Source organism: Diplotaxodon limnothrissa, linkage group LG13, assembly GCF_057381915.1.
Source record: "Diplotaxodon limnothrissa isolate DT_005_m linkage group LG13, D_limnothrissa_male_GT1.1, whole genome shotgun sequence".
In the NCBI taxonomy this organism is placed as follows: Eukaryota; Metazoa; Chordata; class Actinopteri; order Cichliformes; family Cichlidae; genus Diplotaxodon; species Diplotaxodon limnothrissa.
Window position 1 is genome coordinate 5,679,287 of NC_140608.1, and position 257,266 is coordinate 5,936,552.

General features: G+C 39.6%; 13 protein-coding genes across 16 annotated transcripts; 7 read left to right on the plus strand and 6 right to left on the minus strand.

Moving 5' to 3' along the window:
* The first annotated feature begins 21,022 nt into the window (after window positions 1-21,022).
* vip (vasoactive intestinal peptide) lies at window positions 21,023-23,856 on the plus strand. The gene is made up of 5 exons (XM_085369835.1): window positions 21,023-21,120; window positions 21,610-21,714; window positions 22,460-22,585; window positions 23,341-23,446; window positions 23,848-23,856. Exons 1-5 carry the CDS (start codon window positions 21,026-21,028, stop codon window positions 23,854-23,856), a joined length of 441 nt encoding a protein of 146 aa, XP_085225961.1. The 5' UTR covers window positions 21,023-21,025.
* A 15,634-nt stretch (window positions 23,857-39,490) lies between these two features.
* Window positions 39,491-41,546, minus strand: fbxo5 (F-box protein 5). The gene is made up of 5 exons (XM_085369200.1): window positions 40,990-41,546; window positions 40,728-40,898; window positions 40,478-40,568; window positions 39,901-40,122; window positions 39,491-39,736 (listed from the first exon to the last, which is right to left on the minus strand). The coding sequence occupies exons 1-5, from the start codon at window positions 41,544-41,546 to the stop codon at window positions 39,491-39,493; spliced, it is 1,287 nt and encodes a 428-aa protein (XP_085225326.1).
* Window positions 41,547-47,361: 5,815 nt separating this feature from the next.
* On the plus strand, window positions 47,362-51,243 carry mtrf1l (mitochondrial translational release factor 1-like). Its single transcript, XM_085369163.1, has 8 exons — window positions 47,362-47,807; window positions 47,921-48,000; window positions 48,174-48,278; window positions 48,465-48,543; window positions 49,617-49,780; window positions 49,966-50,083; window positions 50,462-50,598; window positions 50,827-51,243. The coding sequence occupies exons 1-8, from the start codon at window positions 47,408-47,410 to the stop codon at window positions 51,037-51,039; spliced, it is 1,296 nt and encodes a 431-aa protein (XP_085225289.1). The 5' UTR covers window positions 47,362-47,407; the 3' UTR covers window positions 51,040-51,243.
* A 4,185-nt stretch (window positions 51,244-55,428) lies between these two features.
* desi2 (desumoylating isopeptidase 2) lies at window positions 55,429-77,663 on the plus strand. Its single transcript, XM_085369063.1, has 5 exons — window positions 55,429-55,964; window positions 68,208-68,280; window positions 68,506-68,599; window positions 70,980-71,121; window positions 75,913-77,663. Exons 1-5 carry the CDS (start codon window positions 55,926-55,928, stop codon window positions 76,186-76,188), a joined length of 624 nt encoding a protein of 207 aa, XP_085225189.1. The 5' UTR covers window positions 55,429-55,925; the 3' UTR covers window positions 76,189-77,663.
* Window positions 77,664-79,838: 2,175 nt separating this feature from the next.
* LOC146619733 (cytochrome P450 3A40-like) lies at window positions 79,839-86,907 on the plus strand. The gene is made up of 13 exons (XM_085369688.1): window positions 79,839-79,974; window positions 80,088-80,181; window positions 80,355-80,407; window positions 81,816-81,915; window positions 82,341-82,457; window positions 83,237-83,322; window positions 83,414-83,556; window positions 83,637-83,761; window positions 83,868-83,952; window positions 85,400-85,560; window positions 85,659-85,885; window positions 86,064-86,226; window positions 86,308-86,907. The coding sequence occupies exons 1-13, from the start codon at window positions 79,925-79,927 to the stop codon at window positions 86,380-86,382; spliced, it is 1,479 nt and encodes a 492-aa protein (XP_085225814.1). The 5' UTR covers window positions 79,839-79,924; the 3' UTR covers window positions 86,383-86,907.
* Window positions 86,908-88,320: 1,413 nt separating this feature from the next.
* On the minus strand, window positions 88,321-95,958 carry LOC146619734 (cytochrome P450 3A40-like). Its single transcript, XM_085369689.1, has 13 exons — window positions 95,868-95,958; window positions 94,000-94,093; window positions 93,776-93,828; window positions 93,291-93,390; window positions 92,390-92,506; window positions 92,075-92,160; window positions 91,840-91,982; window positions 91,633-91,757; window positions 90,749-90,833; window positions 89,448-89,608; window positions 89,119-89,345; window positions 88,565-88,727; window positions 88,321-88,472 (listed from the first exon to the last, which is right to left on the minus strand). The coding sequence occupies exons 1-13, from the start codon at window positions 95,933-95,935 to the stop codon at window positions 88,398-88,400; spliced, it is 1,497 nt and encodes a 498-aa protein (XP_085225815.1). The 5' UTR covers window positions 95,936-95,958; the 3' UTR covers window positions 88,321-88,397.
* Window positions 95,959-98,249: 2,291 nt separating this feature from the next.
* LOC146619735 (cytochrome P450 3A40-like) lies at window positions 98,250-103,050 on the minus strand. Its single transcript, XM_085369836.1, has 9 exons — window positions 102,941-103,050; window positions 102,727-102,820; window positions 102,536-102,588; window positions 102,200-102,299; window positions 101,518-101,634; window positions 99,349-99,516; window positions 99,018-99,244; window positions 98,527-98,689; window positions 98,250-98,437 (listed from the first exon to the last, which is right to left on the minus strand). Exons 1-9 carry the CDS (start codon window positions 103,006-103,008, stop codon window positions 98,363-98,365), a joined length of 1,065 nt encoding a protein of 354 aa, XP_085225962.1. The 5' UTR covers window positions 103,009-103,050; the 3' UTR covers window positions 98,250-98,362.
* A 472-nt stretch (window positions 103,051-103,522) lies between these two features.
* On the plus strand, window positions 103,523-105,937 carry mrpl57 (mitochondrial ribosomal protein L57). Of its 2 annotated transcripts, none has more exons than XM_085369690.1 (2): window positions 103,523-103,644; window positions 105,358-105,937. In XM_085369690.1, the coding sequence occupies exon 2, from the start codon at window positions 105,373-105,375 to the stop codon at window positions 105,682-105,684; it is 312 nt and encodes a 103-aa protein (XP_085225816.1). In that variant the 5' UTR covers window positions 103,523-103,644; window positions 105,358-105,372; the 3' UTR covers window positions 105,685-105,937. The 2 variants fall into 2 exon arrangements, with proteins under 2 accessions (XP_085225816.1, XP_085225817.1); XM_085369691.1 differs by lacking the exon at window positions 103,523-103,644 and adding an exon at window positions 103,762-103,803.
* Window positions 105,938-108,450: 2,513 nt separating this feature from the next.
* On the plus strand, window positions 108,451-163,972 carry kcnh1a (potassium voltage-gated channel, subfamily H (eag-related), member 1a). 3 transcript variants are annotated; one of them, XM_085369064.1, is made up of 14 exons: window positions 108,451-108,523; window positions 111,837-111,863; window positions 113,342-113,465; window positions 119,334-119,440; window positions 119,769-119,897; window positions 122,663-122,781; window positions 123,115-123,507; window positions 128,652-128,678; window positions 136,239-136,396; window positions 138,660-138,928; window positions 147,245-147,444; window positions 148,763-149,015; window positions 160,660-160,856; window positions 163,103-163,972. In XM_085369064.1, exons 1-14 carry the CDS (start codon window positions 108,451-108,453, stop codon window positions 163,970-163,972), a joined length of 2,946 nt encoding a protein of 981 aa, XP_085225190.1. The 3 variants fall into 3 exon arrangements, with proteins under 3 accessions (XP_085225190.1, XP_085225191.1, XP_085225192.1); XM_085369065.1 differs by lacking the exon at window positions 128,652-128,678; XM_085369066.1 differs by lacking the exons at window positions 111,837-111,863; window positions 128,652-128,678.
* A 22,541-nt stretch (window positions 163,973-186,513) lies between these two features.
* Window positions 186,514-204,942, minus strand: hhat (hedgehog acyltransferase). Its single transcript, XM_085369694.1, has 12 exons — window positions 204,220-204,942; window positions 203,239-203,387; window positions 203,084-203,148; window positions 202,735-202,848; window positions 202,452-202,646; window positions 201,279-201,491; window positions 200,784-200,961; window positions 198,980-199,130; window positions 197,236-197,271; window positions 194,583-194,784; window positions 193,979-194,123; window positions 186,514-187,401 (listed from the first exon to the last, which is right to left on the minus strand). Exons 2-12 carry the CDS (start codon window positions 203,357-203,359, stop codon window positions 187,316-187,318), a joined length of 1,506 nt encoding a protein of 501 aa, XP_085225820.1. The 5' UTR covers window positions 203,360-203,387; window positions 204,220-204,942; the 3' UTR covers window positions 186,514-187,315.
* A 65-nt stretch (window positions 204,943-205,007) lies between these two features.
* On the minus strand, window positions 205,008-211,855 carry myoz1a (myozenin 1a). Its single transcript, XM_085369692.1, has 6 exons — window positions 211,615-211,855; window positions 209,928-210,014; window positions 209,467-209,654; window positions 208,479-208,746; window positions 205,789-205,954; window positions 205,008-205,708 (listed from the first exon to the last, which is right to left on the minus strand). Exons 2-6 carry the CDS (start codon window positions 210,010-210,012, stop codon window positions 205,474-205,476), a joined length of 942 nt encoding a protein of 313 aa, XP_085225818.1. The 5' UTR covers window positions 210,013-210,014; window positions 211,615-211,855; the 3' UTR covers window positions 205,008-205,473.
* Window positions 211,856-215,558: 3,703 nt separating this feature from the next.
* On the minus strand, window positions 215,559-226,223 carry synpo2la (synaptopodin 2-like a). The gene is made up of 4 exons (XM_085369695.1): window positions 225,854-226,223; window positions 222,489-222,640; window positions 221,545-222,257; window positions 215,559-220,065 (listed from the first exon to the last, which is right to left on the minus strand). The coding sequence occupies exons 1-4, from the start codon at window positions 225,953-225,955 to the stop codon at window positions 217,436-217,438; spliced, it is 3,597 nt and encodes a 1,198-aa protein (XP_085225821.1). The 5' UTR covers window positions 225,956-226,223; the 3' UTR covers window positions 215,559-217,435.
* Window positions 226,224-235,509: 9,286 nt separating this feature from the next.
* On the plus strand, window positions 235,510-244,618 carry LOC146619741 (arylsulfatase I). The gene is given in 6 exon segments (XM_085369837.1): window positions 235,510-235,574; window positions 236,828-237,070; window positions 243,129-243,245; window positions 243,247-243,459; window positions 243,545-244,391; window positions 244,394-244,618. Coding segments are annotated over 6 exon segments (1,710 nt in total).
* Window positions 244,619-257,266: the final 12,648 nt, after the last annotated feature.

The window sequence follows — 257,266 nt, forward strand, 5'->3', positions numbered from 1 at the left end:
AAGCAAGAGGCTCAGAGATGTCGAGGATATAAATAATACTGCATAATACTACAAATATTATGTCTTGTAGCAATAAAATGTTTTTGAATATCTATTAAAGTTATTTAAAGCTGCAATTTGATTATGCATTATCCCCATATTTCTGCTGTTCAATCCTTCTATATGTGAGGGCCAGTCTTGAGCGATCGTGGCTCAAGAGTTGGGCGTTCGCCTTGTAATCGGAAGGTTGCCGGTTCGAGCCCCGGCTTGGACAGTCTCGGTCGTTGTGTCCTTGGGCAAGACACTTCACCCGTTGCCTACTGGTGGTGGTCAGAGGGCCCGGTGGCACCAGTGTCCGGCCTCTGTCAGTGCGCCCCAGGGTGGCTGTGGCTACAATGTAGCTTGCCATCACCAGTGTGTGTGAATGTGTGTGTGAATGGGTGGATGACTGGATATGTAAAGCGCTTTGGGGTCCTTAGGGACTAGTAAGGCGTTATATAAATACAGGCCATATAAGAACAAATTGGGTTTAAAAGAAGGATGGCTTTAAAGAAAGATAATCTAAAATATTTTTAGACAGCGAATACATTTCACCAAGGTCTAATATATGATAGAACTGTGAATAATGCAAAGTCCCTCTGTTTAAATATACTGTGACCATAATAGTTCCACTGTAAGTGTTCCAGAGTGACTACAGTGGTTTGACAACAACCATGATTTTTGAGGGTGAAATCCTTTGCACTTAAAATAATGAAATATTTATATTTAATTTCTTGTATGTTTATAATACGCTTAAAAATAACCATCAACAGTAACTGTTCTGACCTGGCTGACAGCTATTTCGGTTTATTGAACAGATCAGATGTATTTTTCAGTACTTAATTAATAATTACTTAATTAATTAATTAACTTTTTATTTGTATGCTAAATAAAATACATGAAACAAAATTGAAAAAAACATTGAAAATTATTTAAATTAGTTGATAACCAAAATGAGGTTTGGATGCAAAAACCGTCCACATCTCAAATAGTGATGTTTGACTTTCAGACTTTCAGACTTGATGACGATGTTAAACTTGGAGGATATTAATAAACAGAGCAGAGAAAATAACTGTCACCTCAATTAGGAGTAAATATGCTGATATTTAATGGGGGAAGTAGTGGGTGATTAACAGCATGTCTTCAAAGTCACACAGATATTTAGACTCAATATTCAAAGGAAACTGTCATTTTTATGTTACATTTAAAAGAATATCACATCTGTTTAAATGTTTAACTTCTTTTATTAATTTTCTAATCACATTTTGAACAACACATTTTGCTATGTTTGAAAAGCTATAGTTTACATCATTACTGTAGGTATTTGTAAGAAAAAAAACATTTAGGCCTACTCCAATATTATTAAGAGCAGTTATGTCATGAATTTCATCCTTCTGCCTCAAAGAAATCAAAGTCTGCACAACGTAGTCATGAGAAAATACACTGATGTAGGAAGCTGGGAGTGGCTCGGTGCTCATGGATGTGATGGATGTCGCACTGCAACAAGGTATGATCTGAATGAGTTAACTCTTCCAAATGATATCATTGCAGCTCACTGGGGAGTATGTGTCTGTCAGGGAAGGGAAGGCAGATAAATAAAGTGAGAGAATGTTATTCCATCTCTGACTAACAGCTGTTGTCTTTTCTCGGTCTATTGTGTATTTCACATAATTGCCTGAAAATAACACCAATTTTTGGCTCTAAATTGAATTCTCATCATCCTCTCCTGCATGCTTTCACTAACACTAAATGACTTCTGCCCCAAACTATTGCCTCATTCTGAGTATAATTGACTGATCTGTATCAGTGAATACTCTCCAGATGCTGATTGCAAAAAGAAAACATTAATTATACTGAAATAAAAACAAATACTGCCAAAAATCTTTTGCACTTCTCGGCATCTTCATATTTTCTACAGTTCTCTGTCCTGTCCAGTTATGTAACAGGCAGGATTTTGACCGAAATAAAGAAATACAGTTATGTTGCTGGTAGCTCACAGAACAAACCTAAACAGGGGCAGAAAACACTAGAACACAATGCAGGGAGACACACAACAAGTGAGGGAGGACATGACAAAGAACTAAGGAAAACTCAGGGCATAAATACACATATGAGGTAGTTAGGGAGCAAAGAAACAGCCACAGAATCTAACTAACACGACAAGTGACCAGCAAAATAAAAGATAAAAACACTGAGACAATGAATAACATGCAAAATTGACACAAACAGGGAAGCTAAGAAAATAGCAAGAGACTAAATCAAATAACCCTAAGTAGAATGCTTGCTGAAAATAGACATTAACTGAAACTTGATGACTAAATTATAACCAAGAACCAAAAAAACGCCTTCATTCCAAGAACACAGGAAATCATAAATGAGAAGAAACTCTTAACTAAGAACAAAGAATAACAAACTCAAAACACTGGGTCAAACACTGAGGACCATGGCACCCACTTGCTAAACAAGCTTGGACTTATAAGCATGTTTCTAATACTAAAAGAATGTGCAGTCCACATCATTTCTCCTCTTCTTCTTCCATGGCAGGTTGTTGCCCTTGTAAAATGTTTACAGGTAGATCCTTAAATACATGGACAAAAATGCAATTTTTGTAATTTTGCATTTGTATACCAACACACTGATTTTAAATCGGGCAATCAAGATGTAAAGAAAGTGAAGATTCAGCTTTAATTCATTGCAGTGGGTTTAATAAATCGTATATTGTCATATGAAATGTTTAGGAATTGCATTGGTTTTTGTACAGTCTCCCATTTTCAGACTCTCAAAAGTAACTGGACAATAATTAATTAGCAAAAATGTAGTAATTACTAATTCCTAATTTCTAACTAATACAATATTTTTTAGGGAGGAAAAAGTTTTTAACTCTCAAGGGTCATCTATTAATCGATCAACACACAAAATTTCATAACTTCAACTGATGATTTTGTTGTCATAAACAAAGTTTCCTCATTTAGAAAAAGACAAGGATCATTAAATTCCATGGCATTATAAATAAGAATGTGTTTTTCATATATCAGCTTGACTTATTTGGCCCTAAGAAAAACTATATAAACAGTAAAAGTTGTAGTAACAGAGTTGATTTATGTAAATTCTACTGCAGAGCAACCTTCTAAGGTGTTTTTGAGTACAAAAGAACAAATCCAAGAAAGAATTATTGCACAAGTTGTTATTATATTGGATAAAATTGGATTTTTTTTGTGCTGCCTTTCCATGAAAATGAAGACTTTACAACACTATATCTCAACATATAACGCTCATATAACCATGACAGATACCTCATTACACTCTTTTAGCTGTGGCAGATTGGCTCTTTTTGGTGAGGTCATCTTGCCATAGATGCTCGGACTTCATTACTGAGGGGTTGTGGTGACCCACTGAAGCCAGCTGGGCAGGGACACTGATAAAGTCGCACTCTAGCAGTTGAGAGAAATTGCTTAAATGTTCCAAGTGAGCAGCGAAGAAAGTATCTGAGTAGACTGATGGCTCTTTGTAACATTTCACTCCATCACAGCTGTTGCTCAGTTACTGCTTAAAAAGCAGTTTGACAAATACATCAGAAGCACCCACATAATCGAATGTATTTCAGCAACCTGTCCTAAACGTAAAAATTTCAGTTTTTGTTTACATTATGTAAGAGAGGCTTTGGTTCCACTTTATGGTCATTTTCAAGCCTCTCAGTAGTGGATATGTTATATTGAAGGGTGTCTAAAGCTCTGTACTTTTAAGTTTTACATTCAGTATCCTCAGTCACTTCTCATGCAAGGTTATTATAAATTATAAAATTATAAAATGCAGGCTTACCACTTCCATTGTAAGGTTAGGTTTGACACTTAAAAACAATGCAAATTTAATTCCCCTGAAGAATAATTAATGTCAATTTCAGAGGGATGAGTAATATAAATGTGTTAATTTTGAGTGTTTAGTTTTCTTTTTCTTTTTTTTTTTCATTAGTATTTCTTTTGTGTTTAAAAGTTAAACTTGTTTATGACAGTCTAATAGAACTGGATGATTTATAAATACGTGGAGGTGTTTGTGAGAGTGTAAACTGGTATGTTACACGGGCTGTACACCTCAGACTTTCAGTACAGCTCTGTGTCATGCCACTTACAGAAATACTCTGACGAATCTTAAGTAGTGGGAAATAGAATAGAATAGAATAGAATTCAACTTTATTGTCATTGCACATGCACAGGTACAGGGCAACGAAATGCAGTTTGCATCCATCCAGAAGTGCTTTAGTGATATAGATATATTACAATATATATTAGCAATAATATAGATATGTGAGTATATTACAGAAATGGGTCTATTATGGTATGTTATAATGTACACGGTATGAAGTATGTTGTGAATATTCTATAACTATAAGTATGTACAGGCTGTAGTGAGTACAAGCTATGTACAGGATATGAACAGGATATAAATATGAAAAACTATACAGAATATGAAATAAATAACTTTACAGAATCTGGGATATACAGCTATACAGAAATGGGAACTATGCAAGTTGTAAACAGTTGTAGGATTAAAGATTATCGAATGTACAGAATGATTATTTACACAGAGCTATACAGTAGTGCAGTTAAGATAAGTGAGATATAATTCCTACAGAGGCTATATAAAGTGCTAGTGGTTGTGAGTGGTGGTTCAGTCCATGTTATTATTGTGTTTGAGGGTACAGTTGTCCATTGTGGGTGTGTGTATGTTCAGTCCATGAGTTTAACGTGGGTCAGATGTCAGGAGGCAGAGTTCAGGAGTCTGACAGCTGTGGGGAAGAAGCTGTTCCGGTACCTGGTGGTCTTAGTCCGGAGGCTCCTGTGGCGCCTCCCAGTTGGTGACAGGCAGGAGGGGAAGGTCAGAGCACTTTTATAATGTGTTACTCCCCTTAGTATGTGATTTAGAAATAGAGACATACATGTTTTTCTTGATAAAAAAAGCTCATGCATAATGTGTTCATGGTGTCATTTAAAAAGTTAGAGTAAGATTAAATACGAAGTCTCAGTAGATTAATAAACCATTAAGATTAATATATAAATGTATATATACATATACTATGTACTGTGCGAATGTTTTAGACAGGTGTAAATTGCTTTAAACAAAGAATGCTTTCAGAAATATAAATAATTGTTTATTGGTCCCAAATGTATTTGTTTTGCAGGATAATGACCCCAAACATACAGCCAAAGTCATTAAGAACTATCTTCAGCATAAAGAAGAGAAAGAAGTACTGGAAGTGAGGAAGGATGTGAGGAAGCCTATATCCACAGAAGATCTGTGGTTAGTTCTCCAAGATGTTTGGAGCAACCTACCAGCTGAGTTCCCTCTTAAAACTGTGCAAGTGTACCTAGAAGAATTGGTGCTGTTTTGAAGGCAAAGGGTGGTCACACCAAATGTTGTTTTGATTTAGATTTCTCTTTTGTTCATTCACTGCATTTTGTTCATTGATTAAAATAAGTGATTAACACTTCCATTTTTGAAAGCATTCTTTGTTTACAGCATTTTTTCTCACCTACCTAAAACTTTTGTGATTAAGATATGACCTACTTGTTTGTGAGTGTGTTAAAAGTTTTATAAATAGTTAATTCATATCATGATTCATGTTTAATTTGGGAAGCTGCTAGTTTTGAGAGTATTATTTTGAGGAGTGATCTGGAAGTAATCATTTGCTTCTGAACATAAGACTGGAGAAATAGTGACCAACTTCAGAGAGAAAAGGCTAACAACATGTCCAGGGACAGGATGTTCATGTGGCAGAGGTGTACAAGTACCTCACTAACAGCAGAATGAACTGAAAGTCTAACACAGAAGCTGTGTACAAAAGGGGAGCGAGCAGGTTCTGTTTCCCAAGGAAGCTGAGATCCTTCAGTGTGTGCAACACAATGATTGAGATTCACAGATGTGGTGAGCACAGTGTGTAGGGAGCAGCATCAGACCTGGTGACTCCAACAGACTCAACTGATTAGGAAGGCTGGCTCTGTGATTGGCAGAAAATTAGACACTTTTAAAGATATAAAATAGAACAGGTCCATTGATAAACTGTTACCCATCATGGATAATCTTAACCAACCTCTGCATCATTTTGCTACAACTTTGAAACTGTTGAATATCATTCCCTCTCTATGTTCCATGATTGCCATATTGGTGCAAATCATTTCCAGTGTGGATGCAGATTTGGGCGTTTCTTTATGAAACACAAACATAATTTATTCTATGCATTTAACTCCTAATGAGTCCCCAAGAAAGCAACTTTGTGGTCTCAAAAAAGAGAGAGCTGGGAGAGAGTAAGCAAACTGAGGGAAGTCAGCTGTTTCTTTCAGAAGATAATTAGAAGTTGTGAGCCAATGTCACGTGTGACACTGTACCTACAAAAGGGATCCAGCACAACTTAATTAACAGCCAGAGAGAGTGAAGCAGCAGGCCCTTCTCCTAATGATATGACACAGGGATGAGCTTATGCACTGGCAAATAAAGTTATTCCAAGGAACCATTTGTATTCATAACAGTTTTCAGTTTCAGTTCTTCCTGGATCTCCGCCCTCCTGCAAGAACCTGTTCATCATCAGCCTACTTAAGCTGGAGAACGTGGATTATCCCTTGCAAGAAGATTCTGTAAATAGTTACTTTACTACATGAGCTATAAAAAATAAATTCACTTAACCTGCTTTCTGACTCCTGCATTTGAGTCTGGCCTGCCTGTTGACCATGACAAGCAGCATTGCGAAAGACCTATAGTTTTGTCTCATCTGCCCTTTGTGGTGCACTTTCCGTATGTCTCCAAAGGCTGATTCTGTTCATCTGGACGTAGTGTTTTCAGTGGGAGAAACGTTTCGTCACTCATCCAAGTGACTTCTTTAGTCTCAGCTGACTGCAGGTTTCCCCAATCTTATAAACAGTACTTTTGCATAATGACTGAAACCAGCCCACTGAAGGACAAGTGGGCTGGGAGGTCAGTTCCTTCATCATAATTATGCATATTCTCATGACCATTGATCAACCATTGATCAGTAACCGCTGATCAACAACTACTTCAGTGATAACAGTGACAACAGTGATAAGTGATAACACAAACATTCAAAAACATGATTTTTCGCCCTCAATAAACATGAATCATTAATCATAAGAAGCATGAAGCAGCACAAGTGTGGGTTCAGGGTCACCAGATCTACAGGGTGGGCCATTTATGGATACACCGTAATAACATGGGAATGGTTGGTGATATTAAAGTCCTGTTTGTAGCACATTAGTATATGTGAGGGGGCAAACTCCTCGAGATGGGTGGTGACCATGGTGGCCATTTAGAAGTCGGCCATCTTGGATACAACTTTTGTTTTTTCAATAGGAAGAGGGCCATGTGACACATCAGACTTACTGGTAATGTCACAAGAAAAACAATGGTGTGCTTGGTTTCAACGTAACTTTATTCTTTCATGAGTTATTTACAAGTTTCTCTTTGTTCGCAACCATTGACATGTCGAAGAGGTTAACACGTGAGGTGCGAATCGAAATTGTGTTGATATCTGGTGAACGCAGCAGATTTCAATGCAAGACACCCTATGACACCATCCATCTCCAATGCTACAGTTAGCAAAATGCTTGCTAAGTTTTGTGAAACTGGTTCAGTGTTGGATTTGCCAAAATATGGAGGCAAGAAAACTGTCACTAATGAAGGAACATCAGTGGCTGTCCTAGCTTCTTTCAGCAAGAGCCCACAGCGTAGCACTCGCCGCATGTCACTGGAGAGTGGCATTAGTCGAACATCCCTTCGGCGGATATTAGCTACTCACAAATGGCACCCTTACAAACTCCAGCTACTGCAGCATCTCAACGAGGATGACACAGATCGGCGCACAGAATTTGCAGAATGGGCAAAACAAAAATTGGAACAGGACCCTCAGTTCATGCAGAATATTTTGTTCAGTGATGAGGCAAACTTTTATGTGAATGGTGAAGTTAACAAACAAAACCACCGCTATTGGTCTGACACTAACCCACATTGGATGGATCCCTCCAGGACTGTTGGACCAACAAAAGTGATGGTTTGGTGTGGTATATGGGGTACAACAATAGTGGGCCCATTCTTCATCAATGGAAACCTCAAGGCCACTGGATATTTGAAATTGCTACATGATGATGTGTTTCCCTCTTTATGCACTGAAGCTGGCACGTTCCCTGAGTTTTTCCAGCAAGATGGTGCACCACCACATTATGGGTGCCAGGTCCGAGCATAGATGAACAGTTTCCTGGAAAGTGGATTGGTTGTCGTGGGCCAGTTGAACGGCCCCCAAGGTCTCCCGATCTGACCCCCTTAGACTTTTATCTTTGGGTTCATCTGAAGGCAATTGTCTATGGTGTGAAGATACGAGATGTGCAGCACCTGAAACTATGGATACTGGATGCCTGTGCTGGCATTTCTCCTGCGGTGTTGCCATCAGTGTGTGAAGAGTGGGAGAAGAGGGTTGCATTGACAATCCAACACAATGGGCAGCACATTGAACACATTTTATAAGTGATCAGAAACGTGTAAATAACTCATGAAAGAATAAAGTTATGTTGAAACTAAGCACACCATTGTTTTCTTGTGACATTACCAGTAAGTTTGATGTGTCACATGGCCCTCTTCCTATTGAAAAAACAACAGTTGTATCCAAGATGGCCGATTTCTAAATGGCCACCATGGTCACCACCCATCTCGAGGAGTTTGCCCCCTCACATATACTAATGTGCCACAAACAGGACTTTAATGTCACCAACCATTCCCATGTTATTACGGTGTATCCATATAAATGGCCCACCCTGTAGTTCTGACCATGAGCTTTGTCAAAAACATTGCTAAGATTTCAATTTATCAATTTAGAAGCAGGAAATTGTAGTTCATCCAAGGCCCGTATGTCTTTATGATGTTTCTGCAGTGTGAGAACAATGAACACATGAATGACTACATAAAGTTATTAAACTCAGGATTTGAAGTTATTTTAGTTGCCATTGCAAAAGTTTTCCATGTTTGGGAATTGTTATGTATTTAATAAAACAGCTACAGCTACAAATATTACTGAACATGTGGGTAAAAATACAAAAATAACTCCATATACACAAGTATTGTTAAAAACTATCTTCATTTCAGTTCACTTGTTTTAAATGAAATAGGCACATTGTCTGCAATTACAAACAAAGAAAAAATACAAAAATTGTCTTTAGCATCACTAAAAACTCTTGTCTAAAAGTTTAAACAAACAAATAGTTAAATAAATCAAACACAATCTAAATTCTCAGACACATTGGGTTTTATTTTCTTTTAGTAAGATTTGTAACCTGGATAGAAAAGATAAGTCAATTGAGTTATTTTCTTGAAATGGGAGAAATTTGTAAAGATAACAATAAAAATATAATACAATTCTAATGACAAAAAAAAACAGTTTTTGAAAGTGTGTAACAAACAAGAAAAACACCAGTATAAGGTTGTGATTAGCATCATCAGTAGTTATTTCAAACAGGCAGAACATTTTTATTTGTGTACTAACAGCAAATTGTACATGAAATTTATAGTTTGTGGCCACATAACATCAAATATCCTTAATAGAGATGTTGAAATGATCTCAGCACACTTTGACATGTCATTGCAGAAAAGCTCAGCTGTAAAGAATGACTTTAATGATGACTCTGTGATATTCAGCCTGCTGGTGACCCAGTCTGCACAAAAGAAAACCCTCACCTACAGTATGCAGCCATTATGATATTACTTATTAGTTGCACTTTTCTGACAGGTTAAAATGTCTGCTGTGAAAAAAAAATGAAAAAGAATATTTTACTCTGGTTAGATGCTATTACACTTTCTCTCCCTGCCGAGAGCTTCAGGTGATACATCACACATTCTCAAAGCAAAATGTATTATATAAAGATTTTTTTTTTTTGATGGAGAGATGAAAGGAAGGCCATGGTCATGTGCCATATAATTTCCCGAACAGGAAAACCAAACTAATATGATTGGTCCTCATGAGAGCCAGATAGGTACATCATTGGCAGGCCTTTTCTGGTTAATCAGGACTAATGATGGGAATGTTCGTGTGCATGTTTGCACTAGTGTGTGTGTTTCACCAATTAAAGTCTCAAGATGGCATTGCTGCGCGTAATGTCTGCCATGGGGCTCAAACCAGGCCAAATGTATTTATGTATTTAGTTAACTGAGGATGCAATGAAGAGCTCTGGTCATCTAATTGATCTGAACAAGAACAAGACCTTTATTAAAGCAGCCTCCAGGGACTTGAGCTCCGATGAGTGTGTAAGTGTGCCTGAGTGAAAGAGGAAGTTACACAACAAGATGAATCTCTCTGTTGGTGTGTGAATTATAATGCAGGTTCTTTTACAACAATAATATACCGTATGTCTCATATGCCTACAGGGCTGTGTGTTATTCCTGCACTTAGATTATCTTTAACAGTAATACTAGTCTCTTGTCATGCCAAGCAGAGCCTAGAACTTGGAACCAATTTAGCTTAGATCAGTAAAATAGTACAATGGAATACAAAATGTTTAACAAAATGTAGATTTCATGTTATAGTCACGTCCAAGAGCCTTTGTGTTTATGACTTTATCAAAGGAGGAAGTCACATATAGTGTTACGCCAGTATTACTGCACGTAAGAGTCTGCTCAAATCCAAGTGAATACAAGGCTCCATGACAATCTTGGTTTATCCCACTCCCCCCAACATGATGTAACCTTATGGATTTGTACATGAAAAAATCAAGGGCAAGGCAGGGCATTCAAGAAAAGAGTATAACGAGAGCACGTTTTATTAGTGGTCTCTGCAGCTGTCTGAGTTTGTGTCATTGTGCCCTTGTGCTTGTGTTATGATCCCTGGGATCCGTCATAGATCTGGGTTTTGTGTTTTGTTTTCCTGTAATGCCAGTGTCTATTGTATACATTTTCTTATGTTCTTTTTTTATTTTACGTGCATGTGGCTTGAGTATTTTTTCTTCCCCCATGTTTGTCCTGATTGTCTACTCCTATCGTCTCTTGTCTAGTCTTGTCTCCACTTTCCTGATTATCCAGTGTGTATAGCCTACTCAGCAGCACCAAAGCAATTAAAACAAACAAAAAGAAACTTAGTGAAGTGTATTACTGCTCAGTGTACAGTCTTTTTCAAATGCCAAGGCTATCACCATTTCTGTGAGGATGGAATCAACCTTAAATCCAATCGTGTATTATGAGTCAGGTTTTGTGATCTGTTAGCTCAAAGATCAACTTACCAACTGGTTGGCGACTGCTCCTGCTATTCTCTCACCCCTCATCATCCTCTTGACTCCAGAGACACAGATTTACCTGTACTCAACCCACTCTTCTTTGGAAACACAGATGTCGAGTCAGGATTCATCACACGCTCTGTCACTGTGCTTTCCCGAGTAAAGCTGACTCTGATTCCATTAGCTCACTGACTCACAATACTTGCCTCCTGGATAGCCTGCTAATACTTAGCTAGCTCCCCCTTAACCATTCAGTGTTGTACTGAACCTCAGCTCTAAGCTGAGTCTGCTTGGTGAGTCTCACTAGTACCTAAATATGACAACCTTACTATTCCCTAAACCTTTCCAAATTATTTTAGTGCTTAAATTTGAATAGTAAAATCATTGTGCTACACTGCATTACATAACTATAAGTTGAATTCAGTGGGTAGTGACATATTACCTTTATGGTCACTCAGCTTGAATAACCTATATGATTATTCAAGTTGACTTGTTACAATGTGACAGGCTAATCACAGTCTGACTGCAGCTCGGTGTTTCACATGACTTAAAAATGATATCAGTCAGATTCTCGCCACATTTTCCCAAGACAGTTTAACTGTTTGCAAGCTAAGGAATACAAAAAGTCTTAATTGTTTTACTTTTTTCCAACCTATAGATGTTCTAAAATGACACATAGCAGTTAATGCTATTATTGAGTTCATTAGGGAAGAAGTTAGGTGTCATAAACCTGTCATTTGCATTACAGCATTAATGATGTTCATTTCCCAAATTTCATCCGGCAGTGTTGGCCCAGTCTTCATTTTCAATTCTGAATGCAGCCTGTATCCTGCTGCAGTAAACTAGGTTTAAACCATCAGGGGAGTTTAGCTGTAATGTATCAGACTAATCTCCTCTGGTTGTCAATGGCAATCCATCACCTAACCCAACTGGGTTCATGCTGAGCCTGGAAGAGAAGAATCTTTTCACCCGGGAGACGAAAACCAGTTTGAAACATCACCTATGACGACATTTCAGACGAGTGCAAAGGCTTGCCATTCGTCTGTAGAGGGATGTCTTGATATCATCTTCGCTACACAATCACCAGTGGGAAGAGAAGTCATTCATACTCTTCTTTTTTTTTTACTATATTTTTACAGTTAACATAATTATATACATATAGCAAAATATACACAGATAAGATGAGGTAATGCATTTCAGGGTTTCATGGTTATAGTGAGGAACCTTTGTGTTTTGGGTCACACCACAGACATGAGTCGTCTGTCTGTCATTGTGAGATATGACAAACATCTTAATTCGGCGTAAACATTTCATAACATTTTCCTGTCATTAACATTAATTTATAGCATCAAATAGGCATGCATCAAATGTTTTGAACACTACTGTTAACAGAAAATTTGAACTTTCCCTGGCCTTTTCACATATTTCACACTCAAGCGTCCTTTTCACTTTATTTTAAGCTTGGCCTGAATTTTTTTTTTCTAAATTCATTTGAATCCCTCGATCCTGTTTTCCTTTCATCTCTCTCCATCTTTATTTCAGTCGCTTGCCTCTGCCTTGGTTTCTATCTCTCTCACACTTTCTATCATCATCTATCTTTCCTTTACACTTTTATCTCAGTATCTTTACTTTGTCTCTCCCTACCTGCCACATAAACTCACGAGAGAGATTAACTAAGGTGGCAGAGAGACCCCAGTGAGTCCCATCAGGCTGCAGGCAGCAATCTGCCATCAGAGTTGTCGCTCCATGTGGCTTGCTAATTGGATAATGTGGTGCAGAGAAGGCACTCAGCAAGCCAGGGGATTCCCCTCTTCACACCGTCAGGTGGGAGAGTCACGCTGCCGACTCTCACACAGACACCATTTGGACCTAAAATTGGATTTCACTCATAATTTTTCCCACATTTGTAACCTTTAATGAATGCAGATGGATTGCACCCCTCCACCCCCACCTTTTTTTTGTCCCTTTACATCTCTTTTCCACAGTTGAGTTTATTATTAGTGTGTTTATTCCTTATAATTATTGGATCTCGAAGTTGTTTTGTTTTGTTTGTTTGTTTGTTTGTTTTTTGCATCAGACTGTATATGTTCTGCCCCCTGTTCTTTTTTTTCTGTTACTTTGCAGTCATTTTAAATCAGCTTGTCTTGTGGTTATTTGATATCTCTTTGTAGTTGACTTGACTCATTTTGCAGAATCAGTCTGACAGACTTGATGGTAAATGGTAAATGGCCTGTATTTGTATAGCGCTTTACTAGTCCCTAAGGACCCCAAAGCGCTTTACACATCCAGTCATCCACCCATTCACACACACATTCACACACTGGTGATGGCAAGCTACATTGTAGCCACAGCCACCCTGGGGCGCACTGACAGAGATTTTAATGCCAGCAGCCCTCTATGTCATCCAGGTGTAGGCCTGCCTTCACTCTCCATCTCGCTCCTCTTTGTGAATGTAAGCATAAACGTCAATAACCAGTCTTTTGCAAAGGTAGCCAAAGTCTCAGCAGGGACACCTGATCTCCATCTTCAATCAGTGCTGTACTTAAACTTGGATTCCACCATCACCACTCCTTGCTAGATTATTGCCCTGCTACTTAAAAGAGTTCAAACAAATTTTAATACTAGACAACGGCAGCCTAAGTAAAAGTTTCTAAATGATCCTAATCAAACTTGCCTCGCCCTTTGTGAAAAGGTAATTGCATTATCCCACTAAAAAATAACATATCATCCGACAAGCTTAATAAACTCTAACACATGAAAAAATATAGTTATTGACATCTGTCAGACTGGAAAGGGTTACAAAACTATTTCCAGTGAACCACAATGCAAGCTATTCTTCACAAATGGAGAAAACTTGGAACAGAGATGAATATTTCCAGGAGTGGCCGGAGCAACATCTAATGAACTGCAGGCCACTTGAATTATGTTGTGATTCAACAATAAGAAAGCGACTGGGCAAAAACTTCATCGATGGGGGAGTCCCTAGGTGAAAACCACTGCTGACCAAAAAGAACACAAAGGCTCATTTCATATTTGATGTTATAGTTTAGGCTAACTTACCTGCTTACTCAAGTATAATAAGTTATGTACTAACCTGTCTGTCTTCTTCTTCCTTGTAGGAATTCTGTTGGAAACCTTGCTAAATGCCTACTTTCAAACTTGTCTGTCAAACTCTCACTTAACCAGCCATCTCATGTGCTCCAGCGCTCTAAGTACTGCCCTGGTAAAAGAGAAGGGAAGCCCCAACTGCTGTTAGATCACTTGAAAACACTTACCTAATCAAAGTTCCAGCTGTCAACCCTACATGTGATGATTTCATTAAAACTGTGTCCTGCATTTGACTGTTTCAGAGAAACCTACACAGCTAATGCTTGGTTCAGTGTGCACCCATTTATTGTGGCCATACTAAGCGCAAACAGATAATATTCAATACACAACTACACTGCAAAAATTCACAGAAATGTCATGCTGGTTTCAGCTGATCTTTGCTGGTTTCATCAAATGCTTTACACAGTCGTCAGTTATTCAGGTGACATCACTTGCATTATGAGTTCTCAAGAAAGGCTAAGATTATTTCACTATTCATTATTTAGTTCTCAGCACACTATTATGCTTATATGGAGCTTACATATTTTCTTAAACACAGAATTAACACAGATTAATTTAATTTCTATCAAGTATATTATTATCTGTTATATTGTTATGTATATCTGCTATACACAAGGCACACAGACCTCAATGAATGGTGCTTGACTGGCGCAGAACCAGGGCTTATTTCTTCCCCTAATGAGCCATGATCCAGCTTGGTGAGTTACTTATGGATTGTTGCGTAATAGTGACTGTAAGGACACAAAAGCAAAAGAAGGTTTGAGCTAAGAAATAACAACAAAGTTAGTTGCTTTAGTAGACGTGAACTCAGTACTACTCTAGTAGCGGTATTTAAAGTGCCAAATAAAATCTTAAAAAAGAAAAAGGCATCAGATTCCTGTTGACCTCAGTGCTCTGTGCCAGCTTGTGTGCAGAGGTGACCCATTACATGTCTATAGGAACGTTTTCCTCCGTACATTCCATCAAGACCCACATATTAATGCTGATGTTTTTCCTCCATCAGCTTCCTCTTCCTGCACAGACCTGCCTCCAATCACTGCTGTCAATTAGACCAGCTCTTTCTCCATGGACTTCTACATAATCTACTTTCTTTCTGGACTGATCACATTAAGGTTTCACATAGTGCCATCATGACTGAGAAGAGGGAGGGCAAGGAGGTAAAGGGGGGTTCATCTGCTGACTATGAGGCGATATCAAGGACCAGATAGGGGCCAGAGACTTTCTTGTCACAAAGAGGTAAATAAAATTTGCAGTGATCATCAGGTGAACAACCGTAAATGCAAGCAAAAATGAATCATATTTTTCACATTTTCCATTCAGACACACTCAGCAAAAATCATGAACCACTCCTTATTTTTTTATATCTTGCTGGGAAAACATGTAAACACACATAAAAATACACCACAAGTCACAAAAACAGAGGTTTTAGAATTCTAACAAGCTTGAAAGTCAACATTTGGTATAATTGCCTTTTATTCTTCATGATAGTGAATTCTTCGAATAGTCTTCAGGAATAGCTCTTCGGGCTTCCAGGAGGGCATAGAAAGATCTTCTTTGAATGCTGGGTGCCTTTATACTGACATTGTCTCTTTATGTGTTTCTCTATCCATGTGTGTTTTTACTGCATTGGCAGTGTACTTATGATTATTCTGATGCTGATCCACAATATCACTGACTGAAATTTTGAGCAGTCAAATTTAGATAATCTCAGAAAAGCACTATATAAATACAGTCCATTTAGGAGGATATGATGATGTAGAACATGTGGTGAAGTAAACAGTGAAGTAAATGCAAAACCATGTATTAAACATTCAATGTCACTCACTGCTAATATAAGTGATGGAAGTTTTATTTTTTTAATACGATAAGATAAATATATAAGAAAAGATCTAATGCTGGGAGTGTCACAATATGCAGAAGCAGACTGTATGTATTGTGAATACTGGACCCAAATGCAGACACAAAGGAATGTGAAACAAAACTTAAATTAACAAAAAGCGAGCCGTTTAACATGACTGATGGAGAAATACAAAGCATAAGGCAAACAAAGACAAGAATAAACAATACCCTAAATTGGGGAAACTAAAAATAAACATGAAAAACCCGAAACGTGAAACTTGGCATGGAGACATGGCGCAAAAGACAAGATCCAGAATGGTGCAAGGGAGAGATGCACAGTGGCCATTAGTGAGCCAAATCTGAACCCCCAATAAGAAACACATGTTTATTTTTGGCATTTCCCCAATTAAATTCTGTTTTGCTTCTGTTCTGCATGTATTTAATGTAATAGGTTGCAGGATTTTCACTCCACTTAACAGTTGGCCCTCAAATCTTTTATATATTTTTTGTGAAATTGAATGCACAGTACCTGTTTTGTGCAACAGATTGTAAACTGAAAACACTCTTATGGCATACTGATTAATAAAACAAGAACTGCACTGTTTTTGATTCATTCCTCAGAGAGTTGATAACTTTAAGTCTCAAAGTTAAACACAGATCATGTAATATGTACAGTAGGACATCATCCAGTCTACTGTTCTGTGACCTGCCCTTGCCTCCTGCCAAATCTGGAGCAGCCACCAATATTTAGCCTTCTCCAAAGATCAGCCTCAGGCCTAAGTTGTTTCTTTTCATTCTTCTGTCATCTTCATTATCAATAACTGTTTATTTGTATTGTGGCTGTGCCCAGATCAAGTTACAGACTCCTGGGCACAAATGTTTGATGGACCCTAACCAACTTGTTTTGATGACTGGGCTTTTTCACCCCTCTCTTTCATAAACTTGTGTCTCTTGAGAACACCAGAGACCTGCTTCTGAATAAGTGCTGAAACAATGAAGCAGAGCTCATTGCATTTTTAGATGTGTCTACTTAGGAAATATAAATCAATAATAATAATATTAATAATGCAAGTAAAATAGAAATAATCCCTGGATTATCCCTGGACCCTTTATAACAACACAGGATGGGAACATATACAAAAATATACAATTATATATACATAAATATCAGCATAAATTACAATTTATTGGCAATTTAAATCAAATGCTAAAAACTGGGAAATATGTTAAACTTTTGAAAGTTATAAGCAAGAAGACATTGAGCGATTTCAGGCACGGGTAAATATTCAACTGCAGGTAAATTCTGAATAAAATTTCTGAGGGCAAAAAGGGTAAAACAAAAAAGGTGAATACTTAAATATTAAAAAGATTTGTTTTTAACATTATTAAAGTTTTTTTTTTTAAAAAGTAATTAGTCAAACACATTAACTATGAAGAGTCAGTTCAAAGTTGGACTAGGAGCGACGAACAAAGACCAGGGACAAAGTAACACACCGGCCAGAACTATGGAGACTAACAGAGACTATTTGTAGAGTTAGGGCTGATAAGGAACAGACATGGAACAAAACACAACTGAAAGTGATCAAGATGATCAGAAGACCTTTAAATAAGAGCCTAGAAAGAGCCATCTATCAAAGTGAAATAGAAAGCAACCCAGAAGACCCATTACTGAACACAGAGACAAAAAGACTCATGCCAAACATAAAGACAGAGACAAGGGAATACTGGAGGATAAACATATAAACACAGGAAAACAAGAAAGAGGAAAGAGCAGACGGAAACACAGAGGGAAGCAAATGCATGAGGAATTCATCAAAACAGAAGCTAAATAAACACCAAGTATTCAAAACTATGTCCATAGACTAGACAGCTTGTCCCTGTTTCTACAGCCTGCATTTGGATCCTAATTCTATGCTTCATGACAACAAGAATTAATGCTCAAGATCCCTAAAATGAAAACAAAACAAAAAAAACCTCAGTCTAAATATAATCAAAAACTTAAAAGCTAGACAGCGAAATCAAACAGAATGCACAGAATATTAAATATGAATCCACAAAATGACAAAACCCTAGAGCCAAAACCAGGAGCCATGACACAGATCGAATATTTCATATCTTCAAAACATCTATAAAATTTGTGAAAGTTGACACACAATTGTAACAGGATTGTGTTTATCTGTTTAATTCAACAACAATCCTGTGTATTGTTTCCGTGCTTATTTTTTCAGCTCTGCACTCTCACCTAAAGGCAGCACACAGTCACGCTTTCTCTCTCTGTTTCCCATGTCTGAGCCAATCATCTTTTCCCTCTCCGGTGATATTGGCTAAATGGTTCACACTCATTTGGATGGACGGAAAGATGGATGGATGAGGTGCCAGCTGACGTCACAGCTATTTCACTGTGCAATTCCAGCAGAACAAATCAGACTCATCAGGGACACTGTGGGTGGACTCAGGAACACTTCAGTCCTGTATGCTATTCTTTTGTTTAAAGCCCAATACAACCTGAAATAGAAAGCAGCATCACTACTTTGCAAACATCCTGTAACTTTTTTTAGTTTATTGGAGGTGTAATCTGCAATATCCACGGTATTTTCTTTTCAGCACTATCAATGATGCTCAGCACTCACTTTAGATTTAAACAAGAAGGTATAAATAGCAGCGATAGAGGATTTTTTTGGTAGCATTGTTGTGGAATTACTGTTTGTGTCAATGATTAAATAAATGGAAATAAAAATAAGCAAGAACACGTCTTCTTCTTCTACACTTTGCATACATTTATAACTTTTGAACACTTTTAAACTCTGGTTGACAGAGATGGAACGGTAAAACCTCGGATATGCTGAATAAAAGTGAAGAAAACATTTGGCTATCACATGCACATGTATACACTAATTAAAATGATTTATTATCAGAGTGTCTCAACATTCAAAGGCCAATGGAAATTGTGTAAAACATCCCATGTCACACTCCACTAGTTATCAGAAATTTTCATCAGACAATGAAATGCACACTGAAATGTTTGAGAGATGTGTTGGCATTAAAATAAATATGAAGAACATGATGAATGTTTTTAATTATTTTTAATTAAATATTTTAGTTGCTGCAGTGGCTCCATGTTGCATTTTTACTGTTAAATCTACTTTGGTGACATTGTTTCTGAAACCAGGAAGCCTTTAAAAAGCAGCTCATTAAAAGAAAAAAGGTATTAAACAAAAGAGTTCTTGATTTTTTTTAAGGTGTGGCTTAATTTTTGTTCTATATTGACCTTTTGCATGAACGTTTTTATGCTCCAGAAGTTCATGATTTATATTCATCCACAGCTAAAATAATCAAGTCTTTTTAAACTCCATTGCTAATGCACTGTTCAAATGCCCATTTTCAGGATGACAACGAAGGGCTACTATACAATAACATTTATAAAATCATGCTAACATTTGAAATTCACAGCTGTTTTATTCTTATTCTAGTTTCCATCCAGGTCTCAGAGCTTTCGGTTTCATTTCCAGTCCAATTTCCAGTTTTCCCTGACCTGCACTATAGTTTTGCACGATGAGGAGCTCATGGGGAAATGATCAGATGAGTCAACATCAACCCTGGCATATAAGTTAGTTATTCCTGCGTTTAATCAGAAGAAACAGAATAACACTCCCCACTAATTCCACCATAGGCCTCTTTGGTTCCGTGAGCAACACCAATGACGAAAGCAGCGACCCACTGACGTCTCAGGCCCCTGATGAGTCTGATGCTTCTTGAGGAATATCCAGGTGTATAAAACGGCAGCAGAGCTGAAGGTAAACAGAAAGACAAAGGAGAACGAGAGTGAGGAAACATCGGAGCAGCAGTGTGGACATAAAGAAGCGACTCAAGATCAGGAGTCTGGGCAGCACAGCAGAGAGAACCAAACCAGACAACTTTCTCTACCGCACATGTAAGATTTTCATTTGTATCATAGTAATTCTGGGGTTCCTTTGAGAATTTGTGTTTGTTTTCGTATTTGGTGGGGTTTTAGTTTTGGTGTTATGCCCGCTTCCATCGGCTTTTGGAAACGCTTTACTAATAACTGAAAGTTGAGTTTTACATTGAATAAACTACTTGTTTTGGTTTAAACAGCAATTAGAGGCATTACACTTCTTGACGAAGGGTAATAAAACTCCTCGACATATCCGCGCTGTGCACAATTACGCATGGGACCGCGCCAGATGTTTTTCTTTCCTGACAAAAGTAACAGTGTTTCGTAACGGTTATATCCCTGACAGCCTTTCGAAGATAAACGCTTTTATTTCGTTTCTTCAGTCAACATCGAACTCTCACTGCACTGAGAGTCACGGAACTGAGTAGTTAAAAAGAAATTTTGAAGCAGAAAGTTACTGATAAAGATATTTAGACTTCCGGTGATAAATTTACTCGTGGTATTTTGATGGAGATCGCAAGCGTTTTCTCAATAACTCTTTTGAATTATACATTTCAATACCACGTCAGATTGTGCCAACACAGTCAAAGTATGTGGTATGTGGAATTATATCTTTAGTCCTACCCTGTGACGGCGACGCGCGCAATTGCGCATTGGATTCCGATGGCTTCTTGTCTTCTCTATGTCAAGATCGGCACCAAAGGGGAAATTAGTTAGAGTTCGTTCCACAAATAGTCCTCTCTTCTCTGCATTTGCCTCGAGAAACTGAACTGGACTGTTGCGCGTAATTCCGGATAAAGGATATCCTTCCCCTGTTGGCACGATCAGATATACTTTCTGTGTTCCAGAATGAGCATAACCCTTCACCATTTCCATCTTCAGGTATAAAGCGATGGTACAACGAACCGGCCCCCACCTGCTTCTCCTAATAGCCCTGTGCAGTGTGTTGTACTCCCGGACCCTAAGTCTACCGCACACAACCATAAGGTAAGGGCAAACACGTGTTATTTACAAAAAAAAAAAAAATGTATAGAGAAGGAAATGTACCCAACACTGTATGGTAGGACGAACAGCTTTGTCTTTTGAGTAAATTGTTTAACTTATTGGTTTTGCTGAGCGCAGATGACATGGATATGAAACTGAAAGAGTGGGGAAAGTTTCCTCGGTAATAAATACAATGAGGTATGCGATTAACTGCATTAGCTGAATGAACCGTTCATTAAATGTAAGCATCGGACTTCTACAATAGCGACCACTTTGGAACTATTTAAGAAACTTGTTGGGGGTAAAATCTGAGATATTTGATCATTATTTATCATTACACTATCATATTACTGAGAAACTTACATGATTTGTCATACGGCAAAAGCAATAAAAGATTCTGTTACAATCATAAGCACAATGGGTATGTCTCCGGTTTAGTTTGGATTAAAAGTATCCGGGTTTTTAATGTGAATGCCTTGTGAATCTGTGCAGAGCGACGAGACACGCAGACGGTCTGTTTACCAGCGGATATAGCAAACTCCTGGGACAGCTATCAGCACGGAGGTACCTGGAGTCTCTGATTGGAAAGCGGGTCAGGTAGGTGAAATAATCCCCCAAAAAGCATGCTAAATTTCGCTTTTGAGAAAGCAGTGGTTCTTTCTTATGCCCAACCCTGTTCTTTTTATTAAATGTATATAATGATTCGTGTTTAGGCTTAATAAACTCGTGTGTAACTCTGTCAATCCAGACATGAGAAGTATTTAGAGGCGTTTAAAATATTTTCGGATTATATAGAAATGTTAAGTTTTCAGAAAATTCTAAATAAATGAATACATAAACAAAGCTTATTATCTGTAGAAAATTTCTTTGTTCATTGACCAAAACCACAGTCAAGGACCAGTTGTTGACCATAAACCATCAAAATATGGGTGCTAAGGAAAGTAAAGTACAGTTTCTTTGTTTTTTACCTTAAAGCTATAAATTAGGTTGAAAGTTGATTTTTCTCCAAACCCCCAAAGTTCATATTTTATTTCATCGAAAACATTTAGTCATATAATCAAATTAGATACAAATAAAAGAAATGAGTCCAAGAAGACTTCATAGAAATGTTATATTTACTTATATTTACAATTGAAAGAGTTCATGCTTTTTGTAATTGCACATATATTTTAAAGGTTAATCAGTGACATCACATCATGTTTTTATATATTCTAGAGGAACACACACCCATGCACACACACATGACAACATGAGTCACAGACCATGAGCTGCACTGAGTTTGCATTAAGACCTGCTGCCCTCTGAGCTATGGTATCACTCTGCTGTCATCTCTTCTGTTCAGTGATGAGCTGATGGACGAGCCAGCAAAGCGTCACACAGACGCTATCTTTACAGACAACTACAGCCGCTTCCGCAAACAGATGGCTGTCAAGAAGTACCTGAACTCTGTCTTATCAGGAAAGAGAAGGTAGGAATCAGTCCTTGTGTTCACTTTTTATCTCACTGTATACACAGATAGCTTTCTTAGTTTCTGAAGCTGCTTATGGATGAACAGAAGAATACATTAAGAAAATAATGGAGCTAAAAGCACATTTACTTTGATTACTTCACTCCATTTTGATGGATGCTGGTTTTATTTGATGTATAAATGAGCTTGATGGTTGCAAATCACAATAACCAGTTGGTAAATTGATAAAGTGGCTCTGCTCAAATGTATTTATACATTTTTTATTTGGGTATTGAGTAAAGCAAATTTGCTGAATATTGTGCAAAACATGCAGCATTTGCTTTAAGAAATCCTCATTTTAAGGTTCATTGACTAGACTGTTTGAATTACCTGGACATGTATTTGTAAAGCTACTTTTCTACAAAAACAATAAATACAGAGTCCGTCGGATTCATAAGGGTGATAATTTGTACATTTGATTATGTGAAGAAAAAGACCTTTAGAACCTCAAACGGAATAAAATCAACTTTGGTTAATATATATGTTTGTGCATCTTCAAAACTTTGTCACTTCAATCACTTAATACACAAATAAAAATAGTACACTCATCTAACTAGAAGAAAATACACTGAACAATTGTTATGGTTTGTGAAGAAATATGGAAAGGGATAATGACAAGTCTTTCAGATTATTTAGACCTGTCAGGTGTTTATTTAAAAAAAAAAAGTGTGGATCTTGAAACCCTCTTTCCTCCCCGATGTCCTTACACCACACAGCCTAGAAGATCCTGTAACCAGCGAGGAGTCCAGGGATGAACCCAAAACCTTCCAGGAGAGCTACGACGACATAAACGTAGACCATCTCCTAAACAACTATCAGCTGGTAAGTACAGACACATATGCACACTAATACACAGTTACTTGCAGGGGAGAGAGAGCATCAACATCAATGACACCTATTGGTTTCTTTTGACTCAGAATTTTGGAGCCTTAAAACGTGAGGCATGCTAATGCCAGCAAGCGTAGTTAACAGCCTACATTCATAAACTGTACAGCTGCAATGCACAGACATATTACCTGAGAGTCAGTGCTAATTAATTAAAAAGTGCTAAAAGCCACCAAAAGCACAAACAATGTTAAAAGGTCCAGTTTTATGACAAGTATGAAGCTAAATTTCTGAAGTAACTTTTCACACAATTAGTACCTGACTATTAGTCAATGCTGTGTTATGTATTGCAGCTTTTAACCTTCCTCTCTGCCTGTTCTTTGCTGTTCTTTTTGCAGGCACTTTGAGGAGAAGTCCATGCTCGAGTGAATACCTCAAGTCATCCTCATGAAACCATTCATTCAGAAAAAACAACACCGTATTAATCCAAAGGACATTCAAAAGTCAACCAACAATGATGTGTTCTCCAGTGTGGTTATCTAGCTATCTGTTCATCTACACAGTACACATTTTCACTGTATATATACCACATATATATGCACAATGCTAATCGCAAAAGAATTTTCGGGCCGCACTGAGCAACATGCATGTGTCAACAAATGGCAGCAGTGGATAAAAAGGAGGTCGCTCTTGTTCTATTAACCATTTCTGGGGAACAACAGCAGTGTTAAATTTAAGAGAATTGTGTCCCATGAACTTTCAGTTGAAAATTTGAGCCATTGACTATTGATAGAAAAGTGTGTTTTTTTTAATAGCATACCGGTTGATTTACAGTGGATATACTGGCTTTACTGGCCAATATCAAACATTCATTGGAAGATAAACATGATTAATCTGTCACAAACCTTAATTTGTCAGAAAAAGGTTTAACTTCCAGTGGAAAAAAAACAATCCAAAATTTTATCTAAGGATCTTTGGCCCTATCCGCTTTTGGGATTTTAAATGACCCAGTCAAGTTAAACTAAAATAATAACACTCAATCCAATTTCATTTGCACAGAGAACATTCCCAGTAAATTTCATATTCATGACATATTAACTTTGGTTTTAACTAGCCAGCACTTGTCAAATTAACTTTAAATGGAGCATTCAAATCTATGTAATTAAATTCAGACTCATTTCATTAACTGTCAGTGGAGCATTGGTACAGCTGATCTTCAGTGGAACATAAACAGTGTTAACTTTTAGTGAAATTACAGCTTTATGCAAATTTCATCAGGCTACTTGTCACATTTTGATTTTGTGATTACTTTTTTTTTAAAATTAATTTTCAATGGATAATTTCCCCTGATTATTCCTAATGGTATAACTTTTCCATTAAATTTAATCAATTAATTGACATGTTGAATGTTAATAAAAACTCCATTGTTTTTAATGTCTTCATTTTTCATTTCAGGGTATCTGTAATCCTCTCAAATTTAAGTAAAGCATTTGTCCACTCAAACTATAAATGAAATGTGATTTATTTGGTTTCCAGCCAGAGGTACCGTTTGTAAATTTGTTTATTTAGAAATGTTCAGTTGACCCATTTAATGTCAACAGAACAATAGTCATAAGATTGACAGTGGAAGATTTGATTGATTTCCTTTCAACAGGATAGATAAATTTATTGCTCTTTAATGTACGGTTGTGTTAAATTAAAGTGTTGTCCCAATCATTTTCAGTATTGCAGTCATGATCTGTGCGCACACCAAGTTGTCAGAGAATTCATAAATGTTCTTTTCATGGGGGATTCACAGGCGAGGAGGACACACATTGAATGGACACAGATGCATATAATCACTTTACATTATTCAGTATGTAGAGCAAAGAAGTTATAACTGTGCATAGACCTGCCTTTAGTGTATTTAGTGATGTAAACCAGTCACCAAATAAAAGATTTTGGTTTATTTTTCAAAGCTGATGTGTTTTGTCTGCCTGATTGTTTGATGAGTAGAGAGCTCATTGCCTTCTACACCCAGCTGATTGTAAGTTTGAGGACAAAAGTTTGTTTAGTGGGAATCTAAAGAAAAGTTGGCAAAAGGTTGGGTTTGTTTGTTTGTTTGTTTGTTTGTTTGTTTGTTTGTTTGTTTGTTTGTTTGTTTGTTTGTTTGTTTGTTTGTTTGTTTTTCATTCTTAAATGTGTTTCAGACAAGGAGGCAAATGTTTTGGGGTCAAAATCAGCATGTGAGTTGTTTTTCCTGAAAGCTGAACATTAAAACAGAATGCTATCTCTCTTACACAATCCTTTTTTCCCCATCAGATTTTAACTGTTTTAAAATATTATTGCTACTCTGGGACAACCAATCTGAATTTCTCAAAACACCATGAACATAACATGTAGATGATAACATGTCGATACATATGAGCATGAAGCACCAAGCGGCCTTTACTTTATCCCTGTGGGTTTCATCTGATTGACATAAAGATTTGTGACAGTGACATAAACAAACTGGATATACCCTGAGTGCATTTCTTTTGCCTCAACCATTTTCGGTGCCCAGAGAAGCAGGTGTTTCTGTGTGGGGATCCTATCAGGATCTGTTTTTAACAAAAGGCAATATGTTGCCAATGGCGATCCACACATCATGTCTCTTTCAGGACAATTATGCCATTTATTTAGAGTCACAGTCGGTCAACCGGAAAACATCTATAGCTTAAAAAAAAAAAATTAATAAATCAGTCAGTCAGTAAAAAATACAGACCATGTTGAGATGATCATAAAGAAAACAAAATGAGCATGCCCCCTGTGAAAAATATGTTGACCACACCACATTAAAGAAGTTCAGTCACAAGTTAAAATGAATGTGGCACATTATAACCTGTGATTCCTCAGTTGTTGTTTCTAAATTACTGTCGGACTACTTATCACATAGAGTCTTGAACTTGTACATTTTCTAGGGGAGAAGAAGATTTGGCAATAAGTAACTCAATTTATTGCTTAAAGACCCTTGGAGACCCTAGAAAACAATAAGGAGGAATTTCAGCACCATGGACAGTGACACTGGGATATTATGAGTTTTACATCTTTTTGTTTTTATTTTATTTTCTGATGTGGTTTTTCCAAATGTTTGCACTGGGAAGGGGCTGGATCCTTGTTTTTTTGTCTTTTGTTATGTCTATTGATATTTTGTATTATTGCATTTGCGGCATTTGGAGTTTTGTATTCTTAATTCTTATCCCTACTTTTATTTTTTTCCATGTCTATTTAAGTGCTATTTATGACACTATGTTTGCACTGAAGCACCGCAGCAATTTCCTAATGTTGTAAACCTGCTCAACATTTGGCAATAAACCCCATTCTGATTCTGATTCTGATCTCTGATTGTAGAATGGGAGGGAGAGCTTTCAGTTTTCAGGCCCCTCTTCTGTGGAACCAGTTTCCAGTTTGGATTCGGGAGACAGACACTATCTCTACTTTTAAGATTAGGCTTAAAACTTTCCTTTTTGCTAAAGCATATAGTTAGGGCTGGATCAGGTGACCCTGAATCCTCCCTTAGTTATGCTGCAATAGACGTAGGTTGCCGGGGGATTCCCATGATGCATTGAGTTTTTCCTTTCCAGTCACCTTTCTCACTCACTATGTGTTAATAGACCTCTCTGCATTGAATCATATCTGTTATTAACCTCTGTCTCTCTTCCACAGCAGGTCTTCTATCCTGTCTCCCCTGGCCCCGCCCCTCCCTGAGCCTGGTTCTGCCGGAGGTTTCTTCCTGTTAAAAGGGAGTTTTTCCTTCCCACTGTCGCCAAAGTGCTTGCTCATAGGGGGTCATATGATTGTTGGGCTTTTCTCTGTATCTATGAAGCGCCTTGAGGTGACTTTTGTTGTGATTTGGCGCTATATAAATAAAATTGAATTGAATTTTACTTTCAGCAGTTATTTGTGGTTGGTTTCTTTATGTTAATATTCTCAGCTTTTTCGGTCTTCTCTTAGCTTTTTCTGTCTTGCCATTTTCTTTATTTTGATAGTCATCTGTCTCTGTTCCCATGTCTTAGTTTATAATTCCCCATGTCATATTTTCGGATTTAGTTCTGCATTGTCTCCCAGGTGTCTCCATTCTGCCCCTATCACCCCTCTGTGCGTTTATAGTCACTGTCTCCCTTTGTTCTTTGTCAGATTGTCATTTACATACTTTACATACTTTACTTAATTACTTTACCCAGTGTTGTGTTCTGTTTCTGTATCTACTTCAAGGTTCAAGGTTGGCTGTAACAAGGTTGTGATGAGGGGTTATTTGAGTTACTGCTGCCATCCTATCAGCTTAAAGCAGTCTAGTCATAGCAAAAAAGGGTGATGATGTGTCTTTCCACTCACTTGAGGCAACACTGAAGATGACACAGGCTTGAAAAGAAAAGCTAAAACCACCTGTAGAGAGGAGAGGAAGGTGTTTGCAACAAGATTGCAATACTAAATGCTGCCCTTTCAAAAGAATTTGCATTCGAGAAGCTGTAACAGAAGAACACGTGATTGTCAGATGTGTTTGTCTCCCTTTATCTTAGTGGATGATACTTTTTTGTTTTTAGAAAGAAAATAAAGAAAAATTTGGTTTAGTAATAGTATAAAATAATTGCTCGAAACTAAAGTTAGTTTGGAAACAAAAATAATATTAAACAATGTCAACTTGATCTCAAATCTTTCTTGACAATAAACCTGATTGGTATGTTTCTTATCATGCTGTAAAGCTAAATCAGGGTTTTCAGTTACACTTGTGTAAACAAACAAACAAACAAACAAACAAAAAACATCTTCTTTCAGCTCTAAGGTTTTGCAAAATTAGGGCATAAAGTAATAAATCTTGTCTTTAACAGGTCTCACCACGTGGTAAATGCAAATGAAATGAAAACACAAAAGTAGTGTTGAATTTTTACTCCAAAAAAGTAATTTACTACAGATTCCTTGTTATTATTCTTAAATGCAATCTAGCATGTTACTTCATTAACTGCCTGAGAAAATAATTTATTACTCTACTCGTTGCATTAGTTTTACATTACTCTGTAACACAGCCTGAAATACATTCTCACATAATTTCCAGTTAACAAAATAAAGCTGAGGTTATAGTCCCGCCCACTGACACAAATCCTAATGAGAACATACAAGATCTTTGTTTTAGTGTTTACCTACACAAACCCGATAACAAAAAGAACATTTTAAAACCCGTTCAAAGAGCCTTTAAAGCCATTCTAGGAACATACAGTTAAAAATGAAGGCTACAATGCTGCAAGCTGTACTGCTCGTCACCACCTTCATTAGCAGATGAAGAAGTAATTAAGGCGTCACTCTGGGTTCTCAGTTATGAATGAATACTTGGAAACCTCAATGTTCATGAGCACTATTGTCAAGAAGAGTGGCCCAAAATTTTTCCACAACAACGCAAGAGATTCATAAACAACAAGATGACAGTTACTTCAGGTTATTGCTGCAGTATGAGGTACAGGTTGGGGCTCCGTAATTCTGCAGTTTGGTTTAGCTTTTGTTAAATAACCAATGTTACAATGCAAAATGTGATGTGCTGTTGCTTATCAGGGGTTGCGTGTAAATAGTTTTAGAAACTGGCAAGTTCAAGATGATTTTTTATTATGTTCAGATACATAAAACCTTGGCATTGACAGATGTGTGTGGTGTACTTTGGTTTTGTTTAGCTTTGTTTTTTACCATGAATGTATGTTTTCAGAAGGAATCAATAAGATTTGGACTGGGTGCTACATAAAGAGCTGATTAGTGGAAAAACCTAAGATGATATGATTTTTTTTTCTTTTTCTTCTTTTTTTTACAAGAAAAAGTCAAAATAGCAGTGCTAATGGCTCACAGACTCGTAACGTCACTCCACAACCACAAATGAATGCATCTTGTTCAGTTGTATAGTTTGCCTATTATAGTTTATTAACACAATTTCTGATATAATCACAATTCAACTTTTAGAAGTAAGTAAATAAGTATGTTACACCTTTGATTCCTATTTAGTTGGTCTTCACAGTTTTAATGTAAGTGTGTCGCACTAGATAATGGACTGCAGGTCTGTTGTGTCATGTCTAAATGATTGTATCATGACTAAAGGTCTAAATGTAGCTGTGCTTTTATCCATGTCGTCATTCTTCATGCCATTTAGGAGACGTCTCAGTTATCCCACTGTGAGTTTCCACAGCTTTGCTGTGTAATGACTCCCACTGTGGGAGAGAAAGGTTCCCTGAGATGAAGTTCGCGAAGCTTTCTCATTGGTAGCTTTCTCACTGATCAGCAAAGCATCAACTCGGGAATCAAGTAAAGGATCATCACATAAAGATTTCTTTGTTTTTTTACTATAATGTGTTTTGTTTTGTTTTTAACAAACTCTCCGTTTTCCTCTTTCCTCTTGCTAAACTTTTGGCTCTTGAAAGGCTCATCCATGGAGTTTCACAGGCTCCAGTTTTCCCAAAAGCATACTTCTTGATAATTCGGACAAGTTCCAATCATAGTGTCAACCTATGAGGGTAAAAAACCAAGCCCAAGCTGAAGCTCAAGTTTGCTTCTAAATATAAATAGTTTCACCAGTGTTTAGGCACTTGTGATAACTACCCCCAGATTGTATCCCTAAGTGGCTATGTCCATCATTTATGTACAGTCTCTCCTTTGCATGCACAAACCTGTCACGTCTACCTGAAGTAACAACATTTTACACTTTGATATGTAAGTTTTGTTGTCACCATCTGCTGACAAGGAAAGGAAAAAGCTACTGGTTTTCTAGCAATTTTCTTTTGTGATAACTGTCGACTGTTGAGATTGTCTGTGATGTTAGAATTTCTCTAAATCAAGCTGACGAATCAACATGACCTTAGTGGAGAAGAACAAGCTGTCTTTGTTCATGTGTAACAGATAACTCGAAATACTCTGGTTAAATCGAAGGTTAACAGTGAACATGTTAAACAACTCTTCTTCATAGCTCAATGCTAATCTATATTTTGGATTTCTCTTTTAACTGATAATTATGTTATGATTAATTTTTACTGTCCTTTGCCATTTTTACTATAAAGTCCTTAAATAATCCAAAAGGTAAACCATGCTTGCCCCCAAATGACTGAATTCTGGTGTTAGGTAAAAATGTAATTGCTTGCTTTCAGTTGTGACTCACTTTGTTTACAGGTGTCAAAATGGCAGCAGATATTTGACTCATAAATGTCATAAGCAACGTTCTGCAGGGTCGACCCACATGCAACGATCTTATAATTAGCAGGTGTTACTTGTTGTGGGTGAAAAACTTAAATTACTTCGCTGATTCAGTAAAACCAATCACCAATGTCAAACTGTGCTTGTACAGTAACACTTTGAGCTAAATGCTCACAGTGACGATGTTGACATGCTGATGCTTAGCACTCCTTACCATTTTCACTATCGTAGCTCAGTGAGTTAGCCTTGCTAACATTTGTTAATTAATCTGTCATCTTCTGCCACGTTGCCAACCAGAACTGCCTGCAGAGATCATAGAATTAGTTTTTCCTTTAGGAACACATGACAGGAAGTAAAGCAAAAAACATCAGGGATAATGAATTCACTCATTGTCCAGTGCAGTCTTGAAAAAAGACTACTACTCATACCTGCTATCCTCCATTACAACTATCAGTGTGGTCAGTTTACATACAGTCATCATGGGCATGAACCTTCAATGAATGAACAGTCCCAAATACCCAGCAAAATTGGTTTTGGAATGGATAAAGCACACTAGGTTTATGGAATGTGCCAGGAAACCAACTAGTTTAAAGGAAGTCTACCAGTTATGCGCAGATGAATGGTAGACAGATAGAATTATGCCAGAAGTTGCTATAAAAGTGTCTGGTTGAGATGTTGCTTGCTCAGGGACATTTAACCAAATATTAGTAGAGTGGTGTATAGTTCGGCCTACTGGTATACTTTAAACTACGTGTGATTTAAAGTAAATCCAAAATAAATTCAAACCTCTTGCTTTTTAATTTCTTTAGAAAAAATAATGCCACTGTAAATAGAAAAGTCCACTCAAAAGATACACAAGTAACTATGTCCTCTTTTAAGCATGGCAGTAGTGTATACCTTATATACTTTATACAAATATATACATAAAGTTTTTAAAGTGTGCATGGTTTTAAACACATGCAATAGCTTACACATCAATATTGTGAGGATATGTGATTGTGTGTGTGTGTCTGTGATTACTGCCTGCTTTGTCGAGGGGCTTCACTCATTAACTATCATCACTGCTGATCTTAATGGACCAAAACAGAGTAAAAATAGACGGAGAGATAGGGCTGCAGCCTTTTAACACCGAGCACTGTGGGTGGGTGTTTGCGTCCTTGTGAACGTGTGCGCTTGCTAAAGCTCAACTGCTCCTTCTACGATTCTGCTGAGGACACTCGTGCATCCACAGAGTCATAAATCCAGCATGCTGCTCAACTTCGCACCTTGTTGTTGTTTTTTTTCTCTCAGCACTGTTGACTGATAACACAAGACTTGGTTGCAAACCTTTAGTAAGTTCATGTTGTCTCCACTTAGCTCATACAACAAACAGCAGAAATTATTTAATATCAGCTCGTTAGGCGAAAAGGCAGCTTTGCACACAAAACCTGGGTCAAACAGAAATGAAAGCCCTTTTGATATTTGTACAGGTCCATTTATCAGCTGCCCTGGAGCTTTTGAAATTGATTTTGCAGTCTAGTCTCACAGCAATTTTTGCAACGGTGGGTTTCACAAACTGTTTGCGTGCACAGACACATTTGCAAGGCTATCAAAAATGAAACAAACAAAATCAGAAAACCCCAAAACAAATGTAGATGAAGTAAATTCCCTGTGGTATCCAATTTCTAATGTTTCCAGCGTTAATTCTCCGTCATCATGTTTAGTGTTAGTCTTCATGCAACAGTTTTACTTTTTCTCATGTGCTCTTATTCCTTTCACCCGCTTGTGTTTAGTATTTTCTCAATTCTCTAATGTGTGCCTCTTAAGATAAGATATCTTATCTTGTCTCCTCTGTCATCTTTCATCAGTTGCATTTTAGGAAATGAGACAACCTTCAGCATGGCATACTGAGAAGGATTTTAGGGTCAGAGACAGGAGAGAAGAGGTTTACCAGAGGAAATATAATTGATGCACAGGTGTATCCTTTGTGAGAATATTCCTTCAGTGTATAAAAGAGGTGTGACACTGTTGGAATATGCACCACTGTGAGAGGAGGATTCTTTAAATAACAAGTCCTTTCATATTCATAAGTTGTTTGCATTATTTAAGGTCAAGGTTTAAGGTTCAGTTAAGTATTAAAAGTCAATGACATGCTGAAGTGCAGGCTTTTAGCTTTAATAATTGGACAGACTAAGATCACTTTAAATATGAGGACTGTTATTAACCCACTAACACCAGTGGGATTAGTGGGTTGAAGACTATAGGTTAAAAGCTTCCATGAAAGAGCACAAACCAAGCCATGAAGTCCAGGATTTTATCGAGGCACAAATCTGGGAAAGAGTGCAGAAAGATTTTGTCAGCATTTTACTCTATGCCTATCAATCCTGTTGCCCTACTGTTTTCTATCATGTTAAGGAATAGGAATCTAAGGGCGGCAGTTAGCACTGTTGCCTCACAGCAAGAAGATCCTGAGTTGGATTTCAGGGTCTTTCTGTGTGGACTTTGCATGGTCTCCTCATGTTTGAGTGGGTTCGCCCTGGGTACTCCGCCTTCCTCCCGCAGTCCAAAGACATGCAGTTAGTGCAGATAAGTTAATTGGAAACTCTAAATTGCCCATAGGTGTGAGTGTGAATAAGCGGCAGAGGATGGATGGATGATTAGAGGTAGGCAAGCATAAATTTTAAATATATTTTCAGAAAATAAAGCCAATTAAAGGAAAAGCAACAGAATCCAGCAAGTCCAGGGAACACACAAAGGCAGCTGCAAACGATGATATATACACACAGAAATTCTTCTTTTAAACAACTGAAATCTGATTAGATCTGATTCTTTCACACTAGAACTTTCATTAAAACCTGTCTCCTATTTTTAGAAGATTTACAATTACTTGGAATGGATGAGATCATTGCTGAACTGTACATCACCAGATTAAATCAGAACTGACAAGAGCACAAGCAGCCAGGCAGTCGCAAATTTTTAAAAAGGTGTGCACACACACACACACACACACACACACACACACACACACACACACACACACACACACACACACACACACACACACACACACAAGACCCCTGAACAACAGCTGAAGCCAGATTATCTAAATCCCTTAATTTAGGTGTAAATATGAAAGCCACCATGTATTCTAATAGCAACTGGTTCCACGATTGTGTTTATTATTCAAGGCTGGATTACCAGCCCCCCATGTGGCCAAGACCTTCAAAGCCCCAAAATATGTACAACTAATGCACAATCGTGACTTGAATTATTAGGGATCTGTTTGCCTGATGTGGAGGGTCCGTGTGTTTATCTATAATATCAATATTATTTCTGTACACATTATACTTTGTACATGCACAATGATAAATAAATTTGAACATTAAAAAAAAATCACAAGCCACATCACGGGTGGTAGGTAAGCAAACTAGAAAAGGCCACCATAGCTCATTTTGCCTCTGTGGTGCCCAGTGGGTCAATCTGGTACATCACTTGTTTCCCAAAGGATGATTTGGGTGTGATTTGGCTGACCATTGAAATAAATTTGTTTATCATGAGACTTGGTAAGTACAGATATACAATAAAGTATTGTCTCAATACATCAGCTACAGCTGCTTAAAGGGTACAGGACAAATATTTCCCACCAAAACGTATAAAACATATGAAGCTGGATGTTTCTCAAAGGGAGATAGCAAACTTTCTCTCATGGATTAAGGTTACAAAATATTTGAGCCTGCTTGCAGCACAGCAGTGAACTTGGTTTGTTTGTTGTGCTCCATTCTTGATTCACTTCCTGTTTCATTCTTGCTGTGCTGGAGGCGCTCGAATGACAGCTTAATTTCAGGGCTTTTACAGTTCAACTTTGGTGACACATGGCCAATTGACCTGTGGAAGTCACTGCACATCAGGATCATCAACCTGAAAAACACACAGCTCACATGGTCCGGATGTTGCCTTGACATACACCAACCCCCGCACCCTCTGTCCTTGGGCTAAAATGAGCTATTTATGCAAAAAAGCAGAAAAAGAGTGAACTTCAAAAGAGGCAGATAAAACACCAAAAATAGTGACAGGAGAAACGCAAGAGGGATGACGGCAGAAACAAAGACATGGATTTCACCATGCGGTGACGCTTTATGTCATCAGGAGCTTTCAGGTCCAAACCTGCACGCTGTGATTAAGTAACCATGGAGTCTGCTAAACACCTGTTTATTACCACACATAGTAAAGCACGCACACACACACACAGAGGTGGAAGCCAAGCCTAATGACTTTTACAATAAGCAGCATCAGGTCTGATTGTGTTGGAGATGTGTCTCGCTGCGGCAGGCGATCAATAAACCCGCGGGATAAATGAGCCTTGGTTGCAGGGGGAGCAAAAGGCCACAGCACAGATTAATCAGCAGCCGCTGCAACAGCTCCATCAGCAGCTCTCACGTTTTACAAAATCGTCCATTTAGTTCCATCATCATGACATTTTCTTACATGTCAGGTGTACAGCTGCTGCTCTTCTCTCTATCAGCGCATCTCTGGCTCCTCAATTACTTTCAAGCCAAATCACTGTCTTTGCATTTGGTCATTTGTGGTCATTTGGCTCACACTGTGTTGGAAAAAGAAGACACGTTTTATTTTAATATGTAAAAATAAATATTACTGGCTCATTCATTCGTTAAGCAAACATATTTAATTAGGGTCTGCGATTTGCAGAGTGGCACCTTCCATAACTCAAATGATTAGAGATCAAGTTGTGGTGAGATAATATTTTTTAAAATACCTCAAGTATATTTCTTACATTTTTCTCTGTATGCTTACACAAATATAAAACACATCAGTCAGGCTGTGATTAAAACTGTGAGGTTCCTAAACAAAAAACAAGAATTAGGTCAGTCCAGTGTTTTCAGTTTTCATGCCAAGATAAGCAACCTGTTTGTTTTCAGTATAAAACTGTTTCATTATATAAGATGGACACTTATTGGTTCATTGTAAACTTCATTTATCACTGGCTGACATTAATAGTCATACATCCCAAAAGAACCCAGAAAAATAGTCATAAAATGCAACAATCGCCTTTGCTTTTGATTTAAAAGCGCCAATGTTTTTGTCTCCACTGACAGCGTTCGGGCCTGGTGGCTCATCTTAAATTTGGACACAATAACAGGCTTCAGGCGTAACTAATAAAATCAATAAGGATGATTTTGTTGAGTCCTAAACACTGGAAAGACAGCAAATGCAAAACTTCTAGGTACTCTCGTTGGCCTATCCTCCCGAGAACCGAGGGAAAAAGAATCTTCGCATTGAACGTTTTTTGTGATTTCGTTCCTCTTTGGAGCTAAAAGAGGCTACCCAAACACATGCGATATCAATGGAAAACCCCGGATGTCCTCTATTTAATACATCAGGACTTAGTAGGATAGCTCAAATAAGTCTCCTGGTTCTCAGGAGGCTATTGTTAAGATTACTGTTATGTTGTTTTTTTATTTTCTCTTAGGTTTCTCACATAACATGTCCACCTGGATAGAGGAAACCATTTCTAATAAGATGTGTTTTTTTACGAGGCCAAAATCAAAGAAACTTAACTGTAAACCTCAAATGTACACCAGCTATTTCACAGTGACCTCTGACAAGTGCACACCTGTGGTGCACCGAGGCTTTTCTGAGAACCACGTCACAGCTCCATCTTGCTAAACAGAAATCATTTCCATGCAAGAGCTAAATGAATGCTGGCTTGTGTTTTTATGCGTCATCCCAACAAACCACACACACACACACACACAGCAAGTCAGCGAAAAGCGAGCGAGGTATAGATAAAGAGAGGGAGAGAGAGAAAGAGGTGAGAGACAAATGGGCTGTTCTCCAAATGTCAGAGGCAATCATGTAATGTCAGTGATGCTATTTGCGGCTTCATAACTCTTCTAAACAAACGATGACTGATGCAAGCAAAGATTTTTAAGAGGAAACTGAAGACAGATATTTTCATTCCAGGAGGAACTTTTCAAATGCTTGTGAGGGTTTATTTTAAAAGCGGATTTTCCAAGAGCACAAGGTCAGACTCACAGGAATAAAAAATAAAATGCATTTAAATGCTAACGTTAAAAAGGCACTTCAGGTTTTGCAGGCACTTTATCAAAAAGCAGAACTGAGTTTATGATGGGTATTGGAAAATTATTAATATAATAACTTTGATAAATGTAACACACTTCTAAAACTTCTGTCCAGAATCTCCAATCTTTTTGTAAAACATTAAAAACTGGGGTGTTCACGAGATACCCAAGAATGCTACAGCAAGGGCTTCTTCAGGTTCACTGTGGTGTTATTAAGACCTCATTGAACATCATGTAACACTCCAACATGAGCACGCAACCCCAAATTATTATAGTGGAACACCGCTGAGGAAAATGTAGTCAAGGATCTTCCCCAGCGTAACAACATGTAGCAGAAAATGTATGGATGCTTGAAAGCACCACCTCCCTCACTAACTACATGTTAATCCCTTCAGCAAAGAAAGGTGCACATTAATCTTCAGTGGTGATTCACCACTGAAGATTAATGTGCACACGAGAGTCGCATGACAGTCGCATCTTTGCTGAAGCTTGGAGGAAATGCGCCTCCAAGGCAGCTCCTTTATGAGGTGATCAAGGAGCCAGGTGGGGCCTTGAGTTTCACAGGACTGTGGCTACATGATGATCGTACAGCAAGATAAAGAAGATTAAGACTGGCGAACAAAAATAATTTATTTTGAATCTTCACTGTAATAAAAGGATGTTGGACCATGAAATTTTGAGGAAAATTATGTAAATATGTGATTAATGTCAACACTCCCCTCTGGCCTGAATTTGCAAGACTGGGCCCAGTGCTGTACTCATGAGTATAAAGGCAAAAGAGGAAGTGAAAACTATACTTTTTCATGTTTGTCCTAAGCATGAGTCACCATGCTAGCCTGCCACAATGAATTGTGAACTATTTTTTTAGTTTTTTTCCCCAAAACTGACCTGTATAAGAAGATGTACATGGTAGGTATATACACTGCAGGTACACCTCATAAAACATGAGACCGGATTATACATTTTCTGGGCTTAAATGTGTTTTTTTCTTTTAATACTCTGTAAAATGGGCTCTCCATAATTCATCTGTTTTATTTAAAGTGTTAACATAAATCTGTACAAGCATACATGACCAGTTATCCTATAATCCACAGTATCTTGCAGAAAGATACTGCAAGATCACTTCAGTTCATTTAAATGTCCTGTATTTTCCATGTGAAGAGCAAAATAACAGTCAAGTTTCATAAGTTGACAAATGGTCAAAAAAATACAGAAAAGCTGAATTGTCCTTGTGAATTAGTCTGTGTGTCTGTATATGGGATTTTTATCTTTTAGGTAAAATTGCCTGTTTATGTGATTTCCCGGACCTTTCCTCATAGTTTGTTGCTGTTTATACAGCTTGAAATGCTTTTACAATCAGGCTTTAATTCGTCGTATTAAAAGAATTTAAATATTTCACAAGAGAGCTTTGGCACTGAGAGGTTTTTTTCATTTAAGTCATAGTCGCAGTTATAGATTACTTCAGTGGACAGGAGATGGAGAGGCAGCAAGCAACACTGCCCTCTGCTGTAATAAAAGCTGGCAGATAGAATTGAAAAGAAATTGTTCACATCTGATGCCAATGATGCCACTGGGGCTGCATGTTGACTACAGCGGCTCTGTGGGAAATTATTAAAAAGAAATACTTTGGAGCTTTAAATGCAGTAGTTTTTCTGAGGTTTCTGCAGTCCAGCCTGAAAGTAGTCATCAAGCATTAAAGTTTAATAGTCATATTATTTAGTATTACATATTTTAAAAAAAATCTTGTATAGTATTAACCCAATAAGGTGCTTTGTTTACAGGCTGCATGTTTGTCATTTCAGAGTTTGAGAAAGCAGAAAAGGAGAAAGAGCCTTCAGCTATCAAACCACTTGCGTAGAACCAGCTCCCAGTTTTGATCAGGGAACAGACCATCTGCACTTTTAAGTGAACGCTTCACTTTCCTTTTTGATAAAAGCAGGATCAGGAGACCTTAAATCCTTTAGTTATGTTGCCGTAGGATTTCCCATGAAGCAGAGCTTTTCCTTTCATGCTTGCCATTAATTTAAATGCCACTACGGTCTTCTATAGGTAATGAACCAGGCTTAGCTGAATTGGTACCATATAAATAAAACCGACTTAAGTATCATTTAAACTAAACTGCGAAAATTTAAATTGTTTGTGATTTAGCAGTTTAAATATACAGAATTCAAACTTCAAAGCAGTGTTAAACTGATGGCAAAGGCACATCACTTCTTATTGCAAACTAAACTGATGAGCGCAGAAGCTTTACTCAGCTTCCCTGAGATAAATGTTGTGTTTTTAAAAATAAGTAGAATAACACAAGGTAAGGTTTTAAAGAAACAATGTATTTACAGGAAATACCATACCATACAGTACAGTACAATACAATAAACTTTAATACTTATTCATATTTCCTGAGTATCAAAAATTTATTTAAAACTACTAAACAATTTACATTATCTAAAAGTTACATTACAATATATTTACATACATTTCATTTAAAATAAAATAAAAGCCTTTATTTTGGGTTTTTTGGCATCGTCTTCTCACAATCAGGATATATTTTTTGTTCGATTGTGTCAGTTTTCTTTGAGTGTTTCACTCAGTGTTGACTTCCGTATACAGGTTTTGGGAAAAGTACGTGCAGTGAAGCCTTGCATTTTCAGGTCGAGCTTATATAAAAACTTCCACTCTTGTCCGAGGTTTGGACAGTGCTAGTGGAAACACTGCTGGCTCAGAGGTTAGCTGCTTTAAAAAAAAAAAAAAAAAAAAATCTGAATAAAATTCCACAAAGCTTCCATCACAGTCGCCTGATGTTCTTCTTGCTGCGAGCGCTCCCCGGTGACGTCTTAGAGAAGTTGGCTCGGGGAGTCACGGTTCTGCAGGGGGTCGAACCGTGGAAAGACTCCTGACAGCGAGTGCAGAAGGTGAAGAGACAACTAAGGCGAGTGCACGTAGCTTTCTGAACCTCATTCAGATGTGTCGCTGGTGAGCCGCAGCGTTTGCAGGCACGAAGAGACTCGTGTTGCTTCAGAGTGCTGGCAGCCTGGAGATAGAAAGAATGAAACATGGAGGTTTGTTAAAAACAAGGCTATACGGAACATTTATGCATTTCCTACAGTGAAAACATCATTTGGAAAATTAATCTTGGCCATGAGGTTGTTTTTCAGTTCTGTTGCATCAGAGTGAATTGTTGAAAACGACGCCCACCTGGATGTACTCGTTGAAGCGTGAGCATCGGGAGGTGGGTGTGCTGCCTCTCTGAGAGGAAGCAGCCCGTCTGGTGGTCATGCAGCTGGGGGTGGACGAGGAGGATGATGAAGATGGAGTCTTTGAGGAAGCCGTGGTCTGCATGCAGGACAGCACCATCCTGGAGACGGCCACATCTCTTGTCAAACCAATACCCCTCTGTCTCAGAGAGTTTCTTGACTCCTAAAAATGAATTAATCAAATGATTAGAACATTTGCAGCTTTAGCAGTATACTGTTATTCATATTGTTGCAAGAAAAAACAAAATAAAGACTCAAAACTAAATATTCTTATTCAGGTTGCCTTATAGAAAGAATGACATGAATTGTGAATGCGTCATCCTTTCTTATAGCTCTAACAACCACCCATTGCATGTTTTCCTTACATGTGCAACTGTTCTTTTAAATAACTTGTAAGAAGACCTGTACGGTAAGTTGTGGTCTTTCTTACTATGTAACTACTTGATAAGAATCACACTGATGGCCTGAAGCACAAAAGCATTGTCTGAATCAGTGTCATGTTGTGCGAGTTTCCTCACCCTGAGTTCCTGCTCAGCTCGCTGACACCGCCTCAGAGCTGCTGCATCTTCACAGATGATTTTCCTCCAAGTCCTGCTCACTTTCTTACAACTGTGAAGTTGAAAAAGGAAATGTAACATGCGATTAATAAGAGCACAAAATTAACAGTTACAAAGATTCAAAAATTAATTCTGATATCACCTAAATTCAAATTTCCTTACTGCCAAATACATTTATCCAGATAGGACAAAGTGAAGGTTTGTAGCTTACCTAATGAGGTCCAAGTCTTCCAGAAAGGCCAGGATCTTTGTCAGGATACATCTCATGTTTCTGGCCAGCAGAGACTGAAAGATATCGCTGTACTCCAAGCCCATCTGACGTCCAATCACCCGATCCAAAAGAAAATTCTCTGCAACTTTTGTGACAATGCTCCAGTCGTACCTAACACACATAGAAAGACAACATTTTATAGCTGCCCAAGCGTAAACCAATCTAGATGAACACCCAGTCAAACAAGATGTCAAAATCTTACCTCTTATTCTTCTCATAGCTCTTAGCAAGTTCTTCACACACAACCCGCTGGAAGTTCAGTATAGGCAGGTGGCTGTCGCTGTGATGGCCGGATGGGGTGGATGACGAGTATGCCGCAGTTCTCCTCTGGGGACGAACCACAGGAGTGCAGACTGCCTCCAGTTGAATAGGGGTGCTCCTTACTTGACATTTGGAAGGAGAATTATGTGGCATTCCTTGATTTGTAGCAGTAGACGACACTACTGTGGACTTTCCCAGGATGTGGACATCCTCTTCGTTCTCATGGTGATATTCAATCTGACTGTTTTGCAGAGAGAGATAACCACTATCCTCAAACTCCAGAGTCCTGTCATGCGCCATGCCAGTGCTGTTTTCCTTGTCGTGGATTGCACTGGTGTTGTTTTTGGAAGAGAACAACACCGTGGTCACCTTTACAGGGGAACACTGAGGTTTGATGGGGATGGGCTCTTTTACTTGGGAAGCTTTGGCCTCCACGGCAGAGGCTCTTGGAGATTCGCACGCGGCAAACTTCATGATGATTCCGTTAGAATGAGACATTCACTTTGCAGATTTCTAAGTACAGGAGAGAAATAACAAGATTGTGTTAGGTTAGGTTTTACGGAGTGTACGGGACTGAACGCAACACAGCTTCCCAAATGCAAGCTAACCAGGCCACATTAAACATCAAATGTAAGCTATGAGTGGCTAGACAGGGAATAAAGCTATAATATAAACACTGTTGTTTAAAAGGGGAAATAAGGTTGGAAACTTTTCAATAAGATAGTTTTCCAAAGTCTTGATTTTGGCGCGATGCAAATTTGGCGGAAATGTAGCGATGACGTGAAGCTACTCGGTTTTCGCCCATTTATGCTGTCTTTGGTCAAACGTATGTCAAATAACATGAACTGGACATTAATGAGAGTGATGGGCGTTAAATAAAATCCTGTTATAATACCGAGCTACATTTGCGTGGTCTTAGATGATAATATGGTAAGTAGTTTGCAACTAAGAAGCGACTTATGACAAACTCCTCATACCGCGAACAGAATAACATTCCGCTAAAGAGAACTCTTAAAAGTTTAGAAAAGGTACGTAACTCCTCTTACCTTACTGTTGTTATATCGTTATCCACAGAAGAGTCCTAGTAGCTGGTCAAGTATCTTCTCGACTGTCGCCCGCTCTTCCCAGATTAAATACTCCTCAACTGAAAATCCGCCAGTTGCAGCCACTCTTTTGAAATCGGTGCGCAAATGGCGCAAACCAATCACAGTACAAGGGGAGGTTGTCTCTTTAAAACGTCAACAAATGAAAGCTGGCTTCAGTTTCGGTGACGTCACCGCGCAGTGAACGTGTTCCCACTGCAAAACTGTCGTGAAAAAAACATGGCCTTTCTGAGCGCCATTCAGCGTTTGAAGCTAATGTAAACAGATATATCTCACGCACTTAAACGTAAGAAGTTTCTAAACGTTAGCCGATTTGAAAATCGTGGCATCCTCCGGAACTTAGCATATTTTGCAGACCGCAAATATGCAAAAAACAAAATAATATTTCCAAATCCTATATTTTGAATATGGCACTTCATAGGCGAAATAAGCCTTTTAACCTCCTAGGACCTGGCGTCCACATATGTGGACATCACATTTTGGGTTATTTAGACCAAAATACTCAATTTTGCTCTACAAGGGCCTGATATCCACTTACGAGGACATTATACTGCTACAGTTTTATCAAAGTTTTAAACGAATATCCTCGTATGTGGCTCTTATTTTTCTTAAAAACAAAAATAAGGTTTAAAAAAAATCTGGTACTTATTTGTTTTTACATTCATCGGGCCCCAATGTGACCAAATATCAAAGAGAAATTAAAAATGCATGCCGTGAAAGAGTTTGGGTCTTGGAGGAGGTTAAAGTCTTTTTTTAAAGTTGGTATGTTCGGAATCTTTAATGCAGCTTGAAATTAGAGTTACTATTGAATAATTCTGTGTTGTTAACACTAGAAAAAATAAAATTATGCATGCACTAATTGGGATATTTTGGGTGAAAATCGATACTACTGTTTAAATAGAATTTATTATTAAAAATCTTTAGCACACAACCTTTAACCAATTAGGCATACGATAAACATCAGCCATTGCTTGGTAAATACTGGTAAATTCAATTACCAATTAATTATTTGCAGGGTTTCTGAAAAGTTTGAAAGGCCCACGGATGTTTAATCAGTGTACCTGATTAATATTTATGACTGTAACTAACACTCCCGTTTCAGGATGCTTCAAACATTTAAACATTTAAACAACAATTTTCATCACTGGGTTTTATTGAGCCTGTTCTTACATGGAAAACATGAATAAGAGACTCTTTCCTGCCATGATTCCTACTGCTTGACAAACAAAAGCTCTACAATGCAGATAATGTACAGGATGGTTAAGTTCACACCCTGCCTGGAATGTGTTAAGTAGCTCTTTCACTGAAACCAGTGGGGGAAGCTGGGGGATGTAATGTAGGTTTATTTCCAGACACTGTCTCAGCTTTTTTCTCTAACACTTTTCTGTTATTTAAGTCATAAAAAACATAATCAGGATCTCTGTATAATTTAATATTTACAGGACAGTGAAATGGGAATTGTTGATCAACTGGGAGAAAACATGAGAGAGGGTCACTGAAGATGTATGTGACGGCTCATTTTGCATACTGGAGTCCACCCTGATAAGTTTAGTCTCTTGATCCTGTTGTCAAACTCTAATTTACAAGTTTAGTCGTTCTGGTTGAAAGCTGTCCCAGATACATTTCAAAGCAGCTTAAAGTCAATAAAATGCTCAGGTGACCAAATCGTTTTTGTAAAAGCCACAAAGGCCATTCTTTGCTATTTAGCTTACAGTTTCTGCAAGCTAAAGGTGTATATGCAATAATGTTATTTAACAGTCTGTTGTATACGACTTTAAACTTTAACAGTTTAAAGTGGGGAAACTGTGTGCTATTTTTCCTGGTGTCTATTTTGAGCGCTGAACAATCTACTGTGGGCCAGAGCAAGCAGTAAAGTATGCAAAGTATGTACCAAGCAAAATTATGTGTTTGTATTGATGTGTTGATGCTGATATTAGAGAGTTTTGTTCATGCATGTGTGCCAATGAATTATTGTTTCCAGATTTAAGACAGAACACAGTGAAATACCTGCACCCCAGACCACATATGGTCCCTGCTCATCCTCTTGATTGCCAATTACTTCCAGTATAATATGGGTTTCAGCGATATATTCAAGTGGCCTGTTAATTAATCCTAATGATTCACACCATGCCCAAGCAGTGGGGGGTCTACAATTCACATGCAATATCATTGACTCCAAATGCCATGAGAGGCCACTCGAAACCCCCCACCCCACAGTTAATTAAAAACAAAGCAGCCTTGTTAATTAGTAGCAGCAAGATTGTGCAAGACTGATTAGTATAATTATATATGGAAGGATATGTTTATCTTGGGGGTCAGGGATTTATTAACATTACACATTTGCACATCCAATAGGCTAAATTCATTCAAATGTATTTCTAAAATATAATTTATGACAGTATATCTGATATTTGTCTTTTCCTTGTCTGTTCAAGTAGCATTTACAGTGTGGATTTTGTTGACAAGTTCATCAAGGATGGGAAGCTTACTGAATTTAGTATTCATTTATATCATTATCTCAAAGAAGAAGGTGTGCTCATATCTAAGGTTAGTTTCAATAAGTTTGGTCAAAGAATAACATGGGGGTCATTCCATCTTAAATTCTTTTTTTAGAAGTCTAGGGATATTGGAAAGAAACAAATTGGACTTCTTTAAGTTATATGAAGACGGTTCACCTCTCATCTGAGAGGCTTCTTCAGTTGTGACAGTTTCTGAAGGGTAAATAGTTATATCCTTCAGAAATGGGTAATAAACATGTTGAATGACATGAAATTCTTAGTCACAAATATGAAGAAAATGCCATTTTTATTCAACTTTCATGCCGGTTTGAGAATATATGATAAATTATACCATAAAAAACAAAAACATCAGTATGTAGTCTAATTTCAATTAGACTATCTCTTCCAAGTTAACAAATTGGTAGTCAGAAATTAGAAGTAAATATGAAATTACAGTCAAACTGAAGCTGGAAGCCTCCGTTCTTCGTACCTCGCTAAGTAAGTTAGCTGGATTTGATTGTTGACGATTTCGCGTGATCTTGGATCGTTCGGTTCTCCGAAGCTCATCCGGGACTTGCTGTCATAGCAACAGATCCGTAAGCGTAAACCTGCTCGGGAGCAGGCTTACTTTATGTAAACAAGATTAGATCGCGGCCACTCAGGTATGTCCGAAAGCAACAGCGATATTTTACCACTGTTTTACCATAAATAAATATTATCAATGTAACTAAAGTTAATGCAGTACTTGATCCTTTTATTGATTCCATACAGATACATACAGGTCATTTCCTAAAAAAAGGGAAATGTACTATTAATCATTCTATTTCATGTATTTGATTATTTCCGATGTAATTCATATTTCAGAGTAGTAATAGTAAATTACTTCGTGTAATCAAGATGAGAGACCACGGCTATAAAAGCGAAGGTGGATTTGGGAAGTCTGTCGCAGCCATGTCCTGTCCGTATACGCGAGCCACCCATTGCGGAAGGTGCAAGATTGATAAGGAGAGTTTTCAGAACTCAGCGTATATTGCGGGACAGACAGGATCCTTTAGCTCAGCGCGACAGTGTGCTCATAGAGAGATATCGATTTTCCCGTGAGGGTATTATTTACTTAACCAACTTGTTGACGAGGGGGTGCAGGACCACCACCTGTCTTTTTTTGCTCTGCCCTTTTCTTGGTTGCTGTTATAAACAAACAAACAGATTATTTCAGGGTCTCTTTCCAAGAGACGACAAGCAATATAAGTGATAAATATTACCATTCTGTAGGATATTCTTATATTTCACTTTTACTTGTTCCCATGTTCTAGTGGGTCCTGTTGTGGCTCTAATGTGAAAGAGGATATAATGTAATATAATATAATATGATATAATGTAATATAATATAATAAATTTACCCTACCGCCTACTGGTGTTGGCCAGAGGGGCCGATGGCGCGATATGGCAGCCTGGCTTCTGTCAGTCTGTCCCAGGGCAGCTGTGGCTACAACTGTAGCTGCCTCCACCAGTGTGTGAATGTGAGAGTGAATGAATAGTGGTATTGTAAAGCGCTTTGGGTGCCTTGAAAAGCGCTATATAAATCCAATCCATTATTATTATTATTATTAAATTACTTACGAGTTTAATTTGTCAGCAACTTTCTGCCAGCCCTCTCTCCTTGCTTTTGCAGCCTTTGCAGTGTTCCCTTGCGTGTTAATTAAACTCTGAAACTCCTGAAATCCCTCAATCAAGAGTTCTTGCTCTGCTGCCGAAAAATACCGAGCGCGCTCCTTCGACATTTTCGCCGACCAATCAAAGGGTTGCCGATCAATGTTTCTACTATCGATGCGTAGCCCCTGTTAAGCCACCCAGTGATCTCACATTACTTCATCCAGCTATACTAATCGTCAACAACAGGTGTGTTCGGAGAACCGGAATAGCGATGATTTGATCTTGGATGTAGTAAGCGAGGTACGAAGAACGGACCCATGTGTGGTAACCCATTCTTTAGTTTCTCATTGTGGCCAGGTGCAGTACACAGCACCATCCAGGAGGTGGCAGCAGTGAACTGTAAAGCTGTTTCCCAACCGCAAGAAATATGAAAAAAAGAAGAAAATGTTCAATATGTCTGCGCCCTTTAGCAAGGTGGTAACGACGCAAGCTGTTTGTAAATGATGTTAATAGGACGTTTCTAGACAATGTTTAAAGAATTAATGACTGGAGCCTGTTCCGATATAGACACCGCTAACTGGAAAAATGGAGTAAAGCATTCGGCAGCTTGACATTTGATTTCATGATCACGTTGAGCTAGCAGGGAACCTTCAGTGAGTTGTTTACCTCCTCAGATATTCATATCATGTTTTTGTAGATTAGTTCAGGCTTAATAGTAAAAACCCCGCCCATCAGGCATGTTTTGTCAAAGATTTTCTAAATCCAAAAGAATAATCTGTTGTTGGTTGTAGTATTCCGCATTATAGCTGCTCACCACTGACTTGAACCTGTTACAAAATTTTAAAAAAGTAAAATTATCACTACCGTGTTATATTTACGCCAAGTTGAAGAATTTTTCTTCACTATATAGGCTGTATCGTAACCCTTGTGTTGTGCTCGGGTCAAAAATGGTCCCTAGTATCTGGGAGTAATTTATTTGTGTTAAAACATAAATAAATACCAACTTTTGTATTTTTGAATGAGATTTGGCTAAATGGACTAGAGACCGGCAAAAATCAAGTCTGTTTACTACGCAGTGAATATTTCAGCCACATCTACATGTAAAATGGCTTACAGAAGACTTGTAAACCTTCTGCCCAGAGTAAAAGAGTCTACCTATAACCTATGGATACCTTACTTTCAAAAACCACCATATGTCTTAAACCAAAGTGTTGAAAATCGAGCTAAAAGAACTCTTTACACCAGCACACCACTGATGGTGAAGTTGCTGTCAGTGGATGAGATTTTTGCCAGGAAGTCTCTGCAGGAGCACCTGAGGAAGACTGAGGCACAGTACAGCGAATGTTTACAAGCCATCAGTGGTAATTTGGGAGAGGAGCAGTGCAGTGAGGATGAACTGAAGGCCAAGAGGACCAAAGTGTCCCTTCTGGCTCCTCTTATCCAGACCATCAGAGAGCTGGACACCAAGCAAAAAGAGATTACAGAGACTGAGACGCTTCTGAAAGGTTTGTGGAGAAAGATCTCTAATTAATAAGCCACATTTGGCTCTCACTTTGTGAGAGTAGAATCACTCTCAGATTATGGTAAAAATTGTATTTGTGTCTGTTTTTCCTCAAAGATGAAGACCCATCTTTGCGGGAACTGGCAGAGGTGGAGAGAGCAGGCTGTTTGGAAGATATTCAAACTCTTAGACAAAAGGTAGAAACTTGATTTTTTCACTTTGTGATATCAAGGTCTCAACCGAGCTGTTGGTAAATCTTATTGAGCGCGCTGACAGCGTTTCTCTTGGCATTTTCAGTGTTGTTATACTTGTCGCACAGCTGACACATTATCACATTTCTCTTGTTAATCAACATGCATCATCAAATCAGATTCTGGATCTATTGATTCCAGAGGAGGAGACTGATCTGAGTGACCTCGTCCTGGAGGTCACCGCTGGCGTTGGTGGTCAAGAAGCCATGCTGTTCACTGCTGAGGTCAGGAAGTACATATGTGTATTAGTTATTTTAAATTGAATATTGCTATTGCAGCAGGCCAAAAACGGGATGCTCACAGACACAATTGCCATCTGCAATAAAGAATAAAGAAAGAATAAAAAAAATAAAGAATTAAGCGAAAGGTTTTTTTTCTGTATTTACATGCCAACTTCCTCTCCCCTTAAGGTGTTTGACATGTACCAGGGCTTTGCTCATCACCACAGCTGGTCCTTTGACATCCTGGAGCACACAACCAGTGAGCTAGGTCAGTCGACACATACATTTCTATTACAAAATCTTCCACAAATGTATTTTTGCCATCATATCATTGTTACACCTTTTAAGAAAACTATCATTACAGTTGTTTTTTAAAAAAAAAAATAGATTCCCTTAATTTATTTATTGGATTTCCAAATGAAGGAAAGAAATTAAAATAGATCTGTTCAGTTAAAGACACAAGCTCAGCATCATATATATGAAATCATGTAGTTTACAGAAGCCAAATTTCGAATTACTATATTTAGTCATAGCAAAGTAATAATCCTAAAAGACAAAAGAAAGCACAAACAAAAATAATGCCATGCACTAAGAAAACTTCACAGAAAACAGAAATGCTTGTTTAACAAATTTGAGAGAAGAATCAAATTGGTCTCAGTCACGTGGTCACTCTTACGCTTTTACGGATTTTCTCGTTTAGTATCTGTCAGAATCAGAGTGAACTCAATTTTATGTGTCCTTTCCACATGGAAAAGACAGTGTTTGGCAATTTTTCAGCTAGTGACTGAAATTTAGGTTATGAGGTGATGTCTAATTAAAAAAAGAAGAAAAAGTAGATTCGTAAAATATGTGTTTACAAAAAACAGCAAAGGCCTGAAGCTTTGATTTGGTAAAATTGTAATAACTTATATCAAGCACAAGAGGGAGCCCTTGTGTCACAGAAATGCTGAATGTTTGGCAGCATGGATTCAAATAGTGCCAGTAAACAGTGGGCAAAGGTTCATTTTTAAACTTGTAATCTAAAAACATGCACCAAAACAAATACTTTATTCATGGTCACATTAAAAGACTCAATTCATACCTAATTTTTCCATCTGTTTTTGTATTAGAGTAGTGACATTTTAGCGGTTGTTATAATAAAACAACATCAGGGAAATCAGCTTTTTTATGCTACAGTGCTTAACAAATTCCTTAGACCACCTATTGTAAAAAAACAAAAACAAAACAAAACCCCAAAAATAAGAATACACAAATATTAAATTTATTTATGTTAATCTATGTTAATTATTTGCCAAATAAAAAACTGAATTCACATTTTTTTCACTGCTCACATATGAACAGGTGGACTACGTCACGCCTCAGCTAGTATCAGCGGCCCTCAGAGCTACAAAAGGATGAAGTTTGAGGCAGGAGTTCATCGCGTTCAGAGGGTTCCCAAGACTGAAAAACAGGGCCGGATGCACACCAGCACCATGACTGTGGCTGTGCTGCCCCAGCCCACTGAGGTACAGCTGCACACGATAGATGGATGTATCCAAATAACAAGGATGCTGTTAAAACAGCTCAGTTTGCTTAAATGAATCCTCAATAAACTTAAAAAGTTTCCAGAGTGTTTTGTTCTGTTTAGCTGCTGCTTATCTAAATATATGTAGTATGTGTAATTTGTAGTGTTTGTGTGTGTTCTTGTCAGATCTCTTTCACAATAAACCCAAAGGATCTCAGGATAGACACTAAGAGGGCGAGTGGAGCTGGAGGTCAACATGTCAACACCACAGACAGCGCTGTCAGGATAGTTCATCTTCCTACAGGTAAAAACTGTACAAACTGAATGCAATACATGGCAAACAAGTTTCGGGCATCTTTTATTCTTTCCACTAATGGGGAAAATGGACTGTTTTTCATAGATTATTAATGAAAGGAGATGACAGTGCTGTTTAAAGTGGTTGAAAAGAGCTAGGTTAATTGGTGATTGTAAGCTGACTGTAGGTGTGATAGTGAGCGTGAATGGTTGTTTGTGCATATGTATTAGCACTGCGACAGACTGGCAACCTATCCAGGCTGTACCCTGTATCTTATCCAGTAGATAGCCTCCAGATCCCCCACGACCCTGAATTAGATAAGGGGAAGAAAATGTAAGGATGGATAAATGCAGTAAAGTAGATCTTTATTGTGTGTTTGTTGGGCAGGTGTGGTCGCGGAATGCCAGCAGGAGCGATCCCAACTGAAGAACAGGGAGAAAGCCATGAAGTCCCTGAGAGCAAAACTGTACAGCATGAAGCTGGAAGAGGAGACCAGCAAACGCTACAACCAGCGGAAAATACAGGTGGGACACAGTGAGATACAAAGGACAGTTAAAGGTAAACCACAGGTGGAAACCATAAAATACAACATAAAATACAGATGTGATGCTTTGTCTCTAAAACTCTGACATGATGTTGAATTTGACTGGTGTGAAAATATAATGAAAACACAGGTAAGATATTAGTGGTTTTGTTGCTAGAAGTAACAAACATTGCTAAATTCAGTGCTTCTCCTCTTCCTTGTCCTCCAGATCGGCACTAAAGGACGATCAGAGAAGATTCGGACCTACAACTTTTCCCAAGATCGCATAACAGACCACCGGATCAGCTTGACTCTGCACGATTTAAAAAGCTTCCTGCTGGGAGAGGATCTTCTGGATGAAATGAACTCTTCACTTAAGGAGTTTTCCAACCAGGAGATTCTCATGGAACTGCTGGGAGAAAACAGTCAGGACAGCTCATGACTTTGTCTCTTACAGAATGTGCATTTATTTCAAATAGTAATGTAATGCTGGTCATTCCTAGACTGTAAAAACTGTGTGGGGAAGAAGAAGATGATGCATTGAAAGTGGGCACAAATCTCAGCAGTGCCTGATACGAGATGCGTATCTGAAGGTGATAAGCAGCGTCACAACAAACAAAAAAAAGTGGTAAATAAAATGTATGAGCTGCACAGTGATCACAAAGTCGTATGTTTTGGTAACTCGTGAGTTGAAGAAAGAGAAATTCAAAAATTTGATTCTAACACGTTTCATGCAACAGAAATGAAAATGAACACAGCAGATTCTTCATCTGTTTTCATTATAATAGCAGATGGATTCTCCAGTGATTGTCTCATGCTGGGCAGCCTTCAAAAAATGCTGCCAGATGTGTAACAAGTATTAACTGGACAGGACAAGGCAGGAATCTGCTGCCAGGAAAGTCTGAGCTTTTCTGCAGGGGGTGTGTTGAGATGGAGGGCAAAGTGGCCCTAGCCTCTCCTGATCTATTACCCAACCCCAATAAGCCAAATCACCGAATCACACATGTGAAGCTACCCACTCACTGTGGTGACTCACTGTGACCAAGGGAGGAGCTGAAAAAAACTTTAGGTGATTTTTTTATGTTAAATGTTCATACTGCTTAAGCAGGATTATAAATTTTCTCTGCTTCCTTACTACCCAAGAGGTCATCACAGCAGATGGATCTATATATTTGATTTGGCACAGATGTGACACCAGATGCCTTTCTACAACCCTCCTGTTTATTCAGGGTTATAACCTCTGGTCTCAAACTAGGGATGTTTTTAGGCAAACATGTTAACCACTAGACTATGGAAACACTTCAGTAAAAACTTTAAAAACTTGTTCCACCAAAATGCAAAACAGTTATTCAGTACAACATGCTATTTAATCTCTTGCACAGTGCTATTAATCATATACTGTCATCTATATTGGAGCATGGGGGTGGGAAAAAAAAAGTCTGAAAATCAAGCCCAGTGATTTACAGTGCTTAATAAATTTATCAGACCATCTGTCCTAAAACCAAGGAAACACGAATATTTTAGAAATCTTTTAAAAACTTGTTTAAAAGTTATATTTTTATTTATTATTTAAATAGCAAACTGAATTCACGTTTGTATACCTCAATTTGAGGTCACTCACTGGTTACAAATGAATCAAGCATAACTAATTTTTCTGCTCAGGAATGCAAGTGGATTACTTTAATTTGGCATCTTAATAAAAAAATAACATGCTTTACTGTTTTACAAAAAAACAGAAAAAATAGTAGATTCGTGGACCAGAACAATAATTAGATTTTAGCATTAAAAATACAATTTTGATTAAAGAGCTTGCACATACTGGTGAATTAACCATTACAGAAGCACATAAAATAATTTTGGTAACTACCAATACTGGTAATTTAAGGCAGCTGTGGCATAAACTTTAGATTGAATGGTAGTATAATACATTTGTTAAGAACTGTACCGGTATATACCATTCTTGTTGAACTGAATCTGATCAGATATTCTGAATTTAAATTTCCAGTGGACCCCCTTAGCAACCTAATTTTATTTATTTATTTTTAAGTCTTTGAGTCACCCTGTTTCTTGTGGGATCTTGCTCTAATTCAACCAAAATGACCTAATTACTGTTCTCTCTCTGTCTCTCTTTGTTTTTAAGATATGGGGTATTGTGCTTTATTTTTATATGGATGGAAAATACATTAAAAGAACCACCCTAAACCACATTTGCACTTTCTGTATTAAATAGTGTAAACTCTACTTTGTTTATTTAGAAGATACACTGCTCAAAAAGAAAATACAGGGAACACAAAAATAAGACATCCCAGATCTGAATGAATGAAATATTCTTATTAAATACTTTGTTTTTTACATAGATGAATGTACTGAAAATAACATTACACAAAAATTATTAATAGAAATCAAATTTAGCAACCATGAAGATCTGGATTTGGAGTCACACTCAAAATTAAAGTGGAAAAACACACTACAGGCTGATTGAGCGAGACAAGATGTTCCAGATGTGCTCAATTGGATTTCAGGTCTGGGGAATCTTGCAGGAACTGCTGATAAACTCCAGCAATATGAGGTCTAGCATTGTCTTGCATTAGGAGGAATCCAGGGCCAACCGCATCAGCATATGGTCTCACAAGGGGTCTGAGGATCTCATCTCGGTACCTAATGGCAGTCAGGCTACCTCTGGCAAGCACATGTGGCTGTGCAGCCCCGAAAGAAATGCCACCCCACACCATTACTGACCCACTGCCAAACCGGTCATGCTGGAGGATGTTGCAGGCAGCAGTCTCCACGGCATCTCCAGACTCTGTCACGTCTGTCACATGTGCTCAGTGTCAACCTGCTTTCATCTGTGAAGAGCACAGGGCACCAGTGGCGAAGTTGCCAATCTTGGTGTTATCTGGCAAATGCCAAACGTCCTGCACGATGTTGGGCTGTAAGCACAACCCCCACCTGTAGATGTCGGGCTCTCGTGCCACCCTCATGGAGTCTGTTTCTGACCGTTTGAGCAGACACATGCACATTTATGGCCTGCTGGAGGTCATTTTGCAGGGCTCTGGCAGTGCTCCTCCTGTTCCTCCTTGCACAAAGGCGGAGGTAGCGGTCCTGCTGCTTGGTTGTTGCCCTCCTATGGCCTCCTCCACGTCTCCTGATGTACTGACCTGTCTCCCCCATGCTCTGGACACTACGCTGACAGACACAAAAAAAATCTTCTTGCCACAACTTGCATTGATGTGCCATCCTGGATGAGCTGCACTACATGAGCAAATTGTGTGGGTTGTAGACTCCGTCTCATGCTACCACTAGAGTGAAATTTTCTCCATCAACTCCCCACGCTGCCACCTACAGAAGTTCTCTGATGACTCTGCCATAGTCGGCCTCATCACAGGTGAGGACAACTCAGAGTACAGACAGTGGACTCTGGACTTTGTTGACTGGTGTCAGCAGAGCCACCTGTTGATCAACGCTGGGAAAACCAAGGAGTTGGTGGTGGACTTCCGGAGACGCAGACCCACCACACTGACACCGGTGAACATCCAGGGAGTGGACATTGAGATAGTGGACTCTTATAGGTACCTGGGTGTTCACCTGAATAATAAACTGGACTGGAGCCACAACACTGATGCTCTTTACAGGAAGGGTCAGAGCAGACTCTACCTGCTGAGGCGGCTGAGGTCATTTGGAGTACAGGGAGCGCTTTTAAAGACCTTCTATGACTCTGTGGTGGCATCTGTCATTTTTTACAGTGTTGTATGTTGGAGCAGCGGTTTATCGGCAGCTGAGAGGAAGAGGTTGGATAAGCTCATCAGGAAGGCCAGCTCTGTTCTGGGATGCACCCTGGACCCAGTGCAGGTGGTGGGAGACAGAAGGACTCTGGCCAAAATAACATCTCTGATGGACAGAGTCTCCCACCCCATGCATGTAAATGTTGCTGAACTGCAGAGCTCCTTCAGTGACAGACTGCTCCATCCTAGATGCATGAAGGAGCGTTTCCGCAGGTCCTTCCTCCCTGCAGCTGTCAGACTGTACAATCAGAACTGCTCCCAACAAACATAGACGTTTACATCTGCGCTGTAACTGCAATAAGTTAATTAACCGATTCGCACTACAAGCTGGTTTGCCTCTTATCTGTAGTTATTTTTATTTAATTTAATAACTGTACAGTACTCTCTGTATATAGTAACCACGGTCCTTAATCTAAATATGTAAGAAAACTTGTGTATGTTTCTGTTCTGTGTCCTGTGTCCTGTTTGTTTGTATATGTGTCTTTTTGGCTGCTGTTACAACCAAATTTCCCCTTGTGTGACAATTAAAGGATTATTCTATTCTATTCTATTCTATTCTATTCTATTCTATTCTATTCTAAATCACTGCCAGCATTCAAAAGTGACCAAAAAATCATCCAGAAAGCATAGGTATTGAGATCTGTGGTCACCAAATGAAAAACCCTTCCTTTATTGGGGATGTCTTGCTAATTGCCCATAATTTCCACCAGTTGTCTATTTCATTTTCATAACAGCAAGTGAAATTGATTGTCAGTCAGTGTTGCTTCCTAAGTGGATAGTTTGATTTCACAGAAGTGCGCATGACTTGGAGTTACATTGTGTTGTTTAAGTGTTCCCTTTACTTATTTATTTATTTATTTATTTATTTATTTATTTATTTATTTATTTATTTATTAGCAGTGTAGTTTGGTTGGGCGCTCGTTTTCCTTATGAACTACATCACCCATAATGCTCAGTGCGCTAAGGGAGCTTAATAGAGTGATGGGCTCATCGGTCTACTCCTCAACATCGTCCAATTTCTCCCAGCAGTCGCATCCTGCCTGCAGCTCCATTGCTACCGTTAGCCGGGGCTAATAAGGGAGTAGCAAGTCGTTTTTTACACAGGGAATTTCATTTTCATGTACCTACATTATGTTATTTAACTAAGCAGTTTGTTTGGGAAAATGAATTTGACTTTTTTCCGCGGCGCGGCGTCTTCTGGAAGAGAAAATTCTCCCTGTAAAGTCAGTGTTTTTTCGCGGCGACCTCGGTAGCCGACCGGGTTTAGCAAGTCAGTTTTGGTAACCGATAGATTCATCTGTCCGCCTCTGCTGCTGCTCTGTCGGGGGACAAAATCAGTCAGATGTTGGACGGTGAAAACATCATCGGAACTCTAACATTTTTACACCGAGTTGCGAAGTTGAATTACCAAGGTGAACATCTTTCGAGAAAGAGCCAGCAATAATAATAATAAGAGGAGGAGAGCGAGAGTTTGGATCTCGCACCGAAGGAAGAGAACCCGGAGAGAAGAAGGGACGCTAGGGGAAGAAAATCCTGATGCCCAGTGATGGCAAACGAGCCGATTATCCTAAATGTCTATGATATGGTAAGTAGAAGCGGAAACGTGAACGTTTTCTTGCTTATTTGTTATCACTTGATCTAAGAAGTATGTTTGAGAGGAGTATTATTTATCCAGGACACAACGCTGAAGCGCGTTATAAAAATGCGATTTTAATTCCTCGTTGGTTATCAGCACTTGTACAATAATGGAAGAAAAACACTCAAAAGCATTTTCGCGTAATTACGAACCACTCTTCAATTCGGCATACTCACACAACACCAAAGCAATTGCCGTTTAATGCAGTTCCATCTTTAGTAATTAGTTTGCTTATTCCCCCTCAGTTGTTTTCTTGCAAAACACAGTGAGTCAGGGTTGCAAGCGGTTGAACCAATTCATGTACGCTTTATTGTCGTATGATCCTTTTCGAAAGGTTTTTGTCTATTTGTATTAGATCCAACATTGTTTTGGTGTCTGTTCAGTGCAAACAAAATAAGCCGGTTTGCAAATGGCGACAGGAAAAGCAGTGTGAAAAGAATCAAGAACGAAAATTAAGCAACTTGGAACCCACAGCTGATTTGCTAGTCCATATATTAAATCTCCGTTTGTTCTGGCTATCTTTTATGTATCTTCCATGATAGGACTGCCAGAAAACTGGTCCACTGTGGACTACAGACAAAAAACAAAGCAAAAAAAACTAGTAAAAGTTTAGGCTTTACAGGAAGTCACTATTTAACTAAGCCTAGTTTTGCATCTTAAGGATTTCAGTTCACTCTAAACACCAAACCAAAAGCAGATGTGAAAGTCGCATGGTAATTTCTACTGCATAGAACGTGCTATCGACTCTTTGTTATAGCATTAGTCTGAGGTTCAGTAATTTGAGTCACTATGTTGTCACCATGCTGGGATGAGTCAGTGGGGATGGGTTCTGGAAATTGATGTATTGATGAATCCTTGATTAATATGGCTGAAGATTACATTTAAAGTGGGTCTTGCTTGAGGTTATAAAACAGATCGGGGTAGTGCTCTGGGACAGTGTGCATGAACTCCTGGCTGGAAAACCACAACATCCTTTGTATGTACACTTGGCTTTGTGACCTGTGCATCGTAAATCATGACGGTCTTCCTTACTTGAACATGTTACTCCCTGGTAAAATATAAATGGCCTTTTTTAGGACTCGATTCTTTTCTTCTTGGTCCTGCTTTTGTTCTATTTATTGATGTCCCTCTGCAGCTGCTGGTCAATATATCTGCAGAGGTTTGGGGTCACATGGGTTGAAATGGATTAACACTGAAAGCCAGAGAGTCATTAAACAGACCTTTGAGAGTCAGTAGAAAGAGTAGTGTGTTGCACGATTACAAATTATATACATTGGTATGTATTCATTCCTTTCTTCCTTAGTTTCTTATTCTTTATTCCCCTTTTTCTCTCTTCCTGTTCTCTTCATTACTTTCTTTCACTTTCTCTTGCTTTCCACATGACTTGCATTCTCTGTAAAGTCTGAAGAGCTTTTATTTCTGTCTTGCTTCCATTCATGTGAATAGCTGCAGGGGCCGTTGCTTTAAGAAGCTACTCATACACATCTAAAAGACACATGTGTAAGATCTTTAGAGTATATTTGAGAATCGACAGTAGAGACGGAAGGACATATTTTCCATACAGAAGAAACTGTGTGTTTTTTGCTTCTGCCTAACGATCCGCTCTGAACCATGCATATTTGCGATGTTTGTGTGGAAACTGGTGCCGCGGCAAACATTCACTGTGGCAGGAGTCCAGTCCTTCATTCCAGCACTTTTTAAAGGCTTCCTCTTTCTTTTAATCAGCCAGTTCAGACCTAAGTACTGTAGGAGGGGTGACCTGCTAGTGGCATGATCACTAACTGGTGGGTACATTTTGCTGTCTGCTGGTTGTTAATTGGCTTCGTTTCCTTCACTTTTGACAGTTGACCTAAATAAAAATCAGTTTTGCTTTGTACATGCATTGACCCCCACGATGATAATAACAGTACAGCAGAACTAATGGTTTTGCACCTCGGTTTGAGTGTAAGTATACAGTACTGTGCAAAAGTTTTTGGCAGGTGTGAAAAAATGCTGTAAACAAAGAATGCTTTCAAAAACAGAAGTGCTAATCATTTATTTTCATCAAGCAACAAAATGGAGTGAATAAACAAAAGAGAAATCTGAATCAAATCAATATTTAGTGTGACCACCCTTTGCCTTCAAAAAGGCATCAATTCTTCTAGGCACACTTGCACACAGTTTTTGAAGGAACTCGTCTGGTAGGTTGTTCCAAACATCTTGGAGAACTAACCACAGATCTTCTGTGGACGTAGGCTTCCTCACATCCTTTTGTCTCTTCATGTAATCTCAGACACACTTGACTTCCAGTACTACTTGTTCTTCTTTACGTGAAAGCTAGTTCTTAATGACTTTGGCTGTATATTTGGGGTCGTTGTCCTGCTGCAGAATAAATTTGGGCCCAATCGTATGCCTCTCTGATGGTATTGCATAATGGATGAGTATCTTTCTATATTTCTCAGCATTGAGAACACCATTAATCCTGACTGAATCTCCAACTCCATTTGCAGGAATGCAGCCCCAAACATTCAAGGAACCTCCACCATGCTTCACTGTTGCCTGCACACAACCATTATGGTACCGCTTTCCAGCCCTTCGATGAACAAACTGCCTTGTGCTACTGCCAAATATTTCAAATTTTGACTCATCAGTCCAGAGCACCTGCTGCCATTTTTCTGTACCCCAATTTCTATGTTTTTGTGTATACTTGAGTCGCTTGGCCTCGTTTCCACGTCGGAGGTATCGCTTTTTGGTTGTAGCTCTTCCATGAAGACCACTTCTGGCTAGTCTTCTCCGGACAATAGCTGAGTGTACTTGGGTCCCACTGGTTTCTGCCAGCTCTGAGCTGATGGCACTACTGGACGACATCTAATTTTGAAAGGTAACAAGCTTGATGTTCTTTCATCTGCACTAAGTTTCCTTGGCCAACCACTGCGTCTACGATCCTCAGTGTTGCCAGTTTCTTTGTGCTTCTTCAAAAGAGCTTGAACAGAACATCTTGAAACCCCAGTCTGCTTTGAAATCTTTGTCTGGGAGAGACCTTACTGATGCAGTAAACTACCTTGTGCTTGTTGATGTGCTCACTCTTGCCATGAAATGAAACTCTTTCACCTCACCTTCGTAGCAGAGGCTGTTCCTCACCCAGTTTTAAGCCTCAGACACAGCTGCTTCTGTTTCAGTTAATGACTGTTTCAACCTGCATGCGACATTGATGATCATTAGCACCTGTTTGGTATAATTGGTTGATCATACCTCTGACTATGATCCTACAAAATCCCTGACTTTGTGCAAGTGTACCTATAGGAATCGATGCTGGTAGTAACACCAAATATTGATTTAAAAAAAAAATATTATTATATTTCTGGAACCATTCTTTGTCTACCACCATTTTTTTCACACCTGCCTAAAACTGTGCATAATACTTCACTTGTATGGAAGTTCTGTGTAAATGTGTTTTGCATTCAAGGAAAAAACATCAATTTTGCTCTACTGCACCGTAGATCAATTCCAGTGAGTGTTGTTTGACTGATTTGCTTGGAGGCTGGTTGAGTCACTTGGTGGGGGATCATCAGTTTATAGATTGAGTCACTGTTACTGGTGGCCCAGTAACAGGGTTTTCTTTTATTTGTGTTCTATGCATATTTTAGCCATGAATCTTTACCAGTACCAAGTACCAGTCCACATTGGAAAGATACAAGTAGAAGTTATCTGTGGAGCTTTTTCCCCTCCATTATATGCTAGCTTGTCTGCCACTGATGTTGCATTAAGTAAAAAGAGAACAACATGAACTGAAGTGAGTGGATCGAACAGCGGATTGACTCATCACATACCAGTCCATTGTATTTCCACAATAACTCTCTTTGAGCTGGAATAAAATGTTAATATTTTAGTTAAATAAAAAAATTAAAATTTGATTTCTATGAGGCTATTTCTATAAGTTTTAGCTTACAAAATATAATCTTGGATTTAAGGAAACTGGAGAATAACAGAGCACTGATAGATGAGGACATGCTTCTTTTACTAACTTGGACTCATGTTGTACTGTTTTTTTTCTGATGTTCCCAAATTCCAGTTGGAATATTTTACCATCCAAAATATTCTTTAAGGACCAAAAAAAAAGTCAAAACACTTTAAGGACAGAAGAGATGGCTCTGTTGTTTTGCTCTTGTGAGTAGGGATGGGTATCGTTTAGGTTTTATTCGATACCAGAAATGGTGCCAGTGCTTAAACGGTGCTCGAACCGGTGCTTAAAGAATGGAAAACACAAACTTTGTCCAAAAACCTCTCATGTTTAGCTGTTTTGTTTTTTTTTTCTAAGAAGATAACAATGTTAGCCTTTTCTGCAGCTATAGGGGAATTTATGGTATCACTCTTGGCTGGAAGCAGTGCTTAATCAATGAGGGGGAAAAAAACACCAACTTTGTCCAAAAACCTCTCATGTTTAGCTGTTTTGTTTTTTTTTTTTCTAAAAAGATAACAATGTTAGCCTTTTCTGCAGCTATAGGGGAATTTATGGTATCACTCTTGGCTGGAAGCAGTGCTTAATCAATGAGGGGGAAAAAAACACCAACTTTGTCCAAAAACCTCTCATGTTTAGCTGTTTCCCACTTTTTCTCTGGTCATTTTAGCCTTTTTGGCCAGGGTGAAGGGAGTATCTGCCATCAAACAAGAAGACAGCTGCATGTAACTACGATGGTGTTTGCTAGTTCACCTTACATGCGTTAATTTAATAATGTGGTTAGCCTATTCAGCGTAAATTACACACGAACAACATTAAGCTACTGACCCAGAGAAGAACGGCTGTTGCTGCCATCATCATCCGTCATCATTTCTGCTACACTGGCAGGGCTAGGGGCCAGGACTCTACTCTTCGGGTTTTGGGGGGGATGTTGCTAACTCCAAGACCGATAACAGGCACCACACCCGCAGTAGATGTGCTCGATGTGAGGTCTTGCAGCAAGCTATCAAATACGGTGAATTTCTCGGCTTTTAAAAAAACGCTAAGCGTCGCCAGGTGTTTCATCAGATTTGAGGTGTTACCTCCTTTGCACAGTATCAGCTTAAAGCACTTGTTGCAGGCTGCTGAGTTTGCATCTTTTGCTGTGAAATACAGCCAGACTTTGACCGCTTCGCCTTGGGCGTTTTTAATCTGTAGCTCTGCTCTAAAAGAACGTACGTACCTGGGCCCGCCTACTACGCTTGCAAAGTTAAAATGATTGGCTGGAATCCAAAGTGTATGACATCTCAGGAAAAAAAGCACCGAAATAAAGCACTGAAATCTGCGCTGCTTTTCGGTCTGGTTACTACCGTTTATGTCAGACCCGGTGCCATCATGGCACTGGATACCGGTACCCATCCCTACTTGTGAGGCCACTTTACAACTGTAGAAATTCTAAAGGCTTCTCAGAAAATGTTATACGTCACCTCAGGAATAATGTCTGCATTCATTAAACCTTAACAACATTAAAATGTCAGTGGGACAACAAAACAGTTTCATTTTTTTTAAAGTTTTTAAACCCCCAAAGTGGTATCAGATTAAAAAAAAAAGTCTGAACAGCAGTTGTAAATCAGGAAATATTTAGATGACTTTGATTAATTTGTCACTTTAAACCAGTTTCCTAATTTATAGGTTGTTTCTTCTTAGTCATCCACTTGAGCAAACAGCTCTAATTTCCTGCGATTATGTTCTCATAGAAGTGAATAAGGAGGCTGTTTTGTCATGCAGTTTATTTGATGGTCTCAATGGGGCCTGTTTTATTGGGAGGTGTAAGCTTAGGGCTAACATTTAATGTAAAAGAAGGTGAGAAAACAGCAAAGATCAGATGATTGCCGAGGTCAAGACAGTTGGGTAACAACTCAGGATCCTTACCTCAATCTCAAGAGCATCACCATTTATGCAGTGTGTGTGAGTCTGCCTGCTCTGTTGTTCTTCTTGGAGCACAACTGAGCATCTACTCAAAAAGATTGATAACAAGTCCCCATTGAGGATCGATAATGTCACGTGACTGTCAAGAGTGTATGTACAGAAATGATTACAGGCGCCCCCTCAGCCCCAAACCACTGCTTTTTCCCAATTCCCATTCTGTCAGGTCCTCCCCACAGTCCTGCTCACATCTCAGCTAAGTGGATTTCCTGGACAGCTCTGAGTGGTTTAGTGCACTGCTCTAATGAGACAGCATTATCTGCACACCACCTGTCTGCCTGCCAGCCAGCACCACGGGTTTCTTTGTCTCAGAGCGTGTAAGAGGACATGTTAGGATATTAGGTTTAACTGTGTAATGGAGCCTGATACTCAGCCGAGCAGGCTATGTGTTGGCTGCAGTGTCTTTGTGTGGATCAATTAAGGACATGCAGCAGTCATGATTCCTCCTTTTCTTTTTTGCCACCTAGTTTACAAGGTAACGTGGCCCAAAACAAAAGAAGTTGGGAGTGTACTGTGTTGCTACAGCCACATAAATCTCTGCTAGTGGAATATAGTGCAGCATTTCTAATGGAAGAAATCTAAACCAATTAAAATAGTACTATAGCTTGGGTGTGTGGTCAAGGTTATCATTCATTAAACATTGCAATGATGGCAGCTTTCACCTCTGTTTTATTATGTAATTGTAGACAATCCGAGTTTGGAACCAGACCTAATTTACTGTACTTCTCAGTCTTTTTAATTAGAGCTAACAGCTGATATAAAACTGGAGATTTTATTTCCATAATAAACAGTCTCTTAATACAAGTTCCTCACATTTGATTCACTCACTCAGTATTCACTTTATTATATACAAACATAAAAACTAATACAATGCAATCTAAAGCTATCAGTAATGGAAACAATATCTGAACTCTGAAATCCTTTGTGTGTAAGGCAAATGTCTTAATGCTGCACCACAGGTTATGGGAATGTCAGAATTGCTCATTTGTGTTAATCAGATCAACAGACAGCAGTACAAAGAGCTCACAGGAATCAGTAACTCGAATCAGCAGTGATCTTATTATTATTATTTTTTTGTTAATCAATTGCCTAGTTCAGTGTAAACTTGCTGAGTGTTTAAAAAAATAAATAAAAATGTAACACACTTTGCATGGGAGATTTAAGATAACTTTGTGGGTAAAACTAGAGCAAACTATTGTTGCAGATGAAGGTAAAATTCACCAGAACCCATCTTGTGGCTGGTAGTAGCTTCCTTCCATCGATTTCTGTTTTGAGCTTAGTTTCAGTCAGCTTGTTTCCGCTACACTTTCAAATCAGCGGTGTACATCTTAACTTAAAAACAGAAGAAAACTACAGAGCAAACTACAGCAAGCATTCATCCACCTCTCTGTCTCCTGTTCCTTTCATTATCTTTTAATTCATTCATAAACGCTCAGCCTGTTCTCTACAGCACACAGCTTTTAACAAGCTTTGAAGTAATGAGGTCTGAGATAAGAGTCTTATTTCACCACCGACAGGGGCGAGGAGTAGCAGCGTAACAGACTATTTGTCTTTGTTACTCCTGTTAACGGAGTGGGAGACAGTCATTTTGCATTTCGATGCAGATTAGTTTTCTTAACATAACTCCTACACACGTTCTACAAGGACATATTGGCACATACTACGCTGCCATTGGGTGTTAGTTCACCAACCTGCTATTTATGTTTCGCCTTATATAAAGTTTTTTTTGGGGGGTGTCTGTTTATTTTTAGCAGCTCAAATGCTGATGTGTGTTCACGTTTTCTAGACTGGCTTCTGTCACCATTACTGTAACAGAAATGTAGATAATGTTTTAAAAAGGAGCCAGCAGCCAAGGCTTCTTAGTCAGTGAGAACCAGCTGGTGCACACACAGATGGCTGCTGTTCCTGGGCTCAAAGAAACCACTTCAGAACTGATACAGACATGATTTCATATCCGTAGGAGATCAGCTGATGTGAGAAAGTCTTTGGTGGGAAAAACCCTACCAGAAGTAATGTTAGGAAATGGAAAAATGAGATGCTTTATTGTGTTAGTTTTTGGACTCAATGTTGGTCCTTTATTACTGACCTTTAACAAAATCAAAAAGGTCTCTATAGTGAGAGATACGTCTACAAGCTCTAAATGCACAAGCTGTAGCTGGACTCTGATAAAATGGGGATATGCAGTGGCATTTCTGCTTCTTCAAACAAAACTACTGACACGCATGCTGTGGCTTTCTTTGTGCAACATTTGCCCCATATATAGTTCAGGAAACAGAAACCCAGCAGCATGACAAGTTTGAAATGTGGGTTTGAAAAAACAAAAGTTGTGCCAAAGCCTCAGTAAATGTTGTATTTGATCAGAATGCAGATTCTGTTTTAAAGTCAGTTCCCTCAATAAAGTTTAAGGGGGTGTGTGTGTGTGTGTGTGTGTGTGTGTGTGTACGTACGTACAGTGGAACCCAACTTACAAAATTAATTCGTTCCAAAGGGTCTTTCGTAAGTCGAAGCACCCATTGCGCCTTTTGAGTGAATGATAGGCTAATTGCTAACTACAACTACAATACGTCCAAGTGGAACAGCGAAGCGCAAGTACGAAAGCCAAGGGGGTTGTCACAGGATTCGGAAGGCATTATGGGCATTGTAGGCATTCTGGGCTCAGCCAATCAGAGCCAGCGAATTTCGTTACGCGGGCATTTTGCCATAACACGAGCAGAAATATTGCCGTTAAGTGCCTTCGTAACTTGAATTTTTCGTTAAATGGGGTATTCATAAGTCGGGGTTCCACTGTATATTTTTTCCCGCATATACTGTTACAATGGTGGGTGTGCATATTTAACATGGCTGGCTCTGTGCAAGTTATCCTATAAGCCTAAAGCTTAGGTTTCAGCTTGGTTTCATGCATTTGGATGCTCTTGGCTCGGTATGATGTCAGTGAGAGGATATCCTAGTATGGTCATCTCAATCACAGAGCTCTGGCTGTGAACACGCAGCCCCAACCATCTGAATTCAAATAAGGAAAAATTGAAAGAAGCACATCAGATAGTGGATAAAGCGTTTAAGGTGCACTGTAACTGTTTTAGATATTCTAGTAGAGTTGAAGAATACATCCAGTTTACTCCTAGTTCTTTTTTTCCATTCCCAAGACTGGAAAAACAGGGAGCATTGCATTTGGAAGGGCATCCAGCAGGTAGCATCCGCAAAGCCTTTGTGATCAGTTGGTGTTTAAACTCTTACATTCCACAGAGGTTATATTTTGCATTGCAGATGTGGCGGAGACCAGCAGCTCTGCCACAAGTGACTTTAAGCAGCTACATAATGTATTTGCATAATGACAGACGGGAAATGTGATAACTGTTTTAAATAGCAAGCTGTCTTCTGTGATACCTGATAACTGTAGTTTGCATTGGAAGCTGTTTTTATGTCAAGAAGGAAAGCCTCTGTGTGTACACACTAATAAAATATGTCATTTTCAAGTAATTAAGTTGTTTATTGTCACTCTGGTTAAACACATTTAATGCCTCAAATATGTAAGATGGAAAGCTCTAATATAATATACAAATCCAAATAATACTTAAAATCAATTTAAACAGATTCCTAATGTCAGAATTAATGTCTTTAAATGGTCAGCATAACACAGAGCTCAAAGAAACTGTAAAAACTCCAAGTGCTACATCTCAGACTCTGCAGGCCTCAGTTAACTGTTAAAGGTCATGGCAGTACAGTTAGAAAAAAGACATGTATGGCTTTTTTGGAAGTGTTACCAGGAGCAAGCTGCCAAGCATGGTGTCACAGGGGTGATTATTTGGCAGCTGTAAGATCTGGGAATCAGCGAGTTGACCACAAATTCCTCTGTATACCAAAGTATTCTAGAATCAAATGTGAGCCCATTTGTCCAGCAGCTAAAGCTCAGCCAAAACTAAGTCATGCAACAGGATAGGGCTGCCACGATTAGTTGACTAGTCACGATTACGTCGACTATCAAAATCGTCGACTACCAATTTAATAGTCGATGCGTCGTTTGAAGCTTTGTAACATCCAAAACACGCAGGAATAAGTAGCAGGATTTAAGCGTGTAATAACGGACTGAAACAGTAGATGGCAGCACTGCATGTACAAGGATGCCAGCTGCCCTTAAACCCCGAAGAAGAAGAAGCTGTGTCCCAGAATTCATAGCGCGGCCCAGCTAAGTTTCCAACAATGGCGGCAGCTAGTTAGTTTTAATATTACTCTTATTATTCTTTCTGGGTCACAAAATAAACGTTTAACATATTTTCAGGCGAGAATGTAGCTGTGTAAACCTCAAATATCTGCTCAGTTTATCAAGACACCATATATTTTCAAAAGCGCTCCGACGTTTTCGGATATGCCTGTTACGCACCAGCTCAATATCTAGCCCGGGTTCAAGGCTCACTAGAGCCGGTGAGAACACCGGACTCCCGGCAAACCCATCGCCGTCTTTCGCTACTCAGGTTAAACATGATATATAAGTCACTTAAATAACTTAAAATATTATTGTTTGGCTTTTTTCAGTATTTTATTTGTTCCTGAGTAAATCGGTTTGGCTGAGATTAAAGTTATAGTTTTTACACAGCTGAATAAACGTCAAGCAGACAACTGATCATCAGAAGTGTGAGATCAGAATCAGAATACTTTATTGATCCCTAGGGGAAATTATTTTGCTGGAGAATATACTCCGGTGTGCTGTTATATTTTAGATAGCAAGGAGCAGATGGCTGAGTTTCTTAAACTTCACCGAAACAATCTGCAAATTTCATTAAAATTTAATAAACTATCATCTTGTCTTTTTTTTTTTTTAGTTAGCACATACCTTAAACACTTAAGGCTGTAAGCTAATGATAGTTATACAAGAGCAGATGCATGCTGGTGCAATAAGCTGTACGTTGTACGTCCAATTGATGCATGATCTGATTAGTCGACTAGTCGCAAAAATAATCTGTGACTAGTCGACTATCAAAATAATCGTTTGTGGCGGCCCTACAACAGGACAACGATCCCAAACACAACAGCAAATCTGCAACATAATGGCTGAAAAAAAGAATCAGAATTAGTTTTTCACAGGACTATGTAGGTGTATATTTTTTGTAGACTTTGTCTACAAAAAAAATTGTCTCAGATTTGCATGGTAAGAAATCTGTCACCTTTGTTACAGTGCACTGGCAGAAAGGAACTGCTCTTGGTAAATTTGGCATGTTTTAATCATGCTGATCAGCACTTGATTTGGTTTGAAGAAACGTCAACAGCATCAAACTTTAAAATTGATCAGGTCCAAGACAATAATCAATTAACTGATGACGTGGCACAGTGAAGCAGTAGGAAGATGTTTGAGGTATGAACAAATATTAGATTTAGAGATTATTATTCAGCTTCCTGAGATGCTTCACCAACACTCTTCTCTGCTCCATCTTTTGTGATAAAATAATGTTTTTGAGAGAAAATTCTGCCTAGCAACAGTCTGCCCAATCACCTTGTAGACACAATGTTTAGCAGACATACTACAGAAAAGATGGATAGCAGTTTCAAAGATTAGTGCAGCAGTTATTGATTTATTTCTGTGCAGCTTGACTGTCATTGTCTGCATGCAAAGAAATCTTGTGTAAGCATCAGGGATAACATCTGCACTGTGGTCATAAATTCCCACAGAAAAGTCTGTAAATGTGTTCTGTAGCTGAATTTGATTATTCTGATATGAAGACTGGATAAATGCCAAGGTACAATAGGACAATGACAATTCAGTAATAAGGTTTGCATAGCTGCAGGATGTCAAACATATTGCCTTTTCAGCTGCCGTTTGTGGGTTTATTGCAGTGGGGGCTACATTTTGAAGGAATTTCCCGTCTTTCAGAGGTCAAAAAAATTGAACTATCACTTGTAGTTATGCAATGATTCACTGTCTGTCTGTAACAGCAAGGATTTAGAGATGCCCTGGAGCTGTCTGTGCATACTCCTCATTCCTTCTTTCTACCTCAGTGAGGGGGAGGTTTTGTCTTCTTCCTGAAGAATATCCATATAAATTTGATATTACATTGTTTTATCACATATTTTAATTTGATTCTTGTTGCTTTTTCTTTCACTTTACTATGATATGTTTACATTTTGAACAGTTTAACAAGAAAAGCTTTCATGTTGGGAAGTTGTGATGGATTGTTTTTGTTGACATTTTGTAGACTAAAAATTTAAATATATTAAATCAATAGGTGTAGAAAACATGCATTATTATTTTACTGTAATTTAACAAACGTGTTATTCTGTGTTTCTCCTTCTGCCTTCAGTACTGGATCAATGAGTTCACCAGCTCTCTGGGCATCGGAGTCTTTCACTCAGGGATTGAGATCTATGGAAGAGGTAAGGTTGCCCAGAAATAAGACTCCGCCTACATCAAGTCATTTGCCTAAGGATAGTGTTACAGAGAGGATGCTTTTTTTATAGCTCAGGATATATACACACACCACTGTTTTCCATTCCGGGCATGTCTAAACATACTTATATATAGTGTATATATAAAACTGTATGTTATCTGCTAATGGCTTTTGTTACATCAGCAGCTCAAATTTGTTCTTGTGTGTTTAGAGTTTGCCTATGGCGGACACCCGTACCCATTCTCAGGGATCTTTGAGATTACACCAGGTGATGCAACTGAGCTTGGCGAGACCTTTAAGTTCAAGTAAGTGTGGGATAATTGGTGTTTATATGAGACATACAAGTACAGATATGCATGTGTTCTGTTTTGCTAAATATCTTTCGCAACAGCCTAGGCAGCTCGCAACATGCTTGATGGAGTTTTTACGGTGAAAGAGTTGGCCTGTTTAATGTAGAATGTTAATCAAATGGCGAGTCAGTCAGGTTACCGCTCAAAAGTTTGTTAGTCTATTAGCTATTAAACTCAGTAGTGACGAGAGGACAGTCGTTCACGCACCAAGGGCTGGGTAGTAAAATAATGGCAATGAGGAATGTATCATAAATCTATCTGGGTCCACCCTTATCTGCGCAGTTACCTCAGTAGGTTGAAGCAACACAGGATCTTTGGAAAAATGAGTAACTGCAAGGGTTGCCAGCTGGCACACAAGGGAGGGGAAGTTATTGGGAATCTGTAGAAATGGTTCTAAACATGGAAAAATAGAAAATCTGTGCTGCAAGATGTTCCAGCAACCCACAACAACAAAGACAAACACAGCCATCCTTTGTTCCTATGGGGCTGAACTTCAAGGCACAACTGAGACCACTTTGAAGTTTATGCTAGAACATTTTCTAGTTAAGAGTGCCAGGTTCTGCCCCAAAGGCATGATGCAGGCACCTATCTAAACAGCTATTAGAAGTCACTTAACATTACTTACTTGGTGTAGGTTTTAATAACCGTTAACAGCCTTTTAGGTTGTTTGCTGTGCAAGGACAATATCAGTTCAGTCCATTCTGCTCATTAGATGCCCGATTGTTCAGGTCATTCTTCCCCAATAAGATTATGTGTAGAGCAGAGTGATCAGTTTGGAAAGTCAGACAATGTGTCAAATGTCTTTTGACTACTGATAGTTTGGTTTAGGTGGAGATGCTGGTAGGTTCTGGGTAGCGCATACAGTACGCGTGTATAGTGACTGTTTTGGTCAATCAGCCATCGGCCAAGTTAGAAAGCACTGATTTGTTCCCTAGATAAGTTAGAGCTTCATGTGCATGTTCTTTATACCCATTTGATCAGTTGGTCAGCTGTTAGTTGAGCTGTTTAATGAATTTTGGTATTTCTCCTACAGTAAAGCGAGCTCCTGTACATGATGTGTCAAACATTTTAATGCCTTTTTGTAACAGTTCATGGCCTATGGTCTTGGTCAAAGACTGAATAAAACAGAAGATTGAGATTTGAAAAAAGCTCAGTTTATCTTGAACTGAAACTGCAAGTTTTCTCCTTTACTTTATTTTGAGGAACGAGCTGAAGCTGAAAAAGTAACACTAACAAACTGCAGGCTGCAGTTCCTTTTATGGTCACTCAAGAAAAAAATAAATATTACTGCTGGAAAGTTGGACATTTTTCTTTATGGATCATTTATACTTTAATGACATCTGAGGGGGGGGGGGCAATAATATTTTATTTAACTCACCAGGCTAAATTGCGTTTAGGCTTGAACACAGTGTTTGGCTGTAATAAAATTAAATAAAATTCATAATTGTTGATGTACTTTTCAAGTATAGTCTAACAATTTGAGTTTTGCAAATACACTGCAAACCAGTGCAGCTTTTTACCATATTACCAGCTGTCTTTTAAAAGCTGTTTTTGTAGTGGACTGCAGCAAAATGTGTAGTGTTTCTGATTTGTTTTTGTTTTTTTTCCATCCTGCAAAAGATCAACATGATGCTCTTTAGGAATGTGGAATCCAAATGTACAAAACACGACAACTGATTTCAGCAAATCAGTTCAGTATGTTTGTGTGCTTGTCTACTCAGACCTACTCTGCTGAGTATTACTTCTGCTCTAGTTGATTTGCCCTGTGGCTTTAGACAGACTCCGCCTGTCACACACATGCACACACAGTAACTGTCTCCAAGCAGGCCACTAAACCAAATATGGATCATCTGTGACAAATGCCTGCTTATTATCCACAAAGCTGAGGCCTATCCCAGTGAATAAAGCACTCTCTCATACTAAAATCATAATAATTTCATTTTAATTTCATTTGATGTTAAAGCCAAAAACTCAGATCACCTTTAAAATGTTCTCAAAGTTAACTACTTATTTTTTGGCTGAAGGCAAATCACAAAATATGTCAACGTTTTCTTCAAAAAATGTGCAACATGGTTGTACTGGATAGAATGTTTAAAAAATCAGTGTGTTTTAAATGCACACAGTGTTGAACATTTTTCACTATTTTATCTGCTGTCAGACAGCTTTTTCCAACACGAAGTGAAATAGTCGCCCTCAGCCAGACTCACTGACAGAAACAGTAAAGAATATATCAGTAAATGAAAATGGTAAAAAGTAGAATTGGATTAGAAACATTTCTTTCCCAGAAGATGCTCTTTCAGTAACATCAGTACCTTCTGCCTGTTTGTCTCTGCAGAGAAGCTATTGTCCTAGGAAGCACAGACTTCACAGAAGAGGATGTGGAGCGGATCGTGGAAGAGATGGGGAAGGAGTACAAAGGCAACGCCTACCACCTCATGCACAAGAACTGCAACCACTTCTCCTCAGCACTGTCGGAGGTGGGTTAAAAAACACACATCATTTCATTGCACATTACTCTGAGCTGCGCTGAGTTTAAAGGCCAAGTCTTACGGTGATTTCGCACCTATAGTTTGTTTACTGTGGTTGAAATCAGTTGATGAGTTTGTAAACTTGTAGCTTTCCCCATTATTTGGTTTGTTTTCAGACAGAGAAACATTCAAGTAAACGCCAAGCGAACCAAAATGCATCACTCAAAAAACCATGTGAGACTGTTCGCTCATTGGCCAGATGTGTGTGTGTGTGTGTGGGGCGGGAGCAACAACAGTAAATACAGGAAGAAGGTGCTGTGTAAGAACAGCGTGCGTGCGTGCGTGCACGTTGTTTCAATCAGCTTATCCTGGTGTGACTAATGAGCAGGGAGTTTTCCAGTTAGCATCTAATGCTGAGTTGGGGATTAGGACACTGATACGAGCCCAGACATGCAGAGCCAGCTGGCAAACACACACACACACACACACACACACACACACACACACACACACACACACACACACACACGCGTAGAAACACAGACAAATAATAAAAGACACATCCTTACAACATACCATGGTATTTTCTAAACCTTAAATGCAGACAGTACTTCACGTCAGTGCAATACAATAAAATTCAGACATGTACATGGAAATAAAATCAAGCACACATGCAGGTTTACCATTGAGAGTCATCCATCTTCCATCTCAGGATTTGATTTTTTTTTTATGCTTACTCTAACCGCATTACCTTGAGAGGCTGACTCAAAGCGACAGAGTAAAAAATGGCAGGACACATTGATTGTTGTTGCAGGAATGCAGGATGCTTGAAAGATCAAGCATAAAAATTAAATCTTCAGAAAGAATGTTTGATGTGTACGACTTAGATGTCAGATTTCTTTTTGAAAAATCAATACTGTACTCCCTGCAGACCACTGAACTCTAACAGTAGATCAGTAGAAATTCCTAATAACCTTTCAGTATATTGTAGTCCTAGTAGTCTGACAGAAAACTAGATCTATAAACCTTTACTTGCCTCTGTTTTATAAAATGTTGGCCACAATGTGGGGCTCTAGCCAATTGGAAGACTGTTTGTTTCAAAGAAAGGTTGTTACTCGAAACACGGTGACCTAATGTATGATAAGAATCATTAAACGTGAATTTCAAAGTTACAGTCATGCCTGACTTATTTCTCATTTAAAATCGATTTCTCGTGAACCAGCGGACCACAGGGAGCACTTCTGCTCTTTTTAGGTCATCTGTAGAAATCCCATCCTTTAGCATGCATGCGATTTCACCACAGATGCTAAACTTGCACAGAGTGTAAAACTGACTGTCTCAGGCTTTTGAAAACTAAGCTGCAACCAACTGGTTCCAATTAAATAATGATGAATGTCCAAGGGCAAAGATGAAGCCAAACCAGAGGCATGTTCATCATTTATTTTTTTATATTTATTTATTTATTTGTTTGTAAGATGTCCCATCCTGTAACTTCATCCTCTACCTGAAAATAAAAAATCACGTTGAAGGATCACCTTTTTGACACATTGGAGGTCTAGCTCTTGTGACAGAGAGATAAGTGCATTGAATACAAAAATATAAAAATAAATATAGGAGTACAGTGGTCCCTTGTTTATCGCGTCCTAAAAATAATCCGTGATAGGTGAAATCCGCAAAGTAGCCAACTTTATTTTTTACAATTATTATAGATGTTTTAAGGCTGTAAAACCCCTCACTACACACTTTATACATTTTTCTCACACAGGCATGAATATGTTCACACTTTTCTCTCTTGTTTAAACACTCTAAAAGTTCAAACCTACATAGAAAAATAAGTTCAGTATTACAGAATGAAACCAAAGGCTCCCGCGGGTGTCTTTGACGGTGCAAAACGTTTTGTCGACATTGTTGTGTTTGTTGGGGAGAAAACTTACAAACATACAGTACAGCGCTTCAGAGTCACGCTGCTAGCGATCGAAGATTTATGTAAATTTGACAAGCTGAAGGCATTCTGTACTGTACAGAAGGCACGGGGCGAGATTGATTGACAGTGATCTACAGCTAATCAGGATGCAGAACACAATGCGCTGTTTAAAAAAAAAAAAAAAAAAAAAGTGCAATATTGCACACAAAAATCTGCAAAACAGTGAGGACCACTGTATAGGAATTAATTGTAAATGAGGAAACAAGGAATACCTACACAGACTTTCAGTGTACATAAAACTGCTTTATCATCTAAAATCCCAAACAGACTAGTAGCATCAGTCTCTCAGTCAACATCTAAACTGGATAAAATGAAAGAATATTTATTTTCATTGAGGCTTTCTTCGTCAAATAAAATTGTGCTAACAATCTGTACGGATGAGCTGCTCGGCTGGGAAAGAGTAGCAGCAGTGCTTGTGGTGCACATACATACACATAGTGTCAAATACATGGCATAGAAAAATGTTTCTGTTGCTGATGTTTCCAACCCATTTCAACCGTTTTATATTGGATGAATATTGCCTATTGTTGATCTGAAGGCTTACTTTATTATTGCAAAGGAATATTTCATGACAGTAGTGTGAATTGCTACAGTTTATTATATATCAGCCACATGTCAGCCAAACACTAAAGAGATGATATTTAAGGATTTTGGTGAATGTAGGCCACCTCCTCTTCTTCTGCGAGGAGCAGTTCTTGCTGAGTCTCTGAAGAAATGGAAGAACCTCATCGCTGGAGCCTAAACAACCTATGCAATCTAGTATCATCAGCAAAAATCAGCCACTTTGTAAGAATTTTTTTGTAGATAAAAGCAAACCCACTGTCTCTGTCTCCTTACACGTCTGTAAAAGCAGCTCGTCAGCAGCTTCAATAAATGTTCTGATCAAAGCATAATTAAGCCCTTTTACTAGGAAAACACTTTGAGTTTCTTGGAAGCCACTTTTCCCATTATGCTGTAACAACCTCTAATAGCACTGAGTAATCATAATTAGCCATAACATAGACTGTGTCTGCCTGTGCAAGCATGTTAGTTGTTAAGGAAGATTGTGAGAGAGAAATGTCAACCACAGACCGAAAAAGGTCCAACTAGACGTACTCGTGAACTAACTGTTACAGTAGGTTGAGAAATCACTAGCACAGAGTCATATTACAGATTTATTTATGGCATAGAAAGTCAGGAAATCTGATTCAGTTTCCTGGAAGTTCAAGACACAGGCAGGATGTAATTTCTGGTTATGCAGTCATTGTTTGAGATTAATTTCCTCCACAGCATTCTCACAACACTGACAAGTTCTCTTATGGAGAACAAACTAACCAGGAAGTGACAAAGTGACTTATTGAATATAATTTAATACTTATTACTGCTCTTTATCTCCCTAAGTGTTGGCATAGTCAGTTATTTTATATAAGCTCTAGCACTTCACTTGCCTAATGACACAACTCACTGGTGATATGGAAATTCAGAAAATACTATAATATAATATGTGGAAGTAAACTTTGCAACTTTTTATTTGTTAGCTCTTTTCTCTCTCCTCGTGTCCCTCACTCTCTTCCCCGTGGAAGCTTATTTCCACCGCTGAAACAAAAGCCCTACATAATCCTGCCAGTCAAAAGTTTGACTTGACTTGCAATTTCAACTTATTCTTTTCAATTTCCAGTTATTTTACCAGACGTTTAAGTTTATAAGTTGACATTTTTAGATACTTAACTCAAATTTTAAGATGATCTAAATGTTCTGGATAACATCCTGAAATTTTGACTTAAGGATGGCAAAAATGTGTTTTTCAGTGGCAGAAGCTCCCATACTTCCCTCTCAAGGTATTTTCCTGTTAAAAGGACTTCGGTTCATTCTTTCTTCTATAATGTAAAGCTATTCGAGTCCGATTTTGTTTTGAACTGGGGCTTCATACATAAGTTGAATTTAAGTAAACCTTTGATTTTTCTGTCAGTCTAGTAACTAATGATTTGTATTGGTATTGTATTGCCCAGCGATCCCCAACCCCCGGGCCATGGACCGGTAGTGGGCTGCAAGAGTTGAGCGGGTGTGAAATGTATGGTTTTCGGGATAATAGGTTAATTTTTTTTATCGGTGTTATCTTTAACTTGATTTCCCTGGGTCTTTTCATGTTGTTATGAATAAATCTTTTTTTGGTACCGGTACTGGTTTTATTTTGTGTTTATCCGCAACACCTTAAAGGCCCGTCCATGAAAATATTGTCAGACATAAACCGGTCCTTTGCGCAAAAAAGGTTAGGGACCAGTGGTATTGACTACTAATTAAAATACACCAGTTATGGTCAGTTATTTGTAGTCTTAGATATAAAAATAGTAGGGTTGCATGACTCGCAGATCAGTTTAACCCTCGTTTGTCATGTACTGGGTCTTTGTGCAGATCCTCAGTTCATCTTCTGTCTGAGAGGAGTCATTGTAGTTCCCTTCCACCTCCCTTTAAGCAAACTTTATTCTGTCCCTAACAATAAAAAGACTTCAATAGTAGGTGGATAGAGCTTTTGTCTCTGAAATGACTTCTTTGATTTAATTTTATTGTACTTTGTATCATTTGCCTTTGTGGCTGTATTGCATGGCTTGATGACGTTGCAGAAAGGGGTCTGCGCTGTTTTTGTGTGAATATAGTTCATTACGTACCACAAACCTGCAAACCATAACACAACATGTAAATGAGGGGCACTAAACACGAGTGATTACTTTTTCCCTTAATTTTGACGACTAGCATAAAAAGAATATACATTTGCTTTAAGGAGTCACTTCTTGTGTACTGAACTTATTAAAACGTTCCCTTCTTGTCTGTCTTCTCAGATCCTGTGTGGCAGGGAGATCCCTCGCTGGGTCAATCGCCTGGCCTACTTCAGCTCCTGCGTGCCATTCCTCCAGAGCTGCCTGCCCAAAGAGTGGCTGACCCCAGCTGCCTTACAGTCCAGTGTGAGCCAGGAGCTCCACGGAGGCGAACTGGAGGAGGCAGAGGATGCCGCCGCCACAGCCTCCCTGGCCTCCATGTCACCCTGCTCACCTTCTTCGTCCTCCAGCCCATCCTCCTCCTTGCCTCGTCACTCTCGCCACCAGCCCCGCAGGTAGAGGCTGCATGGCATGCTGAGAAACTCTGGGCTGGACTTGTTACATTGGCAGCCAGGTAACAGAAAACCTGCTGCAGTTGATGGATCTATCTACAGCCAAAGGTCCTGTCAGACTTATCCTCGCGCATGGTCGGGTGTCAGCCAAACACTTGAAGAAATCCTGAGCAGTGAAATGTTTTTTTTCCTGCCGAAGAAAGGAGCTCTTATTGCTGACAAAGACGGGAAACCTGTGGTCATCGCTCTCATCAATCTGAGATTTTAACTTTTTCACATCGAATATGTTTTCATTATTTTACCTGCCAAATTCCTTCATGTGTTTACCAGCCACATCCAAACTATACCAGTGCTTTATTTATCAGTGGTGTTGATCCTCACCAAAAGGGTATGATTTAGGTTTGTTAAGGCTTATGGCTGTGTTAAAAATGTCAGAGGACTGCTACAAGAATTAAAAGTGCTGGATGCTCTGCCTTATACTTTTAAGTACAGCAGGTCTGTGAGGGGATTTTATTGTCTTGAGCGACCTCCCAGTTATTGGTGGTTTTAAATGTCCAGGAGCTGAGCGCTGATATCATTTGATCTGTGGCTGGTAAATGTTTCCACTGCCGCCTGCTGTGTTTCAGATCTGGTCTGGGACAGGTGGCTGCTACAATCTTGAAAGTAACAGGTGGATTTTGGGAATTCTTACCCTTTGCCTCAAATTGCTGGATCCTCTGCCTTTTATTTTTTATTACAGCAGGCTGTAGGTTTGTAAACAGCCTAAACCAGAACTACAATCAGCTGCATAGACAAGAACAAACAGATCCAGAACCACTGTCAATCCATAAGACTTTCTTAGCTTCACAGAGACCCCCGCCTTTCTTCTATGATGTCAGATCCTCCCTCCCATCCTTAATAACCTCACATGCTTTAATTAAAGCAAACTAATGAAGTGGATTTACTTAATAATTATGAAGTAGCAACAAGTATTTCACCACCAATAATGTAAAATGTTTCTAAATCATTTCGTAGTTAGGTTCTAGTGAAGGGGGGATTGATTTAAGATGGGAAACATTTCTTTCTCAGTAGCAGCTGCCAAGGTGCCTTAGAGCACCCACAAGTGTTCTGTTGGTCAACTGTAGAAGACTCCCAGTAGTTTAAAAGCATAAAGCAAAACGTTTTATCCGAAAAAATCGAGGTCCACGCTCACACTTAGGACACAATGTCAGTCTGCAATGTATACAAATGTGTCTGAAGAAGAAGCGAAGGCAGACGAGCTCTTCTTTAACTGACCTCTCTTCAGCCTGCACTTCTCACAGTCTTTTTCTTCACACTGTGTCCAGTTAGGAGCGACACAACGTGGTGCCGTTTTGAAACATCGCTGCACAGTTTAGTTAAGTTTGATTATCGGAAGGTTATTGGTGGGGAAAACTTCATGATTTACTCAGACAAATATATATCCTGTTAACAAGGAGACATATGCTGCATATTGTGTATTGTCCCAAACAAGAGCCATGGATGTTCTGAAAACATGTTATGAAGACTAACTGATCTTGGATACCCTTTTTTTTTAAAAAAGAAATCCTTATAGTATTTCTACAAAATAAAGACTCTGGCCTTTTTGTCTGTTTTGCCCTTAAACTCAGGACTCTAAAAGGCTTTGTAACATATGATCTTTTAAACTTTTTTATCCCACATGCTCATTTGCGTTGTCGCTGTTGCTTTTCTAATGCAGTTGTCACTCCATAGAGCTTTTCGGCAGCACGCTGTGGCAGTGCAGTTTTCTACTCTTCGCTCAGATTTAAAGAAAAAGCTATTGTTTACATCCTGTATGCTTGTTTGCGAGCCTGCACACTTTCCCTTTTTCTTTTCTTCTCCTGTCTGTGCATGAATGTAGGAGCGTGTGCCCCCACTTATAGTATAAGCGGTTTCAACGAGCTACCAACTGGGCCAAATTTACCACACATCTCTCACACACGGCAAAGAAATATCAATCTTAACAAATGTAGCACTGTTTTCAGGGTGTATTTACAAATGCGTCTGCATCTTTAAGAGATTAGTTGTATTCTTTTTGTGCTCACGCTAATTTTTAGCAACATTTTGTGGCAGTGTCAACCATCGGGTAAAAATGTTGTTTTTGGGACTTTCTAACAAAACTGAAGCAGTTTTACAGGAATCATGTAAAAGACACAAAAACCAGCATATTTTATCTGATTTGAAGTGAAAGGATTTAATTTTTAAAAGTTATTTTCATGTTTCACTAAATAAACTTTATAATGCACACTCACACGTACTGTTGTTGACGACGCCCTCTGCTGGCTGTTATTTGTACTGTTACTGAGGTTTCCTGTAACCTTCATAGCTTCAGGTGGTTTTCAGCTGTGATACAATCATCTGTCTGTCGACAAATACACAATAAATCGTTAAACACTAATCATCAACAAACTTAGTTATTACTTTACTTGTGATTGCCAAATTTAAGGTATAGTAAATTAAAATGACCAAAGATGGCTGTAACGTCACTTTCTTCTTCTTCTTTTGTTTCTTTTTACGTTGGCAGCCTATGAATTGTAATCACCCTCATTTCTTGTGTGCATTTATTTTCTCAGAGGAGTAAATATCCTTTAAAGTGATAACTTGTGAGATTTTGCGCCACCTTTGTGAGCTATGAATGCAGATCGGGAAACCTCAATCATTCAAAACACAGAAAAACTGACTTCAGCCGTTTCACAGTGAACTTGCAGAGACTTTAGATGGAGCCGAACACATTTGTATCTGTTGGAAAGTTATTAAAGAAAATATACAATCTGTGACTGTGTTTGTGTCATGGCGAATTAGTTTTATGGCTATAGATTTTGTTCTAGTAATGTGATTAAAGATTCCCCTTGTTTTAGGTTTAAATGTGTTACTTGTTAGTAGATTGTTTTCTTTAGGGTTTAAACATTTATTTCATGGGTCAATATTTGTTTTAGGAGGGCTTTGCATACTTTCAGAACTAAGCTGCAGTACAGAGTGACTTGGAGGGTTGACACTACTTTCTACAGAGAATTAAACCCACCTATGAGTAATCTTTCTCACTGGCAGATCGGCAGCAGAAGTTGGTTATATGCAACTAAATGCAACTCGGCAAACTCCCAAATCTCTGCTTTCATAGAGGTGCTCACATGTGTTGACAGTCATTTAATCAACTCTCGTAAGGGCTTTTTGTTAAATAATAAGATGGGATAAAAACTCATGTTTGAGTTATTTGAGGTTTTATTTACTCATTTTTATTTACCTCATTTTAAGGCCTGCTAAAGAACGGATTACTTTTATTTTATCCTGCTGTGTAAAATCTTATGAGTATATACTGCAAGTGAAGTTACCTGAAAAGAAAGTTAAAATCTGAAATGACACTCAAAAAATATATCTCAAAACATGTCTTTTTATTAATTGTATTTTAAATTCATCAAATCATTTGGGATCACACTTTTTTTTTTTAACATGAATAAAGTAATAAATAAACTATCTGGTGCATATTTGTTACTAATAAGCCAAAAATAAGTGCATATAATTAAAAAGTGTGAGTAGTAGCAGAGTGCCTTTTGATGCCGTAAAAGTTTATTACACACTGATGATCATGTGATAACCTGTGTCACTGATGTTTGATCAGTAGCTTTATCTCTTTGGGCCTCCTGGGTTATTGTGTAAAATGAAAATAGGTCACTTGTTTTCCAGCTCGCAGCCACATTTCCTCTCCTGTTTGTTGGAACAAAGTTAAAATGTTTTTCACCTGGACTTTGCTGGCCCTGCTTTTTACGTTGATTTTACTGTGAGTATTCCTCCAAAGCAATAGCTGGGTGTCATCCTGGCAGAGTTTTTTATTTTTTTATTTTTTACTGTCCAACTGATGATCCCATTTTTTTTCCTTTTTTTGTAATACAGATATGGAATATGGCCATATCGGTTCTTCAAAAAGCTGGGGATACCTGGACCTCGGCCCCTGCCTTTTATTGGAACGATGCTGGGCATGAGGAAGGTACGCACAGAAACCAAACTCACCTTAGAGACTGGGATATGAAGAGCTGACTGATTTGATCCTTGAGAATTCGAGATGAATGAGCTCTCTGTATACTTTAGATGTCCTATTCAGTGGTTGGTTTTGTTTTGTTTTTTTGACACTAAAACAGATTTTCTTGTAACTTCTTGTAGGGATTTCTTGCTTTTGACAGAGAGTGCCATGCCAAGTATGGGGACATCTGGGGGTGAGTTCTTGCTTCATCAGTATACATACAAGAAATCACCAGGAGGTCTGTTGATATCAAATTCTGTCTGTGAGCCATGATCACTGCCATGATCACTGGGACAGGGTGGAAAAATATTCACTGGCTCACATTTTTCATGAAGCCATTTCTCTTTTTGGCCTGAAGCAGATCTCTTTTGGTGGAAGCATAGCATCCAATTTTCTTTATTTTAGGGATAAAAGGGGAAAAAGTTTGGGGACAGTTCTTTACAACACAAGGCGAAGTTTCTGAAATGCATATATCCTACTATATCTACACTAGGTTCACAAACAGGTTCACAGTATAAGTATGTCAAAATTCCTTTATCAATATTTAGATTAAAATTTATATAAAATGATTAATAGAAGATTTGAAAAGCAGTTATTTCACTTCAGCTTTAAATTTGTTCATCCTTTTTCTAGAGGTGGGAATCACCATACATCCCACGATACGATATTATCACAATACTTAACGCACGATACGATATTATTGCAATTTTTTAAAATATTTTGCGATATTCAGATTCTGAACATAAAGGTAAACTTTATCAATATTAATTTTATCTAATATCAAAGTCTCACACTCAGTCATTCTCTCATTTCAGTCAGTTTTACTGTTGACAAACTGAACGGTTTGTATTACAGTCTAGTCCAACTTAACTGAATGCAACCATCTGGTACAATTATAGCTATTCTGAACTATGCAATTTATGAAAACTATGCAGCCCATTCAGCAACTGAAGAATTTGAAAGTAAATTAAAACAAAATATAATTTTGCATTAAATAAAAAAGTTTTACACTTAATTAAAGTAAAACATGTCTTAAATTAAAAGAAGTAAACTGTCATGTTTATTGCTGCCAAAAAAAAGTTAAACACATTTGGATAGTGAAGGAATGTCAGGATTCTTGCTCAGAAAAAGGATCAACATGCTCTGAAGTCAGAGTTCCAGTCCACAAAAACTTTTTTTGTAACAAAATATCGATTTCTGCTGTCCCTGTATCGATACATTATTAGCAAACAAAATATCACGATACTACACAGTATCGATTTTTTCCCCCACCCCTACCTTTTCCCCTCTTTTTTGCCAAATGAATTCCAGTCAAAGTATGAGTTCAGGGAATGTGAAGTGAGAAACATATGAAAACCTACAAAAATAAACTCTATAAAATTTCTTATTCCATTGTCACGTATTTATTTAATAATAATAGGACCGTGATATCCCATTTGTAGCATCACGTGTAATCGATGTGTAATTTTACTACCTGCACAGATGAAAAAACCTCTTTGATCTGAAGGTGCTTTACATATCCAGATGCTTAATAATGCCTTAAATGATTTGCTGTGATTTAAGATTTAAGATACTGTGAAAGGCTCTTTCCTTTTCTGCAGGTTGTACGATGGACATACGCCGGTGTTAATGGTGACCGACCCTGAGATTGTTAAAACTGTGATGGTAAAAGAGTGCTACTCTTTATTTACCAACCGCAGGGTAAGAGGCTCCGCTTTCTATCGTACAGTAGAGTGGAAATTCAGCAAATCATGAAACCTTTGGATGTCCTGTCAGCGCAACACTCCCCAAAAGAGTTTTATCTTTTGCTTTTTTTTGAAAGCTAAACTGAAATATGTTCCCCCCTAGATATATCATTAACATGGGGTAAAAGGGCAGGTTAATAATTACGTTTTACTCAGGCCTGTCCAAACTGTTCTAATTCCATATACATTGATCTGTCCAAACAAAGTACTACATGAAAATGCATAATATAGAGCTATCACAGAAATGATGCTACAAGATATTACAAATGATATTACATTATCTGAGCAAACTACACGTGTCGTTAGGGGACTGGAAGATGTTGGTGGAAGCAAACTGTAAACACTAAGAGTAGTTTTTCCTTGTCGTTTTCCTTTTCAAAGGATTCTGGTTTCTTCAGCGAACCTCTGGATGATGCAGTGGCAGCAGTGAAAGACAAACGGTGGAAACGGATTCGCAACACTCTGTCTCCATGCTTCACCAGTGGAAGACTGAAACAGGTCGATATCATATGTGGGTTTATTAACCACGTCTGTGTTTAATGTGCGCTTACAACAAAAGTAATAGATTTATTTCTTGTTCAAATGTCATCACTTTGTATTGGGTTTTTTTCCTCAAACTACTTAAACAGGCATCATTAAAAAGTTTTGGCACCTTTACACATAATATATAAAATCACTAACATTTAGCTGTTTCTTTGGATAATACTGACATAAAGGTACACAGTAATTTGAGGTATTTCAGGAAATCACTAACATAAGGCACTATTTGTAGCTCCTAATAGCCTTATTCCACTATTTCCACTTTAATTTAAAGTGAATTGTGTTCTGGTACTTGCCGTTCCTTTTTTAAGTTCCCAAAGTGTGCAAATAATTATAGCTACATGTTGTCCACGGCTCAAAATATAACCACATAACAGACACTTTTGGCTGCCCCCTTATTCAAAAGGTGTCATTACACCTATTACATTTAGCAGATTGTTATACTAAATTTCTGTCTTCTCCTGGTACCAAACCAGTGAGTTTTTGCTTGTTTGGCAATTGTGAAAACCACCTTATTATGGAGCTACCAAACATACCACTAGTTATTATTATTATTATTATTGGATATCACTAATTATTTCTAAATCCTCAGAGAAATCAGTAATTTTCAGAATAAACAAGAATTTGACTCTTTTATTGCTCTTTTATTGTTTTATTTTGTGGCAAACATGGGTATATCTCTCCAAAATAAAATAAATATAATATAATTCTCTTATTTTGTCTTTTATTCCTTTAAGATTTTTCCCCTCGTTGCTCGCTATGCAGAACGACTTGTTGCAAAACTTGAGGAAACGAATTTGGATGAACCCATCAATGTCAAACAGTATGTTGTTAATCTGTAAAATGCCAGCACATTACACTGTTCATCCTAAAATAACTGAAGCATTCACCACATGTATTTTCAAATCTTATAGGTTTGTAGCTCCTTACAGTTTGGACACTGTGACCAGTGCTTCTTTCAGTGTGGAGACAGACTCCATAAACAATCCAAACGACCCTATTAATGTTCAAATTATGAAGGTCCTTAAAGTCAACACTGGGCTTTTCTTTTTGCTAAGTATGACCTTACTTTTACTCTTTTACACAAACTCCATTTGATCATATCCTTTTGTTAACCACTCTTTACTCTTCTTTCAGTGGCATTTCCCCTCAGTCGTCGTCTGTTAAAGCAGCTCAAAATTGAGATCATGCCCAAAGAAAACATAAACTTTTTCCTCAACATTATCAAGCTATTTAAAGATGAGCATCATGAAGCCAAATCTGTAAGCATTATATCTGTAAAGGAAGACCAACATTATCTAGTCTGTATGCACTTACCTCTGGGTCATTTTCAAGTCCTGCTCTGAATGCTTGTCTGCTTTAAACCAGACACGACCAGACTTCCTGCATGTGTTGATTCAAAGTGAGATCCCAGAAAAGAACTATAAGAACAATGAAGAACAGCCAAGTAAAGGTATGTTTTTATCGGAGAAGTAACCAAGCCCAAGTTAGCCTCCAGTCTCAAATATGAGGTCTCCGATATATGATGGAGTCTTAAGAGCTTTGTATTTGAGAATGAGGATTTTAAATTCAATTCTGTATAGCTGTATACTGATCATTTATTTTAACAGTTAATGTCAAAATACATATTTTAAGAGGGAAGAATACAGGGCAGAGCTCACGAATGTAGTTGAGACAAGCTCTGGGTGATAGTGAAGAGTTTTGAGTGTTTTTAAGTGTTGAGGGGAAACTGCCAAGAATGTGTTTGGTGTATCCTCTGGATAGAGGAAAGAGGAAATGGAGAAGTACAAGAAAGTATTCAAACGTAGAGGTTAGCGAAGAAAATGTGAACTAGGGAGATGAAGACAGTACACAGGAGAACTGCTCTTGCTTTCACAATGTTAATGGACACGTTGACAGATGACCTCAGGCAGTGCTGTTCACCGATGATTTGTAGTGAGCGAAGGGAGCAGGTGGAAGAAAGCCTGAAGAGATGGAGGTATACTTTGGAAAGAAGAGGGAGGAAAGTCAGTAGATGCAAGATAGAATACATGTGTCTGGATGAGAGGGAGACAGATGCTACAGAGATACTGAAGCTATAGGAGTTTAATAGACTTGTAGTCAAGACCGCATAAACCGTGACCAAGACAAGACCAAGACCAAAGGGTATCGAGACCAAGACCGAGACAAAAAAAGTCTTTAAACTGAAAAATTGGCTTTTGAAAAAATGACCCGGGCTTAAGCCCAGTAAGCCACCCACCCCCGGCTCCGCCAGTGGTTGACTCCAAATCTCCCGAACACTATTTCAATCTGAGAAGTAAGACAGAGACAAGACCAAGACCAAAAGTCCGTTGAGACCAAGTCAAGACCAAGACCACATAAAAGTGGTCTCGAGACATCCAACTCTAGAGTTACTTGGGGTCAACCATCCAAAGCAACAGATAGTCCAGAAGAGAGTGGACTGGACATAGAGTGAAGTGGGTGTATATAAGTGTGAGGGGGGAAAGCTAACAAGAATGTAGTTGTGCCTACATGTAAGGTTTAGAGATGGTGACCCTAGAAAAGGCTGAGCTGGAGGTGGAAAGCTCAGGTTGAGCACTTTAACGATAAGGTTAGAGAACGAAGGCTGAGATAGTTTGTACATGTCCAGAGGACGGATAGTAGATATGTTAGGTAAAGGGTGTTGAAAATGGAGCTGCCAGGAGGGAGGAAAAGGGAAAGACTCAGAGGAAGCTCATCTATGTAGTAAAGAAGGACACGCAGAGCGTTAGTGTGACAGAGGAAGATGCTAGCGACAGTGTGAGATGGAGAAAGATGATCTGCTGTGGTGACCCCTACAGGGGGCAGCTGAAAGAAGATCAACAGTATTTGGTCCCTGCTCCACTTTTTATTACCATAAAATCTTTTGTTTTTTGTTTTAGGTTTGACTGAACATGAGATACTTTCCCAGGCCTTCGTCTTCACCCTTGGAGGCTACGACACCACTAGTAACACTGTTACTCACATCCTTTATAATCTGGCTACAAACCCTGATGTGTTGCAGACCTTACACAAAGAAATCGATGATAACCTGAAGGAAGATGTACAGTAATTCTTTACATAATTTTCTGTCATCTTTGTTTGAATAATGGACAACAATTAATTTTCTTTTTGTGCTTGCCACCTCCATTATTTGTCTAGGCGCCCATTTTATACGAGGAGCTGACCAGTCTAAAGTACTTGGACCAAGTTTTACTTGAATCAATGCGACTGTTTCCCGTTGCCCCTCGCCTCGACAGGGTGTGCAAAAAAACTGTCAAAGTGAATGGCCTCACCATCCCTGAGGGAACTGTGGTTGGAATTCCTGTGTGGGTGTTGCACAAAGACCCACACTACTGGAACTCACCTGAGCTTTTCAGACCAGAGAGGTAAATGTGTGCCATTACAAACTTATTGAAAACTCATCCACTGGGACATAATTCTTAAAGAAAATGTTGTATTTGTGCAGAGTAACCCAGCCATATCTCTCTTTTTACACACCTGTTATGTTATTTTTTAATGTTTCAAATAGCAGAATAAACGTAAAAGTCTCATCTGTATCTGCAGGTTCAGTAAAGACAGCGGAGAGGAGGTGAACCCATACACGTACATGCCATTTGGACTCGGCCCTCGTAACTGCGTTGGGAGGCGCTACGGCCTACTCACCACGAAGATGGTTATTGTCCGTCTCTTGCAGAAGTACACTTTGGAAACATGCAAAGAGACCATGGTAATAGCAGCACTCTGCCACATTCAGACTGTCATACAACTATGCTGTCATGTTCCTGATTTTCTTTTCTTTTTCTTTTAGATTCCACTTCAGTTTGACTGGAAGTTTCAGCCAGTTCAGCCTGTAAAACTCAAGTTTGTTCTCAGAAAAGAGTAATCTAAGAGGGAACGTCTCCAAATCCCATCAAACATGTTTTTATATCTGCTGCCAAGATAAATTCACTGAGTTGATATTTTCAACTATTTTAAAATGTTATTGAATGAGAGCAGGTTAAACATCTGATTTTGCTGTGTTGATCTCTTTTAATTACTTTTATTTAAATTGTGTTGAAAAATTGATCTATTTTGTGTCCAAAAGTTACACCAGTCGGTGTCTTAAATGGACCTTACACTTTTGACTTTAGCGTTTATACATTTTTAAATTGTAATTGCATTTATTAAATCATAAGGCTACTGCTTGTGCAATACACCTCTCATTGATGACTGTAGTTTTGTTATTGGTGGTATCTGTCTCCATCTAGCTTCAACAGCTGGCAACAAGAGTTTGATTTGTTCTAAACTTTGAGGACTGTCCATTGCTGGTTATATAGAAAGAAATTTCAGATTGTGTCATCAAATGCAAATACTTGCATTGCCTGTTTACCGTCAGTGTCTTTCATGTTTTCACAATAAAATATGTCCAAAATCCAAAGTTCCAGCATATGTTTCCAGAACTGAGCCTCTGTGCTTCTTCTTCTATGCTGACAATTTGGACAAATTTCGTTTTCCAGAAGGAATAGTTCCACATCCTCCTCCTTTTATTATTTTTAACAGTGGTATGTTGAACAAATGCAGTACTGAGTAAAAATCTGTAAAAAACTGTAAAGTTTGCCTGTTTTTACAGTGACAGGAATGCTTTCATGTCAACAGCATCAGCCAAAAGATCAGATTATGATCCTTCATTTTCAGGACCCTCATCACATGCACTGAACATTAACTTTTTACTCCTAAGTGGATTTCACTGGAAAGGATTTCAAAGGTGATACAAAGTTTCCTAGTAAATTTTATACCATTTCATCAATTTTAAAACAACAAATAGGTTTAAAATAAGCTAAATGGAACTATTATGCTTTTAATAATTTTAACTCATATAAGTTGCAATGCTGATGGTTAACAAGTTTCAAATAATAAAGTCCGAACGTGTAAAATCCCTAGAAGGCTCACTGAGCTCCACCCACTTTGTTTAAATCATCCCTTTAGAGGGTTAAAATGGCTTGTTTCATAGACAGGATAAACTGGGGAGCTGAATAAAGCAGCAGTCCTAAACCTTTTTTGCAACACAGACCGGTTTATGCCCAACAATATTTTCACGGACCAGACTTTAAGGTGTTGCGGATAAATACAACAAAATAAAACCGGTACCAAAAAAAAAAAAGATTTATTCATAACACATGCAAAAAGGCCCAGGGAAACAGAGTTAACGATAAAAACTATTAAAAAAAAAAGTCATAAAAAAATTATAAAAACCCTGAAAACCATAAATTTCCCACCCAAACCTCAACTCTCACGGCTCGATACTGGTCCGTGGCTCGGGGGTTGGCAACCACTGGAATAAAGCATATGATAAGTAGGACAGCTTGAGCTACTCTGGAGTCCAAGTATACAAATGTAGAACAGGAATTCAGCATAACTGGTCCGTTTTAATTAGTGAGCAATACAAAACATTGGTTTTTGGACTGTCAGAAAACCACGATCAAACCTGTGAGTCCAGAATGAGCCCCACTAGCTGTTGAAAAATGGGTGGAGACAGAAACCACCAACAATAGGGCTACAGCCATCACTGAGACATGCATCACTGCCAGCAGCATATTTAATGCACATGAAAGATTTTAAAAAGACTGTCTCTAGACTGTGTAGACTGTATTTATTTTATATTTATTTACTTTGTACTTATTAACCCATGAAACGCATACACAAAGAGAAATCAAAAGTAATCAAACAATGATGAAAAGCAAATTTAAAGCAGAAGTGTCACAAAATAATGTTTGCACAAATCCAAAGTCATTAAAATTTATTAATGCTGCAAGAAAATTCAAGTGTTTACACTGCACTGACTTGATAACCTTTTAAAATTTAGCAGTAGAAAAAAAAAATGCACAATGAACGTCATCATGGTAGCAGCTCCCTCTTAGATTACTGATTTCTGGGAACAAACTTGAGTTTTACAGGCTGAACTGGCTGAAACTTCCAGTCAAACTGAAGTGGAATCTAAAAAAAAGAAAAAAGAAATGGATGTAAAAATCAGTGACAGGACAGCAGAGTACCATGACAGTCTGAATGTGGAGGTTTGCTGCTCTCACCATTGTCTCTTTGCATGTTTCCAAAGTGTACTTCTGCAAGAGACGGACAATAACCATCTTCATGACGAGGAGGGCGTAGCGCATCCCAACGCAGTTACGAGGGCCGAGTCCAAATGGCATGAACGCATATGGGTTCACCTCTTCCATGTTGTCTTTACTGAACCTGCAGATACAGATCAAACAAACCTTTAAAAATGTAGATATGTGGAGTCCTATAATTCACTGTATTTAACCACGATGTTCAGGCAACCTTCAACATAAAGAGTAGTAGGGCGTAGTTCAGGGCAAAAATACACTGTTACTTCTAAAGCTTTGAGGAGCTCTCGGGCCTGATTGAGGACAAGTCAGATCAAAACCAGCTCCACACTGCAGCACCCTCAGTCTAGGGGAACAGTTCAGCTTCCAGAACAACAATGACTCAAAGCAGACAGCTGCAGAGGTTTTGGGATGAAAAAGATAAAGCAAACGTCCCAGATTTCACTAATTATTCTCTCTTGTGGAGAGCGACAGGGTTCTTCATAACCTTGTGATGACACACCTACATGCACATTTACCTCTCTGGTCTAAAAAGCTCAGGTGAGTTCCAGTAGCGTGGGTCTTTGTGCAACACCCACGCAGGAACCCCAACTATGGTTCCCTCGGGGATGGTGAGGCCATGCACCTGCACAGTTTTTTTGCATGTCCTGTCAATTCGAGGGGCAGTGGGAATCAAACGCATTGATTCAAGTATAACTTGGTCCAGGTACTGTAGACCAGTCAGCTCCTCGTATGAAATGGGTGCCTAGACAAATAAAGGCAGCAAACACAAAAAAAAAGACAATATGTAAATGATGTCCACTACTAAATCAGTGATGGAAACACATCATGGGACGAATTACTGTACATCTTCCTTCAGGTTAGCATCAATTTCTTTGTGTAAGGTCTGCAACGCATCAGGGTTGGTGGCCAGATTATAAAGGATGTTAGTTAGAGTGGTACTGGTGGTCTCGTAGCCTCCAAAGATGAAGATCAAGGCCTGGGAAAGCATCTCATGTTCAGTCAAACCTACAGAAAAAAACAAAATCAAAGTCCGTTTATAATTAATATAATAACCCTAAAGTAATCAGTAACTAGTACTGAGCCAATCTCACACTGAAACTGACAACTGATCAAAAAGAAAAATGCCAGAGACAGTTTCCTAAATCTGAAGGTGATGTGAAGAACCACATAATGTTTGACACTCCTGAGGAATTACTTTAATAGCTAACAGATAGTTAACTGAAGGTAAGACAAACTAATTATTGCAAGTGTTTTGTGACATGGATGCAGTGTTTTGAGCTTGTGTGTTCTCTATTTTGTGTCTCTAGGTTAATTATAGCTGACTTTTGTCCGTTCCCTTTTGTGCCTGTATTATACAGAGACATGACTGTCTTCACGTCTCTGTATTCGTTACCTGTGTCAAGTCCTCTCGTCTCCCTCTCAGTGTAATTTCCTGTTTTATTGTGATAGTCTCTTGTCTCAGGTGCTTTGTGTTCAGTTCAACTTCCCTTGTCTTGTTATTCCTGATTTGCTCCCGGTGTATTTCCCAACTGTTTCCCATCTCCCCTCATTACCTGCTGTTTATTTATTGTCTGTCTCTCCTTGTTCTTTGTGATGTAGTCTTCTCATGCTGTGTGTCTTCTCCTGTGTGTTAAATTTCTCCAGTAGTTTCCAAGTTCCAATAGCTCTAAAATGCTGTATAGGAAGTGGTAACACCAACGAGAAATAGATATCCCATTTCTCCTGGCTACTCTTCCATGGCTCCCTCATCTTGAAATACAAAGCCCTTAATGCTCCACAATATCTCATACACCTCACAGTGCCTCATAGGGCCTGTTACAGTCCAGGCTCACTTTGACATCTCTCACATACAATTTAAAACACTTAGCCAGGCTGGCTATATAAATACTTACAGGGATATTACAGAGGTATGTACAGCCCTTCATTTAATTATCACCCAGGTCCTGATTTATAACATGTAACACTGGCAGGTCTCTTGTACATGAGACATATGAGCAGATTGATGTCATGAGAAAAAATTGTGTGTAAAACCCCTGATCCTGAGTGGTCTGCAGTACATGTGACATGAGTGACTTGAAAGTGGACAACAAGCTGAGCCCTACACTTTGCCCTACACGCCCTGATACTTCTGTGGTAAAAACATACCTTTACTTGGCTGTTCTTCATAATCCTTATACGTCTTTTCTGGGATCTCACTCTGAATCAACACCTGCAGAAAGTCTGCTCGGTCCTAGATAAGAAAAGAAAACATTCATCGTTAACAACAATTCCAGAAACCATGTATGAAATTGAATATTCCAAAGTTAAAACAATACTAGAGTAGCACACACAAGTTAATACAGGTAAAATTTATATAGCGCCAAATCAGAACAACAGTCGCCTCAAGGCACATGTTGTACGGCTTTTTGCCGCACACACCTCATGGATGAAAACAGGCGTCACTGGTGTTCTTGTCCAAAACTACATCCAAGAACAAACAAACAAACAAAAACAAAACAAAAAAAAAACGCAGAAGTTTCTCTAAAGTTTTTCCCTGAAGTAATTTTTCCTAATGGTCACCAGGGGGTGACTACTCTTGTTTCAAAGCTACATAAAACAACACTTTAGCTACATTGTGTCAGTAAACACTTTCCTGATGAGGTGATTGGCTCTGCAACTAGTTTCATTTCCTTTTAAATTCAACAATACATTTGCTTTGTAAATTATGGTGCCATTAGAATGACACAGCAAGGAAAGGCATGGGATGTTTTACTATGTGATTGAGAAGTTGCAGGTGAGGATAGAGCTGCTCATTGTTTGGCATGTTGAGTTTAAAACATCAGGATGGGGACACTGAAAAGACTCAGCACAACTATAGTACTGCTATACTATTTTTGTACAGTATTATAGCCAAGAATATGTACAGTCCCTCGCAGCATCTTCCTTTTCGACCCCACATAACATGAAGCTACAGCTACATGACAATGACCCAAAGGTTAGTGCATACAGACAAGACAATGTTGATCTTCCGTTTTAAATTGAATGCTTACAGATTTCTCTTCATGATGCTGATCTTTAAATCTCTTGATGATGTTGTAGAAAAAGTCAATGCTGTCCTTGGGCACAATATCAATTTTCAGGAGCTCTGCCAGACGTCCACCAAAGGGAAATGCCACTGAAAAGAGAGCAAAGAGTTGTTAACCTAAAGCTAAAGATAGCATATTACCAAATGGTGTTTGCATAAAAGGAGGGCATACTTAGTAAGAATAAAAGCCAAATTTTCATCTTAAGTAGTTTCTGGACTTGAACATTAACTGGATCATTTGGATTGTTTATGGAGTCTGTCTCCACACTGAAAGAAGCACTGGTCACAGTGTCTAAACTGTAAGGAGCCACAAACCTATGAGAGTTGGAAAAGACAAATGGTCAGTGCATTATTTATTTTAGGACGAACAGTATAATATGTTTGCATTTTACAGATGAACAACATACTGTTTGACAGTGATGGGTTCATCCAAATTCATTTCCTCAAGTTTTGCAACAAGTCGTTCTGCATAGCGAGCAACGAGGGGAAAAACCTTTTTTTTTTTTAGTAATGGAAACAAAATAAGAGAATTATGTTTATAATTTTTTTTAATCTAGTCTAGGTCAATATTTTTTGTCCATGATTTTTTTTAAGTGTAAAGGTACTAACAGTTTTAGCCATGCCTGGGAGTTGTTCTCCCAACATATTTTAGCAAGTAAAAAAATGCACTTCATATACATGTTAACACACAAGTGGTTAATGAACTCAGATGTGATATCAACCTGTTTCAGTCTTCCACTTGTGAAGCATGGAGACAGGCTGTTGCGAATTCGTTTCCACCTTTCATCTTTGACTACTGTAATGGCGTCATCCATAGGTCCACTGACAAAACTGGTATCCTGTGAAAAGGAAATAACTTTACTGTTGCTTCCACCCTGTCACACAGAAACTCAAAGTTTCCTCAGATAGTGTAATGTCTTCTAACACCATTTTCGCCAAAGCGCAAGCGCTTATGTTTTCATTACAACATGACGTCAACCCGCGTTTATAGCAGATTGCTGATGTCTGACCTTTGACCCCTGGCCTTGAAGCATTACATACTAAAATTTTATGACCAATATGATTTTATTACCCTTACGATAGGAACCAACGATTGTTGGCTGAAATCTTTGGCTTCTAATATCTGAGATCTTAAGACATTCACGCAGTGAGATACAGCTCTCTCCAAGTCCTTCTATATAATATATTATAATGCAGACCTTCCCAAAGTGTGGGGCCCACCCCCTTTGTAAAAGTATCTCTGATTCTGCTATACAGAGCAAGAAAGATAACATCTATCGTTCATCTCTAGGTGGCTACAAAACAGTGAAGTGTGTTGCTTGGTTTACTTCATGTGTCTCAGCTCCTGTGTACGTGTGAGCTGATGTAACCCTTGAGTATAAATGTGTAACTCTTGGTGAAAGTCCAATCTGCCAGATTTGAACATTACTTCATTTATATATAATACCAGTTTGTCCCTATAGTTATTGTGTTATTACACACGTCAGCCTCAGACTGTAGCGCCACTGAAAGCAAACTTGGAAAAATAATAAAGTAAAAAACAATGTTTAGTTAGCAGACTCTATGTTACATGGAGAGTGTTGCACTGACATACACTGATATACAACAAGATGAACCTCTTACCCTGCGGTTGGTAAATGCAGAGTAGCACTCCTTCACCATCACAGTTTTAACAATCTCAGGGTCAGCAATCATCAACACTGGCGTTCGTCCATCGTACAACCTAAAAAAAGAAAAGAGTCTTTCACAATTCTTTTTTTTTTGTACTATTACACATCTAGATATGTAAGCTGATTCTTGCACTTATCCCTAAAGAGAAAATGGTTTGTTATGTTTCCACCGAAAGATATTTGTTTACCATCTCATATTTAAACTATTTTATCAGATCAAGCTCCAAAGTAAGAACAACTTCATAAAAAGAGGAAGCCAGTAGAAAACTTTTTTCATTATTCCATCCTGTCACAGAGTTGACCTCACAACCACAGTCACAATATGTTACATTTTTTAACATACTGTGAGTTTGGCTCCCAGAGATATTTTGGTATGAGTGGATATCAGTGGTGGTTTTGAATGCGTCTTCTATCAGTCATGATGAATTAACAACTCACCCCCAGACGTCCCCATACTTGGCATGGCACTCTAGGTCAAAAGCAAGAAATCCCTGCAAAAAGGTAGACAGGAAAAAAAATGTGTATTAGTGTCAAAAAGCCACTGAATTGGACGTGAGCACAGACAGGTTCATCAAGCAAATCCCGATCTCTAAATCTCAATGATTAAATCAGTCTGCTCCTCGTATCCCAGTCGCTAAGGTGAGTTTAGTGTATGTACGTACCTTCTTCATGCCCAGCATCGTTCCAATAAAAGGCAGGGGTCTCGGTCCAGGTATCCCCAGCTTTTTGAATAACCGATATGGCCATAATCCGTACCTGTGTTGCAAAAAGAGAGCGAGGATAGGAGCCAGTTGGACAATAAAACAAACAGCAAGCCTGACACCCAACTGTTGCTTTCGAGGTAATTAATAGTGATGTGCGATACCACTGATTTTCTTTCCGATCCGATACCAAGTAATATTCAGGGTGGTATCGGCGATACTGATCCGATACCGATACTTTGTACAAAAACTTATTTTATTTATTGTATCTCAAATTATAGCATCATAATGATTCCAGGACAACAGATTATTTGTTCTTATCACTTAATAATGCAGGGTTCATCATATAGAAATAAAAAAAATGAAGTTGTGCTATTTGAACACTTTGCCTGCCTGCAGCACTAAAGGACTCCATGAGAGACGTCTGTCTCGCCCTAGCAGCACCTGTCCCTCTCCTCCTCTTCAGTTCACCTCAACATACGCTCGTCATATTCTGTGATATGATTTACTCTGAGGTGTTTGACAAGGTTAGTGATGTTGCCACAACCATACATGCCAACCCTCCAGATTTTTCCGAGAGAATACCGAATTTCAGTGCCCTCCCGAAAATCTCCCGGAGCCACCATTCTCCCGAATTTCGCCCGATTTTCTAAGACAACAAAATTGAAAAATCATATTGCAGAATTCATAGCGTGGCCCAGCCAATTCCAGTTTCCAACAATGGCAGCAGCGACTTAGTTTTAATATTGCTCTTATTTCTCTTTTTGGGTCGCAAAAAAACTTTTAACATATTTTCAGGTGAGAATGTAGCTGTGTAAACTTCAAATATCTGAGCCGACCGACACATCGTCTTCAAACCCCCGCGGTCTTTCGCTACTCGGGTTAAACAGGATATATAAGTCACTTTGATAACCTAAAAATGTTCTTGTTTGGCTTTTTCAGTGTTTTATTTGTTCGTGAGTAAATCGGTTTGGCTGAGATTAAAGTTATTAGATTAGATTAAATTAAATTTGACTTTATTAATCCTTCGGAAGGGTTCCTCCGGGGTTTTCACACAGCTGAATAAACGTCAAACAGAAAATGGTTAAACAGAAGTGTGAGACGGTCGAGAGTTTACGTCAGTGCCCGGTTATATTTTAGAGAGCAAGGAGCAGACGGCAGTTTCACTCCACCGAGGGAGCTCGTGACGTACTACCCGGCTTTCTTTAGACCGCGAAGGCCGGTCCTCAGGTGGAAGCAGCCTCTGAATTTGGACACCCCTGCTGTTTCCGGGCCGGCCAATAATAACGGTGACATTTAACGTATTTTATCCGATAAATAAACCCTGTAAAATGTATTTTCCCCCCCCCAAACGCCCTTTTGAATGTCTCCCTAGTATGGCCACAACACCTCACTCTAGGAGCACTTTTTTTGCCACATGTATTGCAAACCACGTCTCAGCTGTGTGTGGAGGTAAAATACGTCCGCACATGACTTCAATTACGCTCAGCCATTGTTGTGAGTGCGCGCGCCAAGGGGCTGCGAGACATTTATACAGCCGTATTTCGCACATGACTATGAAAGGCGGAAGAGGAAGTAGTTCCTTTGAATGTAGACAATCCGAATGTTATAGTTTCTTTCCACTGCGTTCCTGTTAATGATAAACTACAAATTTACTCTAAATTACTAAAATATCGATATTTTAATGTGAGAATCGATTCTAGAACATAAATGATTGGTATCGGAGGAATCGATATTTCAGGATCGATCCGCACATCACTAGTAATTAAGAAGAAACAAGATTCCAGGTGCGGTGGCTTGACCGCAGTGAACAGTCGAGGAATACTCACAGTAATATCAACGTGAAAAGGAGGGCAAGCAAAGTCCAGGTGGTTGCTGAAAACAGCGTGAAAAACATTTTTGACCTCGTTCCGACAAAAGCGCAGGTGTAGCTGAAGGCTGGAAAACCAGCGAACCTAAGAAGACGTCATGTGGTGGGAGGAGAGCGTATGAGACAAAAATGTGTTTACGTAATAAGGTGTAAAAAGGGTCAGACGCTTTTAAAACGTTTTTGGTTTTGCGTAAGTCTGAATAAAATACTTTAACCATCAACGATTTCTAATGTGTCTGCTATTTCTGCTGCATGAAATGATCCGCTTTAGGGTGTCCTTGGTTTGTAAATCAACTTTCGTTTTGATCTGTTTTAATACTTCCCTGTAATAACGAAGTTCTCCATTATCCCCCCAATAATTATTTTCTCACTTTCCACGGTTGCCGTCCGGTCTAGTTTGTCTCTAATCGACTTTTAACATATGAGTCTTGTGAATATTTCTACGGGGCTATTACTCCTGCGCATGCTCAGCAGTTGTTTGAGACCCACCTTTTTTCTACAAAAACCAAGGAGGCCCTGCAGAAGCTGATAATGTCCCTGACACAGGCTGCTGTAATTCTTCTCTCACAGCTTTGTGGAAGTGTGCAAGCATTACTCTCTTCAGTACTTTTCTTGTGTTTTACTTAACATGTTTATCGCTCTGATGACGTGATCCATACTAATTGCAGTGAGATTTATCTAATTCTACTATGCATTAGAGTTTTGCTGGCGTGTTATTGTCCAAACTAAAGAACGATATCTCCTAGAGAGATTAGCAAAGGAGTAGGCACAGGGTTTGCGACTTTAATTACATTGAAATGTGTAAACATTTCCAATTCTGGGTAACATGTCTGTTTTTCTTGTTTGGCCAGCGAGTTGAGAATCCAGCATGACATACAATGACCCCAGCTTGAATCTGGTCTTAGTTTATCAGTTAATTTCTATGCTTTCATCATCAAATAAATATTATTTTCCCAGCTTCTCAGTTGGTTTCTTAGCCAAGTCTCTCCCTGCACTACAACCTAATTCTGAAGTTATCCAGAAACATTTCACAGTATTCATCATTAAGTAATTGTTCCTGCTTTGAGATTATTAATTAAATCATTTCTTTTATTTTAAAATTTACACCAATTTAATTCAATTTCATTTATAAAGCGTCAAATCACAACAACAGCTGCCTCAAGGTGCTTTATATTGTAAGGTAATGACCCTAAAAAATACAAAGAAAAGCGAGAAAACCTCAATAATCATACGACCAAGCCCTGAGGAAGTACTTTGGAGACGGTGGGAACGAAAAACTCCCTCTTAACAGGGCGGATCCTACCATATTTTGTTTCGGATGTTTGTTGCACTTAAATGTTTCAGATCATCAAACAAATGTAAATATTAGACAAAGATAATAAAATTAAACACAACATGTATACAAAACGTCTAAATTAAGGTGTTTATTATTAAGGGTGGAAAAAATCCAAACCTAAAAGGTCCTACATATTCCATATGTTTGTAGAATGATCCCCGTCTTACCTGGCCACACCCAACAACTTATGCATAAAACATCTGTGCTCGTGGAAATCACTGATAGTTTAATTATAACGTTCTCCAAGTGGCCCTAGAGCTGGAGAGAGTCTCTCACTGAGACAACCAAGATTACAACATAACCAAACATTCTCTATTGTATCTTGACTGTCTCTCCACTCTGTTAACTCTTTAAGACACCCCAAGAGGAGGTGGAGCAGCCCAATATTCTGACCACAACACTGTAAAAACTGTAAAAACCATTAATGAATGTGTATATTTACATGCTAACTAGGTCCGGGCTTTGTAAAATGTGAGCATTCATGCCTGAAAGCCAGAGAGGCTATCGGTCTACAAGACTCAAGACTGGATGCAGGAGGGAAAATGGAGTGTCCGCTCTGACTAGCCCACAAGACCCTATGCCTTTGGAAACCTGGCTAGCTGTGATGGTAAAACCAATAATAAGACTACAGCCATCAATGAGACGTGTATAGCTGCCAGCAGCTTATTTCATGGACTTAACTGTCCCAAGAGATATTCTGATAAGTCTCTAGATTTCAAACTGTAATTTTATTTATTCATTTGTATAAAGCTCATGCATGAAAGAAAACAAGACAAAATTAACAAAGGCAAACCTAAAGATCAAGTGTCACAGAATAATATGTTTGCACAAATCAAAGATGGTTATCAGGAAATTCATACAGTAAACCATTAGTAAAGTTAGCTTTTTGAAAAAAGTTCAACACAATTTAAAGAAAAGTAATTAAAATACATTTGATTTATTAATATTGCAAGAAAATTCAAATATTTACACTGCACTGATTTAACATTTTACAGTTAAGCAGCAGAAAAAGGATGAATACCCTTATGGCAGCACTTGCCTCACATTAAAAGAAAATTATACAATAAAATGTTTGATAGGATTTTTTTTTTGATAGGATGGAGATGTTCCCTCTTAGACTACTGATTTCTGGGAACAAACTTGAGTTTTACAGGCTGAACTGGCTGAACCTTCCAGTCAAACTGAAGTGGAATCTAAAAAAAAGAAAAGAAATGGATGTAACATCAGTGACAGGACAGCAGAGTACCATGACAGTCTAAATGTGGAGGATTGCTGCTCTTACCATTGTCTCTTTGCATGTTTCCAAAGTGTACTTCTGCAAGAGACGGACAATAACCATCTTCATGACGAGGAGGGCGTAGCGCATCCCAACGCAGTTACGAGGGCCGAGTCCAAATGGCATGAACGCGTATGGGTTCACCTCCTCCATGTTGTCTTTACTGAACCTGCAGATACAGATCAAACAAACTTTAAAAATGTAGATATGTATAATCAAATAATTCTCATTGTATTGAGCCATGATTTTTAGGCAGTCTGTAGACCTACAACGTAAAGATGCCAAACCATCTAAGCAGGGATTAGGGACCCATTGGCCAGTTAGATCTTACAGCAGGGAAAAACCTATGATCAAAGCAGTACTTAGGTGGAAGCTATAATGGATAAAACATTCGAAAGATCTAGCAAAGATAAAGCAAAGCATAATGTCCCAGGTTTCACTAATTACAGGATGACCAGGTTCTTTATGACCTTGTGATGACACACCTACACATTTACCTCTCTGGTCTGAAAAGCTCAGGTGAGTCCCAGTAGCGTGGGTCTTTGTGCAACACCCACGCAGGAATCCTAATTGTGGTTCCTTCGGGGATGGTGAGTCCATTCACTTGCACAGTTCTTTTGCACACCCTGTTGAGGCGAGGGGCAGTGGGAAACAGTCGCATTGATTCAAGTATAACTTGGTCCAGGTACTGTAGACCGGTCAGCTCCTCGTATGAAATGGGTGCCTAGACAAAATATAAAGAAGAAGGCAAACATAAAAACAAAATATGCAAATGGTGTCCACCATTGAATCGAGAATGGCAACAAATTATGTGATGAATTACTGTACATCTTTCTTCAGCTTAGCATCAATTTCTTTGTGTAAGGTCTGCAACACATCAGGGTTGGTGGCCAGATTATAAAGGATGTTAGTTAGAGTGGTACTGGTGGTCTCGTAGCCTCCAAAGATGAAGACCAAGGCCTGGGAAAGGATCTCATGTTCAGTCAAACCTATGAAAAAACATAATTAATTATCTTATTTAAGCGTAATCAGTAGCTAGTACTTTCTCGCCCCTGCGGGCAGTTAGAGTTAGGGTTAGGGTTAAAGCTGGTGCTACTAATTCCTACAGGCATTCTGAATTTTCTGGAGTCTTGGAACACACTGTGGTACCATACCCTCATGAGCATCAGTTTAACAGTGTTGTACTGCAGAAAGTAGTGTGTTACTACAAAAATGGCAAGAAAAAGGCAATTAAGATGGAAGAGAGACAGACTATCATAACACTTAAAAATGTAGGTGCTTTTTTACAGAGAAATTGTAAACAAAGTCAGACCCAAAGAAACGACTGAATTCGAGGACAAGTTTCTGAGAGTTAACAGCTTGCATGATAGGCAGCTCACAGGAACACAGCTTAATAGTGGTTGTAGTTATTAGGAGTTGGGATGGTGTGTGTTGTTGCTGTCCTGTCATTTCCCTTTTTCAGTGCAGACGGGCAGGACTGTGATCTATTGGATTCCCTGGCATACCTGCAGGGCATCAGGCATCATCAGCTGGGGCTATTTGAGGAGCAGCGCAGCTGCTGTCTGGTGTCAGAGTATTGCCTCATCCAGAAGTGGTAACGTGTTGGTCTCTTTCTGAATATTGGTCACCCTCATCAGCCTGCACCATCACCAGCCCGCACTCTATTAGCCTAATCCACCAGCTCCTCACACCCCCTGGCCCAGCCTGTCACCAAACTTGTGGCAAGTAAGCTCTCCAACTCTCTCACCTCACATAGTCCTCGTCTTCCTCTCACCATGTCTATTCTCTAATCTCTGCTCCCTTGCCTTCCCATAGACTGTTTGAGTCCTCCACCAGTTATGACGGCAATCCCAGAACTGTGTTATTGTAAAGAAATTATTTACGCTCTAGCTTAAAGTGTCTGTGTGATCTGCTACCTGGGTCCACGCGGGTTGACCCTAACAGCAGTAAGCAAGTCTCAGTTTCAAATGTACAGAGAAGACTTCAAGCTGCAGGCATGACAGGGCGAGTTGAAGCAAGACGCTAAGTCGCTAAGATGTTGGAACAAGACAAAGAGGCTTGCCTGGGTCATGAAACACCACCACTATTTGAAGACTGGAAGAAGGTATGGACTGATGAATCCAAATTTGAAATCTTCAGTTCATCATGCAGGACATTTGTACACCATCAAGAAGGCGAATTTTTGGTTCCACAGTGTGTGGCATCAACTGTCAAACATGGAGGAGGAAGAGTGATGGTCTGGGGCTGTTTTGCTGGATCCAGGTTTGGTGACTTGTACAGAGGGAGAGGCACCCTGAACCAAAACAACTACCACAACATTCTGCAGCGGCATGCAACACCCTCTGGTATGAACCTAGTTGGTCAGGGGTTCATCCTACAGCAAGGTAATGACTCAAAACATAAGTCCAAGCATTGCCAGACTGCCTCAGGAAAAAAAGAACAAGATGTAACCTTGAAATCAGGAAGTGGGCAACACAGTCTTCCGACTCAAACCTTTGGTTTGGGTTGGACTGGGCAGAAGAATTTTTTGTTTTATTGTAGAAAGAATGCCATGGGTGTGTCCAGCTGTTATATCTGTCAAAGGTGGCTGCTTTGATGATTCAAAAGTTTAGAATACATTTTGGTTCATAAATTGATTCCATGATTTCTTTTTTTTAAACTCCAACTGTATATTTGTAATATTCATTCGTTTCATTTCAGAGTGCAATGACACATTAAACTGCATCATTTTTAATAAAAAGATACAAGAACAGACTATGCTTTTAAGATTAAGTTGAAGTGTACCTCTGGTGCAAATTACTGACCTCTGTCATCATTTTAAGGGGAGGAACTTGCATAATCGGTGGCTGACTAAATACTTTTTTGCCCCACTGTACATCAATGTAACTAACGATGTTGGACCAGAAAGACAGAACTTTTCATAAGACATGAGAGAGAATTTCCTTAAGACAGATTAACAAAATTGGAGTTACAACATAACTGATACATTATATCAACCTGTTTCAGTCTTCCACTGGTGAAGCATGGGGACACGGTGTTCCGAATTCTTTTCCACCTTTCGTCTTTGACTACTGAAACTGCATCATCCAGAGGTCCATTCATAAAACCAGAATCCTGTGAAAATTAAATTACACTTAAAGCTTAAATTTAGCTTCCTCCAGCATCTCCATGTCCAACATCAACTTATGAACTTTGCTGAGATAATGTAATGCAACTGTAATGTCTTTACACCTTTATCTCTAGGTTGACTCTATGGTGTGCATATTATTATTATACATAGAAGAAAGTAAAAAAATATATTTTAAAATGTACATATAGAATACATATGGAAATGTATATTGTAATTTTTTTTGTTAAATATATAACTATACAACAAGCTGCAACTTATCTTAATTTAGCACAAAGATTAATAACAAACTAGAATAACAAGCACGTCTGTTATGTCTGTAATGCTGTTTTTTAATATGTGCATAAGTGAGTACAAATGACAAATTTGAAGAAAAAAAAAATACGTTTCCCATGTTTCATTAGTACCCACCCGGCAAAACCAGGCAGGTTGTCAGGCAGTCAAACTATTCCTGCTACTGAATGACGGCTAAATTAACACATTCATGCAAATAAACCCCGCGGTCCCATTGCGTAGGTTTCACTTTGCTATGTGATACAAAGGGTCTCTTACCCTGCGGTTGGTAAACACAGTGTAGCACTCCTTCACAGTGACAGTTTTAATAATCTCAGGGTCAGCCACCATTAAAACCGGTGTTCTTGCATCGTACAACCTGCAAAAAGGAGGCATCTAGTCATTTGAGCTAACATTTTGGATCTTCATGCTTCAGCCAAAAGAGATTTGCACTTTTTAAAAACTATTTCAGGTCCAAAGGAGGAACACCTTCATAAAAACAGGAAATATTCCCAATCTTAGTCACGCACAGCTTATTTAAAAGACACGTAAGTGCAGCTAAGTGTATTTGGATACATGAGTTGAAAATATCTTTCACATGAAGCAACAACTCACCCCCAGATGTCCCCATACTTCGCATGGCACTCTTGGTCAAAAGCAAGAATTCCCTACAAGAAGATGCATGTATGCATGGATGTATGCATTCAAATTAAATAGAGAAGACAGGTACTCATTGTCAGTCATCAGTCAGCTCCTTTTTACTGTAAGGTGAGGTGTATTACTATGTTGGTGTTTGGTTTCCTTACCTTTTTAAAGCCAAGCCCTGTTCCAACAAAAGGGAGAGGCGATGGTCCAGGTATCCCCAGCTTTTTGAAAAAACGATATGGCCAAATTCCATACCTGTGTTACAAAAAAAGGAGAAAAACTGAGATCGATATGACATCAGTTATTATAAACAAATAACTATCACAACTAATAACAAAGCTTGACACCCATTTGTTTCCTTCGCAGAATACTCACAGCAAAAGCAGGGTAAACACGATCGCCAGCAACGTCCAAGTGGTTGGTGAAAATAATGTGAAAAACATTTTAGACTTTCTTCCTGAAAGCGCTGGAAAAGGAACTGAGGAAACGCGCTGGGAGCCTGATCTTAAAGCCACTCCATGATGGGAGGAGACTGACAAATTATCAGCTAGGCTGTAAAAAAAAAAAAGAAAAGAAAAGAAAAAAAGAGGTCATTGGTGGGTCAGTTAGCTTTAGTCACCACCTCTGACTCAGCGGGTTTTCCAGGATATCAAACAAAAACTTTGATCAGAAAAAAAGGTTTATATGAATTGCAGTATTTAAATTCACAATAAACAAACAACTTAAATAAAGTAGCAGTTTTTTTAACGCTCAGATGCGTAAATTTGCAATGACACGACCTGATAAACAATTTAAATTTCAGAGTATGATACTTTTTTCTAATAATTTCCTAATTACACATTTATAAATAGTTTTAAGCCTTTCTTTAAAAACAAACAAACAAACGCGTATTTCGGAAGACTTTTGGGCCTTTTTAGGCCCCATAGTTTGCCCGGAAATACAACCAATGACCCGGGAAGTTAGCTGCGGATGCTAGTTATGCGGCTTGTTTTCTCCCTTTTTTGTTCTTTGTATTATAATCAAATAGAGTGAACCTGTCTTCTGGTCAGAGATTCGGCTGCTTTTAACGCAGTTAGAAGGTAAGTTAAAGATTAGATGCGTGGTTTCCCATTGTGTGCCTGCTGTGACTCTGAAATGATGCGTTTTTAAACTGTCCTTGTTCTGCAACGTGAAGCACGGTTGACATTAGCTTTCGTTTAGAGCTTCCATTTACAGCTTTGCATTTAAACCACGCTGAGGTATTTGCTTGTTCCATATTTTTAAATATTTTCCCACCTTTATAACAAAAAGGTTAGACTCTTAATACATTTTATGAATTTTTTCTTTTTATAACGGTTTCTGTGTTAAGGGCATTTACTTGTGGGGCGTCAAGGTTGTTTTTAGTTGATGAATCACATACAGCTTAATCTGACCTCAGTAAAACCGTTGGATAAAAACTTACCTTTTATAAATGTTTGATAGTATAATTAACATTTGATATTGGTTCACGAAGCAGATAATTTAGGGGCAAATGTAGGTTTTGCTAGAAATTTGTCCCATGCCACTCTATTCATGCACATCACCAGGCTCCTCATTTTGCATTATAACCCTAGTTGTTTCCTGTTATATCATATATAATATATTTTATATCCGAGTATCACTACACAATTAACATGACCCCCAAAATGTACTTTAAGGATGTCATTGCAATATTTATAGTGAATGTTGGAATAAATGAATAATTCAGATGTAAGTCAGATTTATTTTAATTAGCAAGAGGATTAGTATAGGATATTCATAGTGTGCATATTTTATTTATTTATTTATTTTTAATAACTCGCCATTAGTTATAATGGCGAGGTTAGACTCTTAGCAAGTTTTATGTCCACTATACTCCTAATAATTATTTTCCACCTAATAATCCTTACTATATAACTCTGTTGATGTATAACCTAAACATCAAAGACATTTCCCAGATGGCAAAACGATTGCAGATATATTTTTAAAAAGTAAGTTGGTGCAAGGTTAGCAGCTCCAAATATTTTGGAGTCCAGTGTAAACATTCCCAAGTCTAGGTAGCTACTCTGTTCCTTCCGTTTGGCCTTTTTAAAAGGAAAATCTGAATGCAGCATGAAGCATGATGGCTTGAATCTGGTCTTTTTATGTTTCATCATTTGCAGCATTTTTTTTTTCTTTTTTTACGGGCTGTGGCTCAGGAGGTAGAGTGGGTTGTCTACCAATCGGAAGGCTGGAGGCTTAATCTCTGGCTCTAGTCTGCATGCCGAAGTATCCTTGGGCAAGATACTGAATGCTGAATTGCTCCTGACGCATACTGCGTGTGGCTGTTAGATTAAAGTTAAAATAAAGTTTCCCCTAAAATAAAGTTTTATTGGTGAAATAGTGAAGTTTCTCAGTGTACAGTTGGATTCATAGCAGTATGTAGTTAGCATTATGGGAATTGTTTATTGTATGCTTTTTTTCTTTTCTTTTTTTTAACAAAACTTGAAAATCCAAACGTCTTAGTAAACTGGTTTGTCAAGCAATTGCCAGTCTGTCCCAACCTTCATTGGATTTAATGGCAGTATAACCTGACAGCTTTCCCTCAATGTACTTTTTATTTTTAGCCCTTTCTCAAAAGAAATCATTTTTCATTTAAAGTGTTCAAGTTTGTAATCACTTTGTCTTTTGGTTATTTTCTGCCAATTTTGAATGTGTCTCTGAAGCCCCGCTATATTTTCACCAAAGCCCTTTTGCTGTCATAAATTGTCACCACAGCCGTTTCAGCTAATTTCAGCTGTTTTTGTCTTTCACAGAAATAATTTGCCATCATGTTCCTCACCCTCACCCTTCTGCGAAAAGGTATTCCTGGAAAGCAGTGGATCGGAAAGTATCGACGGCCTCGACAGATTACTTGGCAAATGAAACGCAACACACTGAAGCAGCTGGAGCGCGAAGCTGAGAACGAGTACTGGATCAGCCGGCCGTACATGACCCAGGAACAGGAGCACGGGCATGCAGCAGAACGCAGAGCCCAGAACTGGCTCAAGCTCAAGGAGGCCAGCTTTGCGAATTTTCCTGAACACAAACGCATCACAGATCACCTGAGTCATCTGAGAATCACTAAGAACTGGTCAAGTTAACGTGTGAAGTGACATGCAAAGACTGTGTTTATAGTATAACAATCTAAAACAGTTAATTTGTCCAAAGAAGCCCTGTTTTTGTTTATTATGGCTTATTATTACTGATTTGCTTATTGTCAACTGAGAAGCCACCTTGAAGTGTTCCCAAAAGACCGTTCTCACTCTCTCTGTTCGCAGATGTTTTGGGTTCGGCTGAAAATGTGACTGGCATTCTTCCTTTCGATGTAGCTTTCTTTGGATAAAATTCTCTTCAAAAGCCACGTTTTATCTGTGCGTCCTTAATTAAGAGCTTAACAACAAAATACACTTTTAAGTTCAGCCTCCCCACTGGTTACAAAAGCTCTTTAACTGAATGAGCTGCACAAGTATATTCCATGAGGAAAACTGAGAAATTATATCGATTATCTGGGGCATTTAGGGCGCAATTATGTAACTTTAACAAACAATTGAACACATTTTAATTTGTTGTGACTGTAAAGCCTTTTTGACCCTTTGAAGTTTTATAAGAGTGGGAGGAATATTTTTTTTTAATCTAAAGGAAATGCTTTGGTTCTATTCACTGATCCTTTTAAGGAATTGTGTTTGTAGGTAATGAGCCTTGTTATTTTATCTACTGCTCTGTAGTCTTGTGATAAGATATGCTTTATGATTCCTGCTATTGCCACAAATCTAAGGCTCTCCAGAGACTCTGGATTATTGGCCCTCATGAAAACTCAGATGCAGCACAACACTGTTGTCTAACAGTGGTTATTGCCATCACATATCAGTAATATTGACAGAACCAATACGTATCTGGAGGAAGAACCTTTTAAGGACATGGAGGAAGGTGTGACCCAAACACAAACTCAAATTACATGCCCTTAAATGGAAACACAGACCTGAGGCAAATTTATCTGTAGTTTACTTTAAGACATCATTCAGTATTTCCAAGCAATAAAGCAGACAATGCATAACACATGCTGTATTGGCCGTGGATATAAGAAATAATTCACTGTATAGTATAAACACTTTTGTTAAAATTCTTTTTTTACAATGAGGGTTTAAAGAAGTGTCACAAACAATAGTATGAGATGCTGATATAGTTTGTGTTCTACATAAATCTGTGTTTTAGTTAATTGATAGCACTAAAGAAGATACTGACTGTCAGTGAGAGCACAACCAATCTGCACACACGCAGCATTACACTGTTGTCTGATAACAGTTATTGCTTTTATGTAATAATTCATAATTATATCACCAGACAGGTGGAAAAGCCAGCAGGTGACCTGATTATTATCCTTTTAAGGAAAGACTGGAGTAAGTTGTGACCAAATAAAAAAAAAAGAAAGAAAGAAAAGCAAACACTGACTCGGAAATCATCTGCCCTTAAATGGAGCCATCAGGCTCATGTACCCACCCCAATGAGGGTTTATCGTCAATGACGTCCACATGGTGAGCATAAACACTTTGATTTTCTGTGCATAATGCCTGCAGATGCTACATGAGGGGTTAAAGTGTAACTGGCAATAATATAAGAAGATAATGTGCTCTGGTTGCTCCTGTCTTTCTATCAGTGTGTGCAGGACAGTGAAATAGCAAAACAGCAGGAAGATTCTGCCATTTTCCACCTTTTTAATTGGTGTAGCACAAAACAGCGGTAACCAGAGCTTCTCTGCAGCGCAGGCTGGTTGCTGGTTTCCATAGTAGCCATCCAGTCTGATTTAGACTTGCAACAACAGGCGAGCCCAAACTGTGAGGACAGAAAACCTGAAGCCCTCACCTGCAAACCATTCATGACGTCATTCTTTCCACCTAAACTGTTTTAATTTCGATGGAAATGTCACTGCAGGATTTGTTTTCTTAGCCTGTCTTAGTGTGGCCAACTACGAGTCCGAAATAATTGAGCAAGATTTATGAGGCGATGAAAAAAATGTTCTAGAAAGAGCTCACGGCAGTAAACAAAGAGGAAACCACAAAGTTCAGCATTACTGTTCCTACAAATTAACTGACCAGAATTCTCCTGGGGAGATTTTAGGAAGGTTTTTTCTTAATTTAATAACACCTGCAAACTTATAAGAGAGATTAAACCTCACTGTTTGAGATTTGACTTTTACATCTAAAACCAAAAAAACTGAGGGTCTTTTAAGAAGATTTGCCCTAATTCCCATGGTCTATTGTTGTAGTCTTTGTAAGATTTTGTGTCTATTAATGTATATTTTATGTTAGTTGGGGGGTGGTGTCTGTTTGGAGGTCATTTTCAGTTCTTTGAGGTTATTTTTGAGTCCCTTTGCAGTTGCCTTGGCCTCTGTGTGGATATTTAATTTATTTTCCAAAGAGAAATATGACTTCAAAACGTCTGTCCTAGGGGTTCCATTTCGCCTTTGGCCATCAGAGTTGTGCTTGTTGGGTTCTTTCATTTGCTAATCCCCGCGTGACTTAAACGCTCTTAGTTCCACTACTGCAGTTTGTTGAGAGCAGGAGCCACTGCGAACTTTCAGTGTACGCATAATTATGTCCAGCAGATGGAGCTCCAGGTCCTGTTAGTAACACCAGTCAATAACAGCCAACCCAGAGTCTCTCCTCTCCTGAGAGAAATGATGGAAATGATGGATGATGAGGTGCGTAAGAGGCGCCAACGCACCACACCGGGCTTGGGAGGTAGCTAATGAGCACACCAGACAGCCAGCCTCTGTCCAAGAAATCCGCTCAGAGCCTGAGACACCATGAAAACAAACTGCAGATTGCGGAGTAACGATTCACCTGCAGACGACTGAGTGAAGCGGCAGGATGGCGGGGGGTCGGAGGGGACTTGTGGCCCCTCAGAATACTTTTTTGGAGAATATTGTCAGACGGTCGAACGGTAAGGATGATGCGATTTAAACATTAAAAATGAACTCTACTCTGTTTTGGAAAGCTAGACATAATAAATGCCTCGACACAGTCAACTAGTCTAATTAACTAAATAACGAGGAGGGCTAATTAATTAAGAATCCTTTATTGAGATTTTTTTAAAGTAACATTTTTGTGATCTTTTTACCAGGAGGGGAAAAACTACTGGGTGTTAAACATTCTGATTAATGTTTCTAGTAGGACTGTCAATATCTCACTCATGTATTTAGAGTAAGCATATTCATCTTTAAAATTATTTCATTTTTTCACTTTCACTTTTTCACTGTGTGCATTACAAGCATTAAATGTACTACTGATTACATAAGACCATTGAAAATGTCCAAGGAAAGACTGTATGGCTCAGAAATGTCTGGCATGATACTTATTTCTACAGTTTTCACATAAATAGATTATCAGTATAATATAGAGAGTGAAAAGTCCTGCTTTTGATAGCATTCACTTTAATTTCCCTTTAAGTTACAGGTCAGTTTGAAATTTAGCTGTTGGGATTTTATTATCAACATCTGAGGCATTATTATTTATTAAACTAAATCTAAAAATGTATCCAAAAGTAGTTGACATTTGTCCAAACATAATCCTAATAGTTATTTTTATCATGTTCACTTTTCTTCATGGAGTCTGGAAAGCCTTGCACCATGTTGTAACTGGTGCTATGAATCAGTTAATAAAGAGGATTTAGGCTTTCTGTTATACCATTTTGAGTTACATTTCACTGAAAGAAAACACACAGACCAGACTTCTCAGGAAAAACATGAACTAAAATTAAGATTCTTTCTTTTTTAAACTTATAGAGACAAGTGGGATTTGTTAAGCCAACTGTTCTGGCTTCAGTAAAAACACAGAAAGTAGCTTTTCTGTGTTTTTTAGATCCAACAGGACGTGACAGCACGGACTGGAGAGTTGACAGCTAGCTGTGACAGAGAACCACCTGCGTTTGTTGCCTCTGTCATGAGACACATTTTGGGAAAATTACTGGATACGTACTATCTTTATGTTTTTGTTTTTGTTTTGTTTTTAAATAGGGGTTCACACATGTGAAACCACCATGTTTCTGTGCATGAACTCTCCGCCTCACTGTCAGTCTGCTCCTGCTGCACATATCTACATTTAAATGTGTTATGACAAACAGGGAGCAGCCTGCTCAGAGACAGTGACAGCATCTCTTCACAGTGAGGCTGGCTTTACAGCGTGATGTCTGGATTCCTAAGCTGTATAATATATTTAAGAAAATCCACCCGTTAAAAACAAAAGCAGATACATATGTTTTTCTTATGACCTTAGGCAGCCCATGATGGATTAGTGAGCGGTAAATCTCTCCCAAGCTTGAAACAAAGGAGCCGAGACTATAATCTGCTGGATGCCACTGAGACAGTGGTGGGTGGGCATTCGCAAACAATGAAATATTCCTTTTATGTACCAGTCATTCATTTTTAAATAGCTAGCTTTGTGCTATATTTTGACGACAGTGTTCAAGACAACTTTTTGATTTTCGTGCCCAGCAGTTCACCACCTACTTTGACTTTTAAATTATGCAGATATCTTCTCTTCTCTCACTATACTTACACTCCCCATTTAATAAACCTGTCAAACATTTTTCTCAGCACTTGTCTTAAAAGGAAACGAACAGTCACAAAGAACAGCACTGATGGCTCAATTACACATGTCAGTAACTTAAAAAGGTACATATTATGCTCATTTCCACCTCTGTATTTTTATTCTGGGATTCCACTAGATTAGCTTTGCATGTCTCAAAGTTTAAAAAACGTCTTCGATATACCTGTTTTATATGTTGCCCCTGAGTTCGTCCTCTTGTCCAAAACAATCCCTAGATTTCTTTACTAAAGTCTATTTTCCTCTGATTGGCTGACATCTCGAAGCCTGCCGAGGGGCAGCACTGAGAGTTCTACGTGCTGCCCCTGTAGAAGACGACTGTATAGAAACATCACATGGAAAAAAACAGACTGAAGCCTGAGATTCTGGCTCATAGAGATTAGAGATCATTGTTTGAAACTTTTTCTCCCAAAATTTGGTTCATAGTAACAACCTGCATACGTCTGTTTACTTGTCTTTTCAAATGACAGTATACTAACAAAAAAATATAAGATAGGCATGGTTGAAGAAACAGCTGAAACAACGTCAGATTACATTGATATTAGTGTTATATTTGATACTGTAATATAAACTTACCTTGTCTTTTGTAGAACATAGTCATGTTAGCTATACAATTTATTTTGTATTTATGTTTTTCTGTAGCAGTGTTGTAGAAGAGTGTATGTAGTCCAGGCATTTTAAGAGCACTGAGCAACACTGATAATGTTACACTATATTTGCAACTCATCCAGTTATGTGCAAATGCAATGCTGGCATTACTTTAGGTGCTTTTACGGTTGGTCCCACATAAAATAGGGTAAAGCACAACAGGTCGCTTTTATTTGTTTCGAGTAAAGGTGCCACAAAAGTGTCCTGGAAACCTCGAAAACTGTTACAATGCATCTCAGAAATTAGTATAATTATAACCAATCAACAAAAACAGAATGCTACCAGTTCAGGCCCAGTTGATGATCAGCTGTTAGAATGATTATTCAGCTGCTGAAACAGCTGCTGTTGTTTATGGTAGTGCACTGTCAGGTTATGCAGTTGCCATTCTGTTACACATTTTCCACATTTTATCGAATTAAACCAAAATGCTTATTTTTAGGACCTCCATCAAGACCTGCAGCACATTTGACTCTAACGACCTTACCGCATTTAAAGTCACTTAAATTACCTTTCTTTCCCATTTCGATGTTCAGATTGAGCTTTGTCAGGTCATCTTGACCATGGCTGCATTCCTACATATGTCAAGTTGCTGCCGATTGGCTGATTGGATATTTTTGTTAATGAGCAGTTGAACAAGTGTAGCTACTGAGCGGGGCAATGGGTGTATAAGTGAAGCTGATGTTAGCTGAAGAAAGTTGAATCCATTAGCAGCTAAAGTGGCAAATATTTCTCTCAGAAGTTATTAAAGATGAAATCAAAGCTTAAAAAAATTGATCACAGGGTTATAAATGTGATTAAGTTTGCATGCTTGTTTCTGTTTTTATCTGCACTCATGTGGCCACTAATGTGTTAACTTAATCAGAATAGTTTTTTTTCAGATAGTTGCTTTAAATGTCTATCAGCAGCTACTCAAGTTAAACACAAGCGTGTCTCTGTTTGTTTGACATTCAGTGCATGTTTCTCTCTGTAATCTGTTAACCCTCTTTTCTTTTCAAACATTTCAGTTTGGACACTGTCACATAGGCAGACAGGTACTATGAAGTTTAATTTGGCGTGCTGCTCATATTCCCCCCGTCAGTGTCTCTCTTTTTGTAATGTAACACTTAATGTTCTAGACCAAATGCTGTTAATTTACAAAGCTCAGATCTGAAATGTTTGCTGCAACCCATTAGTGAGTTAACAGATGCCTCCTTTTATTCCTCCTTCCTCCCAGGATCCCAACATTAACATGTGTTCACTGCAAAATAACATGTTGGCATGAAATGTTCTGTGCATCGTCCCCATGCTTTTAGTGATTATTCATGTGTTTTTGTGTTTAGATGTGATATATAAACTGTGTTTTGTGACCCAGTGTTTTGAATTCCTTCCCTCCTGCTCCTTTACCTCAGTGTTGTGACATTGTTATAGTCTATGCCTGTATGTTTAGTTTTTCATCTTAGCTAAAATCACTATGTCCACTACTACATAGTATGTTTTATTTTATTATGTTATCCATAAAAATCACCAAAATCTTCCTTTGTTTTTGATCCCTGTAGAACATTGTGTCATTGTGTGAGCTAGCTTGCAGGCATTATATGCGTAATGTTTTTCCTCATTTTAAATATCAAAATGTGCATATGCACAAGTTATTTCATTTGTCATTTAAATGCAAATGTTATTTGTAAAAGTGACACATATTCATGTTAAAATTTGTCTGAGTTTTTCAAAGTTTCCCAGAAAAACCCACTGCAGTCATTTGCACAATGTAGTACTTTATCTCGGTTTTTTAAAATGTCCCCTAAAATAAAAAAAATAGCAAATCTATCTGTTTATTTAATGTATTACGACATGAGTAACAGCTTGAGTAGGCTAATTATATAACTGCTGACAGGTTGAAAAAAGGATGGAAGCAAGTACGCATGCGAGTCTGGTTATTTAAGCTTATTAACATTTAGCCACAAATACGTTTTGCTCTGAATAATTCAAAATATGCCACATGATAACAAATGTGTTCTATTCTCCATAAAGGGTAGATACAGATATTTACAGTTTTCTATATCTATAAATTAATGGCAAACATAACTACTTTTTCACACACACACACACACACACACACACACACACACACACACACACACACACACACACACACACACACATTAAGCAGCCAATTAGGCCTGTTACAAACTCTACATAGGTAAATATAAAAAAGCATTGGTTACATTTGTTTACACTTGCCCTGAGTGTTTAATGAGCCGTAGGCGACCGTGGACTCTAATAAAAATCTTTAAACTGCTTTAAGTCACCAATCTTTTTAATGATAGATATTACTAAGATAAACATATGCTTATAAAATAGAAAGAGAGATACAGATATAGATGGATAGTGGTCAATAACTTTTTTACTTTTTCAGTTTAAGATACAGGTCTTTTCCCTTACCCTGTAGTTGAAGTATGTTACACTACAATGCTATTTTTAGGAAATGCTGCGAGTTATTTGCCCTTTTTATTTCCTGTTCACTCTAAAACAGATACCAACTTTGTCCTGGGAAATGCTCAGATAGTGGACTGGCCCATCGTCTACAGCAATGATGGTTTCTGCAAGCTGTCGGGGTATCACAGAGCAGAGGTGATGCAGAAAAGCAGCACCTGCAGGTAGGCAAAAGGGAACTCTATCTATTAATATATTGTACGTTAAAAGCTAAAAACAAGAAACTGTCATACGTATTTAAATTTATTAAGAGAATTTCAAGAACACATCCCAACATAAACATTAGCTTTGTTCATTTTAACAATTATTTGTTAATTACAGAGAAGTAATGAACTAAAAACTAAAAGTTTAACATAGCCTGGCTCTGGGTTGGCAAAACCTAAAACTACATCATGTAAAAGGAGGGCTTAACATGTAATTTGGCTATTTTTCAGCACATAATTGGTAGATTAATTAAGAGCTGTCTTCATTCAAAGACATCATTAGAATGAGTGCCAGGGATGTATAAAGAATATAAAAAACAAAACATAAAACCAGTCGTACAAATACGCCAAGAGAGCAGCTCTACACATTAGATTTACTTCAGACTTGATCTATTTGAATGTTATGGGCTGCTATAAGTGCAGTTAGGTCCAGCAGTCAAACAACTAAACGTGTGCAAATTCCAGGGATACTTGATACTGTTTGCACTGCTGTGATTTCTTTCTTCTAACGTACAGCTCAAAAAGTTGCACGTAAAAATGTATTCCTTCAGCAGAATGTCTTTTTTTTTTTTACACTTACAGTACTGAAAATTCAAAGAATCAGTAAAAAAAATTGGAGCTTACAGACGATTTTAACCCAACACTGAACACGAACCTGGCCTAGAACAAGGTAATGTACTGTATTGTACTGTACTACTGAAAACTTTAAATTTAGACTCAAAATACTTCATTAAGCCCTCAAGCATTTAGTTGTTATGGCACTAACTTTTTTTTACAGCTGTTTCTCGTCAATAAATAAATAAGATTGTTCAGTGACACTTTGAGAACATGTTATGGCCGCTGCTGTCTCGATGAGCTCCTGGCAATGCTAAAATATTCACACTTTATGTTTAATCAAGTTAGTTTAAATTTCTCCATTAAAAAGAAATGTGTGGAGCCCTCACTTAGATCCTTTGATCACATAGGTATGGTATTACTTTGGGTCCTGTGATTAAAAGATCTATATGGGGTTGGCACTGTTTGATCCGACATCAGACAGTTTAATATGTAGTTCTGTCACAATAGGAGCCATTTTTAGTTATGGATGCAGTTACTGTGAATTCCTTTGTTTTTATGCATTTACACCTTCTACCACCAAGCAGAGCGCGCTGATGTTGTGAGGTGGGAAAGCCTTATTTAAGGAGGATAATGTAATCAGTAGTTGCTTGTGATCCGAGAGATCTGCCTTTAATGAATATTTGGAGTTATTTTAATTGAAATGGAAAATATAGCCTATACTGCAAATAGTCCCTACATGCCACAACTGACTATATGTAGTGTTTTCAGATTGAACTTCTTCGCAAATTTGCTTGTTAATTACCAGAATAAGAGGAACATTCACCCATCAGCAGTACATGCAAATGTTTTTTCTGTTATTTTTTTAATGAAATAGCAAGAGGTGCTTCTGGTCAGGTGCAGCGTCTGCAGTAATGGGATTTGTTGTTCAGTACAGTGAAGTTGTACTTGAGGTACATTTACATATTCCAGATCATCTTATCACTTTAATTAAACCTTGATAACCTGAGTAAACACAAAGTGCACACTCTAAATGATATTTTCATTTATTAGGGGGTTAAAAAGCTATCCAAACCTGCCTGTGTGAAAATTTAACTGCTCTTTTAACAACTGGTTGTGCCATTTTTGACAACAAGAACTGCAATCAAGTGTTTGTGACTGGCCGTTTTTCACATTGCTTTGGAGAAATTTTTGCACATTGTTCTTTAGACAATTGTTTTAATTCAGCCACACTGCAGGATTGTCAAGGTGGACTTTCTGGTGTTTTATGGATTATTGTCCTGCTGCATAACTCGAGTGTGCTTGAGCTTCAGAGCATGAACTGATGGCTGGACATTTTTGGCAAATGTGAGGCTCTTTGTTCTTTTTGGTCAGCTTTGGAGCTCTTCCATAGATGCTATTTTTGCCCAGTCTCTTTCTTATTGTTTAATCATGGACACTGATCCTAACTGAGGGTGAGGCCTGCAGTTATTTAGATATTCTGAGTTCTTTTGTGACCTCATGGATGAGTCGTCAGTGTGCTCTTGGAGTAATTTTGGTAGGCTGGTCTCTATGAAGTGTTCTCCAGTTGTGGATAATGGCTCCCACCGTGTTTGCTTCCAGTCCCAAATCCTTAGAGATGGCTTTGTAACCCTTTCCAGACCAAGAGATTACAATGACTTTTATATTGAATTCTTTAAATTCTGGCATGATGTGTTGTGTTTTGAGATCTCTTAGTGTACTTCACTTTTAAGTTTTCTTGATTCAACAGGTCTGCCAGTAATCAGTGCTGGGTGTTGCTAGTGAAACTGAACTTGTAATAATTTGTAAACAAAAAGTGTGACAAACATGCAAAAACCACTACTGCTGTTCCTCCTGCATTATAACCTAAAGGATCACCAGAGTTTATTTATGTTTAATCCGGTAGGAGACATGACCTAACACTCCCAATCATAAATGCCAACTTCAATGACACATTTGTAGGAAAAGTCAGGGGATCAGAACAGATTTCATGGCAATATTGGTGGGATATTTCAGTCTGGGCCAAATTGCTGGGCTTGACATGGGATTGATAATGCTGTCTATAAAGCCGCGTCTCTAGCAGGGCTGAAGAGCCGAGTGATCAGTTTTTGATTTATTTGTCACAAATTCAAACCTAAAAATACAACTATCAGCTTAAACCTAACAATTAAGATGTGGATACACAGTTATTAGTGACACTGTGGGGCTAACTTTGCTATGTCAAAGGCCTGGCTTTATACGAGACCCAACTGACAGGAGAATCAATTCTTTTTGCCAGAGCATCTCACCAGAGGAAGTTCAAATTACACAGACCACTCAATTAGATCTGATATGATATTCCCATAGTTAAACACAGTCTAGCAGATTGTTTTGGGTTTTTTTGCACCGCCACAGAGCCGGAAACCAGACACAAATCTGTGATGTAATCAGCTTGTAACAGCTGAAACTGCCTTTGCATCACCGACTATAATGGTAAACCTGTAGATATACATAAACATAAAGGAATAAAAGGTTATTGGAGTGAGTAAATCATTTCAGGACTTGTGTTTGTTGTGCCTACAATAAGGATGCCACTAACCACCATATTAATAGGATCCCAGTGAAACAGTTGGTGCTGCCAAATCTGAAAAACGTGGGAGATTTCATCTGTTGCGGGAGATGGTGTTTGTTACAGCCAGCACTGCGGCTATTACTGATTTAGACCCTCGGGTGCCCAAACATAAGCTGCAGAGCACTCGCCAATACAAATATTGAAGCCAATGTGTAATGGTTTGTTGTGGTTTAATATCAGGTCGGTAAATCAAGTGCAGGCTTCTGTTTGAAAGAGGGAGACAAACAAACTTAAAATCTCCCAAATGTCTTTGATGGAAAGCAGAAAACGAGTGAGGGAGGAAACCTGATAATTAATAAATCACTAATGCGTTATTTCTGCAATAGGTAGTAATGAATTGTAGGAGAACACACTGAGAGATATATTCATCACTAATTACTTAATTATTGTGGTGAAAAGATCATACTGAGCACTTACTATCAAACGGCTCACAAGAGTGAGGATGAGCGTAAAAAGAGGAATCGGTGATTAGTAGTTATCAGTGAACGAATTAATGAAACAAAACATTTCCGTATATAAACTTGCATTTCTCTATTTCTGCATTTTATTGGTTATTCCTGTTTCTTTGTAGCTACACTTCTTCACACGTTTATTCCTGTATTTCTTTGTGGGGATTTCTTAAGTCTAAAGCAGGATCTTGGTGAACTAAACAGAGGCAAATAATTGCTATTAAATATGTATGACAAAAGCCAACTGCTGATCTATTAGCAACACCCAATAGGGGCTGTTTATAGGCCTTATAAAATCACAGGGTAAGCATTTTGTGAGGTAGTCTTGCTGTAGGGAGATGTTAGGAAAGCGGCACACACTAGCATCGCCTCCTTTCTTTGAGATTATTTTTTCGGTTATTATTATTTTATAGTTATCAATATTTAATTTATCCCGAGAGAAGGGATTTGAAACCTTGAGTAGTGGTGGAAATTTTGAAAAATATCATCAACGTTAATACTTTTTTACAGTTTTTTGTGGCACAAACACTATTAGCGTGGGAAAAAGAAGAAGAAGAAGAATAGATTTCCTGGTGCTTTACTGCTTTGTCAGAAGAATCTCTAAAAACGTCTAATTTTATCATGTTAAATGGGGCATTATTCTTACACAAAGAAATACTTTAAAAAGTTACATTAAACACAAATAATTAAGGGAAAAAAAAGGTATTATTAAAAAACAAAAGACTTTCAGGTTGAAACTACAGTTTCTTGTGCCAACCTCTCTTAAATATATATATTTTAACTGGCATTGAAATACATAATTACAATACTCCAGCTGTATAAAAGGCTATTATGACCACAGTAATAAAGTGATTTTCCCATGGCAGTGACTGTGAAAGCAGAAAATTTGATATATCTCAGCCCTCAACATGGTCGTAAAGGCTGAATCTGAGCCAAGCAAGAAGCAAAACAAAAACCAGCTATTTCATTAAAACCTGGCAGCGCTGGTGTTACTGCCAGTGTTTAACTGCTTATGGAAGATAACTATACAACACTGTCTTTTTATGCATTGCTGTATGTTAGGAATAGAGTCACTGGCTATATACTCAGCAGCTTACACAGTTCTCATGTTAATAATTCATATATGCTGCATTTCTTTACATGAGTCGATACTCTGGGGGGTTTTTTGCAGTTTTTTTTTAGCTGTGTCCATTGGTTCTCTACTGGAAGATCACTTTCCAGATCAATTTTATTTTTTAATCTGAACCATTTAAAAAAAACAGTCATTTAGGTAGTAGCCACTTTCTCTTCAGACATATTCCGGCACCTTTAATTATCCTGGTGTTTAAGTTATTTTTATTTGATGTAAAAAAAAAAATAAAAATCCTGTGCCTTATTATGAGCTCATAAAACATTCACATTATGGATTTTTAATGTTTTTGAAGATGACTCAAACATAAGATGTATGCTCATTTCTCCAGAGTCTAATAACGAGCTCTTTTTGCACATCAGTTACATCCTTCTATAAACACACATGATGATGATGATGAAGTGATTTGAGGAATTGCTTTTACATATTCTTCTTTGAAGAATGTCATTCTCCTCCCCGCACAGGGGAAAGACGGGAGGTGTGAGATGAGGACATTCGTCACTGATGTTACATCAAGCGCTGGTCTGAAAAGTCTCTGCAGCATCAGAATTTAGTCTCATTAAATTTAGCCTTCCTTTTGTATTTCATAACAGACTATATTTAGATCACGCTGGAGCAGGCTGCTACTGAGGCTGGCACTAATAAGTAAAGTGAGATGAATGTCTCTGTAGTGTGCTTAAAAGTGTTCGTGGTTGCTTAACCCATCTTCAGGTTTAATTTGCATTTGGCCAATGAGCATCCAGGGCTGCATTTGTCTTTTTATGTTTTCAGGATACATTTATATGAATTTTAACCCACTTGATATTTTACACAGCTTGGTCTGCTTAGTTTAGATATCATTTTTTATAACTGAGGTGAAACTGAGAGGAAATCCTGACCGAGGCATGATTTAAAGGTAAATGCAGTGACACAAAAAGTTGTCAAAGCAGTGCTTGATTTTAAGCCAAAAGAACAAAATATCACAAGGTAATCTAACACTGAAGATATTTTCCCATTCAAACCTTTCTCACCACCCTTTTAGTAAAAGAGAGAAAGCTGCTTCTCTTTTAAGATTTCAAATTGTTATTTCCCTTTGTGTTTTCCAGCTTCATGTATGGGGAGCTCACAGACAAGGACACGACGGAAAAAATGCGACTAACATTTGAGAATTATGAGATGAACTCGTTTGAAATACTGATGTACAAGAAAAACAGTGAGTAGCGACTCTACATGCGAGAAAAGAGAAAACTTCCACAGTCTCCTCATCATGCAAATGTATTCAGAGCCTCTGTAACATACAGCAGAGTTCAAAGGCAGCCAAGAACATTTCTACCTCTAGAAATGTACTAATTGGTTGAGAGCCAGACCAGAGGAGCCTTCCTCAGCAAAATGTGGGGTTGTTTGTTTCCTGTTGCTGGTGTAACATGCAAAGTTTTGAAAGGCCATCAAGATTCCTACTATGCTATATGCACACACTGATTCTTTCCCTTTATAAGAAGCAGGTGATGAAGCTAAATGTGTGCTGTTCTTTGTACTTTCAGGGACGCCTGTTTGGTTTTTTGTGAAGATTGCTCCCATTCGTAATGAACAAGAAAAAGTGGTCCTGTTTCTCTGCACATTCAGCGACATCACAGCCTTTAAACAGCCTATTGAAGACGATTCTTCCAAAGGTTAGACTCTGGGCAAATTTAATTTGTTTAACTTCACATTTTTATCAGACAGGGTGAGAGGAGGTAAAATGGGAAAAAAAAGAATGTACATCCATACTTGGGCGCCACATGAGTCTGTAAAATCCTGTTAGATCTATTTTTCCACTACACACGATAGACCCGTATGATCTACTTCAGAGGTAGAAGTCAAATCAGTCTGCCTGCTTTCACCATTCACCAGTCAAATGTGCCTCATCTTCATAGTTATCAGTACACAGCACAAAAAGTTATTCACTGGACTGTATGAGTGTTAGACAGATAAAATAGAACATGAATTAGTGCAAGAGTGCATCCAGTAATAGGGGCAAAAACGGGGTTTGTCGTTAACATGAAACTGAAATTATAGTTCAGGCTTGAGCATCAACAGGTAGGATGAAAAGACATGTATGTTTGTGTTCCCTGCACTGATACTGGAGACTGTAGTAACATACTGCCAAAACAGCGTTTGGAGGGTTGATGGACAAATGCATTTCATCACTATAAAAAATAAATTTATGTGCACTATAGGGCACTAAACTAACTAGCAGTTGCCGGTTTCCACATGTAGCAGAGAGGGAGTGGTATTTTTAATAATTAGGATTCATCCTTTAATTCACAATTTAATTAATTGGACATAGGTCCAATATTTCCACTCATCTGTGCTCTATTTTTAGTTTTCACCAACTCTTTAGTGAAATTTATGATTCTGAATCCTCAACAGTGTACACCAGCCAGTGGCTAACTTTGTCTGTCTGCTGCTTGGTGCCCAGTAGGCTGCTTTTGCTGAAAACAGCAGCCTGCTGTGACCATAAACAACATTAATGAGAGTGAACCAAAGCCACCCACGCAATTTTGTTGACCAAAAGATGCAGAAATCTAAACATTGTGTGATATGATCCATTTTTCGACCTGATAGATTTGTGGAAATAAAAACAAAACACACAATAAGTTGCACTGTATATGTTTGTGCACAAATATCCCTTCTTAAAAATGTCTATCATGACTCTGATTTTTGTATGAGTACAGTAAGTATACCCTTACTGTTTTCACAGAAATTAAGACGGTAAGTAGCAGCCAGGTGCTGCTAATCAAATTCACTTGATTAATTGATCATCAGTAAGTGTGACCACCTCTATAACAGGAAACGTTTTTTTCTGGCCCGGAGCATTCAGCTTTGTGTGTGTACACAATGCCACAATCTTCCCATTAGCAGACGTACCTGCAAATTTACACAAGGTCAGACCGTGTAACGTTAAGAGAAACTGCAAAAATCCAAGGGCTTCATCTTAGACCAGGGGTGCCCAATCCCGGTCCTCGAGAGCTACCGTCCTGCAGCTTTTAGATGCATCCTTGTTCCCACACACCCATATCAAATGAATGGCTTGTTATCAGGCCTTTGCCAAACACGATGGCATGCTGAAGAGGTAATCAAACCATTTGATTCAGCTGTGTTGGAGTAGGGATGCATCTAAAAGCTGCAGGGTAGTAGCTCTCGAGGACTGGGATTGGGCAGCCCTGTCTTAGACTCTACAGGCCTCGGTTAGCATGTTAAATGTTAAACTTCGCAACTGCATAATTAGAAAAAGCCTGAAGAAGTACAGGTTGTTTGGAAGTGTTGCCAGGAAAAAGCTTATTCTCTCTAAAAAGGCACATGGCAGCACTGCTTAGGTTTTACAAACCTACATCTGAGCAAACTGCAGAAGTTCTCTAACAATGTCCGTTGACCATAATGCACTGTGCTACATTTGGTGAAAGCAAACACAGCATATCAGCACAGATACCTCATACCAAGCACGGTGATGGAGGGGTGATGATTTGGGCTTGTTTTGCAGCTTGCTCAACCATGAACTCCTCATTATGCCAAAGTATTCTACTGTCAAATGTGAGAGCGTCTGTCAGACAGTAAAAGCGTAGTCAAAACTGGGTCATGCAACAGCACAGTGATCCCACTCATAGCAGCAAATCTATGACAAACTGCCATAGTCCAGTCGAAGGCCAGATTCAACCTGCCTAAAAAGCTGTGATGGGAACGTAACAGATCTGTGCAAATGCCCACAAACCTCAATGAACTGAAGCAACATTGTAAAGAGAAGTAGGTCAAAATTCCTCCAAAAAGATGCGACTGACTGATCACACATTTCAAGTTATTGCTGCTAAAAGTGGTTCTCCAAGCTACTATATGATAATGTATGTTTCTAAGCATATGACAGAAGATATAAACAGACCTATACTCATGATCTCATGAGATCGTATATGATCAGGTGGTCTGACAATGTCCATGAAGGTAACTTAAAAAATTAAACACAGGACTATAGAAAACCACATCCTGTCAGTGGTTGACTAACATTTTATGATGAACTTTTCTTTAATTCACCTGGACCAAGAACTTAACAGTTTTTTAAAACCCAGAGGCTGTTATCATGTTCTGTCCTATTTGGCTTATAAGACTTTTGGTGGGCAGTTTGTATCAGGAGCCTTGAAACCGTGTTTTGTAAAAGTGAGGAATCATGAATTTATTCAAACTGAAATCTGAAGCTTGTTGAAGTTGTTGATGCCCTGCATACCCAGATAATAATCAAGCTTTAATATGCATACGTAGCAGATGCTGAGCAAATGTTCAATACTGAAAAAAGTGATTTCAGAGCCACAACTCTACAAGCAGCGAAAGCGTGTTGTAGCCCCTGGAAAAATCTGAAGTATCAAGACTCATATTGAAAATTTGCTTTCTATCCGTGTTTAATGATCAGGCTGGGGAAAGTTCGCCCGGCTGACTCGTGCTCTAACAAGCAGCAGAGGAGTCTTACAACAGCTGCAGCCCACGGTTCACAAAGGAGAGAACGTCCACAAGCACTCCCGCCTCGCTGAGGTAAGGTTCACTCATTGGATTTAATTTCAGATTTTTTTTCCACTGTTGAAGTTAAATAGTGTTACATTCTGTAGGAAATAAAATGTCCACAGATGTGAGATGGTGCTTAAATGTCATTAGTAGGTGAAAATCTAATAAAAATATGAATATTGTGTATGAAAGGGAAAACGGAGTAAATGAACAAGAGCTAACTTTGGACACATTTTTCATGAGCAGGTGAACTTCAGTCACTAAAAGGATTAGCAAACCTTAGCTGCAGCATTTTTGGCTCCCCATTGTGGCAATTTACCTGTCTGCGCTGAGCTTCACATATTAACTGGGTTTTTTGTGCAGGTTCTGCAGCTCGGCTCAGATATCCTACCTCAGTACAAGCAGGAGACTCCCAAAACTCCACCTCACATCATCCTGCACTACTGCCTCTTCAAGACCACATGGGACTGGGTTATCCTCATCCTCACCTTCTACACCGCCATCATGGTGCCCTACAATGTCTCCTTCAAGATGAAGCAGAACAACGTCACGTGGCTGGTGGTAGACAGCATTGTGGATGTCATTTTTTTGGTGGACATAGTTTTAAACTTCCACACCACATTTGTTGGACCTGCCGGTGAGGTCATCTCAGACCCCAAGCTGATTCGAATGAATTACCTTAAGACTTGGTTTGTTATTGACCTGCTGTCATGCCTGCCATATGATGTCATCAACGCCTTCGAGAATGTAGATGAGGTGAGTGCAGCACTGTGCGTATGGCTCAAATGATTTGTTGATTCGAAACCTGACTCCCAAATAATAGCAGATGTTGTTTTTCTTTGCTTTGGCTCATAGTAAACAAAACAGTTGGACTGTCTTGACCTGGCAGAAACTGAATGTATTATTTTGAGGTATTTTTAAGTGGTTACTGGCTGTTTCCCCATTTTCTACTAATCAAGGAATATGAATGCATATCATTTTAGATTTAATCCTTTTAGACTGTTGGTCAGTCTAAATAACGTCTTGAAACACCTTGAAGTAACAAGCAAATTATTCTAAACTGGTGATAAAATAAAAAGCCATCAGCCATATGGACCTTTGGTGGTGTCCGTCATGTCTGGTACCTCAGAGGATGGTGCTTTAAGGGGTTTTTAAGTGATTAGCTTGTCACGCGTCACTTTGTAGGTGACATTTTGTCACTGGTGATCATTCCAGCCTCCGGTTGCCTAGGTAGTAGGCCCCTGATGTGTTTACCATCTGTCATCAGTAAATCAACAGTATCCTTCGCTGTTGTATCCTTGTCTTAGAGCTGGTCTTTTTGCCCGTTGTTACACTTGAAGTCACTAATTGTCAATGAATTTCTGGCTGCCATGTCGATTCCTCTCTGGATGCCACCTTAGACTCTTTGTAGTGTTCCCCCAAGCTATTCCCGAAAGGTGTTTGCTGCTAAAGGAGGACACAGCTGTCAGGGAGTGCCTTTATGCTAGACCTGCAAGAATGTTTTAAGATGGAAACAATCACATGAATGCCAGGATTTAAGGATTTTCAGCAGAATATTGAGTAGTAATGAGATGATGAATGCATCTTACTTCAGCTTTCAGTGGTTTTAATGTTGTGGTTAATTCTGATTCTCTTCAGTCAAACTGAATTCATCATTTAACAGTGATGTTTGAAATACATGTTATCCACCGTTATTTTATTTTTTTAAATTTCACTTTAAACAACATGGAAATACACAAATATATTAACATATTAAAGCATGAAATTAATTTTCCACTGTGTAATAACTGATCTCTAAGAAAGTTTTTAAGCTTCCATGTCTTCTTATTAGTAGTTTGACATATGCATCTCTGCAGTAACAATGGGGGAAAGATAACATTGCATGAACCAGGCCTTTGTTTCTTTCCTATAGGGCAGCAAACACAATATAAAACATCTGGATAGGTGTTACTCTGAAAGGTGTACACTAAATGGTTTATCGGAGTAGATTAAGCACTGATGCTGGCATGCGCTTCACAGTGACTGCAGCCGCTTATCATGTTCTCTTGCTGCAAACTTCTCACAAGAAGGGACTTAGATTACATACATGGCTGTTAAAGATGAAGACTTTGCTGGTGATAAGTGCATCACTTTGCATCAGATTACTGCTGCATTCTCTGCTGCTTATTCTCTCATCAGTCACCCTAAGAACAGTGTATGTTGTTGTGCGGATAAACAAATGCTCGAGACTCTTAGTTGGATCTTAGTTATTGGATCTAAATATATCTAAATAAGTTTGTTGCTAAGCGATCATCACTACTCTTCAGCCAATGTAAAGATTTAACAGTTAAAATGAACTTTAATCCAAAGTTTGTGAGATGATTGTGATATATTCTTTACAGCATGTGGTGCCAGCTCTATGACCCTCTCTAAAATGTGAAAATGTACTGTAAGCCCTCTAAACCAATCAGGACTTTTCTTACTTTGGTTTCTCAGAGCCATCAACAGCAACTTCACATTAAGATTAAACAACGGAAAAATAATTTTACTGTTAAAATCAAATTAAAATCCTGTAAATAATGATTTGATGGACAGGTTATTAGGTTACCATGCAGCCATTTAACCACATTATCAACTACTCTGTATCAGAACCTGTTCACTGGTTGTTATTTCGGGTAGGAACATTAAAAAACAAGTTTTAATGAACGGCTTAATAATATGCTTGTTTGTGAATAAATGTTCCACTATAGTGATGAGTGTTTGCTGGAGAGCCATCACAGGATCTCGAGATAATTGGCACATTTTAATTTGAGGAAGGAGCGTTAACACTGTTGAACTCGGCCACTCGCCAGTGCTCCACTGTGTCACTGATGCCCTAAAGCCATTAACACCTAATGACAGTTGAATAATCATGGGAAATAGTGCCATTCTACCAGACAAGCACTTTGAGTTAGTCCATTTTTAATGGATAAATTTCAGTTTCATAATGTGATGAAGGAAGGTTTGTTAAAAGCCTAACTTTGGTTGGTTCTCTGAAGGGAAAAAAGGTTATTTGGTCTATTACGTGATACCATTTCTCATCTGCATTTAGAATAAAGAGAAAAAATAACTTGAAGGAAGGTTTACATGTAAAATATTTTACATGTTTAGCTCTCTGTGATTAAAGATGTCCGAGGAGAAAACGCAGCTTCAGAATCTGGCGTAAATGTATCTGGAGATCTTTTTACCCCCCCTCAAACAAACGTGGCACTTTAAAGTCCTGCATTTGCCAGTATTCATTATATTAGTGTATCATTTTGTGTCTCGGTGTGTGTATATGTGCCACATCTCTTGGTGTGTATGTGTGTAAAACACTGTAATAGCAGTTTACGGCGCAGTTTCTCACTGCGCACTGTTGGGTGTCCCACACAGTATAAGATATGCAGTAGTAAAGCTGATTGGTGGACAGAGAGCATTTAGTTGTGCTTGCAGATCAGGCATTTCAGCCTTTCTAGTATTTCATCGATTCAGCATTCTAAATGCTGACGAGTTCAGTTGACCGGAGCAGTCAGGGGGGTCAGTAGAAAGGAAAAGCAGCAACCTTTTTGTAGCTTGAATGCTGATGTTATTTGATCGTGTGATGCTCATTAAAGAAAAACTAAACCAACCATGGACTGTCTGAATAGATTTTGTCATTGACAAAATCTTTTGAAAGTATATGAAAGAGCTACAGAGTTCTTCTTAGTTTATTTTTAAAAAAGACAGTTGATTATATAAATTGCTGCCAGTGTAAGTAAATGCATCATTAATTGTAGATTTAAATTGTGAATATTGGCTGGTTTGACAGTAGATTGAAATGTCATTGGGATCAAACATGGATTGTGTTCTTTCACTGAGCATTGAGGTCAAACATTAGCTGGAGTGTTTGATTGTTTAGGTTTTCTTCGTATTATTATAGCGTCTCTACTGTCCAATATAAAATGCCTTAATGTGACTGCTGTTGTAATTTGGCACTATATAAATAAAATTGAATTGAATTTAATGTGTGTTGTATCCAAAATAAATTGGAGACTCATTTTGGCTGACTATACTCTCCTGAATACAAATGCAGCAGATAGCTCTGGAACTCAGAAGCGACTGTTTTTGGTGCATCAGTCAGAACTTGTGGTCACAGGAAATTGAGAGAGCAAGCGGATTTTTGCAAGAGGCCTCTGATGATCAAATTTGCATAACGGAGACCCAAGAGGACCCGACATACTCAGGGAAGTGGAAGCATTGGGGTTATTTTATAACCGATGCACAGCGCTACTAGGGATCAGAACTCCCTAGGCTACTAATTCAGCAACTGAACAAACACTGAAGAAATGGTTTTATAGATCCCTTAAAATTCACCTGAAATAATCAGTTATTTTATAGTGTGCATTTCATGCAGGTTAATGCAATTTTAAATTCTTTACTGATTACTGAACATAGAGGAAATGATAAAATCATAAATAATACTAAAAACATGTAAAAGCTAATTTTATAGCTAGAAATAAATGTATGAGCCAGGCTACAAAGATGTGCTTTTAGTTTGGTTACATTTTGTCAGTCCTCAGTAACTTTAACAGTCGTCTTTCATGCAAAAACTGAAAAACTTGCATGCATACATGTGTGTTTCGATTTCACCATATGGCATCCAGCAGTATCCAGTTGTCTAAGAAACAGAATCATTGCACAGTATAGTCAGTGCAGTATACTGTAAACTGAGCATGCTCGGTATGCACTTGAAAAGACGTCACTTGCTATTCCATTGACGTAGCTGGAATATTATATGATATGTAGCTCTGACAACTAAACACTGCTTGTCAGGTGTTGCTGGCCTTATTCTGTAACATATGTTACTTTTATTTTTCACTCTTTCCATTTTAAAGTGATTATTTGCTTATTATGCTGCCATGGATACAGTGTCGCCTTCTGAAATAATTATCCATTTAGGTGATTGTCATCCATTTATAAGCTGTTTATCAAAACAATATGTCAGATATTCAAAGGTCAGTGGTTTTCTCAGTTGGATAAAATTATAATTTTTTTATATAGATTTCAAAGCTAGTAAAAAAAAGAGCTATTTACTTGAACTTTCTTTTGAGATACTATTTTACGGACTTGACATTTACCACCTAATTCATAAAAACATCTGCAGCAGCGAAGATAATTATTTGATGCAGCCTTACATGAAACAGTGCAGCCTAACACTTATGTATGCATCTGCTGTGAGTAAGAAATGTGATACGGCAATGGAGGTAATGGATGCATTGGCTGTAAACCGACATCAAAGCCATGACCGCAAACTCAGGATCATCTTCCATTGTGTCTCTGCGACAACTCAGTGACTCCAATTTGTTCCAAATTGCTTTGAGGCAATCCTTGGCAAGGGTAAATGAGAGTGAGCAAACAATTGCCTGTGTTATTAAACTGGTATGGAAACATCTTGCTGCTGCAGCAGATCTTAACAGCTGACATGAATAACTTTGATGGCTGTTTTCCCCCAACAGGTTTCCGAATAGAAAAGAGAAGCTCATTAACGGGGAGCCGCTGTCAAAGTTATTCTTGGCAATTTGAAACACTGACCGATTTGGTTTTTCACTCGGCGATAACCCAAAACTACAATAAATGGACCACCTCATGTTGCAAGTGGTTTGAAATAATAAAGCTTTGAGTGCGTGCTTTGCACTGTAAACACTTTCAAAACACAGATAAGAATGTTCCTTTGTGTTTCCTTTTGTTTGATTATTGAATGTTGATTTTTTTTAAACTGTGTTTATTCATCGCTTACCAATGATCAAGTATGTTTTCTCTTACTTGTGCTTCGTTTTTGTTTTCTTCTTTTTATCCTTCCATTCTGTTTGCATGGCCCCCCCATCCTCTTCTGCCTGTGTTCATGCATGGAACGTGATGGGAAGAATTGGAACCACCGAGCTGTCACTCAAGTAGGCTTCAGTTTGATTAGAATATCATAGAATGTGTTTTTATTTTACTTGTAGACACACATTCACACATCGATCAGGCCTTAACATTTATAATAGGTGCACAATGTTCTCAACGAGGATATGGCAGTATAAATGCATGAACTGTCAAGATAAGATATGGGATTCTTGTTTTTTTTTCGCTCTCTCTGCAAAGCTTTTTAATGCCAGGATTGTCTTATGCAATATTTAAAAATGAGGTTCATTAAAATTGCACAAGAGCAGATTGAGTCCTCACATCAGCAATCATTTATGACAAACTGACTATAGTTAAATTTTCAACAAGAGTCATCCTGGGATTAAAAATGTCTTTTAAGATAGTGTGTTTCTAATATAGAGTGGTATACATATATACCACATATACATTGTATAAGAACCACCTCTTGCTGTTAGCTATCTCTGATGGCTTTCATTACTTAACTGGCTACCTTAGAGTTGAGTTTAAGGGCAAAGTTCTGAAATAGATCCAGTCTGTAGGTTAAGGTGGTCATTAACCTGCACACTGTTAGGAAGTTAAATAAAAGGCTTTTTACTGAAATTTGCAGAATTATGTTACAACAAAAGTTGCTGCAGGAAAATTCAGGAAACTGCAAAAGAGCAAAAGGACAAATACTAAATCTCCTAACAACTCCGGGTCAAGGAAAGCAATGCAGCCAAAAACTTGAGGGAGAGCAAAATTTATAACCGGGTTCAGAGGCTAATGAAGCACAGGTGAGCTATGCCAAACTATAACAAGGGTGAGAAAGGAACACAGACAGGAAGTAAGCCACATGAGAAATAACCTTTATAATAAAACATGAAGCAGCTAAAAAAAGATATAAAACACACAGACACAGGAGACTGACAGAGACACAAAAGACCGACAGAGAAAGAAACCCCCCCCAAAAAACTGAGGACTATGACAGCCAGAAACTAGAATTTTTACCACGTATTTTAATATTGAACTTTTTAGTGTTGCTACAGCTGCCAAATTAATGTCATATGAAATTAATTATGTACCTGACACATGCAAGACCAGATCAATTAAACGGTTACACGAGATAACAACAGTGTGCCTTTTTTTTTAAATGATAAGTGTCATGGTCCTGGGTCAGTGACCCAGCGCTTTTAGTTTGTATTCACTTTCTAGTTGATGATGATGATGATGATGATGGTTTGAGTTCTATGTGTTATATTCAGTCTGCCTTTGAGTCTGCGTCTGTGCCTCTGTCTATGATGTCACCCCATCTGTTTGTGAATCTGTCTGTTTAGTTCAATGTCTTGTCTGGTTCCATGTGTCTAGGGTTTCCTGTTTTACTTTGTAGGTCTGCCTCGTTATGCCCATTAGTTCCAGCTGTGTCCCCTCCTGTGTGCCATTTCCTGATTACCTGGTGTGTGTATTTATAGTTGGTGTCTGCCTGTGCTCCTCGTGGCGTCGTCTGCGTTTCTCTGTGAACCTCTCGTGTAGTCTGCTCTGTTCCATGTTTCTTCGTGTCTCTCTGCCCCTCGCCTCGTGTCCTCCATTTTGCATTAGTTTTCCCAGTTTAGGTTTATGTTTGGTTCTGTCCACACCTTGGTTTTCTGCACTGTAAATAAAACCCACTTGCACCTCCGCCATTGTCTGCTATTGGATCCTCCTTTCTCACCCTCCACACGACTGCCGCCCCAGCCGTGACAGTACGACGCCACCACAAGATGGATCCAGCAGCTTTGTCCGGAGAGAGTGACCTCGCACGCATCCAACGCCTGATGGACTGGGTAACCCACACCACCAACGCACGGGCAAAAGTGGTGGGGTTAAACGCCATCGAGGCAATCCTGGAGGGAAATCCCTACCTCTGCCAGCTTAAGGGAGTTTCAGCCTTCGTTTGCGACCTGCATAAAGCCCGGGGGGTGGTGCAAGCTCGGGGATCCACAGGCTTTGTCCAGCAGCAGCGGGCTACAGCCGCCCCGGAACGGCCACGTCAGCTTCGCCCGCCGGAGGAGTTACCCGGCCCGCTGGAGGAGACTTTGCCCAGCCCGTCGGAGCCGTCGGCAGGGAGGAGGCGACGATCGCGGCGTCAGCGCGTCACCCCGCAGCCGGATATCAGGACTTCAGAGCCACCGGCTGTGGTTAGTGGGAAGGACCCCTTGTCTGTTTTGGACTGTGGGACAGTTTATTCAGGGGCTTTGTTTGGTGCGGCAGATGACAATGAGAACTGTTTGTTGCCTGTTCATTCTCCTGCTCGGCTGTCTTTGCCTTGTTTAGCTGCACTGCCGCAAGCTCGTGTAGCTGCACTGCCGCAAGCTCGTGTAGCTGCACTGCCGCAAGCTCGTGTAGCTGCACTGCCGCAAGCTCGTGTAGCTGCACTACAGCATTCAACTCGGCCCCCGGCATCCCCGCTAGCCCGGTCATCTATGCCGTCTCCGTCTTCACCGACTCCCCCTGTACGGGAGGCTGTGCCTGTGCCTCCCATTTTGGACTCTTTTTCTAGTACGCATTATTCGCAGAGAGTCAAGCACATTAAAAATGCAATCGTCCCTCAACAGCTGGCTAGTTTAGAGACTGTTACTTGCTCCAGGGCCTCACCAGAAGCTAAGTTACAGCCCTCAGCTGACTCTGGACCCCTGGAGGCTAAGAACCCAGCTCAGGACTGCACCCGGCTGTCGCTGCCTGAGCAGGGTCGGTGCTCCGCGCAGCCGCAATCCGATCTGTTCCTGCCAGAGGCCCGTGTGCCTACTGGTTCTGATCTGTTCCTGCCAGAGGCCCGTGTGCCTGCTGGTTCTGATCTGTCCCTGCCAGAGGCCCGTGTGCCTGCTGGTTCTGATCTGTCCCTGCCAGTGGCCCGTGTGCCTGCTGGTTCTGATCTGTCCCTGCCAGTGGCCCGTGTGCCTGCTGGTTCTGTTGCGTTCCTGCCAGAGGCCCGTGTGCCTGCTGGTTCTGATCTGTCTCTGCCAGAGGTCCCCGCGCCTGCTGGTTCTGTTCTGTCCCTGCCAGAGGCCCGTGTGCCTGCTGGTTCTGTTCTGTCCCTGCCAGAGGCCCGTGTGCCTGCTGGTTCTGTTCTGTCCCTGCCAGAGGTCCCCGCGCCTGCTGGTTCTGATCTGTCCCTGCCAGTGGCCCGTGTGCCTGCTGGTTCTGAGACTGTTTTTGCTGGGGGGCCCGAGGAGCCCGTCCAGCCATCTGCCTGGTCAGCTGGGGGGCCCGAGGAGCCCGTCCAGCCTTCTGCCTGGTCAGCTGGGGGGCCCGAGGAGCCCGTCCAGCCCTCAGCTGCTGTCTCATCACCAGCTGCTGTCTCATCACCAGCTGCTGTCTCATCACCAGCTGCTGTCTCATCACCAGCTGCTGTCTCATCACCAGCTGCAGTCTCATTACTCTCGCCTGGTCCAGCCACCGCTTCAGCATCGCCTGGTCCAGCCACCGCTTCATCCTCATCAGCTGCTTCGTCTGGTCCAGCATCTCCACCAGCAGCCTCATCCACGCTTGCAGCAGCAGTTTCATCCATGCCGCCACCTGCTGCAGCGCCTCCGTCTGCATCCTCCACGCCGTCGCCTGGTCCGGCCTCTGCTGCATCCTCCACGCCGTCGCCTGGTCCGGCCTCTGCTGCATCCTCCACGCCGTCGCCTGGTCCGGCCTCTGCTGCATCCTCCACGCCGTCGCCTGGTCCGGCCTCTGCTGCATCCTCCACGCCGTCGCCTGGTCCGGCCTCTGCTGCATCCTCCACGCCGTCGCCTGGTCCAGCGCATGCTTCGGCTTCATCCGCTTCACCTGGTCCAGCCACTGCTTCATCCTCGCCTGGTCCAGCCACTGCGTCTTCGTCAGCCTCGCCTGGTCCAGCCTCTGCGTCTTCGTCAGCCTCGCCTGGTCCAGCCTCTGCGTCTTCGTCAGCCTCGCCTGGTCCAGCCTCTGCGTCTTCGTCAGCCTCGCCTGGTCCAGCCTCTGCGTCTTCGTCAGCCTCGCCTGGTCCAGCCTCTGCGTCTTCGTCAGCCTCGTCTGGTCCAGCCTCTGCGTCTTCGTCTGGTCCAGCCTCTGCGTCTTCGTCTGGTCCAGCCTCTGCGTCTTCGTCTGGTCCAGCCTCTGCGTCTTCGTCTGGTCCAGCCTCTGCGTCTTCGTCTGGTCCAGCCTCTGCGTCTTCGTCTGGTCCAGCCTCTGCGTCTTCGTCTGGTCCAGCCTCTGCGTCTTCGTCTGGTCCAGCCTCTGCGTCTTCGTCTGGTGCTGCAGGGGTCACGCAGCCTTCAGGTCCCCTACTACCACCTCCACATCGTCGGTCATCTGCCTGGCCGCCTGTTGGGCATCTCCGCCACCGTGGACGCCCTCCTGAACGCCGCCACTGCCTTCCACGTGGCCGGCCTCCGGACTTGTTTCCACGCCGCTGTTGCCGTCCGCACGGTCGGCCCCCAGAACTGTTTCCACGCCACTGCCTACTGCGTGGCCGGCATCCGGACCTGCCCCGTTGCCATTCGCATGGTCTGCTTCCTGAACTTGACCATCTGGGCCTTTTTGGACTCTGTCCCTCCGTCCTGGGCCCCCTCCGCCCGCCCTGGTCGGGTTGTTTTCTGTTTTGTTTTGGTCCATTTTTTTTCGTTTCTGCTGGGCTGTCTGGTGCCAGCCCTTGAGGGGGGGGTACTGTCATGGTCCTGGGTCAGTGACCCAGCGCTTTTAGTTTGTATTCACTTTCTAGTTGATGATGATGATGATGATGATGGTTTGAGTTCTATGTGTTATATTCAGTCTGCCTTTGAGTCTGCGTCTGTGCCTCTGTCTATGATGTCACCCCATCTGTTTGTGAATCTGTCTGTTTAGTTCAATGTCTTGTCTGGTTCCATGTGTCTAGGGTTTCCTGTTTTACTTTGTAGGTCTGCCTCGTTATGCCCATTAGTTCCAGCTGTGTCCCCTCCTGTGTGCCATTTCCTGATTACCTGGTGTGTGTATTTATAGTTGGTGTCTGCCTGTGCTCCTCGTGGCGTCGTCTGCGTTTCTCTGTGAACCTCTCGTGTAGTCTGCTCTGTTCCATGTTTCTTCGTGTCTCTCTGCCCCTCGCCTCGTGTCCTCCATTTTGCATTAGTTTTCCCAGTTTAGGTTTATGTTTGGTTCTGTCCACACCTTGGTTTTCTGCACTGTAAATAAAACCCACTTGCACCTCCGCCATTGTCTGCTATTGGATCCTCCTTTCTCACCCTCCACACGACTGCCGCCCCAGCCGTGACAATAAGCTTAAATTTAAAAACAAAAACGGCTGTTATCTATTGGATAAAATGACATTCAACCATTGTTTTACACATCTGAGATTTTTTTAGAATTTATTTATTATTAGTTTTATTAAGAGTAAACTTTATCTATAAAAAGCTTGTTTTAAAGAAATTATTAGTGAAAAATATATCTTATGTTACAGTTAAACTGTAGTGTTCTTGGCTCATCCCAGCAAACAAATTGAATATTATTATAACACTAGGATTTTTTTTTTTCTTCAGTGATACCTGAACCGTTTGCTTTGTCCCAAATCATGCAAAATAAAGGCAATCTCACGGCAATGTCCATTTAGTTTTACGTAAAAATGTAAATACCACAGAATCCTAGTTGTGAGAGTAGATTGTATTAAAGTTGCGTGGTTGTCAGGTGTGTAGGAAATGGAAGTATTTCAAATCCAGTTTTCAATTTTCAGACATTAAACTAAATCTAATTGTGCGAATTTCTAGTTTTTCTACATGATATCTTAAACTAAGCTGCACAACAAGAACAGAGTATACTTTAATCACTCTAATTTACTCAGTGCTGTTTCCACTTGCACCAAACTGCAGTAGCATCAGCAACATGAGCATCCAATCACATTGTCCTTCAGCCCCCAGTAGGTTGGTATACATTTTATGAGGCAGTGTAAATCCATCATAAAATGTAATTACTCTGGGTAAAACCACAAATCAAATCTAACTGAAACAAACAAGATATCCTGTGATCATGGATGAGCTCTAATGCTGGCATGCGTGTTTTGGAATAACTGTGGCTCTACTGCCATATTTAGTGCACAGACATGATGATTTAATCTAAGTGCATCTCCACAAAAAGGCAAATAAGCACATCTACCAGCTTGTCCTTTGATTAAATCTCTCTCGTATCTCTTCACTGGCAAAGTTTTCTTCCAACTTGTGCTTGTAGAGTTTGCAGCAGAACTCAGAAGCACGATTGCACTGATAATTAAATCATGGCAGAGCTCAGAGCTGTAAAGTGATTTCAGAGAACCTGAGGTGTCTGGCAGGCAGCTAGATCAGATCAAGTGACAGCGAGCACTGCAGTTGTACTGGCATTGCAGACCACAGCACATTAGCAAAATCAATATCTTTGACTGAACGTGCACACACACACACACACACACTTGCATTATGACACTAGCACTGAACTGCAAAGGAGACTGATGCGATTGCAGTTGTCTGTCTGAATCACTGTGTTGGTGCTTCAGCATACAGTTAAGCTGAGCAGACATTTAGCTGCCGGATATGTAATTGAAGGAAGTTGCAAAATTTAATCTCATTTTACATAAATGTTTTCAAAATCAGCTGAGCAGATGCTTGGAGTCTTTTGTTATTCCTCGTCTTATTTGTGTATTTTGTGTTTGCTGTAACGTTATGTTTCATAAACACTCATATTTATTCTTTAAAATGCATCTCAGGTTTTGTTTTTCACTCTGTGCATTCTGATATATCATTACATCATTACACAGTAGAACACTGAATCTTATTTCATTTTCGGATTTTGGATTTCCACTGCTACTTTTGCATGTTTGAACAGATACAGATTAAAATATGTTTGTTAATTAGGATTTATTACCTTATATCACTGATTAACAAACAGTGGGTGGTGCATGCTGTTAGTGGGGAATATAGCCACTACTAGTGTGAAGTAGATGACCAAAGAAAAATATGTGTACATTTGGTGAACGTTTGTAAAGAAATTTTTAAAGACTTTGCTAATGCTATTGCTCTAACTATTATTCTGCTGAAATGTTACATGTTAAATAGCTTTTATAGCAAGCAGGGCTTTGCAGATTGTTTTTTTTTTTTAACAATTCAAGAGTTTAAATAAATTTGGCTAAAACTTATGAATACATTATAATGCAGTTGTATAAATTATATCTCCAAAGTAGCAACAAATATTTAAATTATATTAACACTTAAAGACAAATTACTTGGTAATTACCTGTTTTTTTTTTGTTTTTTTTTTGTAACCACTACACTCTGTGGTACATTTCCACCTCCACCTGACACATGTGAAATGTTGTGAGATGAGAGTAACCAAACAGCAACCTGCTCATCAAACCATTGGTTACTTTTTACTCTACAAGGTATCCATGGATGCCAACAAGAACACAGTGTAATATTATGTGTTTTAAATGTTTTTATAAACAGCGTTTCTAAAAGAAAAGCTTTGTATTAGTGCAGAACAATTATTGTAGATAAAGTAAAGTGCTGGATATTATTCACAAGAGCTTGACGTAAAATCATATCAGTTTGAAAGATCTTGAAAAATAGTTTCTGATACCTGCCTTTGTTGTGTGTACTTTTCTCCTGTTTTAGGGCATCAGCAGTCTATTCAGCTCACTTAAGGTGGTTCGGCTTCTCCGGCTGGGTCGGGTAGCTCGTAAACTGGATCACTACATTGAGTACGGAGCAGCGGTCCTGGTGCTGCTGGTGTGTGTTTTTGGACTGGCTGCTCACTGGCTGGCCTGTATTTGGTATGTTCAAGTCCCTTTATTAATAATAATACAGTTTTGTCTCATACAGTAAAACCAGAATTCTAGTTTAATTGCTAAAATCATCTTAACAGGTAATCATGTGACATTTGAGGTATTACTGTACTTTACTGTAGGTTTGAATTACATAGTATGTTTTGATTTTCTGCCACATTTGCAATAACAGCCCAGCTAATTAATAGAAACAAGGTCACTGATTAAGATAATGAGGTCATTAATTATCAGTTACTTTTTGTCAACATCCTTGTTCTCACACATTTTAAACTGCATGTTCTTCCACACTTTAAAGTCAAGAAAGCGTTATTGTAGTTTCAAGGGAATTAGTTTTTTTCCCTTCCCATTAATATGCAAATTTATGGAGCAAAGGCCTCCAAAGTCTAATCAGATCTTCTGCTCTACAGGGGGCAAGTGTGGCAGAAGCATTAACTCTCCATTGTGTGTCGTGCTTGATTTATTATGTTTATAAGAATGTCTACACATGCAGAGTGACTGACAGAGCCCATCATGACGAGTTAATGTCCTGCATGCATAAAAACAGAGAATATGTTTGGCAGTTTATGATGAACATTTCTCCTTTGTAGATATTTTTTCATTTTCATAAGAGGTCTCGTGAAAAGCCCTCGTAACTACATTTAATTACACATATTAACATAGAAGATTTCAAACGGAGGCTGTAACCAGTGTCATAAAGATTGTTTTTGGATCCAGACAGTGTAATCAAACTTGATAGGCTGAAGCAGACAATAATACCGGTAAAAATAGCTCCTGTATCGTTTCCCTCCAAATGGTTTCTGTGGTTGCCATGGTCACATGCCGAACCATGTCGCCGACTTGAGAAAAGTTAAACCATCATCAAGTGAGATGACAGGAGCAACAGCCGTAGCCTCCCTCTCTCCTTGTTGCTGTCACTGTTTTTATAACAAGGGAAAAAATGGAGGTGGTTGCAGCATGACATGAACACCAAGGCTGTAAATAAGAAAGTCATAATCAAACCATGCAATAAAAACTATTGAGTTTTGCTTCCTCGGGGCTATATAAAAATATATTCAGATGATACAGTCAGATGAGGGGAAATGCATTCTGTAATTTTCCATAGAGAAACCCACAACAGAAAGAAAGAATGAAAACAGCGTTTCTTGCATTGCTAGGGGTATTTTTTCATCTCCAGGGCTTTCTGCAAGAAACTAGGTATCTTTGAGCTTTTATATGTTAATAGTGAACTCAGGCAGATGTATTTTAAGCTGTGTGTCTTTTTCACTCAATCTGAAAAGTTCAGAGGTCAGTTCCCTGAAATTAAAGTGAATTGGTGGATATTAATTTTTTTGCCTTAAAACCAAAAAAACTGTCCCCCAATCACTGCCACTTTCCCTAACTAGATGAATGACTGTACATTCACTGGTCATTTTGTTAGATACACTTGTTTGTTTGCTCATTAATGTAAATATCAAATCAGTCATGTGGCATGATTGTTGGTGCCAGACAGGCTGGTTTGAGTATTTCAGAAAGTGCTGATCTACTTGAATTCATCGTGCTATGCATCAACAGCTCAGTCTGGAGGATGTGCAATGGGATATTTTATTTTCCTTACTTACCTCTTCCTCACCGTTTAAACATTGTTTCATAAAGCAGGACAGCAAACTGAAAACAAGTCAGTTTAAATATGTATGTACATTTCATCTCTATAGAAACTTCTGCAGTTGATGACTCATGGTTTGAATCTTGAGTCTACACTGTTTGTGTGCAATGCATAACCATTAGCAGTCAATAGAAATTTCATTCTATAACTCAGAAGGACTTGTTGACATAATATTTTTCATGTAGGCTCAGTAGAAAGTACTCGGCAATATTTTTTTTATATGGAAAGTCATTGTTTCTATAGATTTTTGGAGCTAGAAAGCACACAGTGACATGGGGTAAGCAAAAAAATCATTATGGGTACCATTAAAAAGTTATAAACAGTGGGTTATTTTTTTTTATTTTTTGAAATTCAAGCTGCTGTCTTGGAGATTTTGCTTTGGAAAGTGTGCCAAAAGAAAAAAAAAATAGACTCATAGTGTGAAGGCTTCTGTGTGTAGCGGTATATTGATAGAAGACGTCTATCTGGAAGCATCAGGAAGCATTTCTAGAAGCTTTTTTTAGGCCTTGTTTAAGACTCAAATTCTACTGGTAAGTAGATGTAATTATGAACTGAATATTAAGAATGAAATGGAATGTAAAATACATGATTGATTTTTGCACTTTGCAGGTACAGCATTGGTTATTATGAGATTATTGATGAGGAAACCAACATCATTCGGAAGGACAGCTGGCTCTACATCCTGGCTGAGACAGTGGGCACACCATACTACTACAACGACAGCTCAGGGAACTGGGATGGAGGGCCTAATAATGACTCTGTCTACATCACTTCTTTATATTTCACCATGACTAGCCTGACAAGTATAGGCTTTGGTAACATCGCCCCAACGACAGACGGAGAGAAAATCTTTGCTGTGGCCATGATGATGATTGGATGTGAGTAGAGGTGTTTTATCTTCCCTGGAATCTAACACATACAAGATAAATGATAAGTCCAGCTATGCTCTTTAAAGCCACAATCCTCTGAGGTGGTGAATAAGTGAATTATAAATAGAGTTATTGAAATTCAGAAAATAACACACACGATTAGCTGAGCAGTCTTTCTACCTCTCTTGATACCTTGAATGTGTTGCTGAGGTTGATTATAGTTCACTGCCTGAACTACTGGCAGAATTCTTATTTAATTTACTGTATCATGATCCTGTATTGTATTTGAATGGTGCTTTTGTTGCCTAACGTGCAGTGTATATACAGCTTTGACAAAATGTCACACTATAAAACACTGGTTACATGGGTAATTCCAGTTCTCTAAAAACCATATTGCTAAAGGTTTTCACTCCCTTATTCAAATCATTGAATTTGCTCCAATCACTTCCATGGTCACAGGTGTATAAAATCAAACACCTAGCCACACAGACTGCCTCTACAAACATTTGTGAAAGAATAGGATGATATTCAGATTTGTATGCATGCAAAGGCAGATGAGTAAATACTTTTGGCAGTATAGTTATAGTATGTGGGTTTTTAAGGTCTAAACATTAGCATTTTGGCCAGCACCATTTTAGTTATTTGGAGCTACAAGTTACAAAGCTGGGCATTTAAAAAGTGACAAGTGGCCATTAGAGGAAATGCAGTTATTGGCACTTCCAAACTCGCTTCATTGTTAGTGTGTATATATCAGTCTCCACCTTATTCATAAAGACATTTATCAGTAATGGTGAATTTGTAGTGGTCTGTTCATATCCATTCATTTTAAATATGTGGAAACATACAGATGATACAGCCAAACCGAATTGGTCTCCTCTGGAATTATTCCAGTCGATGTGAACTATTTCACTTTACTTGAGCAAGCTTCTTTTTTAGCCCTGATGAATTTCATTGCCACTTCTGACATGGCCAAGCTGTAATTTGCATAGGTCTTTTTCCAACTACCTGTACAGTTACTTTTTTAAAAAGAGAATTCTGTTGCTTTTTTCATGTGCACAGGAATCTCATTCTCAGTCATAGATGGAGTCAGTCTCAGTCACACAGAGATAGCAACCAGCTGGTGAGCTGCTGGCAACTTCCAGTCACTTGGCAAAAATATCTATTACCTGACCAATTGTGAGTGGTTTCTGGTTGTTGCCAAGTGAAATTAGTAGAAAAGATTGTGTTGCACAAAAACCTACTTGGGACTGTTTTGGTCAATATCAGATTGCCACAGTAGCCCACAGTTTGCACACAAGACATTAACTTCCACTTTGCTGCATATAATACAACATTCACCTTCAAAGTAAATTTTTAATTAAGTTGCATTTTAGTTTTCCTTGAAAAGGAGTAACTTTTACTTTATAAGCAATAAGCAAACAGATGTTTTGCGTTGCACTTTTCATAGTTTAACTACTTCTTGGCAAGTAGTTTACAAGTGTTTGCAGACAAGTTGGCATATTCCATGCAAACAGCTGACAATGTGCTCAGTCATAAGGAATATTATTGTAATGCAGCACTGTAAATCACTTTGTGTCCAATTTCAACCTCGATCAATCACTTGCCAACCAGCTGAGACAGATAGTTGAGAGACAGTCCAGCCAATTGGTCTCCAGGCCTGTGTGACTGAGGTCCAAGAAAAACTGGAAACCATATTACAAATATGATTTCCTTCATTTAAATGATAGATTGGTTTCTCCAGCTCTATCAGACAATATTTATCCACTTTGATATGGATCAATTTTTCATAATTTGCATACTATGAAGCAGTTTTTTGTTGGGTTTGTATTGCTCGTTATTATTGAGTGTCTTAGGAAGAATAGTTTTTGGGCCACAGTGCGTCTTGTAACGAATGTGGGAAGTTGCACTAACAAGGTCTGGTCACCATGCCAAAATCACCTCACATTTCTGCTCTGTTCCCGGGTTCCCTCAGTCCTTCAGAGCTCTAATTGGCCCAGTTGTCAGTGAATTATGTGAATTGCTGAAAAGAATCAGAGATGTGGACAGGTTGAAATGGGCTTCTGCATGAGTGCTGTAACAGTCTTACACAACAGCTTCTTGTAGAAGTAAATCTGAGCAAAACATATTGATACAGTGATTTTTTTAAATATATGAGACAATGTAAGGCATATAAACTGAATCCTTTTTTCTTTCATTCCTATCCACACTTCTGTTAGCTTCAAGTGAAACTGTTTTAATGAACTGGCCTACATATATTTCAAGGTCTTGAATGAGTGAGGCTTGTTACCTCAGTGTGCTATTCAGATGTTCTGAATTACAGAAAACACCTTTACTAATCTCACAGAGCTTACAACCAGATTTGGGTTGCCCCACTCTCATTTCTTCCATTTCCTTCAAACCAGAGACTTTGTCAAATACATACCCTCATTTTCTTAATCATCCACCAGGGTCACTGCTGATTGACTCCTTGCTCACTCAGGAATCTGCTCAGAGACACTCTGTTTCCGTGATATCTAGCCTCATTGTTTCTCCTGATAGTGCTCGGATGGCTCATCCTAAGCGGACCAGGGAGGAGGAAATAGGGGTACTGATACCAGATAGTCAGTGAACCCTAATTTTTCATCCTCCATATATTTCATGGTTTATTTCAATGTGAGTATTCTTTTTAAAGTACACAAATGCTTGGCTTGCGAAAATTTATCCAACCGCCAGCGACAGTTGCAATAGATGCCAACAGTCTTCAACCAACCATACTCACATGTTTTGGTCCTGTCCAAGCCTCTCTAATTTTTGGAGCCAAATATTTGACACTCTTGCTACAGTGCTGAATGTAGAACTTAGCCTTGACCCCTCCTCAGCTCAATTTGGTATCCCCCCACTTAAACTGACTAATATCCCATCTATAAAGTGTAGTGTACTTTCCTTTACAGCCCTATTACCCAGGTGTCTCAATCGACTCATAACAGCTGGCTCAGGGAAGTTTTGACTCACATCAAACTTGAAAAAATTAGATACTCTCTTGCAGGTTCTTGCAAGACATTTAATAAGATCTGGCAACCCTTCTTAGAATATTTAGACAAAACAATTATCTATTCAGAAAGTGATTAGATGCCCCCCAGGTTGCTTACTGTCTTATTTTATGCAGGGTTATTTTTGTTGTCTTGTTAAGAAGGGAGAGGGTACAGCATAATTTAGGCTCTGTAGATATCATCACAAGTTCTGCTAGTTGTTTAGGTTGTTATTGATGCCAACGGATTTCTAGTATTGCAAATATCCCACTGCCTGTTAATCCAAGGACACCAATATGTTCTGTATGTAAATAAAGAAAAAAAATCTTGCCTCTGCATTTTAACAAAACATGTAATATGCTAAATGAGGCAGGTTTTCACAGCATGCCCTTCTTTCCACGTCTCAATATTTATAAGCTATCTCGTGTTTGTGTGGCTCATAAAACACTGTATGCCACAGTGCGGTGCCATTATGTGTGACTGCACGCAGAGAGCAACACCTCGGAGCAATAACTGACACTGCCAGATCAATTTAGCGCAGTGCTCCCTCCGATCCCTCTGCAATCACTCCTCACCTCTGCTGTACTTTTTTCAGCCACAATCTCAACCCTGAGACTTGGAGGAAGATTCAGCTCCCCCTTACTTTTTGGTTGCGCAGGTTTTATTAATACACTCTCTTGGGAACTGGCAAAACTCATCTGCACTTGTCTGTGTCTAAATTTTTCATTGTGAGCTACATATAATCTTAAAGCACAAATATCTAAAATCAGACAGCCTCGGGAGGATTCAGTAGTAGATGCAATCTAGTGTCGTCCATGGCTGTTCTCTATGAAATATAGATGCCCTGATACTGTTCTATTTTTACCAGCAGCACTGGATCGGTGCTGGCAGAAGAAGATCACAGTGTGACGAGGGATTGCGGGATGGCATGGGGAAAAGGAAGGGGGAGGCAGTGGGGACACTATACATATGTCCTGTTTCTATAGCAACTGTTGGCCGGGGGCTTGAGTTTCTGACAACTGTCTTTTAACTACCTTCAAACAAGCCAGCTGTTGGACAGCGAGTGTCGTGTGATGAAGTTGCGTACGTCAGCAAGTAAAGAGCTGTTGGGAGCTAGATGAGGCTCCGCTCTGCAGGGATCGATTGAGTTTCCTTTGATACAGCATTCTCTGCTTATCAGAGACATCAGCATTGCCATCTGTGTTCAGGCTCCAGGAAGCAGCTACGCCAAACTTTTACAACTTCAAAAGAAATGGATTCTAAAATCATCATTTTACAAGGAGACGATTGTCATACTGTCTGTATATACCTCGATGTGCTTCTTGCTTTTCCTATCTTCCTACATAGATTGTGCTCTCTGGTGTGGACTTCGCTTCACTGTAAATCATTGCCTTAGATCAGGGTTGTCAAACATGTGACCTGTGGACCAAAACCTGCCCACCAAAGAGACAAATTTGGTCAACTGGTCAATTGCAAATACACTCCGGATAGGCCGCCCATCCATCATGGGGAAAATACAGTGAGACAAAAAAAATCACTGCCCTAAAGCCAATTTAAAATTACAGATTAATCTAGCATGTATGTCTTTGCAAAAAAACAAAATAAAACATGCAGGAACAAGGAGAATATGAGCATATAGAAAGGCACCAGCTGGCCAGTAGCTTTACTAACACGAGATAACAAAATTACGGGAATGTAAAGGTATTCCATAGAGTTTTGCTGGTCTGGCCCACTTGATATGACATCTCTGCTTAGACATTTGGCTGTCTGCCTGTAAATGTGCCAACCTATCATAGCCCCTGGCTTTGCCCCTCAAAACTTGGATATTAAGCTTTCTTTCTGTCTTTTTGAGACTCTTTTTTTTGTTAACTTGTCTATCTCTAAGTCCTGGTTCCTGAAGATTTTTTAACATACTCATAAAATCTTTCCATTATGTGGCTTCACTTCACGCACCAGAGCAGTTCGCTTAACAATAACACACAAATATGAAGAGATTAAACACATAATACAGAGACACAACTGCTACAAAGCAGCAGTGCAAATGTGTGTGAGAAGAAAAACAATGTAGTATAGTATTAGAAGCGCTACTTGAATGTGCGTACACTTTAAGTGCTTTGGTCAGTAAAGACCAGTTTAGCTAATTTAAGAATAAGACATGTCTAAGAGATTTTACACCCTGCTCTTTGAGCTGTAGTCCTGGTAAGGGTTAAGTGTCTGAAAGCAAGTGAAGAAATAATTTCTAATTCAAATGTAAGTTTTGAATTTGTACAAATTTAATACATACAAATAGATACCCCATTTTAGGGTCATATATAACAATACAATTGATGTGAAATTGTTTGGAGCAAAAAGGAAAAAGAAAAGCAAGGAATAAAATTCACTCCACACAGAGAGGTCTCCATTCCTGGAAGGAATACAATTTTTACAGATGATTAATCAGTAAATGAAGATTTCATACCGGGCATTTGCCCGGTGGGCCGATGGTGGTTTTTCATTTTTATGGGTTTGTTTGTTTTTTTGTTTGTTTGTTTGTTTGTTTTGTTTTTTGCAACAGTATAAACAATGAAAGGTGGTGCATTGGCCAGATGCTGGCAGATGTGTAAAAATAACTCAGTTGTTTGGTGCTGGCTATGGCGGACCTTCCACAGAGGCCAGCAGGTGGATGAGGGAAAGGGGAGGCAGGAGGAGGAGAGACCCGAGGCGGCCGCCAGTCCGAGTGTCAGGTGAACTGAGCTTCAGGTAAGAAGTTATGACCTGCAGTCTATCTGGGTCAGATATAAACCAAGTTAAGGTGGAGTTTATTTTCGTTGTGCTGACTTTTTACAGTCGGTTACAATCACTAGCTAGCATGACGGAGTTTATATTACTGCTGGGTGGGTGCTATGATGTTACTGATAGTAAACTTTATTTTGTTCATAAGTTTAGTTAGTAGAGTTGCCAATGGTCCCGTAAAAAACGGAATCGTCCCGTATTCAGAGAAAATATTACGCGTTTCGTATTGAGTTGAAAAGGAACACAGTTTGTCCCGGACTTCAGCTAGAATGAAAAATACACAAAGCTGGAGTTATTCTGTCTTTACGCTGCACAGCTGCCTCTTCTCTCATTCTCTCCCCTCCCTCTGCTGTTGCTACTTCAATCACGAAACTGATCAATAATCAGCTGATCGGCTTTTCTCTCTTGCTTGTTTATCGCCCACTTTGCGCCAGAAAGAGGAAACCAGCGGATATCACGCTAAACAACGGCAGCACGTTAAAGCTTGATCAGCTGTTATTAGAATTTATTTAATATTAATTTCTAGTATCAGCTGATGTTGGAGCCACAGCTGTAAAAGCTGCTGGTCATGATATCGGTTTGAATGTCTGGCGAGAGGGAAACATGAAGATGAAACCAGGAGATGTCCTTACTGAATCATCAGAGCTGTGATGGAGAAACAGGTTGACCTTTTAGGTGACATGAATGACTTGAAGGGAAGTTATGAACTGTTTCTGAGAGACAAATAACACCAGGATCCTTTTCTACATAGCTGACAGCTGGTAACTGTGCAGGGGCGGGCCTAGCAAAGTTTTGCCAGGGGGCCAGGTAGGGCATTAACAGGGACAGGGGGGGGCAAAAAGAAACACTTTTTTTTTCTTATTCTCATTTAAAATGTCTAGCTTTTAATTAATAATTATCTGAATCTTACAACCAAAGTTTTTAACTGATGTAAAATGCATAGAAATCATACATATACCAACAAGACTGTACATCACTGTCACAACAGCGTTTGTTTTCATTCAAAGGCTTTATGGCTTTTCCTGTAATACCTGGTGGGCCGCTCTCTAGTCAAAATGCTCAGGCTGATTTTTTTTTTTTGTCCTAGTTCAGCCCTGGGCACGACACGCATTGAATTAATCTTAGATCACATTAACATGTATATCTCTGTATTAACAAACATGCCATATTGGCCCAGTTTCTCGTTCTTATCATTGTTGTGAGGAGACCATAAATAGCATTTGCTCATTTGTTCTAAAGCTAGGTTTCATGTCATGTCCTTTTAAACAAAATTTTGGGAAGAATTATTTATGCAAGATGGAGACAAAGAGATTAGGAAACTGATTTTTTTTACTGATGTTTATGTCTTTAAAAAGCAACACCTATCCAAGGTGTACCTCGCTTCTCTTACTTTGATAAGTTTGATAAGCAGCTAACAAGGTATCAACTATAATGAACGACTGAGTGACAGTAATAAAAAGGTGAAGTTGTGGTTATCCTGAGCCTGAAGGAGTTTTGAATGCTTTTTAATTAGTATTATTCCCTGTGCAGTTTTTGACCCCTTTGATTGTACGCCGTGAAATAAACCAACGTACACAAACAATTGCACAGGTTACTGTCATCATCTGAGGATAATTGAAATGTGTGGCTGGCATGTTTCCTCTCCGTCCCTTCTAGCAGGGCTAATTAGGGCTCCACTGCCAGGAGAACAGTGCACACACTGAGCAGACATCTGATGGCTTTGATCCACACATACACGCCAGCTGTTGCACCAGTTCAACCACCCAACCACCTTGGAGATGCTCTGCACTTCTCTTTCTGTTGCTTTTCATTTAATTCATCTATTACGAATTATGAAAACCAGTATTTAGTGGGATGTAGCTGCATGGGGATGGATGGTTACACACAGTCACAATGAAGCTCTAATTATAGTTTTCCTTTTGGCAAGACTTTTGTTGATTATATTTGGAGGCAGTCATAGGTAGTAATAGTTAATTTCCCATGTGACAAATTCAAGCATAAACCACATAAAACAATATTAAGTCTTAAGGCACATTTGTTCAAAACTGAAATGTAAAAAGAATTATAATCCTAAATTAAGCTTTTGGAAATTTTTATGTAATTGACAATGAATTTGTTGATTTGCTAGTTGTCTTCTTAAACCCCAATTGCTACTTTTTTGTCCTTGTAAACCAGGTTTTGGATGCTTTTAAGTCTTTTTATAATATTTTGACACCAACTACCATTTTTGTGTCCTTCTAAACAAGGAGAATTTTTTAAATTATTTTTATAAAAATATATTTTGTTACAGGTATATTTTTTGCTTTTTTAAACCAAATCTTAGATTTTAAAAAAAATATTTTTTCAGATCTATGAGGCTTTACTTATTTTTATATCCTGAATCTCTACAAATTGAGTTATTTTTTTTTAATCCAAAAGCATATATTTTTTTTACATCATTTTCAATGGCAAATAACTGCCCTCATCATCTTCAAAGCTAAAAAAAATCTGTTATTTTAGATTTTCTCCTAACGTCTTCCTTTGTATTTTCTCTATATTCCCCCAGCCCTTCTTTATGCCACCATTTTTGGTAACGTGACAACGATTTTTCAGCAGATGTACGCCAACACAAATCGTTATCACGAGATGCTCAACAGTGTCCGGGACTTCCTGAAGCTCTACCAAGTTCCCAAGGGCTTAAGTGAAAGAGTAATGGACTACATTGCCTCCACCTGGTCCATGTCACGGGGCATAGACACGGAAAAGGTATGCCAACATGCGCTCACTGGCTATTTATTTTTTGTTTCTAATTAACAGATGGCGTTTTTTTGTTCTTGGTTGAAATGCAGAAATTTTAAATAATCTGCAAATAGCATATAGATGTTAAAAGCATAGGAACACAGGGTAAATTATATACTGTAAATAACCTGTGTGTGTGTATATATATATATATATATATATATATATATATATATATATATATATATATATATATATAGGTAAAATTTATGAGCTTGCTAAAAAGAGACACTGCTGTGGTGCTCATTCACCCATCCTCCTGAATTAAAATGATGCTAAAACGATCTGAGTGTGTTCAAATTAAGCATTAAAATCTGGAAGCGGAGACACTGAAATAGTGCCACTCTGGTTAATCACGAGCCAAAAAGCATTCATATCACTGCATCCCATTTAAATCCACTTATTATATCATTTCACCTCCAATTAGGCTCATAACTACAATGACACAGGGATTTTATTACAGGGAACACCACCTCAGTGATTCAACTTTAATGATTCTTATGCTCACTTATTTTGTTGTTCCTATGTTGAGGCTGAACTGCATGTCTGGATCATCTATTTGTCTAGCTGAAGGCCTCACTAAAGGGTCTAAAAATGGCACATGAGTTATTTTTTGCTTGACATTCATCTTCAAAGAGATGTGTTTTAAAGGCAGAACCCTGCAATGGCCTGGCATCCTGTTGATTAGCTGTGCTTGGAATGACATGCTGCCACTCAGTGACACTCAGCAGAGAGGTGGCTGGACTCCATGTCGCCCACATGTGAAACCTGACATATTTAGTGCCATTCGACAGATAAGTTGACCCCTAGTGCAGAAATTAGCTGGACACATATATTGTCTGTTTTATCGCACATCATTAAGAAGGGCCTGCATAATATTTGCTATGGATTTCACATTTAACAATAAGCTAATAACAGGTTTATTTAAATGCATAACTTACTTTATATGTACTTTACTGTACTTTACTTTGTATGTATATGTATGTGTGTATATATGTATATGTGTATATATGTGTGTGTGTGTGTGTGTGTGTGTGTGTGTGTGTGTGTGTGTGTGTATATATATATATATATATATATATATATATATATATATATATATATATATATATATATATATATATATATATATATATATATATATATATATATATATATATACCCACCCTTTATGCATCCAGCCAGATAAACACCTGTATGTACGTCACACTAGTGAAATGAGGCAAGCTGTGACGGTGGCCTGTGTAGTGTGCATTATAAGGTATTTTCTTTTATTTGTTTCCAGGTGCTACAGATTTGTCCGAAGGACATGAGAGCTGATATTTGTGTTCACCTCAATCGCAAAGTTTTTAAAGAGCACCCGGCTTTCCGACTGGCCAGTGATGGGTGTCTCCGAGCACTGGCCATGGAGTTTCAGACTACCCACTGCGCCCCTGGCGACCTGATCTATCACGCTGGTGAAAGTGTGGACAGCCTCTGTTTTGTGGTGTCAGGGTCACTGGAGGTCATTCAGGATGATGAGGTTGTTGCCATTTTAGGTGAGTAAAGCTCCTTTGTTTTACTTTAAAGAGAACTATGTGTAATTCCTAATTTTTACATTAGATTTGAATTGATCTTATTTTATTTTTTAAAATAAAATAAATGTCTGGTACTTATTTTTCATTACATTCTAAATTAACCAGATAACAGGAAATTGACCTAATTTTTAACCTTCTCTCTAATGTCCCTCATAGCTGTTTTGGGCTTTTTTTCACTGCTCATACCGAGGCTGCTGCCTTGTGGCTAGCTCTGCACTCTAGCTAGCTTCAGATTTATCTACTTTCCGTTCATTAGCTTCATCAAACTAGGCATGTTTAGCTGGGCAAAGATGACTCAAGTGTATCATTAGATTTGTTGTTACAAAGTAATCATGGTGATTCACCCATGATTTACTTTGCCAAATGTTTTGTGTTTCTTCTCTTACTAATGCCTACAGCCACAAGCTAATGACATGTTCGAGTATGGCTGTGAGTGCCTGAGTGATTATTTGTCTTCACCATTGTGCACGTGTTGCGCATGCATGAAACAGACTGGCTCATAATTGGAAAAATGTGACTGACCAGCCGGTCACCGCTCCAGGCCGAGCATGCTGAAATTTCATTCTCTGATGAACTGATCAGTGCATTTCTACAAAAATTAAAATGTAGAAATTAGTGAAAAGTAATCTACCTCTAAACAAACCTCATTCTATAATAATGATAAATTTGCATAATGCTGAAAATATACAACATGTATAGTATAAATTTTCAGGCCATTTGAAGGAATATACTACTACTACATGCTTGATGAGGAAATTTGCATTTCCTCCATTGGAGAAGCATTATACCTCTTCATTTCCCCAGCTGTCGAAGGACCTGCTGCTGATCTCCTCGGTTGTTTCACAATATAAAGTTTTAGATTACTTAAGCTGTGTGACTCAGATGCATTGACAATAGTGTCTCTAATCTGAATGTATTGTCTTGGAGGCACTTCAACACCAAAACACTGGTTGATAGCATAAAGGCTTTTAAGTCTAAGTGGCCTCTAGCTCTCTCTGAACATCATAGCAAGAAAATATTTTTGTTCGAGGACTTACTTAAATCCTCCCTTTTCTTTTTTGCCTAGCAGCACTTTACAAACTGTCCCTGTCTGCAGTGTCAGCTGAGCTGTTTGGGGATCATTTTCTGCTGAGTGATGGATTCAGGATTTGGACAAGAATTTGTTTGTCAGTCCTCTCAGCAACAGTAAAGTCTGGTATTTTCAGTTTTATCTGAATCACATTAAGCCAGCTCACCTACTTTGGGCGCATATTGTAATCATCTCTAGTGCATCAAATTTACTGCATTTTATTGGCTGTCCCCTTAAATATTGTCTGAGATCAATGAAAGATTTTAGCATTTTAAACAGTTGGAATGATAAAGATTTGTGGTGCTGTGAACTGCATTAACAAACATTCAGTTTTGCCTGTACGAATTCATCTGTGTGAACTACAAGGGTATAAGTGAATTAAAATTAAAAAAGTTGTCGCCTCCCAGCTTCACTTACACCTCAATAGCCATAATCTCTATGAACAATTTCAATCTGGCTTTGTTAAGGATTACCAATGACCTTCTGATGGCAGCTGATTCTGGTCTCCTATCCATCCTCATCCTTCTTGATCTTAGTGCGGCGTTTGATACCATTTCTCACAATATTCTCCTGAACCGGTTAACATCCATTGGCATTAGTCATACCCCCCTTGCCCTGTTCACCTCCTATCTCTCAGACCGCACTCAGTTTATCCAATTTAAATCCCATTCTTCAACTCTCCATCCTGTTTCTGCTGGTGTGCCCCAGGGTTCAGTATTAGGGCCTCTTTTATTCATTATTTACATGCTCCCTCTTGGTCATATATTCTGAAAATATAATATAAATTTTCACTGTTATGTCGATGACACCCAGCTCTTCTAAACCCAATTCATCCCTCCCACCTACCTCCCTCTCAAATTGTCTTATCAAGAGTAGATCATGGTTCTCCTCCAATTTTCTTAAACTAAACAGTAATAAAACAGAAGTTTTACTTGTTGGTATAGCCTCAATCTTATCCAAATCCCACAGTTTTTCCATTAACATTGAACGTTCTCCACCCTTCCCTCCCCTCAGGTTAAGAGTTTGGGTGTCATACTTGATAATATTCTCTCATTCCAGCCCCACATTAATTACATAACCCGGTCTGCATACTTCCCCTTACGTAATATTAACTGACTCTGCCCCTTCCTTACTCCCCATGCTGCTGCCATTCTTGTCCATAGTCTTTTTTTTTTTCTTTTTTTTTTTTTGCCTGTCCCGTTTGGCTCTTTTGCCATCAGAATTGTTGTCTAAAGGCAAAGAAAGATGCCCAACGGATTTACTTTACCAAATTGATCATCCCAGCCTTGCCGTAATGGTCCATTTGAGTCACCTTTTATTGTTTATTTTATTTTCACTTACTGAATACGGGACAGACTTGACTGGGGGAAAGAAGGGGAGAAAGAAAGAGGGAAAGAGAAACAGCTGAGAAGAGGGACGGGGGAGAAGGGCAAAAGACAAAAACCAACAGAACGGGCAGAAAAAAAAAAGAAAAAGGAAAAAAAAAAGAAGCATATATCGATCACCTGGATCACCTGCTGAGAAAGAAAAAAGAAAACAAGCAGAAGAGAACAAGAGTAATAGAAAAAACAACATCACAATGATATATGGGAATATGACAGTAAATACTAAATATTAAACATTATTGTGCAGCACATAAGATCAACAGAACACAGTGTGCTTTGAGGTAGGAGCCAAAAAGGGTGTAGTTTGTGGGTGTGATCACCCGTGTGTACACCTGTGAGCATGGACGCGCTTGTTTTTTTTTAAAAGGTTCCTTCATGTAATGATCTGCTAGAGCAGGGGTGGCCAACCCGCGGCTCTCGAGCCGCATGCGGCTCTTTGCCTGGTTTCATGCGGCTCTTACGTTCATATCAAAGTTTATGTTTGTGTTTTGATTTTTTTTATGTTGTTGTTTTAAAATGTGCGCGTTCGCTTCGCTTGAGTTCAATACGGTATTTTCATCAAATGCGCATGTGTGTGAGATGAAAATACCGCAAAGTTTCCCAGTAGGAGCAAGTTCGCCCTTAAAATGGCAGGAAAAAAATGCACAGCAAAAAGAAAATATGAAGATGAACACAGGACGTTTTTAACAGAGTGGGAGAGTTTATATTTTTTTGTTGAACGCAATGGTAAGCCATTCTGCCTTATATGTCAGACGTCATTAGCGCATTTCAAAGCTTCAAATCTTCAGCGCCACTTCAGCTCACTCCATGCTAACATCGACCAGGAATTTCCAAAAGGGACTGAACTTCGCAAGCACGAGTTGGCCACTTTGAAAAGTCAGGCAGAAAAGCAGATACAGTTTTTCCAAAAATTTACGAAGCGGTCAGAGACCATAACGCTCGCATCCTATCAGCTGGCTTGGAACATTGCACGGGCTAAAAAGCCATACAATGAAGGGGAGTTCGTTAAAAAATGCCTCAGTGATGTTGTTGAAATCTTGTCTCCTGAAAACGACAAATTAAAACGCATGGTATCAGACGTCCAACTGTCCCGCCACACTGTTGAACACAGAATATCGGACATTAACACGGCTATTGAATCACAGTTGCACTCTGACCTTCAAGCATGTGAGTATTTTAGTGTCGCATTGGATGAGAGTTGTGATATACAAGACAAGCCTCAGTTGGCAATATTTGCACGGTCTGTTTCAAACGATTGTGTGATCAAAGAAGAACTCCTGGATATTGTGCCATTAAAAGACAGAACCCGTGGCATAGATGTGAAAGAAACCATGATGGCTGCATTAGAAAAAGCAAATCTGCCCATAACGAAATTAACTGCAATAGCCACGGATGGAGCACCAGCCATGATGGGATCTGTGAACGGGCTTGTGGGGCTGTGCAAAGCTGACCAAACTATTCCTGACTTTTGGAATTTCCACTGCATCATCCACATGGAGCAACTCGTGTCTAAATCATTGAATTTAGATAACGTCATGAAGCCTGTGATGGAAATTGGCAACTATATCCGCACACATGCGCTTAACCACAGGCAATTCAAGAATCTCATCGCTGAGCTGGACCAAGGGCTTCCAGGTGACCTGCCGCTGCACTGCACTGTGAGGTGGCTGTCAAAAGGCCAGGTACTCTCTCGCTTCTTTGAGCTTTTGGATGCCGTGAAACTGTTTATGGAAAAGAAGGACAAGGACTATCCCGAGCTCTCGGACCTCAAGTGGATTATGGATCTGGCCTTTTTGGTCGACATGCTGTGTCACTTGGACAGACTGAACCTGACCCTGCAGGGTAAGTTAAAAATGCTCCCTGACCTAGTGCAAAGTGTGTTTGCGTTTGTCAACAAACTGAAGCTGTTCAAGACACATATTCAAAAGGGAGATTTAACGCATTTTCCCACTCTGCTAAAAGCCAGCGGGCAAGTCGCCAGTGCTGCCCTGAGTAAGCAAAGAGCCAGATATGCAACGCTGATTGAAAACTTGCACGAAAGCTTCGTGACCCGGTTCCATGATCTACAATTGAAAAGGCCACAGATTACGTTCCTCGTCGACCCATTTAATGCAGAGACCGGCTGTTTGAAAGTCCCGCTAGTCACAGATGAAGCTGCGGCTGAGTTGGAGATGATCGATCTTTGTGAAGAGGACCAATTGAAACCTGCTTTAAGGGAAGGGACCATTGAGTTCTGGAAAAGTGTGCCAATGGAAAAATACCCCAATGTCAAACGGGCTGCGCTTAAGATACTGTCAATGTTTGGGTCAACATACGTCTGCGAGTCTGTGTTTTCTACCCTAAAACATGTGAAATCAAAGCATCGATCTGTTCTGACTGACACACATGTGAAAGAATTGCTTCGAGTGACAACAACGGAATACAAGCCAGATTTAAAGAGGATTGTTCAAGGCAAGGAATGCCAGAAGTCCCACTAAACAACATGCATTATAAAAGTAAATGCTATTGTAGATTATTATATTTTTGTCTGTGGACTTGGTTGAACTGAGAGTTTGTGTGTGTGAGACAGTGCACACAATGTTCATTGTTGAAAATGACTGGCCTGTGGTTTTAGTACTGTAGGAGTCCATTTCTGTCATTATCATGTTGGTGTGTGACATTTACAATAAATCTGGCTGAGCAGAGGTGTGTGTGTGTGTGTGTGTGTGTGTGTGTGTGTGTGTGTGTGTGTGTGTGTGTGTGTGTGAGAGAGAGAGAGAGAGAGGGAGGAAAGGATGGGTCATGTGTGCCCATGCGTATGATGTGGCTCTTTGCGGTAACACAGTAAAAAAAAAAGTGGCTCTTGGTCTCTGACTGGTTGGCCACCCCTGTGCTAGAGGGTGTGGGGGGCCACAGCCCCGTCCTCCAGGGCATGAAGCAGGTATGGAGGAGATCAAAACTCCAGACATCCAGAGGCCCCCAGAACACAAGAGACCAAGGAAGACCAACAGAGGGGCAGCCGCGCCACTGTCCCAGAAAGAGCTGAGGAGAGTCCCAGATGAGGGCTCACTCAGCAGCCGCGGAGCAGAAGCCAGGGGGAGTTGCAGTGACGCGCCCGTGAGCTCCGCCGGCAGCCAGCTGTGCCTGAGTGACCGAGCCCCAGGCCAAGAGGCCGGGGGCACCCCACCTCCGAAGTGGCCCGAGCGAGCCCCAGGCTCCAGGCCCCGATAAGCGGCCGCCAAGGAGTGAGCCGGTGTGTACCCGGACGCCCACCCCCAGACACAAAGAACCACCAACGCACCGATGTCTGAGGGAGTCCACCACTGGCAGGGGAAGTGGTGGTAGGGGGAGATAGGCCTTCAAACCTTGGAGGGCCTGAGATGTCCCCAGAGAGGTGGCGTCTGACACCCAACCTGACATATAGACACAGACATACAGGCACACACAGATACAAACATCCATTCCCACCCTCATGCTCTCATATGCACTTACTCCACACTCAACCAACGTGGAGACAGACATAAAGAGACGCTGTACACACGATCACACTCCCCAAGCGTACTCTACGAACCGGGTCTAGGTACCCTTGCCCCTGGAGGGGGGAACCGCACCCAGACCCAGGTGGTGTTACCCTTTTCCCTGCGGTGGGGAGAGGCGGACCGCCCCGACTCCGCAGCAGCAGGGAGGCCCCACACTCCAGACCGCAGTCAGACGGCCAACTCCTCCTCCTAGCCCCCCTGCTCCAGCAGGCCGCAGAGAATGGGGGTGAGAGAAGACTCCAAACCTCCCTCCACCCGCTCATTGTAGTGTTGATGCATGTGTGTTCTAAGGTGCATTTAAAACCCAGGAGGGCATGGAGCTACCTGCCAGAGAGCAGCAGGTAAGCGCATGGTCCCTCCTGCTAGCCCTCAATGTCTACGTGTATTTAAAATTGAGAGGTGGGCAATGACGCCAGGGGTGAGGTGTACACCCTGATGGTAATTTGGATTCCGTGTATCGTGCCCACCCCCAAGATCCTATATGTATGTGTAATGAGAGTGTGAGTAATGTGAATGTCTAAGTTGTGGGATAAAATTGAGGCAGAGGCAGCCAGAAGGGGACAGAGGGGGGGGGGGTAGCCTCCTCTGCACCCTGGTGACATACCCCTACTCCAAGGTCCTGCATGTGTGGGTGGTTGTGGTGGAGCGGGAAGGGGGAGGCAGCTGGAGATGGGGAGGGAAGTCCATAGTCTTATTACGTCCCATATTGATTACTGCAGTTCCCTCTTATTTGGTCTCCTTAAAAGGTCCCTTCATAAACTCCAACTTCTTCAAAATTCCGCAGCTCGGGTCATAACTCGTATTCCGTCAAGAGCTCATATTACGCCAGTTCTTCAGCAGCTTCACTGGTTGCCCATAGAAGCCAGGATAAACTTTAAAATCTTACTTCTCACATACAAGTGTATCCATAAATCTGCTCCTTCCTATTTGTGTGACCTGCTCCATATCACCACTGTCTCCCGCCCTCTCCGATCATCATCTGCTATTCATCTTACTGTTCCGTCCACACGTCTTACCACTATGGGGAACAGAGCCTTCAGTCACTCTGCTTCTCAGCTCTGGAACTCTCTTCCTCCAGCCATAAGAAATATAGACTCTTTTCCCGCATTTAAGTCACAGCTCAAAACACATCTGTTCAAACTGGCTTTTTCACTTTAGTGCTGATTTTACCTGTTGTCAAGTTCTGCTTTGCAATTTTAACTTATTTTATGTATTTTATAACTATTGTTTTCTTTTATTAATTTTGTTCTTTTGTAAGGTGACCTTGGGTTTTTGAAAGGCGCCCTCAAATAAAATGTATTATTATTATTATTATTATAAAATTAGTGTAAAAAACATATTCTACATACCTGAAAAATCACCTAAAACTATATTATTTAGTGTAAAACTGCCTAGAATAAGCTTTTGTGGTTAATAAGTGTCTTGGGATTTACTCTCAATTCGTTTGTTCAAATTTGTCAATCTAACCAGTCTGTGGTGTCTGTGAAACTACACTCAACAAAAATATAAACGCAACACCTTTGTTACTGCTCCCATTCCCCATGGGATGGACGTAGAGACCTAAAATTCATTCCAGATACACAATATAACCATCCCTCCCAAACAGTGGTCACAAATCAGTCCAAATGTGTGGTAGTGGGCACATCTGCTATATTGAGATAATCCATCCCACCTCACAGGTGTGCCACATCAGGATGCTGATCTGACATCATGAGTAGTGCACAGGTGTACCTCAGACTGCCCACAACAAAAGGCCACCCTGGAATGTGCAGTTTTTTGCGCTATTGGGGGTCTGGGGACCCAGAACCGGTCAGTATCTGGTGTGACCACCATTTGCCTCATGCAGTGCAACACATCGTCGCATGGAGTCTATCAGATTGTCAATTGTGGCCTGTGGAATGTTGGTCCACTCCACTTCAATGGCTGTGCGAGGTTGTTGGATATTCGTGGGAACTGGTACACGCTGTCGTATACGCCGGTCAAGCACATCCCGAACATGCTCAATGTGTGACATGTCCGGTGAGTATGCTGGCCATGCAAGAACTGGGACATTCTCAGCTGCCATCTGCCCTGAACAATGTGAACCATGATTCATCCGTGAAGCGCACACCTCTCCAACGTGCCAGACGCCATCGAATGTGAGCATTTGCCCACACAAGTCTGTTACGGCGACGAGCTGGAGTCAGGTCAAGACCCCGATGAGGACGACGGGCATGCAGTTGAGCGTCCCTGAGACGGTTTCTGACAGTTTGTGCAGAAAGTGTTTGGTTGTGCAAACCAATTGTTCCAGCAGCTGTCTGGGTGGCTGGTCTCAGACGATCTTGGAGGTGAACCTGCTGGATGTGGAGGTCCTGGGCTGGTGTGGTTACACGAGGTCTGCGGTTGTGAGGCCGGTTGGATGTGCTGCCATATTCTCTGAAACGCCTGTGGAGAAGGCTTATGGTTGAGAAATGAACATTCAATGCACGGGCGACAGATCTGGTTGACATTCCTGCTGTCAGCATGCCAATTGCACGCTCCCTCATTGCTTGTGGCATCTGTGGCATTTTGCTGTGAGACAAAACTGCACATTCCAGGGTGGCCTTTTGTTGTGGGCAGTCTGAGGTACACCTGTGCACTACTCATGATGTCAGATCAGCATCCTGATGTGGCACACCTGTGAGGTGGGATGGATTATCTCAATATAGCAGATGTGCCCACTACCACACATTTGGACTGATTTGTGACCACTGTTTGGGAGGGATGGTTATATTGTGTATCTGGATTGAATTTTAGGTCTCTACGTCCATCCCATGGGGAATGGGAGCAGTAACAAAGGTGTTGCGTTTATATTTTTGTTGAGTGTATTTTCAGTGCTGTATTCATTTAAGTCAAATGAAATTAGTTTAAACTAAACCTAACTGAAAATAAGCATTTTAAAATAAATAATAATTAAAAGTATTATAACTCAGGACTGAACAGAAAATCACAACGCAACACTTGCGATCCTTTGGCCTTCAAAGGTTACAATCAATACCTGTGCCACAGGTTCATTTCAAGCAAACATGTAATATGGCTGCCTGGATTGATTTTTCACTGATTTATTGTAAAGGCAATGAAACTGAACAACATAACAAACGAAATAAACCAATGTTATTTTTAAATACCTAGTTAGCTTCCATTATTTCTTAAGATTTTATTATGAGCTAATTTGAAAAAGCTTTAGTTAAAATTGCATCTTTCACAATCTGTAGCCAATGACGCAACAGTCAGAAGATAATAACTATCTAACAAATGGTTATGTTGAGCAATTTATAATAAACCTGTAAAGAAATATTACCCGAATCCGCACATGATTAGCAGTGCATCTACAACTTTATTGGTTGGCTTTACACCAGCTCAACTAACTTGTGACTATAGTAGAGACTTTTCTGGAGATTTAGCTCTTTAAGACCTACATACTTCACTTAGGAGTTAGTAGAAACAAAAAAACGGGTTAAAAAGTTCACACTTGCTCATAAGGGATTGCTGGATTGTTTGAATTCTCTCTATAATGTTATGATAATTAATATTAAGCATACTGGGATAAACAACGGTGAGCATAATGGAAAACCTGAGGGGTTGGTAGAAATCAAAGGCGGTGCTAAAAGGGGGTAAATATCATTACATTTGCAGTCTGCTTGCTCATAAGTGATTTATTAGCAAACACACTATTACAAAGGCCACTAATTTCCTAAAGTATTTTTCCCACAGTGGTTATGATAGATGTATTGAACTGAGACCTGTGCCAGTAAATGAGGCCATACTTGACCAGATTAAAGTAAGCACAGTATCAGCGTCTGTAATGACTACACCATCTAAGCCTAATGAATATTAATAAGGACCTACTCCTAACTACTGGGATACTTCCCATGTTAGTGACCCTAGTTTGTCTTCCAATGCATCTAGATTTGATCTTATTTTAAAAAATAAAGTAGAAAACTGTTCACAGCAGAATGTTTTGTTGTTAAAACATCATCATTTAATGTGCTTTATGAGTAATTTAATGAATAACGGATGCCATGCTCTGGTAGGAAATATTACAGTGCCTTGGCTGGTTTCTGTCAATATCCTTCTATTGTTTTCTCTTTGCATAAATCAATATACTGTCAACATGAAACCAATGAACCGGAAGGCAACTATAGTGATGAATAAATAGCTTCTTTGTATTGAATTCCTTATGAGACTAATAACAAACGAAAAAGAAACGCCATGTAAAGTAAATCAGCAAACAAGACAGGGCATCTGGTTTAATCAGCTACTGCTATTTTTACCACTGTACCACATACTGCTTTATATTAATGCTTTTGCCACATATAAGGTTTATTTTCATCCACTGCGTGTGTTTCGTCATGTCATCATGTGAAGAAATAACAAGGTGTTTTATGTCAAGACAATAAAAAAAAAGAAAAAAAATTCATGATAAGCTGTTGATTATACTGAGTCATAGTACTCCTTTGTTCAGGGTAGTTTATGGTAATACTGGGCTTCTCAAACTTAAAAAAAGTGCTGTGCATGAGTCACAAATGACAGACCTTATAAATTACTGAGTTGGTCTAATGAGCTTTAGATTATGAAGGTAATTTAACACTCTTTATAAAGGTTTGAAAGCTATATTTCTTATATGTATTAATAGTTAATACATCAGTTGTAAGCCATTACCTCGAACAGCAGAAAATCCTCATCTAGCTTTGTCTTCAGTTTTAAATATACATAAAAGTCTCCTCAAAAGAACAAAGGGATTTAGTTCCAGCTGTTCAGCAGCATCTGTCATGCTGGAGGGGGACTTTCCAAGACCTCCCAACCCAAAATGTGTTCTTGACTCATAAATGATCCACATTGCATAACTGTATTATTTATAACCAACCTAAAACAAGTAGCTGCTGCTTTCATCCCATATATAGAGGGACTTTTTCACAAGTAAAAGACTCACCATCCACTTTATTTGGTTTCTACTGGATCTGGATGGACGTGGTCAGTAACAATACTTAGGCAGTCTGTGGTGCTCAAACAGTTCTCTTGTGTGCCAAAAAATATCCCCCAAATTATTACACCTCTATTGGCAGCCTGAACTAAAGGCAGGACAGGCCTGCTTTTATGTTGCTTACGTGAAAATCTGACCCTGCCATCCAAACGTCAGATCAGAAAGCTCTGCTATGCTACTTTCTTAAGTAGATGGCTGTGTGGGGAAAAAATCGGTTTCTGAAATACTTTGACCTACTTAGATCTGAGATCTAGCACCAACAACTATACCCAGTTGAAATCACCTTTCTTCCCTATTCTGATGCTCGGTTTGAACTTCAGAACTTTGAATGCCTAAATGTACTGAGTTTCTGCCATGGGATTAGCTGATTTGAAATTTGCATTAACAAGCATTTGAACAGGTGTACCTTACAAAGTGTCCATTTAGTGTAAACCTGTGTGTAGCACTTAATGCTGTGTGTTAAATTACAGGTACTGAGATTTTCAATAATCATCGATAACTGATATATAAAAACATTATTAAAGCTGTTTTTGCAAGCCTGTTTTTGTCTCTTACTGTTTTCTTTTACCTGGAAGATCAGATCTTGTTGCTGAACTAACATGGAACTAAAATTGTGCGCTCTCTCGTGCAGGAAAGGGAGACGTATTTGGGGACGTTTTCTGGAAAGAGGTGACTCTGGCTCAGTCCTGCGCCAATGTGCGAGCTCTGACCTACTGCGACCTCCACGTTATTAAACGCGACGCTCTGCAGAAGGTGCTGGAATTCTACACGGCATTTTCCAACCACTTCTCTCGAAACCTGCTGCTCACTTATAACCTGCGTAAGAGGGTGAGTGACTGTTCAGATGCCAGATACAGTTGACTGCATTTTCATTTAGGATTTACACAGAAGTTTTCATCTGCAAAGACTTCAGCCTTGTGCACAGTGGTACATGAAAAAGAAAAAAAATATTAACAAAATAAAACAAACATTTTAGAATATATTTACAAATTCCAATAATATCTGTAAAGATAGTGTTGATATTACCAGTACCAGACAGTGAGCAGTAAGTAAAGCAAAAGCTGAAGATTGCAACCTTTAAGGAGAGAGGGTTTTTTTGCAATCCAAGTTGAGATTGCATTAAATTCAACAAGATGAAAGGAGGATTTATTAAATAAATCAATCAATTAATCAATATTGAACCTATATATGTTTAGTCATGTCAATATATTTCACAGCAGAAGACAGCCTACCTCCTTTCATGATCTGGACAATCACAATTGTTCACACGTATCAATTCTTGTTAAATAGGGGCCAGAAACTCCCACTCTGGGAAAAGGTAACCACAGAAAACCTTATATTCAACCTAAGGGACACGTGCACCTACTGCCTTCAGCCACACAGCACTGCATAGAAAAACAGAGCTCCATTAAACAGCCACCATATACTAAAGCCGCTCTCACATCCTTCATTCAGAAATGAACAGCTGTGCTCAACAATAGCGTAAGAGTAGCTACCAATCACTGCTTCATTCTTTATGAGGTTAGCCTGCCCGGGAGAGTGCAAGTGAGATTGGATTGTTTGCATTTGAAGAGGCAATCTCATCTTCTGCATTAAAGTTACTATTCACCAGGGTCCCACGTCCTGAATGTATGCAGCAGGGAAATCCCGATATGGGTTGACTAAAGGAGCCTAATGTTGCCTTCAAATGGAGCTGCTGAGATTGTGTTTTTGACTGATCCAGCAGAGCAGACAATGTGCATTTGATCTGTACATCTGATGCTGTCTTACCTTTTCAAATGTGATGAGTGACTTTCTGCGTGTTGCAAATAAAATGCCCAGACTTTCTGAGTTAAAACTGCCACATAACCTATTTTAATCAGATACTTTCCATTTGAAAGTATTTAGTGCAGCAGAAGAATATTGTTAGAGCTCATTGTTGCTTCTAAATATGTTAGAAACTGGGGTGATTAGCCTGTAAGTGGACAATAGGTGGTAAAATGGCAGGTAGCGATGCAAGGCAGCAGTGGCATTGACATGTCAGAGGGAGAGATAGATTTATTTAATTTATCTCTCCCTAGAGAGATAGATTTGCAGATTAAATAAATGACCAAATTGGGAGGATGTTTTTGTTACAGCGTGAGGACAGTAAAGAATTAACCAGCACAGCTTCAGTTGAGTTCCCTGCACTAGCTTTACTAGACTAGATTCTTCACCCACACCCAACCGAAAAGCAGGCTCAATAGGCAAGCAGACTAATAATTCCAGGGAATTGGACTACTGGGAACAGTTCTATACAAGAACCGGTTCTCGAGTTTCAGCACTGTCATGTATCCTTGGGAAAAACAAACAGCTACTCAAATTGTTTCACATTTTCATCTATTAAAATCCAAAATGTCAAGAGTAGTTTGCGCTTATTTTCATCAGCTTTTTTTGGGGTTTTGCTTGCAGACCTTAAAGTTGAATTGCTTACTGACAAAATGAATGTTATATGTTGAATGTTAGAGTGTGACGTTAATGAAGGTTAATAAAGTATTCCTGAACATGTGAATACAGAATGTGTATTTTGTGTTTTTTAATTATTACTTTTAATTAATATTAATCCCTAATTAATGAGACAAGTGAATCACTGGATTGGGAGACTGGGATTGCGACATTTTAAAGCACAGAAATAAAGCTACAAAGCTAAAAACTGAAAATACAAAATGCCTAAAAATATAGTTGTCCATTAGCATCATCTGGGTGGTAAACTGACAGTGAGCCTTCACGCACTGAAGCCAGAGGCTTGATATGAACTTTCCCTGTGCGCCATGGGAATTAGCCTTTTTAAAGTGACATTTGCAAAGAACACACATTTTGACATATTGGCAATCTTTCACACACAAATTCTACAATCAATAAGAGAGATGGTGAAAATGATGTTGATCTGCTTTTGTACTACTTCAGGAGACTAAACTGACATGGGTGTGAGAGTGGTTTGGGTATAATTTTTCTTGTGTGCTGTCAAAATCTGAAACTTTTGGTCAATAAACTTTGTGTTTGTTTTTTTTTTAATGATGGTCTTTTAGTCATAAGAATTTTAAATTCTCTTTCAGATCGTTTTTCGAAAGATCAGTGATGTGAAACGGGAAGAGGAGGAGAGACGGAACCGTAAAAATGAAGCCCCTCTGAATTTGCCACCAGATCACCCAGTACGAAAACTTTTCCAGCGCTTTCGACAGCAGAAGGAGGCCCGCATGGTGACTGGGAAACCAGAAACAGATGAACAAGACATTGAGAAGGGTCCTCTCTATGTGGACATCCCCAAAATTAAATCAGCTATTACAACTACCAGCATTGTCACTGTAACAGAAAGCCCAGCTACACCTTCATCTTCAACTCCTCAATCGCCATCACCTCTCAACTGTACGGTCGCAGACAAGGCAAAACTGCAAGTGCCATCGTCCATTTCTTTGGTTGGTGGCCGCTCTGCTGAACCACCCAAACTGAAAGGCTGGGGTCGCTTTAAGGAGTCGATGGCCAAAGCTGACAACTGGAACACAGTGTCTAAAGCTGAATCCATGGAGACTTTACCTGAACGAACCAAGGTGCAAGAATCCCCAATCTCTTTAAAAAAGACGGACTCATGTGACAGCGGCATTACCAAAAGTGAGTTACGCCTGGACAAAGTGGGTGACTTCCGCATGACGCCTCAGGACCGCAGTCCTGCCCAGCCTCCAGAAATGAGGCATTTCTTCTACCCCATCCCGGAGCAAACACTTCAGGCTTCACTGCAGGAGCTCAAGCTAGAGCTAAAGGATGACCTTAAGAACCTAAATGTTCGAATGTCAGGCCTAGAGATGCAACTCACAGAAGTGCTAAAACTCCTGAAAGCCAGCCATTCAAGCTCTAGCTCTCCACAGCATCTTTTTGACATTTCTAGACCTGCTTCACCAGAAGTGGACAAAGAGGATATCTTCTCTTGAAGAATGAAAGAGTCATCCGGCAACAGTTGACCTTAAATTCAGCTGAATCCAGTAATATACAGATTACTCGGATAGCTGAGACCACACTGGGTATACCATTTAGATTAGGCAGCAGTGTAGTAAGATGCACCAGCCTTCATCCTAGGGTGTACCTACCTGGTAGCAAGGTAACGTCGTGCTGACAAGTTGAGGTCGTAACCTAGATTTTTGTATCTTGGAATCTAATATCTGAAGGTTACACAAAAACTGACAGCTCTCTGTTTGTACATACGTTTGATTTATCTTTCCGCTGCACTATGATGGAAAAATACTTTGAGGGGTGGCATTTTATGAAAAGTCTGTTCAGATTTTGGGGGAGGTAGGAGAAGGAGGTATCTCCATTGGAAGGTTCCAATGGAAGCAGCATGACCCACTGGTTTGTTAGCATTTGTAAGAGATTCTTTGCATGTCACATAAAGTAGACGTCTGCCTCAAATAGCAGTTGGCGCATATTTGATTAATTGAGGCCGCACGCCGATCCATTTGCATTATTTCACATTGACAGGGAAAGAGGACAGTTTTTGCAGATGCTGAATCAATCTTAATGTAATTTCCTCAAACAGTTATGTAATTATATCAGATGCCAGAATCATTATGAATTAAACAACAGATAACTCTGCCCGACCAATCTGATTTTCAAAAACATGTTTGAGCGCAGATCCTAATTTCAATAAACCACAAATAGATGTGCTTCATGGAAAATTGAATGAAATGCTAACTAGTGAGGCAGCAAATGGCAAGTTATCCCTCTTTCCTGATATCTAGGTTTACTATGTTACAGCTTTGGTGATACATACAGTAATTTTATAGGTACTGACTGTGGCCAAAACCCTTACAAATATAGAAAGTAATGGCGATTTGCACAATATTTGTAAACTAAAATTTGTGTACAATAAAACAGGCTGTTAGAAAGTGGACTGAGATCACCAGACCATTTTTGACTTTAATGGTCACTTAAGTATATTTTTACATTTTAATCCTGTTAACATGCATGATTTAACATTTCTGTTTGTCCTCATTTTTACTTGAGAAAGCAAACAAACAAAAAAGCTAATATTAGGAGGTCTTTTCGGAGCACAAATTCAGAGTGAGTGTGTGAAATGCAGATGATCTTGAACTGTTTTAAATGTGTTTACTTGCTTCTGGCTTTGAAAAATTGAAGAGTTTCCTTCAGAGTGGGAAAAATCTTTAACCCCTCAACCCCTTTATAATATGATGCAGTCAATACAAAAAATGTGTTGCAGACATTCAAATGTTTTTTAAAACGACACACTTGGTGCAGTAATGCCTGAATTATGCTTCAGCGGGAAATCTACGGCATAACTTACAAGATAACCGGAAACCCCTTTTTTAACCGTACACCTTCCACATAACCTGATGTGCCCCTCCCAAGAAATATAACTACGGGACGGGTCGACATAGCCCACGACGACTGAATGCCATGGAAGGTCCAGTGTAGGGTTAAAAGGGGTGACTGGTTACATCGTCAGTTATGCCGTAGACTTTCCACAGAAGTCCATATCACGCATAGCTGTTGTAGGAGTGTTTCATATAGATGGTGTATGTTTATGTTAATATATATTATTTAATTGTTACAATATACACTTTCACTTCATCAGGTACACCTTGCTAGTACTGGGTTGGACCCACTTTTGCCTCTAGAACTGGCTTATTTCTTCATGACATACATGTAGATTCAATAGATTCAATGCTGAAACATTGCTCAGAAATTTTGGTCCATATTGATGTGATGGCATCATGCAGTTGCTGCAAATGTTCCCCTTTTTAAGAAAACAGTCTGAGATGATATAATTTTGTGACATGGGACTTTATTCTGCTAGAAGCAGGCATCAGACTAGCTGACATTTTTCCAATCTTACTACTGTCCAATTTTGATGAACCCTTGTGAATTGTAGCCTCAGTTTCTCGTGGCACCTGGTATGGTATTCTGCTGCTACATTCGGTGATGCCCTTCTGCATATCTTGGTTGTAACTAGTAGTTATTTGAGTTTCTGTCGCCTGCCTTCTCTGACTTCTGGAATCAAGAAGGTATTTTCACCCAAACCCAGTTTTCCTTTTTCAGACCATTCTCTGTAAACCCTAGAGGTGGTTACGTGGGAAAATTCCAGTAGGTCAGCAGTTTCTGAAACACCCAGAGCAGCCTGTCTAGCATCAAAAACCATGCCACTTTCAAAGCCACTTAAATCATCTCTCTTCACTGGATATCTGCATGCCTAGATGCATTGTGCTGCTGCCATGTGATTTGCTGATTAGATATTTTTGTTAAGCAGTCAAACAGGTGTACCTAATGAAATGGCTGGTAAGAATATAGATTTAATGTGATTATTTTTAAATTTTTTAAATGAAACATCTTTATTTTATTTTACTGTGAACATGCTATTATTTCTTTTTAATATCAAAAGACTTGTTTTTCCCCAATTCCACATAATCTTCAGTAGTTGTAGCGTCTAACTGGCCAAGAAGAGCTGCATTTGTATCATACAGACATTTAGTTTATACTGATGAGCAACTTGCTTTACGTAACACGATGACTACTGTAGACTCTGAGGGTAGAAATTGAATGTTGACATAGAATGCTGTATTTTTATCAAGTCCCAAAATGTATTTATTTATTTATTTATTTATTTTTTGTATTGAACACCAGCATCAGGCAGATTCCTCCAATCATTATAAATAAAATATACAATAACAGGAACAATCTCTACAATTTCATTTTTCTCGTTAACTCTTGTTAAATAGGGATTAACTCAGATTGCAATAATTCCTGCATAATAAATACTAAAAGTTTACATATATGCCAAATATTATCAAATTTGTCCTTCGACTTTAAATTTAATGACCAAAACAAATTGACACACGTTTCCGAAAGCAAACAAACAAAAATACAATAGACAATCAATGTGATCAATGTGGACAGGCTGACTGAGTGGAACCTAAATGAGAAAAATATGCATGAAACAAAGCAAAGCAATGCACTCTGGTATTAAGCAATAAAAAAAGGCACAGTTAGCTTTTACAGTACAATTTAGTTCTAAGATATCCGTCGCCGCACTTGAGAAACAATGAATAATGGAAGAAAGTTTCATAATACTCTGCAAATGTGAGTCATTTTTTAAACAATCAGACTGCAGGTAATGAAGCCTGGAAAGTGGTTGCAATCAGCTGAAATAAAGTTTTATATCACTGAAATTAACGCTTGTATTTCTAAAACGAATAATATGACTTTTGGTTCATCTTTGGAAAAAGTAGGAGCTTTACTGAATTTATCCAATAAAAGCACTTCTTTTCATGAGAAAAAATAACCATTTTTCTTTATTATTCATCACTCATGGATAATTTATGTTCCCTGCGCGCTTTCTCCGTCACAAAAGACAAGCTGGGACGGACACAGCTGAGAGGAAAAAGATGCTGAGGTTTTTACTCCAACACTCATGTTCCATCAAAAATTCAGCCTGCTAAAAATAAATGGGCATGTCATCACAGAAGTGAGAACTCATTAGGTTTATTGCCAGTGTTTGGGGGTCTGCTTCTCCAAGAATTGTGATCTCAAAACCAAAGAAAAGGCACTAAAAATCACCATGGCCTCTCGATCACAGATTATTCATGAAGCTGCTGCGCAAGAGTTCACAAATCAAAGGGAGAGGAAAAGAGGTCAGATGGCATTGCTGAGGAATTCAGTCACTGTAATGAAAGAAGGATCTAAAGATTATGTAACTCAAGACAAAGTCTTTATCTTAGCAGCAAAATCAACCATCAGATGTTTTTAAACGCTTTGAAAGTGCAAACAGATGTGACAAAAACGTATTTATTATCTATGAATAGATGAGATGAGGATGATCATCTCATCTAGTCATTATGTTTGAAGCCAGCAGAGTTCAACGCAGACTCTGATAATTGACAAATTTCTGGCTGTGAGCCTGCAACTCTTTTCTTTTCAGATCTGTTTTTGTAAGTGGCTATTTTAATGTTCAATTTCAAGTTATCTGAAAAAAAAAGAAAAGAAAAGATAGGGTTTAGTTTAATACCTGCTACTGCGGCTTTCACAATTTAGCATATAAAGCATGGTTACTTGAACAAAACTCATTCCCAACACGGTAGGATAAATCCAGTAAAGTTACTGTGCTATTTTAAGAAAAAGCAGACCTACTTTGGTGGTTTTGAGGCTACATTTGGCAAATGCTAAGTCAGGTTTACATCAATAGCATGCGCAATTCTTGAAACAACATTAAAGTATAATTTAACAATATCTATGTTGTGAGAAGATTTAAACCACACTCATGTCTGTGCAATAACTGCAGAATAATGGGCCGCTCACATAAACATACTTAGAGAGTGATAGGATGCTTTGTGCAGCCCGCTGAGCACCCGAGATTTAAACTCCACTTTATGCAAATGATCCAACAACCACACAAGAACCAGTTACACCCATTTTAGTGTGCACTGAAAACTAAGCGCAGCGGTTTAGTACTCTGCTCCACCAAGGGTAGGGAAATTGCTTCAGCGCATACATACGGCTGTAATCATTATCAGTCTCGTTGGTTTTGTATAATAACAGATTCAACAGTGGTTTAAAAACTGTGTAACAGGGAAATGAAGTGTGCTGTATGGCAGCAGCATGCCCCCCTCCTCCTTCATCCTTTTCTCTTGCTGTCTCCTAAGAGACAGACAGAAAACCCAGAACTCATTAAGGCAAAAAACTGAAATAGTTGCAATTGTTACCTTGATTATTTGGATTTTAACTCAGTTCCACCAACAATGGAAAAACTCAACGAATACCAGTAATCTAATTTATATGTAATCCATATGTGATTACAGGAGGCTTTTAGAAAGAAACATTTCTAGGGCTAACAATGGATTTGTAGTCATGTAGATGTCAACACTTTAAATCTTCGTGTCAAACAGAAGATTAAATGAAAACACCTGCACTGATTTTTTTTTTTTTTGTGTGTGAAAAATGGCACATTAAAATGGATCTATTATGCTTTTTCTTGTTACAGTTTTAGAGGCTTTCATTAAATATGGTGAAAGATTAAAAAAAGTAAGGTTAGTACATGTGCGACTAATTCCTTTTAACCAAATGCTCAGGTTTAAGAGTTTTTCTTGTTTTTGTTTTGTTTTTTTTAAACACTGGTTGATGTCAGAGAAAACAGATATTCCTAATATGGTCATCTAACAGAAGCTCCTCCCACCTGTTAAAATCTGTGAGAGGCAACCAATCACCAATCAATATCAGCCTTAAAACAACTTGATTCAGACAGTGGATGAACTGAGGGGCTGCACCAAGGCCTAGCATAAAGTTTTTAACGTTTATTTTGAACTGCGAATCATACAAATCTATTCTAGTGGAGTCCAAGAATAACAATGTGAAGCTGGAAATGAGTGTAACTGGTCCCCTTTAAGATATAATATTTTCACTGAAGCCACAATAAATTGTTGTTTCACTTTATCAATGACAGAGCTGGTAATATTCATATATTTAAACTTTTATTATGAATGACACAACCTATGACTATCATTTGGTATGCACCTTATTCCATCATTGTGATCGGTTTTATTCATATTGTAAATTTACTGTTATATTACTTTTACATTTGTTGCATTAAGGCATAAAACCAAGTCTGATTGTTTTCAAAATGAAAATAGTAAAAAACATGAAATCTGATTCATGCAGCTCAGTAACAAAGATATGGCCCATGCAGGGTACTCTCACTTAGGCCTGTGGCAAGGCCATAAATATACAATCCTAAAAGGGATGCACTCTAAAATGCTTGAAAGCAATATGTAGTTCTTTGCTTTAACATTTGTAAAAAACAAAAAACTGATCCAAAAAACAACGCAAATATAGAAAACATTAAGTTACCAAGTACAGCACCACGGTTTCATAACATCAACATTTACATATTAAAGTCGTTACCTTTGATTGCTACTGAGAAGCATGCAACACTGTGCCTTCATGATATTGCCCCATTCTCCTTTTCCAAGCAGCATTAAATACCCAAATTACTGTTGCTGCTTCGAGAAGATTTACACTGATCTATTTTTGTGGTCAGCTATGGAAAGCTGCCTAGTTAGCAAACTCTACACAGAGATATAGAAATAGATATATAGAGAGATATGCACAAGTTGTACTGCAATGTTTGGATTCTTAAGAAAGAGCAGAATTTGAATTTTATGTATGGTTTATGTATTATGCACATGCCTCTATGTTCACGTCATGTGATGAGAAATGTATTTTAAGCACAATGGAAACTCCGTGTTATGAACTGTGACATACTGTGCTATTCATAATAAATATTTTATACATGCTGCACGCTGTCAGATCTCTTCAGGCAATGGTTCACGGGTGTCTTTCGTGTTGTTGCGTTATGGCTCCTCTGTTAACGATTAGGACGCGTCTCTAAGAAGGTGTAACTCAACAGGTGTATTCTGCTGCTGATCTTCTTATGTCAGATAAGCCTCACACTTTTGTGCTAATTTAAGAGGATTCTTCACTGCCCCCACTGATCCTCCTTAGTGCCACAGATGTGATTATCCCAATGAAAGACATCAACTAATGGAAACACCTGAGCCTTATCAGAACAGCAGAGTCCAGATTACAATGTACTTCTGTTACTTAAGGGCAAACAAGCTTGTGTCATACAAGTGTTTAAACACCAAATTGCAGACCAGTGCAGGTTAAGCAATTTAAACTTTGGGGACAGTCAGTTGCTGTGGCATGATCATGCGAAACTCAGGACCCTGAGGCAAGGTAATAGCTTTCAGTTATGACACATCTGACTAAAAATTCATTAATTCCTAACCTAATCTTCTTGAATCCGTACCCCGAAGCTGTTTACTTTCATTATTGTGCACTGTGAATAGCAAGAAGCCCAGACTGTTTTGCCACATTGCATGAAAAGCACAGATTACTTAAGTACTTAAACATAAAGTTTAAAAAATGTTGACAAACCCCTGAAATGTAAAGAGCAGATGCAAATCCCTTGGAGTTGGTAGCCTTGGTTGCCAAAAACTGTGCTGTGGCTCACTGGTCAAACTTTAAAATGTAAAATTTACTCTTAATAAATTACATGTTCCAGGCTTTCATAACCGATTAATGTGAAGATTTCTTTCTCTTCTACCAACGTGGCTGAATAATGAGGTAAATTAATCTCAATTTCTGTTGAATGTCTTATGGTTATTTGATTAGTTTTCATGAATTTTCACATTCAACTCTCCACAGTTTGGTTTGCCATGCGACAAAAAATTTTCAACCTCTCTTTAAGGATCGGTCTGGAAAACAAAAGGTAACAAACAGTTTCAGTAGAGCTGATCTCACCAATTATTACACTGATGTGTCATATACTATCACTGTTGTCAAAACCTTTTTCAAAATTTCACCAAAGAGCCACAGTGGTGGACTGATTGTAATCGATGTACTCAATCACTGTCCTAAAATATGTAGTAAACACTAATCTGCTGTTACAAGAACATTTAATAATGTATTTTAAAAAATATTAGTAAATAACTAGGCCCAACGGGACACAGTGGGTGACTCAGAAAAACATTAAGAAGATAAATTGTTTTATGTTTTGGCACGTTCAGATGTTTCTTTCTTTTGGCAACTAGCTTTACACACCACATTTTGCATTCATTATAGTCATCAACCTTAGAATAAAGCTGTTTTAAAATCATTTTTGCATGATGATTTATGGAAGGCTTAAAGAGTTCCTCTGTCTAGAATATGAAAATTTAAAGCCTGTAATATACTGGCAAAAAGCTCTCAGAAGAGCTGACACTTTTAATGGATTAAAATAGAAGCTGAGGCAGAAGTAGTAGGTGCTGGCACCCAAAAAATATCTGGCTACAACACAGTATTCAAAAAGTGTCAGCTTCTCTAATGAAATACTAAGTCATTACATTTTTTTCCACCACTCATTATGATGTCAGTTAAATTCACAATCTCCCCTCCATATAATGAAAAAACTTAATAGATATTAGCCATCAAACACATGTCAAAAAGACATATGTTTGGAGCAATGCCTCAGTGACTCTCTGTGCCTGAAAATGATTTCCCTATCGTTATTACTGAAGAGGTTTCAGAGATCCCTCTCATCCTCTGTGTCATTTCTTCACTTGCTTTTAAAAAAATGGGGCAATTGTGCAGGAGTAAAAATTCACCATCAGCGTCATTAGTTACACCTTGCTAGTTCCTCATCGGACTCCCTTTTGCCTTTTTCAGAACTGCCTTAATAAAACGAGGTGCTGGAAACAGTCATCAGAGATTGTTGAAGAGAGAAGTTGAAGATTTGTCATCTTCGCATCCATGTTGTGACTCTCCCATTCCACCACATCCCAAAGGCGCTCTATTGGATTGAGATCTGGTGACTCTGGAGGCCATTTGAGTACATTGAACCTATTGCCAGGTTGGAGAAACCAGTTTGAGATAATCTAACCTTTATGACAGGGTGCATTAAGGGGCCCAAATTATGCTTTTCAAACCATTACACCACCACCACTGGCCTGAACTGCTAATAAGTGCAGGATGGATTCATGCTTTCATGTCATTTATTTCAAATTTTGACTTAACCATACAAATGTGACAGCAGAAATCAAGACTCACCAGAGCAAGCAAGATTGTTCTAACCTCCTATTGACCTGTGTGAATTGTGATGCCTCAGTTTCCATTTTTAGCCGATAGGAGCTGCACCTGGTGTGGTATTCCACTGCTGTAACCCATCTGCGCTGACGTGGTGTGCACTCAGAGATGCTCTTCTGCGTGACTTAGTTATTTGAGTTACTGTTGCCTTTCCATCAATTCAAAGTAGTTAGCTATTTCCTTTGACTTCTGGGATCAATGAGGCATTTCTCCCAGTGAACTGCTGCTCACTGGGTAATTTCTCTTTTTTGGACCACTCACTGTAAACCTTAGAGACAGTTTTTTTGGGAAAATCCCAGTAGATCAACAGTTTCTGAAATACCCTGATGAGCCTGTCTGGCATCAACAACCATGCTATGTCCAAAGTCGCTTAAATCACCTTTTTTCCCACCATGTCTACATGCTAAAATGCAATGAGTTCCTGCCATGTGATTAGCTAATTAGATATTTGCATTACGACCCTTAGAAATGTCGAACAACACTGATTAACACGGAGTGTATATAAGGCTATATTATATTTATTCTTAATATGCACAGTATAATACCTGGTTTTGAAGTAAATGGAGTGAATATTGAGTAATATACATTGACATTTAATCTGGCAGTGTAACTTTGAACATACAATTCGAAAGTGCCTTAAATACCCCCCCACACACACACACACACACACAACAACAACAACAACATCTATCAGCTCTAATGCACATTATTCAGCAGTGTCACTCTCACATGTGTAATCAGCCTATGACTTGCAAAACCCCCTTGAAACAAAAGCTTTACAGTAAAGCACAAATGGATTGGACTCCTCTGCTGTTTCATAACCCTCAGTGTTAATCACATTGCTTTGACTGAGCAGGCACATTCTGACAGTCCTTGATGACCAAGTACTTGACAGATTTGGACAGATGGCAGATGAGTTTTGCAACAAAATGAGATTTTACTTTTGTCTAAATTTAGTTGTTATGTTGATGTAACCAACTTTAAGGTATAAAGGTGAATTACAGCGCAATAATTACTTGGGCTCGTAATAAGACCCTGGCCAGAATCAGAAGACACCAAATTCGTATGGAGCCAAAGTATTGAGCAGCAATAATGACCTGGACACAATGTTAACTTTTGAGTAGCCACTCTTGTATTGTTACAAAGTATAACAGGTATTTGTCCAATTTGTACAGATAAAGTATAAAATAAAATAAATAGTGTGCACACTCAACAAAATAAAAGTACTCGTTGGGGCCCTTTAAGAATTTAGAGTTAAGCTGGCGATAGCCAACTTCAAAGGTCCTTGTGAATGTAACTGGAATGTATGAGTGTGTGGTGTGTATCTTCTTTGGGGTAGATCGTCCTCAAAGTGGTTGGCTCGCCATCTATCACAACCAGAATATCGTCCTGGTCCTTGGACTTTTCCGTCCTCTCCAAAAAACCTGACCTATAATCCAGGTCATAAAATGTACATTCTAATCAGTCTGTTTCAGATGCATTGTTTAAGGTTAAAATACAAAATCAAAATATTGCATCACCTCATATTCATTGCATCAACATCTTAAATCTTATCAAATCTCACAGTTCTGTTGTACAACATTCAATTTTCAAGCATATCAAATACGAGAACTAAACATCTAAGTTGCTCAAATATTTCTCTATTCATGTAAACATTAATTAAACAATACTTATGGTAAGTAACCATTGACACTCAAAATACAATACACCATAACAAATTCAGAACTATGTGCAAATAAGCAACAAAATATACATATGAGTTCAGTTCAGAGGCATTAAAGCAGTGTGCTTAATTTCTCCACGCTATAGGCCTATTCGTGAGAGAGAAATGCACTAAAAATTACCCTCTAGATTACTTTAAACTCACAGTGAACTGACAAAAATTAGCTTTAGAGCAGCTAAGAACATGTTGCTCACCGTTGCTCTGTTTCACAAAAGCCCAACACACACTGGCGTTGGAATTGCAGCAGCTCTCCGGATGAAAGGTGAGTGGTTAGCCTGTGAGACACCGAGCTAGCATTAGCATGATCGCGATGGTAAGTCTCTACAAGTTTTTTCCATCAGAACAACACTCGTCTTACCGACGTTGCCTCTCTCCTTCATCCAGCCACTCGACTCCGGACTTCCAGCAGGTAAGTAGGCTGGCTTTCCTTCCTCTCAATCCTGAGTTTTCCTCTCTTTTGTCTGTGGATTTCTCGGTTTGAGTAGCAGATGCCTCCACTCCTCTTGCTGAGATAAGAAAAACCCGGGACACCATGCACCTCCACCTCACTTCCTGGCTGACAGGGTCAATGCGGCCTGGGTAGGCTCTGATTGGTTGCTGAGCTAGGTGCCCTCACGTGGGGTGAACTGAGAGGTGCATTCAATGGTCATAGGAAATACGACGCTTGTTGATGTGGACAGTTAATATAAAGAGAATAAGTATGATTTTTTTCATCTGGGCTACACCCTCCCCTCCTGAACTCATGCACGTCCCTGTGCATGGTAGACAGTTAAATGATGATTATTTGACGGGTCAAGGAAGAGGGCGAAGCAGGCTCTTCACCATCACTGATGACATCGGCCCAAGCTGAAGACAGTCCTTGCAAGAATGATTTTGCTGCAGTGATCAGAGGATTGCCTAGCTCCGTATAGTCAAGCCGTCGTGGCGGACGACGGTTTCTCTCAGATCTCCTTACAGAATCATTTGTATCCATGTTTTCCCTTGTATCCACTGGGACTATCTCCTCCACTCTCTCCTCAGAATTCGCACCTCTGGTGCCAGCCTCCTGAAATGGAAGTTGCCTTTCTTGGACGTCTGGGTCATCAACAGGTGAGTCAGTTTCAGTTAAGGTTATTTCATCCACTTGTTCGGTCGGTGTGACTCCATTGGTAGATAAGTACTCAGTATCATCTGTAGTACTGTTAGGCATATCAGGTATGTTGCCAAAATCAGATTGGCTGTCAAAAACAGGTGGGTTGTCAATATCAGGAACATTTACAGGACTCTCACTCACTGTGTGGACAGGGGAACTCAACCAAACAGGAAAGAGCAAATCATCTTCTTCGTCTGAGGAGTTCTCTTCCTCTAGCGCTGGATTTGCACGGGTTCTTGGCCTGCGTGACACTGGCTTCTGTACATGCTCACTGCTTTCCTCCACAGGTAGGTAGCCACATGGTAGCAACAGATCCCGGTGTAGTGTTCTTAGGGGACCATCTTTGTTTTCAGGCTTAACTGTATATACTGGGAGGTTGCCTGCCCTTCTCACCACTACATGCACAGTGTGTTCCCACTTGTCTGAAATCTTATGTTTGCCCCGGATACGGACATTCCTGACCAATACCCGATCTCCAGCTTCCAAGTCTGATGCAGTTACATGTCTGTCAAACCTCATTTTGTTCTTGTGAGCCATCTTTGCAGCCTTGTCCATAGCTAACTTGTAGCTTTCTTTGAGACGTGACTTGAGTTTTTGCACATATTCAGAGTGAGATGAGTGTTGTTCCTCTTGCACTGGCAGGTTGAATGCAAGGTCAACTGGCAACCGAGGTTGGCGTCCGAACATCAGTTCGTACGGGGTGAAACCAGTCACTTCATTCCTGGTGCAGTTATAAGCGTGGACCAGGGGTCTTACATGGTCACGCCAACAGGACTTATCTTGATCACGGAGAGTTCCCAGCATATCAAGCAAGGTACGATTAAATCGTTCCACAGGATTGCCCCTAGGATGGTATGGGGTTGTCCTCACCTTGTGGATACCAGCCACCTGACAGAGCTCCTTGATTGTGCGGGACTCGAAATCTGGACCCTGGTCACTATGCAATTTTTCTGGGATGCCATAGTGTACCATAAAGTTCTCCCACAGACACCTTGCCACTGTGCGGGCCTTTTGATTAGGTGTTGGGATAGCAACTGCAAATTTAGTGAAGTGGTCCGTGATCACCAATATATCTTTGGTTCCACTCCTGTCAGCTTCCAGGGACAAGAAGTCCATGCACAAGAGTTCAAGAGGTCGTGTCGTATTAATGTTGACCAAGGGGGCCGCTCTTTCAGGCCGTGCCTTCCTCCGCACGCACCTGCCACACGTCTTCACTTTCCTTTCCACGTCCAAAGCCATCCTTGGCCAATAAAATCTTGACCTTACAAGGTCCAGTGTACGGTCGACTCCCATGTGACCCATATGGTCATGCAGGCTGGTGAGAACTGTGTTGCGAAGCTCAGCTGGAAGTACAAGCTGGTAGGTTTTCTGGGACCCCTCTTGGCGTCGCCGGTACAAGACATTGTTGCGGAGCTCAAGACGGTTAAGCTCTCGGAGGAGCAGTGGAAGCTCAGGGAGCTGTGTGCGCACGGTTGGAGGTGGTGTGTCCCCATATTCGATCTGAGAAATAACATGCTTTATACACTGATCGGCTCTTTGCTCGTCTGCCAGCTCTGCCTCAGTTAGATGGGGAATGGTTGGCAGACCTCCAAACTGTTCCTCTTGCCCATAGCTATCAGGTACAGCACTAGGAGACACAGCAAGCACCTCCACCAAGGCAACACAATCTGCATCTGCCTCTCTTTCATTGTCAGGACTGACGCTGTAGGTGAACTGCCTCTCACAGATTGCTTTCACCACAGACTGATTTACAGCATTGATGTTGTCTGGATCACAAAGGTGATCTTGAGTGAACTGTTGTATGCGTTCAATCTCTTTTTGTGATTTCAGGTCGTCCGCTAGCCCTCCGTGTGGTCTGCGTGATAATCCATCCGCATCTCCATTCTGCTTCCCTGGACGATAGAGGAGTTTGAAAGAGAATGTGGACAGTGCTGCTAGCCACCTATAGCTAGTTGCGTCAAGTTTTGCTGAAGTCAGAATGTAAGTCAGCGGATTACTATCCGTTACAACAGTGAAGTGGTTGCCGTAGAGATAGTCGCTGAACTTTTCTGTAACTGACCACTTGAGCGCCAGAAACTCCAACTTGTGCGCTGGATAGCGATTTTCGCTCCGTGACAGCCCTCTACTTGCATAGCCTATGACTCTAAGTTGTCCCTCTTGCTCCTGATACAATACAGCACCAAGCCCGGTGGTACTGGCGTCGGTGTGCAGTATATAGGGTTTCTGGGGGTCAGCAAAGGCAAGTACAGGGGCAGTGGTGAGACTTTGGATGACTGACTCGAAGGCTTCCTGGCAAGCTGGCGTCCAGCGACCTCCGAAAGGGTCTTTTGGGTCATGGTACTGATGTGCACTTTGTCTTGCGTTTACTTTTGATTTCTTGTGGCTAGGTGGGTACCCCGAAGTTAAGTTGTGGAGAGGTTTCACAATGCTGGAATACCCCTTAACGAACCTTCTATAATACCCAGCAAAACCAAGGAACGACTTTAACTCTCGCAGGGTCTGTGGGACAGGCCATGTTTTAAGGGCCGAAATCTTCTCAGGGTCAGTCCGAACTCCATTTCTGGAGACCACATGTCCCAGATAACGGACTGAAGTCTGGAAGAAGACACATTTCTCTGGTGACAGCTTTAACCCAAACTCTTTTAGACGAGTGAGCACTTTCATGAGTCTTTCTTCGTGTTCCTCAAGGGTTCGGGAGAATACTATCACGTCATCAAGAAAGACCAATGCATCCTTCAAATGCATATCCCCCATGCACCGCTCCATTAACCGCTGGAACGTGCTGGGGGCGTTCGTTACACCCTGAGGCATTCTGTTGAACTCCCAGAAGCCGAGAGGGCACACAAAGGCCGTCTTCGGTTTGTCTGCTTCTTCGACCTCGATCTGGTAGTACCCTGATTTTAGATCAAGAACAGAGAACCACTGTGAACCATTGAGGGCTGAGAATGTGTCCTCTAGCTTCGGAAGGCTGTACGCATCTTTTATAGTCTGAAGGTTTAGACGCCTATAATCGATGCACAACCGGACTTGGCCGTTCTTTTTCCGGACTACCACTATGGGTGACGCAAATGGGGACTCTGACTCTCTAATAACTCCTGCATCAAGGAGTTCCTGAATGTGCTTCCGGACAGCCTCAATGTCCCGTGGGTGGATTGGCCGGGCACGTAGTTTGAAAGGCGTGCCATCCGAAAGTTTTATATGATGTCGCACCTGGTCCGTCCGGCCAAAATCCAGGTCGTGCTGTGCAAACACCTCAGGCATGCCGCTGAGCTGCTGAGTGATGCGCTGTTTCCATTCCAATGGAACTGGGGAGTCACCAAAATTGAAGGTTATGGTGGGCTCTTGGAAAGACGGAGTCTCTGGAGTTCTCTGGGATAGTTCTGACTGTTTGGTCTTGTTGTGTTCCTTTAATAGGATGGTCTGATAAGCACTAACCTCTGCAATAGTACACTTGGCAGGGATGACAATGTCGTGGTCAGACTCGTTGCTTATAACAACTGGCAACTTGTGGGGCCGCCGCTGGGGAAAGTCCACCAGACCGGCTTTAAGTAGCAGGCCACCGGGCAAGGGGGACGATGATGGGTACTCAATTACAACTGATTTTTCATCCTGAAGGCCCTCGCCAAGGGCGACTCCCTCCACCACTACAGTTGAACCAGCTGGAATGACTTGAGGCATCTTGCCAAGTAGCTTCACTACCCCCTGATGGGTGTCACTTGTCTGCTTCCGTCTCAACTCAATGATTTTGAAGACTACTTTGTAGCCATGTGGGAGGGGTTGACGATTGGCTAAGTCAGTCTCTGAGTAGATGTCGAACAGTACATCTAGGGTGTTTGTGCCTATGAGCATGAGGGATTGTGAAGTGTCAGGGACGATTAAAGCAAGTGTGTTTACATCTACTGGAACACCTATAAAGTCCTTTGGAAAAGTTATGGTCATTTCTATATAGCCAAAGTAAGGCACTAGCTGGCCATTAGCACCTTCCACTTCTAAGAGGTCATGTAGTGGCTTGATCTTTTGCTCTGAAAGGTGCTGCTGGTAAAATGACTCAGGAACAGTGGTAACTTGGGAGCCTGAGTCAAGAAGACAGTTGACTTCTTCACCTCTCACAGTCACTTGAGCTGTACTTCTGGTACCAATCAACTGTTTAGGGAGTTGGAAAGATTGGTTCTGCTCTGAATGGTTTAAGCCAGAACATGTTTGTGCTTTGACAGTCTTTGCTGGGGTACTTACTTTGTTAACCTCAGCTGTGATTTTGTCACCATTGTTTACGTCTGAGGGACATTGTTGACTCTCCTCAGCTCCTGTTTGTCCCACAACAGGAACTGTTAGATGTTTAAAGGTGAATCTGTACAATCTCGCGCTTCCCACTGGCATTGTTTCTCCTCCAACTGCTTCTTTTTTTCTGCTACTAGGTTGGGGTTAGCGGGGTCAACACAGCATGGAGCGATATGTCCATCTTCACCGCAGTTGAAACAATACCAGGGCTTGGGTCTGCCCCTTTGCCTCTTTGAAGTCTGTCTTTGCATACGTCCATCTACACCATGTGGCTTTGACATCTTACTCTGCGGCTTCCCTGCAGGGTCCTTGCTGTTTGCAAACTTTGTTTTTTTCTGTGACATGAATGTAGTTAGTTGACTTTGCAGACTCGCCACCTGCTTTCGCAGATCCTCAATAGCAGCAATGCTACTCCCATGTTTCTCCTCTGGTTCACAAACATGTGCACCCTGGAACTGTAACTGAGTTCTCTGCTTTGTGGTGCCAATGTGTTTTCTCATACGGTTAGTTTTTGCTTGCTGTCGATCTTCCTCAGAGCGAATCATTAACAACAGGTCTGAGAATTGGGGTGGGCTGCTCTTCTTTTGCTCAAGTTGCAGGGCGCTGAGTAGGTCGTTGTCCCAACATCCCCTGCAGAACTGTTTAAGTAGATGTTTGTCCACTTCTTCACATGCGACTCCCCCCCTCTTCGTGGCTCTGTTTAATGCTAGCTGTAGCCGGTGAAGGTAAGTGGATGACTTCTCACCTGGATCTTGAAGGGTGTTCAGGAATTGAGCGAAAGTTCCTCGCCATCTTCTACAGTGCCAAAGGCTGAATCTAGAAGCTGCAAATAAGTCACAGGTGGTGACTCAGGCCGCAAACTCTTAACTATATCAGCTGCTGGTGGGAGCAGGCTCTCATGGATCTTTCTGGATATTTGCAGGGGGGACATGCTGGGATCATTTTGGAGCAGTTCAATTTGTGTGCGCCATGTGTCATAATCAGTTTCATTGTTAGGTCTGGGAACCTTACCGGAGAAGGAACGGAGTCTCACCTGGGACTGGATGTGTGGGACAAGATCTTGCCTTCGTACGATATGCTCTACCACAACCTTCTGAATGTCAGGTGGGTTCAAGTCACTTACTGAGAGGGACGCTGCTCTCCTTCCATTAGTGAGGGGAACATCATCAGTGGCACCAGTATCACTTGGTGTAACATCTGAATGTGAGGTGTGACACTGTCGCTCTTTAGAAGCGGGTGGAGATACAACAGTGGTCTCGACATACGTGGGAGAAGGTTCTTCAGTGGTAGGTCGCATGGCTTCAACATCCTCCCCAATCTGACACATCATCTCCTTCAGCACCTCACCGTAGTCTTTGCCACTCAGCTTGGCTAGTTCCTTGAGTTCCGCCAAGTAGGTTTTTGTAACATTACTCCCAACCGTGGTAGTGTACATGCTACTGAGTGTTTTAATTTCATAGACAACGCTGGGATCAGCTTGTGCTGTGTATGTGTATGGTAAACGAGGTTCTAAACCTTCTAAGGCTGAACTGCTAGAGTATTCTACGATCAGGTTTTGGTAGAAGTTGGACAGTGAATCATCAACAAAAAGGACTCTTGTGATTTTACCATACTGTTTCAGAAAGTCAATGACCTGTTCATCTTTCTCAGATACCTGTGTTATCCCAGCGACAACAACCGCATTAGGTATTTTGACACCAGACTTTTGTATGAAATCCATGCTGGTCATTGCCTCAATATTGATGCTCAAATCAATTGGCTCCTGGCTGGCTCGCCACTTCTGTAACCAACTTTAAGGTATAAAGGTGAATTACAGCGCAATAATTACTTGGGCTCGTAATAAGACCCTGGCCAGAATCAGAAGACACCAAATTCGTATGGAGCCAAAGTATTGAGCAGCAATAATGACCTGGACACAATGTTAACTTTTGAGTAGCCACTCTTGTATTGTTACAAAGTATAACAGGTATTTGTCCAATTTGTACAGATAAAGTATAAAATAAAATAAATAGTGTGCACACTCAACAAAATAAAAGTACTCGTTGGGGCCCTTTAAGAATTTAGAGTTAAGCTGGCGATAGCCAACTTCAAAGGTCCTTGTGAATGTAACTGGAATGTATGAGTGTGTGGTGTGTATCTTCTTTGGGGTAGATCGTCCTCAAAGTGGTTGGCTCGCCATCTATCACAACCAGAATATCGTCCTGGTCCTTGGACTTTTCCGTCCTCTCCAAAAAACCTGACCTATAATCCAGGTCATAAAATGTACATTCTAATCAGTCTGTTTCAGATGCATTGTTTAAGGTTAAAATACAAAATCAAAATATTGCATCACCTCATATTCATTGCATCAACATCTTAAATCTTATCAAATCTCACAGTTCTGTTGTACAACATTCAATTTTCAAGCATATCAAATACGAGAACTAAACATCTAAGTTGCTCAAATATTTCTCTATTCATGTAAACATTAATTAAACAATACTTATGGTAAGTAACCATTGACACTCAAAATACAATACACCATAACAAATTCAGAACTATGTGCAAATAAGCAACAAAATATACATATGAGTTCAGTTCAGAGGCATTAAAGCAGTGTGCTTAATTTCTCCACGCTATAGGCCTATTCGTGAGAGAGAAATGCACTAAAAATTACCCTCTAGATTACTTTAAACTCACAGTGAACTGACAAAAATTAGCTTTAGAGCAGCTAAGAACATGTTGCTCACCGTTGCTCTGTTTCACAAAAGCCCAACACACACTGGCGTTGGAATTGCAGCAGCTCTCCGGATGAAAGGTGAGTGGTTAGCCTGTGAGACACCGAGCTAGCATTAGCATGATCGCGATGGTAAGTCTCTACAAGTTTTTTCCATCAGAACAACACTCGTCTTACCGACGTTGCCTCTCTCCTTCATCCAGCCACTCGACTCCGGACTTCCAGCAGGTAAGTAGGCTGGCTTTCCTTCCTCTCAATCCTGAGTTTTCCTCTCTTTTGTCTGTGGATTTCTCGGTTTGAGTAGCAGATGCCTCCACTCCTCTTGCTGAGATAAGAAAAACCCGGGACACCATGCACCTCCACCTCACTTCCTGGCTGACAGGGTCAATGCGGCCTGGGTAGGCTCTGATTGGTTGCTGAGCTAGGTGCCCTCACGTGGGGTGAACTGAGAGGTGCATTCAATGGTCATAGGAAATACGACGCTTGTTGATGTGGACAGTTAATATAAAGAGAATAAGTATGATTTTTTTCATCTGGGCTACATTGACATTTTGGAAATGAAAGGTGATTTAGTGTGTAACAACAAATAAGCCAAAAACAGCTTGTCATTTATTACATCCCAGATGTAATAAACTGATAATCAACAGGATTAGTGTTTTCAATCAAAGGCTGCAGTTGGATATGCTTTTTTTGTCAACCGTCTACATCTGATTGTTTTTTGTGGAGAGCTACAGGAAGACGGTTGTTACAGGAAAAATGATTCTATGTTTCTTTACCTTCTTTTAAATGTGCAAGCATGCCCTTTTGTCTATGGTTAGATTAGTTTAGAATTATCTTTTTAGACTTTCTCAGCAAAGACATACTGTTTTGGGACATATTGTTTTAGATTGTTTTATCTCTCACAGCTTTCTCACAGCTCTCTGCTGACGAGACTAGCGCCACATATGGAGTTGTTTATTTTATCTGTTTTGTATTTTCTTATCCTGTTCTCACTGTCTTTCCTATAAAAAGTGCCCAGCCTCTGTACACGTTGTGAGTTGTTCTGAACAGCTTACCCGTGTGCACGTTAAAGCATAAAAAGTGATCTTGTCTCATTGTGTCTTTATTTCTCCTGGGTCTTTTACAGAGTTTTCCCCCAACATTTCTTGGTCCTTCGAGCCGGAGCGCCTCCATCGTGTCCCATCTCCGTGACCAGTCCACGTTGTTCGTCTGTCGACAGCTCACACACCAGGTGTGTGATAAAAGTCCAGGAGCGTTTAAATTCGGGTCTTGGCCAACGTCTTAGAAAGCGACCCACGGTGGTGGGACCCGATCGAGGTGGACCAGACCCGGCGACACTGACCAGGTAGATACAGACACACTGACACAATCTTGCGTAAAAGCGCATTTTGAATTCAGGGAATTTAAAATAGCGGAAGTAGCTCGTCAACTGGTAGCTCTGGGAGCTCATAGACTGGTAGCTTTGGAGCTCTGGGTAGCTCCCCCAGCTGGGTCTAGACTGGGTCTAGGGAGTAAGTAGCTCTGGGAGCTCCCCTTATCATAAGGGTTCTGGTCGCGCGCGCGTCGAAGCTGTGAATGTGAATTAGAGATGGACCGATCCGATATTACGTATCGGTCCGATACTGACCTAAATTACTGGATCGGATATCGGAGAAAAATAAAAAATGTAATCCGATCCATTAAATATCACGAAAGCACCTCGCAAAACTTGCAACACGTCGTAACTCACCTCAGAACGTTAGCAGTCGGAGCAGTATGCATCACGTGATAGAGCGGCTGTGGCATGCCGGACCTGTAGGTGGTCTGGATAGCATGTGGAGCTTCGCTAGCAACCTGGCATTTCATCTCCGACAAAGTTATCCCCGAGAGAAGTAAAGCAAGTGTGTAAGTCCATCTCTGAATGTTTGTAAAGCATTCCCAAGTTAAGCTTAACAAGCGACTGCCTCTCGCTCTCCGGCTGCTACTTCAATCGTGAAACTGCTTAAATGATCAGCTGATCGGCTTTTCTGTCGCGAGTCCGTCTCTCTTGTTTGTTTTTGGCCCACTTTGCACCAGAAAGAGGAAACCAGCGGCTGAACAACAGCAGAACGTTTAAGCTTGATAAGCTGTTGTTAGAATTTATTTAATATTACTTTCTACTCCAGGATCTTTTTCTACGTAGCTGACGCTGGTAACTGTGCAGGGGCGGATCTAGCAAAGTTTAGCCAGGGGGGCCGATAGGGCATTAACAGGGAAAAGGGGGCACAAAGACATACTTTTCTTTCTTATTCTCATTTAAAATGTCGAGCTTTTAATAAATAATTATCTGACACACAAAGTTTTAATTTGATGTAAAATGAATAGAAGTCAATTACTGTATATAGTGACTATTAAGTCTAATATATACCCTAGTAAGCTATAGTACTTTTTACTTTGGGAAGGTACCATCTGTGCAGTCTGCAATTTTGTTGAAGAAAGATGTTGAATCTATTTAATATTTCTTGAAAAATAATTGATTTCTGTGCATTTTTTTTCACACTGCATCAAATTAAGGTTGATTACGTCGATTAAGCATCATGAGGTGGCGCGTGAGGGGTGGTTCCTTATTTTTTATTTATTTATGTTTGTTGTTGCTGGGAGTTGGAACCCTATTAGTTAGGTTGCTTAATATTTACGCTAAGTACTCTTTAAAATACCAGAATAGGGAGGATGGTGTAGGTCTAAGTTTATTAGATTGATCAGTATTGCTGAACTATGAAATATTTTTTTTGTATACAGGTATAACAGAATAGCTTTAGTGTAGTTGTTGTTTTAAACTTGAGTATGAACTTGCAGACTTGCAAAATGCAGCAAGATATTTTAAAAAACAGTTTTGTTGATTAAAAAACACTATATCGGATTCATATCGGTATCGGCAGATATCCAAATTTATGATATCGGTATCGGACATAAAAAAGTGGTATCGTGCCATCTCTAATGTGAATGTGTGTGTGTGTATTGTTTTAATTAATGGAGCAAGCTGAATTTTCACGGTCCAATAAGAGACTGAGCTGCTCCTACTGTGTTTTTCTTTTACTGCTATTCACTGACGTGCTGAGTTGAGAGAACGGTCGAGTTCCGTCTCGTAAAGTTCACACCGCTTTTGGAAATAGTCCGAAAGTAGAAGGGCGTGTGAGCAACCACTCTCGTCTCTAATACCAGCGAAGGTGATAGCAGCTGTATTGTGTATATATTACTTAAACAAAAATAAGTAAATACATAAATAAGATGGGTAATCAAGCAAGTGAAATTAAAACTCACTCCTGCTGACGAGCAGTGGTGAGAAAAGAAAAGTCCAGACGCCGGACAAAAACAGTGTCTGTAAACTGAGAGATTTAAGAAAACAAAATATAAACAGTCAGAAGAACAGAACTCAACTGCCAGTTTAGTAAAACCAGAAGACGAGACACTGTGCAGTCCCCACAATCCTTTTAGTAAACCATCACTCACTCCTGCAGCCGCATCTGCAGCAACACCCATATCAGGAAGAACATAATAATCCCTTATTAAGTGAAAACTAGAGATCACAGTAGTTTTGTTGTAGTTTTCATTTTAAATATAAGGTTTTCATCCTTTTATTTGTTGTAGTTTTCATTTTAAATATAAGGTTTTCATCCTTTTAAACATAAGGTTTTCATCCTTTTATTTTTTGTAGTTTTCGTTTTAAATATAAGGTTTTTATCCTTTATTTTTTGTAGTTTAGTTTTATTATTTTTTCTTGTTTATTCCACTTGTTATTTCATTTACTATGATTTTCATTTACTATGATTTTCTTTGTTCTTTTTATTATTTTATTTTGTTTTATTCTTTAGACCAAATGATTTCCATTTCTGCTATGCTGACATTTTGAAAATTAAAAAATTGCTTAAGATACTTAATAAATAACCTTCACAGACAATTGTTGTATACATTTAAAATAAGTTAAAACAGGAGGGAATGTTACAGGAAAAATGATTCTATGTTTCTTTACCTTCTTTTAAATGTGCAAGCATGCCCTTTTGTCTATGGTTAGATTAGTTTAGAATTATCTTTTTAGACTTTCTCAGCAAAGACATACTGTTTTGGGACATATTGTTTTAGATTGTTTTATCTCTCACAGCTTTCTCCCAGCTCTCTGCTGACGAGACTAGCGCCACATATGGAGTTGTTTATTTTATCTGTTTTGTATTTTCTTATCCTGTTCTCACTGTCTTTCCTATAAAAAGTGCCCAGCCTCTGTACACGTTGTGAGTTGTTCTGAACAGCTTACCCGTGTGCACGTTAAAGCATAAAAAGTGATCTTGTCTCATTGTGTCTTTATTTCTCCTGGGTCTTTTACAGAGTTTTCCCCCAACAACGGTACTTTCTTCAGCTTCCTGCAACTCCAAGCAATACCTTGTCAAAGTCATATAACCAAGAGAGAGATTCAGAGTCCACATTTTCTTTTACAGTTTCTTAGAATAGCAGTGATTTCATCTAGCTTACTGCCTCAGAGCTGCTATTACAGACTGCCCTAAATTTTCAGCAATTTTATTACAGTTTGGGTGCACTTACATTTCACCCAAAGTTCAGAAAACTTTCTCTGTAAGTATCAGCTTACAGACAAATTTTGTGCAGACTTGCGGGTTTTGGAAAGTGGCTGCTCAGCTGTACTTCAGCCAGGTTTGGACAGGTTGTGTGGCTATGAGCCAGGTCCACCACAGTGAGACTCTGGCTGGTGAGAGCAAGGCAGTGGAGTCAGCAGGTTGTTGTATCTGTCCAGTAGCAGGGATTCTCAGTCACTGCTCTTAAGTCAAGGTGACTCACGGTGGGTGAGGAGTCCACTCAAGTCCAATCTGAGCATAGCAGTAGAGGAAAGCTAGCATTGGTGGGGCCATGGTAGACCAGCCTGAAACAAAAAGAAAGCAAATATATTTGCATGTTTTTCGATTTACAAACTATCTGGATAATGCAGTCTATGTGTTGTTGTCAGTTATTTAATTATGAATGAAGCTTAAACGCAGCTTAAAAGTATATGCTAAGTGAGTAGGTTTGCTCATTTCCCTGTGCCATACTGCATCATGTTACGTTTTTTCCCTCCTTTTTCTATATTTAGCTGTTTCTCCGAGGGTCGTGCAGGCAGGTAAGGACAGCTGTCTGCACCTCCTCCCCAACTGGCCTGCCTCCAGATTATCTCAGTAACCTCCACCTGCACCCACAATGCTTTTCAATGGTCTATTCTTTTCTATTCATGCCAAAATCTAATTCACGCACACACTGGCTGCTTTATGCACAGCTGTACTGTCAGTTTTCTGTCTGCGTAAAAAAAAGGTTACATGAGCTGAGGCCAGAAAAGCTTTATTATGATGCAAAATATTTTAATGGCGCACGGAGGATAAGTTTTGTGTTGTGTAGTATGCATAGTGCGTTTCTGTCTGATTGCAACCATCTTTAAGAAAAGCCTTGATGTTTTAGTAAATATGAACTAATTATTAATCACATTGGGTATAACCATTTTCACATAAGCTATCATTATATGAAGCCTTTCTCACCTGTTTATTCATTATTTAAAGCCCTCTAGCCTACATGTACATTATGAGCCAAGACACCCCAGTGTTTTGCCTTTGCAGGTATCTGCATTTCATTAACACCCTCAGTGTGAAATATGTTCTCCAGCCAGTTATCCAATCTTTAATGTGGCCAACAACTAACATAGTAGAAAGGCAAAGTTGAAAGAAACACTACTAGCCAAATATAACTTCAGAAATATGTTGGAACTGATTGTATTTTTTAAAAATGTATTCGGTGCTTTCGTTTCTTCTTGATTATTCGCAATGTTTTTTGCAGGCAACTAAAATCTAAAAACAAAATAAAACCAACTGATGACCAGAACAACTTTTCAGATAAAAGAAGAAACTTAAAAATTGTAGGTTATCTCTTTTTTTTTTTCACCTCTTTGTTTATATAATATCACTAGAAAGGGAGAAGTAGAGGAAAATGTGATTGTTTTCCTACCACTGACAGTCACTCAGTCATTTTTCTGTGGACTCTGTCCCATTTCCTATCAGTGGATTATGGATTCACCCAGCTAACAAAGCTAACTAGCCATTGCTAGCTTAGCAACTCTATCCGGTTGTTAAGTGATGACGTGACGAATCCTACTTCCGGGCCTAAAGTAGTCTGTTTAATATGGCTTTTGTGTTGTTAACATGTTTAATGTTTTGTATTTTCTTCTATTTAATCTCAAAAAGCTCCTAAAACAGTCAGTGATCACTGTGGACCTCCCTCGGCTTTTATTACCGCTAATCATTTATTTAAGCTCAGTTTTTAAAACCTTAGGATGTAACTACAACCCATCCCATGCAGCAGTATATGAATGACTAACCTCATACACTCAACAAAAATATAAACGCAACACCTTTGTTACTGCTCCCATTCCCCATGGGATGGACGTAGAGACCTAAAATCCATTCCAGATACACAATATAACCATCCCTCCCAAACAGTGGTCACAAATCAGTCCAAATGTGTGGTAGTGGGCACATCTGCTATATTGAGATAATCCATCCCACCTCACAGGTGTGCCACATCAGGATGCTGATCTGACATCATGAGTAGTGCACAGGTGTACCTCAGACTGCCCACAACAAAAGGCCACCCTGGAATGTGCAGTTTTTTGCGCTATTGGGGGTCTGGGGACCCAAAACCGGTCAGTATCTGGTGTGACCACCATTTGCCTCATGCAGTGCAACACATCGTCGCGTGGAGTCTATCAGATTGTCAATTGTGGAATGTTGGTCCACTCCACTTCAATGGCTGTGCGAGGTTGTTGGATATTCGTGGGAACTGGTACACGCTGTCGTATACGCCGGTCAAGCACATCCCGAACATGCTCAATAGGTGACATGTCCGGTGAGTATGCTGGCCATGCAAGAACTGGGACATTCTCAGCTGCCATCTGCCCTGAACAATGTGAACCATGATTCATCCGTGAAGCGCACACCTCTCCAACGTGCCAGACGCCATCGAATGTGAGCATTTGCCCACACAAGTCTGTTACGGCGACGAGCTGGAGTCAGGTCAAGACCCCGATGAGGACGACGGGCATGCAGTTGAGCGTCCCTGAGACGGTTTCTGACAGTTTGTGCAGAAATTGTTTGGTTGTGCAAACCAATTGTTCCAGCAGCTGTCTGGGTGGCTGGTCTCAGACGATCTTGGAGGTGAACCTGCTGGATGTGGAGGTCCTGGGCTGGTGTGGTTACACGAGGTCTGCGGTTGTGAGGCCGGTTGGATGTGCTGCCATATTCTCTGAAACGCCTGTGGAGAAGGCTTATGGTTGAGAAATGAACATTCAATGCACGGGCGACAGATCTGGTTGACATTCCTGCTGTCAGCATGCCAATTGCACGCTCCCTCATTGCTTGTGGCATCTGTGGCATTTTGCTGTGAGACAAAACTGCACATTCCAGGGTGGCCTTTTGTTGTGGGCAGTCTGAGGTACACCTGTGCACTACTCATGATGTCAGATCAGCATCCTGATGTGGCACACCTGTGAGGTGGGATGGATTATCTCAATATAGCAGATGTGCCCACTACCACACATTTGGACTGATTTGTGACCACTGTTTGGGAGGGATGGTTATATTGTGTATCTGGAATGAATTTTAGGTCTCTACGTCCATCCCATGGGGAATGGGAGCAGTAACAAAGGTGTTGCGTTTATATTTTTGTTGAGTGTATGTGGATGGATTATCTCAGTTGTTCTCCTGGCTGAAGTTTGGTCCTTTTACAGCATCCTGCCATGCGATTACATTTGTTCCTGACCACCGAGAACACTCACGTTAACTTTTATCGAGTGGAAAAAAAGTTAGCTTGTTTATATTATGCTAACATAGCTGTGTCGCTAGCGGTCACGTAGCACATCATTATATACCAGATAGCCAAACTTCAGTAACCCTACAAACGTCACTGCTGTTTAGTTTTCTGTCTTCATTTATGTTGGAAGTGATAACAGAGCTGTACGTTTTAATTTGTTTCCAAAACCCCGTAGTCAGAACATGCTATATTGTATTTAGATAGAAGCTAGCGAGCTAACTTCCTGCTAACTTCTAACTCCGTTAAATGTCATAAATTCCGTTTTCATGGATGCCTGGATGTTAAACTCAATTGTTACACCTGGTAGAGCAGAACGCTGATCATTTTATTGAAGATGAAAGACTTTAGACAGTTTTTCCAACTCTCAATAATGCCATAGTGATCATTTGATATATGGACCTGCAGCGGAGTTTAGGTCCAGACACGGCTAGTGACGTCAGACTTAGCAACCGGATAGTCTTATCCCAATCACAGTGATGACTGCTTTAAAATAAACAAAGAAAAGAAAGTCAAATCAGATAAGGGTTCCACCTATATTTTATACACAAGATGTGTTTAGTGCTACTTACTGAATGTTAGCATGCTTGCACACTAAAAAACTAGCTTCTGAAACACTAATACTATGGCTTAACAGTGTAGTGGTTAACAACCTGGCCTAACACACAAAAGATTTCTGCTTCAAGCTTTGGAGGAGATATAAATCCTTGGAAGGGTTGAAATAAGAAGGACAGCTGGTGTAAAAGTCTATGGTAAAATGAAATGCGGGGAGTCATCTGCTAAGCCGACCACAGTGGGTAGCGCCGCATGTTTGCTTTGGCAGGATTTTTATGTTGGATGTCCCTCCTGACGCAACCCCAGAAGGGACTTGTGTTTCTTCCCAGAAAGTACCATTATTATTTAGACAAAAAAAGAATGTGCTAAAATTGGGAACAACACACGTTTGTTGCCTAAAGTAAATATATAGCAATTCTACCAATGTTAGGTAAATGTTCTAAGGGGAAATATTGCCATTTTTAGGACTTCATGTGCCTTAAATTGAGCTTTAAGGAATCTTTGCAGTTAAAAATGAAACACAAAAAGTACTCCTTGGGTAACAGTGAAGATGTCATCAGCACATTTGTGCATGCAATAAACAAACAAAAAAAACCCCCACACATAACAGTGCAGTGGTACTTTTTGCTGTGTTTGTGTGCTCTTGAATTAAAACTTGGTCTGTCTCTTAGTTGTAACTTTAGAGTACATGGGGGCTTTCAGGTGCAAGACTCAAGGGGACACTGTTAACACAAACAACTTAAGACACACAGTGTGTTCAGAAAATTGTTTGTTGTACATTTTGCCAGAAAGGTCAGGGAGCAATTACACTACTGCCTGCACCACTCACAATCCCAGACACTCATGTTAATGAAACCACAGCTCCCTCTCTGCAGTTTCCTGTGAGGACACACGCAGACACAAGTAACTGCCTCAGGCGTTTCTGCTGGAACCATTATATCTCAATTTAAAGTGCAAAAACACATGTAATCAGTGAAAGAACCGAGCTTATTAAGTGATTTGTTAAATCATGTATTTCTAATTTTCCAGTCTTTTTTTTTTTTTAGCATTTCAATGATCTTAATAAATCCCCATAAAAGCAAACTGAGATTCTCAGCTATTGCGCAGCTCTTGCTCTGAATAATTCACAACTGAAATGGTATTTTCAAACACCATGCACTTATTTTTAGGTTCCTCTTAACTTATTTACACCGAGACTACAGTCTTGTGAGCACGAAGGAGGTCAGGAGTGCTAGAGGAGGTGTAAAGTTATGCACCATTTGCTGCCTCCAACAAAATTTTACTGTAACATTGAAGCTTAAGTGGTGACTGGAAAATACCCTGTCAGACTGCTTAGGTTTGACTTTAAGATCCCACAGACTGTGGTATAAACAGAAATGCTAAAATAATAAATAGTAATAAAGAAAAGTAATAAAGAAGTGCTTCAGTTTGTGGATTTACACTCACTGCACAACATGAACTAAAATCAGCATGAAATAGAAAGACGGTCTTTTGCCCTTTATCTGTTACCTGAGTTTACCTCTTGCCATGGCATTCGTGGGTGATATTACACAACCTTTAAATCTAACAGTAAACCACTCACATCAATACTAGTGATCTTCACATCAATATATATGTATTTTTTAAATGAATGAAAACAACAATCTGTCATTTTTTTTTTTTTAAACGTCCCTGGCACTACATAGATCAGCTTAGTAACAACTTTCATCTCTTCAAGTTCCTTTTAAAATCCTATTTTAAACAGCAGGCAACTGTTTTCAGCTCTCATGAGCACAGTGTAAACCATAGTTTCAGCACCAAACATAAGCACACTGGCACAGTCTGGGACTCGCTGGTAAATGCATTTAGCAGCTAAAGATTCACTTATTTCCCTCAGGAGTTAGTAGAGTCAAAGAAAGAGCTGGAAAGAAAGAAAAAGAGATAATGAAGCAATTAAGCAGCTGTTTCCTAACATCCAACACTTGTACAAACTTTACAGGGTAGAAATGTTGTTGTTGTTGTAGTACAGCTTCCACTGCTGCTCATAAGTGGATAAATGTCATGTTTTGGTTCAAGCTATTGCTTGTTTTATTTTGTAATCACTGCTTCTTGTCTGTTTTACTTCCTGCGGTAATTTTATTTCTATTTGCCACTGCCTTATTAGTTTTTCTTGTGTCATCTTCCACACCTGTTCCCCGTTTCTCTCCCGTGTTAAATCAGCGACTCACCCAACAGTTTTTATATAGATACACTTGTCAGTTTCCACAGATCTCTGCCAGATTGTCTTATTCCTTCTTATCTTTTTGTGTTTGTCTCCTTTGTGACTGACAATTGGATTTAGTGTTTGCCTGCTCTTCTTCTGGATCCTTTGCAGGGCTGCTTGCTTTACTGTCTTTGACCTCTGCCGGCTTTGAATAAAAATTTACATTTTGGACTTTTAATCAGCCTCTATGTTTGCCACATTTTAGCGATATAAATGAGTAAACTCATATTCAACTCAATTAAAATTCCACATTAAAGTTTTGGTTAATATACAATATTGATGATGTGACATTCCACTGATGGGCTTTTTTGTACCGACTGTGCTCCCAGCCCAGCAGCGAGTGCAGCTCAGACTGCTTATCGTAACTAGACAGGCTTCAAGAGGCGCTGCCATCTTTCTTTAGGTATCCAATGAGCCAAAAAAAGAGACACTGGGAGAAAAATAGGTCCTGGCACAACCACATAAGCAGATGTCTCTTTATTCGCCTGTGCAGATTAATTAAATTAGAAAAACTGTTAAATACACAAACCTACAGAGAAGCAAAATTTTTAATGATTTCTTATATTTTATTTCCGATTTTATTTTCTAGTACATACTGGCTGGCTTCGCTCTGTTGCTTTAGGAAAAACAATATTTAGCTGCTTTCACCGCTGAGGGCAAACATGTGATGACCTACAATGCAACTCAGCTGTCAAATTAAAAGGAGCACATGGCTGATAATCCACACAGGAGAATGTACAAATGCCAGCTGAAACAATCCTGCAAAATAAAGCCACACGCAATTCCCACTGAGTGAATGTTGTGGAAAGCAATTTACCGTGAATGAAGACACGCTTCCAGAAGATTCTGCCAACATGTATTCCCCCAAGGAACACCAGATTAGAAAGGATGAGCATAGCAGTGGAGAAGGCAAAGACAAGGGCGATGCATCGCCTTTTCATCGCCGCAGAGAAATTCTGCTCCTGGGAATTCAGAAAAATAAATACTAAGAGGCGAACCACAAGACATTTCTATTGTACATGGCAGAAGGAACAGAGAGGCACCTGGCACAAATGAACTGTGTGACCATAAACTAGGTGGATTTCACGGTGTGCCATCAGATATGAGCACTATATTGAGAACATGAACCATCTCCCAAGGCTATGGCCAAAGAAGCAATTGGGAACAGGCTTTTACTAACATGAATATTTGAGGTTAAGTGTACTTCCCCATTAGATGTGACAAGATCCAGCCAGTTTGTCTCCAGTCTGTAATTAGTGTACCCTCTCTAGGCATCATCTCTCACTAAATAACATAATATGACCTCTTTATTTCTGACTGCAGGAGAGATTTTTATTACATCCACACATCTTAAATGAAAGACTTAGTAGGTAATTTAAACCTCCTAATGTTTTAGCACCGTCAATGGATTTCAAACTTACAACTACGGAGTGAATAAAGGTCGAGGCAAAGAGAGACTTCAGAGAATTTTCCACCAGAACTCCAGCCCAATTCATCAGGGCCCAGTACTGTAAGAAGTCATGTCCACCGTGCCAGAGGCAGACGAATCCGAACGCAACACCAGTGGAAAACATTTTGCAAAGAGGACCATGGCGTGAACCTCCCAGTGGAACATAGATGTATCTGAAACACGAGTACATGTCATAAAAATAACAGCAATCCAGTGTCAACAGAATGAATAAAAAAGGGGATTCTAACCTGTGTAAAGACTAACCACTGCAAAACATTGCAAGTGTAAAAATGGCACCACAATGCATTTTGGATTAATCAGAACCAGAAAAAACTGCGTGGTCATGCTGATTTTACTTTTAAACATGGCTTTGACGTCTAGTTGCAAAAATAGAGGCAAACCAGAGAATATCAATCAACCTATTAACAACTCTGGAGGAGGGTTAATGTTTTTAAGTGTTTTTTTATGATTCACACACATTTAACCCACTGTCAAACGTACAAATTCTGTATTATTCAACACTTTAGCGCACTTTTGCTCCTGGTTCTGACTTAAGTATATCAGTTAATAAACTGTGAGGATACACAGTTAAATAAAAGAGCGACAATTCTCATGAGGTAATTCATCAAACAGTAAAGCTATAGCACAGCTCCTGCAGTTCATTTTTGTGGTTTAGATTAGATTACGTTCCATGTGGTATAAAAATAGCACCTCATGTGATAACACACTCGATGTGAATAGCGTCCAGTCGTTATCAAATGCAGAGCATGTTGTGAAGAAAAATTGCCTCAGATACTGCGAGAACCTTGTCTGTCCCAGAGGTACTGACAAGAGTCTGAACATGCTATATCACTCCAACACACTTAACAAACAAATCATTGTGTGCAGTGTTGCTGAGCTGGGAACTCATTATCTCAGCCACCCTGTGGCTAATCAATGTTCCTGAAAGATGAGCCAGCATTTTCTAAGCCTGAAATAGAGTGGCCAGCTCGGCCATATTGAGGATGAAAGTAGGTGCGAAAACAGATGGAAAGGTACCAGATTGTCAGAGCCAGAGGAAACTGAATACCTAAACATGCAGAGTATCTATCCATCTAATACATTCATTTGGATGTAGATGGATTCTAAACAGATGTTTTTCAAAATATGATAATATCATGCTGTACATTAATCTCTGATTAATCAATGTGTTATGTAACACCTGATTAATCCAAGCAGGTGGTGCAGACTACAACATGCTCACAGGTTTTATCGACTGTCATTAGGAATTAAAGAGTGTAGTATATATTGTTGTTGTGTAGGCATGCAGCTTACTTAATCGGTTTTGCTTTAAATCCACTAAAAACCGAAGTTAATTTCTAACCTTGCACCATACCCAACCTATTCCCCCACTTACATATTTGCAACCAATATTTACTAAGGTGTGAGATCAAATGCTTCTGCTCGTGTGTAGCTGCAATAATTCAATCAATAACCCAGTGAGAGCTCTTTTGTTGGGCAATAACTAAATGCGAGTGAAATGGAGAACCTGAGAGACGGTGGCACACAGACAGGAAAAGCGCAATGGAATGGCGAAGAATGAGCCACTTAGCTGCCCAGGGAGACGGGGTGTCAGTGAGTCATGTAGAGTACATCATTTAACACCTACGCACTCATCTAACGCTCTTCAGACAATTTCAACTGAATTTCAGAACTGCATTAAAACCTCTTTAAAAGTACTTTTGCAAGAAGGAACGTCGGGGGCATTGTGTCATGGGTATCATTTTGCATCTGCGGTAGGATAATTGCAACTGATGCCATTAGGCAGGAGAAAACAATTTCCAATGGGCACAAATTAAAATGGAAACTTGCATTTGCAATTTAAATTCTGGGATCTCTAGCAAATTAATTGGAGCCATTTTAAATCTCTAATATGCATTCTTTCATAAAAGTAGATGTACACATGCACCGTCATACTGTACCCGTCACACAACTGAGAAAAAAATAAAACCCTAATTAGCAAATAATAACCAAGACAGGGGAACATTTCCACTGTGTTTTCTGACAACCATGCAACTGTAGCGTTGCCTTAATGTAGCAACCTGCCTCCACCAAGCAAACCATAAACTCCCAATAGGCTGCATTCAGCCAAGTGTGCATCATTAAAAGCGAACAAACCAATAATGTGTGTTGTCCAAAGTACAAGTGTGCAAATTACAAATGCACATATTAAACAAGGAGGCATTTCTCCAGGGTGCACGGGCAGCGCCACAATAGAGGAACTGTTCACCAACAACATGCAACCTCATAATCATGAGAAAGCCTACATGCAAATGCAGCATCCTTATCCATTGTGATGAAAAATGTGGGCAGGCAGCAGGAGAATGGCATGTTTTTTTTAAGGTTATTCAGCTGACAGGTTCAATGCCCCACAGGAAATAAGCTCTTTAACTGCATAATAGATAACAGATGCGATACAAAAGTATTCCAAATATTAGATAAGACAGACATAGATAAAGACAGACAAATAAATGGATGCAGATAGGCAGATATTCTTGAGGCATTACTTGATTAGGATGACATTTCTCATTTTAAGTATGCATTAACATTGGAATTAGTCAGTCCATCACTGAAGTGCCTCTTACCTGATGAGCCATCGATACAGCCCCTCATCAAAGTGCCTAAGAGTGAAAAAAATACATTGAGTCACAAATTTACATAATAATAATATATCATTGAGTAAGAACCAGCTGAGCACTGGGCTTCATATAAACTGAGACCTGCGCAATAAGTATGTTTACACATTTGTGTTTATGTGCTTCCTCTTTGTCATTAAGAAGATTAGATTTGGCTCAGTCTATAACTGGAATTGTTTCATCAGCAATGTTGATGGATAGCTTTATGCAATCCATCAGTGAATTCGACCAGCGCACACACACAGGCTCGATTGGAGTGCATCAGTGTCAGCACACTGGTCCGTTTATCCTACAGCTGTTTTTTTTTTCTCGTTTTTTTACTGTAATACCAACACACAGCCTTCTAGCTCAGCTTTTTGTACTCTAAATATGGGGAATTTCTCACTGTTAAATTACATTTGGGAACAAGACTGATTGTACTGGGAGAAAGTGACAAACTGCTGGGATACGTTCAAGGTTTGCACTTAATGGTATGTTTGTTCTGTTTAAAAACTGCCCACTGCTATAATAAGCTGCTAGTTTATACGGCAAGCTAAAATGGTCCTGCAGTAAAGCGTCCCTTGATGCAGGATATAAGCTCTTGTAGAGAGATGTTAATTCAACTTCATTGTGATGATGATTATTACTTTTGAGGATTTATTTTTAAGATATGAAGAGTTGTTTCAACTGTCTACCCTTAACCTTAAACCATAAAAAGGAAGTAAAACCTGCCATCATCATACACATGAAACCTGTATGATTCATAAAGGTGAATCATTTAAGAGCTAAACAACAAATAACTGCACTGTATAAGCTTGTAATAGATAAGATGAAATGAATGTATATTTTGCACTATATAAATACATAAAGAGATTTTCTGAAGTGGCAAAGTCTAAATACTAACAGCACAATAGCACAAATGTTCATCCTTATTTATATACTTATACACAGTGTGTTATTGTTTTTGTTAATGAAATACCTGCTGAATAAGATTCCTTGTCCCTTGTAACAAGCGTTTTCCTTTGCATGTTCATTAACTTGAGCAATTGTGACCCCTTCAGTATAAACTAGGAATAGATCTATTAGACTAGTTTCCATTTTAATTGAAAAAATAAGTGAAAAGACAAGTTATTATTATTTTTTCCGCTCATTGTGACAGAAATAATTCAATACGAGCACATTTTAAACCACGAAACAGAAAAAAATCAAAGCATCTTTCCTGTTTCTTACAATTACACAGCACTGCGTAAAATAATAATAAACCAGAAATATCCAGGTTCCTTTAACTGACACACAAGTAAAACTCAATTATTAAAGCTTTTGGTTTTACTCTACAAGGTTTCAGTTTGTTTCATAATGTCCCTGCTGTCTAAGAAACACTGCAACAAACCTGCTGATTATGAATTAAAGAAAACAAATTGGCCTAAAAATAATAGCTTAACATGTGCTTATCATTATGATGAGTCTGAAAGAATGATCTTCAGGTGATCTTGTGTAGGACAACCTGTTGTTCTTACTATTAACAACATAAAATGAAACTATTTTCTGCGCCCACTTTGAAACTTGACAATAAATGACTTTGTTTTAATTTAAGGACATGAGGAAAGGTAGCTTTTCTAGTAAAGGGAATATTTAGCAAAGCTGAAAGACCAGTATAGTACTATGTTTGTTATTCTATCACTGTGGTTTCCCAGAATTGATTCCACTGTCTTACCTCCACATGCCTGTGAAACTGTACATGATGCTGACACAACGGGGAAGCTTGGGGGGAACCAGCTGATCCAAAGTAGCGAGCATGGATGGAAGGCCGAACAGTACCAGATACTTCACATAGAAGAACTGGACGACAGCTAGAGCAAGACCACCTGTGACAAAAATGAAAGTAGGTGGTGAAATCAAAAGTTCTTATTGTAAAAAAGTTCTATATAATCCTCAAACGTATGTTAGGCCAGTGTTATATTTATAGTAAAAACTCAAAAGATATATGGGAAAGGAGGATTAGATGTGATTTGTTTGTTCCACAGGTTTTCCAGTCATCTTATTGTCCAAAGGTCTTGATCTAAACTTCATTTCTTCCTTTCTTCACAATTCCATCAACTTTTTTGACAACACTGGCTGAAATGCAGCCCCAAACCATTACAGAGCCTCCACTTGTACCTCTCTCCTGACCTCCTCTCTACATATTTATAACGATTTAAACCAAAAATTTCAAATTTGGATTAATTACTCAATAAGATCTATAAGATAAGATCAGTGATTTCTAATAATAATGGATTGGATTTATATAGCGATTTTCAAGGCACCCAAAGCGCTTTACAATACCACTATTCATTCACTCTCACATTCACACACTGGTGAAGGCAAGCTACAGTTGTAGCCACAGCTGCCCTGGGGCAGACTGACAGAAGCGAGGCTGCCATATCGTGCCATCGGCCCCTCTGGCCAACACCAGTAGGCAAGTAGGGTAAAGTGTCTTGCCCAGGGACACAACGACCAGGACAGAGAGCCCAGGGATCGAACCGGCGACCTTCCGGTTACAGATGCGATTCCCAACCCCCTGAGCCACGGTCGCCCCATTTTAGTCCAGTTTTTGTATAATTTGGCATACATAATGGCCAACAAACAATACACAAACCAACTGCGGGTCCAGAAGCATCTCTTAGGTCCTTTGCTGGATTTTGTTTCCAATTTCTTAAGGATATGACCTTTTTGTTCATCTGCAGTATAGTGATTTTAGGTCACTTGTCCAATTTCTTCAAATTTTCAGATATGGCAATTGTCTAGCGAACAGCTTTTTAGGAATCTCCTTGTTGCAGAAATAATATTTTATGTGTGTCAAACTTGGCATTTTTCATATAGTGAACGAAGAAAATTGGAACAAATTATGTTTTTGCAACAGGCTAATAGTAACAAAGTATTTCAGACCTTCAGAAAGCCCCAAGACATTTGCTTTAAAATACCACTTACAAGAAAGTGTGGCTTCTTGGAAGCAAAATATAAAGAAATGAAGGATTAGATGGCACCAATTCGCTTGTGTCAATAAGCAAACTGTGCTCATATTGCAACAACACGACTGCCCAGACGTTTGTGGTATAAACCAGATGTAGTGCAGGTTTAACATATAACCAGTAACCTTGGATTACTCAAGTGTGGTTTTTTCTCTATTATATCATCTTCGACGTAAGCTCATAATCCAAGAGGTGTTTTAAAATTCATGTTACCAATTTTTGCTTAACATTCAAAAAATTTATGAAAGACATTTTAGACAACCACCTGCATAAACTGTATATCTGACTCTATGTGCATGTCAGAGACCAGCTCTGCTAATTTAGAGTGGGCTTATATTTAATTTAAGTGCAAATAAACTATTATATCAAAAACAAACAAATACACACACATATGAGAACGTTTTAAAACTTACATAATCCTGTGGTGGTAGCATGTAGTAGGTAAATGTAAAGTTTAAATTTTAAGAAAGCTGTGCTGTTGGTGGAAAAAAACAGAGTATCAAGACTTGCCTAAGGCCCAAGGAGGAAGAATTTCTATGTAGGTCTCATTAGACTGGATGGAGTGCATGTACATGACGTGGATCATGTATTCTGCAATACACCACCACAAAATGATCCGTCCTAATCTGAGCACCAAGTAACTAAGGGCAGATTCATCCCTGTTACTTTCCTCCGCAGACTTCTGCATCTGTTAGTGGAGCAAGAGAGCATGTTATTAAGGACTGCCAGGTGAATCTTCATTCACACAGCCCCACCCAAAAAAAATCTCAGGGTTGTAGTAAAAGAGGCAACACATAATGTAAGGATAAGTACAAAACTACGACAAAAAAGATAAGCTGATTAAAAAAATAAGTGAACATGTGATGTTACTGCTCTTTTGTACTGTAAAAGGGAGATCTGCTCTCAGGAGCACCAATCAGCTTCAGTCTCTTGCAGATAAAAAAAAAACAAAGAGGAAAATTTGATTCTCAGTTTAATCTAGAAGAATGCTTTGATGTCTCTTACCTGCTCAATGTAGTTTTTGTAGGTTATAATGGGTCCATTATAGAAAAAAGGATGATAGAAGGTATACGAAAACAGCCAGCAAAGCTGCACAATACTGCATTGGTCTTCAGGGCTCCAGCAGTGCTCCAGGCTGAAGCTGATGAAGCGCAGACCACAAACAGCAACACTGAAGAGCAGCAGATAGTGCTCCTCATCACTCTCATACCAGCCTCTCTGTGTAATACAGTGGGAAGGCCAATTACATATGACGCATTCCATCAAAATCATTGCATTAGTAGTAACAGCACTAAGATAGACACTAAATATATATTCTATTTATTTATACAGTATAAGTGGACTATAGTGAAATGGTTAAGTAACATTAAAAATGAATCTAAATGTTTGCATTTTATCTGAAATTATTTCTATTTATCATTTATCATGTAGGAAATTGATCTGTTAGATAAATATACTCAAAATAAATTTACCCTAACCATGTGATCTGGATATTCTGTAGAAAGGAGGCAAGTGACCAAATGGTTCCCTTAGTATTTTGCGCCCTCTTGTGTTCTTGGCAAATATGACATCTAGTAACAATCACAAGGATAAAGGAAGTTTTCAAATTGTAACTGGATATCATGCTGCTACAGAATAACAAAAGGTTTTTACAAAAAAACTAGTTTAACATTATTATTTATATATTTTATAAAGCCCTGTCATGGGCTGGTAAACTGTCCAGCATATACCCTGCCTTTTGCCCCATGACAGCTGGGACAGCAGTTGAAAAATATTTTTTTCATGTTTTAAAGGACATATAATCTCCTGGAAATAAGAACTGCTGTGTTTTTACCATCTTACAATGATCTCTTCATATCTACAGATGGATTAGTCTGCCACTGTTTCTACAGTGGGACACAGTAGAAACGGATGGGACAAAAAAAACACTCACTGGCAGATATCACTAAATCCTACACAAGCCCCTTGTGTAGGATTTAGTGGCTTTGTGTTTGTCTGCGAATACCAATGTAGAAATAAAACAGTTTTTGCAGAACAGTCTGTGGTTTGTTGTTGATGCAGTCAAAGTTACTATTTTTGTGTTAGTTTTTGAACTAGGTGTTGCTTTGTAGGTGTTCAGAACACCTACAAGCATACAGGAAAAGATTTATTGTAGGAGTTAAAGCCAAGTCAACCCACCTGGATGTCTTGAAGTTCGTTGATATGAGGTGTGTAGAGCAGCAGCAGGTTACATGCCCACGACAGAGCGGGCTTTCGCAGCTGGGCCATAGAAAAGGACAAGCCCAGATGTACCAGCAGCACACTCACACCTTTAATCCCCAAAACACTGCTGGCTGCTAAGAAGCCATATATCGCAAGTGCTGGCACTCTAAACTGATGGAAAAACACATAAAAATGTGTGGGATTAAACTGTTTGCCACCTATATTATATTTAAAGATTACTGTAGCAACAGCTTCATACCTTGGGGTAAAAGATGCTGGTTAATCTTGATAAGACAGCATGACCAATCAGAGTCCACAGTAAAGAGTGCTTAGCCCAGTCAGTCCAAAAATTCCACTCAAAATCTAAAGGGTCCTGATAACAAAACAATGCACTTATAACACCTGAAACCTGTTCAAAAGCAGCTTTAAACAATGCAAATCTGTTAAGGTATTTTATTTCTATGCATCGATTAAATTAAAATTATTACTTTGTTATTCTAAATTTAAAATTAACTGGAAATTACCACAAACCTTTAGTACACTATAAGTCTTAAAATCTAGTCTGTTGGTTCAGACATGGCTTTCTATCAATTCAGCACTGAACTTACCCTTTTAAAACCTTTAACAAGGCCCTTTTCCAACTGGAATTCTCTCTCTAATCCCACTTCATACTCTGGGCCAAAAACAGGATATAACAGCTTTATTTATTTATTTTTTCTCATTTTATCTAACTAAGATTTCAGTAGTCATATTTCTACTATACCTTTGCTGAACCTGTGAAGTTGATAGAAAGAGTAGAGATGAGAGCCCAAGGAAAGCACCCAATAGACAAGGACCTCTGTCCTTGGCAAGGGAGCCAACTGGGCTTTAGATATGGATCCCATCAATGAAAGTCAATCCGCTATCGTATACCTAAAAAAAATTAAAATGACCACAGACCAAGATTACACTCAGCATAATTCCTAGTAGAGTTATGTTTGGAAACTATCTGCTGTAGTTCTGACTCACTTCATGTGCTAAAAAAAATTAATAATTTAGAAAAAAACTCTTGCTTTCACATGTTATAAATAGTTAAACAATGCAGTAGTGCTTATACAAGTCTATTTTACCAATTTAATGCAGGAAACCACGAAAAATGGCAACAAGACACTGTAAATAGTTCAGTAGTGATACTTCTTAGTGATTCTCATAATCAATACACTGTTTGGGTGTGCATATACAACACAAAGAGAAGATAACAAGAAGACTACAAAGGTGGGAGAACTTTCTTTAGTTTACTTTTAAAACTGATTTTCACACATAACCTATATTAAATGCACACTTCAATATACCCTGAGATGTATCCTTTAGTTGAAACACAGCAGAAGCTTGTGTGGAGGGAAATTACGTGTTTTTTGTTTTTTCTTTCATTCTACTGACTGAAGGACGCACAGCGACGGCAGTGCTTGTCAGTGCTAATCTGTTGGCTAGCACTGCCGTCGCTAGGTAACACTGTCCAGAGGTTGCTGGCCATGACGTATCGACCCTCTCAGCTGCCTAAACAAGTTAACCTTACTCTATACCAGAAACCGTCTCGGTATTTCAACTTAAAAAGAGCCCACTGACATAAAGTCGGTGCATGTATGTTTCAACATGCAAATTTGGGCATTAATTTGCGAGGTTTCCTGGGAAATTCCGTAAGCCATCCCACCAAAATACATATTTAGCTAAGCTAGCTCATCGGTTGAAGACTTCGTAATGTTACCTAGTAACACTGGGCTGGTGTCCATTGCGTTGTTGTAGATTGCAGACTTTACTGTATAATAGTGCTTGGACAGTAGATTCCCCCGGTATCCAACATTCAAAGGTATGGCATTCTTCTTTTTGCTTTTCCTTGGCTAGAACTTTTTGGAACATGACTGCCCCCAATTGTGCGGGAGTTGCTTAGCTGGAGAAGTACTATTAATAGAAACGTACTTTAGTCGTGATTTCATTTTTAGTGTTGGAAGTTCAGCCGAACTCATAGCAGTTACTCACGATTTCTTATTTTGTTTTTACTTTAAGCTACCAGGTATTTGCCAGACTTTCGGGAATTTTCAGATAATACTGTAGACATCAGTGTGTATGTGTTTTTTTTGTTGTTGTTGTTTATATTACTCTCCATTTCTTGAATGAAAAATTAGAAGAGTAATTAAATACAGAACTGTTAAACTGCGTAAACTAGCTTAAATGTCCCAGTTCCCATTAATGTTTCAGCACACATGACATTTGCCAAGTGAGTACACAATATGACATGGGCATGATAAGGATGATCTTTTTTTGTTTTGTTCACTTCTTCTTCTCCCCCCCGACATCCAAATAGTTAATAACATTTCTGAAATTTACGTTGTACATACAAATACTGTATATTCCAAGAATTCATTCAGAGTGCACTAAATTATTTACAGTGTTACAGTTTATTGTGGAGAAACTGTGTTGTGTTGTTTTGTTTGGTTAAGGGATCAGCAACAGCATGCATATTGAGTTAAACAAGTTTTTAGGTTTTTATAGCGCAGCAAATCATCAGACATTTGTAACAACAAAAAAAGACAATGTTGAGCGATAACAGTTATGGTAACAAGTTCAGACAGCCTGCACAATAGTGACTTAGCATTCATCACCTATTCATCATATATGATTCATTCCTCAATGGGACAATCTGCAATTTTTCACCTACAACAGCAAACTTTCAGACAAATTAGAGGACTGCTTGGCTCAACTTATAAATTTATCAAATAGACATTTGATGTTTCATCTCCCCATAACAAATAAAACTTGTCGCTTTACAACCAAATACAGAGCATGTTAAGATCAGGACCTCATTTTATTTGTACGCTTTAAACTGTCCACACTGGGAGATTCAAATTCATTAGTGTAATAGTTAATTGTAAGCTCAACTATTGTGTGTGCATGCTATGGTGTATGCATGCAGTTACTCTTGTGTGTGAGTATGTGCATAGTAATCACTATTAATATGCTTTCACAGCTCGTCGGTCTCTCCATCGAAGGGCACAGCATCCGTCTCCATGTGAATGCTGCTGGGCTCACTGCTGCCCACCCAGCCAATAGGAGTGCGATTGAATGAAGGCCGGCAGCTAATGTCATGATGGTACACCACTGCAGGTTCAGGCTCTTCTTTGGCTGCCTCAGCTTCTGGCAGCTGAAATTTCAGAAACTGATTGGCCTTTTCAAAACCGCCGTAGGGCATGGCACTCCTGTCAAACCAAGGTGAAAGGTTAATTAAAGCTCCTTTTTTTTCACAAATCTTCTACATATCAGACCTCAAGGGAACTACCTGTTGAAACACTTGTACTGGAGTAATTCCTTTTTGGCATTGGGATGTGGCATATTGGTTTGTAGAGTGGCTAACAGACCTTCATCACCCTTCATGGCCTTCTCCCATGGAGACACATAGGTTTTCACATGAATTTGCTGCTTAGTACCGCCATGTTTTCCACCTCCTGTAAAGAAAGTCATCCACATGTGCTGGTAACTAAAACTTAAAAATAAAGGTTGTGGCATGATTGAAATGCCCCTCTTATGCAGGTATTGCTACTAGAAATTGAAAGATTGTGGCAAAATAAACCAGCACAATTTATCTGCAGACAGACAGATTTTATTTTAGCTTTTTCTAAATTTAGTTGTGCTGTTGTTTTATGCAACAATGTGAGGGGTAGGAGCAGCTAAAAAGATCTAATTTTTTTCACTTATAAAACTACCAGAACTGGTGGTTCAATAAAGGATATTTATTTGTATTTTGATATCAGAATACTGACTGTTTGCTTCAAAGGTGAATCCATTCGATGAAACACCATTACTAGCCCAAAAAGACCAGCAGCTGGCCATTCAACTTGTCCAGCATACTTTTTTAACTGGCCCTAGGCTATTGTTGAACTGCACTGTGCCAGAAACTGCGACTTCCTGCAGTGCTTTCTTGATAACCTCATATTGGAACCTGTTTGGGTTTTTTGCACTAAGGCTTGTGTATAGATTAAACGCACAAAGTACCTCATATCAAATAATGAGGTTTAGAGTTGCTCATTATCAGTTTTCTCCAGACTTTAAGCCAAGCTTAGCTAACTAACCAGCTGGTCATGGTGGTTTTAGTACTTTTAGCAAGAAAGCAAATACAAATATTCAACACATTTTTGAATAGTTCAGTGTTTAATAGATATATGTAATTTGGTTTAAAAAAAAATTAAAAAAAATAAATATATATATCGTGTACACTGTTACAGTGGGGCAAAAAAGTATTTAGTCAGCCACCGATTGTGCAAGTTCCCCCACCTAAAACGATGACAGAGGTCAGTAATTTGCACCAGAGGTACACTTCAACTGTGAGAGACAGAATGTGAAAAAAAAATCCATGAATTCACATGGTAGGATTTATAAAGAATTTATTCGTAAATCAGGGTGGAAAATAAGTATTTGGTCAATAACAAAAATACAACTCAATACTTCTGTTGGCAATAACAGAGGTCAAACGTTTACTATAGGTCTTTACCAGGTTTGCACACACAGTAGCTGGTATTTTGGCCCATTCCTCCATGCAGATCTTCTCGAGAGCAGAGATGTTTTGGGGCTGTCGCCGAGCAACATGGACTTTCAACTCCCGCCACAGATTTTCTATGGGGTTGAGGTCTGGAGACTGGCTAGGCCACTCCAGGACTTTCAAATGCTTCTTACGGAGCCACTCCTTTGTTGCCCGGGCGGTGTGTTTTGGATCATTGTCATGTTGGAAGACCCAGCCGCGTTTCATCTTCAAAGTTCTCACTGATGGAAGGAGGTTTTAGCTCAAAATCTCACGATACATGGCCCCATTCATTCTGTCCTTAACACGGATCAGTCGTCCTGTCCCCTTGGCAGAAAAACAGCCCCATAGCATGATGTTTCCACCCCCATGCTTCACAGTAGGTATGGTGTTCTTGGGATGCAACTCAGTATTCTTCTTCCTCCAAACACGACGAGTTGAGTTTATACCAAAAAGTTCTACTTTGGTTTCATCTGACCACATGACATTCTCCCAATCCTCTGCTGTATCATCCATGTGCTCTCTGGCAAACTTCAGACGGGCCTGGACATGCACTGGCTTCAGCAGCGGAACACGTCCGGCACTGCGGGATTTGATTCCCTGCCGTTGTAGTGTGTTACTGATGGTGACCTTTGTTACTTTGGTCCCAGCTCTCTGCAGGTCATTCACCAGGTCCCCCCGTGTGGTTCTGGGATCTTTGCTCACCGTTCTCATGATCATTTTGACCCCACGGGATGAGATCTTGCGTGGAGCCCCAGATCGAGGGAGATTATCAGTGGTCTTGTATGTCTTCCATTTTCTGATGATTGCTCCCACAGTTGATTTTTTCACACCAAGCTGCTTGCCTATTGTAGATTCACTCTTCCCAGTCTGGTGCAGGTCTACAATACTTTTCCTGGTGTCCTTCGAAAGCTCTTTGGTCTTGGCCATGGCGGAGTTTGGAGTCTGACTGTTTGAGGCTGTGGACAGGTGTCTTTTATACAGATGATGAGTTCAAACAGGTGCCATTCATACAGGTAACGAGTGGGGGACAGAAAAGCGTCTTACAGAAGACGTTACAGGTCTGTGAGAGCCAGAGATTTTCCATGTTTGAGGTGACCAAATACTTATTTTCCACCCTGATTTACGAATAAATTCTTTACAAATCCTACCATGTGAATTCATGGATTTTTCTTTCACATTCTGTCTCTCACAGTTGAAGTGTACCTCTGGTGCAAATTACTGACCTCTGTCATCATTTTAGGTGGGGGAACTTGCACAATCAGTGGCTGACTAAATACTTTTTTGCCCCACTGTATTTTTTATTAATTTATACAGTTGTCCTTCTAGATGTATTTCTCAAGCTGTAAACACACTTTCTTAATGCATTTTAAATAATTTTTGGAGAAATGGCCCTCTGTACCTAAAACAGAATTGCACTACAAATGGCCAAAAGAAAAAGAAATTAGACAAACCTTTTAGTGGAGACCACTCACTACTACCTTCTCCTTTTCCACCTTTCTCGCCCACACCAACTCCTGCACTTCCTGCTCCACTTGCACCTCCCGTTCCTCCTGCTCCTTTGCTTCCAGGCTTTGGGGGAGGCACAGGGGCCCCTCCTCCTGTTTGTAGCCCTACAAAATTCAGACGTCCAGACTCCTTGCTAACAAAATGCCCACCCAGGTTTATTATTTGACCTCCCACTTGACCTCCCAGGGAGGGAACAAACTTCTGCAGGTTGTCCTGAAAGAAAGGGTAAATGGACTGGTTGTTATATAGCACTTTTCTACTGTACCTGAGCACTCAAAGCTGTTTATACAACTTGCCTCATTCACACAACCATTTTTTTCTATGCATAAATGCTATCTATCTACCATTCACACACATTCATGCAGCTTGGGTTTAGTGTTCTGCTCAAGGATATTTGGTATGCAAAGTGGGAGCAGCCAGGGATCAAACCACCAACCTTGCAATTAGCAGATGACCTGCTCTACCTCCAGAGCTTCAGCCACCCCATATAGAGCAAAGTATCACCATTATAATCAATCATACACCATACAATGCTTTGATTTGTATTTACTGAATAATAATGATCAGGACTTGAGCATTATGTTTAGGTTAAAATTATGATTGTGTGGTCTTTATCTGCTTCAAGACCAAAAAACCCTCTTATATCACTGTTAAAATTGATCAGTATGATTATAATTAAAGCCCAGGTGACTTTACATTTAAATAATCACCATCTGCATGCTGGTACTAGGTTTCTTTCAAATATTTATATCAACAAAAGCAAAATTGTAAAGGTAAGGATACAGTTCTTCAGGTGTTACCTTTCTGCATGAGATTCAAAGCTAATTCAAGATTTATTTGCCTCAAATTTGCTTGGATTATCAACCTAGTGTCAATAAATTTGCATTGCAGTGACAAACAAGACTTTATTTTGTTTATGAACTAGGCTCTCACCATGGACTCACTACTGAAGATGTCAGGGTTGTTCTCATAGATGAATTTCTCCACTCTCTTCTGTCTCATCTTGAACATCTTGGATCCTCGGTTCTTCAGCAGGGAAAGCTCCTCCAGCATGATGTCTTTAGGAGTTCTGATCTTTGTTCCCAGGTCAAACTCCGATGCCTCTGGCTCTGACTCATATTCTACGTAAGTGAGAGCCAAACAATGGCCCTAACATTGGTAAATGAGGTTGAAAGTAGTACTAACTCATAAACATTGTTTCATTAAAGAACGGTATCCTTTATTAGTAAAGTAGATTGACTTAATTGTACTGCAAATAAGCAGCTAGTTCTCTAATATTTGTACCCCTTTTTGTTTTACCACCGTGTATTTCTGTATACTGTGTTTATATGAAAGAGCTCTACTGAGCAGTGGTAACTTGGTTTCATAGTCACGTCATTTTATGTAAGCCTTACCATCCTGAGGGATATGTGATAGGTCAGTTATGATCTTGGAGGGCTTTTTCCGCTTGGTTAGGGGAGCAGGTGTACCCAGAGGCATGACTTGAGGGGCCAGGGGAGAACACAGAACATTACCTTTGGTTAGAAAAATGTAGAACAAGTGATGATATTAACCTGAACACATACTTAAGCAATGAAATCCTTATGTTCAAGACTCAAAAGTTAATTAATGTTAAGTAATATCAAAACTTCTCCAGAAAAAAGAAGCTCCTTAAAGGGATTAAGTCTAGATAAATAACATAGAAAACTTTAAGAGGTTTAGTATGAAAAAAACATAAATTAACAAAATAGAAACCAAATAAGACAAAGTAATTGATACCTTCAGTTGTAGTTTTCTATTTCACACTACACATCCATATTCAAAGGAATTCATAAATCATAAATTGACTGTAAAGCTTTAATTGCACTGAAAGGGGTGTTGTTGCTTCAGTGTTACCATTGATTTGCACCATAGCCACAAAATAACCCTCAACCATCAACACTTTACCACCACGCCTGAAAGTGAATCCCCGGGACCTGAATGTATCAGACAGACTGACAGCAAGGGCCCTCCTCATTTTTCAAGTTCAAACGGGATGTCAGTGCCCTCAGATTTCTTACATTCTCTAGTGAAACAGATGTCTGCCTCGAAGGAAACGTATAGCTCAATATGTGTTTCAGTTTTGTTTGGAGACACAAGATCTGTACACAGTCTGTGCCAATGTAAACAGAACCATGTTATGGTTGAGACAGAAGCCTCGGGCTTATTAAAATGATGGAATTATTCATAATATTTTATCACAGTCTCTTGCATGGAAACATAAAGGTGGGAAAACTTCCCTCTATCTCATAGGCCAAGCTATCCACTGTGAAAGACATGCATCTGGTTTACATGTAATTATATGCGTGCGTTACATAGTTTCTTATCTTTCTGAACAGGTATCAACACTTTCAGCTCTCACCAGTTTCTTTAAGGCCCAATCAAGTGGCAAAACATCACATCACATCTACTGGCTGTAACTCAACCCACTGAAGCTATTTTTAAAAGCCATTTCCAGCCAAGACATTTTAGCGACATGGAATGGCGTCATTCGGCTATCAAATGGGCTCAACATAACCCTTAAGAACACACCTCCACAAAACAATTCTGACTATATATTTGGCCATCTCTCAAAACAGGTGTACAAACTGGTTTAGTTAATGGATGTTAACGAGGAGGATTTTCAACACTGTCTTTTAATTCCCTTAAATAATTAAAGGCTCAGACAAGTCTGTTCTCAGATTTACCAACCCCTCTCAGGGTTTGGCAGCGCCATATAAAACATATGCAACACCCACCGAGTGAGATGATCAGCACATTTAACCACTCCTTTGATAATTTTAAAAACAGCAAAGGAACTTTTATAGCTATGTTGCATCTGCAATTAATTATTTGTCATAAAATTAAACTGCTAACTGATCATTTTTATTTATTGAACTCTTGAGGTCTTGCATTAGTTTCTCCTTAAGATCAGCTGCAGAAATATGAGTGGGACCACATTGCATGTTAAATCCCTCTCACGGCTTTTGCACTATGCAAAACTGAAATCCTCCCAGTTATCAGCTGTCAGTTGATTGGTAGAACAAATGGACACAGTGATTTGTGGGATGTAGATCCACTCACCGAGTTTTTGTTGTTGTCCTGGCAAGAAAGACAGACCTATAAATACCAAACAGTGAAGAGGAGACCGAGGGACCAATGTTGGTGATCTCGATCACAAGTTTACAAATCCCTCAGTGCCTCTGACCCTACGTTCGCCTGGACCCAGGTCCCGGGAAGTGCAAAACCCAACCAACACTCAGATGGCAGCTCTTTCAGGGGGTTGGGGCTGTTGGTGTTCGTATCAAGACGGGAGGAGGAGGTTGAGGTTGGGTGTATGAATAGGGATTGAGGAGGGGGCAGGGGGGCATTAAAGTCAGGGGAGAAGTCTCTGTTGGCCAGCTGAAACTGCTGATGGTGATATTAAGGGAACAAAATCATTCTCACAGATGGCTCAGAAGCCTATATTTAGTAGCAAAGAGTGAGGGGGACAGAACCCAACTATAATATAACCTCAGAGGACTCTGGGGTGTGTTTAGGGTACACAGAAAGACTTTTCAGTTTCCCTGAACTACTGAATGTGATGGACATGCAGACAATGAGGTGACAGATATTTAAAACATTTTGTGCAAACCATCTGAATGTGGTGGAGTGCAAACCCCAAAACTACCAAAGATATGTCATTAGTATCCTTACTGGTAACTGTATATCTTCCATTTTAAAGAAAACACAAATTTTTGCTTTCTTGTGTGCAAATACACAACCTGCCTTTGACGTCACAACTTTTCCCAGGGCTTAAAAAGTCTTCAGTAAATATACGTACTTACATTGTCATAACAACAGAGTTATCCTTTAGGTGAGGGTCTAACATTATTCGATTTTTTCTACATTATTATAGTGATGATAATAGCATGCAATACAGGCATATGATCATGTGGGGGAAAAAAAGGTTTTACAGGGGTCTATGCAATCCTGTGAAAAACTAAGTACATTCAGTAGCTTGTAGAACCACCTTTAGCACCAATAACTTTAAAGCAATTTTTCTCTATGTAACTTTACGCTCTTACATTGTTGTGGAAAAATTTTGGTCCACTCTTCTTTACAACACTGCTTCAGTTCATTGAGGTTTGTGGGCATTCATTTATGCACAGCCCTCTCAAGATCTCACCATAGAATTTCAGCTGGGTTAGGGTTTGGTCTTTGACTGGGTCATTTCAGCACTCTTTTCTTTTGTTTTTCAGCTTTTCCATAGTAGATTTGCTGCTGTGCTTATCCTGTTTCATGACATGCTTGAACTGCCAAGGAGATGGCCTCACATCTGACTATAGAATGCTTTTGTAAAAAGAGGTGGTGGACTCTGTAATTGCAAGGTGTCTAGATCTTGTGGCTGCAAAAACAAACCCAAATCCCCATAATATCTCTGAGCATTGCATGGTTTGACCTTGGAATTAAATTTGCTGGGATATCCACTACTGGGAAGCTTGTGACATTGTGCCAACGCAACTGAATGCTTCAATCCAGCAAACTGTTTTGCTGAATTGAAGCCTAACGAGTGTTTGATTATTAGCACCTGGCTGCCACTTACCCCTTAATTCCTATGCTAGCAGTAAAAGAGTACTTTAATTTACCTTTCTTTTTCATATGACTGTATAAACATGTATGTAACTCTATAACTCTCCTTAGTGTGAATTTTTTATTTTTTGTGCAAATTTTAAAAAGGTAAATATACAGGTATATACAGGTATCATATGTACAAATTGACACAATATGAATGTGTCATTTTTAAATATTACTGTTACAATTAATATACATTTATAAAAACATGATTGTTAGTTGCCAAAATAATCCCAGGGGTCCTGAGTGAATGTCAGATTTTATGTGCTTAATTCGATCTAGAAAACTTTGACTCTGAAGCACTAACTAAATCTGCAGCAACTTTCTCTGAAGGTCAGTTAACTTTGTATTGTTCTAGTGTTTTTGAGCACACAATCAAAGTAGAAAATGCAACTGGTAACTTTGTGGCTCTGTTTGGATGTTTGACTGTATTAAAGTACAATTGATCTATATGCTATGTGCAACATTGTTCTTAAGTTAAACTTCAATTCCAAGTAAGATGTATCTTATTTTACTTTATATATTCTAAAATATTTTATGATGCACGATTCTGAAATGTAGGAAAGCCATCAGACATTGGGTTTTTGACATCAATACAAATGCCCAATATTGTTAGTTTCCTTTATTTCTTAGGGTTAACTTCCTTAAATATTACTCAGGTCAGCTTTATTTCAAAAAGGTTCTTCAGGCTCTTCTTCATAAAGTCTTGATTTCTCATAAATTTTTGGCTCATCTCTGGCCTCCGAAATCTAAAGAAAATTATCTATTTTTATCAAAATGATCACTGCAGAGAAGTGCTTGTAACAAGTGACATGTTTTCAGTCTTTCTTCGAACCAACTGAAGTCTTATATTTAAATAACAATGGTGACACTGTTTAAAATTTGTGTTTTATTTTTATACATACCTCTGCATACATTTCATTATTTCATATGAAATGTAGAAATATCCATGTCCCTTTTTTGATCAATTCAAATGACATTTCAACGAAGTATTAAATGGAAAGCACTAAGATTTGCTGCAGATGTCTTATTTCTAGTACAGCCCATGGAAAACACTCCACGGGATGTTTTCTGCACATCTTGAAATAGAAACTTTCCATAGGCCCCTTTTTTAATGTATCTTTTTTTAAGTAGGTAAATTAAGAAGCAACTCTTAATTACAGTAGGGACCTGGCAACAATTCATTTTCTTTATAAATAAAGAGTATTATGTTTGGATATTAGCAGCTCTATATATAGCCTCCCATGTGAGTGTGGGGCTTGGCCATTTTTAATGCACTGTCAGTGTACACTGATGCCCCACAGCACCACTTAGTGGCAAGTGTTCATGTAGGCAAAAAGAAAAGAAAGAAAGAAAAATATACTGACACACAGTACAACCATATAACATTATTGCATTACATTATAGTCAAAATTTATACATGAATATACATTTTGAGTTCCAGATATAGAATCACACATTCTGTGTGTTGGGAAATGAATAGATGGCATTAAACAACAAGTTTCCAACGATAATGCACTTTTTGAGTATTAATTTTTAATCTTACTAACAGAAAAAAAGTGAAAATAGTATTTTTTTTATACACCAAACCACCCCCGCCCATTTTATATATGTATAATGTCCAGATTTAGCTCACTCCTAGAGTCTTTACTGAAAAGTAAGAAAGTAAGACAAAGATTAGTCAAAAAGATGACTCTTGGAACTGCAGAAGTAATAAACACTGAATCTTTACAATTTAGCTCTAAGAAATATGTCAAAAAGAAGCTAACTCAATCTCAAACAACTGCTTCAACATTTGTGTTTAAAATGAGAAAAAAAAAACATTAGAAAATACAAAAAAGGACATGTTGTATGCTATAAATTGTACTGACCGGGTATCTCTCCAATATGATGATATGATACTTAAAACTTTACCCCATACTATAGTTTTTGAAGTTTCCTCCTGTGAAATATATGATGAAACATCCAAGGTTTAAATGGTCATGTCTGTTAGTCTGTCACATTAAATTGATGGAGTTTTGCTACTCTAGGATATATCCCATAATATAGATCCTCAGAGCTGTTTATAGAAAAAAAGAAAGAAATTACACTTTGGCTTTAAATTGTGACATTTGGAGTGGTTGTGCATTTGATCTACCTACAATTTTTAACAATACTTAAATGTATTTTCCAGCCCTGAAATTTTAATGTGGCTAGCTCCAATGTTAGAATTTTGATCTTTATCTATACTTTAAGAACTCACAAAATATTCATTGAAGGTAGAATTTTTCATGGCTTTATTAAATGTGATAAAGTTGTTGTACAAACAAAAATGAGCTGATTCTAATCAAGCTAGACACACTCACTGATTTTTTCATAGAATGACCCAATAGGTTCCTTATGTGAAAATATAATTCATATTCTATTATATTATCTGAGTTACTATTTTTATTAACGAGCTACAAACCTATGTAATTTATAAAATTAGTCTGAAGTTAAAAAACAAACAAACTCTGCACTGGTAATAATTTTTATCTTTTAATCCTTTTTTAATGTTTAAACTACTATACAGTTACATTTACTTCATTGTTCAGTTACAAGTTCCATTTCTGCATGCTTTTTGTCATACATTAAAAGACTAACCAACAGAGGGCAGTATAAAATCAGACATGTCAGACAGCTGGAGAGCCTTGAAGTCTAATTTTATTCCTCTAAAAATATCTTGTCATCTCTCAGTATAAACTTCTACTCAGCATTAATAACAAACATTTTTCACACTCATTATTTAATCCATGTACTTTCAGAAACTCACACTGTACACCTCAGCATATTTATATCTAAGATCTAGTTTTCTAATGACATAATGAAAACAAGAACAAGCTTGAAGAGAAACTGTATTTTAAAAAGGGTAAAAAATCAAAAAAAAAAAAAAAATCTACCAAGAGTACCACAAATATAACACAACAGTCTTTCTGTGTTTCTTACTTGTTCCTTTAACATATTCAGTCTTTGGAAGCACATATTCATCAAACATATTTCTCCTTACTTTTTAACAGCACCCATTGTTATTTAGAACACAACAGCTAAACCTCTGTGCTTCTGTCCAACAAACTTCATGGCTCAAACTTTCCTGGTCATTCTAATTTAATTTCTAGAGGCTGTGAGGTATCAAACCAACAGACAGAAGTCTGACTTTGATTGTGACCACTTCAGTGAAATGGCAACACCAGAACTGTGACCCCATTACTCCTAAATATGTCCTCGTTCCACAGCCGCTCTCTTTTCATGAACCCTTTCAGAAGGGCCAGTGCTTCTCTGTCTATCTACTTCCCCATGCATTCCCTCTGAATAAATTACAACTTTACAAAACAAAATACACATTTCTTCATCTGTGTTATTTGTTTAATAAAAGTTATGAATTTACATATAGTTGCAAAGTGCAACTATATGACTCTGGTGTGTCTAGGTGGTAAATAGAAGCAGTGATATCCAGTAACAAGTGTTCATTCAGTGACAGCCCAGGCACTTGTTGTTTGTGACCTGGGCTAAAAAGATAGCATTTCTCTCTAGTTATAGTGAGTGGAGGTATCTGACTTGTTGCAAGAGCAAACCTTGCCTTCACTTATAGACCCTAGCGAGCTGAGGTGTTTAAAAAACAGCATCATTTAAACACCCATGAGTGTACATGACTGAATAGGGCGAGTACTGTGAATTACATGTTATAAGATCCACCTACTCCAGTCTACATCACACAACATATATTTTTAGTGGTTTGAGCTTTGCTCATAATGGCATTCGTTCATTCATTGTTCACTTTTCAGACATTTCAAGTTTCAAAGAATAATTCAGTACAGGCTCTGTTTAGATGGGTTTTCCGCTAAATTAGTAGAAGAGATCTCCAGAAGCCTTACACAAACCTCCCCCAGGACAGGCATATGGTGGGCTATACAGTGTATGGCAATATAGTTTAAAACTAGTGTGACTCATTTAATCTGTTTGCAGCAAAATAAATGTGATAAGCAGCATTTTGAGCAAAAAAAAAAAAATCTTTTGTTCTCATTTAACTTAACTCACCTGTTTTTTATATTTCAATTTCATACTCAATTGCCATTTTATGTTACTTCAGCAGCTAATTTTTGCAGATGAGTCCTGATCTTTGCCCATCAGTTTCCCAAAGCATAAAACATCTTTAACTCCATGTTTTTTCTATCAACCAATTAACAAAATTGTCAGATATATTTCTGTCCATGATTAATTAGCCTTTTCATGAATATGAAGATGTCCAAGCATGGTACTGACTGCTTCATTGCCCTCAGATTGCCCCTGGCCTCCAGACACGGGGCTGAACACCTCCCTTGGTGGCCACAAATCGTGGTTTAGGTGCCTGTACTGGGTTGGACTTGAGTGGAGGCAGAGAGGCAAGGATGCTGAGCTCAGGAGCACTCTGAAACTGTTTGGCTGACTGGAGCCCAGTGGTATATGACACTGGAGCATAAGGTGTTGGGACTGCAGGGGGCACTGGGTTTGGAATGGGAGTGGCAGAAAATTTTGGAAGGTTGGGTGGTCCAGTTGGTTGGGACAGAGGTGCAGCTGGGGTTGGTATACTGTCTGGTGCTGTTGTCAAGGCAGAGACTGGAGTTGGAGTGAAGGTTTCAGGAGGTGGGGAGGTCATGCCAGAGTGAGTCAAACGTTCTCCAAGGCAAGTAGCTGAGCGTGGTGCGAGGACTTTAGGAGCGAGAGATGGACCGGACATAGGTGTAGGTGTGGAGAATCGCTTGACCTCATAGACACGGGCTGTTTTGACGGGGATCTGCCTTGGTGAGGTCAAGGAGCTTCCCACCATTGGTGGTATGTAGTCACGCTGCTGGGCTTGGTAAGAAGGCATAGCTGCTAGATTAGCAGCGCTGCCCCCATAGTTAAACATGGCAGAATTGAGCTGATAGGGTTGCCTTCTCATGAAATCCAGTGCTTTGATGCCCTCTCTTGGAGAGCTTCCTCTACCCCTGTTGTCTGGCTTGTTTGTTTCTCTCTGAGGCCCAGTAGGGATAGATGGGGCCAAAAGTGGGTTGTACCCAATTGGGGGAGGTGCACGGACATTTGGGGAGTATTTCCATTGAGAAGGAAGTGAAGGATTGAGGGAGGAACCAAGGGGTTGTGCTGCACTGTGCATTGTCCCTTCCTTCTGGTAAGTAGTCTCGGGTGGAGTGTCCACTACATACATACCCATACGGCTCTGCCTTTTGGCAAACAGTTGGGCCCCCTTACCTCCTGCTTGGAGAATCTGTGGAGCTTCGTGAACAACTCGTGGTTTGGGTGCCACTGGAGGAGGCACCTTTCCTATGCCAGCCTCATCACTTCTAATTTCCTCAGAATCATCATAGATATTCTCGTCGGGTGGTTGGCCATAGTTGTGTCGGCTGGATCTGTCATCCAGATTCTGCACCATAGACAACAGTTCAGGATTGGGGGATTTCTTTTTAACATCTGGCACATTGAACATTGGTTTGGGTTTCCCATTACGCCTTCGAGCCTCAAGCAAGATTCCTGTGCGACCTGTTGGACCAGGAACTGGGGTTGGTGCTACAGTTTCAGACTGGGAGACCACTGACACTTGAGACAAAGGTGCAATTGAAGATTGCAGTGGTAGTTGAGCAACTGGTGTTTGAAGTGGAGACACTGTGATAACTTGGTCAGCTGACACAGGAATTTGGGATGTAGGTGGACCAGGGACTAGAATCACTGGTACATGTGGTGCTGGTGGTACTGATGGAATAGAGGCTGGAGTCACAATTGGAAATGGAGCCTGCTGAACAGTAGTAATTGGTGGTGTTGACTGCACACAAGTAGAAAGGGATGGAGGGTGGTAGGTAACAGGCGCTTCTGGCTTTGAGACCAAGGAACTTTGAAGTATGGAAGTTTGTGGCGAGATCACTGATGAAGTACCAGGGGATAGCTGTGAAGTTCCTGCTGTATTGTTAATGTCTAGTTCATATGTAGTGGAAAATGGTGGCGGCACAACAGCTGTTGAGGCAGGACGCTGGGTTGTCTTTGTGACAGGTGGCCGGAACGTCACAGGGGCAGTTGCAGCCCGAATGCTGATAAAGCCAGGGGTAAAAGGACGTGCTGTCCTGTTGAGAACATTACTCACAGGTAGTTCTGGCAATGGTGTTTCGGCTGGTTGACCAGGACTGGTCAGAATGGTAACTGAGGCAGTAGCTGGTTTGGGTGCCACTGGTGGAGATGACTCCTCCATGCTAGCTGTGCTGACTGCAGAGTAGGATAGGTCTCCATTAGTCATTCCACGGGATGCAACAGGAACTGGACCTGGGGCTTGTGATAGGATTGATTGTGTGGATATAGTTCCAGGTAGTGTTATGTGCTGAGGTTGTAAGTTTATTTGTGGCTCTACTTCTTGTTGTGACTGAAACATCTGGAGTATCTGAGGTTCCTCATGGACTTGGGATTGTGGAGGTATTTGAGGTTTTGCTGCTTCTGCCTTCTTGGCATGCTCAGCAACCCTTTTTCTCTGTTGCTCAAATAACTGGGCACCCTTGCCCACAGTGTCACTCAAACCTGGACTCGGAGCATCCTCTGCTCCATCCCCACGACCTTCAGTACCTGCTGTTGCCCTCTTTTCCAGCATATCCAGATAGTCACTGTCCCAAGTCGGGTCCGGAACTGATGAAAAACCTTCCTCATCAAACTCAGATTCACTGCCAGGAAGTACCCCATCCTCCTCTTGTGAGTCCTGACACCTGTCCTCATCAACACTACCAAAGCTAGTGAGTGTGTACTTCTTGGAGCGCTGCCTTCTCTTCTTGAACATTAGCACACCTTTTGAGTGAGGATTAGGAGCATCTGTCAGAAGAGAGGCGATTGTTCTACACTTGCTTTTGGCTTCCTTTACTTGTTTGTCTTGCTGTGTATCCCCTCGGTTCAGTTCTGCAGGATATGAAAGTCAAAACTATTAGAAGTTGTTATGCAGTGGCATAATGTAAAGTAAATCTTAGGGTCAGAATTTCAAAAGGAAAAGATTTAGCCTTTGAAAGAATGAACTCTGACATAAGCTTCTAAACCTGTCCTGTCTGCCTGTCCAACAGGCATCCATCTCTTAACTTGCCACAGTAGCACTTCCAGGAAAATTCCACAGAAGCTTTGAGCTTATCACATTAGCTAAGGTGAAGGATAAATTTGCACATTGTTAGGGTCATGTACTCTGACATCTAACTTTAATGAAAGTATTTGCATTCTAATGGAAACTTTGATGTCATAGGTGACTGGAAGGAGAACTTCAAAAGGCATACATACCATATCCTTTAACTTGTTATGGTATTAAACAGATCATAGGCAATCTAATTCTATTACCCTGGTATAAATGCCACATGAAGCGGAATTTTAATTTGTTTAGGACATGGTTCTTAAGTAGGACATTAGAATGTCAGTGATGGCAAGGAGGAATTCCAAGAATCAATTAAGGATGATAGACAGAATGACAAATTTTAGGAAAGAATGCTTAGTCATTTTCTGTGCTTTCATCACTATCGCATTTTTTTAACCTCTCTTCAAAGATTGTGAAACTATTGAGTCAAGGTTTATGTAAGCACATCATTTTAATTGATGCATTTTGAAAAGCATAAAAATGCATTTGCAATTTTAATAAGAACCAAAGTACATCATATTGAGTATTACAGAACAAATCACATATTATTGTTCTTTCAATATACAGTAAGAAAAAAAAAGTAAGAAAAGAGTAAAGGGGATGAGAGCAGCAAGAGCTCTAGATATTATCCTCGGTTTGCCACCTGATATCAAAAAGCAGTTGGTTTTCTGGGCTCCTAGGTTGATTGCTGGGGTTTTTACATAACTGGAGGAACATGCGTTAAACTATATGACTATGCCCTGTTATCAGGTTTGACACCCACCCACTTTGAGCTTCAAACCTCAAAAAACATTTATGCGTGGCTAGTTTTGCTAATTGTCATATTAAACAAATCACACTGGACACGTTAGTCTTTTTGATTAAGCTTGATTAAGCTTCATATCACACTATTCCGACAGTATTGGTACAATTAATTTGGTATCAGTGATGTTTCCAGAGTATCAATGGATATAAATAGCTAATGACCAGCTTCAAAACTCGGCTGGTGACTCTAGGGTAATTATAAACAGGTACCATATATAGATAAATACTGTAGTTCCAAAACTGATCTGTTTTAGCTCCCTAAAGCGCTGTTTTAAATCAATAACTGACCTCTCTTGACGCACTGTTTAGAAAAAGGTAAGGCGTATTTGTTTGATTTTTAATTTTTGGATCATTTGTATCATAATCATAAACTCCCACCAAATCATAATAGGATATTTATTTAACTTTTACATGTGAGGCACAAGTTGATCCCAGTGGCCTTCTCCAGGTGTACTTACTGGCTTGCTTGGCCTTTTCCATGTATGTTGTTGTAAGCTCATCATCGATGGGTTTATTCACAGGACCCACCATGGGCACGAGCTGGTTACGGGAGCCAAGCATCAGAGCCTCCTTTGCCCTCTCAGGGGATACCAGTGGCACATTGGCAGGCTCTAAAAAGCCACTATCCTCCTCTTGCCCTGCATCCCGTGGCCCTTGGTCATCTGCTGAGGATATGATAGAGGAAGTCTCTGTCGATGTCTGGGAAGACCACATTCCGGGACCATGAGGTTGGTAAATCACTTCCCTTCTAGCCACCCCTGGCAGACCTCCTCCTCCATTTCCCTCTCCACCATCCAATAAACGGGGGTAAACATGTGCATCTGGAGCGCTGTCATAGCCACTCATTTCTGATGTCTCCCCACCCTCAGGAGTGGTTCGTCCTGTGGGTTTCCCAGGGTTGGAGTTGCTGGGGCTTCGGCGTTTCTGCCTGCGTTGTCTCTCGTAGCCTGCCACATCTGCATCACTATCAGTCTCGCCATAGTAAGCCTCGCTCCCAGGTGGCGATGTCAAGCCGCTGGTTAGGGTGGAGCGGCTACGATGGACTTCGCGGACAGGTGCATGGTGAGGGTGATTTGGTGACATAGCTCGCAGAGCAGCACGGTACTCTTTGTCTATTCGGGGAGATGGGGCTCGGGTCACAAGCACCACAGACTGAAAACCAGCAGGTGCCCTGAAAACAAGTGCAAAGGTTAAAATAGTATTAATGTCAATTAGTACCTTTGAATGTGATATCATAACTTTTTTTATTTTTAGTATACGCTGTCTTCTTGTTTTTTTAATTCATTTTAAATACAGGGCAGCAAGTATCAAGTCAGTGCATTTTACACTTTTCTTTATCTATTACAATGAGCTGCTGATGCTTTAAGATTGAGAAGAGTTTACTTTCTCTTGTTCTTCTGACCTTTTGACCCGGATGTGTAATATCCCAGGGGAACTGTCGATGAGGTTCATGGCCTGGGCATGGGAGAGCATTGCACATGGCTGCTCATTGATGGAGACCAGCTCATCAGCCTCCCGCAACCCAGCCCTGCATGCCTTGCTGCGTTTGCGCACCTGCATATAGGCAAAACAAGTTAAAAGCTGAAATACTAAAAATAACTGAAAATCTAAATTTTTTGACCCGTTGTATGAAGAAATATTGTTTCAGTCATTTGGTACAAGTCCCTGATAACCTACAAGAAGAGACATCCAGGACTATTTAGAATAGAATAGAATAGAATAGAATAGAATAGAATAGAATAGAATAGCCCTTTATTGTCCTTGTACATGTACAATAACATTTTATGTCTTAAATCAGGTATAAAGGCCTTGCAAGCAGAAGTTTTTAATAATAAAAGAATGAGAATAGACTTCCTCAGTAAACCTTCCTTAGTAAAAGGAAGTAAACTTCCTTTCTCTGTTTTAAATTAATAGTGATTACATGCTACCAAAACAAAATACCTTTACTGTGAAATACCTTTTAAATATTTAGAGTGTGCAACTGTTCATATCCTGCTGAATGATGTCATATTTACTTTTTATTGTTCCAGGATTTTATGAAACTAAACATAACTTGAGGCCAAGTCTCAGCCCTGCCACCTTACTTTGAAGGGCTGTACAAGTTGTATAGTACAGAGTTGTGATAATTTTTTCCCAGAGAATGATCAGGGAAAGACCAGCTTTTGTAACGCTTTTGATTAGAAAATTAAAAAAACAACAGAGCTATGCTGCTGTCTTGGATTGGTTTGTGATAATGACTGACAAAGACAGAGACCAGATTCTGCACTGACAGCTCGATCTTGCTGCAGACATATGCCACATATTACAGCTCGAGTGGAGCTCTCATACACACTTTAACAAGGAAATGCCAGCCAGAAGCCATCTTCATTTGGTGCTTTGCTATTTGTGCCCAAGGTCTGTCAGGACCGTGGCGTTTTGCCCACTCTAAACTGCCTCAGGTCTGTGCAAGCTATAGTAAATCTAAAACAGAGGCCTGAAGATGTTCCTATTTTTTAAGCTAACAGTGCAGTTTTGATTACGCTCTACGAAGGCATATATGAAAGAAATTTTTAATATTAGAATTAGTAGATGGAGAAGCATTGCTTTGGTTACCTTAACTAGTTTTCTTTCCAGCTATTCTAGTTTGTCTGTAATTAAATCCCATGTCCCCATTTAGCTAAGCCTTTTAAAATGGTCCGTGCTTACTTGTGGCAGGGATGTCTGTTATTCATTCACGCAGTCACTTTGTGGCCACAAATCATAACAGTTATAATAGCCTTACATGCGTGCACACATTCACCACATGGGGAAGTACAAAAATACACTTAAAGTCATATAAATAAACACAGAAGCATGCACATGCTGTCTCAACGGCACAGACCCAGGACTGACACACCAGCTCTTTTCAGTGCAGCCACACACTGCTCCACCTGTTTGGGATGATATAGTGTGAGACCTGACAAGATTACAGCTTCCTCCTCTCAGGGGTGAAGGAGCACATTGTTTTAGATGATCAGACAGAACCAGCTGTCCACCTTCGTAAAGGTGACTTGGTGTCCCGAGGCCAGCTTGTCTACATGTCACTCTTCATAACTCAACAACGTAGAATCACTCATGAAAACATATTAAAAGTTTACTTAGACAATCTAAGCCAGTAACATTTTCCAAAGGATAATTATTTTGCCAGTGCAAATATTATATATGAACTCAACTGTGGAAGATAATGAGTTACAGTACAGGTATATATATCAGTGCATTATACAAATAAGGATGCAAGATTCATTGCACAGAAGAACTGGCCATACTAACATTTGAAATTGAAAAAACAGGATAATTTGAAAATTATCCTGTATCCTGTGAAAAAACAGGATATAATACAATTTCCCTGACCTACTGTGCCAAGTAGATAGATTCCTGTATTTTGTAATATGGAGATCATTTTTAAAGGGGGGGGGGGGGGGGGCTTCATTTGAATTAACACCACGCCATATGTGATGTCAGAGCAGCAACAATCTGGAGTAAAAGATGTCAAACGATTAGTAATTCTTTTTGATGTGAACCTACAAGGAAGTGACGATTAGCATCAAGACGATTAGTGCATGTTCAGAAATAGTGTATGAGGCTAATTTTTAAATACTGAGCTGAAACATACACCTTGGCTGACCTAGAGACCTGATGCTTCTCAGCTATAAATAGCCACCTTCAAAAGTACTTCTGCTCAGTCAACAATTATGGAAAGTATGTGTGGATGAATCTATTTTTCATATTATGCTAATATACATTCATAAAGTGTGTGCAATATAATGTGTTCAATACAAACAAATGTACATATTAAGTCAGAAAATAAAAAGAGAAGCTTATATCAGAGGTGCTATTTTTTATATACTTGGGAGCCAAATGAATCCTTTTATCCAGTATATGTTCCCCATCTCATATCATGCCACATTCTGAAATCCTAAATGGAGATCAAGACTGAAATTTGGACTGCTCCATTTCTGCCAAGTGTTGGTACCAAATTATTGCCCATGAAGAATTTGCTTTTGGAGAGTAAAATGAGCTGAGTGACTCCATGTGAGAATTCGAAGGTTAAATATTTCCTTTACCTTCAGTGGACTCAAGGAAATGTGAATATTTAACTAGTCTGCAATTCTCAAAAATGGAATAAAGATTTTTTTTAACATTATAAACAAATATATTATAAAGAAATAACCTGAGGTCACTACATTTTGCTTACTTGTATGTTTTTCACTCTTGTAATTTTACTTTACAATAAAAAAAACCAACTGAATGTATCCTTCAAGATTATCGGGTGTGGCCAGGTTAATTGAAGCGTTTCTTGAATGAAATTATGATGTTGTTCAGAGGTGTAGGGCGCACTGTGGCCAGCAACAGAAAAAAATGTTTTCTGCAAATGTTACTTGATTTCTGGGTTACTATCATTTTCTTTAATGCTGAGCTTAACAGGCAAAGCAGTCAGAGGAAGATATGCAACAGGGTGGCCTAGCATTCCCACCTATCTGTACTTGAAGTTTAAAGTTCACCCAATCAATCATCAGTACAACTCTACATAAAAAAAGTTTTCAAACAAGATGATGACTCATATTCAGGCCCCAAACCAACATTGAACACTGCCAATGTTCCTTTAGCTCTACACAATAAAACTCTGTTGCTGTTTCTCTTCTGCTTGGTGACGCTATTGACTTTAACACTGTTTTGTTCTTTTCACTGTTGTCTTAGCAAACTGTGAAATACTGGCTTCTGTCCAACATACTGAGTGACTCGCCTTACCTTCGCTACCTGGAGTGGTTTCTGGTGTTCCACGCCTCCCTGGAGACGAAACCCCCATGGCGCTCCACCAGACAATGTAATTATCACTTCCTCTACAACCATTGTTCTTCTCTCTGGATCTTCTTTTTTATCTTTTCTTCTTTTTTGTAGTTATTTTCTTTTCTTCTAAGGTTTTTAATCATTCATCTGAGGACCCCCCTCAGTGCTTTGGCCCTAGTTAGGGCCCCATCGGAGAGCTCTGGCCTGCTCTCGCCTAGCACACTGTCCGGGTGCTGACTTCCCTCTGAGCTCGCACTCACACCTGAACACACAAACATGCAAGCACACACACACACACACACACACTTCTGTGTGCCCACCCATACTCCGTGTCAGCCAACTACCATCGCCAAAGGAAAAAGAGAGGGAGAAGGAGAGAGAAATATGATGGGAGGGGGTCTGTGTCTGCTTACACAGAGGAATGCCTGCCCCAAATGAGGGAGGGGAGGGTCCAGCTCAACACTTGTCCTGTCACTCAGACCTGTGCCACTGGGTGCTGTCCTATTTTTGAAATTGGAAGGCACCGCCACCTTCAATGTCTTGCCTGCTCCTCTTCAGATCAATGCAAAGTTACCATTCAGAACATCCAAATGCCAGTGTTTCATATCTGGCATTTGAGGTCGGTAGTAACCTTTAGCAGAGTCACTCTCCCATCTCGCGACAGCTTTGCCATGAGTGAAGACACCACTTATGATTAATTACTTTAAATACATTTTTTTCTGTTGAGAAACATTATCCATGTGGACAGTAAGTGGAGATTGTGGCGCTGTCAGTCATTAGTGCATGCATTCTGCCAGATCCTCTGGAAACATGCAAGGCTGTCATCATAGAGTCTTTGGAAGAAATACTAATGCTCTGGATGAAGAATCTGCATTGCTACACTGAGATTTGACCAAAGTTTATCCACAAGCATTCACATTATTGACTGAATGGCACATACAGAAGTATCCCATGATCACATAATTGTTTAAAAATAAAATGAAAAAGTTGTTTTGCTAAAAGATTTTTGGAACAGTTTGTTGTTAATTAAATTAGAGGTAATATAACGCCTCTCTTTGCAGGCAGACATGCATCCCACCGCATGTTTACCTTTATGCACATCGATCGGTCACAACTAGATGCCACATTCACACACGCAGCCAAACTCTTGGATATGTTGGCTGCTGCAGATAGTCTGAACAGAGACATTTCACACACAAACCAAGCTAAGAGACTGGATGTCTGAGAAGCTGTACCTTAGTGCACAGTGATGCTTTGTGCTAAACGCTGCTGTCACAAAGTGCCATAAGTGGCACTCAGAAAATCCTGAATCAAGTCAATTGTAGAAACATAACTCTACTCGGGGGGAAGCTTTTTAAATTCTTAGGCAAAGTGAGCAAGTGCTTTTTACCAGATTTGGCTATGTAAAGTTTATATGCAGTTCTTATGCTTTTTAAGCATTGGTGATATGTCTAGTAATTATTAATACTTTAAGTGTGGCCTAAAGCAACAGATGTCTTCATAGTGTTTTTTTTGAACACTGAACACGAGTCACAAGATGAAACAATGACAAAAGTTTTGATTTTAAGTTAAGGATGATCCAGAGTAAAATTGGTCCTTTTTTTTTTTTTTGCTTTGTTTGTATCTTTTCTTAATTTCATGTCATTTTAATGATTTGATCTTAAACTTCATCCAATTAAAATAGATTGCATTAAAAGAAGTTCAGTGCATGTAAACTTGTTTAAATTATGTTGTATTGTCCTTTGGGGCACTGACAGACCTTTTAAACCTGTTGATGGAGGGTGAATGATCCTCTTGCAAGAAAGCCAACACTGCTATTATCAATGCGGTGGGAGGTTACCGATGATAGTTGCTCCCTTTGGCAGCCTTGCTCTGCAGCTGTTTCCAGACCTCAGGATAGTAACCAGGATCAGTCCTGGGTCAGCCACTGAGAAAAAAATGTCACACTGTCTTCCTAGAGCCAATGTCAGATCTAATAGAATACCACAGTTAAAGAAGGTACTGAACAAAACTGATACACCGTATTTTATTATTTTTATTTGATGCATTAGAACAAGTGTGGCATTAGTGGGACCTCTGAACCAACAGTTGGGAAGAGTAGTTGTGGTAATTGCTCCCCCTAGTGGTTAAAAACATGCTTGCTCTTAGCATCCCTGAGTTTTTACATAATTTCACAGTTTTAATGGTAATTTCTGTCTCTTTTGAGGTTAAAAAAAAGCCAATATCATTACATAATTTTAGAAGTTACAAAGAAATTTCTAATACCATCTTTCTGGAGAATACAAATTCTCCAATCCATATGAATCCAAACACTAATATTGGTAATAATGTTGGGAAAAACTTGAAGGATCTCTGACTGTCTGGGAAGTCAGACCATTTCCAGACACTCTCACAGAGCAGTGAGAAATGTTTGAATACAAAAATACATTTGTGATATTGTATGACCGACTTGCACAGTTAAATAAACACAGTGTGTCTTTGCTGAAAGGGACTATGTCTCTGCTAAACTAAACACTGCAGTGTGAATAGTTGTGGTTTCAGTTAGAAAAACTGCATAAGTCAGGAAGAGGTCTGCTCAGTCATTCTATCCAGGACAGGAGCTGCCTGCCTGGAAGCATGTTTTTTTTCCTTTTTCTTTTCTGTGGACATGGGAGAATTTCTAAATGATGCAGTGTCTTTGTCCTGCTCATGTTTCCTTTGTTAGTTTGTGTGTGCCCATCTCTTCTTTCAACATTTTTTTTCCACTTTTTTATTGTTTACCTTTTCTAGCATTACACTTCAAAGAGCTGCAGACATTTTCTCTGTTCCCTGCAGCTTGTTTTTCTAATAAATAACTTCTCTGTTGTCCAACTGGCCTTGCCAAGAAGAATTTGATAGACAGATTGGTGGAGTAGCAGCAGACGCCGACTCTGCCCTTTCACTGTGGCATCTGTGCCAGGATGGCAGATACTGCCAACCAGTCACTGCCAGACCTTCGCCCCAGCTCAGATGGGGTGAAAATGAGATTGCCATTCTAATAAACATGTTGTAAACTGAGCTTTGTGTAATGTCAAGCACAAATTAACATTATGGATGTGTTTTATGTGGAAAATAAGAGTAATGAATATATTTAGACTGCTCAAAGAGACATAAATGAAGAGGATAGCGTGTCATAGTGGCGGGAATACACGCATTCCAAATGAAATTATCATTTTAAACCTTCTGCTTTCAGAAATTGATTTTTACAAAACAGCTTTAAAGAATCCAAAAACATATTTTATTCAAGTTTTAAGAATCTCATATTTTTAAAATCTCAAGTTAAAAAGCTGCAGATTCCATGTGGTGGAGGAATAATTATATCATTCTTCAAATATCCTAATAGAATTTGTTCTTTGAATTAATTTGATTATTTAAGCATTCTGGTGAAGGCTGGGTCTGTCCTCTGTTATTTTGTTCAGCAGGCTGGTTATATACTGTATATATATAAATCTTTGTCCGTTAAATGTACATCATTTTGAGGTCTATCTTAACTGCAAAGTCATTTTAGGTTGGATCTGTGACACTATTAAAGGGATATCTTTTAATTGTTTTGAAAAGATTTATTTTAACAATAATTTGTTGCTTTGATTGCAGCCACTTACTGACTCTTTTACTCTGTGACTCTAGCCTTTTTTCCTGTAATCCTGAACTCTTGACCCCAGTCTGTGACAGACTGCTGCATCTCTCCCAGGACTCCCACTGTCCTCAGAGAGATGACTCCTGTATCATCTGCTTCATGACACAGGTGGCCCCTCTTAACCTCCTTGTGCTGTCACACCAGTGAGTCACACAAACAAATACATACACACACATCCAAAGTCACCCAAAATAACAGTGCAGACCATCTGTCCTAAAATATGTTATACAGGTCACTCAAACTAAGCTCTGATTGGTCAGAGATTTATACTTCAGTTCACTGGTTGCTATGCAAACATGGACCTTTCCTCCTGTATAAGAACTTACTGTATTTCAGGTGGCTTTATCTTAAACCAACCACTAAATAAATAAAAATTCTTTACCATTAATGATACTTTAATGTCCTCAGCGAACCTTATATTACTTGTGTAATGGTACAGTACCTTCGTTACTCTGATATTTACCAGGAAAAGTGCTTTTTTAAATGTTTAAAATGTAGTGAAAAGTTTAACAAAGCTGACAGTCTATGCCATTATAGCTTCCAATACTGAACTGAAGGTTAAAGGGAACGTGCTACATGTTACATACTCTCAGTGCAAATGTGTTGCTGGTATGTTTGTCATAATCACAATCTTAGATCAGCATATTGGTACTCTACAGTGTATGCTGTAGACTTTTTTTAATTCCACTTATGTCGAGGGAGAACATGACTGCCACTGCAATCATTGCGTGTTCCATTCAATAGCTGTAAAGAAATGTCAATACAAAGGCCAACCTTGCAGGTTGCAGGATTCATCATCTAGTGATATGATTATTTGTACAAAATGTTGTTCGACCTGTAAAGCCTCAGCTCCGTGTAATCAGTCCAGCACTGAGAAAATTGAGTCTGGACCAAAGTGGTTCGGTGATGAATGGAGTGACATTCGTATAGCACTTTGTTAGTTTTACTGATGACTTAAAGCAATATGAGTCACATTCATTCATATACTTTACTCTGTGCATCCGGCACATCTCTCTATCCTGCACAGATGAAATTGGGAAACTTAGGATTTGGTTCTTGCAAAAGGACACGGAAGCTCAGACTCAAACCACCGACCATGGTGACCAGTGAACAAGCCACTCTGTTTCCTGAGTCACAGTTCTGGATCTAACTGGAATAACTAAAGTTTCCTGAATATTCTGACCATGAACATCTTCATAGGATAAATGAAATTGTGGGATAAGGATTTTAATGAATTGTTCTTTTTCACATAGATTTATGTTGAATTAAGGCCTTAATCGCAGATAGTTTTTCAGTTACTTTACAAGCCTGAACCTGCTTTAAACTCTGAGTAATCTGATAATTGCAGCTGCTTCCAGGAATAAATCCTTAGCCAAAAACTGCAACTATATTTAAATAAGCACATCTTTCTCTTCCACAGCATGTCTTTTATCCTGTCTTCCTTCTCTCACCCTAACCGGCTGCTGGTTGCTCATATAGGGTCATATGATTGTTGGGTTTTTCTCTGTATGTATTATTGTAGGGTCTGCCTTACAATATTAAGCAGCTTGAGGTGACTGTGGATTTGATTTGGTGGCATATAAATAAAATTGAATTGAATTAAATTGAGTTGAGTTGAGTTGAAAGAAAATCTGCATCATGCATTATTTCTTTAATCCTCACGGTGGCACTCTCCACTGACTGTATCACTTTTGTAGTTCATTTTTGATGAGTCAAAGCCAGCACTTATTCTCCTCGAGGGAAACGTCTGATAGGATGGAAAGGTCCAGGCTTTAAAAAAGACGAGGAGGAGGACGCAGAAAAGTTTAACCAAAGTTTGTGAATCTGACATAAGGCCACCAGCATCCTCCATGTGGGTGGTTTGTTAGATGTGATGAGCCTGAGTAATCCTTCAACCCTTCAGCCTCTTCTTGTCAATCCATCACAGTGTAAGGTGAGGAGAATAGGGAGTGGATTGAGTTTCTGCTGGCTGCAAGATGATCCTTGAGTATTTAAGGAGCAGCAGAGCCAGGGTTTCTGTCAGTGTCACCTTCACGGCTGATGGGAGTGACAGTGTTTGTGTGATATCTCAGAGCCCATATCTGCCAGCTCCACTGGTGTACTGAAGAGGCAATGTTTTGATCACTTAGGTTTAGATGGCAAATTCTGTGTTTAGTTTGCCATGCGCGTCTATGTGCATAGGTTCAGTGGAGTTGTGTGTTTACACTGAACATGACTTGAACGAAAGCCTATTTCCTCACTTTAGTGACAAGTTTTGAAAACACCTTAAAACTGTATATGGCTCAAAGCGTATTAGACAAAAGTTCAGTTATAATTATTAGCTGCTATTACAGCAAGTTAGCCCTCAACTTTGGTCCAGACTGATGTATATTTTGAGTACAATGAAGGATGGAGCCTACTGTCATATTTAATTTTTCATGTAGCACCACCATAAGGTTGACACTGTTATCTTTTACTGAAATGCATTGGATTGCCAATAAATTTGGTTCAGATATCCATGGTGCCCTGGGTTTGAACCCTAACATTAATAACTGCAGACTTTTTCTGTAGCGCCAGCAGCTATAGTCAAACTTTTCACTTATTCTTGATTTATCATGTGAAATATTAAATTGCTTCTCATGCTGAGGTTTATTATAGACATCCATGCTGCCATCAGGATATTGGCAATAACTTTGATGCCCATCTGGCTTCCTCTAATTTTATCAACTGGTGAAGGCTGCAGATTGTTTAATACTTTGTTTTATGATCAGCCCACTCACTAATGTCAGTAAGTTACTTTGTGAGATGCCTCAGAGTGAAGTGATTTCCCAAAGACCAGCTAAAGCTGGGGATTGAACCTTCAAACTCTGCTTGGCTGTAGAATATGACCCACTCTATTGTCCGGTCGAGGAAGTAGAGCGGTCATAAATTTCAAGGAAAGAACATAGCGCATATATATGATATGTTATCATTTGGTTAATGTTATGTATCTGACCATAACATTACTCACCCATGATTTAGGAAAAGACTATATATAAAAGACAGACAGATCCACTTATAACTCTATTTTGTTTGTGGACAAAATTTGTGTTTGAAGACACCACACACTCCTACAGTAGTGATTCTTCAATTGTAAGATAGCCAGCCTTAAAGCATGGCTTGCTTTATTGTTTATTTTTCTCTACATGGGATCATATGTACAAGATTGTGCACCATGCTTGAATAAAGACAACTTAAAACTAGAAAAAGACATCATAAACTAATCCGTTTATGCTCTCTTTTGCTAGTTTATTTAATCAAGGCTGCATTCAAAATTACAAATATATAATAAAAATCAGAAACTTAAATTTGCACCTAATAATATACCAAATCTATACTATTTCCAGAGGAATATATTTTAATACAATGTATCATTTACTTACATAAATTGTTTGCAAGCACAGGATACTATAAACATCCAACTCAGTATACAGAGCTGTACTGACATGGCTGGAGAGCGGCTGAGGCAGCTGAGAGCTAACCTCAAACATTTTTTAGTTAGTGTTGTGAATACAAACGTTTTTAATTTGCCAGAAATAATAATTTCTTTCTTCTTTTTTTTCAAATTTGCAAATCTTAAAACAGGTCAGATTAGGAAACATGACTCATATAAACATGTCTTTAACTTGCAACACACCTCAATGGAGGTGATACGTAATGAGCTAAGTAGCGCATCCAAAAAGACACATATTGGAATACATTCAAAGTTATGTAGAACATAACTGAGTATCTAGTTCAAAGACACTCAAAGACACTCAAATGAAAATATTTTTTTAATACAGCTGTACTTTTTTTCTTAAAAGTTTTACTTGTGCCCTGTGTTAAATCACTTAGTATTGCCTTTAGTGCTTTAGTGTTTGCCAAACTAAAGCAAAACTTCGTAGCTCGTAGCTTGTAGTCAGCTTCTAGCTAAATCAATTTCAGGTGTTGTGAAAGTGCAGTGGCAGGATGCCACAGCAGATTTTCATGTCATGTGGACTACACACATTTCTGTGATAATTTGATAAAAATAGCTTTCTAGTTGTTGTATTTTTTTTTCTATTTCTGTTTTTCTTCAGACATTTGCAGCTACACAGGTGCAGTTTTCACGTTTTTTTTTTCAGTGTTTTAGTGATAATCCGTTTATTCATGACAAACTAATTGTAAATGCAACATACGTGCTGTGCCATGAATGCTTTTCTTACTGGATAGTACTGCAAGTTTCGGTCATAGTGCAGTAGTACAGAAGACGTGGTTATTTTTGGCAAATATGATTTCCCTTCCCTCGTGTCACACTGCAGCAGTGCTAGTAACTGAGTTTTAAATCGTAATTCAGACCCATCAAAATGCAAAATTGTGAGTTGTAGTTCTGATTGCATCTGCAGATTTTAGAGAGCCAACGTTCCATTTTTTTAACATGTCATCTGTAAGTTTCATTTACATGATTTGCCCTTCGCTTGCACTGACGTCATTCTACTGAACCACAAATGAGTGTATATATTGGATTGTGGATTTGAAATACGATAAAGAGTCTCAAGTGGGTAATTTTTAATATAGAAGGCTCTTTATTTTGGATGATGACTTCAAAATGAAAGTCATATTTAGACAGAGTTACACACATACACACATTTCCTCACCTTAGATCCAGCTTAAGAGTGTCTCCAGCTCAAGTGAGTCACTTATTCGTCATCATGAATAAATCACAGCAACTCCTACTCCCTTCTACCCTGCACCACTGCCTTTTCCAAAACACACCCGCATGCAAACACACACTGTTAAAACACACACTGGGTTTGCATGGTTTGCTTGTTTTACCTACACACCAAATTCCCCAGTACTGTCATTCAGAAAGGGATTTTTCCCCTCACTTAGACATTATTCTTGACAATGCGAGCCCTGAAAAAGTAAAAGGGTCAACTATAAACTGAACCTTTTTGTAGATTGTTTGTTTTATTTTCGTCTTTCATCATTGTGGGTTTTTTAAAATGCACTTCTGCAGCCCACATCGTATGTAGAAAAGAATCTATAACACCAGTTTTTGATAGCACCATGTCTTTGTGTCTCCTCAGACAGCTGAGGAAAGAGTACAATCCCTTACTGTCTACTCCTCAAGAAGACATTTGTCACTTTCCATTTTTACAGCCCCGTCTCCCTCTCGTCTCCCTCCTCTTAGTGGTAGAACAGAGTTCACGTCGTCCTGCATTTCCCCGAAACAAACTGATGGCTACACCCAGAGACCTCGACGTGCACACACACACACAAGACAAAGTGACTGCTCCTTTTATGCCACTTTGTTTATCTTGTACTCTTAGACACTGAAGCTTTTTCTGTCCACTGCTTTTCCTTTTTCTTCCCCCTCTTCTTTCCTGTACCCCTCTTGACACTTTAACTTTATAATATATAGTCCTTTGTTTACATGTTCACATTTCCCACAAATCATTTCATCATTCTTAGTGAAAGATGATACTGAGATAAGAATCTCCCCAGCGGACGCTTCACTTTCACCATGGGTAAAAAGCCTGTGAAATTACATAACTTTGCCTCCATACCATAGGAAATGGACTCGTATGTGAGGCATTGATTTTCTCTCAGCATTGTGGGGTGCAGATGGCAGTGAGGTGAAGACTAAGAGCACAGTGGTCGATAAATATTCTCATCACAATTCCGGAAGCTTTCCTTTGGCCGGATAGGTTTCGATGCCATCGCACAGGCAGTAATTGTTAACAGGTATTAAATGAGCTGCACCAATCAATGAAAGAAAAATTAAAGAGGCTAAAGGATTTATAGTGTAGTTAGGGATCAACAGCACAGAAAATAATCTAAATATTGGCTGAAAAGTTTTAATGTAAGTTTGGGAACATCAGAGTAGTTCAACAATAAGGGCCACCCACTGTAGCGAAACAAATAATGTTATTTTCTTCTCCGATAATGATTTTTTTGCAGGATTTATGTCCACTCCCCAAAGATGGGTTACAAAGTGGCTTGCAGCTGCAAAACAACTGTGGGCAGGCCAAAGCAGCTGAAACAGAGGTAACAGATGTTTGACTCTTTGGACCTGCTTTTGATAGATTAGCTCGCTGCCAGCTCAGTACAACACAAGCCAGAAGGATGTTGCTGCTTATTAAAGAAAAAAACACAGAGGTTTTATAGTGAAGTCATTTTATAGTCCAGCACTGGTAACCAAGTGTTTTCCTGGCGTGGCTCTACCTGAAGGAAAGAAAAGTATTTAAGTGTCAAAATTTGAATTTCGGGTCAAGAAAGTGCATCATATGTGTTGCGTTCTGCGTAAATCTTCCGTGTTCCTGCTGTCAAAACACGAGTTCATGGACTTTTTTTCACAGACTTGTGAAAAGACATCTTGTATGTGAGTGACATAGAGCAGCTTGAGTTGACTAAAGCTGCTTGCAGGATTCACTTTATTAATGATTCTTCTGATCCAGTGCACGTCCTCATTTGACAGTCTTATAAGTTAAACCCCTGAATAAAAAGTCAGAATTAGTGTCACTCTTTTTTTATTTATTTATTTTTTTGCTGCTGTTCCTGTTTCATCACCAATATGGCTACATATAGCCCAAGCTATCCTCTTATAAAAGTGCCACCTCGTCACAGTAAACCAAATTGTTGTACAGTTATCTTTCTGAAAATCGTTTGCTTTACTATTGCTTAAACTTTTGGTTGTTTGACATATTTACCACTGTACATCTGTTAGGTTTATGGTTTGTACCTTTAATATTACCTTAATGTAGTGTTGCTGTGAGTATAAAAATCATGATTTGCAAGCTAAGAACACCATGTCTGTCTACTTTCTCTGAGCAGTACATTTGCCTCTAATTCTTACCCAACACCTTCCCAGCAATCCTATAGCACAACTGAAGCTACATAGGAATCTAGCGAGGCACTGCAAAAAGGTAAACCTCTCTGTCTCTCTCTCAAACTCTCACCTCTGCCAGTTTCTTGCACCTCTTAGAGACAGACTTTTTCTCCACCCACCACAGAAGCTGGCACCAGTTCAGCTCCAGTTTACAAAACTAAGAATAAGCCCCAGAAAAAGACAGCAGCTCATACTTAATGGATAGATAAGACTTTTGGACAAGCTCTTTGAGACCACAGATCTGCCCGTTCTGCAAATGTGATCTGGCTGGAGATTTATTAACTGCAGACTAAGCAGAAATACGAAGAAAAAATCAGCTTTGAGTAAATATTAGTTACAAGGTATTGCTCGAGATTACGGGAAGAAGCTCCTCTTTGTTTATTCTTGTGTTTGGTGCAACCTTGTTCTTTAGCCTTGCCTGTCAGGATGAAGACACGTTTAAGGAAAGTGTGAAAACAGAGGAGGTTGAAAAGCCCAGGCTACCTCACTTTATCTTCATTATGGTGGACGACCAGGGCTATGGAGACATTGGTTACCATGGCTCAGACATCCACACTCCAGTATTGGACCGGCTGGCAGCAGAGGGGGTTAAACTGGAAAATTATTATGTCCAACCTATCTGCTCACCCTCTCGCAGTCAACTCACGACAGGGCGGTGAGTTTCCTCGTTACATGATTATTCCGGCAGTATAATTATTCATTTACAGCTTCTGTTTGCAGCAGAAGTAATTAATCATATCATCAACAGGCTTTTTGTCTTGTGGTAATGAAGTACCATCTGTGTTTATATCAAGGAGCAAAGAGATTGTTTGCCTTCTGAAATCCACTTTATTGGAATTTTGATTGATCATGTTGGCTATAAAAGGAGACGTGATTCTTTTTATTGACTTTATATCTTTTAGCTCTTACTACATTACCACTAAGGTGTTTTGCTGAAGTATATGATATCATACATACATACATACATACATATATATATATGAGAGAGAGAGAGAGAGAGAGAGAGAGAGAGAGAGAGAGAGAGAGAGAGAGAGAGAGAGAGAGAGAGAGAGAGAGAGAGAGAGAGAGAGAGAGAGGCATATATAAACTAAGACTTTATAAAGGTTATTATATATATATATATATATATATATATATATATATATATATATATATATATATATATATATATATATATATATATATATATATATATATAGCGCAGCAGCTGGATAGCCTGGGGCGTCTGTATCCAGTAAGGGTCCTAAGGCTAGACCCCCTATGCTAAGCAAGCCTACCGCAGACATGAGCGAGACAGATAAATATGAAGGCATGCCGGCTCGGACGTCGCCCGGATCAACAAGGTCCGCGTCAGGTGTTGAGGAACCAGGGCACCCTGATGAAAAGTGGGCTACTGGAACAAGAAGGCATCGGTGGGCAAGAGACGAAAACAGGGCGTTGTTGGAATGCTACTACGCAAGTAACCCCGGCGGAAGGGGCTACATGAATAGGATGAGGGACCTATGGATTCTTCGATACCCAACATCCACAATGACGGCGAAACAACTAGTAGCTCAGTGTTCCAACATTCGAAAGAAGGGACTGCTCTCACAGCTAGAGATTGACGAGGTACAACACAAATGCTACGGCAAGGAGGAGTCAGGACGCCAGGTCAGGGGGGAGATATCATCACCCGAGATTGGGTACATAGCCCCAAGTGCGATAGGAGAAGGATCGTTGAGTGCGAGAGGAACTGACCTGAAAAATAGGATCATGGCCAAGCTTGAAACCTGGATCCCCCGTAGCCGGTTACCAAGATTACGTGAAGTACCCTCAGAAGGTCTGCTAGATGATGTTAATGCAGCACTACGGGCAATACCTACAACCACGATTACCGACACTAACAAGCTCATCTACAATACGGCAACAGTGATCAGTGAGATGCTTGGCTACAAGTTGAACAGCGACAAGGGGCAGTACCCTCCATGGAGAAGGAGGCTAGAGGGCAAGATCAAAGTAGCACGGAGGGAGGTTAGCCAACTAACGGAGTTGCAGAAAGGTGCGACAAATAAGGTGCCTAAGAAATACAGCAAGCTGTCCATACCTGAGGCCTTGGAAACTGCCAAGCAAAGACTCACAGCCTTGGCCAGCCGCTTGAGGAGGTACACCAGTGGAGAACAGCTGGTTTATTCTCCTGCCTTCTATCTCTCTTTTCTCCTGCCTTCTAGAGATAGAAGGCAGGAGAATAAACCAGCTGTTCTCCACAGAACCAGCAAAGGTGTACTCTCAGTGGCAAGGGAACAATAAGAGAACAGCACCACCAAGGCTGGAGACGGAGCAATACTGGAAGAGCATATGGGAGAAGGATGCAACCCATAACGGCAATGCTCAGTGGCTAGAGGATCTGAGGGCAGACCACAGCGACCTCCCTGAACAGGGTCCAGTAACCATCACAGTGGCAGATATCCAAGAAAGGGTCTCCAGTATGAAGAGTTGGACAGCACCAGGGCCCGACATGGTTCACGCCTACTGGCTGAAGAAGCTGACTGCACTCCACGAGCGTCTGGCAGCACAAATGAACCAGCTGCTAGTTAACGAGAGACACCCGGAATGGCTAACTGAAGGCCGGACGGTCCTGATCCCCAAGGACCCCAAGAAGGGACCGGTCCCCTCCAACTACCGACCAATAACCTGCCTCAGTACTACATGGAAGCTCCTGTCAGGCATCATATCGGCTAAGATGAACAGGCACATGGGTCAATACATGAGCAGGACACAGAAAGGAATTGGCAAGAATACCAGAGGCGCAAAACACCAGCTACTGGTAGACAGAACAATCAGCCGAGACTGCAAGACCAGACTGACCAACCTGTGCACTGCCTGGATTGATTACAAGAAGGCCTATGACTCAATGCCCCACAGCTGGATACTGGAATGCCTAGAATTGTACAAGATCAATGGGACCCTAAGAGCCTTCATCAGGAACTCAATGGGGATGTGGCGTACAACACTAGAGGCCAACTCCAAGCCCATAGCACAAGTCACCATCAAGTGCGGGATCTACCAAGGAGATGCTCTGTCCCCACTGCTGTTCTGCATAGGCCTGAACCCCCTCAGTGAGATCATTAACAAGACTGGCTACGGATACCGACTACGGAACGGAGCAGTTGTCAGCCACCTCCTGTACATGGATGACATCAAGCTGTATGCCAAGAGTGAACGAGACATCGATTCACTGATCCACACTACCAGGCTATACAGCAATGACATTGGAATGTCGTTCGGACTGGAGAAGTGTAGTCGGATGGTAACAAAGAGAGGGAAGGTAGTCAGAACTGAGGGGATTGAACTACCAGAAGGCAACATTGCAGACATAGAGGACAGTTACAAGTACTTGGGGATCCCACAGGCGAATGGGAACCATGAAGAGGCCGCTAGAAAAGCTGCAACCACCAAGTACCTGCAGAGGGTCAGGCAAGTCCTGAGGAGTCAGCTGAATGGTAAGAACAAGATCCGGGCCATCAACACGTACGCCCTGCCCGTGATCAGGTACCCTGCTGGGGTAATAGGCTGGCCAAAGGAGGAGATAGAAGCCACTGACATAAAGACAAGAAAGCTCCTTACCATGCATGGAGGGTTTCACCCCAAATCCAGCACCCTGAGGCTGTACGCTAAGCGGAAGGAAGGGGGCCGGGGACTGGTGAGTGTCAGCACCACAGTCCAGGATGAGACAACGAACATCCAAGAATACATTGGGAAGATGGCCCCAACTGACCGAGTGCTCAGTGAATACCTCAGGCAGCAGAAACCCAAGAAAGAGGAGGGAGACGAGGAACCATCATGGAAGGACAGGCCCCTGCACGGTATGTACCACCGGCAGATAGAGGAGGTGGCTGATATCCAGAAATCCTACCAGTGGCTGGACAAAGCTGGACTGAAAGACAGCACAGAAGCACTAATCATGGCAGCACAAGAACAAGCTCTGAGCACAAGATCCATAGAGGCTGGGGTCTATCACACCAGGCAAGACCCCAGGTGCAGGCTGTGTAAAGATGCCCCAGAGACAATCCAGCACATAACAGCAGGGTGCAAGATGCTAGCAGGCAAGGCATACATGGAACGCCATAACCAAGTGGCCGGCATAGTGTACAGGAACATCTGTGCCGAGTATAACCTGGAAGTCCCGAGGTCAAAATGGGAGATGCCCCCAAGGGTGGTGGAGAATGACCGAGCTAAGATCCTGTGGGACTTCCAGATACAGACGGACAAAATGGTGGTGGCTAACCAACCGGACATAGTGGTGGTAGACAAACAGAAGAAGACGGCCGTAGTGATCGATGTAGCGGTTCCGAATGACAGCAATATCAGGAAGAAGGAACACGAGAAGCTGGAGAAATACCAAGGGCTCAGAGAAGAGCTCGAGAGGATGTGGAGGGTGAAGGTAACGGTGGTCCCCGTGGTAATCGGAGCACTAGGTGCAGTGACTCCCAAGCTAGGCGAGTGGCTCCAGCAGATCCCGGGAACAACATCGGAGATCTCTGTCCAGAAGAGCGCAGTCCTGGGAACAGCTAAGATACTGCGCAGGACCCTCAAGCTCCCTGGCCTCTGGTAGAGGACCCGAGCTTGAAGGATAAACCGCCCGCAGGGGCGTGCTGGGTGTTTTTTATTTATTTATATATATATATATATATATATATATATATATATATATATATATATATATATATATATATATATATATATATATATATATATATAAGGGGTGCAACGATATTCGTATCGATATTGAACCGTTCGATACAGTGCTTTCGGTTCGGTACGCATATGTATCGAACAATACAACATTTGTAATTTATTTTATCAACTTTCCTTCTGACGATGCTGTCTGTGTTGAGCGCTCAGTGAATCTGCGTTCGACTACTCCGCCTAGGCTGCACTGTCGAGCGCAGATCCACTGAGCGCTCAACACAGACAGCATAGTCAGAAGGAAGAGCGCAGCGCAAGCTAGCGAGACAGAAGTTAAGCTCTACTTGCAACAGGCAAATTGAACCTCATTCAGATCTGGCGTTTGGAATTATTTTGGTTTTCATGTGACGTATGACCCTGAAGGTAAGCGAGTCATGGACTAAAGTAAAACAGTATGTTGGATGTGCCATGCAATGCTCAATTACATTGGTGTGAACTAGTGTGTTAGCGCAGTTAGCTCGTTAACGTGTTGGCCGTCTAGCCCCATGCACGGAGCGATTGGCGGTAGCTCGTTAACGGAGATTTGCCGTGTTGTGGCGTTAAGGTCATTTCAACGAGATTAACCTGAAAGCACTAGTGGGAACACAACGAATATGACTGCACATTTACGCCGACATCATCCTAGTGCAAAGACAAGTGGAAGCAGACAAAAAAAAGCAAGCATGCTACTAACTTTAGCCGAGTCATTTAGACAGCTGTTAGCACATGATTCTCCTTATGCTGCTGAGAATATAGCCCAGAAGAAGCGGATAGTATAGCTTTTATTTTGGAAAGAGCCATTTCTCTGTAATAAACTCTCTTTTCCAAAGATGAGTGATTCCTCAATCAGATACAGGGCTCGCAATATCGCTAGCCCGACGTCCTGGAGCTAGCGATTTTTTTCAGTCGGGCTACCAAAATCTTTCTCTTCCCTGCCCGTCGGGCTATTGTAGGAAAAATATATGTCAATGCTTTTGCATTCTTTCAGAAATGTAGCTGGGTAATTATGTCATTGGCATCGGTGAGCCACTGTCAATATGTGACATATTGAAGTCGCGTTTGAATTTGCGCTCGTTTTTTTGCTTTCACTTTGCAATCGCGCGAACTGTGACAGCACTGATCTGTGAGTGATGATAATTTGTGCACCAATTCCTCTGACATCGTCTTATTAATCGTTAGCTTACTATGCAAACATGACAAGTGAAATCTCCCGCAGCTTACACATGTGAGAGGTTGATCGCGCAGAGAATCGCTGAGCTTATGTGAGTGAGCGTGTAAAAGCATTTCAGTTCTGCTGAGCCAAATAAGACAGGTCAGGGTGAAGAAGTGACAGCCAAAGAAAAGCTTACCACAAAACGGAGAAGTTATGACAAATCAGACTATAAGGCAAAAAGAAAGTGCAGCTTTATGGTTTCATGGACAAAAGAATTTCTGTGGCTGCGATATGATGAGCTAAATAACCAGGGCTGCACATAAGTGGTCCGCAGGTGCGCATTCGCTGTCAAAATAAAAAACACGCACAAGGGTTAGGGTTAAATTTAAAAACTGTACTTTTGAGTTAAAATATATATTTATAATTTTAATAAATGACAAATTAAAAATGCATGAACATTTTTTTGTATCGAAAAAATATCGAACCGTGACACCAAAGTATCGAACCGAACCGTGAATTTTGTGTATCGTTGCACCCCTAAAATATATATTTATATATATTTTAGGGGTGCAACGATATATATATATATATATATATATATATATATATATATATATATATATATATATATATATATATATATATATATAGAGAGAGAGAGAGAGAGAGAGAGTGTGTATCATATGTAAACTAAGACTTTAAAAATACCCCACCTTCACTACAATGGTGTGTAGCAGCCTATGAGTACCCAAAGGTGCAATATTGGCTACACAACCCTTCCCAGTATTGCTTCATAATATATGTAGCAATATACTGTGACATCTTTTCTCACACTCTCCCTACTCAATTTTGCCAGCTACCAAATTCACACTGGACTCCAGCATTCAATCATCCACCCACGTCAACCGCTGTGCTTGCCCCCTGATATTCCCACCCCACCAGAGCATCTGGCTGAAGCTGGATACGCCACACACGGTGGGTAAGTGGCACCTAGGCTTCTGCAGGCCAAGCTGCTTGCCAACAGGACGTGGTTTTCAGAGTTTCCTGGGCACATTGACTGGCAGTGGAGATCATTTCTCCTATCAGAGCTGTGACGGGGCAGAAGCTTGTGGATTTGACCTGCATGATGGAGACAGGCCTGCCTGGGAGATGGCTGGGAACTACTCCACTCTCCTCTGCATAGACGGGTAAGTATCCTGGTACATGTAAATAGAGAAATCCTACAGAAATACAGTCATTAAATTCTTTTAAATCTTCCATTTGTACAACCAGAGTGAAGCAGTTCTTGAAGAGACACGACCCACATACACCACTCTTCCTCTATCTCTCCCTTCAGGCCACCCATGCGCCGTTGCAGGTACCAGACCATTTTCTTCACCTTTATGATTCCCAGTGCAATCGTCTCAGGCGTCATTATGCAGCCATGCTGAGCTGCCTGGACAGCGGGGTTGCACAAGTGGTCCAGGAACTAAAGACTCAAGAGCTCTATGAAAACTCTGTACTCATCTACTCTTCTGATAACGGTGGGCAGCCACTCTCGGGCGGAAGCAACTGGACACTGAGAGGTGGCAAAGGAACCTACTGGGAAGGGGGCATTCGGACTGTGGGCTTTGTCCACAGCCCACTTCTAAAGAAGAAAGGTATAGTAAGCAGAGCACTGATTCATGTCTCTGACTGGTATCCTACTTTATTGGGGCTTGCTGGAGCGCGGCAGTCCCACCATGGCCTTGATGGTCATGATGTTTGGGGAAGCATCAGTGAAGGTCTTCCCTGTCCTCGCACTGAAATTCTTTTCAACATTGATCCAGTTTCTAGGAAAGCTGGAGAACCATATGACAAGGCATTGATACTCAATGGCTTTGGGATCTGGGACACAGTCGCGAGGGCAGCATTGTGACTTGGTGACTGGAAGTTGTTGACAGGAAATGTGGGTGATGGGGACTGGATACCACCACAAGCACTTCCTGGTGGTCCAGAACGTTGGACGAAACTTGAGAAGAGACGCAATGAGCTGGGGAAGTCAGTGTGGCTTTTTAATGTCAGTGCAGACCCTTACGAGAGGTATGATTTGGCAGAAGCTCGTCCACAGGTAGTAAAACATCTGCTGACCAGGCTGGCAGAGAGTCCAACCAGACAGCTGTGATGGCCAGCAATCCACCAGATGATCCAATGGCTGACCCAGAGCTCCATGGAGGGGCATGGAGCCCCTGGCTGGGCCTAGAAGGGGATAATGAAAAGGAGGAGAGGAAAGAAAAGATGATAAAGATTAGGCACTGCAAATTATGTAAGCTAAAAGCCCTCTTCAAAAAGGTGGGATCACGCCTGCAGAGGAAGACCTTATTCTAAAGGTTTCTTCTAGTAGCATTAACTGTGCCAAAGGTTCAATAGTGCCTCAAAGGAGCTAGGAAGTGTTATCAACACTTTAATTACTGTTTTCTAAGGACCACAATCATAGATGGAATAAGTTATCTACCCAATGTTCCTCTCCTCTTTTCCGTTCAGTTCAATTCCCTTTTAATTATATAGGACAAATTCACAGTAGTCACCTGAGTATGCTGAGTATATCATAAGGTAAAGACTACAATAGTTTCGGAAAATAGAAAAAAAATAGAGTACAAACATTAGTCATTTGAGGGCATAAGGGTTCTGTGACACTATTTGATGATCTGAAAGTCTTCCCCTTAAAGTATACTTAGTGTGGGAATGAAAATAGATAAAGAAAAAATATAGACAAGCAGAAATGCACACGGGTCAGATAGACTAGACGGACCTACAGTCAAATACTGAAGGTTGGCAGATAAACAGGCCTCCTGAAAGACAAAACAGGCAGGACTGTGTGGCTGGCTGAGCAAGCTGACTCACTCGCTGTCCTGCGGCCAAACTGCAGCAGGGAGACTGTGGGTCATCGTAGGACTGCTTAGGGAGCAATGTGCGTGTCACTGTGCATGTATGCCTGCATTCATGAACAGTTCGATTAATAGACATAGAGATGGAGTGCGTGCATGTGGAAGTGAGGCCTGTGGTGACCTCTCAATGTCTCATCTCTTAATCATCCGAGAGGACCCTTTAAGGATGCCACAAAAACACCCACAGGGCTTGTTTTTGTCAAATGTCACCTTGTTCTTTTGTTCTCAAGGGTTATACAGATTCACTTCTGCTTAGAGCATACCCCCATGCCTTTGAAAGACCTCACCCCCACACAGTGTTCTGTCCCTGCAAACAAACCAACAAAGACTCGATAGCTGTTGCTTTTCTGGACTTTTAAATGTCACTTAAACACATCATTTTTTGACTCTATTAAATACTTTGACTTGAATTTCATCGTTTCAATAAAATCTTGAATAAAGAAGAAAAATAAGAAAAATGCTGCAGGGATACTGCTGATTAATTGTTTCTTGAATCTTAGTTGTGCTCACATCCAAACCTAAAAATTAATCTATCACTAAGCATAAAATTCAATATGTGTGTTTAATTTATACATAAACATTTACTAGACCTGCTATTTAAATTTCAGTGTATATGTGTCTATTTTTTTCTCAGTTAGTGCCAAACTGAATCATAATGTCTTAGAAATGAAGCCAATCCCAAAATGTGGGCAGAAAAGCTATTTTTCACATCCATGTGATGCTTGTTATGGCTGTTCTGTGAAAAACATATTTGTCATTACAAACACTCTGTATCTGTGTGCTTGTATTATGTGGAAGACTGAAGATGATTATCATTAAAAAAAGAATTTGTAAAACCTAAGATTATGAATCCTTTGCAAAATTCTTGCTTTCTGTGTGGACTCTGCATTATGGTTAAGACGGTGGTTCTTGAACTTAAGGGCAGTACTTCCTGCTGGGGCATGAAGCCATTGCATGTGAGTAATTGGAGGCAAATTGGAACTGCTGTGATTTAATATAATAAATGCAAGTAAAACAAGCAAGTGAAAATTCCACTTTAATTCTTTCCGTTATTGTTAATGGCTGATAAAAAACAAATTCAGGGATGTAGGTTGTGAACTCAAGGAGAACATGACAGAAAAGCTGTTAGCTAAGGTTAGGAAAAGATGATGGTTAAATTTAAGGAATAATAATAATCTTCTTTTTAACCCCCTTTTTACTGAAAGTAAAGTCAAAGTTAGTAGCATAATGTTTGCTGAGCTCTTCCTTTAAAAATAATATGTGGTGTATAAGAAATTAATAGCTTTGTCTTTTATATTCACTTTGTGCTGCCTGTATGCAATCCAGAGAGTGTTAAATCTGGTATAGGCAATATGATTTTGGTATCAGTGGATAAAAAAATTCATAATAACTATTTAGCATATTGGAAATCCAGAGGGAGCTGTGACCTTAACCTCTTCTGCTTTTCTCTTCTCTGAATTTAGACTAGGAGACAGGGGATTTTTTTGGAAATTAGAGATCTTTTAAGTCCAGATCAGTTGAGCAGTAAGCAAGAAAGTCTTCCTAAGATGTAAAATCAGCCACTTTGCAGTGTTTTAAGCATAAGGCTTTCTCCTGAGAAAATGGGGTTTAGCACATAAAATCAATATTTTCTTTTTCAGCCCAAATGATGACAAGTGGCAGATGTTTGCCTTCGGGGTCTTTTTGCTGAAATCTTTATATTATTTTCAGTTTTCAGTCACGTTTAGAAAATATGATAATTCTAGTAAAAATACCAGGTAAAGAAATCTTTCAAAAATGTTACTCTGGTCCTACTGTACAGAAACTTCCTGGCAGAAAGTGCTTCTCCACTAGTAAAAGACATGTGAAAAAGACACTGCGCCGTCTTTTTAATTCTAAGGTTTCATGTTAAGAGAAAAATCATGTGTTCCTTAGCATGGCTTAAAATTTCTTGATGCTCAATCATCTGGGTAAGGAAATCCCAAAAGTTGATTCAGTTTATCTGGACGTAGCGTTTTCAGTGGGAGAAATGTTTCGTTCATCCAAGTCTTGGACCCATTGATCAATGGCCACTGATCAGTGATCAGTAGTTGTTGATCAGTGGTGATGACAAATTGCATATTAATGATGAAGAAACTGACCTAGCAGCCCAATGTTCATCAGTTGTGCTAGTTTCAGTCATTATGCAAATATTCTGTTTAAATGGTTGGGGAAACCTGCAGTCAGCTGAGACTGAAGAAACGTGAAAAACTACATTAAAAGTACATTCTTATTGATTTCATAGAAATTAAGAGGGTAAGTAAAAGGCAGGTGTTGCTTATCAAATCCACATGATTAACTGATAGTCAGCATCAGCAAATATGACCTTCTCTGTAAAAGCCTAAATCTTGGCAGTTTGGTCATCTTGAGCATTTAGGTGTGTTTTAATAAAATGTTAAGGAGGAACAACTTCAGCACTGGTCTTAGAGAAACTGTTGTTCTTTCTGAGAAGTGTTAAAAGGCTATTTAAAAAAAAACAAAAAACCCAAAGATGATTCACAAGTGGGAAACATTCAAAAGAGTTTCCAAATTTCAACTTTACCTCAACGTCAGACTGTGCAATGCACAGAAAATTGCAGAAAACCCATCTCCGACTCTACAGTCCTCAGTCAGCATGTTTAATGTTAAAGTTCAGAACAGTTCAAGACTGAACACGTGTGGCTTTCTTGGAAAGGCTGCCAGCAGAAAGCTGAAAAAAAAAATCAAGGTTTTGCAACAATCCAGTAAAAGTAAACACCTCGGCCTAATTGAAATGCTTTTTCAGGACCTTAACAGACCTGTGCATAAACTAATGCCTGCAAAGCTTATTGAAATGAAGCAACAATGTAAAGAAGAGTGGGCCAAAATTCCCCCATAACAATGTGCAATGCTGATAAAGTCATACAGAAAATAATAATTTCAAGTCATTGCTTCTAAAGGTGGATTTACAAGATACTGAATCATGGCGTGTACTCAGTTTGTACTTTGACTCAGAGTGTAACTTGTATTCGTGTACTTAAGAATCACCACTCAATAAGGTAGAAGTGGACCAGACCTTTGTGCCTCACTCTTCGTTACAGGTAACAAAGACAGTCTGAAATGTAAAAATCTGTGTTATAGTAGTGTATATCTCAAATCCAGTGCTAAATAAGGGAGGCACTTTTTTTTAGAAGATTAGGAAACCACAACAAACCACACAAGTAGGGATTAAAAAAGAAATATTGCTTGAAATAGTATTTACCCATCAGCTAACTCACTACATAAAAGCAGTGGACCTGACTTGTGAGGTGAAGAATCATCCAGTACAGACTTAATTCCTTGAGACACTAGGCTGGGGGAGTCATAGTTTAGCCTCATGCTGTCTGATCCTGTGTGATGTATCCTCCCGCTGGGGCGACTGCCACTGTGTAGTGATATATCTTGATAGGAGCAGATCCGCGATGGTACTGTTGGTCACCAACAGCATGAACATTTATAGACAGGGACATATAGCAGCACATTCTTTGACCTAAGCCTTTAGGTGTGATTCTTAATCTATCTGTGTGTGTGTGTGTGTGTGTGTGTGTGTGTGTGTGTGTGTGTGTGTGTGTGTGTGTGTGTAGAAGTGTTTCTGGGTGTGAGTGCTGTAAATTTCTCCCTTGTGGCCTAATAATGAATATTCAGCTGTCCTTCTCCTGCATCTCTTCTCCCTCTGGTCAGCTCTCACTCTTTCCTCCTCCTCCCTGATACTTTTATTCCTCAGCTCTTTGCTCATTCCCTCAGCAAACCACCCTCCATGTCTTTTCTTTTTCATTTTGTTCCCCATCCTACTCACTTGTTCGTGCTCATTTGGAAGATTGAGTTAGAGGTATTAGCCATGTTTTGCTCAGAGCTCTGTGGCATACCGTTAAATAGAAAGAGTGGAGGAGGGAAGAGAGAGTTCCTTTGAGGCTACAGATGGCTGTCGTGTCTGCAGTGCTTGTAGATCAGATTAAAAAGCCTTGTTTAGTGAAAAAGCTTCACTGCATAACACAATGTCTTGTTAAAGTAAAATAAAGCCAAAGGATAAGCCTGTAGATATTGTATATGATGTCTAAATTACCTGTTAAACCCATTCTGGTTTCCCTTCTCTCTGGCTTACAGCTCCAACGCTATAGTAGTTTTTGGAAAACAATTCTTAAGTAGGAGTGTTATACAGACAGTATAGTTTATAGGATCAATTTATAAGCTTTTTGGCATCTGTTGTTAAAAAACATCGGGAAACTCAATAGGGTAGTTCACTGGGAAATAACATGAGTAAAGTGAATTGTTTTTCAATCAGGAACATTATAGTAATGAGAGGACTGTTGTTTCCACCTGCACTAATTCATATTCCATGGTATAACTCTCTTCTGGGAATTCCCTCTGCTTCCATATGCATACATGGAAAGCAGCAGTGAGACCCCTGCACATTAGATTACATCCTTCTGCATTCCCTTTTTATCCTATTTATATTTGCATCATAGATCAAGGAAGACTCTTTGAGTTTTATTGAAAGCTTAATGCTATTAATGCTCCTACTACTGTTAAAAACCGTGGCATTACACACATAATGTAAATAAAGTATGTTCTGTGGTTTGGCCTTTTGTCTTCCAGTGACCTTAATGGAAAATATTTTAATGTTGATTTATTTTTGTATGTATTTTTATTTGTTATAGCTCAGAATGGTATAGATGATGCAAGAAGCAGAGGTAATGAAGGTGGTTGAGATTATTTACCTGGGGTCAACCATCCAAAGAAGAAGAGGGTGGGTAGAGGTGATTGTCAGGTGGTCTGAATTGTGTGTGAAAAAAAGGCAACTGGACTTATTTAGAGTTCAGCAATGGTTGTTCATTTCAGCATTAGAAATTAGTACATTAGGGGACCAGGCTAACTGGTTTGGAGACAAAGTTTAGAGAGTCGAGATCGAGAGGGCTATTGGATATATTGGGGAAAAGATGCTGAAGATGGAGGAAAGAGGAAAAGAGGAAGACCACAGAGAAGATTCACATATGCAGCGAAGGAGGACACACAGAGGGTTGGTGTGACAGAGGGGAATAAAAGGAGATGGAGAACATTTGAGGCATTGATGCGGCAGCATCTTGTCCAGTCTGGGGCAGAAAGCATTCTAGCATCTGTGTTAGCTGTAACAACGTGACAAAATTTTCTTTTACTTTAGGTGCTTTAAAAACTGAAAAATCTGCAGGACTGCCAATCAGAGACCATTTCTATTTTTAAATGAATTCAAGAGCGGTTTCACAAGCCAGGAAAAAGTTAGTTTACTTTTGTGGTCATTTTTATGTAAACCACTTGGATTCAAACAAATGGAGGCTTTCTGTTCTCAAAGAGTATCCTTTTGCACAGAGTTCATCACTTGCGTATCACCTCGCCAAGGAGCATTGAAGCCGAAGGCACTTCCTCTATATTCGCATATACACAGAAAAAACAAAACTGCTGATGAGCCTTTTGATGAGGTACTGGTGAAGACAGTCGTTAGATGCCCACACATCTGATTCCCAGTACACCGTGATGGCCTGCAGAATTCAGGCACTGTCAGAGGATATAAATCATGGAGGAGGTGTCCCACCAACACACACACATATGAACACACACGGCTGTTCAGTACGTGGGAGGGAGCTGTCATATCCACTGTTGGATAATCACATGAATGTAAGGCTACCTTTCAGATCTTCAGATTTTTCTTTCTTTTCTCTTGTTGAAGTTGTGCAGTTAAACACAGTAGCCTCGTGATTCTGTCTTAAATAGAACTTGTTATCCTCTTGTGATGGACACTGTGTTCTAGATATGGCTAATGGTTCCACATAGAAAATGAATGCAGTCCTTTCTCTTCACTCATTCAAAGAGAATGGTATCAACGACTCGATTGGGACACACTGAATAGAGTCTCTGGCACCATAACTTGCAGGGCCATTAAGCACAGAAATTGCTCTGATGTGCTATTAAATGCTTACTTGCAACAATGTGACGATTTGGTAATCGGCAAGAAACGATAATACATCTACTCTAATGGACTATCCATGACAGATTGATCCCCAGGAAACAGTAAAGGTTATGATTTGAAAAAAGACTCACTGAATTGTAGCCAGCGAGCTGTCTCAACAGCAGACAGGAATGTTTGACGCCCCCAAGGCTTTTTGTCAACACACAAACACCTCAAAATCGTGAAAGTCTTGTGATATGACAGTGCAAGGGTGGAGAGATACGTAGAGCAGCCACGGGCCAAGCTGAACGCATTCTTGCTGAATGAGTCACTTTGGCCTGTGTGGCTCCACAACACTGCTTCTACAGTATCATGACTTTTAGACCATGTGGAGCTGCAGAGGTACAAATTTTTACCTTGTAAAAAACTACTTCAGTTCATCCTGCCATCAACTGGAAATCCTGTATTAAAATACACTCTGCATAAGTGTGTGTCTGTTAGTGACATAAAAAAAACAACCTTTCTTTTGACCTTGTCCAGGCAATTTGTCCACAACAGCTTTTCTAGTCCATTTTTTCTAGTCTTCAGGGTTCTTGAACTTGTACTTCAACATCTAGGGGCACGTAGTGCAGAATAATGCACTAATCATAAATGTTAGCAGTGGAGTAAGAAGTACAAGATTTCCATTTGAAACATAAAATGAACTGGATATTTTCAGGTAAAGTATACTTACCTTAAAATTGCACTTAAGGACAGTACTTGTAGAAATGATCTTAGTTAAATTCCACTGCTGTAATTAATGTAAAACACTTACCATAACTGCAAACCATTGCTCATGTATTAATGATATACATTCACCGCTGGAGAGTTTATTTTTCCAATCTTAAATAATTTAGAGTCGTATGACGAGAAGAGGCAGGGTAATCCAAACAGGATGTCAGGACAGCAACTTATGGGAGGCAATTATCTCTCTAAAATGGAGAAGTGGATGCGAGGGATTGGAAGCTAACTCTCTAAGGATGTGATATATTAAAAAAAAAAAAAAAGGTCTGAACCCTTGTGCAATCTAATGCACGCCTATGCAGCAGCATTTAACATTTTGCTCATTTTTGTTTTTGACATCGTTGTCAGAGGGGTGCAAATCTGCACCACTTTGACCCCTTTATTGGGATTACAGTGTTTGAGGAAGACACTTGATGATGTTTTCTGATCTGATGACATGCAGAATGAATGGTACCCTCTGTCTGAGTCATTAATTGGACCGATTTTTGCAAAGGTGTGTGGTGTTGTGGTTACATTTTGGTTTGGTTTAGTTCCTGAAACAATATGACAATTGTAACAGAAAGATCATGATTGGGTGTTTTCTCAATGTGAGATTTTTCTTAAACTCTCAGACAGAACTTGTGTCTTCAAAGGCACTTACAATCACTGGCTACTTCATTAGGTACACCTCTATAACTACTAGCACTACTAGTACAAATATCTTATTGGCCAGTCACATCTTTCGACATGTACACACGGCAGTGATGACCTCCCAAAGTTCAAATTATGTGTCAGAATGAGGAAGAAATGTGTTTTTATAGTCAGACTGGTTGGTTTGAGTATTTCAGAAATAACAAGGATTTTAATATCTTCCAACTATTTTTAAGAGTTTACCGAGAATGGTCTAAAAAAGAGGAAAGAAAAAATATCCAGTGGCCAGAAGTCTTTGAGCTGATAGCGAGGCAACAACAGGTCAAATAACCACTTGTTTTACTCAAGGTCTGCAGACGAGCATAAATATGCAACCCTGAAGCAGATATAGCAGCAGAAGACAACACTAAATGTCACACCTGCTACAACTCAGCTGCACGAAGGCTCATCAAAACTGGACAATAGAACTTTGGAAACATGTTGCCTTTTCTGATGAATCTCAATTTCTAATGTAAAATTCAGGAGGCAGAGTCAGAATGTGGCCTGAACAAGTTCCTTACCATGTGGATCCTTTAATGACCACCCATCTTCTCATGCCTGCCAGGTTATGTGCCATGTCACAATCCTCAAATCATCTTAAAGTTGTGTCCTGAATATAACGATGAGCTCACTGATTTTAAATGGCCTCCACAGTCACCAGATCTCAATCCAATAGTTATTTTGGGATGTGATGGAACAAGAGATTCACATCGTGGATATGCAGCTGACAAATCTGCAGCAAATGCCCGATGAGATCATGTCAATGTGGACCAAAATCTCTGAGGAGGGGTTCCAGCACCTTGTTGAAACTATGCCATATAGAATTAACAAAACTGGGAAGGCAAATGGGGGCTGAATCTGGTACTAGCAGACACCAGGCATTTGTTCATAAATCAGCCTGATTAATGAAGTCTGTGACATTCTGGTGACCGAGGTGCTTCCCACCTCTTTTCCTATGACAGCTGGGTAGGTGCCAGCCTGATCGACAAAACCCTGAATTAGATAAGCAGAAGATGAATGGATGGATGGATGTTTACCAAGTGTTAAAAATAAGCTATCTGTGAAACCTTTGACTCTGTAGCAACAAAATGAAACAGGTTAAATGATGGTTAATTAGCTGATTTAAATGTTCAACCCAACAAAACTAGTAATGGGAGAAGCTATTTACAAGGAAAATAATAGGAAGATAATAGGAAATTTAATAACACACTACTCTAAACCTCATTCCAAAACACACAGAAACTACTCACATTTAGGTGGAATGATATTAAATGTTGAATTGGGTCTAAAAATGTTAACATAATGAGCTTTAAATACTGGAAGTCAGTATTTTTTACTGGTAGAAGAAAGGGGGTGACAGATAACTCTGAGTGGTCGTGACTTGATTAGCAAAAGAAAAATATTGTTATAATGACTTAAAATTATATATACTTGTGGAATTTTTTATTTCTGATTGACTACTAGACAGTTTTTGATTTTCCATCCTCTTATAATTATTCTACTGAAATGAAGCAGTCATCCTACAGGGGAAGACATCTTGGTTGGACAGTTGGATTTCTCTGAAGTTGCAGGGTGAAAAGGATTTGAAAGCTTCATTTTAAGGGGTCACGAGCCTGATAGTTTGGGACCTGCTGCTCTATACTCACTGTATCCACCCACCATCCAACCTGCCACAGGACTGCCTGTCCAAGACTCATCTGACAGCACATCACAGAGAAACACAGCAATTAATAGGATGGTACCTCTGCACCCTCGCTAATTAGGCTTTCATATCAGAGTGGCTCCCTGTAATTATGGCAGAAACTGGTCGCGCTGCTCTTATGCTCACTGCAAACACTCATTAATTGCCGGCAGTGAGCTCTAAACTCTGTGCCAGATATTCGCTCACAGTTCAGAGGCAGAAAGAACCCATAGTACACATACTGAACATGAGATATACACAGTACTGTGTGATTTAAATGCACAACAACTCCAGGGTTCAATTATTTTCCATTTTCAATTATTCCAAGGTATTTTCACTTTGGAATTGAACTGCAGATGTTTCAGTTTAAATTATATTTTGAAGACTTTGAGTATCATATGGGTGGATAAAGCATGTGTTTTCATACAAGACAGGATTATTGTCCATCTGTCATCAATCAAAAAGACTTTCAAGAAGAAACAAACCTAGATTCAGCCACACCGACAAAAGAGGAAGGTGAAAAGGGTGACAAGTTTACACAACAGACATGCTGGCACACAATGCCTGAATAGAAACAATGAATATTTGGCAAAGAAAAGAGGATGAACAGGCCACTAATTTTAGTAGCTAGATTAATGACTGAAAGGATAGAAGCTGTGGAGGAAGACAGCATTGGGTGATGATGAGCAGGAATTTAACAGGATGACTAGTGGATATGCAATGTTGTGACTCAGACGTAAGCAAAGAACCACAATGGAAAATGTATGATTTTGCAAGCATGCTAAGTCCCTTTGGCAAAGTGGAAAACATGTGAAATTGCTGTTTTTGGTCCTATAGGCCACCTTTTGAATTGCAGTAGCTCATCTAGCAGAACCAGACTGCAGCACGATCCACAAGAAAACAAAAGCAATAAATTCTACACCAAACTCACCACCACTACAATAATCGTTTGCACCGCAGTACAAGCAGGCATTTTCTATTATTAAAGTGGAGCCTGTGGTGCTTGAAAGCATCTTTGTGCTTTACTTGTGCTGGGTTCAGTAAGGGAAAGTTGCAGTTGAGAACTTTTTAACGTCAGTGTTTACTGATTCATTGTTTATAAGAGTATTTTTAACCCTGTAATTTACTTTTTGTGAAGCTAATGTTGCCTGTGGGGATTGGTGCATATTTGGTGGATATTTTTCAGGCTTAAGTGACACACATTGAGTTATTAAATACTATTTTTTAAAGAAGCTTTTAAAATCTGAGGAGATTGAGATTTCCGTCTCCTGATGAAGCTGATGTGCTATGACACATAGATGCACAACAGCTACTAAACTGATTTTGTGCCACCACTGTAAATATTGCACTTTAAACATCGAGAGTATAAAAAAGAAAAATCACACATGACTATAGAAAAATCCACATCATGAAATGTTACTAAGCTCGTGAGCTTATCACATCACCCCACAACAGTGTTGAACCGCTGCAATGCACACATACACGTTTAAACATGCATGGAGAATATATTAATACCCTTCATGAGATATTTATGAAAGCAATTAAACCTTTACAGCATGGTAAATGGCCTGTATTTATATAGCGCTTTACTAGTCCCTAAGGACCCCAAAGCGCTTTACATATCCAGTCATCCACCCATTCACACACACATTCACACACTGGTGATGGCAAGCTACATTGTAGCCACAGCCACCCTGGGGCGCACTGACAGAGGCGAGGCTGCCGGACACTGGCGCCACCGGGCCCTCTGACCACCACCAGTAGGCAACGGGTGAAGTGTCTTGCCCAAGGACACAACGACCGAGACTGTCCAAGCCGGGGCTCGAACCGGCAACCTTCCGATTACAAGGCGAACGCCCAACTCTTGAGCCACGATCGCATAGCAGACCATTACATACAGTAACTCATATATTTCCCCATCTTAGACACAATTCTGCCTCTTACAGCCAAAATCCGTAAAACTGCATATGAGTTGACATGAGTACATTTTATGACTTCTCTCTCTTTCTTTTATATTGATGTTAGTTTATAGTAGAAGTGTTGTGATAATGATTAAATCCAGGTGACAGCTGCCAGTCCAATGTTTGCTTGTTCAGTGTTAGGCAGCATAAAAAAGTGATCACTATAAATACCTTATAAAGAAATAACGCAATAAAATGCTAAAAGAACATCATGAAGATCAGTTAATAGGGCAAAGTCTATAATGTATTTCAATTAAGGCTGTTGCTGCAGCATCTGTGTCACTTCCTGCTTAATCCCACCTTATCCACGTGTAAAAATGAAATTAAAATAAAAAGGAAGAAACACTGAGCATTTTGGTAATAATAATACTTTTGAACGAGCTTTGTCAGCAATAAAAAAAAAAAAAAAAAGACCACAGTTGTGCGGGTAATAGGATCAATGATGTATTTAAAGCTCTAGCTCCAGTCTCAGATCAGTTTGAGTGCTTCTCAGATATATCAGCAACGGGAAAACATTTCAAATTCTCTTCAGGAAAACGGCACTGTTTCTGCTTCAAGACGAATGTATCATCGAGGAAGATGTTGCAAGCACATGTGCTAAATGAAAAGAAAAATGTCTTGAAGGAGGAGTGCACTAGTATAATAAAATCATAGTGTGCGCAGGGAATCATTATTGTCACCAGGTGCCACATTTTGAAGTGGCTGATTCTCTTTTTTCGGTGAGGCCCAGTTACAAACCGAATGCCATAATTTAGTGGGCATGCAGCTCATTGCTTTGTGCCAATATTAAAATATTGCGGCATCGCATCTCAGCGCGTGCCGTGATGGATGCTGCGCGCACGAGCTGTTCTGGTGTCAGCTTTAAACCTCGTGTACGCAAACTCCAAATGGACCGGAGAGGTTGTGAAACTGAACCGCGATCTGCAGCTCCTAGTACACCAGAAAAGATCTCGCGTGGCTTGCATCCCACCTCCACCACTACAGCCGGAGGGAGAGAGTGGAAAGAGGTCTCACTCCGCTACTTTTTCTTTATTCTCTGCTTTGTGAAAAACCTCAAAA

Excerpts from the sequence above, each read along its gene's own strand:
- vip (XM_085369835.1), top strand. The coding sequence starts at position 21,026 with ATGGTACAACGAACCGGCCCCCACCTGCTTCTCCTAATAGCCCTGTGC. Across the intron at positions 21,121-21,609 it reads CTACCGCACACAACCATAAG|AGCGACGAGACACGCAGACG; the intron begins GTAAGGGCAAAC and ends GAATCTGTGCAG. Across the intron at positions 21,715-22,459 it reads CTGATTGGAAAGCGGGTCAG|TGATGAGCTGATGGACGAGC; the intron begins GTAGGTGAAATA and ends TCTTCTGTTCAG.
- mtrf1l (XM_085369163.1), top strand. The coding sequence starts at position 47,408 with ATGGCTTACAGAAGACTTGTAAACCTTCTGCCCAGAGTAAAAGAGTCT. Across the intron at positions 48,544-49,616 it reads GCACACAACCAGTGAGCTAG|GTGGACTACGTCACGCCTCA; the intron begins GTCAGTCGACAC and ends ACATATGAACAG. Across the intron at positions 50,084-50,461 it reads GATAGTTCATCTTCCTACAG|GTGTGGTCGCGGAATGCCAG; the intron begins GTAAAAACTGTA and ends TTTGTTGGGCAG.
- fbxo5 (XM_085369200.1), bottom strand. The coding sequence starts at position 41,546 with ATGTCTCATTCTAACGGAATCATCATGAAGTTTGCCGCGTGCGAATCT. Across the intron at positions 40,123-40,477 it reads GAGCTGAGCAGGAACTCAGG|GAGTCAAGAAACTCTCTGAG; the intron begins GTGAGGAAACTC and ends ATTCATTTTTAG. Across the intron at positions 39,737-39,900 it reads GCTTCAACGAGTACATCCAG|GCTGCCAGCACTCTGAAGCA; the intron begins GTGGGCGTCGTT and ends TTCTATCTCCAG.
- synpo2la (XM_085369695.1), bottom strand. The coding sequence starts at position 225,955 with ATGGTTGTAGAGGAAGTGATAATTACATTGTCTGGTGGAGCGCCATGG. Across the intron at positions 222,258-222,488 it reads TTACACATCCGGGTCAAAAG|GGCACCTGCTGGTTTTCAGT; the intron begins GTCAGAAGAACA and ends ACTTGTTTTCAG. Across the intron at positions 220,066-221,544 it reads GGAAAAGGCCAAGCAAGCCA|AACTGAACCGAGGGGATACA; the intron begins GTAAGTACACCT and ends CATATCCTGCAG.
- mrpl57 (XM_085369690.1), top strand. The coding sequence starts at position 105,373 with ATGTTCCTCACCCTCACCCTTCTGCGAAAAGGTATTCCTGGAAAGCAG.
- kcnh1a (XM_085369064.1), top strand. The coding sequence starts at position 108,451 with ATGGCGGGGGGTCGGAGGGGACTTGTGGCCCCTCAGAATACTTTTTTG. Across the intron at positions 111,864-113,341 it reads ACTGTCACATAGGCAGACAG|ATACCAACTTTGTCCTGGGA; the intron begins GTACTATGAAGT and ends ACTCTAAAACAG. Across the intron at positions 113,466-119,333 it reads CAGAAAAGCAGCACCTGCAG|CTTCATGTATGGGGAGCTCA; the intron begins GTAGGCAAAAGG and ends TGTGTTTTCCAG.
- hhat (XM_085369694.1), bottom strand. The coding sequence starts at position 203,359 with ATGGGATCCATATCTAAAGCCCAGTTGGCTCCCTTGCCAAGGACAGAG. Across the intron at positions 194,785-197,235 it reads CTGTATCGATGGCTCATCAG|ATACATCTATGTTCCACTGG; the intron begins GTAAGAGGCACT and ends CTCGTGTTTCAG. Across the intron at positions 187,402-193,978 it reads GAAGCGTGTCTTCATTCACG|GCTGGTCTACCATGGCCCCA; the intron begins GTAAATTGCTTT and ends TTTTTGTTTCAG.
- LOC146619733 (XM_085369688.1), top strand. The coding sequence starts at position 79,925 with ATGTTTTTCACCTGGACTTTGCTGGCCCTGCTTTTTACGTTGATTTTA. Across the intron at positions 80,182-80,354 it reads CGATGCTGGGCATGAGGAAG|GGATTTCTTGCTTTTGACAG; the intron begins GTACGCACAGAA and ends AACTTCTTGTAG. Across the intron at positions 83,953-85,399 it reads TGAAGAACAGCCAAGTAAAG|GTTTGACTGAACATGAGATA; the intron begins GTATGTTTTTAT and ends TTTTTGTTTTAG.
- desi2 (XM_085369063.1), top strand. The coding sequence starts at position 55,926 with ATGGCAAACGAGCCGATTATCCTAAATGTCTATGATATG. Across the intron at positions 68,281-68,505 it reads GATTGAGATCTATGGAAGAG|AGTTTGCCTATGGCGGACAC; the intron begins GTAAGGTTGCCC and ends TTGTGTGTTTAG. Across the intron at positions 68,600-70,979 it reads GGCGAGACCTTTAAGTTCAA|AGAAGCTATTGTCCTAGGAA; the intron begins GTAAGTGTGGGA and ends TTGTCTCTGCAG.
- myoz1a (XM_085369692.1), bottom strand. The coding sequence starts at position 210,012 with ATGCCTCTGGGTACACCTGCTCCCCTAACCAAGCGGAAAAAGCCCTCC. Across the intron at positions 208,747-209,466 it reads TCTTCAGTAGTGAGTCCATG|GACAACCTGCAGAAGTTTGT; the intron begins GTGAGAGCCTAG and ends CCTTTCTTTCAG. Across the intron at positions 205,709-205,788 it reads CAGTACAAGTGTTTCAACAG|GAGTGCCATGCCCTACGGCG; the intron begins GTAGTTCCCTTG and ends TTGGTTTGACAG.
- LOC146619734 (XM_085369689.1), bottom strand. The coding sequence starts at position 95,935 with ATGTTTTTCACGCTGTTTTCAGCAACCACCTGGACTTTGCTTGCCCTC. Across the intron at positions 91,758-91,839 it reads TTGGCTTTTATTCTTACTAA|TGGCATTTCCCTTTGGTGGA; the intron begins GTATGCCCTCCT and ends CTCTCTTTTCAG. Across the intron at positions 89,609-90,748 it reads TGAAGAACAGCCAAGTAAAG|GTTTGACTGAACATGAGATG; the intron begins GTATGTTTTTAC and ends TTTTTTCTGTAG.
- LOC146619735 (XM_085369836.1), bottom strand. The coding sequence starts at position 103,008 with ATGTTTTTCACATTATTTTCACCAACCACTTGGACGTTGCTGGCGATC. Across the intron at positions 102,300-102,535 it reads AAGTATGGGGACATCTGGGG|GTTGTACGATGCAAGAACAC; the intron begins GTGAGTTGTTGC and ends TCCTTTTTGCAG. Across the intron at positions 98,690-99,017 it reads GAGCTTTTCAGACCAGAGAG|GTTCAGTAAAGACAACATGG; the intron begins GTAAATGTGTAG and ends CTGTATCTGCAG.